General features: G+C 34.2%; 19 protein-coding genes and 1 non-coding gene across 29 annotated transcripts; 10 read left to right on the top strand and 10 right to left on the bottom strand.

The window, feature by feature from the left end:
- The first annotated feature begins 7,886 nt into the window (after positions 1–7,886).
- LOC117912477 (protein FAR1-RELATED SEQUENCE 6-like) lies at positions 7,887–22,707 on the top strand. Of its 4 annotated transcripts, XM_034827065.1 has the most exons (5): positions 7,887–8,016; positions 14,350–14,503; positions 14,796–14,904; positions 17,766–18,000; positions 20,627–22,707. In XM_034827065.1, the coding sequence occupies exon 5, from the start codon at positions 20,627–20,629 to the stop codon at positions 22,631–22,633; it is 2,007 nt and encodes a 668-aa protein (XP_034682956.1). In that variant the 5' UTR covers positions 7,887–8,016; positions 14,350–14,503; positions 14,796–14,904; positions 17,766–18,000; the 3' UTR covers positions 22,634–22,707. The 4 variants fall into 4 exon arrangements, with proteins under 4 accessions (XP_034682956.1, XP_034682955.1, XP_034682958.1 ...); XM_034827064.1 differs by lacking the exon at positions 14,350–14,503; XM_034827066.1 differs by lacking the exons at positions 7,887–8,016; positions 14,350–14,503 and adding an exon at positions 9,226–9,243.
- Positions 22,708–23,595: 888 nt separating this feature from the next.
- LOC117912478 (vesicle-associated membrane protein 711) lies at positions 23,596–29,100 on the bottom strand. The gene is made up of 4 exons (XM_034827068.1): positions 28,584–29,100; positions 25,611–25,801; positions 24,931–25,094; positions 23,596–24,167 (listed from the first exon to the last, which is right to left on the bottom strand). The coding sequence occupies exons 1-4, from the start codon at positions 28,798–28,800 to the stop codon at positions 24,077–24,079; spliced, it is 663 nt and encodes a 220-aa protein (XP_034682959.1). The 5' UTR covers positions 28,801–29,100; the 3' UTR covers positions 23,596–24,076.
- A 31,558-nt stretch (positions 29,101–60,658) lies between these two features.
- LOC117912290 (putative lipid-binding protein At4g00165) lies at positions 60,659–61,394 on the top strand. Its single transcript, XM_034826824.1, has one exon. The coding sequence runs from the start codon at positions 60,714–60,716 to the stop codon at positions 61,080–61,082; it is 369 nt and encodes a 122-aa protein (XP_034682715.1). The 5' UTR covers positions 60,659–60,713; the 3' UTR covers positions 61,083–61,394.
- Positions 61,395–69,127: 7,733 nt separating this feature from the next.
- LOC117912580 (PX domain-containing protein EREL1) lies at positions 69,128–84,068 on the top strand. 2 transcript variants are annotated; one of them, XM_034827223.1, is made up of 10 exons: positions 69,128–69,854; positions 70,900–71,010; positions 72,996–73,094; positions 73,282–73,368; positions 74,187–74,295; positions 74,507–75,315; positions 81,904–82,074; positions 82,171–82,413; positions 82,789–83,007; positions 83,461–84,068. In XM_034827223.1, the coding sequence occupies exons 1-10, from the start codon at positions 69,762–69,764 to the stop codon at positions 83,674–83,676; spliced, it is 2,157 nt and encodes a 718-aa protein (XP_034683114.1). In that variant the 5' UTR covers positions 69,128–69,761; the 3' UTR covers positions 83,677–84,068. The 2 variants fall into 2 exon arrangements, with proteins under 2 accessions (XP_034683114.1, XP_034683115.1); XM_034827224.1 differs by lacking the exon at positions 69,128–69,854 and having other exon boundaries at positions 70,921–71,053.
- A 759-nt stretch (positions 84,069–84,827) lies between these two features.
- On the bottom strand, positions 84,828–91,226 carry LOC117912581 (adenine phosphoribosyltransferase 5-like). 2 transcript variants are annotated; one of them, XM_034827226.1, is made up of 7 exons: positions 90,893–91,226; positions 90,676–90,786; positions 88,965–89,057; positions 87,619–87,768; positions 87,464–87,522; positions 85,759–85,831; positions 84,977–85,063 (listed from the first exon to the last, which is right to left on the bottom strand). In XM_034827226.1, the coding sequence occupies exons 1-6, from the start codon at positions 90,981–90,983 to the stop codon at positions 85,760–85,762; spliced, it is 576 nt and encodes a 191-aa protein (XP_034683117.1). In that variant the 5' UTR covers positions 90,984–91,226; the 3' UTR covers positions 84,977–85,063; position 85,759. The 2 variants fall into 2 exon arrangements, with proteins under 2 accessions (XP_034683116.1, XP_034683117.1); XM_034827225.1 differs by lacking the exon at positions 85,759–85,831 and having other exon boundaries at positions 84,828–85,063.
- Positions 91,227–98,919: 7,693 nt separating this feature from the next.
- On the top strand, positions 98,920–102,655 carry LOC117912974 (trichohyalin). Its single transcript, XM_034827799.1, has 2 exons — positions 98,920–99,218; positions 100,174–102,655. Exons 1-2 carry the CDS (start codon positions 99,162–99,164, stop codon positions 102,439–102,441), a joined length of 2,325 nt encoding a protein of 774 aa, XP_034683690.1. The 5' UTR covers positions 98,920–99,161; the 3' UTR covers positions 102,442–102,655.
- Positions 102,656–103,068: 413 nt separating this feature from the next.
- LOC117913469 lies at positions 103,069–107,586 on the bottom strand. The gene is made up of 5 exons (XM_034828454.1): positions 107,399–107,586; positions 105,838–106,205; positions 105,664–105,755; positions 105,082–105,555; positions 103,069–104,224 (listed from the first exon to the last, which is right to left on the bottom strand). Exons 2-5 carry the CDS (start codon positions 106,201–106,203, stop codon positions 103,240–103,242), a joined length of 1,917 nt encoding a protein of 638 aa, XP_034684345.1. The 5' UTR covers positions 106,204–106,205; positions 107,399–107,586; the 3' UTR covers positions 103,069–103,239.
- Positions 107,587–123,342: 15,756 nt separating this feature from the next.
- Positions 123,343–124,288, bottom strand: LOC117913377 (ATP synthase subunit b', chloroplastic). Its single transcript, XM_034828337.1, has one exon. The coding sequence runs from the start codon at positions 124,163–124,165 to the stop codon at positions 123,509–123,511; it is 657 nt and encodes a 218-aa protein (XP_034684228.1). The 5' UTR covers positions 124,166–124,288; the 3' UTR covers positions 123,343–123,508.
- Positions 124,289–124,700: 412 nt separating this feature from the next.
- LOC117913376 lies at positions 124,701–130,198 on the bottom strand. Of its 3 annotated transcripts, none has more exons than XM_034828333.1 (5): positions 129,722–130,198; positions 129,018–129,117; positions 128,397–128,496; positions 126,429–126,523; positions 124,701–125,400 (listed from the first exon to the last, which is right to left on the bottom strand). In XM_034828333.1, the coding sequence occupies exons 1-5, from the start codon at positions 129,891–129,893 to the stop codon at positions 125,094–125,096; spliced, it is 774 nt and encodes a 257-aa protein (XP_034684224.1). In that variant the 5' UTR covers positions 129,894–130,198; the 3' UTR covers positions 124,701–125,093. The 3 variants fall into 3 exon arrangements, with proteins under 3 accessions (XP_034684224.1, XP_034684227.1, XP_034684225.1); XM_034828336.1 differs by having other exon boundaries at positions 124,701–125,388; positions 129,722–130,195; XM_034828334.1 differs by having other exon boundaries at positions 126,429–126,517; positions 129,722–130,195.
- An 872-nt stretch (positions 130,199–131,070) lies between these two features.
- On the bottom strand, positions 131,071–147,017 carry LOC117913475 (UDP-N-acetylglucosamine transporter UGNT1). The gene is made up of 10 exons (XM_034828461.1): positions 146,711–147,017; positions 146,481–146,557; positions 142,560–142,721; positions 142,282–142,415; positions 140,573–140,703; positions 140,432–140,476; positions 140,192–140,289; positions 132,288–132,395; positions 131,555–131,611; positions 131,071–131,468 (listed from the first exon to the last, which is right to left on the bottom strand). The coding sequence occupies exons 1-10, from the start codon at positions 146,844–146,846 to the stop codon at positions 131,394–131,396; spliced, it is 1,023 nt and encodes a 340-aa protein (XP_034684352.1). The 5' UTR covers positions 146,847–147,017; the 3' UTR covers positions 131,071–131,393.
- Positions 147,018–156,296: 9,279 nt separating this feature from the next.
- On the top strand, positions 156,297–166,331 carry LOC117913446 (probable LRR receptor-like serine/threonine-protein kinase At1g56130). Its single transcript, XM_034828427.1, has 23 exons — positions 156,297–156,785; positions 158,198–158,445; positions 158,525–158,615; positions 159,594–159,644; positions 161,319–161,437; positions 161,514–161,667; positions 161,751–161,822; positions 161,907–161,978; positions 162,084–162,155; positions 162,267–162,330; positions 162,588–162,667; positions 162,781–162,852; positions 162,938–163,009; positions 163,290–163,361; positions 163,453–163,524; positions 163,593–163,664; positions 163,849–163,917; positions 164,031–164,096; positions 164,275–164,319; positions 164,548–164,612; positions 164,714–165,090; positions 165,506–165,701; positions 165,793–166,331. The coding sequence occupies exons 1-23, from the start codon at positions 156,493–156,495 to the stop codon at positions 165,966–165,968; spliced, it is 2,670 nt and encodes an 889-aa protein (XP_034684318.1). The 5' UTR covers positions 156,297–156,492; the 3' UTR covers positions 165,969–166,331.
- On the bottom strand, positions 166,148–166,220 carry TRNAR-CCG. Its single transcript has one exon. It is a non-coding gene; the product is annotated as a tRNA-Arg (tRNA).
- A 3,451-nt stretch (positions 166,332–169,782) lies between the features above and the next one.
- LOC117912884 (putative clathrin assembly protein At2g25430) lies at positions 169,783–172,516 on the top strand. Its single transcript, XM_034827663.1, has one exon. The coding sequence runs from the start codon at positions 170,287–170,289 to the stop codon at positions 172,240–172,242; it is 1,956 nt and encodes a 651-aa protein (XP_034683554.1). The 5' UTR covers positions 169,783–170,286; the 3' UTR covers positions 172,243–172,516.
- Positions 172,517–178,341: 5,825 nt separating this feature from the next.
- Positions 178,342–179,733, bottom strand: LOC117912351 (glycosyltransferase BC10). Its single transcript, XM_034826904.1, has one exon. It carries the CDS (start codon positions 179,662–179,664, stop codon positions 178,531–178,533), a length of 1,134 nt encoding a protein of 377 aa, XP_034682795.1. The 5' UTR covers positions 179,665–179,733; the 3' UTR covers positions 178,342–178,530.
- Positions 179,734–202,736: 23,003 nt separating this feature from the next.
- LOC117913635 lies at positions 202,737–205,375 on the top strand. The gene is made up of 4 exons (XM_034828660.1): positions 202,737–203,219; positions 203,370–203,484; positions 203,714–203,828; positions 204,197–205,375. Exons 1-4 carry the CDS (start codon positions 203,119–203,121, stop codon positions 205,108–205,110), a joined length of 1,245 nt encoding a protein of 414 aa, XP_034684551.1. The 5' UTR covers positions 202,737–203,118; the 3' UTR covers positions 205,111–205,375.
- Positions 205,376–208,193: 2,818 nt separating this feature from the next.
- On the bottom strand, positions 208,194–211,886 carry LOC117912100. The gene is made up of 4 exons (XM_034826566.1): positions 211,444–211,886; positions 211,191–211,343; positions 209,698–210,090; positions 208,194–209,282 (listed from the first exon to the last, which is right to left on the bottom strand). Exons 1-4 carry the CDS (start codon positions 211,765–211,767, stop codon positions 208,344–208,346), a joined length of 1,809 nt encoding a protein of 602 aa, XP_034682457.1. The 5' UTR covers positions 211,768–211,886; the 3' UTR covers positions 208,194–208,343.
- A 13,641-nt stretch (positions 211,887–225,527) lies between these two features.
- On the top strand, positions 225,528–229,206 carry LOC117913102 (G-type lectin S-receptor-like serine/threonine-protein kinase SD2-5). Its single transcript, XM_034828021.1, has one exon. The coding sequence runs from the start codon at positions 226,494–226,496 to the stop codon at positions 228,939–228,941; it is 2,448 nt and encodes an 815-aa protein (XP_034683912.1). The 5' UTR covers positions 225,528–226,493; the 3' UTR covers positions 228,942–229,206.
- Positions 229,207–230,951: 1,745 nt separating this feature from the next.
- On the top strand, positions 230,952–239,343 carry LOC117913691 (putative L-ascorbate peroxidase 6). Of its 3 annotated transcripts, none has more exons than XM_034828745.1 (11): positions 230,952–231,186; positions 232,039–232,153; positions 232,733–232,860; positions 234,082–234,152; positions 234,341–234,383; positions 234,477–234,573; positions 234,848–234,931; positions 237,654–237,775; positions 237,916–238,050; positions 238,154–238,220; positions 238,833–238,855. In XM_034828745.1, the coding sequence occupies exons 1-9, from the start codon at positions 231,024–231,026 to the stop codon at positions 237,927–237,929; spliced, it is 837 nt and encodes a 278-aa protein (XP_034684636.1). In that variant the 5' UTR covers positions 230,952–231,023; the 3' UTR covers positions 237,930–238,050; positions 238,154–238,220; positions 238,833–238,855. The 3 variants fall into 3 exon arrangements, with proteins under 3 accessions (XP_034684636.1, XP_034684637.1, XP_034684635.1); XM_034828746.1 differs by having other exon boundaries at positions 237,654–237,784; XM_034828744.1 differs by lacking the exon at positions 237,916–238,050 and adding an exon at positions 239,122–239,343 and having other exon boundaries at positions 230,955–231,186; positions 238,833–239,009.
- A 9,290-nt stretch (positions 239,344–248,633) lies between these two features.
- Positions 248,634–256,801, top strand: LOC117912842 (protein WVD2-like 5). The gene is made up of 9 exons (XM_034827587.1): positions 248,634–248,949; positions 250,320–250,595; positions 250,684–250,926; positions 251,069–251,130; positions 251,813–251,881; positions 252,087–252,183; positions 252,271–252,342; positions 252,444–252,554; positions 255,997–256,801. Exons 2-9 carry the CDS (start codon positions 250,326–250,328, stop codon positions 256,366–256,368), a joined length of 1,296 nt encoding a protein of 431 aa, XP_034683478.1. The 5' UTR covers positions 248,634–248,949; positions 250,320–250,325; the 3' UTR covers positions 256,369–256,801.
- Positions 256,802–258,724: 1,923 nt separating this feature from the next.
- Positions 258,725–263,022, bottom strand: LOC117912534 (EIN3-binding F-box protein 1-like). The gene is made up of 2 exons (XM_034827144.1): positions 262,780–263,022; positions 258,725–261,504 (listed from the first exon to the last, which is right to left on the bottom strand). Exons 1-2 carry the CDS (start codon positions 262,802–262,804, stop codon positions 259,526–259,528), a joined length of 2,004 nt encoding a protein of 667 aa, XP_034683035.1. The 5' UTR covers positions 262,805–263,022; the 3' UTR covers positions 258,725–259,525.
- Between the last annotated feature and the right edge of the window lie 277 nt (positions 263,023–263,299).

Genomic DNA, 263,299 nt, shown 5'->3' with positions numbered 1-263,299 from the left:
ATTCTATTATCCATCAATTTAAGGAAGTTAGTTTATAATTATACTTATATATAGTTTACTTCAATAACAAAAAATTTTGTTTTAAAGACTAAAAAATCTGTGTTAACGATAAGAAAGTTAAATTTAACAAATAAAAATTTGAAAATCTATGATTTTATGATTTTATCGGACAATAACATAATATTTTTGTTAGCATTAAATGAATTATTACATTCCGTAAAGAGAATAATTTTAGGTATTCAAATACATTCAATTAACATTACAACTATAGTGTTGCCTTTTTACAATGGCCTTTCCAAACTAATGCAATAGATGAATGTCCGTAATTTTGAATAAAATTTAATGTCATGTTGTTTGCAAAAGTGCAACATGATTTATTAACCTTTGATAATTTTATCATCCCAACCATTTTAATCATTTTAAAAAGAAATTTGTATGTTTAAAAATATTGATTAAGTCGAGGGTATACAATTAGGACCGTCATATGAGAGGTTTTGCATATTTGAGATATTATTTATCGGGATAATTAATAAAATATATATATATATATAATTAATGTGAATTACTAAAAATATCTTCATTACAATCTTATAAGTGTGAATATATATATATATATATATATATATACACTAGAAAATAATAACGAAAGTTAAATTATTACAAATGATATTAATTTCATAATTTGAGCTATGGTAAAAAAAAATACAAGTGAAGTTAGGGAGAAATTTTGGAAAAAAAAAAAAACTAATTTAAATCTGTACCATTGATGTACTAAATGTTGAACCATGGACATGATCTTTTTAGGGGGACCCTTGCTAGATGGGCCTATAGTGTGCCCAAGCTTTTAAGGGATGGTGATGATATGCTACATGTGGATGCAATTTTGCTACGTAATACGCATGTACACTTGCCGTTGGTTGGGTAGACTAGACTGCATCGTGATGTAATTCTTGCGTACAGAATCCACGCACGTGTCCCTGGACCCACAAGTGCTACGACCCATCCTCGGTGCACGTGCCTCCACCTATACCCTTCACTCTAGTTTTCTTCGGGCCACGCCAGCATCACACAAGGATCGTGGGTCCCGTTATTTACATTAAAATCTCCAAAATATCTGGTCCGTTAAAATAATTCATTAGCCGTAAATGGGTTAATTTATTTAGTCTATGTTTGGTTACATAAAATACTAGAAAATGGTTTTATTATTTTTTGGTTTCACAATAAAAAAATAAAATCAAAATGTGATTAAAATTAATTTGAAATTTATATATATTTAAATTATTTAATATTGATATAATAGAGAGAAATAAGTTTAAAAAATTTTAAAAATAATCTATTGAAATTTAAATTATTTATTATTTTCATTCGATTTTTTATTTCTTTTTTACTTTTCCTCTTTATTTTATTTTCTTCCCATTTTTTTCGGAACCAAATATAACCTTATAAAGTTAAAAACATATGAAATAAAATAAAAAATCTTATTAAGGACCAAATTGATATTGTTGTAGCTTTTAGGAAAATTATTTTAAAAAAAAAAAAATCCGCTTGAGCGGAAATCAATTAAATGTTTGATAAACTATGATTTCAAAGATATTACGAGATTTAAAAATAGAATTTAAGTATTTAATAAATTAGATTATTAAATTATTGTGAATATAAATATTTATCAAAATAAAGGCATCAAAAAATTTAATTATTTTATTTTATTTTGATATAAGATCAACCTTTAATTAAATAAATTTTTATATCATTCAAAGTATGTTTTGTGGGGCCCTCACTGTCGTGTTTCGTACCTTATCGTCGTCTGCGTCCATGATCCAATCGTCTGGATGATGAAACATAAGGGTAAGCAGATACTCTCTCTGGGATCAGGGTATTGGATGGACTATCTTGAACGACTAGATAGTGAGAATAGCATTTAAGTTGTCTCAAAGCATTATTCGCACTTAGACAGTGAATCATGATTGAAGCAGTCGTTACAAGGATAATATGTTAACCTTTAAGGTTCATAAAGGCAAAACAATAGTTATGGGCTAACAATCATTGTCAAAGTAACGCATAATCAAACGCAATTAAAGTACCATTAAAACCCTTGAAGAGACGTTACACACGAGCAAAATTAAATAGTCACCTATGTCTAAAGGAAATGTATGTTATCACCATTCCAAACAACTTAGTAAAGGAAATTGTGACTACTTATAATGCAAATCGCTAAAAGAAACCATCGCTAACAGTGACCACCAACAACCAGAAACGTCACCGGTGATGGAGAAAATAAAAGCACAAGAAGAATGGTGATGGAGCAGAGGGCACAGAGAGGAAATGAAACAAAACCCAAAAAGCAACTAACATATATAAGGTGTAGATGTGAATATCAAGGAGTCGAGGGGGTGTGCCACCTGACAAGTCATCTTGATCAATATGACCCCTCAAATCACAAGCCATGGACACGTGTCTCCTAGCGCCAAAAGTTTCAAAGTCTCAAGTGACTCAATTTTTCCATCTAGTCGTCTACTCCCTATTTGAGCACAACTACAAGACTTATGGGGCATATTATAGGCCCCTCAATGTTGTTCCACGCCCTATCGTTGCCTGCATCCATGACCCAGGCATCTAGATGATGAAACATAAGGCCAAACTTATAGTCCATTTTGGGACCAGGGTAATGGACGAACTATTCCGAACAACTAGGTAGTGAAAATGGCGTTTGAGTAGCCTCCAAGCATTAATCACACCCAAACAGTGAGCCTTGATTGATACAGCCGTTACGAGGATAAAATGTCGATCTTTAAGGCTCATCAAGGCAAGACAATTGTTATGAGTCTGACCGAACTTCTCTATTGTACCAAAATACTTAGCTTTTTTATGTAGTAATTATGGTAAAGAAAAATTAGAGAAAAAGTCACTACGACTTTTGTAGTACTTCAGGTATCATACTCAAATGGGTCAATAATCATTGTCATAGCAATGCACAATCAAGCGCAATTAAAGCACCATTAAAATGCATAAGGAGGAGCTACACACGAACAAGAATAAATAACCACCAATGTCCATAAGAAATGTATGTTGCCACCGTTCCAAAACAACCTTTTCTTGCTAAGTCTACTCTCTCTAACTTAAGCTTTGGAGGGACGTGTTTGAAAATTCATCCGAACATTCCTTTGTGCAGGATGAAGTGTCATCTACATCTTGGAAACTAGTTGAACCTTACCCTCGTTATCTGTGCACCAACACATTTGATTCCACTTTTGTTTTTCAATATTTTTTAATTAAAATTTTGGAAACAAATTTTAAAATCATATTTCAAACATATTTTTAATTTTTGCATTTTAAATGTTATGATATGAGTTCAAAATTAATAATAATAATAAAGGAATGGAAACAAATAATAATAAATTTTATTTCCAAAGAGTAGATAAATGTGATAATAATTCTTAATGTTTCATACTTTGCATAATCATTGTTAAGTCCGTAAATAGATTGGTAATTACAAATTGGGAATGAGTAGTTTGCATTATGATTCATGGTATATTATTGAAAATTTTCACAATTTTTTTTACCTATAAAAATCACCTTATTAAAAATAAAAAAATTAATTTAAAAATAAAAAATAAAATTTATTTTTAAATCTTAAACATATTATAAAATCATAAATTTATTTAAAATTTGATCAATTTCATAAATTTATTTAAAATCATAATGCTTTTTGTTTTTATTAATTTAAATTAAAATGATAAAATCACAAATTTTAAATATCAAGAAGTTAAAAAATAAAAATATAATAATGAAAATAAAGTAAATAAAACTTAAAAATATAAAGAAAATGCCAGAGGCCACCGTTATAGTTGTTGGAATTTGCTGGCATCAGAGGTATCCCCGTCGACTAGTAGTGTCGATGATGACAACAATTGCATCTGAAGGTGTAACAGTAGAGCTAGAGAAGGGTGACGAGTTAGGACTTCAATGCGCAAGGGGAGAGAGAGAGCTATACAGGGTAAAATGGGTGAGTATTGTTACAACTTACAACCATTGGAATTTGTTGGCATCAGAGGCATTCCCGTCGGCCGGCGGTGTAGGTGCCAGCAATGGTTGCAACTGCAATTGAAGGTGCAGTAGCAAAGTTGTAGAAGAGAAGAGTGACAGGTTAGGGCTTTAGTGCGTGAGGAAGAATGGGGAAGCTTACGAACCGTTTGGTTCATGAAAACTGGCCAGTTCAGTTGGCTCACATATTTAACCGTCGGGTTCGATGGTTCATGGCCGGTTCAAAGCCCTTCCGGTTCAACTGATTGAACCAGACCAGAATGGTGATGGGCCGACGGTCATACCTGTTAGATCGACTAGTCCAATCCGATTTTTAAAATATTAATTATGATAATTATAAATTTGCGATTGAAATATGTGTTTCATTATTGAAATTATTTTATTAATTTTTAATTTGGAAAAAAAGTATTATTATTATTATTATTTTTAAAATAATAAAATTTATTTAATTTTTTAAATAAAATTTTCATTGGAATTGATCATACTTTATTTTGGTTTTGTTGTATAGTAAGAAATTGAATGTAGAAAATCCATAGCAAATTCATTTCTAAATAAATTTTATGATTTTAATGTTTTTATTTTTATTTTAAATGAGGAATTTAGAAACATTTATGAAATTTAATTTTATTGAAAATTAAATGAATTATAAGGCATAAATAGTAGTTGCATGCAGTAGAATTTTGATTTTGATTACAATTAGATAGATTTATTTTAAATTACTTTAATATCTAAATTAAGTTATTTTTATTTTGCTTTTCTTTTTAACAATTTATATAAAAGAAATTTAGTAACTCTTTTTCTTATACTTTTGATTTTTTATTGTTTTCTATTTTTCTTGCTTGTACATTCCCTTGAAACTTCTAAAATTCAAAATGGTTCTTTAAGCTAGCATAAAAGCATTCAACTCCAACAATTGAGAGTTCATCCACGATGACCATGGCCATCATAACAAGTTCTTCCACTTTTACTCCAATTTTATTTTCTCATCCAATTCCTTCAAAGTTGGAAAACAATAACTTTCTTGTTATGCGAAAGTAAGTTCTAACTATAATACACGATCATCGATCACAATATCTTCTTTTCGAATCTAGACCTTTACCATTGAAGTTCTTAACATCAAAGGATAAAACTCATTGAAGAATGAAATTGGATTTCTCAAATTCAGAGTAGTGGGGTCAATGGATTGTTTTGTGTTTGTTTTTCTTCCACATTTGATGGAATTCTCACTTGAATGATGAATAATGATTTGTTTACTTAATTATGGAATACATTGGGGGGTATATTTTGTTATTTAAATTCATGCTAAAGTTACACAATTTAAGACACAATTACAAAATAATAAAAATGGATCTTTAATGGTTATCTATTGAAGATTAAGGGTTATGCTTGATTTACTTGCACTAGTTTGATATAATTTGTTTGTTAAAATTTATATAGATGCAATTTTTGAGGGATAACAACTCCAATATGAAACATCTATTATTTCTATTAATTCTTGTTCTAATGTGTATTTAGTCAATGAAATTGTGTCCCTTATTTTTCCTCAAAGTAGTTCAAATTTAGAAAAACAAGAAGTCAGTGGATTCTATTAATCTTAGTATGGTCAATATAACTACTATTTCTAGAGGTAATCAACAAAAGAAAAATGTTTATAACCTTGGTAAAAATCAGAATTACAATTAAGGCTTTAATGGGTAACAAAAATTTTTTGGGTTTAATCTTCAAACAACTTTCCAATATAAAGGTGGTTTTTCAATGGGTGAGGAAGAAGTGGATCTCATGGATTTAGTTTCGGTGGAGGTTTTGGGAATGGGAATAAACTTCAGTGTTAAATTGTAGTTGAATTGATTATAAAAGCCCACAACAATCATAATTGTACATATAGTAGCTTTAAGCATAAAGTGGATTAGTAGAGAGTAAAATATTATCAATATCTTTATCAGTGAAGAACTACATGGGGAAATGTTCATGGAGCACCATGTTAGTTTTAAAGGTACGAAAGCATTAGAGTCAGATTGCAAAATTCACAAGTTCTTCCATGGTCTTAAACAAGCACCTTGAGCATGGGGTTGAAAAGTTGTACAATGTTTTGCTCACTTTTAGATTTCATTCTCCAATTTTTGAAAAGTCACTCTTTATTTAGACTTCTCCTCAATGTTAAGACCTTTGCACATGTATGTGTTAATGACTTACTACGAGAAGTAATAGTGAGATGGTTCAAACACAAATGGCATAGTTAAATTATAGGTTTTCTTTAAAAGATATTGGTGAGATAGATTATTTTATGGGAATTCAAATAAAACACATTATTGATGGACTTCTCCTCTTATAAACAAAGCATATTGCAGATCATTTGTGTAAAGCAAAAACGGAATATGCTTATAGTGTTATTGCTTTTGTTATGAGTCAAAGACTTAGAGCTTATGACAGTGATCTTGTGGAGAATGTTCAATTATATAGAAGCATAGTGGGAACACTATAGTATGTGACAATTACTTGCCTGTAGATTGCCAATAGTGTGACGAGAGTTTGCCAATTTATATAAGACCAACTTAAAGCCCATTGGAAGATAGTAAAGAGAATCTTAAGGTACTTGGTAGGAACTTTGGAGTATGGGTTGTGTCTCAGGGAAGTCTTCAACTCAGGATTTAGATTTGGTTGGTTTTTATGATATATTTAGAACCAAATACGATCTCGTGACATTTAAAATGCAACGCACCATTTCTAGATCTTCTATAAAAGAAGAGTAGTAAGAGTTTGACAAACTTGTTTGCGGAAATCTCTTAGCTACAACCCTTACTTGATGAATCGAAAGTAAGTTTCTTAAAAATTTGTATCATTTGATGTGATAACTTGAGCACAATAATGATTGCAACTAATCTAATTCTTCATATCATAAGAAAAATATATAGAGCTTGTTACATATATTGTCGATGAAAAAGGCTTACAAAAGAAGATAAAAATTCAACTTGTATCATTTGTATTTGTTGGTCAAGTTGCCAATGTCCTCACCAAAACTATTTTAAGCTCTAAGTTTCTAGCAATGAGAAACAAACTCAGAGTAGGAAATATATCACTTTTGAGAGGGGAAGAAGTAGGGGATATGGTTAATAATAACAATCGGTTGATTTTATTAGTAACCAGTTGTAATAATTAGTTAAAAGTTATTAAAATATAGTTTACACATGTCATTACTTTAATCGTTCCATTATTAGTTAGCTATAAACCTATTTGGTAATTAAGCCTTTATGTCCAATCCTCGTAATCAAGAGATACAAATTTGAGAATCAATTGTTTCATTCTCTAGTTCTTTAAAAGTACCCTACCAAGAAAATATAAAAATTGAATTTGAATGAGTTATTAGATGAAAATTAAAACTCAATTTTTAAAGATTATGATTCAATTTTTTTTCCATAAAGTACCATAATTCACTCCATCATATTATGGTTTCCAAGATGTAAATATTAAAAAGATTTGTTAACTTCTTTATATCATATTTTATTTTAACCACTTTATTCTTAGTTTTACATGTTGAATATAATGAAATGAAAGAAAGGTAACGTGGATATTATATTATTAAAAGGTATCATCCAATTTTATATGTAATTTATTAAAATTTTATTATTTATTTATTTAATAATAAAAATATTAACAAATGAATTCTAAAAGATAAGAATGATGGAGGATAAAACATGGAATCCGATTCCGTAGACAAATTTAAAGCAATATTATTATTTTTAAATTTCTTATTTTTTATTTTTTTATACCAACCCTTTTAATCTAAAACGGAGCGTTTTGAAGACAACCATTCACCTAAGATTTGTACGCACACGTGTCAGCTGGAGGAGTCGATAGATCTATGAAACCTCTGTGTGACCGAGTGTTACTGGCATTTTCCGTCGACAAAGAATCAGAGTGTCTCGCCGCGAATTTTATCGGCGATATCGTTGTCCCCGGCCAACTCAGTGAATTTTTGTAAGATCATCTCCAAATTCAGTTCAATCCCCAATTTTATGGTTAATATAAATTGAATCTGTTTGAGTTAGGGTTTCGTCTTATGTTCTGTTTGGTTTCTGAGAAAACGCTGGAAAAGCAAAAAAAAAAAAAAAACAAAAAGAAAAAAGAAAAGAAAACTTTTGATCTTACGTTTGATCAGAGTAATTAGTTTAATTATGTGAGTGCTAAGGTTATAAACAGTTGAAAATCCAAGATGGGAAATTTTCTTCTTCTTTTACCTTCTTTTATTTTCCTGTTTCTTCATTTTCTCAGTAACCAAACTGGGGGTTGTGGTTTCTTCTAGAAGAGAGCAGATTTTTTTGTGAAGGGGGGATTCTTTTTTAGTAGGGCTTCACAAATAGTTATGCCAAATGTGAATTATTTAGTTCTTTTGTATTGCTTTTTCTGGACGCTTATTGCGTTAGTATCTGTACGCATGCTCAAATTCAACTCAACAAAACCTTAATAACTACTTTTTGGCGTCAGCCGCTGCTTGAATTCATTGATGCTATTCACCTGTATCCAAAGTCATGTCATTAATCTGATGTTTGATATTAGCTGTCATGTTGTTTCATCTATATGTGTGTGTGTGTGTGTGTGTGTGTGTGTGTGTGTGTGTGTGTGTGTGTGTGTGTGTGTGTATGTATGTATGTATGTATGTATGTATTTCTATTAAGAGGAATCTATGATGGGTAGTGCTCCCATTAGGGTTGATGAGTGGCATGTCTATGGCTGTTGAACAAAATCTTCTCTTCTATAACAACTAACTGGTTTTAATTATAATAAATTGTGAACTTATTTTTTTGGCAAGATGCATATATAGTAATGAGTTATTTGACATTGCACCAAAGGCTTGGCTAAGGTGGCAAACATTTGGGGTGGGTATTAGGATATCTAAGGTTTGAAACCAAGTACCCAAAAAAATGGTTATCAATAAAAAAACATCTTTCGGCATTGCTATTTCCTAGTTGGAGAAGGCATTATTTGTATTTGCCCTTTGGAGAAAAATTGAGTAAATGTAAATGAATGTATACAAAATTACCGCATCTGAGGGAGGGAAAGAAATAGGAGATTTTTTGATAGTGAGGAATTGTCGGATCAAAGACTAAAAAGTTTATTCCTAAACAATTTCTCTATGTAGGTGATGGTGCATATAGGCAGGGGATATACGAATTTGATTGATTTCATAGAGTGGTTGGGCATTGGGTGAGGGAGGGAGTATTTCTTTGTACCCTCCTTTTTTACTTTTTGCTTGTTTTACTTGTATACGACTTGTATACTCTTGCGCTCTTTTTGCGTTTTTTTTTAATACAATTTCTTACCTATCAAAAAAAAAAAAAAAAAGTTACTGCATCTGATCATGGGGATGAGGTCAGCCCTGAATTGCATCAGTTGATGATTTCAACAATCCAATTTTTTATGTTTTAATTATTTGGGTAAATTTTACACTGAATCTCCCTTGCTGCAAAAGTTACTAGACCCACTTCCCATCTAGCAAACATGAGCTAAAAAACTTGGCCTTGCCGCACTAGTGCACTCCTTTTTTTCAAACTTGGGTCAGCTCTGAACAGGAAGCTTTGTCCCCGCAGTCGACACTAGTGCACTCCTTTTTTTTCAAGAGATTCTCTGACCATCCCCATGCTTCTACCTATGCATGAGATATCCTCCATACCTTCCTTGACCACCAGCCCATTAGCTCTTTGGTTCTAGCAGAACCATCCATGATAGAACCATCCACCAAAATTGAATGGAAAAACTCGAAAGTCCCATCACCACATGCATAATGGCTGGAACCTTTCTCCTACTAGATCTAATGAGAATATTGCTTTAAAACTCTATGTCCTTCTCCACAACCACAAAATCCTTGCAAGCATCCCCAACCTTCTTAGATTCTTAGACTTGTATAAGTCTATAGACTACAACTTTCTTCCTTGAATACACTATGTCAGTCATTCAATTCTCAGGAGCAAGCCCAAAAGACAGCAATTCAGGTTCAGAGAAGGAGGGTACAAATATTATATTAGACACTGGACTAGAGACTTTAGAAGGGTCAATGAGAAAGGGATCAATGAAATAGGAATCCCGATCCTTGTTTTCCTTGATGGAATTCTCCCCTTGAAGATAAGTAGCGGAGAAAATAAGACTAACTCTTGTTGAAAGTAACATCTGTTGAGACAAAAATTTTTTTAGATGGTGGATGGTAACACTTATATCTTTTTTGAGTTGAAGAATATCCCACAAAAATAAATTTGATTACTCTTAAGTCCAATTTTCTCCTATTTGAGTTGTGAACATGCACAAAGGACACACCTAAATATCTTAGGAATGAAATGGTTCATGGTTCTCATATTAGGATAAAACTATAAGAGTATTTCTATGGGACTTCTGAAATCTAAGACTCTATAAAGTAATTGGTTTTAGAGATGTGTGACGGTTAGGACGACTTCCCCTTAATAAGATTTAGGCACATGTTTCTGGAACAAAAAAACTTGTATTATATGAAGGAGGTGGCCATTTTTTCTCTCAGCAACTCCATTTTGCTGTGGGGCGTTGACACATGATGACTCATGAATTATTCTCTCATGTTGAAAATATGTAGTGAGGATTTGATTGAAATAATCTCTGGTATTCTTGGATTGAAACCTCTTGATAGTGACGCCAAATTGGTTTTTTTTTATATCATGTTATGGAAATTTGGAAGAATAAAACTCACGTCAAATTTGTGTTTAAGTAAGAAAATCCAAGAGACCCTAGTACAAATAGAGAAGGAAACAAGATTTTAAGAGTTCTGAATGATGGATGCCTATAAAAAAAAAAAGAGTTCTGAATGATGGATGCCCAAGTCTATGATGATGAGGCCAAATTTTGCCTTTATTGAAAAGGTGGTGCTCAGAAAGAGAAGATACGGGTGACTCACTTGGTTTCTCATGGTACTATAGCTTGTTCTGTTCCTAACAAGTCCAATCATCTTTCCCAAGTTCTGGTCCTAAAATACACATTGAATAGGGTAAAAAGTCACATTGCAACCCAAATCTTGTGTAAGCTTTTGTATAGAGACAAGATTAGTGAACAACTTTAGAACATGAAACACATTTCTAAGTGTGAGTGTCGGACTATTTTGGATATCTCTCACACCTATGACAATGGTTAATGAACCATCCGTTGTGACTATTTTCCTATTGCTTGGTCAAGGGTTATAGTCGTTAAATTGGTGTGATGAATGAGCATGTGGTCTATGGCACTTGAATCTAAAACCCAAGAATTGGCAAAGGTTTCATTTGAAACTTTTAATCTAATGGAAATAGGAAACTGACCTGAAAGTGCCAGTGGGCATGCACCTGAAGGTTTCTCAAGAGTTGTCAACAAAGCTATCAACTTTTCAATCTCCTCCTGATTGAATCCGCCTTGTTCCAAGGTTTTCCTTCAACTGATTGAACATAAGACAAGTGTGCTTGCCTATTATCCCTCTGCTTCTCTCTATTGTAACCTCACTTTTTGCTAGATGTGGTTGGCTTACCATGAAGTTTCCAGTATTTCTCCTGTGTATGTCTAGCCTTCTGGCAGTAAGTGCACCATCATTTATCCTTGTTATCACGGTTTAAAGCCCTTGACTGATCAACCCTTTTGTTATTAGTAGTGCTAGCCTTCTGATCATGCCCTTGTTAGCAACCATGGCCGAGCCTTCCATATTCTAAGGTTCAAGCATGACACTCCTCTTGCTTGTTTTTGCTTGGATAATAGAAATAGTCTCATTCAAAGTTGGAAGGTCTTTGCTAAGTATTTGAACTTTAACCTGTTCAAACTCAACATTGAGAGGAGACCAACTAAGAAATCAAAAACTCGATCCTTTTCGATGTAAATCTTCAGGATTGTTGCATTCTCAGAACATTTTGTCTCAATGCATCAATAGTGTAGAAGAAGAGAGATGGAAGGAATACAAGGTATAAAATTCTCTTCCTTGATCTTTAGCCTGTACATAAACTCACATATATATACAAAAATTCCTAGCATCTAAATTAGGAGCTTTCCTAACTTAATTCCATCAAATCCCTTTGATTATAGGATTACCTAATTCTCTCTACAAAATCACGACTTTCCTAATTTCATTTTTCCACACTTTCCCCACAGGTGGATTGGCAGCCTGACCAACCTCAACCACGCTTCTTATGCGCAAAAGGCATTCCTAAACCACCTAGATTCTGGAGCCCATCTCTCTAGGTGTAGATGTTTTTCCTTGTAATATCTCCAACCCAAATGTAACACTTTGTCTTCTTCAACAACCTTCTCAAACTGGAACAAAATAAGGGATCCTCCCATCAAAGCCATGCGGAGCTTCCTCTTCAAGTGCCAGGTTAATACTGCCCATGATTTCAAAGAATGCAGATCCAATACCTTATCTGAAGTGCCCCCCCTAATCTTTCCACAAGGAACCAATGGAGGCTGATATCCTCCATTCCTATTTGAATCCACACTGCATCTCCCACCTTACCTTGATTTTTCCTCACCATCTCAGCATGAGAAACTCCTTTCGCAGGAGCTTCCTCCCCATACTCCCCCTCCTGTAGCTCAATCCTCTGACAAGAAATTATTCCTAAGCTCCTTAGCTTAGTGGCCCAATTCTTCCAACCCCCTGGATATCCACTACCTTATGGAAAAACCAAGTTGAACCTCTTTTCTTCCACAGATAAGACAGCACAGTCGGAACCTTCCTGCTTTATTGCTATGTAACTCTGGCTTTTAATCCCTTCCTCCCTCCATCCTAACTTCCCTAAAAGCTTTCCAATCATTTTCTTCACTACAAGACTCTGCCCTTTCCAGCAACAGGGCGAGTCCTTTCCCTTCAAATCTATTCCAAGAAAAAAAGGCATGACCTCCCCTGCAACACCTTACCAACCACCTTTCCTTTGTTCATCTCAACTGAAATCTCGATAGATTTTGGATCAACACTGAACCAGTGACTGCCTCGTTCCATTATATCAGACATTCAGTTGAGAATGGAAGTTCCCCTTCATAATCATATTACAGCTGAGAATTCCAGTTTGTAACCAACACTTAAGTTGCTCTGTACAGTCCAAACTAATCAAACAATGTGTCCAAATTGTCAGCTAATTTTAATTAGAAATACTAAAGTGGCGGACTTTTGTTTCTTTCTTTTTTTCTTGATCTAGTTTAGTCATATTAATCTTTACCTATAAAAGAATGGGTGAATTTTTTCTGATTGCTTATGAGAAAATTTCTCCTTGTTCACTTCTAGGGTCTAAAATACAAAACTTCACAAATGCTCAAGGAATTTTGGGACTGTGATTGTTATTTAATGTCGGCTCAAGTTAACAACTACATTCAACTAAATGAAGCCTTGAACTTACTCGAGGTGGCTACTCTTAATCTAGTTGGAAAATATTCAATACTAGTTTGTCATATGAATGTTGAATCAAAGTTGACCTTTTGCTTTAGAGTTGGATATATCTCTGTGTGGTTTGTAAATAACATCTCCACTCTATGCCTTGAATTGAAATTGGAGTGACTTATCTATGAAACTGGTTAACTCATTGAATGGTGTGCTCTCTCCACGTTATGTTTCTTTTAACTCTCTAATGTCATTTTACATTTATAGAGTTTTGGTAAGACCAAGAACCTTTGCCCATGGCAGACTTCAATATCTTGAACAGGGACTTGCCTAACTAAGAAGGCTTCCAGGTTCCATGTTCAAGTCTCAATGGGAACAAAAATTTACCCATCAAAGAAAAAGAGAATGCTTCTAGTAACTTCCAAGAAAAAAAAAATTGCAGCCTGAAAGCCCTTCAGGTTAATTTTGTATCAATGAAACCTAAGAAAAGAATTAAATATTTGGAAAATGAAAATACCTCTGATATTGGTGTTATGCTTTTCTAAAAATTGCTTTTTAGATGACAATGGCCTTTGTACACACATTGACAGATAGCCCTACACTGTAAATTAATATCATATCTTTTAGAACTCAACAGGTCAAAATGGAAGTAGTTGTAACATAATCACATTGGAAGTATTCTGTCTATACTCCAGTGACAGCCAGTGTTGGCAACATCTCCATCATAATACCATCTTTTACCTAAGAGCTTCATAAAATGCAAGAAACTTAGCAAATTCCAATCTAGATACACGATGCAAAAGTTAAAATATTTCCATTCTAGAACATTACATTTAGTATTCCATCAGAATTTTCTCTTATTTACTTTAGTCCTTTAGACTTCTTTTAGTTACTTAAGAGTTACTGCAAAGACAGGGGATTCTGTGTTTCCTGAGAAAGTTTTGGTGTTGTGTAAAATTTGCAAGAAATGGTTGAGGAGGGATACAGAAAAAAGGGCCTTGATAATTCCATGTGTTCATGTGAAAGTGCCAACTTTCATGCTGTTCAAACGCTGGAGAACTATCACAGGATAATAATGCTGCTGCTGCTGCCCTTCATTCTCCAGCTTTCTGATCCCAAGTAATTACAGCCTTAAGGAAACTTTGGGAAGTATTAAAATTATTGAATTGAAACTTAAGATGTTGGAGATTTTCTTATCTTTTTTTCTTGTCTTTTATAATAGAAAATTCCATATGTTATGTTGTTGTTTCCCAAATTGTTTCTTGAAGGCTTTCTCTCTTCTATTATCTCTCTCCTTTTCTAAATAACATTTACTGCTTGTCTATATTACCTAAAGTTCCCTCCCTTTGCTTTGCTTTGGTTTTATTTTATTTTCTGGGATTGTTTACAAGTGTGTTTGTATGCATTATAGATGAAAAAAGTCATGGTGTTAGCCAGGCCAAGAATGAAATATTGGAAATGCACCCTAATTTCTGAAAGTAATGACTTTGGTACAGTAGCATCCGTCATCTTGTGCAATGGTAAGCACTTTTTTCCCCTCTATCTGTGATGTGTGTGGAATGGTAAATGTATAGGCTTGTGAAGGCAATAAGGTTAGGACTGTATCCATCTCTCCCGTCTGAAGGCTTTTAGTGATTTTGGCACTAAGGGGAATTATGAGAATTTTGTAGTTTTTAAGTGAAAATTTGTTACAGATATACTTGGAATGAGTGGCATTTGAGTTTGTTAAAGATACATGCCTTTCCACCTTCATTGCTGGTAGGCCTGCTGTCACCACCATGGCACCTTCATCCCACTGCCACCATGCTGCCTTCATATTTTGATCACAAAAACCATTGTCATCATCATAGCAGTAGTTTTTTTTTTTGATAAGTATCATGGCAGTGGTTACATGTGCCACCTTTTTACTCCCTCCCCCGTTGTCACCATTGCCATTACTGTTGTTGGCGCCCACCACTTCCTCCCTGTGTGATAACAAAAGATCACCTTGGAGTCCATCTTACTCACTAGCATGAATAATACATACACAAACACTCACTCATACAAAGTTTCTCCATCAAGTTAATTTCCAAACTGTTTGAGCTGTGATGCACATCTATATCTTCTGAACAGAATTTCATCATCCTTATCTGCTTTGCAGAGCCATAAAGAACATGATTCTAGGAGGTTGGTGGCGGTAAGGAAGTTCTGATTGGTGTGGTGATATAGCTGTTGAATATGCAGTGACATGAATTCTTGAAAGTAGATGACTATTAAACAATTACCCCAACTCAACATAATGTAACTTAACCTAGCTATTTAGGGGTTTCTGTTGGGCCCAACTTTACACAATTTAACTTTGTCTTTACCTATTTGGGGGTTTCTACATGAATCCTATTTTTCCTGGCCAGATTTCCTTCTAAGTCACATTTTGATGTATAATTAGCACCACCTTCATCCTTACATCTTCTCAATGCAATCATTGGCTGAGCTAGTAAATTTCTTTGTGAACTTTCTTTTGTCATATCACCAATTTTCTGTAAGTTCTCGAGTGTCACTGACCACCTCGAAGTTCTCGTGGATGTTGTTTTTTACCTTTCAATGATAAATGACATTTGATTGGCCTTTAAGGCTAGAACAAGTTTTATGGTTGGCAATAGAAGAAGAACAAAATTTTGGCATGATTTTGGTGTGGGGATGCTCCTTTAAAGGACTCTTTTCCCTCTCTTTTCTCTTTTGCTTCTAATAAAGAGGTTTGGGTGGTGAATGTTTGGGAGGTCGTTAGTGGGCAGGTTGTGTGGAACCCAGGTTTTACGAGACAGTTTCAAGATTGGGAGCTACACAACATTGAGGAGTTACTTAGGAGACTTCAAGTGCTTGGGAAGTGTAGTGAGGATGAAGATAAGCTGATTTGGAAGGTTAGCAATGCTGGGAACTTTTTGGTGAAATCTTTCTATTCTTCCCTAGCGTCAAATGGAGGAGTGTCTTTTCCTCAAAGGTAGTGTGGGCCTCTTGGACATCTTTAAAAGTGGTTTTTTTTCCCTTTTGCTTGGGAGGTTGTTTGGGAAAGGTTTTTGACCTTAGATTTACTTAAGTGAAGAGGTTGGGTGTTGGCTAACCATTATTGTTTTTGTATGAGTTCAAAAGAATCAGCTAATCACTTGCTAATCCATTGTGGAAAGGCAAGGGTCTTTGGCATTTGTTGTTTTCTCCCTTTGGCCTTTCTTGAGTCCTCCCTTTTTCTGTGAAAGATTAGTTAAAGGGATGAGATGGGAGTTTTGTTAGCAAAAATAGAAAAAAGTTTTGGAGAACAACCCCTCTTTGCTTGAGTTTGATTCTTTGGCAAGAGAGGAACAGATGATACTTTGATGGAATTCAATGCTCAGATCAAGCACTAAAGGAATCTCTTATTTGTACCCTTTTCCAATGGGCTTGCCAACATATTCAAGATGGTTATGCTTCCTTTTTAGATTTTATTGATTGGTTGAGTGTGTTAGTGAGAGATTATTTTTTGTGTTTGCTAGAGGTGTTTTTCTTCTTTGTTTGTTTGGCATCTTTTGTATACCTCCCATGCGCTTAGGGTGCACCCCCTATTCTTTGATTGGTGTCTTTTATATATATGTATATATATTCTTGTTTGCCTATTAAAAAATAGATTTGCCATCTGAATTATTCACAGATTCTCTATTTCTTAGATCTATCATCTACAAATTCGATGTGACTTCTCTGAAAGAGTTTGTTCTATTGTTCTAGTCGACCTGTTCTTCCGATTAAATGTTATGTTTAGTGTTTCAGCGGCGGCGATGCTAGTGCATTTTCCCCTTTCCCTTTCTTACTGTTGGCATAGTGGACCTCATCATTTTCTTTTGATAGGGCCTGGTGAACCTCATTATCATTTCAAAATTTTCTCATTCTTTGTATTACTTTCTGGATGTACACACATCATTTCAAATGAAAGTGAAGAATGGAAAAGAAAATTTTATCCAAGGATGAAAATTGTGTGAAATATAGAATACTTTAGAAAGTTATGTGATGTGTGTATCAACTATGATCCATAAAGTTTAATTCTGATGAAAGCTCATTGGGAGTGATTCTTTTAATGCCCTTTTTCATTCTTACTTCCCAAGGAATAAAAGCCTGCAAGCTTTGACATGGTAGTATCAGTCTGTCTTCTATAATGAAGTTTACCCTGAAATACTGGTTTTTGGATATTCCCACATTTCTTTGAAGATTGTGCACAATAAAAAAAAAAAAAAATATGATCTATATGCAAAAAGGTTACACAAAAGGATTAGGAAAATATTTTTCTGTCTTAGTGCTGCCATTTCACTGCTGATAAATATAGAGGAAGACTGAAAATTGGTTCTACGATTATGACACTTTCCTTTTTTTGTGTTGGCAGGTTAGATGACTTGCATAGCTTTGTATCTCCAAATTGATATCATGGAATTGAGGTTTAGAGTTTCCATTGCATGATACAGAAGCTCTAGCAGAAGCAATCATTTATTGATAGCCATAAAGTTGCTTAATTTCTCCATGAAAGGAAAAAGTTGTTCAGTCCATTTGATCAAATAAACTGACTTCAAAGTTTGTGATTGGCTGCTTATCTCATCATAAAACTACTGGTCTTTGGAAAGGTTTGCCTCCTTTTTTCCTTACGATCTCATTTGATGACTTTATACTTAAAATGGGAGTGCACGTGCGCTCTCACTCTCTTTATGTTCATGAACACCCACACTCTTGTGTATGCACATCAAGCAACACACTTATCTATGATATAGCAAAGCAACAAGTGATACAACAGTTAAAATATGGGTCATATTTCTTTCTAATGGACCAAATATGATCAAGAGCAGGAGGGAGAGTGTGGAGTGTTGATGTTAAAATACCTTTAGGTTTAGAATGCCCCTAGAGCTCCATGTGTATGTATGCATGTATGCATGTATGCTTGTTACATGTAATCATAGGTTCACAAATGATTATGCTTGTTACATGTAATTGCAAGCTAATAATAAATAAAAACAAGTAATGAAGAAAGCAACTATAGCTATTAATAATTATAAAGAATGATGGGGAATCCTTCCAAAATATATAAAACTTGATAAAAACAATTATAATGAAAAACAGATATGAACTGCTACAAGAGATAACTGACCAAGCTGCATAAACTGAAACTGGGATATTAAATACTGTGCAAATCCAAAAAAATCTGTACAACTTGTGGAGGTAAAAATTCTCCTACAAAAGGAACCAACTCCCTGGCTCTTTTCTTGGTTGAAAGATCATTAATGCTATGAGCTAATGTGGAGTCCAAGAGATAGAGCATCTCGAGTTTCTAGCGGCACCAATAATTTGGCAAAGTCACCAATATTACATCTGAGGCCCTCTTTTCTCTTTGGATGTCCCCACTAGATGACAGTAATCACATCTCTCTCCACCAAGAAATTGAACAGAGTTATATCCTAGGATCTCCAAAGGTGCTAGGATCTTTGCAGCAATGGCCAAACTTGACCAGCAGCCTTGGAAAAGGCTTTTAACCTTAGTATCACTGTGATCTCTAATCACTTCTCCAATCCCTATTTGCCTTCGACTGCCCTTGGAGTTCCCATCAAAATTTAACTTACCAGTACCCTCTTAAGGTGGAATCCAAACCTGATGCTTCTCCTCAAGTATCCTTGGACCTACAGAGAAAGTTCCAATGTATCAGAAGGAGGCTTAAGGGCATGTCTACAAAAGCTTTGGGATACAGAAGTCAAAAGAGCGGAGAAGAAGAAAACCAAATCCCACATTGTATCCACCGACCTCCATCTATCCTAAAAAATTCTGACACTCCTTTCTTGCCAAATTTGTTGTTACTGAAGTAAGGCTAGCCACACACCATAGCACCCAGCCTCTTAGCAGTCCCCAAAACCCTCAAAGAAGATAATTATCATATGTTTCATACTCTTGGGGGAGATCTAGTTTGTCCCATCATGCTGAATCACCTATGCCAAAGCTCCAAAGCTACAAGGAGATGAAGAAAAAAATTGCCAATTGGTTCATTACTCCTCATGTACATAACACAGTGGCATGCTATAGGTTTTGTAAGGTCTTTTAACTAAAGCATATGGTTGGTATTAGCTTTATTATTAGCTACAAGCCAAATGAAGGCTTTACCTTAGAAGAGAGGCTGATTATTATCCTATGAATTTCTGTTGTTTCTTATAAAAAATTTAAGAGAAAATTTGAAGTTCTGAAATGAAGATGGAGAGAGGTCAACAAAGAATAGATAGGGGAGTTTCTTCATCTTTCCACCATGTAGAGATTTGGGAATTGAGGTTGAAGGGTAAAAAAAAGAAAGTTTTTGCATCATCATCCACCAAGAAATGGGTAAAATGGGAAAGTGTAAGAAAACTTGTGCAATGGCCTTCCAAGGACTATGGTTTGACCATTTGACATCAATATTGGCATCCAATTTGTTGTTTAAAATTAAAAAGGAAAGCAACTTTGGCTATGTATGTAAACTGGAAGTTCTTTCTTGCAGAGCGCTCAATGAAATTTTTCATCAATTAATGGGTATCTTTAGAGGATACTGCTCTGGGAGCTCCAACCTGTGGGTTGAGAGCAAGTGCATATAAACTCTACCAACTTGGGCAGGAGCTCATGCCTTTAGGGAATTCAACTCCTTGAACTGACCTAGCACCCCAGCCCACTTGCCAAATTAAGGTTTTTTTCTTCTCATTTTATGGGATGTCTAGTCCAGAGGGCATTGTCAAGATTGTAGACATCAGATTAGTGTCTAATTATGAATGGGACAGAAAAGTGAGGATCAGACACAAGACATTCTTATTTCGTGGGATGTCTAGTCAAGTGGGCATTGTCAAGATTGTAGACATTAGATCAAATACAAAATGTGACTTCATTACAAACTCAAAGGAGTCAAACTTTACTGTTATTTGCAAATTGTCTGATACATTTCTAAGGATAACCTTTTTCTAATAATAGCTTCTCCTTCATCTTCTCTTTCTGTGGATGAATGTTTGCACATGTGTAATTTGCTTCTACTGAGTCTTTGATAAATAATTGTTGCTTTGGGATTTTTTTTTTCTTCTTTTTTTTTTGAATGAGTGAAAGAAAAGAAAAGAACATAAAAGAATATGCAAAATAAATCAGCTTTTTGGTTCACTTATTAAAAAGAACATCAGTAATTTTTGCTTCTTGTTCTGGTTGCATGTCTGCTTCTCAATACTTGTTAAAGAAAATGGGATTGAATTTATTTTTCAGATGGAAGAAGTTTGTCTCAACAGTGAGCCCGTATTTGATGAAGGTGATGAGTATGAGATTGAGGGAGACAGCATCACGGTGGAACATTATGATGAAACTAGCGAAACACAGTCTAAGAAGGAACCCCCACTACCTACCGTGGGTTTGGAGTTTGATTCTTTTGATGAAGCTTATGATTTTTATAATCTTTATGCTAAGGAGCAGGGTTTTGGCATTCGAGTAAGCAATTCGTGGTTTAGATCAAAGAGAAAAGAACGATATAGAGCAAAACTTAGCTGCAGCAGTGCTGGTTTCAAGAAAAAAAGCGAAGCAAACCATCCAAGACCGGAAACAAGAACTGGCTGTCCTGCAATGATAGTCATTAGACTGGTGGACTCTAAAAGATGGAGAATAGTTGAAGTTGAGCTTGAACACAACCATCAGGTGAGTCCACAAATCAAGCGATTTTATAAGTCACATAAGAAAATGATTCTTGCAGCCAAAAAAGCACAGCCCCCATCAGAGCCTGTCACAGAAGTACATACTATTAAGTTGTATCGAACAGCTGTTGTGGATTCCGGGTGCAATGGGTACACAAATGTTAATGAGGGAGAGAGTTTGAATCCTGTTGATCACTCTAAGCATTTGGATCTTAAAGAAGGGGATGCACATGCAGTTTACAACTACTTCTGTCGAATGAAGTTGACAAACCCAAACTTCTTTTACTTGATGGATCTTGATGATGAAGGGCAGTTGAGGAATGTGTTTTGGGCAGATGCCAGGTCCAGGGCTGCATATGGTTACTTTTGTGACACAGTTGCAATTGACACAAGCTGCTTGGCAAACAAATTTGAGATCCCTCTGATTTCATTTGTTGGAATGAACCACCATGGGCAATCTGTACTGTTGGGCTGTGGCTTCCTTGGACATGAGTCGGTGGAGTACTTTGTGTGGATTTTTCGGGCATGGCTTACATGCATGCTAGGCCGCCCTCCCCAAGTTATTATTACTGACCAGTGTAAACCATTGCAAAATGCCATTTCTGAGGTCTTTCCAGGAGCTCGACATTGTTATTGTTTGTGGTATATCATGCAACGAGTTCCAGAGAAGTTAGGAGGACTGAAGGGATTTGAAACAATTAAAAGGCAAATGAATAAAGCAGTTTATGAATCCTTAAAGATAGCCGAGTTTGAAACTTCTTGGGCTGATATGATCAAACGGCACAACCTTGGGGATAGTAAATGGCTTCAGACATTGTATGAAGATCGGCAACGATGGGTTCCAGTTTACTTGAAAGACACATTTTTTGCAGGAATGATTCCTGTCCAAGAAAACGATGGCTTGAATGCATTTTTTGATGGTTATATACATAAACATACATCCTTTAAGGAATTTGTTGATAAGTATGATTTAGCTCTACATAGGAAGCACCTGAAAGAAGCCATGGCAGATCTAGAATCAAGAACTTCAAGTTTTGAGCTGAAAACAAAATGTAATTTCGAGGTGCAGCTTTCCAAGATGTACACAAAGGCGATATTTATGAAGCTCCAATCAGAGGTTGAGGGAATGTACTCTTGCTTCAACACAAAGCAGGTGAGCGTTAATGGACCAATAATAACATACATGGTCAAGGAAAGAGTTGAAGTTGAAGGAAAGGAGAAAGTGGTTAGGTATTACGAGGTTTTGTATGAGACAACACAGGTAGACATCCGATGCATTTGCAGTTTGTTCAACTTTAAAGGATATTTGTGCAGGCATGCATTAACTGTCCTAAATTATAATGGTGTGGAAGAAATCCCGAGTCGTTACATTTTGCCTCGATGGAGTAAGGACTTCAAGTGCAGGTATGTTGTAGATCATGGCTCTGGTGATATTGATGTGAATAACCCAGTGCATTGGCAAAATAATCTATATAAACGTGCCATTCCCCTTGTGGAAGAAGGGGCACTGTCTCAACAACATTATAAAGTGGTATTGGATGAATTGCAAGGGTTGTTGAACAAGTTCAGTGTTTTAGAGGAAATGTGACATAAGAACATAAAATGTGCATGGACTACTAATGTAGTTATTAGCATGAAATATATAAATATTTGTTAAATCAACACTGCTTCCTTATATATGGATATTTGCTCCTAACCATCCTAAATGCCACTTTTTGCCCTGCAAATCCCACATTCTTAGCCCCCAGGGGGCCTGGTTATCTTGTGAAGAAATTCAGGAAGGAATTTTTTGTGGCTTTAACCCTTCTATTGCAGGTTTATGTTTGGTTGGATCATTTCTGCGAAAACCATTTTTTCACATGAGAAGCTTGTTCTAGAAGTGGCTTCGCATGAGAAACTTCGTTCTGGAAGCGGAGGCCGACACGACAACCGATGGAGAGGTTTGTTGGAAGCTTCTGACATGTTATTTTCCGGGGATTGTGCCAATATCACTTCCCATGTCACATGCGTTTTCCAACTCATATCAGCTTCCGTTATCTTCACACTCACTTCTTCTCTTTTCCTTTACCTGGGATAGATTTTGCAATCTGATAATCGCAATACCCGGATGCGTTTAACGCGCTCCTTTTTCAATTGACATGATAAGGGATGAAATTTTTTGGTGATATAATAAAAAATCAAATATATGTGACTAATTCCCTTCCCCTTCTTCTTGGAATTATAAAAGAGGTGTAAGAGAAGCGACAAAACTCAGGTTTAAAGTAGAATTAAATTTAAAATAGAGAGAAAAAAAACGTAAATGTAAATGTTGGTGTTGTGCAAGGGTATCATACAAGATATTTATATAACGATTGTTCCAGAAGAATGAAACAAAAGATACAGGAGACTAAGACAGTTACGTCTACCCAATGCTAGATGTAGATGTAGAGGCACATAATAGATAGACACGAATATCATGAGCTGTCCCATAATAAAAACCAGTTATTGCTGATACCTTCACTTCTCCTTTTATAATCAGAGCTTGGTTCGTTTGGCATGCAAACAGTAGCATAGTGCAATTTAAAATGTTTATTTATCACTTGAAGGGATATGCCAGTAAGAATTTAGTACATCTTAAGTAGATACTACTAGTGGAAGACATTGAATAAAAACATTTTCAACCCTGGCGCAGCAGTCCTCGTCTTCCAAACAACAGGAATAGTGGTTTACTTGGTCCATCCAAAATCCCAATGGAAGAATCTGGTTATACAGAATATTTGTAGTAAAAATTAGTCCATAAATATTAATTATCAACTCAATGGCTTCAAGAAACATACAAGCCACAAACCCTGTTCAAGTTTTCCATGAATGAGGGACAAAGACATGCACGAAGACAAGTAGGATGATGAGTCTTTTAAATTACACAAACAAGGGAACTTGCAGCAGAGGAAACTGAAAGAGAAGAATCCACAGAACCGAAAAATAAAAGGAGAGAAATAAATAAAATAAAAGAAAACAAGAAACTCAAGCAAAGCTCACTCCACAACCACCCTCACTTAACGCAAGAAGGAAGTGCAAGCCCATGGCAAGCAAAAGCCAGTATAACATATACAATAACGAGGAGGAGGATTATCAGTGCAACCCTGCAAGATAGAAAGCATTTTATCAGTGCACGACAAAACACAATATTCAACATCCTATCAAGAAAATATGGGAGTTTCCATCTTATCATAGTAAGGTTATGCTAAATTACATTCATAACAACTGCTTAAAATTAAGGCTTTGAAATTCATTTGGCAGTTAGTTTGGACCTTATATAAACATATTTAAGTTACAAAATCTGCATTTGCTATAAAAGAGAACTAAAAATAATCTAGATCTCACCAACAACCAGGAAAAATCTTACATAATTTCAAAGCATACCATGATATACCATCTTTCTCATAGACTAATAGACTATATGTTCAAATCCTAATCATAAGAAGACCATTGTACAACAACTTTTACTTTTGATGGGAAAAATTATTGCCCCAGTACTCATACTGATACATAATTGTACTATACCTCAGAGAGCTTGAAAACCCAACAACTATCTCAGACTCTTGGATCACATGAAATCCTCTGGTGATACCACAGCTCATTGGTAATGGGATGATTAATTACTTCTACAAGTGATCATTAAATTCGCTTGATAGGCAAGAAACAGGTAAATCATCCTGGTATTTAGTTTTAGGCTAAACTTTCATGAGAGTTACTTTAAATGAGTCATCTAAAAGAAGGTTTCTACCCCATTTTGCAACCAGTAATTTTGCTCCTAAATGTGGCCACAAAAAAGAATGATACTCAGAATCTTGTCCTAGTGCAAGTGTTAACATATATGACGAGATAGTAGTATAGAGCACATACGTGAGTTTGACATTTCTCCACCACACAGTGCTTCTAAAACGACGGGCTTGTTTTCTGAATCGAAATGTATTTCCTTGCATATTAGCAGTTTTATCAACCAGCAACTCCAAGCGATCACCTCTGTCTAAAACTTTATCAATATTCTCTATCATGACATTGCGTACCTGTCAAATCAAAAGACCAAGTAGAATGTCTTCAACTGCCTTTATACACTACAACATATTTGAATGAACATAACATATTTGAATGAAATATGCTACAACTTTTTTAGAAGGTAAAAAATAATGTCATTAACTGCCTTCATACACTACAATATATTTGAATGAACTGAACATAGTCTAAAGAAAATGAACCTTGACATGCTACAACTTTTTTAAAAGGTCAAAAATGAATCAAGAGCACATCTTTATATTTATGGAGAAGCCTAATCCAACATACTCATTATCCAAGCAGCACAAAGAGATACACACACACACACACACACAAATACTATCCTGGATAAATCATGCATTGCAATTAACCAAGGTGAAAATTGAAGCACTCATAAGTCTGGACCCTTAGGCCAGCACATGAAGCCCAAAGGAATGTCAATTCTTCCCAAAAAGCAATAAGACACAAAAAGAGAAACTAATGAGCACAAGAATAGTAAAACTAAGTTCATATAAGCATTAAAAACTCACCTGACCCATTTCACCTTTTAACCGGTTTATCCTATCTGCATTTGGATCATTTGAGTAATATTCCATTTGCTGGCTCAGAACCCTTGAAAAATCATCATTCATTGCATAAGCCTGAGCTGAATGAACTGCACGACCATAAGTTCTCACAAATCTCTGATGAATGTCTTCAAGAAATGCAAAAGGAATTCTCCCTGCACGATAAAATATCAAAGCTTAGTATGGTAAATAAGTCATTTCATTATTTGGGAGTAGCAGCTGGACCAAGAAATGCTCTAAAACCAGAGTCACACTGGTTGTATTTGGCAAACAAGATACGGAACCAGATAAGATATGAATAATTATATCTGTTGCTTGGTAGCATTGTTTGGGCAGATATATGTGTCAGTAAATATTCACTCAAACTATTTATCCCCCATGGTGGGATAAAACTATTCCATTTGATAGGTGGTATATCATATCTAAGTATATAAGATTGATGCAGACTCTTGTCTCCATTCACAAATGAAAAGTTTTTTACTATCTCTCACCATTGCAAAAGCTAGATTGTCTTTGCTGGCTATTGCTAGCCACCGGATAACATCCTTCACCACTGTTTAAATAGCCAGCTTCTTTATAATAATCATTTCCAAATTATGTGTAAAATAAAAAAATAAAATAATAATAAAAAATTCTAAAGTAGTATTGAGCATGTACTTGTACTTTTGTTCTCTCAGATGTTTTCTTGCAGCCAAACTTGGCTGGGACATCCTATTTGGTTCAGGATACAGTTCCATCAGCAGACCAAACAAATGGATAGGATATATCAAGTTTGGGACACAATTCTATCCATGAACCAAAAAAGAGAATTGGATATCCAATTCCCATCCTGGGGAGCTATAATGTATTGGAACATGCATATCTGACCCAATAAAATACACACTTGTACCCTAAATGTATATAGAAATACATACTCTAACTCTAGATCTTTTTATAGGCAATCAACCAACCATATGTTCCGAAAAAATTAAAATAAAATAAAAAGGACCTGGAAAAAAGATTGAAGTCTGCAGCTTCTTATTCACTGATACAAGAATACTTTGAGTAAGCATTAGAAGTGCATTCAAAATGGCTTCCACATATATGCTACTCCTAAATTTCCTTTTAGGTTGAAGCATAGGATTGAACCCATGTCATCTGCTCCAAATTGATCACTAGTTCTGTCATTTGGCTAGTACATTTAAGAATGATAAACTTAACACAGACTACAAAAAAAGTTTTGGAATCCAGACAATTTAATACAGGCACCCTCCTGACGCAACACAACCATAGTCCATTTTAATACAGGCTATAACAAGATTTTTGGTAGGCAATGGGAGAAGACTCAAATTTTGGCAAGAGTTTGGTGCAGGGATGCTCCTTTAAAGGATTTCTTCCCCTCTCTTTTCTCCTTTGCAGCTAATAAGGAGGCATGGGTGGTGAATGCTCAAGAGGTTGCAAGAGGGTAGGTTGTGTGGAACCCGGGCTTCATAAGACAATTTCAAGATTGGGAATTGGATGGCTTTGAGGAGTTACTTAGGAGGCTTCAAGTGTTTAGGAAGGGCACCAAGGACAAAGATGAGTTGATTTGGAAAGCTAGCAAGAGTGAGAAGTTCCTGGTCAGATCTTTCTTTTCTACCTTAGAGTCTGATAGAGGAGTGTATTTTCACTTGAATGTAGTGTGGAACTCTCGGGAGCCTTTAAATGTAGCCTTTTTTGCTTAGGAGGCTGCATGGGAAAAAGATCCTGACCTTAGATTAGCTTAGGCAAAGAAGATGTTTGTTGGCTAATCATTATTGTTTATGCAAGAGTTCAGAAGAAGCTGCTAACCACATGGTCATCCATTGTGGAATGGTTTGGCATTTTTTGTTTTCTCTCTTCAGCATCTCTTGGGTCCTTTCTTCTTCTATGAATTATATGCTAAAAGGATGTTGCGAGGGTTTCATGAGCAAAAATAGAAGGAAGATTTGGAGGACAACTCCTCTTTGCCTGTTATGGATGATTTGGGAGGATCAAAACCAAAGATCCTTTGATGGAATTCAAATCAAGCACTAAAGGACTCCCTTATTTGTTCCCTATTCCAATTGACTCACCAACATATTCAAAATAACCCTATATTCTTGTTAGAATTTATAGATTGGTTGAGTGCTAGATAGTGAGATAGTGTTTGATTTTGTGCGTGTATGAGGTGGCTTACTTTTTTTTTTTTTGGCATCTTTTCTATACCTCCCCTATGCTTGGGGTGCCCTAGTGGGCGAGTGAGTGATTGTATGCATGTATGAGGTGGCTTCCTTTTTTTCTTTCTTTTTTTGTTTTGTTGTTTTGGCATTTTTCTATGCCTACCCTATACTTAGGGTCCCTGCTTTTTACATGTTCTTCTGCCAATGGAAAATGAAAAAAGAAAAAATTCCAACCTTCTGAAATTAATCCCAATCCGATCCTAGTAAATGCAGTGAATGACAATATGCTCCTAGATGTCATATATTTGCAAACAAAACTATGGCCATAAAAATTTGAAAATAATACCAAGAATGAAAATTATCAAACTCGATCCTAGCTTAAGCAAGGGTTGAATGTAAAAACCCCATCTCGTACCTGGCCAGTTCTCAATAAAGATAATCCTTATCCTGCCTCAAAATCGATGGGGCGAGGCAATTGATCTTCTCACACGAATAATCCAAAACTAGCCTCAGTGAAGTTTAAATCAAAGTTTGATTTTGAAAATTCCTATTATCCCCATCAGTCTGATCACTGATGTCTTCACGACCAAATTCCAAAAAACGTTCAGAGTGTTTATTGACCAATAAATCAGGGAAAGAAAAAAAATCCAACAAAAATTCAAAATATTCCTGAAAAAATTAGGGTTTGATCCACAACATATAAAGTAAATTCAAATTCAAAAACTTAAAACACAAAACAAATCCACAAATCAAAAGAGAAGACGAAGAAAAATCTTACTTCCGGCGGTGTCGTCGGCCATGCAGAGAACGGTGAGGCCATCGGTGCGCTTCACATGAAAAATATAGCGATCTTGAGAGTAAGAAACATTGCTATCGTTGTCCCCCGGAATTTTCTCGAGAATTTGCCTCGCGATCGCGCTCGCATTCGTCGACGTTCCGCTGAACTCCGCCAACACCAGGGATCCCCTCGCCACCAACGCATACAGAATCGTCATCTGTCTCTCTCCGATTGAGGACGGATCGAACTAGATCCACTGTAATTTCTTCTTCCTCGCTCTGGACTCTCCCTATACTCGCCCTCAAATTGAGAATCTCTTCACATTTGATTGAGATTAAGAGACTTTTGGAATTTGAAAAGGTAATGGAGATCTGTTGGAATCGGTTTTGGCGGAATTAGATTTCTGATGGAATTGATGATGGGAAAAGGCTGTGGGGTCAAGGAGCCAAGCAGTGGAACTTTCCTCCTTTTTTTTCCCTTTGTATCCCGCGTTTGGACTTTCGTTTCCTGGGAATCGGTTGGCTTGGGCCTTGGAGAATAGTAATCCCTCTAGAGAATACCTTAATTCTGGTGAAACAAACTTTTTACAACCAATTTGTTACTAGTTTTGGAGAGTAACAATGATGGATCGTATTAATTACAAATCCAAATTGCTAACCCAAACAATTCTTGGTTTGTTCCACGTGGCAAGTGAACAAATATATATGTATATATAATTATTTAAAAAAAATAAAAGAAAAATAAGGCGGTTGATTCCTCTGTCTTTTGCCTCAAGACATCGCCACTACTAACCCCTTCCTCTTTGACCCAAAACCCTAGCGTGGTGACTTCCCCATCAATTATCCCATTATTCATAAGAAGACAAGTACTCTCGTTTTTCTACGTGTTTTCTAGCTAAATAAAACTAATAGCAAAGTGTGGACCCCGCATTTCGGCTCAATGCGTTTCCCACTCGATGGTGAGCTCGATTTTTATTTGAAAAATTGATTTTTATTGATTAAGAAAACTGACTTGGAGTCGCCACTTATTTTTGTTTTATTTTTAAAGGGTAAACAAAATAAGAAAGAAAAACCCTAAGTGTGACTCCTTATTTTGGAAAAGGCGGCCTGTGAAAAACCGGATCGGGTTCGGGGGTCAGGTTACTTATCGGGAAGGTACGGTAAAGACCGTAGCACCCCTCTAAGTCCCTAAAGTCGGGTCTCTACTAATAAAATGAAGCAATCATGGCAATTGATGAGGGAAACAATGAATACTCAGAGTGATCATGCACATGTGAGAATCTAAACATGCATATAGAAAATGACCCGAGCGGATGTGGATGCGTACCTGTGCAGTGATCCATAAAGCGCTATCAAGAAGTGAGGTTAGTGCACAATTAAGGAATAATTTCGAGCATGTCATAGAGTAGAATAAAATCAATCATGCATGACAATTAAATCAAACAAGCAATCAATCAATCATAAGGAAATCACATATGTTGGGCCCCCCACCAAAGCCCGTTTATTTTGCATGAATTAATATCACTGATCCTATTATTCCAGAATTATGAAAAGTTCATTCATGCTTGTTAAAGTCAAGAGAAGCAGAAGATTGTTTGAAAGCCAGAGCGGAATTAAAGCTATTCGAGAGAAAACTGGATTTTTGAGATTTATTTGAAAATTGGAGTCTCGAAAATTATTTGAAGATTGGAGTCTTGAAAAATTAAATTTAAGAATTGAAATTTTGGATATTAAATTTGAAAGAAATTAGAATTTTGAAAATCGGAAATTAAGTTCGGAAATTGGGATTTTGAATAATTGTTTAAAATGGAATTTCAAAATAAATAACTAAAATAATAATAATTAAATAGATTAATGTGAATTTTGGAATTTTGGAATTAGGAATTAAATCGGGAGTCGGAAATTTTAATGAATTGTTTAAAATGAAATTTTAGAATAAATAAATAAAATATTAATAATTAAATAGATTAATGTGAATATTGGAATTAGAAATTAAATTTGAAAGTCGGAAATTTTAATGAATTGTTTTAGATGAAATTTTAGAATAAATAAAAAAAATATTAATACTAACGAAAATAATAAGGATTAAATAAATAAATGTGGAAATTGGAATTCCGGAAATTAGAAATCGAGATTTTGAATAATTACTTGATGATAGAATTTTAAATAAATAAATAAATAAATAAATAATAACAATAACAAGAATAATGATTGAATAAATAAATATGGAATTAGGAAATTGAGTTTGGAAATCGGGGTTTTGAGGAATTGTTTGATGATAGAATTTTAAATAAATAAATAAAATAATGACGATTTGAATAAATTGATGTGAGAATTTAAAGTTTCGAAAATTGGAATTTAAATTTAGAAATTAGAATTTTGAAAGATTATTTTAAAGATTGAATTTTTAAAAATGAACAAATGAATAAATATCGATGATTAAATAAATTGATGTGAGAATTAAAATTTCGGAATTTGGAATTTTAAATTTAGAAATCGGAATTTTGAAAGATTATTTTAATATTGAATTTTAAAAATGAACAAATGAATAAATAACGATGATTAAATAAATTGGTGTGAGAATTAAAATTTCAGAATTTGGAATTAAAATTTATTGAGGAATTGATGTTTTTAGGGAGATAAGTCATGCAAATTGAAAACAAAAGGGATAATTTGAGGTGGGTATGGGCTTGGAATGGGCATGGACTAACTTAAGGTGGGTGGACAAATCAACTTGAAGTGAGCATGGGCTTGGAATGGACATGGGCCAACTTAAAATGAGAGAACAAAACAACTTGAAGTGAGCATGGGCTTGGAATGGACATGGGCCAACTTAAAATGAGAGAACCAAACAAAGGGCCTTTCATCAATGCATACGGGCCTGGGCTCTAACTTAAGCCCACGTCTCCAACTAGGCCGACTTAAGATGGGAGAACAAAACAAGGGGCCTTTAGGAATGGGCCTAAGGGGAAGAAGGCCTTCAAAGGACGTCCATGGGCCTTGGGCTTGTGTAAATGAATGTGATGCTATATGGGAGCCCAACTTATTCCTTGTATGGTTGTCTCAACGATTCCTTATTGCATTATTTGTCCTTCCCGGCTAGAGTTTTGTTGACTCCGCCCATTTGTTTCCATGCGCCTTATGAACATGAATCAATCCCAACCCTTCTTCTTGAGTCTTGCGGGGGGTTATTGATGGAATGGATGATAGAGGGTGGTGAGATGAGAGGATTCAATGGTGGATTTAGAGAGAGTATGGGTTGCTATTGGTGGGGATGAGCAATGAAGGATAGTGGTAGTGAGAGAAATGAGTGAGTGGGTGATGGCTATGCATGGGATTGGTGGCATGGTGGTGGTGTAGAGAGAGAAAACAGTGCATGAAGGGTATGTGGTGTAGAGAGAGAAAAGGTGGTGAAGTGGAAAATGGGTAAGTGAGGAATGGCTATACATATTGGGTAGGACATATAAGCGTGGAGAGATGGAATGAGATGGATATGAGTAGTTTTGGGTGAGCATGAAGGGTATAGACACGGGGTATGGTGGAAAGGTGATGAGATGAGGTGATGAATGAACATGCATGGGGATATACGTATGAAGAAGATGTGCATGGGGTGAGTATGTTTGATAGACTTGAAGAGAAAGATGGGTATGAAGAACATATGGTATAGAGAGATGAATGAGAGGGGTGGGTAGTGAAAAACGGGTATGTGGTGTAGAGAGAGAAAAGGTGGTGGCATGAAGTGGGTATGCATGGGATGAATGAAGTATGGAGAGTAGCCATAGCTGCATGCATGAGTAGGGTGGAGGGGAAATGAATGGTAGAGGTATGATGAGGTGATGGACGGGGACATTGGTATAATGTGGGTATGGAGGAACATGAAGGATGGGTATTGAAGGATATGGGTGATTTTGGGGTATGGTGAGCATGAACAATGAGGATATGAGCATGGGGATGATGAAAGGTAATAAACATGGGTGCATGAAAGGTGAGGCTGTGGTGTAGAGAGAGAAACCATGCGAGTGAGAAACGGGAATGGGATGTCATGCATGGGGGGTAAGGTATGGGTGTAAGAAGGTGGGTGTGATGAATGGTGCATGGGGGACTAAGGTCTTGGGGAGTGGCATAAGCATGCATGGACATGCATGGCCATGCAAACGTGGCGGGAATGAACGTGAAAGGCATGAGGGCCGTGCTTCAATGGGTATGGGTATCCGGAGAACTATGAGCTTGGCGTGACGTCTCAAGCATGGAATTATTCCACATGGAGCTTAGGCATGGCAGAAAATGGACTTCAATGGAGGGCTTGGAGGTGGGTTTGGGGAGGTCTTTGCATGCACGGGATTTAAAGATGGAAGAGAATGAACATGGTGATATAATGAAAGGAAGGAAATGGGTTTGTATGCGGGAAAAGGATGCAAAGGATGGATTAGTGACATGAAGAGAGAGAAAAGGGGGGTGGGATAATGAGCATGGTGGTGAAGAGAGAGAAAGATATGGACGGGTATGTGTGGTTTGTGATTTGCATGGAGTTAGTGGCATGGTGATGCATGACACTGACTTAAGGATCGTGAAGAAGCCAATAACCAATCTGATGCTCTAAAATAAGGTCATTCATAAAGAAAGCACGCTGAACACCTCCTCTATACTCAAATAGGATGCGAGCCAAAACCAGAGTGGTGTCATTGAGCCAACTGAGCCTCCTTTGAGCTAGATCCACTTCCTCACAGCTCTCATATTGATTAAGGCCCAGAAAACAGAGCAGAGAATGGACGGAGTATGAAACATAAAAGAAAACGAGTAGAAGTGATTCTCAGAGGTTTCATTTCATGAGTCATCCATGAACCCTCTGATTAGGTGAGAAAATCCATTTTACATACAACATTGAGGCACATCCATAATGGAAGCAGAGTATACCAAAATCAGCAATGGCAACCGTGAAAGCAAGATTTCATCCCAACAAACTAAACAACACTCAAAATATCAACAGCAACTGTGGAGGAGCAATAAGAATCAAAAACTAAAATAAACCTTTTGCTTTCATACCTGAGAGTGCTGATGTTCTATTCAGCTTCAAACGTGCCTCAAACACTACTCCAAAATACCTCTGTAAAACGATCTCCACAGCACCTCTTCTCCATTCTAAACACACAGCTCTCTCCCTCTCTCTAAAAATATCTCTCTGTTTTTGTGTCTTCCTCTCGAAAACCTCCTTCTCCGCTGTTGCCCCTCTCTTCCCTCCTCCTTCTCTGTTTTTGTGTCTTCTTCAGCAAGCCCCAACCCTCCATTTCCTGTTCCCCTCGTCAGCAAGGATGGGGTCTCTGACCATCAGCATGGCTGCTCCTGTCTCCGCAGCTGATTTCCCGGGTATAGGGAAAAGGGGGCCCTCCACTTATCTCAAGTGCTGCCCGCTGCTGGTGATGAGGAAATAGCATTCCTCCCATGCTATAAAAATCCTAAAAAAAACTAATAGTTTTCTGGTTTCCTAAGAGGGGGTCTACAAATATGCCCCTCTTCGGTAGAGTTCACGAGTGTAAGGAATATGAACACTGAAGTAAAAAGAAAGTGTGAATAGTGAGTGGAATGAAGTGAACTCTACCGAAGAACAAAGGAGACCCCTAAAATGACACGAGTGAAACCAGAACTCACTCAAGCCAACAAATGAACAAAGGCTCTAACCCTAAAGGAAAATGATATCTCAAAATGCCTCTGAAGCCACACTAAGGACCCTGACTCCCTCTAAAACGTCTCCGAGAGTGACTCAAAGATCGATGTCAAAGATGAGTAACGGTCGAACCACCTTGAAGTACGAGAAAGAACGTGTCCAAAAGAGACTTCCTATGTGACCTACATGAGAATGATAGGCAATAAGCACCGGGTAACGAGGTGAGGAGAGTGAGAATAAGTGCAAATCCCTGAAGGTGAGACGTGCAATGCCAGAGAATATGAATGCTAGGAGCTGCGACTCTAGATGACGGGACTGACCCTAAACGCTAAACTGAGAAAATAATAGCTCTGGAAGCAAACCAAAAAACTAACTCTAAACGCTAAACTAGAAGGCCCATAGGTGAAGACCTACGGTGGTGATGCAATAAAAAATGCCCATAGATGCCAATCTATGGTGGTGAAACTCTCAAAAGCCCAAGGATGAAAATCCATGGTGGTGATAATCTCAAAAGCCCAAGGATGAAAATCCATGGTGGGGAAATAACTGAAATGCCCATAGATGTCCGATCTATGGTGGTGATAATCTCAAATGCCCAAGGATGAAAATCCATGGTGGTGAATCTGAAATGCCCATAGATAGAAAATCTATGGTAGTGATACTGAAATGCCCATGGAAGTCCGATCCATGGTGATGAAAACTGAAACGCCCATAGATGTCCGATCTATGGTGGTGATAATCTCGAATGCCCAAGGATGAAAATCCATGGTGGTGATAATCTCAAAAGCCCAAGGATGAAAATCCATGGTGGTGAATCTGAAATGCCCATAGATAGAAAATCTATGGTAGTGATACTGAAATGCCCATGGAAGTCCAATCCATGGTGATGAAAACTGAAACGCCCATAGATGTCCGATCTATGGTGGTGATAATCTCGAAAGCCCAAGGATGAAAATCCATGGTGGTGATAATCTCAAAAGCCCAAGGATGAAAATCCATGGTGGTGATAATCTCGAAAGCCCAAGGATGAAAATCCATGGTGGTGAAATCTGAAATGCCCATAGATGCCCGATCTATGGTGGTGATAAATCTGAAATGCCCATAGATATCCGATCTTTGGTGGTGATATAACTAATCAAAGCCCAATGATGAAAATCTCTGGTGGTGAATTTGAAACTAATGCTCATAGATGAAAATCTATGATGGTGAAATCTGAAACAAAGGGGGATGCCCTAAACAAACTGACAGTAGGGGGATGCCCTAAACAAGCTGATGGTAGGAGGATGCCCTAGGTGATAACTCATAAAGATCGGCAAATGGGTTTGACAATCATGAAATCAACACGAGACATGGCAAACCCAAAGAGAGGGGGTATGCCCCAGTAGAAAAGCACTAAAGGGGGTATGCCCCAGTGTGACGACTTGCAAAGATCAAGAAGTGGATCAAGTGATGAGAAAAGTCGCAAAAGATCTAGTGGACTCAAGGATGGGGGTATGCCCCAGTGTGACGACCCATAAAGATCAAGAAATAGAATGAGTAGTGAGAAAATCCGCAAAAGATCTAATGAACTGAAGGATGGGGGTATGCCCCAGTGTAAGATAGTAACCAACATAAGATACAGAATGTCACCAAACAAGACACTCTGGGATATGCTCAATGATGATGCAATGAAAAAACACATACATAGCCTCAATGAACAAAACACTAAAACAAGACCAAACATCACCAAAACTATGCTGACAAAGCAAAACCAAAATAAGGAATCCAACAAATGCTGACCAAAACCCTAAGTCTGAAATGTAAACAAATCAAGACACAATATGGCAACTATCAATATGAGTACATCATCACAAATATATCAATAATCTAACAGGTCCTACCATCACGGAAGATGTTGAACCTAATGCCCAAAGGCATGTGAAAACTCAACCAGAAAGCCCGAGACTAGTCTGCATCTTCCTCTGATCAAGAGAAGAGGATAAGGTCAGGTAAGATGATGAAATATGTAAGCTCAAAAGGTGTAAGGCTCTGATAAGATGGGTGTAGGTATAACGGTGTCCAATGTAGGATGTATGGGTGCGTAACAAAGATAAGTGAATATCCAAATCAAACTAGGTACGCTGAGAAGACTGAGCCCAGGGTGTTAATGACTCCATGATCCATCGAAAGCAGCAATCATAAACACGAAATGGAGTCTCAATGTCAAAATCAGCAAGGTGGCCATGCCCCAGTGTGAATGCATCATCTCAGAACGGGTAAACTCTCGGTGCAGAATGATCTTCGAAAAGTAAGTGTCCGGCATAAACTGTCATCTCACAAAATCATCATCGATGAGTGGGCCATGCCCCAGTGTAAGCGTCCCCAAATCAAACATCGATGAGAGGGCTATGCCCCAGTGTAAGCATCTCCAAATCAAACATCCATGAGAAAAGTATAACCAATCATGCATCATCTGATCCAAAATGAATCTCCGCTCCTCAAAGTCATCGTGGTAATGTGAAGAGAGTATCTGACCTCCTCTAAAGAAAGAGCATGTCCCAATGTGAACTGGTATCTCTAAGATCAACCACCAATGAAAGGGTCATGCCTCGGTATAGGGCAAACCCTGAAATGACTAAACTCCGCTACATGCTCTCATAAGTGTCTGTGTCCTGATCCAATCATCTGGAAAGTCTGTCAACAATGATGAGAAGGCTACGCTCCCGTGATCACATCAAAGAAAACATCCGGTCATATCTCGTACTCCAGTGTGCTAATCGCCTCCAAGGAACAGCTATGCCTAAAAACCATCATCGACCGAAAGGGGTATGCCCCTGTGTAAAATACACCAGATGAAATGCGCCAATCCTGTCTCATGCTCCAATGTGAAAAAGGACATCTGATATCCCCCGAGGAATGGACATGGCTCAAAAATCCGTCATCGACTGAGAAGAGTATGCCTCAACATAATGGTCATCCGATAATAAAACTCTCTGAGATGGTATGCCCCAGTGTAAGGCCATACCATAACTCCTGATCCATCACAATCAGAATGCTCCCGAATCAATCCTAGGTGTCGCTCACATAAGAGCTATCAAACACAATGCATGATGAGTAAAAAAAAACCAGATGAGCTCAGATCACCCGTCATCGAATGCGCGATCCACGTCATCCACGTGTACAACTGAATCAGACCCATAGATCAAAGGAGCGTCTCTCGGAAGGAAAACATGCTAACATCGAAGCGTTGCGAGGTGCAGGCTTAACTGGGTAACTCCCGAAAGGCTCCACGGGGAAACATCGTGTCAATGTGTATCTCGTAAGTGGGGATGACTGGGCAACTCCCGAGAGGCTCCGCTGCGGAATCATCATAAAGATAGCAAATATATCATCGTCTCGACACACGTCTCGCAAATGGGGATAAGTGCACAATCCCACCAAGATTCGTAAATCTCATCTAGAACGGTAATATGCCCCAGTATGGGCATTGGATGTACGACAGGTCAGAAACCGGGCGACACAAAATCATCTATCATCGCACATGTAACCTCCGTGAAGATCCGTAAATCTATAACTGAATCATGCGCACATATCCAAGATGTACCTCCCAGACGGAGAAGCATGATGGCATCCAAGTGTCGAGAAGTGCGGACCTGGCTGGGTGGATCTCAGGGGCTCCGTAAAGTAACGATCATGTCCACACCTCAGTGAGCATCCAGTAAGTGATGATGATCGTGCAAGTCTGTGAGGATCCATAAACCTCCAAATGAAATGGGATATGCCCCAGTATGGCACCAGAGGTACGATAGGTCAAAATCAGGTGATACCAAGTCAATCATCGTCAAACTCACGATCCCGGTGATCCGAACACAACTGAATCAGTCCTACACATCAAAGAGGCGACTCCCAGAAGAAGAAACATGACGATATCTAAATGTCAACCAGATCTCAATCACCTGCCCAAGTAGAGGCTGCCGAAGACGACATCTGATCCCATGGCCTCAGGGTGGTCTTAAGACACGGGACGTAACGTAGGCCAAGGTGATAGGGTGATAGAAACGAAAGAAAACTAGGCTCAAATACCCAATGATCAAAACTCATGCCATCATATATGAAATGCAACATGTATAGTGAACCCCATGAGCCATGGACCTGAGGATGCCTAACGCGAATATGATATCGATAAGGAGACAAATGAAGAAAATGAACTGATAGTGATATGTAATGATGATGCGAAGTGAGTATCGAACCCGAGATGGGTTGTTGTAAGGAGAGAATAAGATGTGAAGGGAATGAGATGAATCACAAGCAACGATAAAAACGACAGCGAAACAATGAATATTTGAAGAAAAGTGGTGAACGACTCAGATCAAACATGAAGTGAAGTCACATCAATAACAAATATGATGATGGAAAGGACAATGACTCGGAGTCCTTAGGAGAAGGTCACTCATCTCTCTCACAAATAGATATGACAAAGCAATACAAATAACATGGGATCCCAGAGAGCTCACATACGAACTCCCAATAACGAACATACTCGATAAAAATGACCCCCAAACATCAATATACATACTCAATGATAAAAAATAATACACATCTGCGTGTTTTTTTTTTTTTTTTTTTTTTTTTTTTTACATATATACAAACACGCGTACCCTGAACATGAACAAATGAACCCCAAAGATGATATCAATAACAAATGGACACACCCCCAAGTGCTAAGGTAACAAACAAACTCTCTCTGACAAGATGACCTTCTCAAACTAAGGATCTCTAAACCAGTGTCCGCGAGATAGATGGTGGAAATGATGTGACTATCCTCCATGTGATGAACTGAGGAGGCTCACCACTCAGGGTGGAGAGAATATGAGACAAACAAATAGTAGATAGGATAGGAAAGAAGAGATGAATAACACAACCAATAAGATGAGATGAAAATGCAAAGGTGCTATGATAGGAAAAGATGATGAGAAAAACATGCCCCTAGGTCCAAGGCTCATGAAACTCCCAAACAATGCATGCATACATTAAAGGGCCCCTGTCCCGGTGTGAAAATGTGAGCAAGGCGATAAGAAAGAAAGGCTATAATACGCATGTGAGGCTCAACGGGCTAGCAACGAACTATGTATCACAAAGGAATAACAAGGTAATGGCTAACCGAAATGATGGCCACCCATCCTGCGACCATGGTCTCAAACATAGTACCTCTTTAGCTGATCCACATTGGTTGGCTCTGAGAATCGGTTTCCGTCTAAATCCATCAGCCATGCAGCGCCCTCTGGGGTCAACTCCCTGATGAAATAAGGTCCGCTCCAGTTGGGTCTGAACTTTCCTCTAGGATCATGTATCAACCGTACTCCGAATGCTCCATAATAATCTCAAAGATGATCCTCTCAAGGCAAAGTAAACAGTGATCTCATCAGGCATGACTGCCCGTCACAAGCCAACTCTCATCGTACAAGATCAATCTCTATACTCACGGCAAAATAAGTGATAGTCTCATCAAGCACTCGACCAATCCTCATATCGTAAGCCACCTAAAGATCATAAGCTATCCCTCGCCATGAAAGAACAACCATGGGCTCAAACTCCTCACACTCTACCTGGTCGAATCAGAGAGGGGATGTGCAAAGCTAGAACGGTCGAGGATAGAAATGTCATATAATGGTCTCAAAGGTGATGCTATGCAAAGCTCATAATGGATGGAACGCATGGAACGCAGGTCAAAACAAAGTCAAGGTGTGGGAAGTGAGCAAGGTACTGCTCTAATCGTTAGAAGATGTATCCCAGTCTCGAACTCCCTAGGTCAAATCTCTGATCCTAGGCCAATAGGCTCAATATCCTCCATGATAGGTCAAGCCTCAATACCACAACGTGCAAGTGAATAGATGCCTCAAGTCAAAAGTACGAATCATAGTATCACAAAACACAAACACATGTCCATAAAAGAAAATGCATCCAATGGGATAATCCGATGAGTACATCATGCAAAAAGAAAGATAACAAAGACAATACTCAAGAAATCGAGTTATAGTCTCTAAAAGTCACAAGTAAGACGAGACTAAACAAACAAAAACAAAAACAGTGACTGGTCCTGTCGTCACATCTCTGGCCACAGAAAGAACAAAATCTGAGCGCCACTGTACCAAGGCAAGCCAATCATGAGTCAATCGCCCAAATCAATAAGATCAGGGACTGCTGGTGGAGGGGAGTCTACATGCATGGCCTGAGCTGAGGTAGGAATAGGAAACATATCGGACTGAGGATGCCCAAACGTCCCAGAATCAATAATGTCCTGTATGGCATGTCGTAGAGCAGTGCAACGATCAGTGTGATGTCCTGCTGATTGATGGTACGCACAATACAAGTCAAGCCGAAACTGCGGAGGCACAGGATCTGGAAGTGCCCTAGGAGCCAGAGGAGCCAAGAATCCCATGGCCTGGAACGTCTCAAGAACTCTGCTCAGGGGTGTGCTCAAATCTGAAAAGCGTCTCTGACATCGTCGATGAGGGTGAAGTCGCTCCTGAGGGACTGTAATAACTGGAGGGCCCTGAAGCCGGGATGAAGGTCGTGTCGGCATAGCCAATGAAATGGATGAGGAGCGCTGCTGGAACACTGAATGTGGGCGAGGCCGTGGATGTGAGGCACCCAAAGCAGCAAACATCGATGGAGTCAAATGTGGCAATGAACGCATCGCTACTCCTGGAGCTTCTCTCAATGACGATGGATGCTCTGACAAAATAAGCTCAATCCTCTCAACCCTCCGCGTCAAATCCACCATCATCTCATAAAGAGCAGTAAGAGTAATGGGTGTGATCTCGTCCGACATGGTGAACCTCAGCTGAAGAAGTCTAGTATCAAGGTGCTCTGTATCATAATCATCATACCATCAATCTCTGCTCGGGGACCAGTCACGACACTAAAACTGTCCAAGACTCTAAAACAAAAACATACAAGAGACAAAAACAAAGCAACACACGATGCTACCCAAAATAACAACACATAAAATGCATGATAAGAAATAATGATAACAATAACAAGAAGATAGAAACGCATACCCAAGAAAACAACAATACCACTGAGCGAAATGAGAGTACATCATGCAAAATAAGACACTAAGGTCTACTCTCGAAACACAAGGTACAAACACGAATCACTAACCATAAAACAAGACTCAAATAAAAAGAAAAGAGAACAACAACTCAAAACGACCAACTAATAACGTAGTCCCAAAAGTACACCAACAAGGTCTGCCATATCATAACGTCTGGTGAATATCAGTGCCCTGGGTGTCTCAAACATGATGGTATAAGCCCGAAGGAGGAGGAACTGCATGTGTGGAATAGGCTGGAAATGAATCAACAGTCATATCTGAACCGAGATCAGTATCTGTGGTCGATACGGGAAAGCTAACCGCACCACTATCAAGAAGATCTTGTATGGTGTGACGTAGAGAAGCACAATAATCAGTACGGTGGCCTGCCATCTGGTGAAATGCACAGAACTCGTGAGTACGAAAACGTGGAGGTAAGATACTCGGGGGTGGCCTAGGGGCCAATGGTGCTAAAAAACCAATAGCTCTAAGTCGCTCAAAAGCTCTATCCAAAGGCATCCCCAAATCAGAATAAGTCCTCTGATGTCGCCGATGGGGACGAGACTGCTCATGTCGTGGGATACTAGTCTGTGGACGCTGAAACTGAAATGAAGGTCGCACCGTGATAGTATGAGGATGCACAAAAGGGTACTGCTGAACTGAATGAGGATGATGATGTTGTAAAGGCGGGAAATCACTCCTAGGTATCTGTAGTGACCTCGCATAGGGATGATAACCAGGTCGTCGATGATGAAAGTCCACAGAACATACATCTCCATAGCTCTCAGATGATCCACCAACTCCCTTCCCCTCAGTATCTGGGGAAGGAATAATATCTGACCATAATCCTCTAAATATGCCATCATCTACATCGAACAAAGCCTGAACCAATGATCTGAAATCCTGGAATGGGACTCCTGTCAGATGCCGAGCAAACCTAGGATGCAAACTCCTAAAAAACATGCTCATCTGATCTCTCTCGGTAGGTCGCTCAATCATCTCAGCGGCCTTCTCCCTCCAGCGGGAGATAAAAGAAGAAACAGACTCATCTGATCCCTGTCTAAGAAACTCAAGCTCTCTGCGCGTAACGCTCGTATCACCACTAAAGGAATACTGTCTCAGAAACTCCTGTGCTAAGTCCTCCCAAGTTCTCCGACGAGATGACTCTAATGAAGCGTACCATCTCTGTGTCGCGCCATTCAATGACAATGGGAACAAAGTGAGCAACTGTGCCTCATCTAGACCAAGAGCTCTCATAACTGTGCTATAAAGTCTGAGATGAATACGAGGACATCCAACACCCGTATATCTCTCTATATCAGGCATCCTGAAACCGACTGGCAAAGTGGCCACTGGCACGTCGACAGGGTCATCCCATGAAATCATCTCATCAGGATCTCTCATCTGTCCAATCCTCCGCTCGAGTCTGTCCATACGAGAACGAGGATCCTCAATAATGGTAACTGGTGTGACAATGGGTGGAATGACAGCAGCCTGATCATGCAAAGTCTGTGTAGCTGGCATCTGAACAGGTATAACAGGTGGTGCCACTAAATCAGATAACGTGTCCTCGAGCACTACGTGCCTACTCTGCTGAGTATCCATCCTCTAACTCAAACTGGTCAATGCCTCCTAAATCGAAACCACAAAAGCGATAAGCTAACCAAATCAAAACTGACTATGAATCCGTCTATCGATACGAATCAACCTCTCTCCCACTCAACCTAGGGCACTGAACCAAGACTAGGACTACAAATAGACTCCTACAAAAGAACCCAAACAAAACGACTCAAACACGACTCATGCAACGACACGGGATGCAACAAACAATGACCAACACATGATACAATACAACCCAATACATGACAAGGTGTGATACACAATCGTATGGTGACAATCAGAAATCTGGATGTACGATAGAAACTCTAGAGTCATAGGAGTGTCCAACATGAGATGACTACAAATATGACTAAAGAATTTCTATTGATGATCCAGAAAATGATCGAGGTGTGAAGAAAGTGAATGGGGTGTGAAGAACAACACCATCACGAGATCGATACTCAATATATAACAAAATATCCTTGATTCAACCTTCAACTCGAGCTCCACAAGAGAAAAAATGACAAGGTGATCAAGGCGAATCTCTCGAAAAATGTGTGAATATGAAAATGTGCTTTTCACCTTTTCCGTAATGAAAATATGAGCATTGAGTTGAAAATCGAACCAAGGATCAAACAAATGATGAGGTACTGAGCCCGTGATAAGTGTACAGTGTAAAAAGATGATCATGAACATATCCCAAAGTATAGAGTGAGTGACAACAAAGTGAAGGGGTGTGCCGAGCCAAGAAAGAAAAACGAAAACCCTAGGGAGAAAACATGCTAAACTCCTCGAGTAAAAAGCATAATCTAGAGCTACAAGACGAAAGGTGATCCAACCGTACTCAAACTCATACCGATCTCCGAGCACTCTCAACTGGAGACTAAAAGGAGGGAGTGTCGAATCCAAAGTGTAACCACAGAGGCTCTGAAGGCCCTCAGATGCACCCACGTGTAGGGAGGGAGTCCTGATCGAAGGATCTACGGCTCAACCTACGAGGTGAAGGTGGCTCTAAATGGATATGGGTGGACTTTAAAAGATCCCTAGCAGAAGCGATCATACCCTCCGGCGGTACGCAACCCTCTGCACGCCTCCGAAGAGACGGGGCACTTCCATGCAAGGTGGTCATCACCTCCACACATGCACTACCTCGCATCCCAGGGGGCTCCTATAGTGAAAGCTCTCACACTCTCAACACTCAATAGTCAATTAAAGTGCACAGTGAGCGGTGTGGGTGCATCCGAAAACCCTATGAATCTAAAGCAGAAGAGGAAACACACTGGTCGCACAACTATCCATGAAACCTAGCTCGGGGCTATACAGGTCTTCAATGATCATACTCCAATCAGCATCGATATGTCGGTCTCCTCCAGAACGCTCCCAGACATCGGTATAGCCCGTCGCTAGACCCTACTCCTAATCTCTGTCTCGGTCAGAGAACAAGCACACAGAAGGCCTCACACTTGCAAAAGTGAGAACCGAAATGAAGGAAATGACCGAGACCAAGAGATTTGGAGGTAAGGGGATAGAAGTGCGGCCCACATGGGCAAGCGACATACAATCAAGCAGAAGAAGGGCAGTCATGCGACATGCGGTCAGGCAGAGTACAGGATATATCACTCATGTATACATACAAGCCGTGACAATCAGGATGAATAGTGATAAAAACACCATGCTCAAAGACGATAGAATATATAATCCAGAGAATCGACATGTCAAGTCAAACGATGTATAACAATGAATCCATACGTGCAAGACAATCAAAACAATCATAGCAAATATCAGAATCACTATGCTAAGTGAAATAAGATAGGCAATCGATACAATCAGCATGTCAATATCTCAAACGAATATAGCAATGAAGCACAGAGAAAATACCTATCTCAGAATCCTCTATCAAGACGAATCAATCATCATAATCAGCGTGCCAAATATCTCAAACAAATGAATCAATGAAGCATGAAGAAAATCACTGTGTCAGAATCTCCAATCAAGATAATCGACCAATACAATCAATCATGTCAATGTCCCAAGTGAAAACTCAGGAACCCTCAAAGTGCAATCAAGAGAAGAGTACCCACTGATCAACTCACCAAACACCACATTTGCTTCACTTTAAGTTCAAGCTTGACCCTCCAAAAATCCCCAGTGGAGTCGCCATTTTGTGGACCCCGCATTTCGGCTCAATGCGTTTCCCACTCGATGGTGAGCTCGATTTTTATTTGAAAAATTGATTTTTATTGATTAAGAAAACTGACTTGGAGTCGCCACTTATTTTTGTTTTATTTTTAAAGGGTAAACAAAATAAGAAAGAAAAACCCTAAGTGTGACTCCTTATTTTGGAAAAGGCGGCCTGTGAAAAACCGGATCGGGTTCGGGGGTCAGGTTACTTATCGGGAAGGTACGGTAAAGACCGTAGCACCCCTCTAAGTCCCTAAAGTCGGGTCTCTACTAATAAAATGAAGCAATCATGGCAATTGATGAGGGAAACAATGAATACTCAGAGTGATCATGCACATGTGAGAATCTAAACATGCATATAGAAAATGACCCGAGCGGATGTGGATGCGTACCTGTGCAGTGATCCATAAAGCGCTATCAAGAAGTGAGGTTAGTGCACAATTAAGGAATAATTTCGAGCATGTCATAGAGTAGAATAAAATCAATCATGCATGGCAATTAAATCAAACAAGCAATCAATCAATCATAAGGAAATCACATATGTTGGGCCCCCCACCAAAGCCCGTTTATTTTGCATGAATTAATATCACTGATCCTATTATTCCAGAATTATGAAAAGTTCATTCATGCTTGTTAAAGTCAAGAGAAGCAGAAGATTGTTTGAAAGCCAGAGCGGAATTAAAGCTATTCGAGAGAAAACTGGATTTTTGAGATTTATTTGAAAATTGGAGTCTCGAAAATTATTTGAAGATTGGAGTCTTGAAAAATTAAATTTAAGAATTGAAATTTTGGATATTAAATTTGAAAGAAATTAGAATTTTGAAAATCGGAAATTAAGTTCGGAAATTGGGATTTTGAATAATTGTTTAAAATGGAATTTCAAAATAAATAACTAAAATAATAATAATTAAATAGATTAATGTGAATTTTGGAATTTTGGAATTAGGAATTAAATCGGGAGTCGGAAATTTTAATGAATTGTTTAAAATGAAATTTTAGAATAAATAAATAAAATATTAATAATTAAATAGATTAATGTGAATATTGGAATTAGAAATTAAATTTGAAAGTCGGAAATTTTAATGAATTGTTTTAGATGAAATTTTAGAATAAATAAAAAAAATATTAATACTAACGAAAATAATAAGGATTAAATAAATAAATGTGGAAATTGGAATTCCGGAAATTAGAAATCGAGATTTTGAATAATTACTTGATGATAGAATTTTAAATAAATAAATAAATAAATAAATAATAACAATAACAAGAATAATGATTGAATAAATAAATATGGAAATTAGGAAATTGAGTTTGGAAATCGGGGTTTTGAGGAATTGTTTGATGATAGAATTTTAAATAAATAAATAAAATAATGACGATTTGAATAAATTGATGTGAGAATTTAAAGCTTCGAAAATTGGAATTTAAATTTAGAAATTAGAATTTTGAAAGATTATTTTAAAGATTGAATTTTTAAAAATGAGCAAATGAATAAATAACGATGATTAAATAAATTGATGTGAGAATTAAAATTTTGGAATTTGGAATTTTAAATTTAGAAATCGGAATTTTGAAAGATTATTTTAATGTTGAATTTTAAAAATGAACAAATGAATAAATAACGATGATTAAATAAATTGGTGTGAGAATTAAAATTTCAGAATTTGGAATTAAAATTTATTGAGGAATTGATGTTTTTAGGGAGATAAGTCATGCAAATTGAAAACAAAAGGGATAATTTGAGGTGGGTATGGGCTTGGAATGGGCATGAACTAACTTAAGGTGGGTGAACAAATCAACTTGAAGTGAGCATGGGCTTGGAATGGACATGGGCCAACTTAAAATGAGAGAACAAAACAACTTGAAGTGAGCATGGGCTTGGAATGGACATGGGCCAACTTAAAATGAGAGAACCAAACAAAGGGCCTTTCATCAATGCATACGGGCCTGGGCTCTAACTTAAGCCCACGTCTCCAACTAGGCCGACTTAAGATGGGAGAACAAAACAAGGGGCCTTTAGGAATGGGCCTAAGGGGAAGAAGGCCTTCAAAGGACGTCCATGGGCCTTGGGCTTGTGTAAATGAATGTGATGCTATATGGGAGCCCAACTTATTCCTTGTATGGTTGTCTCAACGATTCCTTATTGCATTATTTGTCCTTCCCGGCTAGAGTTTTGTTGACTCCGCCCATTTGTTTCCATGCGCCTTATGAACATGAATCAATCCCAACCCTTCTTCTTGAGTCTTGCGGGGGGGTTATTGATGGAATGGATGATAGAGGGTGGTGAGATGAGAGGATTCAATGGTGGATTTAGAGAGAGTATGGGTTGCTATTGGTGGGGATGAGCAATGAAGGATAGTGGTAGTGAGAGAAATGAGTGAGTGGGTGATGGCTATGCATGGGATTGGTGGCATGGTGGTGGTGTAGAGAGAGAAAACAGTGCATGAAGGGTATGTGGTGTAGAGAGAGAAAAGGTGGTGAAGTGGAAAATGGGTAAGTGAGGAATGGCTATACATATTGGGTAGGACATATAAGCGTGGAGAGATGGAATGAGATGGATATGAGTAGTTTTGGGTGAGCATGAAGGGTATAGACACGGGGTATGGTGGAAAGGTGATGAGATGAGGTGATGAATGAACATGCATGGGGATATACGTATGAAGAAGATGTGCATGGGGTGAGTATGTTTGATAGACTTGAAGAGAAAGATGGGTATGAAGAACATATGGTATAGAGAGATGAATGAGAGGGGTGGGTAGTGAAAAACGGGTATGTGGTGTAGAGAGAGAAAAGGTGGTGGCATGAAGTGGGTATGCATGGGATGAATGAAGTATGGAGAGTAGCCATAGCTGCATGCATGAGTAGGGTGGAGGGGAAATGAATGGTAGAGGTATGATGAGGTGATGGACGGGGACATTGGTATAATGTGGGTATGGAGGAACATGAAGGATGGGTATTGAAGGATATGGGTGATTTTGGGGTATGGTGAGCATGAACAATGAGGATATGAGCATGGGGATGATGAAAGGTAATAAACATGGGTGCATGAAAGGTGAGGCTGTGGTGTAGAGAGAGAAACCATGCGAGTGAGAAACGGGAATGGGATGTCATGCATGGGGGGTAAGGTATGGGTGTAAGAAGGTGGGTGTGATGAATGGTGCATGGGGGACTAAGGTCTTGGGGAGTGGCATAAGCATGCATGGACATGCATGGCCATGCAAACGTGGCGGGAATGAACGTGAAAGGCATGAGGGCCGTGCTTCAATGGGTATGGGTATCCGGAGAACTATGAGCTTGGCGTGACGTCTCAAGCATGGAATTATTCCACATGGAGCTTAGGCATGGCAGAAAATGGACTTCAATGGAGGGCTTGGAGGTGGGTTTGGGGAGGTCTTTGCATGCACGGGATTTAAAGATGGAAGAGAATGAACATGGTGATATAATGAAAGGAAGGAAATGGGTTTGTATGCGGGAAAAGGATGCAAAGGATGGATTAGTGACATGAAGAGAGAGAAAAGGGGGGTGGGATAATGAGCATGGTGGTGAAGAGAGAGAAAGATATGGACGGGTATGTGTGGTTTGTGATTTGCATGGAGTTAGTGGCATGGTGATGCATGACACTGACTTAAGGATCGTGAAGAAGCCAATAACCAATCTGATGCTCTAAAATAAGGTCATTCATAAAGAAAGCACGCTGAACACCTCCTCTATACTCAAATAGGATGCGAGCCAAAACCAGAGTGGTGTCATTGAGCCAACTGAGCCTCCTTTGAGCTAGATCCACTTCCTCACAGCTCTCATATTGATTAAGGCCCAGAAAACAGAGCAGAGAATGGACGGAGTATGAAACATAAAAGAAAACGAGTAGAAGTGATTCTCAGAGGTTTCATTTCATGAGTCATCCATGAACCCTCTGATTAGGTGAGAAAATCCATTTTACATACAACATTGAGGCACATCCATAATGGAAGCAGAGTATACCAAAATCAGCAATGGCAACCGTGAAAGCAAGATTTCATCCCAACAAACTAAACAACACTCAAAATATCAACAGCAACTGTGGAGGAGCAATAAGAATCAAAAACTAAAAATAAACCTTTTGCTTTCATACCTGAGAGTGCTGATGTTCTATTCAGCTTCAAACGTGCCTCAAACACTACTCCAAAATACCTCTGTAAAACGATCTCCACAGCACCTCTTCTCCATTCTAAACACACAGCTCTCTCCCTCTCTCTAAAAAATATCTCTCTGTTTTTGTGTCTTCCTCTCGAAAACCTCCTTCTCCGCTGTTGCCCCTCTCTTCCCTCCTCCTTCTCTGTTTTTGTGTCTTCTTCAGCAAGCCCCAACCCTCCATTTCCTGTTCCCCTCGTCAGCAAGGATGGGGTCTCTGACCATCAGCATGGCTGCTCCTGTCTCCGCAGCTGATTTCCCGGGTATAGGGAAAAGGGGGCCCTCCACTTATCTCAAGTGCTGCCCGCTGCTGGTGATGAGGAAATAGCATTCCTCCCATGCTATAAAAATCCTAAAAAAAACTAATAGTTTTCTGGTTTCCTAAGAGGGGGTCTACACAAAGATAGAGATAATTGTGACATGTCTAATAATTTTGATAAAATCGATAATATTTGAGTGATTTTAATAAGTATTTTTGAAAAATTAATTACCCGTTTTGATAAAATTTTAAAAATATAAAAAATCATTTATAGTGTTTTAAGAAATACTTGGAGTAGAAAACGTTTTTAGCGTTAAAAATATTAAAAACACTTTATAAAATTACTTATCAAACAGGGTTTTAATAGATGATTATCTTAAAAATGCTTTGATAAAAATGTGTTTTTATATACTCATAAAAGAAAAAAAAAACCATAAAATAAGGACTCGGTTTTAAAAAAATACGAATTTCATGTAATTATCTAAAAATAATTAATATTTTATATATTTTTTTGGTCAAATAAAGTACTTATTACCATTAACGTACTATCTTTTGATGATATAGGTATTAACTTTAACTATCTTATCTACTACTTTTTTTTTTTATGATATAGGTACTTTGATCAATTTAGGTATTGATTTTGATTGGTTAATGTATTAAATTTAAATTATTTTTAGAGTTTCTAATCTTTCTAACACTTAAATGATAAATTTTTTAAAGTGTTAAAAATGTTAGAAACACTTCCTAAAATTACTGTTAAAAGGGCTCTTAGTCTAAAAAGGATTTTAAAAAAAATAATTAACTATTTTGATAAAATTTAAGAAACATTTTTAAAAATTTTAAAAATCACTTGTAGTATTTAAGAAATACTTAGAGTAAGTTTGGTAGTAATTATAGAAAATGTTTTTGATATTTTTAACACTTGAATGATAACAAACACTTTCTAAATTTACTTGTCAAAGGACATTTAGTAAATGATTCTCTTAAAGATACGATAAAATACTTTGAGAAAAACATGTTTTCATACACTCATATAAAAAAACAAAAAAAAAAAACCATAGAATAAGGACTCAAGTTTAAAAACATACAAATATTATGTAGTTATCTAAAAATAATTGATATTTCATATACTTTTTTGGTCAAATATACTACCTTTAACCATTCACGTACTACCTTTCGATGATATAGGTACTAACTTCCACTATCTTATGTACTACTTTTTTGATGATATAGATACTACTTCGATTATCATAGGTACTACTTTTGATATGTTAGCATATAAAATTTGAATTATTTTTAGAGGTTATTATTTTGTTTTAAACACGGATTGATTATTGAGGTTTACATTCGTCCTTGAAAACTATCATTTGTTTTGACTTAACATTAGGTACGTCTGGTTAGGCATGTTTGATTAAATGATGACCATAAGAAAATACATGAATCGGTTTTGCTTTGATACATAAAATTAACCATCCGATATTTGAATATTTTTAAAAATAAATTTTGAATTTCATAATAGAAGACTTTTCAATTATAATTATTATTATTCTTTTCACATTTCAATATTTTCAAGAGTTTAAACGATGAGTTGTGATAATGAAGACAAATGCAAGTATCAAAGGTAGATTTATGTACTTATTTTTTCAAAATTATTTGAGGATACTTTGCGATTGATTAAACTTGTTGTTTTTTACATCTATAAAATATTTGATAGAATTTGTAAATAGTTTTTCACATACACCACATGGGACACGTGGTGTTGAATTATTATTATTATTATGATACTTTAATATTACTATTAATCAAAGAATTGCATATTTATAAAAATTAAATGTGCGCATGAATATACTTTCTGACTTTTGCTTTTAAAACCACAATTTTCTATATAAAAAATATAATCCTTTGTGAAAAAAACAAAGATTTATCTTATGTTTTTAAAATTCGCCTTAAAAAATTTTAAAATTTAAATTAATAACTTAATTTTTTAAAAGCATTTTGATGTGGCAATTTTTTAATTTTTTTATAAAAATTGTTTGACTACTAAAATATAGAAAATATAATATTTTTAGATATTATCTTTTAACTGTTTTCATTTATTGTTTGGAACTATTTTAAAATATAATTATAAAAATATGAAGAATGATTAAAATAAAAGACTACATATTTAATTAAAACGTATAAAACAAATTAAAAATTTTCAGATTTTAAAAAGACTTTTATCCTATAAAATATTTAAAAGAGAATTTTCAAAAAACCATTTTAAAATTTTGAAAATAATTACAAAATAGTGCTTTAGGGTATATTTGGTATCTATTTTTGAAAACAGTTTTGAAAAATAGTTTTTGAAAATTGTTTTATAATGTTTATGTAAAACAAAAGTTTATTTGAAAACCTAAAATATTTTTAACACATTTTTAATATTTTTAAATATGCTTTAAAAATAATTTTTATGTATAATATTTTATTTTTAATCATTTTATGTGTTTGAATAATTATGTTTTAAAACAATCCTCATAAAATAAGTAAAAATAATAAAAATAAAAAAACAACTAAAATGTGTGTTTTTTTTAAATACTATATTTTCCATTCTTAAAACATATCAAATATGTTTTTCCTTTTTTTTCTAGATAAAAAAAAAAAAAAAAAAAAAAAACTATTTTTGAAAACACTATGGATCTCAATTTTGGGATCTCAAGTTTATAACTATCGTGTAGAAAAGTGATGGGATCAAAAGGAATAAAGAAAGGTTATCTGATTAAAAAGGTATTTAAAAATCCAAAATTTGTAATTTAACATCTCCATCTTTTTTTTAGCCTCATTAAGATAAAAATACTTTTATTATTTTCTTATAAAAATAACTTTTTTTTTTTTTTAAAAAAAAACCTATATATAAATACTTATTAAAATTGGGTCATTTTTTTAAATAAAAACATAAGAAGGATTAGATTTACAATTCCGAAAGTGATGGGTTAGAAGTGATAAAGAATGCCGACCTTCCCATCTCATTCATGAATACTTTATTTTGACTTTTTAAGTTTGGAGTGGGCCATCCCAATAACGTCACTTAAAAATTAAATGGTACAGCTTTATTGTTTGTTATGATTTCATCAACAAATAAGACTCGCTGTAAAGCTTTGCACACAATAATAATAATAATAATTAAAGCTTTACAAATTTTTTTTTTCTAAGTCACAATTTATAAATAAGTTTATAAAATTAGACATTATTCATAGTTCATATGATGAATCAACACTTGATGTTAATACGTGTCATGGGTTATTGGTCTAATACTTAAATTCTTTACACGTGTCTGAGTTAGAAGCAAGGCTTAAAGCTTTTAATTAAATTTGATGTAACTCTGTCGCGATCAATTCATTCGTATTGAATTTGAACCATTCCTATGCACATCATCTTATCGATTTATGTAGGCGTGACATCACCATTTTAAAAAAGTCGGCAGTTTGGCTATATAAAATTAATTTTATTTAAAAACTTGCTAAGGGTCACTTTGTTCTCACTTGCAATTAACATAAATCTATTTGTTATATCAAATTCATTTAATTTAATTTTTTAATAAAAAAATGTTTAAAGGAAAATTATTTTTTCATATCTGTTTGTAATATATATATATAATTAAAATTAGTTAAAACAGAATATGTGAATTTGAAGTAATAAAAAAAACTAATTTATTAACTTTAATTATTATTTTTATTTTCTTCTATTTTTATTGTATTTCTTTACACTTTCTCATAAAATTTTCAAAAAACAAACATAATATAAATATTATATTATCCAATTAAAATAAGAGAAATAAATTTAAAGTAGTATAAAATATTAATTTATTGACTTTAATTTTTTTTATTTTCTTTTATTCATTTAAAAATTTTCCCTTCGTAAATTTTTTGAAAAACAAATATAACATACATGTTGCCTGATGAATGTTTTTAAAACAAATTTGAGTATTGTGGACCCCGCATTTCGGCTCATGCGTTTCCCACTCGATGGCGAGCTCGATTTTAATTGGAAAAATGATTTTTATTGATTAAGAAAATGACTTGGAGTCGCCACTTATTTTTGTTTTATTTTTAAAAGGGTAAACAAAATAAGAAAGAAAAACCCTAAGTGTGACTCCTTGTTTTGGAAAAGGTTAGTCTACGAAAAACCGGATCGGGTTCGGGGGTCAGGTTACTTATCAGGAAGGTACGGTAGAGACCGTAGCACCCCTTTAAGTCCCTAAAGTCGGGTCTCTACTAATAAAATGAAGCTGGTGTGGCAATTAATAAGAAAGTCAATGGATACTCACATCAATCATGCGTATATGAGGATCACAATATGTACAGTGAATGATCAGAATGAGTGAATGCGTACCTGGGCAGTAAACAGCAACGCGCTATCATGGAATGGGGTTAGTGAATAAGCACAGAATGATTATATGTATATCAAGAACAGAGTAAATCAATCACGCATGACAAATAAATAAATCAATCAATCAATCAATTAGTCATGAAATCACATATGTGGGGGGCCCACCAAAGCCCGATTTATTTTTGCATGGATTAGTCTCACAAATTCCATTATCTTGGAATTGCGAGAATCACATTAATGCTTATATAAAAACCAAGAAGAATAGAAGGTTTATTTGAGAACCCGAGTGGAAATAAAACAGTTCGAGGGGAAATCTTGATTTTTGAAATTCATTTGAAAATTGGAGTCTCGAAAATTATTTGAAGATTGGAGTCTTGAGAATTAGATTTAAGAATTGGAATTTTGGATATTAAACTTGAAAGAAATTAGAATTTTGGAAATCGGAAATTAAGTTCGAAAATCGGAACTTTGAAAAAAACTGTTTAAAAATGGAAAAATAAATAAATAAATAAATGGAATAATAATATAAGGACGAAAATAATGATTAAATAAATGGGAATATTGGAATTTTTTGAAATTGGAAATTAAATTCGGAAGTCGGAAATTTTAAAGAAATGTTTAAAATAGAATTTTAGAATGAATAAATAAACCATTAGTGATAAATTAATGTGAATATGAGAATTTTTCGGGGTTAGGAATTTAATTCGGAAATCAGAGGTTTTAAATAATTGATTTTAAATGGAGTTTTAAAATAAATGAATAAAATTCTAATGATTAAATAAATTAATGGGAGTACGAGAATTTTCGGGATTAAGAATTTAATTCGGAAATCAGAAGTTTTAAAGAACTGATTTAAAATGGAATTTTGAAATAAATGAATGAAATATTAGTGATTAAATAAATTAATGTGAATATGGGAAATTTTGGAATTTAGAAATTAAAACCGCAAGTCGGAAATTTAGATGAATTGTTTAAAATTGAATTTTAGAATGAACAAATGAAATAATAATAATAAAAATAATAAGGATTAAATAAATAAATGTGGAAATTGGAATTCCGGAAATTAGAAATTGAATTTAGAAATCGGGATTTTGAAGAATTACTTAATGATGGAATTTTAAATAAATAAATAAACAATAATAATAATAATAATAATAACAAAAATAATGATTGAATAAATGAATATGGAAATTGGAATTCCATAAATTAGGAAATTGAGTTTGGAAATCGGGATTTTGAGGGATTGCTTGATGATAGAACTTTAAATAAATAAATAAATAACAAGAATAATGATTGAATAAATAAATATGGAAATTAGAATTCCGGAAATTAGGAAATTGAGTTTGGAAATCGGGATTTTGAGGAATTGCTTGATAATAGAATTTTAAATAAATAAATAAAATAATGATGATTTGAATAAATTGATGTGAGAATTTAAAACTTCGGAAATTGGAATTTAAATTTAGAAATTAGAATTTTGAAAGATTATTTTAAAGATTGAATTTTTAAAAATGAGCAAATGAATAAATAACGATGATTAAATAAATTAATGTGAGAATTAAAATTTTGGAATTTGGAATTTTAAATTTAGAAGTCGGAATTTTGAAAGATTATTTAAAGGTTGAATTTTAAAAATAAACAAATACATAAATAAAATAGTAATGATTAAGCAAAATGATGTGAAAATTAAAATTTCGAAAATTTAAATTTAAATTTAAAAATGGAATTTTGAAGAGTTATTTGAAGATTGAATTTTAAGAAATAAATAGATAAATAAATGAATAAAGTGATAATGATTATATAAATTGATATGAAATGCGGAATTTCGGAAATTAGAATTAAATTTAGAAAACGGAATTTTGAAGAGTTATTGAAAGATTGAATTTTAAAATTAAATAAATAGATAATAAAATGATGATAATAGTGATTAAATAAATTAGTGTGAAAATCGGAATTTCGAAAATAGGAAATTAAATTCGGAAATCAAAACTTTGAAGAGTTGTTAAAAGATTGAATTAAAAAAAAAAATTAATAAATGGATGATTAGCATTAATACTAGAAAATAACCCATCAAAGCCCCCTCACGCAATACCATAAGACTAGTTTGACCAAAACAATCATGATAACCTGGTGATTCTTCAAGTAAAAATAAAAGTAAAAACCTAGGAAACTAAAAAGAAAACCACTTGAGTACCCTTCACTGCAGTATGGTCAATGTGATCAAAATAAAACAAAAACAGAGAAGAGGACAAGAAAAAAAAATGCCAGGTGTTTTTTTTTTAAAAAAAGAACTCTCCAAGCCTTATCAATTTTGACTGCAGTAGTAGCAACCTGTCTTCGGAGACGACCAGTCCTCCTAGCAGCGATGAGACCAACCTCCTGCCCAGGTGGGGTATCACGACGAACAGTGTTGGCCTGACCGATAGGCCAGTGGTTATCACCATTCAAAAAAAAATAGAAACAGAGAAAAGAGAGAGAAGAAGAAGAAAAAAAAAACAAAGCATATACATGAAAAGATAATGCCGCCAAATCCAAGCTCTAGTTTAATGGAGATCAACGAGCTTTCAAAAAAAAAAAAACTGGCGGGAGGATCCAAATGGTCTCAACACACAAACGAGTAGCATAACAACCACGCAGCTCATACAAGGGAAAAACAGAGATCCAGTGAATGAAAACGAGAAATAGGCATAACACATTAAATTATCAAAGCAAGCATCCTAATATCAGGAAGAGGTAAGGTACGACTGAAAATAAAACAAAACGAGACAAATGTAGAGAATCCTAAGGTGGGAAAAGATCAAACCTGAGCGATTCCTCCCCTGCTCCTCTCCTATAATCTTTGAAAAGCTCTTCCTGTTTTTCTTTTCTTCCTCTCCTTTTCTTTTTAGTGAAGACCCCCCCTCAAAAATATCTCCTGGCAGCCCCTTAAAGCACCACTACCTCCTCTAAGCTAAACTATCCTTCTCTGCAACTCCCGGAATCTCCCTTCTCCCTCCTTCCCTAAGCTCTACCTCCTCAAAACTCTCCAGGCAGCACCTCCTCGTATCTCCCCTTCTCTCCTGTTTCTATCTTCCTCTAGAAGCCACTACCAGCTCCACTATTCCCTCCATCAGCCAGCATGGCGTCTTTGACTTCCACCAGCATGGCCCCCCTGCCATCTCCATGCTGGTCCATGCAGCTCCTCTCATGTGTCGGGAAGGGGTCCCCCCACTTGCCTAGGGTGTTGCCCGGCTCTTCTAATGCCATATTAAAAACTAAAATCCCCTGAATGGGGGTCTACAAGTATTTAATTTTTTTGAATAATTTTTAAAAATTATTTTACAATATTTTCTACAATAAAAGTCTATTTTAACATGTTTTTAATATTTTTAAAATTAATTTTTATGTCTAAAATTTTATTTTTAATTATTTTATACAATTATAAAAAGTACGTAATAGGTTTTTATTATAAATATGTTTTTTTTTTTTAATAATAGCAAGTTTTTATCGAAAACAGTTCTAAAATCGGTCCTACATTATCCCAAACAATCTCAAATATAATAATTAAATAATTAGTAGAATAATTAAAAAAACTGATAAGTTAAAATAATGTTAGTTTATATTTATCTAATTTCTGTTAATCAAATAAAAGAAATACGTGGATTTAACGAGAGAAAGATTGAAGATAAGAATCGTAAGATTGGAATATTTAATTATTATGAATGACAGTTTGTGTTGGTTGGAGGCTTGGAGCTTAGCTGTGCGTTTGGACATGCAGTGTCAGCATTCTATCCCATCTTACACGTGAACCCTTAGATTTTTTTTTTTTTTTTTTTTTTTTTCTATTAGAGGCCATTATCATGCCACGAATACACCCAAATCATCGCCATCCTTTTTATTTTTCTATATATTTTTATTTTATCTTTTAATTTATTAACATTATTTAAAAAATTATATATCTTCAAATTATATATTTTTTATTTAAAAATTTAAAATAAATAAAATAAATCTAAAATAATATAAATAATAATCCATTAACTTTAAATCTATTTTTTATTTATTTTATTTTATTTATTTCAATATTTTATTTTTACTTTCTTTTCATTATATATTTCCTCTAAAATTTTAATAAAGATTTAACACAAGAAATGCATATAAAAAAAATGATGGACCACATTCCAACACGGGTTAAATTGGAGGACCAAAAATGGTGGCAATGTTAGGTGGTGAAAATGAGAGGTATTTTATTTTTTTTTCTTTTCTCATAAAAATAATAAATATATTTTAATTATTTTAAAAGTACTTCCATTTTTATATTATAAAAATAATAATTTAAATATTTTCTAAAGATGAATTAATTTTAGAAATAGAGACTAACCTTTTTTATTTTTTTTATTTGTTATTTTTAAATTAAAAATTGATAATTGATTTTCCCCAATCAAATATTATGTAATTATTTTTCCCCTAATTTAGTTCTTCACAATGGTATTAATGACTACGAGTACTTGAATAGCTATTAGGAGTAGGGGGTGTTAGATAAATCAAATGATTTGGTAAATCAACTTAATAACTTAAAATGACTTAATAATTTAATTTAGGTCATTAAGTTAAGTATATTTTGTAAAATAATTTAATGGTATAACTTAAAGTAAAAAACAACTTTAAGTAATAAATAAAAATAATTCATTTATTTTTAAGTCTATATTTTCATTTTAACGATTTTTTTTGTCACTCTATGACCTTCATTGTTACCTGACCTATTTTGCTCTAATTATAATTTATAAAGATAAATATGTCAATTTGATGCTTTAGAATAAATTTTAAGTTAATTTTATCAAACAACCTTAATACTTAAATAAGAATTAAGAAACAAGTTTTAAGTCAACAATTTAAGTATAATATAACTTAAAATCAACTTAAGTAATTAAGTGATAAATATTAAGTTTTATCAAACACCCTTTAAAAACATATATACTAAAATAAAAAATAAAATTTTAATTATTGAACAAAATAATATTGATATTATAAAAGTTTTATATGAAAGTTTTTGTTGCATAAATCAAAATAAAATTTTTATGCACGAAGAAACTTAGAAGATGAAAAAGATGAAAATAGAAAAAAAAATGAGGAATATTAAATGGATTTTATAAATGGTTTATTTATTTTTATTTTTAAATTATATTTAAATCTTAATATATATATATATATATATATATATATCATAAAAAATTTAATAAATTGATTTTTTTTTATAATTTCATATTTTAAATTATCATGTTCTTGGTACTTTTGTTGTGTAATTACACAATACATATTTTTATTTCATTTCACAACTAAGATGTAAACTTGATTAGTTTGTTGGATTGATATTTATTATAGTATATGATTTTTGTATTCCTCCAAAGAAATTATGGCCTAAGTATATATTAAGTCATTTTCATTATGTTACCAAGCACATTAAGGGTACCTTTTATGTTTGGATTCTAAGAACAACGTTTAAAGCTATTACATTTTTCATAAGATTGAATATATTTTACTCCTCAACCATACATTTTGTGATCAACATTTTGCCCTCAATTACAAACTCTTCATCAATTTTTTCACACATTGGTGCAAGTACTAATTTGAATTGGGAAAAAATCAATTTTGAATTAGCAACTTTCAAGTGAAATTTTTAAAATGCTTCAAAATATAATTATTAATAATTTTCATTTTTTTTTATTTTAAATACATGTTTGTATGAATTTTGTGATTTTTGCATGCTATTATGAAGTTTGACAACTTCAAACTTAGATAATAGATGTTTTTCATTATATATATATATATATATATATATATATATATATATATATATTTTCACGTAAATATTGTTTTTTAACAAATTTGAAAGATAAAGTGTTAAATTTTAAATATAATGGTACAAAATATAAAACACGCTAAAGATTGATGGGTAAAGTAGAGTGAACCCTTATCAATACAAGTCTCTAAAAATGGTTGTAACTTAAACCAGGCACGCATACAAAATAAGCTAACCTTACATTTAATTTAATTTCAACAGAAATTAAATTAAGGTAGTATGAATCTTTTATCAAACATGAGAATCAGAGTACCCTTAATCTCCTGCGAACAAGCTAACATGAGAATCCTCGGAACCGACAACTGGCTCAAGGGCATGTGATCGGAGTCGTGTCCCGGTCCTCTCATTGCATTCAATAATTGAAAACTGATCCAGTCCTGGACAAACCGCAAGACAAACATACATCAAAGCGAAGGCAGTCACGTTCGCTACTCCCTAGCTGGATTCCATTTGCGCTTGTCCCCATTCCCACCGCCTATATAATTGACCACACTTACTGATTTACTCTCTTTCCAACCACTCAAACTTTTGCCCTTTACACTACTATCAACTGTTTGTATTAGTTCTCAGAGAACTAACCATTTCGGAAATTCTGGCTAGGATTCTAGGCGCAGTCTTGGGTCAATGTGGTGGTCCATTTTGAGGTAGAGCACTCAGCTAATGGAGGCAGGGAAAAAGCTTCTTACCCGGTATATGTATGGAATCTTCTTAACCATTAAGACACATTTTGATACTGTACGTGAGGGCGAATTAACCTTTCAATGCTATCTTACACAGATATGGAAGTAGTGCATGTGATAAAACTTGGCTTCCCACAAGCTTACAAAATATACAACTGTTGCACATATCTTCCCTTATCACTCTCTTCCACTCGATCAATCTCACAACACCCACCTCACAATTGTCCTTTAAAAGGGCTACCTCCCCCTCCAATAAGCCCACACCAATTAAGGTCCTTGTATCACGGGTTATAGCTAGCTAGCCATGGCTTCCAACAACCTCTCTGCAGCTATTTTGGTACTCTCCCTCCTCCTCTTCTCGACATTCTCCAGTGCTTGTGGTCCATGCCGGGCCAAGGCTCCTCCAGCGAACCCCTTTTGCCCCAGGGACACACTCAAGTTCGGGGTATGCGCCGACCTTCTCGGAGGGCTGGTGAGCCTTGTTGCCGGAAGCCCACCTTCCAGCAAGTGCTGCGCTTTGCTTGAAGGCTTGGCGGACTTGGAAGCTGCAGCGTGCCTTTGCACTGCCATTAAGGCCAGTGTGCTTGGCATCAACGTGAAAGTGCCGGTTGCCATTAGTTTGCTTATTAGTGCGTGTGGGAAGTCCATTCCTCCGGGCTTCAAATGTGAATAGGAAGCTCCCGTCGCCTGCATTTGATCTTTAAATTATTAGGGTCTGCTGCAAATTTGTGCTGTTGTCTGTTGTTAACGGTGATTTGTATGGATTTTCCTTTCCTTTCCTTTCCTTTTCCTTTGCTTTTTCTTCTGTTTTACGAAGAAGAAGACAACAAAGGGATGTGATGTGAGGTTATTTATTCCAAGAGTCATGTGGGTTACGTCCAAATTATTAGCTAGGGCATGGGGCTTGATGTAAGTTGTTGTTTAATTATTATATCATGATTCAACTTTATGTTGAAGGAACAATAATGCTGCCAACTTTGACAAATCCTTCACTTCATATATAAACCAAAAAACGATTAATGGGATATTTTCAAGTTTGAGGATCACTTTGTTCATGCCTCAAAAACATTTATGCGGTTATCGAAAGTTACTATAAAAAAAAAAAAGAAAAAATATTCAAAAAAAAGTTTTAAAATGATTTTGTCATGTTTGGTTTTATTATTGAAAATCAAAAAATGAAATATAAAATTTTATATATTTTAAATTATTTAATTTTTATATAAAGGAGGAAAATAAATGAAATGAATTTGAGAAAATATATAAAAATAAATTATTGATGATGAATCTATTTTTCATTTTTCTTTACTTTTTTTTTCATTTTTCCTCTTTATTTTTCTTTTTTTCATATTTTTTGGGACGAACATAGCCTTAGAAATTGAAATTGAGCCATGTCACATAATAAGTCCAATTGTTTTTCTATTTCTCTCTCAGCCACAGGATTTTATTTATTTATTACTTTTATTGAACTAAAAATTAAATCTATTTAAACCAGAAAATTCAAGGATGGCTTATAGCCAAATTTCAACAAATGATGATTCTACATATCGTTACAACATATACAAATTTGGTAAGTGAAACTACCTAAACAATGTTGAATGTAAGATAATGTTGACCTTAATTAGTAAACCCAATTATCTTAGTGTTGAATGTAATTTGCTTTAAGATTTAGATGATTTGTTTTTTACTTTTTTTTTTTAGTTTACTTATTACTTTTTTTAAAAAAAATTTGACTGAAAAAAAAAAGTTAAAATATTTAGATTTTTTTAAAATATTAAAAATAACTTTTTAAAATAACTAAAACACAATTTTAATATAACTCTCACCCATTAATATTTAATACTTAATAGAAATAAAATAATAATAAAATAATTACTTAATCCTATTAAGTTGTATCTAGAATTAAGTTATATTTAATTTTATTTAAATTTAAGTAAAAAGACAAACATCACCTTATTAATTCTATACATATAGATAAAGTGGATGTCACTCGTTTGAAAAAAGATTAATTCAACTTTACTTCTTACTCCCTTGTCATTCTATTATTAGTGCAATTTAATAAAAGGGAAATATCATTCATTGCATCTAACTTTGAATATCGAAGGGGCCTAGCAAAGTTGAGAGTATGAGATCTCTCCTCATAATCATTCTTTCCTACATGGTTGTAGTGCACGTTAAAACTACAAAGGTATGTTGTGATGCATTCTTACATCATTGTCAATATTTCAGGGCTTCGTAGAAGAATTTAAGTGTAAGATTAAGCTGTTAAAATATGGCCATGCAAATCATGTCTATAGATTAATTAGTTGTTAGAATTGTTATGATTAATTAGTAGTTAGAATTAATTATATCAATCTTCTAGAATCTTCTCATATATTCTTGTACCATATAAATGAACGATAAGAGTAGTTCTTAGTAGGCTTGATAATGTAGCATCATGTTTTCACCTCTCTTCTTAGATTAGGAGGACCTTACAATGGCTGAAAAGCTTCTTCTTCTTTTGCAGCTTCTTCAATTCATTTTGGATTACATCCATCCCAATTTGCTAATCAGATCATGCTTTCAATGAGGACAAAGGTTTAGCAAATAGTCTAACTATAATTGGTGAGAAAATTCTTGACATTATAACATCTCTTATTTTTTTTGGTGGGGTAGGTATTGAATGTAATTCCCTTGTTGTAATTGTAACCACAAGACATGGTGACATCATTCTTATCTCTCCATTATTCTCTTACTTCTATCGTACATTTTTTATGTTTTAGTACTTATTCTTTTATATATATATATATATATATATATTATTTTTAATTTTTAAATTTAGAATTTCGATAAGCAAAATTTTCAAATAAGACATAATCATATGGTTCATCTCTCTCCTCTTTCCTCTTTCTTTTTTGGTGATTATTGTTACCCAAGGTTTATTTTGGTGATAATAAAACCAGATTAAGGTATTAATGACACTTTTGAGCTTTAATGTTTATTTTCTAAGGTTTTTAAGCAAGTCAAAAGCAAAAGGGGATCAAGAAGAGCTCATAAAGGATTTGTCATGTTGAAGACTCTTTAGGAACTAGTTCTTGGGAAAATCTTAGATCAGGCACACACAATCTAATTAACAACTTAGGGATACCAGATCTAATCACAACGAAAGACATAAAGTAATTAGATTAGATCTTGGTGCTATTTTTTTTTTCTTTTGATCTAGATATTCCTAAATCAGACTCTAGTCAATGAAGAGGATTTCAATCACCTCGGGATCTTCAACCTAATCACTCTTTCTTTGAATTGTGACACTTGTGTAAAGTGGCCACATACCTATTAAGGGAGAGAGAGATTGAAATTGGCTAACCTTAAATATCTAAGAGAGTTTATATGATTTCTTTGTAGACTTAAGTGATTTTGACCTAATTTGAGTATAGGTTACTTGATCTAACTCATTGGTTCTAATAAATTAATTAGTTTTATTGAGCCCTAATTCATTAATTATCCTAATCTAAAAACCAAAATTAATTCATCATAAAATCTTGTGCAATCTTATTCTTTTACCAAAACACTTATGTACATAAATGATTCATTCTCTTAAAACCTAAAGACTTTGTACTAACAAATAATATTATCATTTGTAACGAAGATCATTAGGACTCATAGAAAAATATTGGTTCTCTTAAAATTTAATTCTGAAGTTGACTCAACACTTGACTAAAATGAATTAATTGCACTCTGGTATCCTATGAAATTAAATTAAGATGAAAATTTGATTAAATCTTATTTAATTAATTTCTTAGGTTTATGACTTACTATTCACTACATGTGGACTCTATTTATAATCTAATAATATAAATGCTATCAACTTCTCAATATTACATATATGACCCTTGAATCTTAAATCCTCTTATTTTGTGATCAATTAACGTACCCTAGTCTACAAAAGACATATGTTAGATTCCACTAAAGGAATTACTACAACCACATAATACATGATCACAAGTTTTTAGGATCACTTAAGGGAATATACTATTCTAATATCCCATGAGATATCTTAGTGTGTATCTTTAGAATATCCATTGTCAGATGTCTTAATTAATAATAACCCAATTCATAAGGAATTTATAATTAATAATAACCCAATTCATAAGGAATTTATAACCATCGTAGGGTCTCACACATAAGTCAAAACCACTAAAGACTTAACACTAACTCAATATTCTTTCAAGGTTTAGAACCTATGGAGTATAGTAACTTAATAAAATCATGACTACGTGATAAACAATGTCATAATCTATCGAAGATTTTGTTCAATGTGTGTGATCATATATGCTAGTGTACTCACTATAAAAAATCTATCTTGATGACCTAAACATGTCATATCCCTTATTAGGAGGTAATTCACTACAATTTTAGATAAAATGCTTAATTTAATGAATCAAACATCTTATCATCTTACAAGGAATTCAAGGCTTGGATTTTATGTACAACTTATAATGCACTCAAGTTATGTACAATGCAAGTGATATAAACGTAAATGCTTAGATAAGTAATAATGTGATCATGAATAGAAAAGCAGAACAAAAAATCATAATATATAAATATATTAATGAAAACTTATTTTGTTACACCATGTCATGTTTTTAAAATTTTTATTATAACATTATTATTGTAAGGTTAAACTTGGTGCACTAGAGATTTAAATTGGTTCCATGCCTGTTGGTGCTTATCATTCATAAGCCTTTAAAGTTGAATTTATATATTTAAAAATCGGATGAATTTCAATTTTAGGAAAACCCTAATCTCTACATAGACAAAATCATACTTAAAAGTTCTTGATGATATTGTCAATTTGTTCTTTGAGATTTTAGGCTTAAAATTGCAAAGTTTTAAGATTTCAATACGGCAAGGAAATTGATTGACAACAAAAGTCGACATATTTAGGTGGTAAAAGATGCTGAGATTGAGCTCCTTAGCAGTGGCCTTTGATTGAGGTAAAGTCTTTACCGATCGATTGAACCACCAATTGACTGGTAGAGCACTTGACTAATTGAGCCAACTACGACCAATGGTCACCACCTATACTATTTTGTCCACTAGCAGCACCAAGGTCTTTTGTGCCTTATGACTAGTTTTGTTTCCAACATATATATAAGACCTTATATGTGCATTTTTTCTAAGATAGCTTCTTACATTTATTGTTCATTAATCCAACAACTCTCAGCTTTTTGTTTGAGTGTATTTAAGCCTTAATTTGCATCCACCTCATTCAATTCTAGTTTTCTTGTATTAATTCTTGAGCCTAATTGTGTACTAAGATTGCATTGTTTCTCTTATATTCATTTATAAATCTTGTGAGGATATCATTTGAGGAGCATTATAGAAATAAAGTCCATTGGAACTAACAATTTAAGTCTAAGAAGGATAATGCTTTGTTGAAGCCTTGGTGATTTAATGAATAAAACCTTCAACTTAGGATTGAGATTTAAAAAGAGTGGATGTAGATCGGGATTGGATTAAACACTATAAAATTGGAATTTGCATCTTTCTTCCATTTCCTCTGTATATTTACTTGTCTTAATTATTCTTTCTATCATTGCTTGAATTGTCATTTGCATTCATTGAACTTAAAATTTGACAAAATTGATCAACATTTAATTTACCCTCATCCTTACGGATCAAAAATGATATAGGCATTTAGAACAACTTAAGTTGTTTTGTAAATACTTAAAAAGATAAATAGTTCTTCAATTTCGAGAGCTAAAGCATATCATAGGAGATGAATACAAATTTGTCATCCTAATTAAGAAGAAATGAGTTTTTGTGATTTTTAGAAACAATGTAAAGAAGAAGATCACTAGTTTTTAATTGAAACTATTCTCTCTACCGATGATTTAAAGTATAATTTATTAAGCATTAATCAATTATACGATAAATATTTTTAAATAATTTTTAAGTCATCATATTGCATCATTAAGGATATTTAAAATAATATAACCATTTTCATAGGTTATGATATTTTTACAATAGATTAATATTAAAAAAATGTAATGATCATAATAAATATTTTTTAATATATGTACAATGGATGGTCGTTCATCAGGAGTAAACATAAATTTTATTACACAACTTAACATATATGACCTTGTTAGAGGAATTTCTAAAATCTTTTTTTTTTTTTTTTGAAAAAACAAGAATTTGTGTTGCAAGAAAACTAATAAAAAACTGTTTTAAAATTAAAAATTTTATTTCTACATCACTTTTTATGCTTGGGACAAAGCAAATGAAATTACCAGAGGCTAGTCACCAACCCACTCCTATAAATGAGTTTTCAGTCAGTCCCGCTCATCTACCATTTCCCTTTCATTTCTCTTTTCTCTCACACATCTTTCTCACAAGATCTCTCTCCCAGATCCTCATTCTCCATTAACAACAGTATAAACCTGGGAAGATCAAATCAACAGGAGTGTTCATAGATGATCCTTTCTGTGATCTTCCACAGCTTTCTTGAACTGTTTTGGAAGCCTTCCACTTCCATGCAATGGAGGAGTTCAACCAACAGCTCAGGAAAGTTGTGGAACATTACTGAGAGGGTCAGATCATATCCCACCTTTCCATCATCATTCATCAACCCCTTTTACTCCTTCAAAAACCTCTCACCCCATCTTTAATTTCATACTCGTTTCAAGTTCCAACAGATTAATATACATTTTCTGTTTTTTGATTATGTGTTTTTCTTCTCCTCCTTTTTTCTTATATTTTCTGCATGCAGGGAATCATCTCAAGTCTGAAGACCTTCTCATTGTATCCTGAGTCCATTTTCTGCTACACCAACCACTGTGCTCTTTTCTTTCCAAATTTTCTCTGGTTTAATTTCTTTTCTGGGTCTGATCAGCAATCGGCGGCAGCAGATGGGATGTGGTCAGAGAAAGGGAAGCAGGAATCAACAACTCCCTTTGTCGGTTGGTGGGAGATGACACCATGCACAGGAAAAAAGCAAATCTGAGTGCAGTGCCTGCTTGCTTCATATTATTATAGACATGGCCAAAAACTTGGCTATCTTCCAACCTTTTGTTCGATCCTCACGCCCACAATTAAAGCCATCGCTCGCCGCATCGCTTCCATTCTTATTCTCCTTCAAACACGTATCCAAAGTTCTTATCATCCATGCAGATCTATTCCAATTTCTCCAAAATGTTTTTTAAAATTATTATAAATTAAGCTCTATCAATGATTAATTTCTAATTGGTAAGAGTTTGAGGATGATTCTAAAAACACTTTTAGCTTAAAAATTACTTTAAAAAAGTAAAATTAGATGTTTGATAAAATTTATAAAATATTTATAAAAATTTTAAAAATCATTTATAAAATTAAAAAAACATTTTCAGAAAAATATTTGATAAATAATTCTTTTAAAAATATTTTTAGAAAAAACATTTTTTCCTAAAAATATACCGACTAAAAACATTATTTGAGACTATTTTAATATGAATTTTTGGTAATTATTGAAATAAAATTATCACCATTTGCTCTCAAATGGAGGTGTAAACTATTTATGTAAAGAGAGAGGGCAAATGTTTGATTAGTTATTGCATGCACTGAAAAAATGAAAACTTGTTATTTTTTTGTTATAATTTCCTTGATATTTTGATTGAATTTTAAAGAGTCAAAAACCCTTTTTCAAAGTCGATGAAAAGATTTATATGTAATATTTTGGATGAGTTAGGGTATGTTTGGTAACTGTTTTTTAAAACAATTATAAAAAATAGTTTTTATTGAAAATAGTTTTTGAACATTATTATCTGATTTTTGTAGAACAAACATCTATTTAGAAACTTAAAATGTTTTTAACCTGTTTTAAATATTTTTAAATATATTTTAAAAATAATTTTAATAATCGATATTTTATTTTATTTTATCATTCTACATGTTTTGATAATTATTTCTTAAAACGGACATCATAAAATAAATTAAAATAATAAAAAAATAACTAAAAGATATTATCTGAAAACACCATTTTTTTTTTATATCATAAAGTAAAAAATAAATTTTTTATTATTAAACATGTTTTTTGTAGTTTTTGTTGTAAATGTTCTATCTAGTTCTTTAATTAAATGGTTTGGAGACAATTATAATTATTTGTCACCTAATTTTACACATATTTTGCATCCAATAAAGACTTATAAAATGTAGTATTACCTTTTTTTCCAAAAGAAAATTAAAATAAACTTGGTAAATATTAATAAAGAAATTGTTATAGTGAAATAAAATTATAGTTTTTAATAAAAGGAAAATGGTTAATAAGTTAATCTTAAATACACACTTTTAATAAATATTATTCTTCACAAAAAAATTTAGTATATGATTTGATAACGACAAAAATTGCCCCTAGTTTTAGATATCGCATAATGAAATCAAGATCGTTAAATAATAATATAAATATACAAGATCACGGTGGAGCAAATGAGACTAAAATATATATATAAAAAAATTAAAATATAAAATAATAAAATTGAAGTCGGATAAAAGTAACATTACAAATGTAAGAAAATTCCTTTTGAAAAAAATTGTATCACATCAATGCAAGAGAAATCAAAATCTAAATCATTATCAGAAAATAAAATAACATAGGATATAAATAGTTGTCTCGTTTTAAAATCACATGTTTTAGAAATGTTGAGAAAATCCATAACATGTTCCTTAGCCCAGAAGGAAAAAGGGTGGCCAAGGCCCTAACCACACGAGCCAATTGGGTCCTCGGGTGCAACCCTTCATCATCAACACAAAAGAAGAGTCAAATTCAGCCCTCTTTCTCTTTTGCCTTGCCGTAATGCCTACTTCGATTCCGCTTTGCAAAGCGAAAGACGGTTAGGTGGTACTCCGGCTCCGTTTAGCCTCTCCCCCATTTCCCTTTCTAACCTGCGCCACTCTCCCTCGTCCTTTCTGTGATGCTATCTGGTTCTAATTTTAATTTAATACTAGTATACCTGTGAAATTGTACGGTCGCCACCTGTCTGTCTTGTCTCTCCGTTCTGGTTTTTCCGATCCGATCACCAAAACCCTAGCTCCCCAAATTCTAGAGATAGAAAAAGACTGAGATTCTAGAGATCAAATGCTGTTTTCCCATCCTCAATTCTAGCGAGAGAGGAAGTTGATTCTAGGGGGACAAATAGAATCGTTAAAGACGAAGTAGGGAGAGAAAGAAACCATCATTCTCAATTCTCAGAGAGAAAGGGGGAGTGATGTTTCTTTCTCATCGTCAATTGTAGGTTGAGAGAGGTATCGAATGATCATCTTCGATTCATGAATCATATCTTCAAATCCTAGAGAGAGAACGAGAATCTACAGAGAGAGTGAGAGAGATCAGGTGGCGATGATGAGGAGGAGTAGTCCGCCGAAGCACAGACACGATGGGACTTCGCCACTGCCATTGGGGATGGACTGGAGTCCTCCTCCGCGGAAATGGGTAACATTTTCTTTTCAGCTTCAAAATTTGTTGAATTCGAAATTTACTTGAAATTCTGATGAACTTGAGTTTGATTTTGAGTGGATTGTGTTGGTTTTATCAGGTTGACTTGTTGTAGAAAACCACAAAAACATTTAGGATTTATAGATCTTAGAATTAGCATGAAAACTACTAAGATAGGACGTTGGAGATTGACAGACGAAATAGCAATTTCAGAAGCACAAATGCATGAACAATCTGATAATTTGAAGATTATAACATGTTGAAACCATAAAAGATTTTAAGCTATGAAATCAGTGGACAAAAGAATCACAAGAAAAAAATTGGTGGTGCTGATTAGAAGCCGTTGGTGATTTTCAAAACATGAATGCATAGCCAATCTGGCAAATTGAAGATTATCACGAGTTGAAACCGTAAAAAAAGAATTTTAAGCTATGACCAGGTGACACAAAATGACTACACAAAAGAATACAAGAAAATTTTAAAGTGGTGATTAGAAGCCATTGCAGGTGTAGACCGACTAGACTATTTCTAGACAGTGGTGCAGAGTTTTATCCCCCATCCTTGCCAATTATATGCAATGACACAGTGTTTCTCCCTGAGAAATTTTTTCCCTCCAATAATTGCTTTGCGCCATTATGTGTTTTATGAATTCTACCTCTTTTTTATCATAATTTACCCATTTTCTAAAGATGGAAAGTTTTTGATGTATGAAGAGGGAAGAAAATTTACTTTGTGATCAAGTGCCATTTCTAGGACTTAGCTTAAAATTATCTTATAATTCTACAGAAAAGGAAAAAGATCTTCAGGTTGTTTTTTTTCATCTGCCGACTTCTTTCTGAATGTACATTGATTGAGCACTGCTCCTTTCTCCTACCAGTTTATTTTTCCTATGCTAGTCGGTAAACTACTATCATTTGATTTAATGAATGGCTGAGATGTATTTGCTTAAATTTTCATGTTTCTGTGCTTTCTATGAAGTAGTGTAGTTGTGCTTCAGTTTTAATTTTGATTCTTAACAGAAAATTTTATGTTGTTCATGCAGAGTGGGCGGGACACTGTTTGGCCACATGATTATCACACAGGGTGGAGTTACTGTGTCATAATTCCTTCCTGGGTTGTCCTTCCAAAATCAAGAGATTCAGATCCTGTAGTGGTACTCAAATTGATTGACTCTCCAGTGTTTATCTATGCCAAGGGTTAGATGTTGTTTTATGCTATGTTTGGGATTTGACACAATATTCTATTAAATTCACTTGCAAGTTATGAATGATCACATATGTATAAACTATATATAGGTTCTAAATAGTTTGTTATAGATTTGGGATGTGGAATTTAAGTTATTTTAGTGTCATCCTAGTCAGAACAAAAGCAAATGAGATGAATTTGACGATGTTCTTTGTTGTGTGGCATAGTGTTATATTTACATGAGATTCAAGAGCATTATGTTGCATTGCTCGGTTTATGATTCACCATAGCAGTATGTGGATAGGATTTGGGGAAAGAGAGAATTCTTGGCTGTGTGATAGGATTCACACCACACACTCACTACAGAATTCTGCTAGCAATGAAACGGAGAGCCAACAATTAGGAAATTGCATTGATCAGATAGAAAAAATTACAAAGATAGAATAGCAGACATTCGAGAGGTCTGCAAACTCTCCCCACGAGCCCAGCTCAGTAACTTTTCACCAGAAAATCCCCTCCCCCTCTCTCCCTTCCTTCTTTTATTCTGATCCCTAACGAACTCAGTCCAGAGTCCCCAGTGTAGTCTAACTGAATCCAGCTCAGCACAAACTAACAGAAAACAATCAAAATTACAATAAAAGGTATAACAGAGAAAAATAAAGGTTGTTCACTGATTAATTTTCCACGTCACCATCCCCCATTCCCTCTTGGCTCACCTAGTGTATGTGAAACGCACTGGAGGTCTATCACTATGCCCTGGCATATATTACGATTACTTTCATGATTAAGCTTCACAAACTTCGAACAGTATCCCTTGATTTATTGCACTTGTATAACTTAATTGAAACATTGTATAACATAATTGATATTTTCCGTAGGGTGCATTGGGGATTGGGTTAGATCGTACATCGGGGATGGTTCTATATCTCTATTAGAATTTGTGGATTGGTTAGGTTCCCTGTAGGGTGCGGTTGCTTATTTTTTTATATTCACCCCTTCTGGCTTTTGTTGCTTTGTATTCATTGTGTGTATTTTTATTTTAATATAATCTCCTTTTACCCATCAAAAAACAAAAAAACATAATTGATATTCTCATTTGAATTACTGTTATTTAATTTCACTTCTACACCACTTTCTCCCCTCACTCTCTCAACACTAGCTTGGAGGATGGCATCCATGCTGCTGCCCCCATTAATAATAAGCTTCTGAGCTGCATTCCCACAATTTAACTAAGGTTAAAAATTTGTAGCATTTCTCCAGCTTCCTCCTCTCTTTTGTGCAACAAGAATTCACCTAATGACCAAGCCAGGGCCTTCACTTTGAATTGAAAGCGGTATTTACAAGGAAAAAAAACCAGACATGAAATGTATAAACAACCATTGGGAGAGAGAAGCACAATTGACAGGTGTGAACTAATAAGTAGTAAATGATTAACCAACTCCTCCTGTCATTCATTCATCATGCATCTTAGACACAATCCTAGCCTTTTGCCTAATTTGGTTTAAGTTTATGCCTGCAAAAGGATAAGTACATAAGCAGGATGCCAACACATGAAGAAAAATTGTCCCGAGATAAGCTTTGCAATGAAACTAAAGTTGTGAAGGGTCTCAAAGACTCATATTAAAGAGCTGGAGTAAGAAGATCTTTTCCTCTTCAGGTCCACAATATTGGCTCCTCTTATACATGTCCCCAATACTTGTGAAGTTTGACTACCTTTTTAAGATTATAAAAATATTCTATACTTGTTTGCATTTTTATATCATAAAAAGATATGATCTTTATTTGTTTCCTTCCTTTCTCTTTGGAATTTCTTTAAATGTTGCCAGCTTTTTTTAAGAATATAAATAATATACTTGACAGAGACAGTTCAGTTGTTCTATGCAAAAATATGTGGTGATACTTTACCAGTTATAGCTAGATGCATGTTTCTATATTAACATTCTTGATATACAGTTTTACAGGGTTCAGGTTGGTGTACAATCACCAGAAGGGATCACAACTATGAGGGGGGTATTAAGAAGATTCAATGACTTCTTGAAGTTATTTACTGATGTAATTCTGACTTTCCTTACCATTTTGGTACTTTAGGAACCTCTCTGTTATTTCAAGTGGGAAATTCATCAACAATGTAGTGAATTATTGTTTGAGCATTGGTTTAAGGAAACAACTTTTTGCTTTTCTCATTTAAAAGAAATCCATTTGCAGACATCATTATTCTGTTGTTGGATCACTTTTGCAGCTTAAAAAGGCATTTCCCAAGAAAAATATTCCACCAGCTCCTCCAAAGGGCCTCTTGCGGATGAAAAACAGGGTCTTATTGGAACAGGTGGGCTATTTACTTCTTATTTTTTCCAGTTTGTGTTGGTTGGCCAATGAGTTTATTGCCTTGGTCTTTTGGGATAATATTTGACAATCATACTATCAACACTTTTGCGAGATTAAAAATATTAATTGGTATGAAGCTAAGCTCCATTACTTAATGCTCAACATGACTACTATATACTCAAGGTTCAAAGTTGTGCTTATTTTTACTCTTAATGAAATGTTTTTTATTGGGAAAAAGTTATTTGAGTGGTCCACATTCAAATTTGAAATATGCTACTTAGTGTATGTACCACATGGATTAAGAACTATCAACTAATGATATGAATTTTAACTGTGTCAGCGTGTACTTTTTATCCTTTGAGTGGTCAGTCATGAATTTTTTATTGGAAACGACCGTTTCTTAGTATCCTAATGAGAGAAATTGTTGTATTTACTTGGCTGACCTCTAAGTGGTTCTCAGTGCACTTAGCCTAAGGTTTGGTTCAATTTAAGATAATGTGAGAATCATTCCAGTGAGTTCTTTCATATGCGCAAGAACAAAAATATGCCTCTTAGAGCAGCTATGATAGTAGATGAATTTATGCAGCACGTGTTTTTCTCTTAATGTATATTCTTGTAACCATGCTTTTTGTGTGTGTGTGTGTGTTTGAAAAATGGTGTATATGTGATTTTAAGGTCTAATCAGAGTATGAGCATATTTGTGAAATGAAGTTGTTTTAGTTATGGGGAAAAGAAAAAAAAAAAACCTTATCAAAAAACTGAAACTTCTTTGTATTTTTAACATGCTCAATAGTCTCAAAAGGCTTAGTTTTGTTACAGAGAAGGCGCTCTTTGGAGGAGTGGATGGCAAAGCTACTATCTGACATTGATTTATCGAGAAGCATTTCAGTAGCATCCTTTCTTGAACTAGAGGCTGCTGCTAGAGCTTGTATGTGTCTTTCCACTGCATCAAGTGTAATTTAGAATATCTTTTTGTTGCCTTAAAAAATTTCATTTACAGGATATTTGATGTTTTTTTTCTCATACATATTGAAAATACTGATTATTTTACTTTCTCTCTGTTCTTTAGCAAGGTTTGTTTTTGGCATTATATTAAGAGTCTGACATTCCACTCCACTTCAATATACCACTCTTTTCAGCATTCCAAGATGTAAATCAGCAAATTTCAGAAGCGAATCCTTCTGCCAATGGCACAATTTCTTCACTTCAGCATCATCCCAATTCATCCCTATCTGTGGTTGCCGGTAGTTCATCAATCACATCAGATTATGGTAGTGATACAGCTTATGAGACATCTGAGCTGGGAACACCAAGGCTAGGAAAAGATAATAGTTCTGAACTTGATCTTGATGATCTAATATTGGATGAAGATTTGACAAGTCCAATAGAAAAACTTGTGAAGTATGGGATGTCCAATATTGATGAGGGACTTTTTATGGGACAGACTATTCTAGAGCAGCTGGAAGGTTTTCCTAGGCATAAAACTCATGGCAGACAGGTTAACAGTCTTATAGGGAAGGATACAGAGAATGGAAATGCTTCTAAAGCTGAATTTCTTGCTGGGGACAGAATGGATTTCTTGCCTGAGGCAGATGATGGTAAGGTAATTAGTCATGGTCGAAAGCTCTCAGCCGGGAGTGTTGGAAGTGACACAAGTTCTTTAAGGGGAAGTGAAATGTCAAATTCTGGAATTATAAATTCAATAGGTGATGGCTCCCTTGACCTTCCGGGAGGTGTTGAAGTTTCGAGAACCACGGAAATTCTCAACAACATAGAACTGCATTTCTCGGGTGATACACAAATAGTTCTTCCTTTAGATCAACGTCATAAAATGAACAGGATTCTTATGACCATGCAGCAAAGGCTGGTCACAGCGAAAACAGACATGGAGGATCTTATAGCAAGATTGCACCAAGAGGTAGCTGTGAAAGGTTACCTTACAACAAAGGTATGTCAAAGTTGATTAAATTATGATTTCCCAGTCAACTATTGGTAGCACTGATTTATTATGAATGGCAAAAGAACATCATGTCCACTAGAACCCTGCCTATCCATGATAGTTAACTTATGATAATGCTCTAGTTGAATTAAAATTATAAATGGATTGCTATTATTGAGGACCCTTTTTATGGTGCTGTAAAAGGCGGATGCTCTTTGGTCTAAATTGAGGTAAATTTCTTTATTCACCACTGTTGAGAGAGAGAGAAAGAAGAAAGACCTTAATTCTCATTAATGTAAAAAATCTACTTACAATTGAGATATATATATATATATATACAAGGTTAGGAGTCCTAACTACCATACATGTGTCCTATATTAACAAGGAAAGGTTATACACTATAAATACATTATATTCAACACTCCCCCTCAAGTTGGAGCATATACGTCATATGCACCAAGCTTGTTACAAATATATTTAATCCTAGGACCTCTGAGAGATTTAGTGAAGATGTCAGCTAGTTGATCATTTGAATTAACAAAACTTGTAGCAACACATCCTAATGCGATCTTCTCTCTAATGAAATGACAGTCAACTTCAATATGTTTGGTCCTTTCATGAAAGACTGGATTGGATGCAATATGTAATGCGGCCTGGTTATCACATATGAGTTTCATCTGTTCATCATTTCCAAATCTCAACTCTTGAAGAAGATGTCTCAACCATATGAGTTCACATGTTGCCAAAGCCATAGCTCGATACTCGGCTTCAGCGCTAGATCTGGCCACTACATCTTGTTTCTTACTTTTCCAAGATATTAGATTACCTCCAATAAAAACACAGTACCCTGAAGTGGAACGTCTATCTGTGGGTGAGCCAGCCCAATCTGCATCTGTGTAACCAACAACCTGAGTATGACCTCTGTTCTCGTACAACACACCTTGACCTAGTGTACTTTTGATATATCGAAGAATGCGGATTACAGTATCCCAATGGCTATCACATGGTGACTGTAGGAATTGACTAACAACACTCACAGGAAAAGAAATGTCTGGACGAGTAATGGTGAGATAGTTCAATTTACCTACGAGCCGTCGATATCTCCCGGGGTCTCCTAAAGGCTCCCCCTGTCCTGGTACAAGTTTGACATTCGGATCCATAGGTGTGTCTACCGGTTTACAGTCTAACATACCGGTTTCTTCCAGGATGTCTAAAGCATACTTCCTTTGGGAAAGGACCACAGCAGAACTGGATTGAGCTATCTCAATTCCCAAGAAATACTTGAGTTTCCCCAAGTCTTTGGTCTGAAAGTCGGTAAAAAGGTGTTGCTTTAATTTCTGAATACCATCCTGATCACTGCCTGTAATGACGATGTCGTCCACATAAACAACCAGATAAATACACTGCCCCAAAGAGTTATGATGATAGAAAACTGAATGGTCTGTTGTACTGCGAAGCATGCCAAACTCTTGAACAACAGAACTGAAACGGCCAAACCATGCTCGAGGAGATTATTTCAAGCCATATAGAGAACGGCGTAACCTGCATACTAAACCAGACTCCCCTTGAGCAACAAAACCAGGAGGTTGCTCCATATAAATTTCCTCGGTAAGATCACCATGAAGGAAGGCATTTTTAATATCCAATTGATAAAGAGGCCAAGAACACATGGCAGCCATGGAGAGAAGCAGATGGACAGAAGCAATCTTGGCAACAGGAGAGAATGTGTCACCATAATCAGAACCATAAACCTGAGTATAGCCTTTAGCAACTAAGCGGGCCTTAAGGCGATCAACCTGACCATCAGGACCAACCTTAACTGCGTAGACCCAACGACAGCCAACGGTAGATTTACCAGAGGGTAAAACAATAAGATCCCAAGTGTCATTAGAGTGCAGAGCAGCCATTTCATCCACCATTGCCTATCGCCAGCCTGGATGGGAAAGAGCTTCATGGGTGCTCTTTGGAAGAGAAACAGAGGATATAGCAGAAACAAAAGCAGAATAGGGTGAAGATAATCGATGATAACTCAAAAAATTGTAAATAGGATGAGGATTACGAGTAGAGCGAGTACCTTTCCGAACAGCAATGGGTAAGTCATTAGGAGAAGGCAGAGCCGGGGTAGGTGAAGCTGAAGGGATAGGAAGTGAGTCAGCAGGTGCCTCAGCAAAAGGGAGAGGAGCAACAACACGAGGGCGACGATGATAAACCTGAAGTGGTCGAAGAGGCATAGCATCAGGTGGGGAGACAATGAGAATAGGCAAGACTTCAGAAACAGGAAGAGACTCAGAAGTGGTGGAAAAGAATGGTGAGTCCTCAAAGAAGGTGACATCAGTGGAGATAAAGTATCGATGAGTCTCAAGAGAATAACAACGATAACCCTTCTGAAGTCTGGAGTATCCCAAGAAGAGACACTTCATGGCTTTGGCGGAAAGCTTGTCCTATCCAGGAGTGAGAATATGAACAAAGCAAGTACAACCAAAGACACGAGGAGGAAGGAAATAAAGTGGTTGGTCAGGGAAGAGAAGGGAGTGAGGAATTTGATCATGTAAGACAGAGGAGGGCATACGATTAATCAAATAACAAGCGGTAAGAACAGCGTCCCCCAAAAACGAAAAGGAACATTACTATGGAGGAGGAGAGTACGAGCTGTCTCAACAAGATGTCGATTCTTGCGTTCAGCTACCCCATTTTGTTGAGGAGTATGAGCACAAGAAGACTGATGAAGAATCCCATTATGAGACATAAACGAAGTAAATGGGGTTGAAAAATATTCCCTGGCATTGTCACTGCGTAACACACGAATAGATATATTGAACTGGGTTTGGATTTCAGCATAAAATTTCTGGAAAATAGAGAATAACTCAGCTCGATTTTTCATTAAAAATAACCAAGTACATCGAGAATAGTCATCAATGAAAGTGACAAAATACTGAAATCCTAAAGTAGACGTAGTCCGACAAGGACCCCAAACATCAGTGTGGACAAGCTCAAAAGGAGACTTTGCCTGATTATTCAAACGCTTTGGGAACGAGACACGAGTATGTTTCCCAAGCTGACATGACTCACACGGAAGCGACGATAAAGTGGAAAAACGAGGGACCATCTTCTGGAACTTGGAGAGACTAGGGTGGCCCAGACGATTGTGAATGAGGAGAGGAGCATCAGTGGAAATGCAAACTGCAGGAGATGAATCCGAGGTGAGGTGATAGAGGCCTTGAGACTCACGTCCTATGCCAATCGTCTTCCCCGTACTCCGGTCCTGCAAGGTCACAAATTTATCAGAAAAGGTAATAGAGCAATTAAGAGTACGAGTGATTTTGCTGATGGAAATAAGATTAAAAGGACATTCAGGAGTATAAAGGACAGAAGTGAGAGGTAGAGAAGGTAGAGGAAGGGCCAAACCAATACCTTTAGCAACAGTTTGAGAACCATTAGTTAAGGTAACAGTAGGTAAAGCAGAGGTAGTAGTAATAGAGGAGAAAAGATCCTTATTACCAGATAAGTGATCAGAAGCTCCAGAATCTAGAATCCAGGGTCCAAGAGAAGATGTGTGGGTAAGGCAGGCAGAGGCATTACCAGGCTGGGCAATAGAGGCAACAGAAGCCTGAGATGCGGAAGAGCTCGGGGGCTGAGGCAGCGGAGAATCAGAGGACTGGGCCACATGGGCAGTGCGAGGAGGTCGTCCATGTAACTGATAGCAACGATCGCGAGTGTGGCCAAGTTTATTGCAATAAGTGCAATGAGGACGTTGACTTCTACCTCGAGAACCACTGCGGCCTCCTCGAGAGCTAGTTTGAGAAACTAACACAGAAGAATCTGAAGTGCTATCAAATGGCAAAGTCTGAGTGGAGAGATACGGAGGAGGCGAGCAAACACATCATCCAAGGACGGAACTGATGAACTACCAAGAATCTGATCGCGGACAGGCTCAAGATCCGGACGGAGGCCAATAAGAAGAGTAAGAACCATGAAGAACTTGTCAAGCTGTGTTTGTTGAGCTCCAACATCAGGAGTAAGAGGCATCACAGTCAAGAACTCCTCCTTAAGAGAGGCAATCTGGCCAATATAAGTAGATAGATCCAAGTCCTGTTGGCTGAGATGGACAATAGCAGAAGCCACCTTATAAAGACGCTGGATATCATTCGTATATAATCCTTTGGCCTGAGTCCAAAATTTAAAACAAGTTTTGTAGGCCCGAAGATGAAGAAGAATCTTGGGATCAACCGATTGCCATAATACACTACATAACTGTGCATCTATCTTCCTCCACTGTACGCGGTCAACCTCAGGGATATCTGCCTCCTGTGTAATCAAGTGATCCTCATATCCTTGACCCATAAACCAAAGTTCAACAGAGGCAGACCAGGAAAGATAATTGTCACTGCCATCCAATTTCTCCGAAGTAATCATAGGAGATCCAGATATAACAGCGGAAAAAATGGAATTTTTAGTAGTCATATTTACTTATCTGGAGAATGAAGTATGTTTGGATCGAAGGCAGCCCTAATACGGCTTCAGATTGTGGCGTGGCACCACCGAAAAAGGGAGACGGCCTCAAATCGCGGCGTGGTACCACCAGAAAGGTAGAAGAACACTTCCCAAGGCACGTGCAGGGATTGGAGTGGAGAAAAAGTAGTCGGAGCTTCGCCGGAAAGACTGTTTGGAGGGCCGACGAAGACAAAAATCCCCAAAAGAGGTACGTGCAGGGCTCGGATGGGAGAACCAGGGAGGTAGGGAGGTTGGTCGGCGTCAGGCGAAGCTGGAGGAGGAGGCGCGTCGCCGGAAAAGTCCTCACGCGCCCTCACGCGCCGGCGCGTGAGATGGAGCCGCCGGCCGGAAAATTGCGCGTGGCCGGCGCGTGGATGCTCTTTTGGTACCGGTGCCTTCACAAAAGTTGGAGATCTCCTCCAGGCGCTCCTTCTGGTATGGTCGGTGTCGGAAAAATACGTTGCCAGAAAGTTCGCCGGCGGTGAGTGGTTTCTGTCGACGATCCGACTGACCGGAAAGTATTGGGAGATGGGGAAGGTGACCGGAATGAAACACGGTCACCGGAAGGTTTCCCGGAGTTGATGACACGGGAAATAGGAAAGAATTAGATTTTCTTCCTTGGCTCTAATACCATGTTGAGAGAGAGAGAAAGAAGAAAGACCTTAATTCTCATTAATGTAAAAAATCTACTTACAATTGAGATATATATATATATATATATATATATATATACAAGGCTAGGAGTCCTAACTACCATACATGTGTCCTATATTAACAAGGAAAGGTTATACACTATAAATACATTATATTCAACAACCACATTGTAAAAAAAATAAAACATAAATAAATAAATAAATCAATAAACCGAAACAATATGCTTTGGGACTTTTGTTCAAATGAAATGGTCACGTATGGAACCATGACGTGCTTGTGTTTTGAATTCTTCAGCAACAATTTCCTTTCTAAAGAAGTCATGGCTGCTGACATAGATCATATATCATTCCAACTCCAATGAGTTATGAAGCTATGATACTGACAGTCTCTTCAAACTCCCCCCTGTTCTGTTCACTTACTCATTATTACTTATTTGTGCCATTGGTTTGCTTCCAATGTGCCCAAATCTTTTCCATCTGCTTTCCTTAATTTTGTTCTTAAAAAGAGTTACTTGTGATTCTAGTCTTGTCGTTCCACGTGTTTGCTTCTCTCAAAATAAATAAGAGAGATAAAATTCCTAGTGTTCGACATATCACTCTTGGTAAGTACACTCTAATTTAGATCTCAAGCTATAAGTTAATAGAAAAATATCGTCTCATTTCCTAGAGCTGAAGGTTGCCAATTGATTTCTTTCTTGGTTTTCCTTATATCTGAATAAATGAGGTAATGTATCTTCAATAGTTGTTTTGGAAACTTTATTGGGTATTAGTTTTCAATTCACCTTAGTCCTATCCATGTGCTTATTTCTTTCTCATAGTTCTGAGTGTAAAGTGGTTGATGGTGGTTGGTTGAGTGTAACTGAGGAACCATGGAGATGGATCACATCCTTCATTGCATGAACATGATATAGGAGATGAATAAAATGTAATAGAGACAAGCCACCATGAAAATTTTATACAAGCAGGACTTGGATATGGCAATAAATAGATCCATTCCATTGGTATCCTGACTTCCCTCTTCTTACCTTTTTCTATCTCTTCTTTCCAGTCTCATCTGTAGTTTCCTTGTGTATATGGTTCTTCATTGTTTTCCATTTTACATATTTGGTGCATATTAAGTACTGTTTAGCATGTCTTATGTCTGTGGTTTGGGCAAGTTTGAAGAGTTCATCACTTGCTTTTAAATTCCAGCTCTTGGCATTGCCTGCTTAATTGAATGATGGATGTATGCTTATTCAAGTAAATTTTTGAAACATTGTTTTTTATTCGATAAGATAAGGGTGCATTAATTGTGACCATGAATCATACAAACCCAGTACTGAATGACTTCTCTCTGATGTCCATACGTGGACAGATTCTTTATCGTTACAATCTTCTGCTGACAGATTCTGTAAAAACCTTAATACTATATATGGATATTATAGACTAGATCTAGCTAATTGTATCATCTCAGGTCAAGGATTTGGAAGTGGAACTTGAAACTACGAAACAAAAAAGTAAAGAAAACCTGCAGCAATCTATTTTAATTGAAAGAGAAAGAGTCACTCAAATGCAGTGGGATATGGAGGAACTCCGGAGAAAGACCTTTGAAATGGAGTTGAAGTTGAAGTCGAAGTGTGAACAGGTTATATATCATTTTACTTGTCATGCCCACCTTAAGATCATATTTCCTCATTAGTTATTATAATGGTTCCCTGAATAACATGTGAGGCCATTCCAGGATGACAAGTTGTATCCAGAGTCAACAAAAGTATCTTCCAATCAGGAGAAAGACATGCTGCTGGAGGAGTTGGATGCTACTAAAAAGCAGCTTGAAAACTTGCTGAAGCAACATGAAAAACTGGAAATGAAATCAAAATCAGATATTAAGGTTCTTGTTAAAGAGGTTAAATCTCTCAGAAGTTCTCAAACACAAATGAAGCAGGAGCTGAGTCGATCTCTAAAGGAAAAATCAGAAGCAGAGGTTGGTTGTTATTCCCTAAAAGCATATGTTACATGATTACAAGTGTCTTTTTTCACTATTGATGGCAAGTATCATTTTCACCATTTGGAGCCACATTACCAATTTAGATAAATTAGAATAAGTTGACACCATTGAAATTATTAACCAATTGTTTCTGATTCTTTTCGAGTCATTATTTTTGGGACTAATCTCTTCCTTTCCTGGTCTGTGGGCTTTGTGATTGCATCCCTTCGCTCAATTGTCAAATATAGAAGGGAAATGACTTACTCTCCCATTTTTTCTTCTACTCCTTATCAATAGATTGATTTACTTTGCTTCTTTAAAATTGAATACAGCAAAAGATCTTATGTTGCTTAAATATGGGTATGTTTCCAGAAACTCCTTCAACAGGAAAGAGAAAGAAGTGAGCTGGAAAACACTGCTAGGAGAAAATTGTTGTATGAATGTGAAATTCTTCACAATCAACTTCGAGAATGCAGCCTTAATTTCCCCGCAGAAGATGGAGATAACTTTGCTATGAATTCTTCCCCATTATCAGATGCCTTAGATCTCTTGACAACATCTGACAACCAAATTGGCCGCCTCCTTGCAGAGGTACTCTTCATATCCTCTCCCCAATATTTTTATGTTCTTTTAGCGCATCTTCTCATTTATCCATTTTCAGGCTAGTTAGAATCTTGGGGGCTAGTTTTTGTTTTAGATGTTAACATTGGTGGTACCTCATTATATTCAAACCATTAAATTATCTGTTTGCTGAATTTGCTTAAATATTCTACATAATTATCTTTGTTTCTTAGATTAGACTATGATCTCTTTTTTCATATTTCTTTTCCTAATTACCACTACATGATTATCTTTGTTGTTTCTTGATTAGACTATTACTACTCTGTTTTGCATACCTATCCCTTTTCCTAACTATTGCTACTAGATTACCTTTGTTTCTTGATTAGACTATGTATCCCTTGCTGCATTTTTATTTTCCTAATTTCTTTTCTTGCCATAACTTCATTATTATTATTATTATTTTTTGTCCAAAAAATTGATCAGGCACCACTCTTAGCTCAAGACAATGAGTATGTTGTCTCTGGCATTGATAAAAATGACAACAGCAACAATGATGTATCAAGGATTGATGATGAGTTGAGGAAGGTGCTGAAGGATATCTTCTTGGAAAATGCTAGATTGAGAAAACAGGTCAATTCGGTTATCCGGAGGTCTCTCAAAATGGACATTACGTCTGAAAACAACCATGAGGATTCATAAGGCAAAACTGCACCACACAATCTCTCAGAAACATGAAAGGGGGATGATAGTGTAAATTTTACCTTAAAACCCTCCCCCAACTCTTCCGGGAAATCAATCATCCACCGTTTTAGATGGTTGGTCTCTCTGAAGTCTCAGTAGTTTCACATGTAATTTTGTGATTTCATACACGAGAGTCCCAAAGCAGATACTATTGAAAGCAACATTGTACTGTCCTTTTCTTTTACTTGAATAAGGAGGAAAAAAGAAATGATAGGAAAACATCAGAACACAACTGTTAAATGAATTACGGGGCATGTCTGCAGCAGGGCATGTATTGTAATTAGGCTGGAATAACTTTATAGGATACAATTTGTTCATGGCTTGAGGTCCAAGAGCATATTGATCAAACATTTCGGGCTTTTCTCGAGAACTACTGAGATCAATTTTGACAGCTTTGCTTGCTTGGGTAGGGATGGGTTCGTGTTAAAAAGAATATATCTCTCACTCTCATGCATAGCCCCAATTGTCTCAACTATGCATTAAAATATATGTAAAATATTCAAAAAATTAAAAAAAAATAAAATACCATTAGTATGAATTGGTCCTACCAAATTCCAGCCAACTTAGGTTATTAGACGAGACTATAAACAAATGAGATTATAAAGGTATAAACAAATGAAACTTAGAGCAAATAAAACGAAAGAAACCTGAAAGTGTATACCACCAACCACCTAATTGGTTGTACCCTTTCAATACCACTGAAAAATATAGGAAAAGTACATTTCGGCACGGTAACTATTTGATTGATCTGAAATAAAATAATCTTGTGATGAAAAATGCGTGTAAAGGTGTGATTTTCCATCATCTCATATTCACTACAGGGGTCCGAGCGAAGGGTTCAGTAAGCATTTCAAGGAAAGTTGTGATTCTGAGTTGGCCCCTGAGAGTTTAAAAGGCTTTAAACACCATACTAATTTTGTTGGCGAAGCCGCATCTCAATCAAGGCGCTAGACACGGTCTGCCAAACTTTTGGGCCAGGGTGTTAGGTGATGAGCACATGTTTTCCTGCTTGGGTCTTTCCTATTTTGAGCCAACCCACTACTTTGATTGGTGGCGTTTGAGCCAGAATGTGTGTATGGTGAATCTTGAACTTGCTGACAATGACCTTATAAGTTGGATAACACAAATTTATTATTGATATCTGGAAACAGCATTTCTTCAATCATATGCTCTGTTCAGACTCTTTTACATAACAGACTACAGAGGATATAAACATCTCCATGTTACCCTCGTGTGCTTAACACTTTGAATTTGGTAGAGAAACAAATAACAAAAGAAATTGCCCAAGCGTCATCTTCTGCCCCCATGTGATCAGCTCAAGCATACTCCCACCACCCACAAACATCTGCCAGTACCAGCAAAAAACCAATAAAATAAAACACCGTTATGGTAGGGAAAAGATGATGGATAGAGCATGATATAAGCATACAACACTCATTAGCTTGGAAATCATCATATTTAATCATTATGTTATATATATTCTTTAATTTAACCATCATTTTGATTAGCACCTTGAATGAACCGAGGCAACTTTAGCAACCCAAGAATAGTAACAACTCTAATGTCCTATTGGTAATTAGAGAGATAGGCTACACAAATTATTTTTCTTAACTCGGTTATATCTTTTAGGTCTGAGGCAAACAAGTCTTTCCTCACTACCTTAACCCACTGCTTTCAACTTGAATCACATTGCTCTAAACTGTGCGTTTATCTCTGTTGCATGTAACGAAACCATCTACACGTCATACCAGTCTCTCTGCCTCATTGGGTCCTCAGCTAATTTTTCACAAATGCATTTACTTCTAATTTTGTATATGCCTAGTACAGGTTTTTTTTTTTTTTTTCAGTAGTAAATCTTCCATCTTGACACTCAATATTCTGGATGAAATACATCTGACAAAGAACAAATTGGCTTGCGAAAGCTTGTTTAGCCTTCTAAGAGAATAGCTAACCACATACTAGTCCTACCTTTTGTCTTAGGCATAGAAAAGTAATTCCAATGTGCATGAAGATGTGGCCAAGCAGGCCATGGTACTGTACCTTAACAAGGACGCTCTCGTAGCTGTGGCCCCACAAGAATATAGAGAGGCGTTCCATTTAGCCTGCTTTGACCCTGGAAGAGAGCAATCATCCGAAAAAACTCGTACAAATTTGAATTCCAGTAATTTTTCAGGGGAAAAAATATGGTAGTAATACACAACTGCAATAGCAAGCACTCTGAAACAATACAGAGCACAAAAAGCTAAACTAAAGGGAAAATATTTAGCTGGTCCCTGAGAAATAATCCATGAGGTTTTAGATTACTCATGCAACCAGAAGTGCTAAAACCAACAGGCAGTAGAATTTCTATTTACTTGAAGAAGTTCAATCGTAGGTTTCTCACCAAGCCAAGTGAATCAGCCAAACTTAACCCTTAACAGACAAATTGAAGTTAACAAATTTTGTATGTTCCAACAAGCCAATAGCATAACTTCAGTTCTATTAAAGACTGGTTTGCCAGTTACACATTAATCATTTGTATAAAATAGAGCAATTTCTCTCAATTATTTCATAGCATAAGACAGTAATTAGAATATAAATCGCAAGCATGAATGGAAAGTAGATAGTTTGCATCCTTAATATTTGATATTCACAGATTTTGTTCGTAGTGAAAGCGATTAAGTACTTGTGGCTGATTATAATCAGATTGTTGATGTAATCCTCTCTTTGAAGGGAGGGACACCTTTGTTTAAGAGAGATATTAAAGGAAAGAAGCAAATAATGAAAAAATAAAGTTACATTCCATTAAATATGACAGGTTCACTACATCAAGATTGAGATTCCCTTCTCCATTAACATCATTTCACCACCAAGGGTTTGCATAAGCAGAGGTTTCTCTCTTCCCTCCACACAACTCATCTTTCTCCTTGTGTCAAAAGTTTTGTGGAAGTTCTCCTTTATAAGAGAGGCCTTCCATCCCCACTTCAACTGTTGCATGTTGGGCTTCTCTTTTCTTTTTAGAGCAATTCCTTCATTAGGAGAAACTCTCTCCTCCATCAAATGCATTCCTTTTTATTTTTATTTTTTTTATATACTATTTCTTCCATATGCAACCATGCAAAAAGACCTTTCAGGCAAACTCTTTCCTATAAAGAAGCTTCCCTCCCCTGTAGAAAAACCCTTTTGTGAAACAAGTACCTTCCACGCCAAAGTTGGGGGCCTTTTTTGGGTTTATGGCTATCAAGCCCTTCTTAAAGGACTGCTATTTGTGGCATTTTTTTTTTGTTTTTTCCAGTTCTTGAGCTAGCCGGACCACAGATTGGACTTTTTTGGTTCCTTACCCTAGCTCTCAAGAAATAAATGGTAAGAACTGTCACTTCATCCAATGCCTTTAAACCGGTTTGGCTGTTGAAGTAATATCAGCCACTGGATTGGCCTAAACTAGTTCCATTTGGGATCCTACAGTGACCTAGGTGTTGAATGGGGAAACCCCAACCATCGGATTGCCCTTGTTGGAAACTTGACCCCCAAGAAAATGGCTGCTACATTTGTTAATTATTTTATGCAAGCTAAGCTATATAATACCAAACTAACGGTATCATAAAATGACTTGCTACTCATGAATGGCAATCAGATAATGAAAGTATGCACATAAATAGTGATTTTATACCTTATGAAAATGATAAATAATAGGACTAGAGGTTGAACCAAGTAATGATATCCACAAGTGAGATAATACACATGAATTATATGGTTTAAGCATTACCTCAACTTCAGGCAACCCAACAACACATGCACATTCGACCACTTCAGCCCCCACCCGTTCTACCAAAACAGAAAATTTTCCAGAACGTACAAAATATTATAAAGAGTGACTGAAATAAGTAGTCCAGAGAGTACAAGCAATGTCTTTCAACTTACTTAAAAGTCTTATTGCTGCAGAGAGGGTCCCACCTGTTGCTACAAAATCGTCAATTACCAGTGCCCGCTCCCCAGGATGAACAGCACCCACATGCATCTCTAGACGGTCAGTTCCATACTCTAGCTCATAATCTTCAGAAATTACTTCACCTACATATTAAGAATTTCATATTTCATATAAGTTAACATTCAAATCCCATAAAAGAGCAAAAAATAATAGCAGTAAATACGTGTCATGGACATATTCCAAATTCAATCACAAGTTAAGAGTATGCATGTTAGAGTGAGAGCGCAAGCACATGAGAGACAGAAGGCGTGCAAAGGGAAAAAAATAGTTCAATTTTAAACAAATTTACAGGCTATGCGTATGTTCCATCTACCCTTGGCAATCTTGACTCTGCTTATGATGTGAGGTAAATTCTACAAATATGCAGATGTTATAATATTAAATGGTGCCAGTCCATCAAGTACATTTTTGTCTGCTTATATTCACTTCACTTATTCACCAACCACAACAAATTGTTTTTAGCCAAAGTACTATGAACAATTTCTTTAAGATGGTGGTTGAGAAAGACCTTAAAGCTTCTTGTACGTCTACCAGCTTCTACAGCTCAAGTTCTAATATCTTATCAGTACAGGGATACTGGCAAACAAAAAGCTTAAAAACAGAATAGGATAACAAATTCAAACACATGGATGTGGGCTGTAGAAATGCAAGGAAAAGTTCCTTGGTCAGCCAAAAACTTTTGAAGTATAAAACGATTTGATCTGATTTGAAAAGTAAATATATATATATATATATATATATACAAAGACATAATTCTTTAAATACTTTTAACCCATGTTAAATTTCATGTGCGACCATATCTGGGGCCTGAGTTCATTTCACATCCTCATAGATTTGACACAAGTCAACTGAATGTGAATCAGATGCTGGTACTCAGGAAAGCCATCATATCAAATATGGATCATCATGAGGGGTTCTAATTCATCGACAATTAATTAAATATAAAAGACGCAGACAAGGTAAAAGCAACTTCATCTGTAGTTCTTGATTCCACAGGGAACCTTAATTAATAAATCGATCCCTCCAACTTTGTAACATGTCAATTAGTACACCCAATATGGCAACTATTTGGCAGTAAATTGTAAAGCCATGAACCAGAAAGTTATTGCCATACATGAAAATAATAATTCTAAGTATTTCAATAGCTACTTGGCATAATGAAACCCGTATTAAGTGCTCAATTTCAATAAAGACCTGCTAAGTTCATCATTCGATAAATAACCCACTATGAACTTTAGAAGCAACCTCAATTAAAAAATTCCACATGAAGCAGGCATACCTGGCAACTTTTTAGGTTTACGCAATGGCACAAATTTTGCACCAATGGCTAAGGCAACTGATGGACCAAACAGGAATCCTCTAGCTTCAACTCCTGCAAAATAAATTTGCTAATGTAAGAATGTATTCAGACAAGCCAGAAGTAGCATCAAAGCCAGTGAATTGTAATCTAGAAATTACCATCCTGGTCCCCTCAAAATTTTCTATGTAATTTGTATCACAACCCCAAAAACAACACAACTACACCCATGTCCGAATTAGTTTATTTTGATGTAACGATGTTGAACAAATAGCACTTGTGTCAAAAATCAGCATCAGCATCAGCATCCGCATCAGTTCACAGGGTAAAGCCCCCAACAAACAGTATAATGAAATAAATAGGCAACTAATGGAACTAGCTATCTTATGCCGGCAACAGGCCAAATATGAAGCCCAACTGTGACTGGGAGCATAAGATGCACCGAGGAGGATTGCCTTGTGCTGATATTATAAAGTTTCTATATTTAGATACCACAAAAAATTATAAAGAATTTTAGTGATGTAGAGTCTGCTGCATCTGATTTTTTTATTCATATTTCTAGATAGGACAGTCATTGCTCTCATGAAATGCATTTGAAATTATTCCCAGCCACTGTTTCCATTGGATTGGCTTCTCCTGAAAGCACAAAACCGAATATACATCACTAATCAAGCCACCATGTGAAATCACTCCCCTTCCCCACATTTCGACCCAGAGTGATTAGGCTTCTAAAGTAAAATATAAATTCAAATCTGGCTACAGAATTAAAGCCATTCAATGCCCCATTTTACCTTCCTATCTGCTGTCCATTTCATGAAATTACTCAATTTACTATCCTTTCCCCTATTCCCACAAAGATTCTTCAGGCTAATTAAATAAAATCTATAATATAATTAAATAATAAAATCTATAATATAATTAAATTAATTAATTTAATAATTAAGTGCCCATCTCTGGAAAAATCATCTATCTCTCAGTTTGACCTTCAATGTCCTACAATTACATTAAAATTAGTAACTTCTACCCTTTCTCAAAACACATGGGTATCGTCTCTGTTAATTGGAAAGGCGGGGAATATAATAAATTAATAAAAAAAATGAAAGAAATGGACCAGAAAACTAGTGAATTATAGGAGAAACATTGACTCATAACCCTTTATTTGGTTGCTGAGAAAAACATAAGAAAAGAAAAGACAATAGGATCTCAAATTTCATCCGTTCATAAACTGTTTCTTTTCTTTTTCCATGAAGTGAAAACTTTCCATTAAGCCAGATAGCTCTCGTGTTTTCTATTTCCTGGGTCCCCAATGCTAAAATAATCAAGTTGAAGATTCTAATCCCATTGTTTGTTTCCATGCATTTTCTTGGGAACAAAACAGAGGATAAGCAAGAAGGTCCAGGTAACGAGAACCCATTATTCAAAATGGAATTTTATTTCTTCTCCGTACATATTATGAGCAATCCAACGGAGGCAAAAGTATAAGGCCCAAATCCTAAAACCGATCATTCGAAACTTAAAATTCTTTTGGTTTTCTTTCATTTTTTCCCAGCGACCAAACAGCACTAGGAAAAAAGTGCCCATAGTGATAAAACCCCATTATTCAGAATTTAAAATCTCTCGTCTGTTTCACTCCTTTTCCCAGCAACGGACCAGAGCATAAACGAGAGAAATGTGTGAGAAAGAGACATATTACCAGCGACAACAGAGATGTCCATGTCTCTGTAGCGATCAACAAAGATTTCCACAGTGCCTTTGAACGCCTTGTGATCAAGCAACAATGTTGTTATATCTTGAAACATTATTCCTACAAAAATCAATATATACATAAATCAAAAAAACAAAAAGGCAAAAAGCAAAAAATACTTTGAAGCAACAATCTTCGAAAAAAAAGAAAAGAAAAGAAAAAACACCTGGTTTTGGGAAGTGAGGAACGATTCTAAGGGCTTCAGAAATGGCTTGGAGTCTTGGGTCTCCCCTGAGTCCATCCTCTTCTGCAAACATTTTCCCTCACTCTAAACTTTTTCTCTCTAGAATACGAGTTTTCCAAGCGAATAGTATGCGCCTCCTTTTTCCTCTCTTTATATGCAAAGGATTTCTAACATGTTTGCAAAAACGTCTCTCTCAAACACTCGTCCCTTCCATTTTTGCTTCCAAGTTCCAACTCTTTCTCTCTCCAGTTTCCTTCACTTTCTCTCTCTACAAAACATTTCCCTCCCAAACTGAGTTGGATCAAATCTGTGTTCTGTGTATTTCAGATTGTTTTTCTTTTTTTTCCTCTTTTTGGGTTTCAAATAGCTGGCCAACCCAAGTGAAGAGGGAGACGCTTTGTTTTTCACGCCACCTCATAGCACGTGTCTACCACGCTCCACTTTTACACTTTTTTGTGTTTTATTTATCCATAAAACAAATTTCTTGTTTTTTTTCAAATCTATAACTCACATTTAAATGCAGTTTTATTTAATATGATTTTTTTCCATAAAAATTAGTATAAATATCTATATTTGTATAATCATAATAAAATATTATCAAAAATATATTAATTCATATTTTATCACTTAATACTTATTACTTAATAACTTAAATTAACTTTAAGTTAAATTATACTTAAATTATTAACTTAAAATTTATTAATTAATTCTTTATATTAGTATTAAGATTGTTTGATAAAGTTAACTTAAAACTTATTCTATATCATTAAATTGACATATTTATTTTTATAAATTATAATTAGGACCAAGAAAATTGAATAACAGTTATAGGACAAGAAAGATAGTTAAAGTAACTAAAACAAATAAAAGTAAAATAAATATAAATTTAATAATAAGTTGATTATTTTTATTTATTGCTTAAAATTATTTTTTATTTTAAGTTATACTATAAAGTTATTTTACCAAGTATACTTAATTTGCTTAATAATTTAAATTAAATTATTAAGATTTTATTTGGTAACTGTTTTTTAAAACAATTATGAAAAATAGTTTTTAAGAATAGTTTTTTAAAATTGTTCTCTGATTTTTGTAGAACAAAAGTTTGTTTAGAAACCTAAAATATTTTTAATCAATTTTTAATATCTTTAAATATATTTTAAAAATAATTTTTATATATAGTGTTTTATTTTTAATTATTCTATATGTTTTGTATAATTATTTCTTGGAACAACCCTATAAAACAAGTAAAAGCAATAGAAAATAATTAAAAGACATTATTTGAAAACACTCTATTTTCTATTATTATTAATGGAAAACTAGCCAAATGTATTTTCTATATTTTTTTTATTTTGGAGAACAGAAAACAGTTATAAAAAAAAACAGTTCCCAAACAAACCCTTAATTATTTTAAATTATTAAGTTGATTTATTAAACACTCATTAAATAATGAGAATTTTTGAAATATTGTCATGGTATATAAAATTTTTAATAAAAAAACTTTTAAAGATATTGTATTTGAATATAAATTAGAAAGAAAAAAAAGTTTTGAGAATGCTTTGGTAATGCATTTGTATCACAAGTCTTGGAATCACTTCATGTTATTTTCCATACTTTTATAAATTATTTTTAAAAGTTTTACTAAATTTTGGTGTCTAATAAATTTTTTATTTTGTTGTTTTTAAAGTTAGTAAATGGTAATAATTCTTATCTAAAAATAGAAGAAATTTAAAGACGTGTATTGGAAAAACTAATTGTTTTAAAAGTTATTTAAAAAAAAACGAAGTATGAAAAGAAAAATTCATTTCCTTCAATTTTAAAATCTTTTAAAGTAATTTTTAAATATATGGTAAATTTATAAAAACAGGCTTTATTTTCTATATAAAAATATTTCTTAAAAAAATAAAAATGTATCTAAATGCATAGTTATTTTTTTTAGATCTTTTTTTTAAATTATTAAAAAGTACTTATTTAAAAAATTGAAGTATGAAAAAAAATTATTTCCTTAAATTTTAAAATCTTTTTAAAGTAATTTTTAAATATATAAGTTAGATTTATACTTTCTATAAAAATAGGTTTTATTTTCTATATAAAAATATTTCTTAAAAAAATAAAAAATTATCCAAATTCATGCTTATTTTTTTTAGAAATAAATGTTTGCAATTATTCAAAATTAGTTATTTAAAAATTTTAAGTATGAAAAAAAAATTGTTTCCTTAAATTTTGAAATCTTTTTAAAGTAATTTTTAAATATATTAGGTAAATTTTTTTTTTTTTTTTTTACAAAATGGGCTTTATTTTATATATATATATATATATATATATATATATAAATATTTATTAAAAATAAAAATGTATCCAAATGTATACTTAATTATTTTAGAAAAATAATATTTTTAATTATTAAAAATTACTTTTAATCTTTTTAAAACAATTATTTTTAGCCCTTTTTCTAAAATTGCTGTCAAATGATTTTCTGAAAATATAAAGTGCAAAAAAGATAAATGGCAAAAAAGATCTTTTTCCATTTTAGGATGACTATGAATTTATTGGAAACGAAGACAAATGGTATATTGAGAAACACGAGGTGAGGGCAATTTGGTAATTAAGAGAAAAAATGGGGGAGGTGTGATTGGCAGAGAATCAAGCAGCAGGAGATTTGTAGGTGGTCCCGAGGTGGTCCTTTTGGCTATCATCCATGACAACGGGGCATGGTGGAGAGGCGTGGATCAGGCATGATGGGAAGGTTGTGGGCCGTCGGATAGGGAATGGGGTGAAAAAAGGTTGAAAGAGGTAACGGCGACACGTATGCAGATCGATGATCTGAAAATTTGTCTTTTCCTGTATTGACCATATATTCATACTTTAATATGGTGGGCCACCCCACTGGATACGAATGACGATTTCATTTTCTACTCTATCAAACTTATCCCCCTCTCACTCTTCCCCGCGTTACTGTCACGCTCCAATTTTTATGGGAATTTCTATTTCTATATTTCTCTATTTCTCACTCTTTATAGTCATTACTAACCATAATATATTACATTTCTTTAAAAACCTTCATCCGTTAAGGCCACGTTTGGTCCAGATATGTCAGACACTTATATGCTAAGATATGATATTTAAGTGGATAAAAAATGCATATTCTAATATATCATTACAATCATATTGGATATAATTTAATATTATATTTAATGGACATAAAATCCTGAAATAGAATGTGTAATGAGATATATTATATTAATTTATAAAATAAATAAGAAATTAAATTAAATAAGTCGGTATTTAATATTGTTTTAAATAAAAATTACATTATGTTTTAATATTTGCTATTAAAAATAAAATAAAATTCTCTCATGCTTACTAATATTCATGATTATAGTATTTAAAATATATAAATAAATTTTGTTATATTATGTTATTCAATATATAAAAACAATTTTTATATATATCAAACCATACATATATTTGTACTATTTTATAAATATTATATTTCCTTTTTCAACCATCATTTTTCTTATCCCATTTTTTGTTAATATAGAATAAGATAAACATATCATATTTCATTACAAACTAAATATGAAATAAGATATGTTACCTTATTTCTTATTATATAATATGTTATATCCCGCTAATCAAATATAGGCTAAACTCATATATTATTTTGAAATATATGATAGAATAAGACGACACTTAATTAATATTGGATAGAATATGATAGGATATCCATATTCCATTCATTTGAAGGGCATGATATCCTAAGTTAATTTGTTCAATAATATGTATCATGTTATATTTATGATTAATTTATAAAATGAAAATAAAATAAAATGGAATAACTCTACAAAACCTTTAAAATTTCCATTTTTAAAATACTCCCCACATTTTCAAAACAAAAGTTATATATATTATCCATAGAAGAGATATCATAAACTCTTTAGAATACTTCACGCAATTTCCTGAGGTTCCGTAATTGGTAAAATGTTTTTTTATAATCATAAAAAAGATTATAAAAGTTATTTTAATAGAAAAGGAAATAAAATTTATAATATCATGAAAACTATTTGTGATATTATAAACAAAATTTATAAAAACTATTTTACAAATTAAACATATGTTTTAATAGAAATATCGAAAACTATTTATGATATTATAAATAAAATTTATAGTTTTATATATTGAAAAAAAAAAAATGAAACACAAGAGACGAGGGCGAAGAGCGCGTGGTGAAAGAGGGGAAAAAAAAAAGGGAGGCACGCACAAAATCAACGGTACAAAAACACTGTGCATGCGCACGCGCGTGTACGACGCAAAATAATAACATGATCATTAACACCTTTGGGATATCCACTCACATCTGCAGATTTCCTCCCATCATATCTTTTATGGTCCGTACGAGGGAATCCAACGCTCTACCTTGAGCCTCCCCCAAAATTCAAAGATCATCCGCATCTCCTTTGGACCTTTGTCACTAACCCACACGCAAAGTCAAACCCCACGGATGACGTCTGGTTATGTTCCCATGTGCTCACCCTCATCGTACCCTTCCGTCTCCAATTGTGGCAAGATGGCGATGACGTCGGAAATTTGGGTCAAAATAACCCATTTTAAGCAAATTATAATAATTTCCAAACAGTTTGGAACTATGTCTCAGGTGCTATTTGTTTTTTTTTTTTTTTTTAACTTTTTATTAAAAATAATTTATTTTAAAATTAAATTTTTTTTTATATTTTCATCACTTATTACAAATTTTTTACTAAATAAAAAATCAAAATATACAATTTTTTTAAAAAAAATAACTGATTTTTTTACATTTTTTAATAATTAATAAAAATAAAATACTATAAAATAAATAATTTAATATTTAATACTATTAAATATTAAAATTAAATAATAAAAAAAACATCATCTTAATCACCTCGTGTACAACGACAATATCCTAAAATCAACCAATTTATTTTTTTATAAAATTGTTCAAACCCGTAAACCTAAATTTCCACGTGATATCATATTACTTGAATAATCGGGCATTGGAACGTACAGATGTTATTCGTTAGTGTACCGGAATTCCAACCGTGAAAAAGGGAAAGAAAAAGTTGGACTTTGACTTTTCACCATTGAGCGGACATTATTAGTTTGATGATCACAAGATTGATGGTCCTATGGAGGGGATTAAGGCACATGAAATAAAGTTGGGATATATGATTTGATGCAACGTATCATTGGTGCAAAGGGGCATATAAATCTATGGATATCGGATAAATCTAAAGGAGACACGCCAAGATCTTGGATTGTTGGATGATGGGGACATTGGTTGGGACATTTTCATGACAACAACTTAGGGTTTATCAATCTAGGCTTAATTTCTTCTTATTATTATTATTATTCGGAGGTGCAATTATGTATTAGGTGGTTTCTACTATGATTGGCCCCAAATTTGTCCTCTAATTCCACTCATACTTAATACTAATTTAAACACATATGTTCAAGATATGATGAGGGTGTTGTTGAATCCTATGAAATTATAACGGTGTTTGTCTCCTACCATCATTGATAGGTGTGTGCCAACATTTAATTCATACCCACCATACATATGCATCATCCTTTATTATTGTATCTTTTGAGATTTTTGTAGGGCTTAGGATCAACATAAACATGAATGTGTTAAATCATAAGATTTTTTCAGATACTTGTTATGTTCTATCCTTAATGTGAAGGACTTCAAATTTAAATAAATAAAATTTAGGCAAATTTTTTTTTGAATTCAGGACAAGTTTGGGGTGGGGTTCGGGTATTACTTTGTTTCATTCTGTCTATCCCAATTATATATAAATTTAATTTAATATAAATTTTATTTTCCTACTTTTGATATAATAATAATAATAATAAAAATAAGTTATAAAAAATTATAATATTTTAATTATTTATAAATATATTTATTTTAATATAATTAAGAAATTTAAATTTTAAAATTTTATGTATATATGGGTGCGTATGGAAAATTTGTATATCCACTTTATCCCATTTTATTTTTAAATAAGATGCAAATGAAAATTATTTTAAATAAATGGAATGAGATTGAGATGAAACAACTTGTCTGAAACCATCCCAGTGTCATCCTTAATTACAACCCATGTTTCGAGATTCAAAAGATCAAAGATGATATATAATGAAAATTTCAATTTTGGGTTGCAGCAGTTAAAACAAATCTTATTTTGAGAATGCAGTTTTAGTAAAAATTTAAAAATCGCATTTTGTAGTTTCTAAATTTGAAAAGAAGCCTAATTTTAAGATGCAACTTCAAATAAAATAAAAAATTAAAAGATAAAACATGAGAGATAAAAGATGTCTTCTTACACAAATGTTTCAAAATAGGTCAAAATGGTATATTTTTATTGTGGTTATGTGACCATTTTTGGTACCATAAAAAGACTGCTTCTTCTAGAACTCTTTCCAATAATTCATCAAAAGAAAAAATAAGCAGGAGAGAGAGAGCTGGGTAACCAGCCACTTGCTCTTGGGCCCCCCCAAAAAAAATAAAAATAAAGCACTAACCACAGCAATCCCCACTTCCTGAAAGTTTCAATATTTTTGAGCTGCAAAATGGACTGGGCCACTTGAGTTTCAAAATGATAGTGGGCTAGATCTGGGCTATCTAATTATGGGATCTCAGATGGCCCAACCCAAACCCAGCCTGCACCACCATGTTCAATCTTAGCTTTCCATTTAGTATGAAAAAAAGGTGTTATTGGTAGGGGATTTGTGCTGATTTATATAACTCGTTCAATAAACAATTGTTATCATATCAATATGTATAACACAAGATTAATCTAAATTCTATTTAATAATTATTTTAATCAATCCAATCTTAAATTTATAATTACAACCTATTTAACTCACATTTTATAACGATCCAGACTCAACTGTGTAGATATTCTTCACTCTGTATCCAAAAGAATCTCATATTTACAGCTTTAAAAAACACATTTACAAAGTTAAGAATAATTTACATTTATATAGTGTCAAAAACTTTTTATCTGATATGAGATATTACAAACATTCCTACATATAGACATAATGTCTTTATTGTATCTTATGGGGTTGTAGGGCCAAACAAACAAATATTATTTACGGGACTAAACAAACTCTCACACCAAAGTTCATGATCAACTTTGATAACATTTGTAATGACTCACACCTAATTGTGTAGAGATGTGGGGGTTTGTTTGGCCTTATAAAGGAAGGTTGTCTGTTTAGCCTCACAATTCCATCGTATGTTATGTCTATATGAGGGGTGTTTGTGATATCCCATATCAGATAAAAAAAATAAAATACTAGAACCATATATATATGAGTTCTCTTTAATCTTATAAATGCGTTTTAAAACCATGAGGATTCTTTTAGATTTAGAGTCGATAATATCTATATAATTGAGTGTTTATCGTTATATTGATTATTAAATAGTTTATACAACACGTTATGTATAACAAGCGACGTATAACAAGCCATCTACCTATTTATTGGGTTGAAAATAATGCATAGCTGAAGCTTGGAGAGAAGGATGGATGGCAGCTTTGTATCCACATCAATTTTTAATCCCCACAATAACCCCACTTTATAAAAGGAGATGAATGGTGTGAATCACATTAAAGCTGGACCATTTATTAAATGAAATCAAACGACCACATGGACCTTTTTTTTTTTTTTAGAAAAAAAAATTAATGGATTTCATCATTTTTAGAAAGTGAAATTAAAAAGTCAGATAAATGGCTTCGATAAAAGGGAATGAGGGATGTATTTTATTTTTTAAAATTATGATAAAATATTATATGAAATTAAAATAACAAAAATATAATAATTATAAATTTTAATTTAAATATAACACTGATCGGGTAAATTTCCAATCCCATGCTCCCGTGACCACCAGATTTCCCCTCCGACTACACGTAGGATTTCTCCTATCTATAATTTGATTGCACACGCGCATTTGACTAACCTGCACCCAGTGGCCTTACATCCTCTGTGTAAGAAATTAAGAAGTAAGAACCCGGCTCACGTTAGCTTGTCTGCCCCCTTTCCACGAGATTCCCGACGAAACGTATTGCTAAAGTGCGCCTTCTGCTTTTCCCTCCCATCGCTTCCACCATTTCCAAGGAATCTGTGTCTTTACATCTCTAGGTTATGCTCTCTCTGCATTTCTTCTATCTGTAGATTCTAGCATCTTCTTTGTACGGATGCGTTCCAGAGCTGAGCTATGGCCTTCACAGCCGTTTTCCACGTTCCACCCACCTCTTCTCATCATTACTCCCAGGTTCTCTCTTCTATTTCACTCATTTTTTTTACAAACTTTGCACTGTATTATTGATATAAGGATATGATAAATGAAGGTGCGAACTTTGAAGATGTGTGCTAGGGCTTCTTAGGGGTCCAATTTGAAAGAAAAAAAGACGGAGTATTAGGGTTGTGTATTTCATTTTAGATGTTATGGAGCATAATGGTATGTCATAGTGAATATGGCAAGAGTTGAAAGATCATTCAGGACATGTTTGGATGTTCCTTGGAATTTAAAAATCATTGCCCAAATTTTGTGTTTGATTTATTATCTATTTATCTTAGATGATTTTATTTTTTAATTTCTAGTTTTCTAGTATGTGATTATGGATTTGTAGCTTCGGGTTCCATGTAAAACGAAAATGATCACTATCATTTTCTGCAGGACATCCAAACAGTCCTTTGATGGATGCATCCATTCATTTGATTTTGGGTTGTTCATAACTGATATGATTATTGTCTTCCCTAATTGCAAAAATTTGGGTAATGAACTTGGCCTCCGATCGAAACTGAAAATTTTCCATCTTGATTGTTTGGGGTGATTCAACTTATTCCTTCCTTTTCTTGTCCCAACCTAGAGATTTGTAAGACTGATGGTAAACTGGGTGTTGCTCTACAATTCAGTTCTTTTGCTTTACCTCTATCTTCTGATTATCCTGTAGCGTTTAGTTTTCTCATCCTTCAGCTTATTGCTTCTAGTTTTTGAATCCTCTTTGCAAGTGGGCCTCATCAATTTAATTGCTTTTTCACACTGGTTTATTTTCATCTGGATGATAATTGGATTTAACCCCAATATTGACCAAATGAAGGACAAAAAAAAAAAGAAAAAAGAAAAAAAGAAGAAGAGAAAATAAGACGGCAAATGTGTATGCATTTGGGTTGGTTGGATTCTTAATAGATTATGATAATTTTTTATGGTGTAATGCTGTCTGCAGTTGTGTTCCCTTGGGCTCAACAGGAAGCAGAAGAGATTAGCTGTTACGACAACTTCAAAAAGAAAGGGTCATTCCAGGTGGATTGTCAAATCAGTCTTGAACAACAGGAAGTCAAGCATAAATGACAATGGGTCAACTGAACCAGCTAGGGTTCTTCTGGAGAGGTTGTTTGCACAGACGCAGAAACTAGAAGAACATATGAGTAGGGATCCTGGTCTTCCACTGGACATACAATTGGGGCTTAACCTTGAAACCTTAGAATCTGATCTTCAGGCTGCATTGGTAGCCTTAAAGAAAAAGGAAGAAGATCTCCAAGATGCAGAGGGGATGGTTTTGATGGAACATACTGAATTAAACCGTGCAAAGGAGGAGTTGAAGCGGCATGCAGAAGAAATTGCTGTTGCTTGCTCTAAGCACGAGAAACTAGAAGAGGAGCTGAAGCAGGCAAATCTTAACCTAGCTTCTCGAGCAAGGCAGATAGAAGATCTAAAACTTCAGCTTAAAAACAGAGACCAAGAAATTTTTGCTGCACGATCTGCTCTGTCTTCGAAACAAGATGAAATGGATAAAATGAGAAATGAGTTGATGAAGAAGACTGAGGAAGCTGCTAAGAAGGAATCTGAAATTCAATCAATGGCTAAGCTCCTGGATGAAGCCAATGAAGTTGTCAAGAAACAAGAAATAGAACTGCAAGAACTTCAAAAATCAATCCAAGAGAAAGAGGAAGAACTAGAAGAATCTATGATGCTTCGGAAACTTGAAGAGAAGAAGCTCAAAGTGGCAGAGGCCAATTTGGAGAAGAAGACAATGGATTGGTTATTAGCACAGGAAGAACTGAAGAAATTGGCAGAGGATGCAGCTAAACACATGGGAGAGAGTAATAAAACTATGAAGGAATTTAGAAGAGCGAAGAGGCTTCTTCATGATGTGAGATCTAAATTGGTTTCTTCCCAGAAATCTCTCGCTTCATCAAGACAAAAAATGGAAGAGCAGGAGAAGCTGTTAGAGAAACAACTCGCAGAACTTGAAGAACAAAAAACTAGCATTAATCATTACATGACGAGTTTGAAAGATGCCCAAATTGAAGTAGAGAGTGAAAGAGTGAAACTGAGGGTTGCAGAATCTCGAAACAAGGAGCTTGAGCGGGACTTATCTGTGAAGAAGGAGCTCATGGAAGAGTTACAAGAAGAGCTGAGGAAAGAAAAATCTTCTTTGCAACAGGTAATCCAAGAGACGTCTTTTCTCCAAAAGGAGCTTGATCAGAAAACTACTGAATTTGGAGAACTGCATAACCTGCTTCAGGTTAAAGAGTCGGAACTAGTGGAAGCTAGACTAGAAATCCAGCATTTGAAATCTGAGCAGGTGTCCCTTCAGCTTATCTTGAAGGAGAGAGATTTGGAACTCTTCAATGCACAGAAAAAGTTGGAGGAAGTAAACCAGGAAGTTTCGGAGCTAAAGATGCTCATGAATAATAGAGAAGACCAGCTTATGCAGGCCACTACTTTGCTGAAGGAGAAAGAGGAACATATGCTGATAATGCAACATGAGCTCACTGATACGAAGCTGAAATTTTCTGAAGCAGAGAGTGTGGTAGAACGGATTGTAGACCTCACAAACAAACTGGTTATCTGCACAAAGGATGAAGAATGTACTGCAACTAGCCCATTTGATGATATGGGCCAGAATTTACTACACCAACTGTTTGAGAAACCAACCGATGATTTTAAGAGGCAGGAGAAAAGGTTAGAAACTGAACTCGAGTTGACCAGAGAAAGCCTCAGAACGAAAGAACTGGAAGTTCTAGCTGCACAGAGGGCTCTCACAATTAAAGACGAGGAGCTCAAAATAGCTCTTGAGAGATTAGATGCAAGGGAGAAGGAACTTAGAAGGATGAAGGAAGAAATGATGGAGGATGCTAATCATCTGAAGAATCTTTATGCTTTGGCACAAGAAAGAATTGGTGAGAAAAGTGTTGGTGATTTGGTCATTGAGAAACTCCAACTGGAGGCAGCTCAACTGGAAGTTGAAGCTGCAACTAGCGCACTACATAAACTTGCAGAAATGAGTTGTGAGCTTCTGCATAATGTTAGCTTGAGCGTTGACTCTGAGACTGATACTGCTATATTCCTGCCAAATGGTTTTGATCCCTGGTTAGGTATGCATGAGAATAATGAGCATTTTACCAAGGTTAAAACTGAAGTTGCTCGGCTTTCAGCTATCACTGACCAGCTTGTGCAAGAGGCCGGCGTTGTTGGTGCTGCAAACTAGTAGAGTTGAGTTGACCAGATTCTGTGTGGATATCTAACTGATTTATGTACTAGTACATTAGTAGAAAGTGTTTGGGGTATTAGTTCCTTTGTTTTAGTGGCACTTGTGTGAAGCCATGTTGTTACATCATGTTCTACAGTCAAAAGAGTCAGAGAGTGTTCACCTTGTATAAATTCCACAATTCAAATAAAAAGGATATTTTATTTTTATTCAATCCCTCTTTTCCAAACGGGTTTGATGCCATGTGGGATATGATTTTGGATTGTATATTTGTCATATGACTCGGATGTGAGGTACTGCCAAGAAGCAATTTCCAGAAAGAATGACTTCTAAGCCCTAATGATCTCGAGATGCACACTTCATGAGGACCTGATTAATAACGTTTTCAAAAACAATTTTTTAGTGGGAACTTGGAATGTTATTAAACTTATTGTTTATGTTTTCAAATATTTTTTTAAAATAATTTTTATATGTAATGTTTTTATTTTCAGTTATTTTTAATTTTTTTTTTCTTTTATATTAATGGTAAAATCCCTTCATACTCTCCATGGGACCAAACCCTTGGGTGTCAACCTTGTGATAAGACGGGAAGATCCAGCAAATAATAAGTCAAAGCAGGCAGGTCCATAAGATAAAGCAGAAAAATAGACATATTTATAGCACTGAATTCACTTTAAAAGTATATATACACCACCGTAAATTCATCAACTTGGATACCCATTTTGCAGTACTTTTTGGTTCTAAACCAGCTAATGGATTTCCTCATGCAATTTTATGTACATGCCAGCAAAGTTTCACTTAGCTCTTGGGCAGAAATTTACCGGCCATTACCTGAGCTAACACCTTCTCTGAGGAGACTGCCACTGTTTGAGGAAGCCAAGCTGCATTGCCGGCAGTCTGATTGTCCAAATGTTGACTCTCGTTCTGTGTCATAGTGCTCTGGCCTCTCTTCTCCTTTGACCTTCCTATTCCTATCTTCTTTCCAACAAAAATGCCAAACTTCATTGCCGAAAATAGGCCCAGTGCAATTAGAAGTGGCCTCACAGCCCAGTGAAAATCCTCCAGATGTTGATACTTCTTCACCAATCCAGGACTAGTATTAAAAGAAACCAGTTCCACTTCAGCTGGGTCTGCCAAGAAGCTGCTGCATTCATCTCCTATAGGCAGCCTCCCTGGGAAGTTAACAACCAAGCATCCGTTTGGAAGGACCTGCCAAATCCTTCCTGTGGCCCAAGCCCCGCCCCTCTTCCGAGGCCATTCAAATCGTGGGCTTAAAACGTTTGCCTTCAGCCTCACAAACTGCCCCTTGCAATAAGATTCTGCCATCTGGAGATTGGTACAACTTCCCTTCCAAAGAGTCTCCATCCCAATAAATCCAACATCCACGCTGCCATCACGACTGATAGAATGAAGAATACCCACCCGTGAATTCCTCCTGTCTTCAGTCTCCAAACGCACCCAATCCCCTGCTGCTAAGCCTGATGTAACCCGCTCCAATGTATATTTATGAACCCTTAAAGGATCATGGATGCCTAGGACCCTCACCAGAACATAACCATCTTGATCAGAGTCCCGTTCTAAACCCACCACGGTTCCTCCCGGCACATCCATGTTCTCAGGTTTGCATGAGTGCGGTGGCTTCCTCGAACGCACCAGGTCACCCACTTGGAAATTCTCTTTAGAGAGAAACCATTCTGAGTAACCATTAACAATAAAATTGTCCGTAATTGTTCTACTCCCAAGCCCTGTCCAGCCTCCATCACTGTAGACTGCATTCTCAGAGCTGCAAATTTGGTTGCAATTAATGACATACAAAAAGGAGAAAAGAAAAAGATCATCTTAACTGGACATTTGAAAACTAGCTAATATTGCAACAATAAGTGTTCCATAAGTCTCTCAGAAAATGATTGTTGTAACCTTACTAACAAGCTTTCCACACTTACTGCTGCTTCTGTTCTCAAACCCTGAATTAGCAGAGGCTAGTCAGTTCCATAAAGGCTGGTATTGTTTGAAGGCCAGCCAATTTAAGTTTTCTAAATCCACACTATAGTCATCCTGTCCACATGGTTAGGAATAATAACAAGGAAAACATAAATACAGCACAGAGGACCATGTTCTTGGAGGTAAAACCTTTGAAACATAAGAACATATTATTCTTTGCCCACAGCCCTGAGCAGTCTCGTTCATCCTTTTCAAATGCAAACAAGTCTATCATCCTATAAAATCATATCATCACCAATATTCACTCTCCCACCAATACATTCATATATACACATATATGTGTGTGTGTGTGTGTGTGTGTGTGTGAGTATATATATGTATATATTTGTTTATGTTTTTTTCTTTCAAACATACAAGAACTTCAAGTACAGCTCTGAAACAAATCCAATCCTACCTAAGTTGATCACATGGAAACGCCATCTGCATAGCAAACCTGTTCATTCCTCTTGTTTATCTATGAAGTTTTTAGTCTGAAAATTTATGTAAAAGCTGGACATAATTGTTAACATTTCAATTAAACATATATGTCAGACCATGATCAATGAATACTGACATTGAACTAAACCTAAAAGATGACAGAAGCTTTTATATTTGAGACTTAAGAATTGAAAAAGAAAAAACAAAAAATAGAGAACCTACCTTTTGAATGCTTCTAATATATTTTTCATTGAAGGTCGACTCCTGAAGTCATAAGCAAAGCAACCAATGATAACTCTCTCGACAGCAGGAGGAAGACCACTTGGAATAAATGGTTTTTCTTGCTTTCTGACAACTGAGTCATGGACCTCCTCAACTGACTTTCCACACCAAGGCTGAACACCAGTCAACATCTCCACAATGCTGCAACCAAATCCCCATGAGTCAGTCTCTAAGGACAGGGGACCTCTTACTTCCGGTTGCCACTGTTCTGGGGCCATGTAGTTTGGAGTTCCAAGTCTCCGAGCTATATCTGAGCTTGGCAATGGAATCTGAAGCAGTAAATAAGGAATCCCCAAATCTCCGAGAATTGCTTCATCATTTTGATTAAGTAGGAAATTATAAGGCTTAAGGTTAAGAACCAGAATCTCTTTTGAGTGCAGTTCTAAAATTGCTTGTGCCAAATCGATCCCATACCTGTAAATATTAGCAAGAAGAGAGGAAGTGAGCCATACCATCAATCAAGAAGGGAATCTCAGATACATATATGAACATATCTTTTCAGCCGTCCCAGACCAACATCACCTCAAAATGTCACGCAATGAAAGCTTCCCTCCTTTAAGATGAGCCATTTTGTCACCAAGAGATCCCTCATAGAATTTCATGATAATACAAATCTGGAAGGACATAGAGCAGGCCAAAAGTGAGGAAGGTGACAAAATGTCCACAGAGTATGCCAAATATATACAAAAGACTAACCTTTCCACTTATAACTGAAATCCCATGTAGCCAGCAAACACCTTTTAATCCTTGGCATTTAGAAAATAAGTTTTCCAATTTATCCAATACAACCTTCATAAGATCCTCTTTGATCGGATGTAACATTTTGATAGCCACTTCATGATACTCGTCATAATCTTCTGCGAACAAATGTTGGGTTGCTAACCAGACATCGCCAAAGGGCCCTCTACCAATTCTGTGTCTCAGTTTCAATGTTGCAGGATCAATCCATGGACTAATCAGGTTTGGTGTTGCTACAACAGTCCTAAGATGATCAGGATCTCCTTCAAAAAGTTCAAACTCAAAAGCAGCAGCTGATTGAGTTGCAGCAGCTTTTCCAGCCATTCCTAATTAAGTAGGATAAATTAATCATTGAAAATCACAAAACATACTAAAAGATAAACAGGTAAACATCAAAATGCTTAGCTCTCCATTCATTACAGGTTCAAGGTGGTAATCTAAGGCTTGTTACTGCCCCACAAAAGAGAATCAGCAGGTACGATTAAAAATTGTAACTCGGGTTCACTAGATCTCTCCCATTCCCTTTTAATTGTCCATCACAATTCACAACTGTGTGTCTGTAAAAAACCTGTTAAAGTCCAAGCTCTGGTTAAGGGTAAAAATAAGCATCTTTCTCCACATAGCTGGTACCGGGATTTCCTGCATTGGAGTAAGGAAATCCAACTCTGGGACCAGAGTGTGGTTCACCAAGAAGCCACAAGCAACCACTTGATAAAAAGTCAAGTTGCTTTTCCTCAGTTGAGGCGTGAATTGCACGATATTTCAATGAAAATCACATTTTCGGAATTATAAATATATGAACATAATTCAACATGTTCAGTGATTCAGACATGATCATATGCGGAAAGGGCCTTGAATCAAAGTCTGAGTTAATATAGGTTGAACAAAAATTACTTCAACTGACTCAAATCAAAATCTTGAAGCAAAAAATTTATGATCCCTTGCAGAATCATTTTTGGACATCTTTAGTAATTTATTTTCTTAGTAATACACAAGCGATCAGAAGTATGGGACAATGTTTCACTGTAACCTAATTCATCCTAAGCCCAGAAATTATAAGAAAAATCCAATCATGTAGAATGATATTAATACAGGAAACATTTGAAAACAGATAGTAGTAACTAGGATGAACAAATGAAAGTTTGTAAGCACAATTGAAAAATAAATCAAGCATACGGAAAATAACAGAAACATCTGTTTGATTGCTAAGAAAAAAAAAAACCCTTCTAAGATTCTTATCCGGATAAAACAAGGAATTCCAACGAACTCAGTCTTAACTCAACTATGTCCCGTACGGTCTTACTTGAGTTGATTTTTCCATTTTGAAAATAAATGACAAAATAAAACATAAAACCCACAATTTTCGTTCCTTTTCTTCTCTTTCCTTTTCTTTCCTCTTTTCCTCAGTGACCAAACAAAGAGGAAGAGAAGAACCCATGATCCCACAACGAAAATATTTGCAAAAAGAGGAGAAAAAACTGGAATTTCGATCAACACCAAATTGGGAAAGAATACATACCGACGGCAGAGGTGGAAATTGTTGATGATTTCGACGAATTAAAGGTAAAAAAAAAAAAAGGCGGTAAGTGCGGATTGAGAATCAAAAGTTTTCAAACGCAAGAATATTAATAAGAATACGAAGAAGAAGCAGACTGCTTTGTTTACAATCCTGCAGAGGATGATGATGATGATGATGATGATGAGTTGTGAAGGCGGACCGGACCTCCTATAAATATCAGCCCAAAATCTTAATCTTAATTTTATCAAATGTAAATGTAATTGTATCGAAATAATATCCATATCGTTAAATATTTTATTCGATATATTCCCTGTAATAAATAAAAAAAAGAAGATAAATTTTAAATTAAAAATAATTATAAAATGTATTTTTGAGACTGAAAGCAAAATTTTTTAATTAATTTAAAAAAAAAAACAGTTTTCAAATATACTCTTAAATATACTTGCATATATTTTAAATCTTATAGATTATAAATTTTTAATTATAATTTGGATAGTGTGGTACACATCATCATTTTTATATTTTTTATTTTTTATTTATATAATAAAAGGTGGTTAAATGTGATAAAAATTAATCCGAGGTGTTAAATGTCAATATTTTTTATTTAATTGTATTTTTAGTTTGCAACTTTGAGTCTTTTAAATTAGGCAAAATTTCCGTATTAAATTAATTAATTACGTAATTAATGTGTAGTTTGTTGCCGTATCATTAGCATGCAGTTAGGCGTCCATTAATCTAACGTTTACTTTTTCATAAATTTGGGCCACTTTTTTGGCTTGCTATTAATAATATATATTAATTTATTTATTTTTTCAAATAAGGGACGTTTTAAACTTTGAAAATTTTGAAACGTTTCGATTCCAACCCATTCACAAAGCAAGATTCTTCCATTTGGTTGTCCTTGGCCAAAAAGTAAGGGTTGTCTTAATCAAGTTTTATAATATTTTAATTAAAAATAATATTTTGATCACATCACATGGCTGCCACGGTGGAAGCCCATGTTCACAGTTGGATAATTCAACTAGTAATTAGGCAAATTTTAAGGGGAGAATTGATTTTGTAATGAAGTGTAGTGTTTAAGCTTTGTATTGTAGAAGTTTCGATGTGTAAAGGTTTGGGTGAATTTGGAAAGATACGTTGGGTTGATTTCATTAGGTTGGATGAATTTGGGGGTGAGTCCACCGTGGAAAGGTTTTGACGTGCCATTCATCATCTCCTTGTTTTCCAAATGGGGAATGCTTCTAGAATTCCTTCTCATTATTTACCGTCCAACCAAAATTGTAAATATGATTTATTATAATAATTATTTGGGTAGTAAATGGTAGAGCAAGAATGAATGCCAATTTGATAAATATCAGATTGAATAAGTATAAAGAAACAGACACAATAAATCTCAACTTTTTATTTTAGGTAAATCATATTTACATCTACCAAAACTCTTTTGCATTCATCTTATGTATACATCACTTAAAAATTAAAAACTTATTAATATATTCATTCCATCTATACTACTTATAAAAGTACGAGATATTTTTCATCTTTTGTTTCCCAAAATTACCTTTATCAATTTTTTTTTCTTTAAAGATATTTCTCAACCCATCATTTATGCAAGGTGTTTGTAATTTATCCTATATTTAGAGTGCGTTTGACAATGATTTTAAAAAATGTTTTTACTATTTCTAATATTTGAGAATTTTTATTTTTCAAGCATTAAAAATATTATAAAATATTTTCTAAAATCACTATCAAACGTACTCTTAAAGTATGTTTGATAGTGATTATAAGAAGCGTTTTACCCTTTTAACACTTAAAAGATAAAATTTTTCAAATGTTAAAAATGTTAGGAACGTTTCTTATAATCACTATCAAATGCACTTTTAAAGCAAACCCAAGCCTTAAATATAAATAAATAAATCAATCAATTTACGAGTTTATCCCAATCACCGTCATCATACCCAATTGATTGCCCATATTTTAGTCACAACCCTTGTTTTATTGTGAATAATTAAAAAAAAAAAATCAACTTACTAGTTTACCATATATTACATATAATCCAAATAAAGTACTTGGTGTTTTATATCTTTTATTTCCCAAAATTACACTTATCAATTTCTTTCTTTTTTTTTCAAAAATACCCCTCAACCCATCATTTATGCTAGGTGTTTGTAACCTATCCTATACTTAAAGTAAGCATGAGCCTTAAATAAAAATAAATAAATCAACTTACCGGTTTATCCCAATCAACGTCATCATACCCAATTGATTACCCATTTTTGAGCCACAACCCTTGTTTTACGTTGGTTGTGAATAATTTTTTTTTTTTTTTTAAATATCAACTTACCACTTTACCATAGAATACATATAATTGAGATTGTATGGTGTTGGACACATTTGCAAGTTCCTCACCCGGAACCCTATTCTGGAGTTTCTTTTCCATAGACAAATGGTTTTTTTTTTTTGGGTTGGATCGAAAGATTCAGGACTAGAATGATGAATTCCCTGTATAGTTGTGTTTATACCTTGATCGATTGGGTTGTTCTCAGACACCACTTGAATGATGCTATACTGGAAAGAGGAATTCCCTCCAATCAGGCATAGAGAATGATAACGTATGTTTGAATACCTAGGGAACAGATCAAAGATTCAAAGGTGTTCTTTTGCATTTTTTCTCACATGTGAGGTTATTTGGCATCACTTAATATATTTAGTGCTTAATGAATTAAAATAAGAAGTTAAATTATGTTTAATTATTAAGTCAAGTGAAATTATTACATAATTTGTCAAAAGTTGTTTTTAACTTTAAGTTCCAATATTATAAGGGTAAGTTCTAAAAACGAAATATATGATAAAACTACTTTCAATAAATTATAAAAGGAAAATGTTAATGTTTGTGGAAAACCTCTCAAACTAGACATTCATCTTTGGCATAACAGTCCAACGTTCTCTTTTACATAGCTATTTCATCTTTTTACACAACTACTTCATCCTTTATCCTGTTTGAAGGAGTGCCTCATGATCCACCAATATGATGTTTATCAGTTTCAACCATTGATTTTGGTTTATTTATAATATGTATAGAGAAAAGTTTGGTTATGATAGGAGATCATCGCAAAGTGTTTTTCGACGAAATTAGAATTGAGATGAATGACAGTTAGGGTTTGTTTAAAACTTTCCCACAAATTAGGTGTTTTTTTTTTTTTTTTGTCTTAATAAGAAATTTGAAATATTTTAAATAATATTTGAATGTGTGTAGACCCCCATTTGGGGCTTGTTTTTCAGCAGCTCAATTTTGCCAGGTGTCACCATCCCAGCAGGTCACGTGTCACATCCTTAGTGGCCATAAAGAATCAACCTCGCCTTTTGAAGCTGCAGTAGGACTTTGACACGTGGAGGAGCTTTCTGAAAGGGGGTCTCGTAGGCCGTCAGGAGGCGCGGATGAGAGGACAGAAAATGGGGGCTGCAGAAGGTGGTGCAGAAAAAGATGGCTGCTGTAGAGATCGTAAGAGGTGATAGCATTGTAGAGGAATAGAGGCGTGTAGCAGCAAGAAGAGTGGCTTGCAGGAGAAGACATCAAGAGAGAAGAAAATAAAAAAAGAATGCTGGAAGACGAGAGAGAAAAAAAGAAAAAAAGGAAGCAGGAAGACACTAAAGAGAAGAAAGAAAAAAATGAAGCAGGAAAACACGAAAAGGAAGAAAGAAAAAAGGAAGGAGTTTTTGGAGGAGTTTTTCTGGGAGTTCTGAGAGACACCAGAGGAAAAAGGGGGACACGAAAGAAAAGAAAAGGGGAGGAGTTTTCTCTGAGGAGTTCTTTTGGGAGTTAGAGTGAAAAAGAGTGTGGTGGAACTTGAGGAGGAAGCTAAGAATAAAGGAGCGGAGAGTTGTTGAGAAGAGTCCAGGACTCAGAGCCGAGAAGGGAGATTTCCAGGTATGACTATTTGTTTTTTGTGTATATCTCCCATTTTTGTCCAGATTGTCCAGGTCTGATTCTCAGGTTTTTTTTCATTCCTGCTCGTTGGGTTGTTCTGTTTTGGTGGTTATTGATTGAATGTTGGAAAAGTTTGCTGTGTTTTATGCCCTATTTTGACGAGTATTTTTCCATCTTAACTCACTGCATGTTGGACCCATGGATGAAATGATGAAATGGGTCCGATATGCTGGTTAAAGTCTTCATGTTCTTCTTCCTGTTGCTATCCTGTTGTCCTCTTGTTTTCTTTTCCTCCCTGAGTGCATACTCAAAGCCCCAAAGTCTCAGCTGCTTTCCGTGAAGCTTCAAGGCTCTTGACCTTGAGGCTAGAATCTGGGTTTTCAATGATGGTGAGAACAGGCCTTTTTCAGTTTTCTCCAAGCTTTCACAGTCAGTAAACACCCGAGGTTGCATGCTATCCTTCGCTCCTTCACATACCCATTTAATCTTACCACCCGGAGAAGAATTCTGTCCGGACGACGCCCCACCTTCTCCGGATGTCTTGCATCCGGAATCCTACCCCGGCCAACGCCCACCTCCTCCAGATGTCTCGCATTCAGAATCCTATCCGGCCAACACCCACCTCATCCGGATGTCTCACATCTGGAATTCTGTTCGCCGTCATCCCGCCTCCTCCGGATGTCTCACATCCGGAATCCTATCCGGCCAACGTTCCGCCTTCTCCGTATATCTCACACCCGACGCTTGACGCCGGATGGGAGAGTGGGGCGATTCAACTTCCCCCGTCAGCGTGTCCGGATCCTCGTTTTATAACTTCTTCTTTTTTAACCATTTCAAAGCATCCTATATTTCATCCTTAGAGTTTTTAAGATCACCCAAGAGTCTCATTTCCAATAAAATTTTGCTGTCATCTTTCTTTCTGGCAGGCAACTTTCACAACTCTTCTGTTTTTTTTAAATGTTTTGAAGTAAGCATAGATTCAATCCCGTAATTCTGAATAATGGAGTTTACGGAATTAATCCATGCAAGAGTAATCGGGGGCTTTGGTGGGGGCCCCACATACATGATCTTATAATCGATTGATTGTTCTGATTAATTGACTTGGTTAGCATACGTGATTATGTATCCTGCTCACTGACATGTATGCTATTATTCCTTAATTGTGCACTAACCTCTCTCTTGGTAGCGGACGGTGGCTTGTTGCCCAGGTACGCATTTACTTTCACTCTGATAATTGTCTAAGCATATTTTGATTTTCACGTGTGCATGATTTCTTCTGGGTACTCATTGATTTACTCGTCTGTTGCCATGATTGCTTCATTTTATTAGTAGAGACCCGACTTTAGGGGCTCAGAGGGGTGCTATGGTCTTTACCATACCTTCCCGATGAGTAACCTGATCCCCGAACCTGATCTGGTATTTCACAGACCACCTTTTCCAAAACAAGGAGTCACACTTAAGGTTTTTCTTTCTTATTTTGTTTACCCTTTAAAAATAAAACAAAAATAAGTGGCGACTCCAAGTCATTTTTCTTAATCAATAAAAATCATTTTCCAAATAAAAATCGAGCTCGTCATCGAGTGGAAAACGCATTGAGCCGAAATGCGGGGTCCACAATGTGTTTTAAGAAAATAAATAAAATGTATTTAATACTTATATCTATTATTAATTTTTCTTCTTATTCGAACCTATCTTTCATTTATTTAATGAAATAAATTATTTTTAAAAAAATTATATTTTTTATCTTTTATCACTATAATAGTGATTTTCATTCATTTTGAGATATTTAAATCTTTTAATATTTTATATTTAATTAAATAATAGTGAATTAATAATAACACTTATTATAGTATAGATAATTATTGAATACAAAGTTTTATCACTCATTTACATTATTTACTTAAAAAAATTAAAATTATATTAAGAAAATTACAATATTATTTTAAAAATATTAAGATTTTGAAATAAAATTTACAAAAATGATGAAAAATTTTCTATTGAGATTTTAATCCTTTTGATTTTTTTAAAAAAATATTTTTAGAACAAAAGTTATTTTTCCTTTATATTTTTAGAAAATTTCATATTTTTTAACAACAAATATTAAAATGCATTATAATTTTTATTTTAAACAAATATCTAACATTAAAAAATAATATATATTCCATTTCATTTTCTTTATTCATTTTACAAACTAAATATAAGTGTGACATAACATATTTCATTGCATTGGATTTAATGTTCAATGAAATCCTATCCAATTAAAAATGATATTATTCAATCTAATGATATATAATATCTTATCAAAGGAATATGATATTCTAGGATAAGTATATCTTATCGTGTTCTACCAATGAAACATAGCCTAATACCATGTTTGTTTGGCTAGAAGAATTCCTATGTTTGGTTGATGATAGGATAGAATCCTATCCTATGTTCATTGGATATAATTTTTATTTTAAAGATTGAAAGTAAATATAATATATTAAAATGTATAATATATTTGTTGTTAGTTTTTATTCATTTCACAAACTAAATACAAATATAATATAAGATATCTCATCGAATATGTTACCTTATGATATTATACTCATTAAAAATAATATTTAAGGATATGTATTTCTGATCTAATGAGATATGATATCCTATAATATATATATTATATCCTATCCCAACAACCAAACATAACCTAAGAAAAAATGATATTCTCCAAAATTTATTTGATAATAAAAGAGTCTTGAAGTACATTCATAACCAATTATAATTTTTTTGTGTACATTTTGTTTGAATCCTTATAACAAGCCATATGAAAATATTTTAGAACTTATTCTTTATGTAATTTTTGACGAAAAAACTTGTAAAAATAGTTGAAAAACAATTAAGAGAAAGTTAGAAATGAATTCAAAGTGAAAAATCATGAAAAAATGTAATATAAATGAAAAAAACAAATTATTCCATGATATCCAAAACTGGAAAGGTTCGGATTTTAAAGTTTAGACAATGAAGAAATGTTTGGGACTCGAAATGTGAACATAACATAAATGTTTTGGATGTACAAGGTTAGGTATAGTTTAATTGTGTGGTAGATAGGATGTTCAGAGGTACAGTTCTTAACGCACATAAAAATATTCGGGTGTATAATTCCAAATATTTTAAGTATGTTAAGATGCAACGTCGAAACATTTATAAAACATCCAACCTTACAACATTGAACACCATTTGTAACATCTATTTCTTCAAACTCCAAAAATAGGAAACGAAATGCAAAAAATATTATAAACTACACTTTTATCATCATTGAAGATGATTATTTGCTTATCCATGGGTAAGAAACACAATTTCCTTAAAAAAAAATTATTAGAGTTATGGAAATATTAAAAATATAAGTGAAGGAAAAAGAAGAGGGTGGTTTAGGAATTTCATCAAGGCACATTTTTGTCCAAAAAATTTCACTAAAACGGCAGATGCAAATATAATCTCCCTTTATTATACTTGAAATTTTAAATACATCCACCTCTTTTTCAATTTTTTTTTTTAAATTTATGCATTTAATACCCAAAATACCTTCTTTTTCAATCCCATCTCATCCACCCCTCCCAAATCCTAATATTTTTATTCTCCATTTTTTTTCTTTTTTTCCCCATTTTTCTTTTTCTTCCTTCATTTTATTTTCCTTCCCTTTTTATCTTCCTCTTCAATCAGTCAACCAATTCATCATTTGTTCCAAAAATTTGTAAGTTTTGTCATTTAAAGTTCAAAATAATATAGGGAAATTTGCTTATACCAACTGCAAAACCTTTTAAGATACAATTATATTGATTTGAAACTGATTTTCTCATCATCCAATTTTTGAAGGATTTAAGTCCATTTAAAGAATTAATGAGATGAATTTTTAATCATCCTTTGAATTGTTAGGTTCTTTAAATAACATTTTCATGCACCTTTAGTTAGTGCACCTCAAGTTTATAACTTTAAGGCCAAAAAAAATTGTCTTTAAACTTGGTGGATCCTCCATAGTGCATGATCTTGATCTCTTTACTCAAATTCGACCATTTGATGACTTAATAATTTGGAACCTCTTGTGAGGAAAACCTTAACCTAACAACACCCATATAAATATTCTCCGTCAATGACAGCAAAATCTACCCATCTTGATCCAATAAAATCTATCACTAAACATGATTCGACAAGCAAACTTTACAAAATTTAGGTTCAATAAGGATATCATGCTATTTAATAAGATAGTTATTTTTCCAATGATTTTTCTTGTTATAAAGGAAACATTTTCCTTTAAATCTTCTATTTTCTTAGTTTGCCCTTGAGATTCAGTGGCTTTATTTTTGTTCCTTCTTTTCCTCTTGGATCTTGATGGGGAGATGTTATAAATAAAATCTACTTGATTTTTATAAGCTAAAGAGTATTTCCTTAATTTTATTCCATACATGATATGGTGTTAGAATGTGTTTAATAGTATTTTTACTTAAAATATTTTTAGAAGAATTACCTATAAGCGTATATTCAAAAAATGTTACAAGTGATTTTTAAATTTTTTTTGAAAGTGCTTATTAAATTTTATCAAACATTTTTTTTTTCGAAACCACTTTTTAGGCTCCGTTTTTTAGCCTAAAATTATTTTTTAAAAATACTGTTGAACACACTCTTAGAATAATACATTCATAAAAATATCTTATTCACTTATCTTTTTAAAAATCTTCACAATTTTAGGAAATTTCAAATCTTAATTTAAGGTGATGTTTGTTTTTTTAGCTGAATAGAAAAAACTAAAATATTAAATATTTGACTTTTTTTATTAGGTTAAAAGTATGAAGATGCACCTACCTTAAAGGAGGGAAAGACTGACAAGCAAATTGTGGCAGCAGTTGAAGCATGGAAACATTCATATTTTCTATGCAAAAATTACATCCTCAATGGACTTGACAACACGATGTATAATGTGTATAGTCAAGTGAAGACAACCAAGGAGATGTGGGAGTCTTTGGAGAAGAAATACAAGATTGAAGATGCTGGAATGAAAAAATTCATAATTGGCAGATTTCTAGATTACAAAATGGTTGACTCCAAGACAGTGACAAGCCAAGTCCAAAAGCTTCAAATAATTTTACATGAATTATATGCTGAGAAGATGGAATTAAGTGAGTCATTTCAAGTTGCAACAATTGTTGAAAAGTTACTACCATCTTGGAAGGACTTCAAGAATTATCTGAAACACAAGCGCAAATAAATGGGGCTTGAGGACTTGATTGTGAGACTAAAAATTGAGAAAGATAATTGTGTCTCTGAGAAGAAAGTGGGAAAACATCCCATGGAGTCCAAGGCAAACTTGGTGGAACTAAAGGCTAATAAAAAAAAGAAAGAACTTTGGTGAAGGTCCAAGTCAAGGGAAGAACAAATACAAGAAGTTTGCTGGGAAGTGTTACATTTGCAATAAGCAAGGCCATAGAGCCAAGAATTGTCGCTTGAAATGACAAAGTAAGGAAAATAAAGCACATGTGACTAAGGAAGAGGAGTTGACAAACATGATTTCTGCATTGGTATTGTTTGAAGCCAACATGGTAGATAGCCCAAATGAATGGTGGGTTGACACGGGTGTCACCCGTCATGTTTATGGAGAAAGAAACATATTCTCTACATATGTACCAGTCAATGGTAGAAATTTGATCATGAGAAATTTTGCCACATCTAGGGTTGTGGAAATTGGAAAAGTGGTGCTAAAGATGACTTCTGAAAAAGAACTTGTTATCACAGATGTGCTACATGTGCCTAATATTCACAAGAATCTTGTTTCTGGTTCTATGCTTAGCAAAAATGGGTTCAAGTTAGTTTTCGAGTCTGACAAATTTGTATTAATGAAAAATGGGATGTATGTGGGCAAAGAGTATATGACCAATGTCCCGTTTAAGATGAATGTAATGACTGTTAAGCTTGATTTCAATAATAATAAAGCAAGTACTTCTGTTTACTTGATTGAGTCGTTTACTTTATGGCATGATAGGTTAGGACATGTTAACAATAAAACTTTAAAAAAGTTGATTAACATGAATTTGTTGCCTTCTTTTAACATTGATTTTAAACATAAATGTGAAGTGTGTGTGGAAGCCAAGATGGCTAAGCCATCGTTTCATTCAATTGAAAGGAACACAGAACCTTTGGATTTAATTCATAGTGACATATGTGACTTAAAGTTTGTACAAACAAGAGGAGGGAAAATGTATTTTATTACCTTTATAGATGATTGTACAAGATACTGTTATGTGTATTTGCTAAGAAGCAAATATGAGGCCTTAGATGTGTTTAAACACTATAAGAATGAGGTTGAAAATCAACTTAGTAGAAATATTAAGGCAATAAGAAGTGATAGAGGTGGAGAGTATATAACTTCTTTTGGATAATTTTGTTCAGAAACTACTGCTTCTTATTCACCTCAATTGAATGGTGTTGTTGAGCGCAAGAACCGTACATTAAAGGAAATGATGAATGCTATGTTGATAAGTTCGGGTCTACCCCAAAACTTATGGGGAGAAGCAATTAGTTCTGCAAACCACATTTTAACAAGTTACCACACAAGAATAAGGATATAACTTCATATGAGTTATGGAAGGGTCACAAACCCTCTTACAAATATTTGAAAGTGTGGGGGTGTTTGGCTAAAGTAAGAGTGTCAAAACCTAAACAAGTTAAGATTGAGCCTAAAACTATTGATTGTATAATTATTGGATACACAACCAATAGTAGTGCATATTGTTTTCTTGTACATAAATCCGACATTTCTGATATACATGAAGATACAATTATTAAGTTTAGGAATGTGTCATTTTTTGAGAATATTTTTCCTTGTAAAGAAAAACAAGAAATAAGTTCAAATAAGAGAACTTATGATACTGAAAATGGTAATCATCAAAACGAGGAAGAACCAAAATGCAGTAAGAGAGCCAAGAAGACAAAGTCTTTTGGCCCGGATTATCTAACTTACATATTAGATAACGAACCCAAGACATTCAAAGAAACAATGTCACACTAAAAGCCCCATTTTGGAAAGAGGCTATCAATAATGAAATTGAATCCATCATGCATAACCACATATGGAAATTGGTGGATTTACAACTAGGAAATAAACCTTTGGGTTGCAAATGAATCTTCAAGAAAAAAAAATGAAGCCTGATGGAACAATAGATAAGTACAAGGCTAGATTGGTAGGCAAAGGATTTAAACAAAAGAAAGGCCTTGATTTCTTTGATACATATTCACTAGTTACAAGAATAACATCTATTAAAGTGTTAATTGTAATCGCAACATTGCATAATTTGGAAATTCATCAAATGGATGTTAAGACAATCTTTTTAAATGGCGAGTTAGAAGATGAAATATATATGGAACAACCTAAAGGGTTTGTTGCTCCTGGACAAGAAAATAAGGTGTGTAAGCTAATAAAGTCCCTATATGGGCTAAAACAAGCACCAAAACAATGGCATGAGAAATTTGACAAAGTAATGTTGTCAAATGATTTTAAAATTAATGAATGTGATAAGTGTGTATATACAAAGAATACACAAACTGAGTATGTCATTGTGTGCCTATACGTGGATGATACGTTAATTATTAGTAGCAATAATGATGTCATTAAAGCTACCAAGAAAATGCTGACCAGTTATTTTGATATGAAAGACATGGGTGTCGCAGGCATGATCTTAGGTATAAAAATAGCCAAGACATCCAATGGACTAATATTATCTCAATGTCATTACATTGAGAAAATTCTTAAACGGTTTAACCAATATGATGATAGTCCAATTAAGACACCAATAGATTTAAATCTACATTTAGCTAAAAATAATGGTCCAACAATTGACCAGTTGGAATATTCTCGTATCATTGGTAGTTTAATGTATGTCATGAACTGCACACGTCCAGACATAGCCTACGCAATTAATAAACTAAGTAGGTTCACTAATAATCTGGGAAAAGGCAATTGAAAGGTGTTGGTTAGGGTTCTTAGATATCTAAGATACACCTTAAACTATGGACTTCATTATTTAAGGTATCCAGCCGTACTAGAAGGATATAGTGATGCAAATTGGATATCTGATGCGAATGACTCAAAGTCCACAAGTGGATATGTATTCACAATTGGTGGCGCTGCGATATCATGGAAGTCATCTAAACAAACATGTATTGTAAGATCAACGATGGAATCTGAATTTATTGCTTTAGATAAAGTAGGGGAAGAAGTAGAATGACTTCATAATTTTCTAGAAGACATTCCATGTTGGCCAAAACTAGTGTCTACAATATGTATATATTGTGATAGACATTGAGAAAATTCTTAAACAGTTTAACCAATATGATAATAGTCCAATTAAGACACCAATAGATTTAAATCTACATTTAGCTAAAAATAATGGTCCAGTAATTGACCAGTTGGAATATTCTCGTATCATTGGTATTTTAATGTATGTCATGAACTGCACGTGTCCAGACATAGCCTACGCAATTAATAAACTAAGTAGGTTCACTAATAATCCGGGAAAAGACCATCTCTTCTAAGAGTCACCAGAAAACCTATAAATAGCCCCCTCTCCCCCTCCTCCCCCTGACATTTCTCATTCATTCCATCATCAATTCTCTCCACTTCTTCTTCTTTCTTCCAAGTGTTTGGTATTCAAGAGAGTTCAAGTCATCAAGTGATTCGTTGTTTCTTGTGATTTTGGAGTGCTACTATCACAAGAAATTGATCGTTGTATCCTAGGAGATGATTGTCAACAAACCGTAAGCACCAGTGTGGAGCAAATTCGTCTTAAGGACATAGAGTCAAACTGTAACCTTGATCAACCGTTTGTAAGATTCAATATTTACTTACCTTCTCGTTTATTTATTATATATAATTATTTGACCATACATTTGTGATATCCAAAATAACAATATCAACCAACATAATTAAAGTGAACTTTTTATTAATAGGTTCAATTTAGTTATGTTGGTTGATATCAATAAATTACTTTTAATTGAATAGAAAAAGTCAAAATATTTGATTTTTTTCTATTCAACTAAAAAACATTCGAGTTTTTCTATTTAATAAAAAAAACATCTGATTTTTTCTATTCAATCAAAAAACATTTGATTTTTTCTATTCACCAAAAAAACAAATGTCACCTAGTTCCACAAAGAAACTAATTGACTACTAAGAGTGCGTTTGGTAATAATTTTAAAAAGTGTTTTTGATCTCTATAATACTTGGAAATTTTCATTTTTTAACTATTAAAAATGTTAGAAATATTTCCTATAATCACTGTCAAACGCATTCTAATTTTTCAAAATTGTTATGGGAATATTTCACCTTTAATCATAGTTGAAATTGGAACTAATTTATCTAGTAATCCTAGTTTCAAAATGAAAATAATTAAATAAATATTTCAAATAAATAAATTTAAAGAGATCCTATCCCCGCACGAAATTTTAGCTCTCAACCAATTTAGGAAAATAATTCTTCAATATTTCCTAAACCATCATTAATTCCTAAAATTAAATAAAAATATTTTTAATTCCAAATTAGACTTTTTTTATTATATTAATCTAAGTAAAATTAGGGTATCTTCTCCTCTTACCCTTTACCATATATATATAAATTTAATTTTTATTTTTAAAAATAAATTATAAAAATTTATAATATATATAAATATATTTATATTTATGAATTATGTTTATTTTGAATGTAATTAAAAATGTTAAAAATGTTAAAAATAAAAAATTGAATAAATAAGATGGAGAAGGTGGATATGGAAAATTCTAATACTTATCCCCAACCCCGTCCGAATATTTTCTTTATTGAGGATAAGTTATGGGATTAGGATGAGATTACCAACACTCTGTCCGCGATGCTATTGAAATGGAGAAGAGACTGGTGGAGAAGGATTTTTTTTCTAAATTCTCTGGATTTGAATTGATGGAGAATGATGAAAGCGAGAGGGGAAATATTATTGAATTCAGAAAAGGAAAGAGATTTCTCAAGTGGTGGTGATTGATAGTGACGTCCCAAAGGTATGGATTATATGCCTGATTTACTCATTCACCTTCCTTCATCCCACAATTTCTGGCCTCATAACTCATATAACCGAAACTTTTCTTCATCAATGCCCTCTTATCCGTGTTAGAAGTATATTTCACTGATTCAACAGGATTAAGACCTCTTGAAAATTTTTATTATTTAAGCATTAAAGAGATTAGAAATATTTTCTATAATCAGTATCAAACTTATTGTAAGAATTGATATCAAACTTATTTTAAGAGCTGATATCAAACTTATTTTAAGAGTCGGTTCGATAACATTTTTAAGAAACGTTTTTAATATTTTTAACATTTAAAAAATTTTATCTTTTAAATATTAAAAAAATTAGAAACGTTTTTTAAAATTACTATCAAATTGTATAATAAGATTTTAAGCATCGATTTATAGGTGGGTTTTAAAACATACAATGATTTTGCAAAACTCTCACTTGTGGTCTCTAACCATGTTGCACCCCTCCTTTTGTAAGGGAACAAAACCACATCTAATGCTGCATGACAAAAAGGAAATATTCAAAATTTCAATCATTAAACTACAAATAAAACAAAATTATAATAAATAATATAATAAAACTATTTAAAAAAAATACTTAGATTATATTTGATAAGTATTTTTAAAACGTCTTTGAAACTATTTTTATAAACAATTTTTAGTATTTTTAAATAAAAAATTATGTTTGAAAACTTAATTTTGACAAAACTTTTATGTTTTAAAAACACAAATTTGGTTGAATTAAAAAAATGATTTTATAAAAGTAAGATAAAAAAAATAGAGTATTTTCTTCCATTAATGTGATGTTGTAAGTATAAATAATTTTTAGGTGAAATAATTGTATTCATTTTTAAAATGAATTTCAAAATAATTTTAAAATTAAAATAATTGTATCAATATTTAAATATAAATATTGTTTCTATCCAATTTTTAACTCCTCGAGCCTTCTTTTTCCCTCTTAGATTACTCTCACCAAATCTCTTCCTCTACTCATCTCTCCATTTCCCTGCTCTTCCTCTCTCTCTCCCTCTCTCCTCTTTTCCTCACCTAAATTCACCAACAATCATACCCTTCTTCGTACCAACCTTAAAACAAGATTTTTTTTTCCTTACCATAATAGCATAACGTCAGGGAGGAAATATGAGAAAAAGAATTAAAAAAAAAGCAACGAAAATAAAAAATAGATTAAAAAATAATAAATTATTTTTATACGCTTACTTAAACTTATTTTCACTGATATATTATCAAATAAATAAATTTAATTCATGTAAATTTTTAGCTAATTTTTTTCTTCATATTTTATATAATGAAACCAAATAAAAAACTATTTTTCTTATCATTTTTTTTTAGTATTTTTCAAGGATCAAAGATAGACTAAATGGATTTGAGACCGTTTGGTTCAATTTGATCATATGATGCATCATTTGAGGGTTTGTTTTATGTATTTTTGGCTAGTTTTTTCTATTGGGAAAAAAAATTCACAATGCAATCTTTTACTTAAAAAAAAGGATTGAGCCCGTGGAAGGAAACAAGTAAAATTATTATTATTATTGGTTTATCTTCGTACCCTTTCATAACGACAATTTTTTTTCTTTTTCATACCCTTTCATAATGATATAACATAAAGACGGATAAGATAAAATGAGAAAGCATGATTTAAAAAATATATAAAAATAATTTATTGAATTAGAATCTATTTTTTATTTTTCATATTTTTTTCTTTTTCTTCTTTCCATCGATGGAATTTTGAGGAACAAACATAGCCTAGAACTGTAAATTAAAAGCTTACTTTACTACGAAAGGATCCTTATAACATATTTAATTCTAATTTTAGAAATAAAAATCAATATACATTAAATTTATTTATTGTTTGGTGAATCCAAAGTGATGAAGTATGACACCTAGAAGAACATAATCATCTTGTCATTTCCCATGATTTCAATCCCTTTTTTGTTAAGAGGATTCATCAACCCATATTTGTCATTCATTTGGAAGTGACCCCAAAAATTTCCACATGGGTAGATCGAAATGAAGTTGGTTACATTGCAATTATATATATGCTACACAAAATCCATTATAATAGGAAATTAAATTTGGAAAAAGGAAAAAAAAAAAAAAATCAGAGAGGAAGGACCTTGTTCACAATTTGCTGACTCAGAGCAGCGATCTGAGAATCAAGAGCCTTGATGGTGTCCTCCTTCTGCTTCTCCAAAACGGCCAAAGCCTCTTGCAGCTCCGCTTCCACCTTCTTCCTTCCCTCCGCCAGCTTCATCTCTACTTCCGCCGCCGTCTCCTTCTTCATCTGGTTGAGGGCCGCCGATATCTCCGCCCTCACCGCCTTCATCACAGCCGCAGCCTGCTCCTCCAGCTGCTTCACTTCGCCGGAAGTGTCCTTCACGCTGTTGAGCTTTTCCTTGATAGCGGCGTTTCTTTCGTCCATGAATTTGCCGAGGGGAGAGTAGTAGATCTTGTCGAGTGCGACCATGAGGAGGAGGAACTGGGCCATCATGATGGGAAGGGTGAGGTTGAATTCGAAGAGGGCGGCCTTCTCGATCTCTTCTGCCATGGAGGGAAGTGGAGCGAGAGAGAGGGAGGTGGTGGTGGTAGCGGCGATGAGGGCGGCGGATTTGAGGGAGAGGAGTTTGGGGAGTCGGGGGAGAGAGATGTGGGGAAGGTGGAATTTGGGTCTGGGGGTGGGGGTGGTGGTGGTGGTGGGAGGGAGGGAGGGGGAGGAGGTGATTAGGGTTTTGGTGGAAGCCATGATCATGTTAGCCATGGCTGTTGCTAGTTTTAGCGCTATCTCTGGAATGTACGAGTGTTGATTTTGCTTGTATTGTTTGGAGGACGGGAAAGGGAGAGAAGAGGCTATCTCATTCTATGCCACACAAATTGATGAGGTTGTGGAGCAACTGAGCAACTGTCCCACTCTTTTGTGGGTTTTTCATTCCACTAAAAAAAAAAATTAAAAAAAAATAAAAAGATATAATTGGACCCTAGGTCAAAATGCCTTCCATAAAGAAAAATACAGAAAATTATTACTATAACTTAAAGCATTGAGTTAGTATCCGAGGATTAATTTTTCACCCCTTTCTAGTTGTCAGTGGCCCCAAGTGGATTTCACATCTCAATTGTAGTGCTTTGTATCAAGTTGAATCCATTGTTTGTATCCAATCCTTTCTTTTTTAATGTTACTTCCATTGAACAAGTTAAATTCCCTTTCAACCGTCAGGATTGTATGTTAAATAGGTATCAGTTCAATACTCAAAAATTTTCCTAATGAAAAAGCAAGCAAGCAAGCAACGGGATCATAGTGATTTGTAATTAATTTCCTTTATTTCACAGGTATACTGCATAATGCACCTCGTGACTCTAGCCCAAACAGAAAAACCAAACACCAGCTCAGGGTATCCCAGTAGCATCTAGTGGATGATTAACCGTATGGACCCAACCAAACTCTTACTCATTTACATTCATTCTGCTTTGTAAGCAAAATTTCAACAAGTAGAGAAGTTTCAATAGCATATTGTTGATTTGAAGAATGGTTGAACAAAACAAAAATCTCCAGGCAGGCAGTCTCAGAAATGTGCATTTTAATTGAACTTATCCTCTCTCCATGTATGATCTTTCCAACACAGCATCAGCACACAGCTTTCCAATTTGAAGCCGATGAAATTTAACCATTCAAATACCCTCAGTAGTGCATTTTACTTGGACCCCATTAATCCTCTCTCCATGCCATTCTTTGAGAAGGCGGATTTCTTATTGTAAATCCGTACCATCTTTCTAAAACTGCCCAACAAGCCACTGGTAAATTTTGATTTACTGGTCTTGCCTTCATATTTCCTTCTTCCTGGGCTTGTGAGTTTGGAGTATGAGAACCAACCACCCAATAACATTGACAATTTGAACTTCTCCCGTTTTCTGAAAATTTCCTTCTTCTGATTCTCTTGATTATCATCTTCTTCGCCATTGGATTCTTTCTCTTCACAGCCATCTGATCTGCAGGACGACCTTAGAATCACAAGGTTAGTCCCATTTTTTTTGGTCTACATCTTCCATAAATAAAATGAAGGTGCTAGATTGTGCATGGTGCAAACCCAATCGATAATATAAAATTTTAATCAACCAGGACTGAGCACATCTTTAAGGAATGTCCCAAACCAACCGATTTTGACTTTCCCAGTTTCAACCTTCAAATTAAGGGAGTTCACATTCACCAGCTTCAGTATCACCTAGGCTCTTCGACCTTCAAATTAAGAGAAATTCCATTCGAAACTGGAGGTTAGGTGCCTCAACCTCCAAACCTCTTTTAGACTCATACATTACACATTGGAGAAATAAAACCAGGATCTCCCTCTTACCTGTTGGTTAATAAGCAACAGAGACTGGAACTTCCAGTTTTGGCTGCCATATCTTCACATGATGTGTAGACAAGAAGTCACATCTTTAAGCATAGAGCCTAAGACTGCTTTTCAGGGACGATCTAAGAGTCATTTGAACTTACTAGGATATCCTACCATATCATGTTTCACTTGTGCCTCCTTCAAAGAAGGCAGTAATACCAACATATCATATAAATTACAGTTTTTCAGTTGCTTTTGAGACAGCATACTTGTCATTTACAGAATAAAAGCTACCGGATGTTACTACTAATTCAATTTCCCCTGTTTTCAACAAAATGATTGGTGTGCCCCTCTTATTATTTGGTCTATTGTTAATAAAAACTGGGCAATCTACAGGGGCACTGGATGTGGTATCAGCCCCTTTTCCCAGCACTACTTTGGCCAATTGGTGATACATGCCCTTTCCACTAAAAAGATCAGTTTGGTCCATGCAGCAAAGGCAAAAAGGGCAGGGTGGAAAATTCTCCAGCAACAAACAACAAGGCACTCTTCACTTCTGGACTGGCCAAAAAACTGGCTATTAGTCAATCCTAATCTCTGTAGCCACTGATTGGGGATTGTGTATCTCTATGTAAAAACTATAGATAGCTAGAATAGCTCATCACAGAAAGAGAACAACTATGCAGAGAGGCTTACATTCTGGGTTGTGTCAAAGCACCACACCGCCTTTTTTGTCGCCTTTTTCTCAAGTTATAGTTGATTGATTGATGCCGGACAAAATGAAGCTGCACCTTCCACAACAAAGAAAAAAATTAGCTGAAGTGTGCACCTCTGATAATCTAGATTAAACATCTTTTGAGTTTACAAAAACAAGGAGATGCATAGAAGCAGGAATGGGATACATATCTTTGAACATGTACAAGAAGACTAAGGAACAATAAGAATTTAACCTCAAATGCCCAACCATGTACCCCAAGTCAAGTGTGAATCTGTGATAATCTAAAAGTATGCTAAAGCAAAGTGCTCCTATACAAGGTAAGATGCCCTACTTGCAAGGAACTTCAAAGATTCAATTGCTAGCTACAGTTAGCTTCTTTAATCTCTATAAGGAGAATGAAGTCATTGACAATCCAATCATCTGAAAAGTCAAAGCGTCCTCAAATTTCAATCTAGAAAAAAGATTCTTCTCAATCTCCAGACATTGAAAAGAGAGTGACTACGAATTAGCCTGTTTATTCACTTTGTTTTTCACTGCAAAAAAAAGTGTCTTGACCCAGACTGCTCACTTCTACTACAAATTTGTTCATCTCCATCCATGTCCAATTCTCACCTATGTTCTTGTTTTCTAGTCAACACTAAGAATTGAACCCCAGGAACAACCCACACCTCTGGATGCCTCTTCCAGTGTGCTAGTGCAGTTTTGGCCACTGATATCCCGTTACATGGACCACAAGTCACCTAAATACCTATTCTTAGAATTTTACTGGGACCAGACCACATCATGAGAATAATAAATCTTTAAACAAAAGTACTTATCAAAAATAAATAAATCTTTAAACAAAAGCATTTCGATATTAATGAACTCGCAGCATATGATTTCCTTTGGCAAAACCATATATGAAATTAGTAATGAAATGGGGAAGTTTGGGCCTGTTTGGGAACATTTTTTAAAACAATTATCAAAAAACAGTTTTTAAAAACAATTTTTAAAAATAGTTATCTAATGTTCTCTAGAACAAAAGTCTGTTAGGGAACTTGGAATGCTCTCAACCCCGTTTTCTACGTTTCCAAATATTTCTTAAAAATAACTTTTATACATAGTACTTTATTAAATAACTTTTATACATAATACTTTATTTTCAATCATTTTCCATATTTGTACAATTATTTTTTAAAACAGATCCCACAAAACAATTGAAAATAACTAAAAAACAATTAAAACATGTTATAAAAAAACACCTTGTTTTCAGAACAAGTTTTCAAAAATTGTTTTCTGTCGAAAAATTATCAAACGTGTTTTCAAGTCTAGAAAACAATTCCCAAATAGGCTCTTAGATTCTTAAAATGTTTGGATGATTTATAAAAATTTCTTCTATGCATGACCTCTTTAACTTTGTTAGAGGAAAATGCTCTTGTATGATATACGTACCGCAGGAATTTTCAGCCTTTTCCTTCTTAAGGCTTCTCTCACATTAGTTCACATTTCTCTAAAGAAGAACTTCTAAGGTCATATTCTTGAACAAGTGCTCAAATAGAAGAACCCTTGTTACATGTGTAAGGAAGCTTCCAATAAATCAATCTATTAATAGAAAGCCAAGATGAAATCAGTTAAGCTCAACCTCTCAACTAGTTCATTCAAGTAACAAGTCAATTTTAAGTTTGAAAGTCACTAGCAATTGAAAGAAACACAGAGGTTTGAGGAATACGAAGAATGTGAATCACAATAGGATTGAAAATTTTATCAGTATAATGTGTGTGTGTGTATACACATATACAATAACCGGTAAGTTGAAAAATACACATCCATACAGAGGCAGTACACTTTTCTCATCTGCAACATACATTTCCCAACAGTAAAACATTCTAAGAACTCTAATTCAGAAAGGAGATCAACATCCTTGTAAAAACATATCCCAAGAACAAGAAGGAAAACCCAACACAAACCTGATCACCGTCTTTGATCCCATAGTTTTTGATATACTCGGTTTCAGTTACTAGCTTCTGATCATTATAACATAAGCAGAAATGGCCCCAAACATGCAGCCTCCACAAAAAAATTCAAAAAAGAAAAGAGCAATTCAATAGAAGTACTACACAAAATTTCCCATAACAAAAACAGCAATTTATATAAATTACCATGGCCAATGCACCTGGTAGACCTACAATATACAATGTTGTGGACTGAAGAAGTAATTGATGTGCTGGCAACTACCATCTATATAGTTAGTGCATAAGATCTAAACTTTCATACACACACGCACACATATATAAGCATACAAATATGTATATGTGTGTGTACATGAGGGCGTATTTGAGTGTATGTATGTACTTTTTATGCTATGGAAAAGAAGTTTATTGGATACACACACATATAAGCATACAAATATGTATGTGTGTGTACATAAGGGCCTTTTTGTGTGTATGTATGTACATTTTGTGCACTATGGGAAACAAGTTTGTTGGAAGCTATGCTAAGAGAAGAATCAAATATCATTTCTTTTTCATTTTTCATTTGTGTGTGTGTGTCTTTACCCCAATATGTGAGGGTAGCGGCAATGAAAATACCATGAAATCTTTCCAGGTCCCTTCTTCGGCAAATGACTAAAGGCATCCTCCACTGCCTGCTTGAGCTCTGCAACAGTTGATGTCTTTGTTACTTCAATTTCTGTAAAACCAAACACCTAAATTCAATCAATTTGATCAATTGTGTGGATATGCATGTCTGGGGATTGAGAGAGGACCTAAAGGCTTTAAGGTATAAGCATTAGGCTCGATATGGTTGCTGAGATAGGAAAAGAAAATAAACTAAAATTTTGAATCTTGAAGTTTCATGGTTTACGATCGAGAAAACCAAATCCATTCAATTTATCCTAATATAACTATTTCACTTAGTTCAGCGAGGTTTTCGTTATTCCTTTTTAACCAAACACAAACAAATGAAAATGCAAAATAGTTCACAGTTTCCAGAAACTGGTTATTCCAAAGAGAATTTCAAAAAGCATATTTACACGCGCGCGCACGCACACACAAACCTTACCAACACCAACACGTTTTCAGCACCATTTTCTTCCCAAGTTTTCTCAGCAACCAAACAGCCATTTAGTCAAAAAAAAAAAAAAAAGATACAAAGAGAGTTAGGTCCTATTAATGAGAAACTTAAGAATGGAATTTTCCAATCTATTTTCTTTCCCACATTTCCTCAGCAACCAAACACTACATAAAAAAAAAAAAGATAAAAAAAAAAAATCAAAAGCACACAACGAAATTACGGAAACAAGAGCCATCCAATTTGAGAACAGAGAGCTTGATGGGCTGTTGAGGAAGCTTCCAATAGAAAGAAGCCTTCCGAGAAAGGCCATTGATAACGAGCAATGGCGAGAAACGCAGAGCAGCAGATCGTGAAACCTTGGGCACAATATCGTCCAGATCAATGGTAGGCATAGTAACAAGAGAAGGAGAGTATAGGAGGAGTGAAAATAAAAGGCTAGGCTGGAATGGGGCAGAAGGAGAAGCAATGTGGTTCAGGGAGGAGAGGCGGGATTTATAGAAGAAGAAAAGGGAGAGGAGGAGAGAGATTCTTGAGAGAGAGGAACACGCATCATTTTGGTGGAGTTAGGGTTAGGGTTTTGCTTTTTCAGCTTGTGTCGGAGGTTACCGTGGAGAGCAATAGAGAATCTGTGTGCTGTCTTCGAACTCCTCTGCTGTTTCGGGTGGGACGACGGTTTCTTTTTGTATCACACTGTTACCGCCTAAACCCACCGTGGGCCCGCGGCCCACACACTTCGCGCCCATCAAATCTCAATGGGCCCTTAATAATCATTTATATTATTAGTATTATATTGTTTATATTTTTACTCATAAAAACAAATTTTATAATATTATTATTATAAAATTTATAATAATAATAATACTTCTCTTATTTTGAATTAAAGGAAAGGTGAGTGTAAATGTCAAATAAAAATGATCCGTAATAAAATTTCAAATCAATAAGAATTAGATGTATTTAGTCAAAACCCGAGAAAAGATCAACCAAATTAATCGTATTACTATACTAAAAATACAATGTATTATAACATGATTTAATTTTTGGATTTTTTTTCGTGTAAGCCAACATTTGTGCATGGTTGATGTATACTTCTTGAGATATTATATACAATCAAACCTTGAAGAGATTTGTTTATGGGTTAAATACATTATAAGAACTATTAAACATATCTGAAAGTATAATTCTAAATGTCTTTCAACGTTTCCCAAAGCATAATTTCATATACTCTTGAGGATGTCCAAAAATGTAATTATAATGATAATTTGAAGGGTATTTTAATTATTTCATTAAGAATCATTTTTGTCTTAATAAGATCTTAATTGAGATAGACATGAAGGCATATTAGGTGGAATATAAAAACCCCTCACTTACGGAGAGAACAAATGCAGTGCTAGCTCATACAGAACGTAAGTTTCACCCCCTAAAAAAGGAATCAAAATATAGAGTTCTCTTTTGAAATTTGGGCAATGAACTTCTGATGAGGCTTATGGTGATTTGCCAAGAAAACAAAGGCCACTTCTAAGTGCATAAAATGCCTAGTTGGTACTTCACCAAAAAAAAAATAGCTCAAGATGCCTGATGGTTTGTTTTTCCTCCATTTTTTTTGTGTGATAATTAAAATTCTATAGAATCATCAATTAGAATATACCCAAATCCACTGTTTTAGTACACTCGCTGTTTCTAAAACCAATTCTATCTTTAATTCACTAGAGCAAAAGAAAGCCCCAGTTCCCTAGAAAAAATTCTACCAGCTACTAAGTTCTAACCAGGCAGAAAACCCCTTGTATGTATCTGTTTCAACAACCCCATCGTCATCCTCCCAGAACTGGGGAGAAAGGGAGGCACCAACTTGAACCTCCAATGAGAAAAACCGATCCTCCCAACAGCTCATGCAGTTACTTCCCTATGAGCTTGTAGTAGGCATACAAGCCAGAACCAAGAAAACCCAGAAATTGTCCTGTGATGTTCAACTGCAAGGAAACATGTTAGGTTCTCTCACAAGAGCAGAATGGTAAATGTAGAGGAGGGCACTGAGGTTACTGGGGTTTTCACTCACAATATCAAAAGGAAGCCCCCCGAAAATCATCCAGCCAAGTCCAATGGTAAACAAATCCTACAAGGAGCACAAATAATAGAAAATTTGAGAATGTGTACAGGGTGACAATGTTTTGAAATGAAAGTATAAAAACTGAGGCAAAACATAATTAGAGACTTTTTGAGTCAGAATATTAGTGAGTTGTTTTGATATTTGATGTTGAGGCTGGAGGAGATAATACTTATTAACTTGAACTATCAAATGGATGAAAAATTGGCCATCATCAGGATATTTTGAGGTTGGCAGGGTAATTCTGGTTTTCAAATTTAAACAAAATTTTTGAAATTTTGACCAATTTTAAACCTATTCTGAAATATTTCACACCTTGGAAAAATTGAAGGATTCCTTTTTTGACACTCGTGAATTTCATTTGGAATCCATAGAAAATCAGGGTAGTGTCAGAAGAGGTCTAATTGGATAATCCCTCTCTATTGATGACATGGCTACTTTAGCCCTTTTCTGTTTTCACACACAGATATGCCAGCAACTGAGGTAGCAATGTTGGACAACTCATCTGTACCAGGAGCAGCATCCAATGCAAGAGTCCTTTTTGCATAAGGTGACTTTAAGCCATTCCCCACCCAATTAATTAGCTTAAGCAAACAAAACTAACAAAAGAAGGTAGAATAGAAAGAAATCCATGAAAGAAATCAGTCATTCATTAAGAAGGGTACAAGAAGACTGATAAACAAACCTTTAGATTGCCGCAAATTGTCTGTGTGACTGCTGAATTTAGAGTTGTATTCAGGAATATGCTGTAATTCAAGAAGAATGCCAGTATACAGGAGAGCAGCAACACGGCCTGCCGAACCAGAAAGGGAACAAGAAACATATCACATTTAATTAGCCCCACTGTTTAAATAATTTGGATATTAACTCTCAGCACATCTCATAAAAAATGAAGATAAACAAGTTTCCCTATAGCAGACTGATTCAGTTTCATTTTCCACATCATTTGCATAACAAGTTAGTTACACAATATACAGACTTCAACATCTCTGAAATGATAATTAAAGAACTACCAAATAGGGAGTTTTTATCTATCCCAAAACAACTCACACTAGCCCAATGTGTTTCACATAACTTTTGAGCACAAATACATCCATCAGAATTGAGTAATAACAGAAAATGGAGCCACTACCACAAATGATGATGGTGAAAAATTGGAAAATCCTTATCATACAGTGCACATGATCCTAAAATTCATTCCATACCATCCCTGGCCTGCCTGCTGGTTTGAATTTTATGTTCTAATGTCCCATCATGTTCATCAAACCAACATGAGAGAGAGAGAGAGAGGGAAAAGAAGTAAGAAGAATAGGAAGGAATGACATAATTGGTTGATCCACAAAGCAGTCATTTTTCTCTTCATATAATATTCTATATGGTATAATCACCGCATCAGTGTTGCACCTTCACCGCTCTGAAGTAATATTCATCAATATTAAAAATGCAAAATTCTATAATACAAATATGCCAATTGATATATCAATGCAATGCCGAAGTTCAACAAAAGGCTTAGACTTGTGAAAATCTTTAATATAGATATTAATAAACAAACCAGGCTCAATGTTCAAAATTACAGAATGAATACGCCATGTTAAGAGATTTATACACACCCATGAAATAGAGTAACTATTCAAGTTCTAATCCAACATCAAATAAAGTTTAATTAATTAATTATAAAAGTATGCCATATCATGCATAGAAATTCTCAAATTTCATGTTATTAATTGTTGAGAGAGAGAAAGAAGAAAGACCTTAATTCTCATTAATGTAATTAATCTACTTACAATTGAGAAATATATATATATATACAAGGCTAGGAGTCCTAACTACCATACATGTATCCTATATTAACAAGGAAAGGTTATATACTATAAATACATTATATTCAACACTCCCTCTCAAGCTGGAGCATATACGTCATATGCACCAAGCTTGTTACAAATATATTTAATCCTAGGACCTCTGAGAGATTTAGTGAAAATGTCAGCTAGTTGATCATTTGAATTAACAAAACTTGTAGCAACACATCCTGATGCGATCTTCTCTCTAATGAAATGACAGTCAACTTCAATATGTTTGGTCCTTTCATGAAAGACTGGATTGGATGCAATATGTAATGCGGCCTGGTTATCACATATGAGTTTCATTTGTTCATCCTTTCCAAATCTCAACTCTAGAAGAAGATGTCTCAACCATATGAGTTCACATGTTGCCAAAGCCATAGCTCGATACTCGGCTTCAGCGCTAGATCTGGCCACTACATCTTGTTTCTTACTCTTCCAAGATATTAGATTACCTCCAATAAAAACACAGTACCCTGAAGTGGAACGTCTATCTGTGGGTGAGCCAGCCCAATCTGCATCTGTGTAACCAACAACCTGAGTATGACCTCTGTTCTCGTACAACACACCTTGGCCTGGTGTACTTTTGATATATCGAAGAATGCGGATTACAGCATCCCAATGGCTATCACATGGTGACTGTAGGAATTGACTAACAACACTCACAGGAAAAGAAATGTCTGGACGAGTAATGGTGAGATAGTTCAATTTACCTACGAGCCGTCGATATCTCCCGGGGTCTCCTAAAGGCTCCCCCTGTCCTGGTACAAGTTTGACATTCGGATCCATAGGTGTGTCTACCGGTTTACAGTCTAACATACCAGTTTCTTCCAGGATGTCTAAAGCATACTTCCTTTGGGAAAGGACCACAGCAGAACTGGATTGAGCTATCTCAATTCCCAAGAAATACTTGAGTTTCCCCAAGTCTTTGGTCTGAAAGTGGGTAAAAAGGTGTTGCTTTAGTTTCTGAATACCATCCTGATCACTGCCTGTAATGACGATGTCGTCCACATAAACAACCAGATAAATACACTGCCCCAAAGAGTTATGATGATAGAAAACTGAATGGTCTGCTGTACTGCGAAGCATGCCAAACTCTTGAACAACAGAACTAAAACGGCTAAACCATGCTCGAGGAGATTGTTTCAAGCCATATAGAGAACGGCGTAACCTGCATACTAAACCAGACTCCCCCTGAGCAACAAAACCAGGAGGTTGCTCCATATAAACTTCCTCGGCAAGATCACCATGAAGGAAGGCATTTTTAATATCCAATTGATAAAGAGGCCAAGAACACATGGCAGCCATGGAGAGAAGCAGACGGACAGAAGCAATCTTGGCAACCGGAGAGAATGTGTCACCATAATCAGAACCATAAACCTGAGTATAGCCTTTAGCAACGAAGCGGGCCTTAAGGCGATCAACCTGACCATCAGGACCAACCTTAACTGCGTAAACCCAACGACAGCCAACGGTAGATTTACCCGAGGGTAAAACAACAAGATCCCAAGTGCCATTAGAGTGCAGAGCAGCCATTTCATCCACCATTGCCTGTCGCCAGCCTGGATGGGAAAGAGCTTCATGGGTGCTCTTTGGAAGAGAAACAGAGGATATAGCAGAAACAAAAGCAGAATAGGGTGAAGATAATCGATGATAACTCAAAAAATTGTAAATAGGATGAGGATTACGAGTAGAGCGAGTACCTTTCCGAACAGCAATGGGTAAGTCATTAGGAGAAGGCAGAGCCGGGGTAGGTGAAGCCGAAGGGATAGGAAGTGAGTCAGCAGGTGCCTCAGCAAAAGGGAGAGGAGCAACGACACGAGGGCGACGATGATAAACCTGAAGTGGTCGAGGAGGCATAGCATCAGGTGGGGAGACAATGGGAATAGGCAAGACTTCAGAAACAGGAAGAGACTCAGAAGTGGTGGAAAAGAATGGTGAGTCCTCAAAGAAGGTGACATCAGCGAAGATAAAGTATCGATGAGTCTCAAGGGAATAACAACGATAACCCTTCTGAAGTCTGGAGTATCCCAAGAAGAGACACTTCATGGCTTTGGCGGAAAGCTTGTCCTGTCCAGGAGTGAGAATATGAACAAAGCAAGTACAACCAAAGACACGAGGAGGAAGGAAATAAAGTGGTTGGTCAGGGAAGAGAAGGGAGTGAGGAATCTGATCATGTAAGACAGAGGAGGGCATACGATTAATCAAATAACAAGCGGTAAGAACAACGTCCCCCCAAAAACGAAAAGGAACATTGCTATGCAGGAGGAGAGTACGAGCTGTCTCAACAAGATGTCGATTCTTGCGTTCAGCTACCCCATTTTATTGAGGAGTATGAGCACAAGAAGATTGATGAAGAATCCCATGATGAGACATAAACGAAGTAAATGGGGCTGAAAAATATTCCCTGGCATTGTCACTGCGTAACACACGAATAGAAACATTGAACTGGGTTTGGATTTCAGCATAAAATTTCTGGAAAATAGAGAATAACTCAGCTCGATTTTTCATTAAAAATAACCAAGTACATCGAGAATAATCATCAATGAAAGTGACAAAATACTGAAATCCTAAAGTAGACGCAGTCCGACAAGGACCCCAAACATCAGTGTGGACAAGCTCAAAAGGAGACTTTGCCCGATTATTCAAACGCTTTGGGAACGAGACACGAGTATGTTTCCCAAGCTGACATGACTCACATGGAAGCGACGATAAAGTGGAAAAACGAGGGACCATCTTCTGGAACTTGGAGAGACTAGGGTGGCCCAGACGATTGTGAATGAGGAGAGGAGCATCAGTGGAAATGCAAACTGCAGGAGATGAATCCGAGGTGAGGTGATAGAGGCCTTGAGACTCACGTCCTATGCCAATCGTCTTCCCCGTACTCCGGTCCTGCAAGGTCACAAATTTATCAGAAAAGGTAATAGAGCAATTAAGAGTACGAGTGATTTTGCTGATGGAAATAAGATTAAAAGGACATTCAGGAGTATAAAGGACAGAAGTGAGAGGTAGAGAAGGCAGAGGAAGGGCCAAACCAATACCTTTAGCCACAGTTTGAGAACCATTAGCTAAGGTAACAGTAGGTAAAGCAGAGGTAGTAGTAATAGAGGAGAAAAGATCCTTATTACCAGATAAGTGATCAGAAGCTCCAGAATCTAGAATCCAGGGTCCAAGAGAAGATGTGTGGGTAAGGCAGGCAGAGGCATTACCAGGCTGAGCAACAGAGGCAACAGAAGCCTGAGATGCGGAAGAGCTCGGAGCTTGAGGCAGCGGAGAATCAGAGGACTGGGCCACATGGGCAGTGCGAGGAGGTCGTCCATGTAACTGATAGCAACGATCGCGAGTGTGGCCAAGTTTATTGCAATAGGTGCAATGAGGACGTTGACCTCTACCTCGGGTACCACTACGGCCTCCTCGAGAGTTAGTTTGAGAAACTAACACAGAAGAATCTGAAGTGCTATCAAATGGCAAAGTCTGAGTGGAGGAGATACGGAGGAGGCGAGCAAACACATCATCCAAGGACGGAACTGATGAACTACCAAGAATCTGATCGCGGACAGGCTCAAGATCCGGACGGAGGCCAATAAGAGTAAGAACCATGAAGAACTTGTCAAGCTGTGTTTGTTGAGCCCCAACATCAGGAGTAAGAGGCATCACAGTCAAGAACTCCTCCTTAAGAGAGGCAATCTGGCCAATATAAGTAGATAGATCCAAGTCCTGTTGGCTGAGATGGACAATAGCAGAAGCCACCTTATAAAGACGCTGGATATCATTCGTATATAATCCTTTGGCCTGAGTCCAAAATTTAAAACAAGTTTTGTAGGCCCGAAGATGAAGAAGAATCTTGGGATCAACCGATTGCCATAATACACTACATAACTGTGCATCTATCTTCCTCCACTGTACGCGGTCAACCTCAGGGATATCTGCCTCCTGTGTAATCAAGTGATCCTCATATCCTTGACCCATAAACCAAAGTTCAACAGAGGCAGACCAGGAAAGATAATTGTCACTGCCAACCAATTTCTCCGAAGTAATCATAGGAGATCCAGATATAACAGCGGAAAAAATGGAATTTTTAGTAGTCATATCTACTTATCTGGAGAATGAAGTATGTTTGGATGAAGAGAGCCCTAATACGGCTTCAGATTGCGGCGTGGCACCACCGAAAAAGGGAGACGGCCTCAGATCGCGGCGTGGTACCACCAGAAAGGTAGAAGAACACTTCCCAAGGCACGTGCAGGGATTGGAGTAGAGAAAAAGTAGTCGGAGCTTCGCCGGAAAGACTGTTTGGAGGGCCGACGGAGACAAAAATCCCCAAAAGAGGTACGTGCAGGGCTCGAATGGGAGAACCAGGGAGGTAGGGAGGCTGGTCGGCGTCAGGCGAGGCTGCTGGAGGAGGCGCGTCGCCGGAAAATCCCTCACGCGCCCTCACGCGCCGGCGCGTGAGACGCAGCCGCTGGACGGAAATGTGCGCGTGGGCGGCGCGTGGATGCTTTGTTGGTGCCGGTGCCTTCACAAAAGTTGTAGATCTCCTCCAGGCGCTCCTTCTGGTATGGTCGGTGTCGGAAAAATACGTCGCCGGAAAAGTTCGCCGGAAAATTTTGCCGGCGGTGAGTTGTTTCTGTCGACGATCCGAATGACCGGAAAGTATTGGGAGATGGGGAAGGTGACCGGAATGAAACACGGTCACCGGAAGGTTTCCCGGAGTTGATGACACGGGAAACAGGAAAGAATTAGGTTTTCTTCCTTGGCTCTGATACCATGTTGAGAGAGAGAAAGAAGAAAGACCTTAATTCTCATTAATGTAATTAATCTACTTACAATTGAGAAATATATATATATATACAAGGCTAGGAGTCCTAACTACCATACATGTATCCTATATTAACAAGGAAAGGTTATATACTATAAATACATTATATTCAACATTAATTAATCTACGAATCTTTTCCATTATCTTATGTAAATTGATATAACTATGACTCAAAATTGTACAATCAACATAAACATGACATTTATAACAACAATTTGAATAATATCCATCAAAAATCCTAATGTTGGTTAAGATTTATGCCTAGATCTTTACGTTTCAACAAAACATTGAAACAGTAAGAAAGGGGATATATGATAAAACTGAAAATTAAGCATCAAAAACTTTACTATTGAATTACTAGTGCAAAAATATTAAGTAGTGAAATTTTATTTATTTTTTGATAGGTGGAGAAAGTGAAATACTTGTTGATATCATATGAAATTTAAGTACTGAATTCATCTAAACGGTTTGATAAGTAAAAAAACTAAAGGGAAAAAAAACTGTTTATCTTAAAAATTTGTCCATGCAATTATTAGAATCTTCATGAAGAATGGCATATCATGTTATGCAACATATAAGAGCAGCATATGCTTGTTTTGGGCTATTAATGAAAAAGGTAAACAAATCAATTGCTTTTTCTAAATGTTCAAAGAAATTAATTAATTTGCCACACATCATCATTTGTTTTTTCTTTTTAATCAAAGATATAAATGACAGATCCGGCCTTTCCATATCTTCTAATTGTATTATTTAAAGGGCAATTGCTTACTTGTAGACTTTAAAAAGTTCAGAATAGAAAAATATTTTTTCCACTATAAAAAATAAACTTATCTACCTAATACTTTTTTGTCTCTGCCTCTATATGCTAGAAAATACATATTTAGAATCAACAAAAATACTTTTCAGAGTCAAATTGGCAAAATAAAAAGAAATTACAGTTGAAGTAAATTTGTCACTGTTGAAGTTTATTATAGAGGAATTAAAAATTAAAACAAATTTTATTAATAAATAACTAGGTAAAAGACTAAAAGTAGCAACCAAAAGTTATAATTGTTCTTTTTTTTTTTTATGGCAAACATTTGTTTTTTCTTTGCAATCCTTATTAGGACTCAATTTGGAACCTCCCACATCCCCACAGAGTCTATAAAATTTTTAAAACCTCTTATTGTGTATTGCTTCTGCGTTAGTTAGGTGCCTAGAACTTAACATTTTAAGTGATATTAAGTGGAATCTATATCCTGAATGGTACCTCATTTATGCTATAAATATGCTTTATGGTTGGACGCTTAATTTGTTTTTTAAATACTCATTCTGGTTATCAAAACACCCCTAAGAAAAAGGAACATCTAAAGAAGTTAACTAGTATCATTGATGCTGATAATAAATCACAAAGAGCCAAAAATGATTCAGCAAAGACCAAGATTGATGCATGAATTAGTTCAAGATCTACTAGTAAAATTATGCAACAAGAATCAATCACATGGAATAAAAAATGAAGTATGTAGTTAATCAAATTACAAAGATGAAAACATTAGGGATGAATATCTTTATATATTTCATACAATTGACACTAAAATATTAGTTAACATATCATCAATACCCTTAGATATTGAATTACATGCAGTATAGCATAAATATGAACCAACTAGAAGTTTTATAAATAAGAGAAAAAGGCAAGATGAATTGTACAAATCAATGACAGCAGAACCAACAGATAAAAAAGAAATGAATCAATTTGCAGCACACACATGAGAAACTATACATGCTTGCATATAGACAGGAAGGGACTGAACAAAATGTAGTATTTTCAGCTCTTGTTCACAAGTAAACATCGCAGGGATCCAAGTTGAGTCACCAAGGAAGAAGTTGATGTCCATACTAAAAGACAGTTTTTTAGCAGAAAGAGAGTTTTTTTAAGCAATCAGAAAGTACCAGAAAACCAGGCAAAAAAAAATGAGGAAAATTCATGGCCATCCCTAAGTCGCCCCGAATAAAGGTCCAAAGCAACAATATTGGTCCACATAGTATCCCTATAAAAAAAGAAAAAAAAAAAAGATGTAATAAGATTTTGTCAAAAGGTGTAGCATCCAAATAAACCCCATTAAGTAATTCTGCCAAGAAAATAATCAGCATGTCTAAAGGAATACAAGCAGTTGGAATTTTTAAGCTTACCATTACACCACATTAGGCCAAAGCTATTAAGGCCACTAGATTTCCCTGAGAAAAGAAAATATCAGCATCTAAGAAAGAAATCACGCTACTGAGATGTCATTGGAAGTTTTTTAAAAAATAAAATAAAAATGGAAATTCTACCTATACGGGCTATGGTTGCAAGGTATATTGCCGTAGTGATGTTGGACAGGAAAACAACAGCATAACCATAAGAATCAAACGACAAGTCCCGAGCACCCGCAATAAATGCACCAAGAACAATCAAGCCCACACTGGTAAAACCCTTAAAATTTTCAGTTAAATGAAGGAATTAGAAACATTGCAACTCAAGTCAAGGATCTCAAAACTATTTCCAGTAACAAATTTTAAAAACAATGTGAACTCTCAGACAGTTGAGCATCAAGAATGAGATACTTGACATTATAGCCACCAGCCTGAATATTAGGATTCAATTCCAATCCAAAAGAGGCCTCAAAATTTGTTCATATAGGACCCATATCTGGAAAGACGACCTGTGCAGGTCCACTCATAATCTGGGAACTTAAATTTCTTTTAAATAAATTGGAAAAGGAAAATCATATGGAAATAACTAATACTTCAAAAAATTTAAAAGATACCAAGTAATGGTTTCATGAAAAGTTCAACTGTCAAAAGGCATTCCCTCATTGTATCCATAATTAAGCTTTAAACTTCAGATCTTAGTAACTTCGCAAACTCTAAAATTTCACTCCACTGATTTATTCATTTATTTTTTGATATGTAAACTTTTCTTTTTCTTTTTATGTTGTCTTCACTAGGACTTGAACTTGGAACCTCCCACAACCCCAACCCAACCTCTTACCACTTGAGCCAAGCCTCAAGGGCTTCACTCCACTGATTTGTAAGAGTAGACAAAGTTCAAAATTGCACAATATTTAATCTTTTATTCCTTCCTATCAGAATGGAACCATGTAGCTCTTCCTTTTTAATAAGAACCATTCAGAAAGCACCCAAGGTGGTGCAATCCATGTACATGACAACTATACGATGTTCAATACAAAGGAGTAACTGAAACAAGAAAACCCTATCTCCACAAGGAAAAACATTCTGAGGGAACCTTACATGTTACACAACACAGACACCAGGAAGATAAGGTCCTATCAAATAAGGATATTATCTTTACAAAGCCACATCCTCCCTTCATAGCTCCTTCTATTCTGCTCTTTCTAGATTGTTCACATCAAGCACAGAATGTCATTCCCTTACTCTCCTTATATGTTTACATGGCTCCATATGGGGTGGGGCCTCTCACCTTCATCATCCATCACCCCTTTTCCAACCTGACTTGGCAATACTAACCTTCCTACACAGCTTATCTCTTTCTATTGTGCATCTCCATACCTACATAGTTTTCTATCGGCTTTTATATGTGTATTGTGTATTGTCTGGCAATGTATCATTGAAGTTTCAAGTTCCAAGTTACAATTTTCAACTTCTTTGTTTGAATGTCACTATCAACAGGGATGTCCATGTGTTGTCATATATTTATAGGCAAGTGATTTCCTGGTCATGAAAGAAAAAAGAATTAGGAGAAAAAAAAGTGTTGATTTGAAGCATCATGTAGACTCCAGAAAGACATTTGGATTAATTGTTCAGATTGTTAAATCTGACAGAATTACAACTTTCCAGCATAGTTGCAAGAGTATGTTCTAGGATAGACAATTTGACTACTCCCAACAACCAAATCAAGAGAAAGTATAAAGTTAAGAGTAATTTCATGAAACAAAGAAACATGCATCATGCATCATCATCATGTCTTAATTAACAAGATATACATAATAAGAAAGCACCAGTAAGAAAGGGCTATTTACCTTCCAACAACAGAAGATGTATACCGCTGCCCAGCCAAAATATACTCCACAAACATTGTAAACACCACTGTAGTACGCCGAAGGGTAGTGTACATGGGAACATTTACTCCACGAACAGACTCCATGGTAACTAGCTTTCAAGGAGAAAGAGAAGAATGGGTAGACATTATTTATCACTAAGAAAAGCCTATAAAAAAACTTATTTATCACTAAGAAGAAAGAAAGAAACAATTTTCCACTAAAAGGAAGTGTTCAACATTGCAAAATAAAATGCATACCATGTAAAGCAAATAGGTAATTGCAAGAGGAAGGGTATGAATCAACGTTGTGATCGGTACAAAAACTGGGGAACTATCATTAACATTTGAAGATTCACCAAGTGTGAAAGAAATAATCTTCCAGCGTCTCAATGCATAGAGAAAAGAACATGAACATATTATCTGCAGCAGAAACAAAATAGAAATAAGGGAATAAATTCATTCAAATGTTAAGAATCCATATTAACCCAAAATTTTCAATGTCCTTAAAATAAAACAATTATTCAATTTGTATTCAGCTTGTGAGGCTAGGGTGCCAAATTGGGAGGCTGTTTGTTAAAACTTAAATACATTTTTACTTAATGACTTGAGTTGACTTTAAGTTAAATTATTTTTAATTTGTTAACTTAAACTTATTACTTAATTTGAACTTTAAGTATTACGGTTGTTTGGTAAAATTAACTTAAAATTTATTCTACATCATCAAATTTACATATTTACCTTGATTTAATTAATATTTATTTCATAAATCTTAAATAATAAATTTGTTTGTTAAACATCCATATTTAAATTGTAGATACATAAAATGACAACAAAATATTTACAATAAATAATGAGCCATGGATGGAATTATGGTCATGAACTAAACTCTCATTAATGTGGACAAATGTGGTAAAAAAGATTTGCGTTTCAGAATAAGTTAATTATTTGACTTAATAATTAAAGTTATTTTTAACTTTAAGTTGTGATATTAAGTTATTTTAGTAAACATGTTCAATCTACTTAATGACTTAAATTAAGTTATTTAGTCATTAAGTTGATTTACCAAATACCCTTTGAATTGAGGAGATAAAAAAGATAAATGCACAAACAAGAATCATAGCGTTTATAAATTTTGAATTGGAACCCCAAAGGCTGAAAAAAGCCTAATTTTTCATCATTTGTGTTGAAAATATGTTAGTCCCAACGATTCTAATTAAATATACACTACGGTGTATATGAGATTTGTAAACTTTTTAACTTTTATCGAAAATAAATTTATAGAAAGAACAAAAAAGGCGATTACATGAGAAGTGTACAATAGCAGCACCCAGATTAAAAGAAAACACAACTATCCAAAATTTTCAGAAGGGGAGGCCTGGTCAGGAAAAAGGCATGGGAGCTCCAATAAAAAAAATTATTTTGAGGAAAGATTCCTTGCCTTCCCAAGGTGCATCTCCAAGTTTTCAAAGATCCTTCTATTCACTTGTTCCATATTCCCATGGAAGGAAATGAGGTGCCACTTTTTAAATATCTTCCAGATTAACTAAATCACAAGTCTCAGGCTGTTCAGGACAGCTGGCAGTGATTCTCTAAGTTTGTTTAACCCCTTAAACAGAAAGCTCAAACCATATTTGACATGGACACCTATAAAGCTTCTATGTGAACTGTTATAAGAAATATTTGATATGTTAACATATTTAGTTAAGCATAGATTTACTCAAGCTTAACTCATTTATCAAACACGCAAAACCCAAGCCCAATCTTGACTAGTTTAAACTGGTGACAAGCTTCAATGAACATTAAGTAAGGCATGTTCTGACTTTTTTGGGTTGCTTGGTCATTGGCCTTCAGATGAGCATTAACCGCAAGTTTTAAGAATTTTTTTTTTCTCCGTACTGTAAAGGATAGAAGTAATAGAGAAATATTTCTTGAGGCTCACAGACATTTCACACATTAAATGTTGACTTTAATTAGAACTGTAAATGAATCTGATAATGTAAATCAGATCCAAATTTGAAACCAATTAAAAAAATAATGCACCTGCCCAATGAAATGGAAAATCATAAATAGTTAGAACTGAGTTTAAATACAATTACATGATCAAAAGTACTAATTTTGCCAAAATCCAAAATTAGAGTGATGCTTGTTAGGGTTTTATGTTAAGAATACATGTGTATATCCTATTAAACTACCACATAACTCATAAACTATGTGACATAACAACATAATAGACAAATCAATTATATCTAATAGATTTAGTCACATGTATGTATTAGCCAAGTGGGATTTTCGTGGATCCAACCTCTAATTAATTTTTTAAAACCCAATTACAATTGAAATTCACATCAGCAAACAGAATTTGGACTGACAGATATCTAATTACTCCAAAACTGGATCCTAGTTGTGGCACATTCAGATGTGAGTCAGATCCAGACACAGTCCATTGACAGCCATAATTCTAGAGATATAAAAAGAGTAACTAGTTGTTCAATATAGATCCATAAAATAACTCTGACACCACTAAATAATCTTTGGGTTGGAGTAGTATGTTATTAATGTCCGAATTAGTTTGCACATTCAAAAAAAGTACATTGCTCTATTAAAGTTTTTCAAAGTTCAGAATTTTTTTTTAATACTTCAGATTCATAACATAAGATCACAAGTTGGAGGAGTTACACTCCAAAACTTTGCATGGAATCTTAGAAGTATGTTTTCATTTATTGCCAGTCTCTTCAACACCTTTTAATTTTATCATATGGAAAGGTTGATACTCTTTCTAATAAATCTACTAGAATTAGAAATTTTGTGATGACTGCCTATTTAGTACCTTAGGACAACTGCCAGCTGAAGAATTTCTTGCTTAATAGTTTAGTATATCTGTCAGCTAGCAGAAATCAAAGCTTTCAAACTTCAAAAGCTACACAAGAAATTGGCTTTCACATAATGATTTAGGAAGTTCTGAAAAAAGCTCCATGTATCCATATTCCATCCAGCATGGTTAACTTACTAGGGATCAACCTATTATTTACAAAAAAATATGCCATCCAAAGAGCACAACTTCTACAACCACTCATCCATGCTCAGATAAAGTTTCACGCCATAAGAAATAATGAAACTTTGGTAGCTGGCAGCAGCTGATAAGCTATCCTAATTATTTCCAATTATAGTGCAAAAGTTTATAACCCACTTTCCAGGTGGCTTAGTAAGATACGCACAATATGCCATTGAGGTTTAGAAAATACTGCAAAAAAAAGGGAAGGACTGATTCTAGACTTAATATTGAGATTATGCAAGATTCTCAATCAAGCTTCCTTAAGGAGCTTTCCTCCTTTTTTTTTTTTTCTTTTTTTTTTTAGAACTTTAATTGTTAGTTTTACAAGCTATTTTGAGTTTTTTATTTCAGGGATATTCGGGCTACTTCCATTTTTCGGCCTTCTGGCAGGATGAAAGTTTGTCATTTTTTTTCATTCACCCCTTTCCTTAAACTTCCAACTTCCTAAATCTATTTAACCATAGCATATTTTTGCCTATAATACAGCCCTTATCCCAACTTTCTGCAACCTCACAAATTCCTCACTATATCCATAGTTAACAAAGAGGGTAGGTGTTGAGCTTTAAAGCCCTGCATCACTTAAGCCATTAGTGAATCCAAAGCAAATGCTTCCTAACAACTTCTCTAACATACACAATAGCATGTCCTAAAATTTTTTGTAAAGCCACGAGTATTTGTAGGTTGTGTTTTTTACGATAGCCCACTCACTTCAAGAATGCAGGACTACTTGCTTCTCCTTAAAATTTTTGAGATTTAGAAGTTAAAAGGCATTCAAACCCCCACCCAAAACACAGAAATATTATTTCTTGAATGGGTTCTACAAATTACTTATGCCACGTGGACAATGACATGTATTGTAACTGTTTGCTATAAGGGTGTACGAAGAATGTGGCATTCCTCAACCCAATAATGTTTCAATATTTAAAGAACAGACAAACAAATAAAAATTAATGGTTGCCCCTATAACAACATTAATAATTTAGAATAGAGAAGGGAAAAAAATAAAAAATCTTTGATTACAAACTTAATTTTCAATTAAAGTTGCATGAGGAGTGAAAAAATCAAACACCTTGATTATATAAGGCAATTGATTGCCAAGAAAAGAAAAAAGATGGCCAGGAATCTACCTGAAAGAGTGTGATGACACTTGCACAAGGGAAATGATAAGAAGAAAGGGCTGCTTTGTTGAAGATCACCAATAGAACTGCAAAAACAAAGAATTGCATAGAGGAGTTCATGTAAAATGGATCGATTAATGAAAAAATTAAAATAATAATGATAATTATTATAATTACGCAAATGAAACGACTCCAGAATTCACATGAAATTAAGATGCAATTTAGAGAAGAGAGGGCACCTGCGCAGGACATGTAAGAGATTGCAGCGTAGGCTCCTCTCTTGGACATGGCGGATCCTTTGAAAACCTTATCATCGGGTCGCGGAGGATCCGATATCGGAAGCATCGGACTCTTCGAGGAATTAGAAGACGCCATGAGAGAGGCGTCTCTCAGCTTCTCTCCCTAAAACTCTACCTCACGCTCTGTGTTATGGAGCGTTCAACGTTGACGCGATGACGCCAACGTTATCTGCTCTTGGTGAGCCAACTCAGAACGGGTTGACTCGGTGAGCTCATCAAATTGGGAGGTGTTCCCGTAGCTGAAATTTTGAATCATTCTCTAATTTTAATTTTTATTCCAAACCCCATTCCGCCTTTCGGATTTCGGATCGACCTTTTTCGGGTCTAAGAATTGCCCTTCCTTTTTCCACTTTCCCCCGCACTTTTTAGTACAATCCATATTTTTAAAATTATTAATATTAATATTATGATTTTTTTATTAATCATTAATTTTTATTTTTTTTAATATATCAAACACAAACACAACCAAAAATAAATTATATTTACATTCATCAAATTTATCTTTCCATCCACCTTATTTACACATCCACTTAAAAATATTTTCATTAATACATTCACATACGAATTTCTAATATACTTATAATATCGTTTTTATTATTTTATTTCATGCTCATTTTTAATATACCTATAATATTGTTCTTATTCTTTTCTTTCACACTCATTTTTTTTCTTCTTTTTTCTCATAAATTTTTTCTTTACGACAACAAACTTTAAGAGAAAATATATTTTAGGATTTATTTTTACTCAAGTTTTCTTTTTTATAAAAAAAAAAACTCATGAAAATAGTTGAAAATTAATTAGGAATAATTTAAAAAGCAAGAAATCGTAAATAAAGTGCAAGAGAAATGAAAAAAAAAAACACTCATTATATGACACTTAGACACCATGTAAATATTCTTGTGATTTGAATCTATAATTTTTTACTTTGATGCAAATTTTGAAATTTATATTTATTTTTCTCACAACTTTTTCTTTAGGACAACAAACTTTAAGAGAAAATATTTTTTAGGATTTATTTTTATGTAATTTAAAAAAAAAACTCATGAAAATAGTTGAAAATTAATTATAACTAATTTAAAAGTAAGAAATGGTGAAAAAGTGCAAGAGAAAAAAAAAAAAAAAAAAAAAGAACACTTATTATATGACACTGAGACACCATGTAAATATTCCCTTGAAATTGATATTTGGTGAATGTAAACCAAACCTTTTATGACATTTAATATCACAACTCATGGTCTTATTCTAAGAATCATCATTTCGATGATCATCCTTGTACTTAAGATCGATATTACTATACCCTAACATTTTTCATTAAACTTCAACTAAAATACTTTTAACTTTGTGAGATATATAGTATTGAATGAGTTTATGGACTTTTATCATCTTGACACATTAATGGATGAAAGTTAGATTAATTTGCCTTGATTTTACTCATAATTGTTGTTATATTTATTATATAAGAAATATCAACCAATAATTTTTATCCTTTTTCTTTTATTTATAACTTAATTATTTTTCTTAAATTTCACTCATAGTAGTTGGTATATCTATTAAACAAGAAAGATAAATAACAATTTTTGTCCTTAATCTTTTTTACTTATCTCTAATTATTTGCATTAGGTTTTATTCATGGTTGTTAGCATATTTATCATACAAAAAAGATATCCTCATAGCTAAACAATAACTTTTGTCCTTAATCCCACATTCCTCGATTAAATCCTCTTTGCTTAACTAAATTATTTTTCAATGATCTTTTGTAAATATTAACTTTTTGTTTGATTCCCAAAAAATATTGAATGAAAATAAAAGGAAAAGAAAATAGAGAAAAAAAACGAAAGGAAAAAAAAGTGAAGAAAAAAAAAAATATTTAGAGTTAATAAATTATATTTATATGTCACTTTAAACTTATTTAAAAATACATAATTTTTTTAAAACTAATTTTAATTATATTTATATTTTTATAATAAAATTAATATAAAAAAAATCATTTTTCTTAATATTTTTGTTCTTTCCTTGCTATTTTTTTTTTTTTTTTGAATCAAACATAGGCTAAATCCCAAGATTGACTCTTATTGAAATGCTGAAGTTGAAAAAGTTTTTTCAAATTAGAATAGGAAGAAACAAGCAAGCAATAAAGTTCAAAATCAGTTCGACGCTTTATAAACTTACAGTTAAACCAACCTTGATCATTTAACATCATTATCAATTCCATTGAAAAAAAGGAGCCCAATTAAGCCTATGAAATAGTGGGCCCAAACCTGGCCCAGACCAGCCCAGCCCAGCCCAACTTTGCTCGGTGGTAAACCAATAGGACGAGTCCATAAAAATTATTAATATATGAAATACATTTGATAAAATAATTTAATATTATTACTTAAAATAAAAAATGAGTTCAATGATAATAAGGTAAATGAATTAACTATTTTTTAATTTAAAATATTTTGCATCATTCTCGTCAAAAAAAAAAAAAAAGCTAGGTTTGTTTGGAAAAAGTTTTTTTCAAAAGACATTTTTTTAGAACTGTTTTAATAAATAATTTTTTGATATTTTCTAAAATAAAAGTTTATTAAAAAACTTGAAATATTTTCAACTATTTAATATATTTCAAATATTTTTAAAAAATAGATTTTGCATGCAATATTTTATTTTATCGGTACTTTTTCATATTTGTCCTGTTATTTTTTAAAACATTATCGAGAAAATAAGTGAAAATAGTTAAAATATGTTTTCATAAAATGCTTTTGTTTATATTTTTAAGAACCGAAAATTGTTTTATGTTTTTCCATTTTCATATATGTTTTTAAGTTTTTTTTTTCCTAAAAACAAAAAACCTATCTTAAAAAACGATTAACAAATATGTAATATATCATTAGAGTGATGATAAAACAGGCCAACCATCAACTAATAATTGAAGAATATGTTGTGACTTGCTTTTATTATTAATTCATCTCAAGGTTGAGCACAAACAAAAACAGTAACATGAAAAGGCCAACCCACACATTCCACATGTAAGATAATTAATTATTAACTATTTAACATGCTAAAATCATACGTAAAACAAAAGGGCAAATGATTATATATTGACTAGGTGTCCCAACTTCTCATAAGGGGATGGACCTTTTTTTGGGCGGGTCAATTGCTAGGAATTAAACGGACTAATGATGAAATGAATCCTATAATGAAATAGATTCAAGAATTTCTTGAATCTATTTCATATCTCGCACTGTTAAAATTCAAAGGGGCGAGCATTCAATGGATTCGTAGATCATAAAACGGTGGGCCTCGACCCTTACACATTCCTCGACATGGGTAACAAAGCCATTTTTAGATGGTTGGTTGGGGAGGCATGATGGAACCCTGGATGTCAATTTTGTGGCTCGGACGCGACAAGGATTGTCGAGACGAGAATCCAAAGAAGGCCAGCCATTTGATTGGCCTACCCGGTGAGGGAGTAGTAACCCAAGTGGCCAAGAAAATGTGCTGCAAGTCTCCCCCACGTGAGATTCAGAAATGTGAGGGCAGTGGGGAAATTTTGGGACATAGGCCATCAGGGAGGCATTGAGTTAAGAGTGAGGTCTATCTAGGAGTGAAGGGGACGTGAGACTACAAGTTCTTTGAACACAGAGTATGGGTCTCCCGTCTCAATCTGTGAAACAGAGTTTCTTATCCTGAAAGGCCCCAATAGAAGCCTCCTCTTTAAAGAGGTGTTTTTGGTTGTGATGCTTTGATCCCTCTTAGGGGGACCTATTTGGAAGATAAGAACATGGATGCTTTTTAGGCTAAAAGGAAAAGGCATCCCACTAGCTCCAAAGCATGTGGGCCATTGCATTTTTCTCAAGGTTGGGTGACAAAGGGAAATGGCTTGGCTGGGGTTGCCTCATACTTGTGGAGTGAACATCCTCAAAATTAATGGTACTTTCTTATGGTAAAAAGGATAAAAAAAAATAAAAAATTAAGACTATTTCCTGTTTAAATTTGAGGTCCTGAAAAATTTTTGACACCTCAAATTTTAAAATATTTAAAACTAGTTTTTAAGAACAGAATTACATCCCGTGGTAGAAGTAATATGAAAAGTAAATAATGGTATTTTGTGGAGTGAACTTTCTCAAAATTAATAATGTTTTCTTATGACAAAAGAAAGGAAAGAAAAGAAAAAGACTATTTACATATAAATAGAATTTAATTAGCATATTTAGTTTCAAGAATAATACTATTCTTTCTATAATGAATTCATGAGGCACTGGAAAGTTTTATCCCTACATGACATTCATCCAAATCGATAAAATAAGTCTATTTAGTATGACCCACATGAATGGCGAGTTGTTATGGTTCCTAACTCCAATGATAGATTTAGCTGATTGACACTAACTAACAACTTGATGAACATACGGTATGCTAGAGTTAACCATATATATGGGCATGATACCACTCGTCACTTATCTTTTATACCACTATTGTGAAAAATAGAGAGCTAATTCATAGGTGTATTCTTTTGGTTGCATAAGATTAGATGTAAATAGAAGGGAAAAAAATTTCTTATCCTCTTGGATGAAAAAAAACATATGAGAATATGTAAAGAACTTTAGTACAATACTTGTTCAAGTTTGGAGTTACAATGATGCAATCACTTAACTGAATTTTAAACGAGGACTTACAATATTTTAGATTTATATAAATCTCTTCACAAGAAGTTCTAACATTGTGAAAGAATCATTTACTTGTATACATTTGAAGAAGGACATGGTGACTTTGGTATCCAAAGTAGTAGTTGCAACTAGCTTAGAGAGAAAAAGGCATTCAGATGGATACAGGATTACTATAGGAAATAAGTGATCGTGGAGTAAAAAATCTATTAACTTTGAAAAATAGGTCAAGTTGTCCGACAAGGAAATTTCACAACTTTTTAAAATTTAATGCCTCATATTTGCATGTCTTGAAAAAACTCAACAAATTATAGGACTTTCGATGATGTTTATAATATGAGAGGGATTCTTTTCAAAGGGACAAAAGTAGATATTATGTGCATATCATCAAAGTTCATAGGCATACTAGGGGGTATAGGAGAATCCTAATATCTTTTTGGAGAGTTTAGACTATCTAGTGTGATCATGGTGTAAAGAAAAATGAAAATGAGAGGAAAGATAAAAGATTGAGTTAGAACTTTTACTTGGGAGAGTCAACGAAAGGCAATAGTGGTTTTAGGATTTGCATAAAAATGAAACACATGTTGACTATGAACATCGGTACTCTATTCCTGTCTATAGCATAAGGAACAATAAATGCAAGTGATTGGTATGATTTCACAATATTTTTAAAAGGAATAGAAGTCGATCAACTTTTGAATTTAAAAGTTGTGTTCCCTTAAAAGACATATTATGGTAAATCATGAGGTGCCACCTATAGGATGATATAAGAAGACTATAAATCATAACACTCTCCTTGTGAGAACACAGTGTGTCAAGTGTGTCAGAGCACCTTGCCAAGTGCTTGGAAGGGAAGGAGAGTGGTAGCAATCGAAATCGATAAAGTAAGTAAGTGGCCTTAGGTATGCTTGAGCTGACCATATGGGGCATGGCACTATGTGTCACCATTCTTTTGTACCATTAATAGCTATAATGGGGCATAACTCCACTTTTGCGAAAATGAATAAGCTAATTCATGAGCATAATATTTTGGTTGTATAGGAATGGATACAAGTGAAAGAGGAAAAGACCAAAAAAAAAAAAAAAAATCACCTTTTATCATCCTACTGCCACCAAATTTAAGAGGTTTGGAATTGGCTTTAGTAAGAAAATGACATTATTTTTATCATCCTATACCTACTAAATTTCAGAAGTTTGTAATTAGCTTAAAAAAGAAAAAAAGAAAATGACAATATTTAATAGCAAGTGTGTTAATGTATTTAGGGTATATTTCGGGTAGAATAAATTTAGGAATAAGAAGAGAATAGTGAATCACAATATTATTCGGAAAATAGGAATTAAAAAAATCCTAATGTGATTGGGTTTTGATTTTCATGAGAATTAAAATTTGATTTTATTTCTATTTTTAATAAGTAATTAAAATTGAAAAAGTGGAATTGGATTCACTAATATAAAAATATATGAAAAAAAGAACCTCAAAAATTTTAAATTAGTATTATCTTTGTCTATTTAAAAATTATTTGAAATACATACACTTTTTAATTAGTCATCCAATTATTCTCATGCCCCTTTATTTGCTATATCATCCAAATCAATTGACAACTAGACTTCTCTATGTAAATGTTTCAATTCCTTTTAGATATTTTATTATTTTATTATTTAGGAATTTTTTCTCTAAAAACATTATATAGTAAGAATTTGAAAAAAGAAAGTTTATTTTAATATGAATAAGTTAAAAATAAAATCATATTTTTGATAATAAATAAACCAATAATAAATTTGTATTTATTATATAATATTAATAATTGTTTAATATAATAGATAATAAAATTTGTTGTAAGAATTTCTCGGATATCAAATATTTTATAATATGTTATAATTTGATATATAGTATAAAAATAAATAAATAAATAAATATTTTGTATTAAATAAATTTATGGTAATTAAAATAATTACATATTATTAAATTTATTATTTATTATTTAATAAACAACCTTATTACTATTTTAATGGGTAATTATGATTAAATAAGATTTGTTTGACAATATTTCCTTTTAAAATTCTAGGAAATAAAAAAATATTAATCTTATTTAAATATGATTTTTTTTTGCACAATATTTCCTAAACTTTTAGGAAACTAAAATAAGAATCCTCCTAGATGTTTGTTTCTAGAGAGAAAAAAATACCAAATAATAAAATATCTCAAAGAAATGGAAACATCTATATGAAGGAATCTAGTTGTCAATTGATTTGAATGACATGATAAGTAAAATGACATTTTTGGGAATAATTGGATGACTCATTAAAAAGTGAATGTATTTTAAATTATTATTAAATGTATGAAGATAATCCTAATTTAAAATTTTTGAGTTTTTTTTTCCATATATTTTCATATTAGTGAATCAAATCTCACTTTTCCTATTAAAATTTATTAATAAATGGATATTTTATTTTTAAATCTTACTCTACATTTTTAAACATATTCTTTAATATTTCAAACTATTGATGCTACTTACTACTTACACCCCAAAAAAATAAGGGCCTATTTTTAAATATTTGTTCAAAGTGAGTCATTCTTCTCATGAATGTCATATTTTACCTTTTTAAAATTAAATTATTTGAAACTGAAATTTGAAATTAGGGTTTTAGAATAAATTGTATTTTCAACATGTGATATATATATAATTGGATTACCTTAAAAGAGATGCTTAAAAACCCTAATTTGATTGTTTTAATAACAAGGTTTTTTTTTCTTCCTAAGTGATGAAAGAAATTTTGAATCCGAAAAACTTCAAGAAATTTATTTATTATTATTATTGTTGTTATTACTTTCTAGGTTGTTAAAAAACTCCTGAAACCTGCTCGCTCTACCTTTAAAAGATTGGATCGAATCGCATCAGCACGCCTGCACACCTAAAACTCATTTCCATTCAATTTGCGGGACAAATAAAAGAAGGTTAAAGTAGTTTCAAACCTTGGTTTCAAAACCTCCAAAACTCAATTTGACCCAAAATTAAAAAAAAAAATTACTTTGAAGAAAAATGAAGCCTTCTAAACCAATCCCCAATTGTTGAAAAGAAGACAATTCTGATTTATAGTCAAAGATTGAATATTACAAGTCCTACATATGTCTCTGATCATTTAAACATGACAAACATCAACACCTTCCCCTTCAACCCGGTTCTCACACGGGTCCGTCCAACTCAATATACTCACTTGAACCCGAGCCAGAGCAAGCTATAGCTAGGCTCAAATCATTGAGCTCCATAATGGGGTTATTGAATTTATAAGTGCCAGCTATAAAGCCACACTGGAAAATTATGAATTATGTGTAGAGGATGGAACAGTTGGGTTCCACCACACGAGCGTGATCCATGCGGAGTAGATGGGTCCTGGGACCAGACATGTCGACCACTGTGGCTAGGTCCGTGGTCTCCGGTTTCAATTTTGAAGTGTGAACCACCGGGACTAGCCTGCCTAGCCCATGCTGGTCCTCACGTGAACTTCACGTGGACCAAACCCACTCCTAGGGAATATCACAGCCCTACAGACACACTCCTATAGTTCTCTGTCACCCGGCCATTATTTTTAATTTTTGGTATTAACTGTACAAGTACAAAACATATACCAAACGTATAATATGTTGTTGTTTGCCTTGTCTCGGATCATTCTCTCCCTTTTCTCTCTTTCTCCCATTATTGCCTCTCCGTTGTAGATCAACACTCCGACAGAAAGAATCCTTATTATTTTAATCATCCCACATCCCACATCGAAGATGAGTGCTTAGTTTGGATATATATATAACCTCTATATGATGGTTGCCATGATCAAGGAGATGATCATGTCAAGAGGAGAATGTTTTAGTACACTCATTATGAAGGTTTTGAATATGATAGACTAGTTTGCGCTGTGATTTCTTTCTGGGTCTTCTACCGACAAATCGAACATCATGGAAACATTAACTCATGTCTCCTAACTAAGCCAAACTTTAATTTTAGTTCAATCAAACACCCATTTTCTTAATCATCAACCATCAACTGATTTGATCTTCTTTACTTGACAAGCCCCCGTTACTGTTTTCTCCTCTTTTTGTGTCATTCGTCATGAGAACAAAGAGGATGAAAGGACAAAATTTCAACTATTTTTCACAAGAAAAATGGTAATTGAACTCCAAATTCAGACCGTTGAGTTGAGTGTGTATGGTGAAATGAGATTACATATGAAGAACAAGACTTGAAAATGTGCATGTGACATCATGTTATTGGTGATGTCTTTTTGATACCCACTCAAACAAGTATATTTTTGTAGGGTAGGTGAACGGTTTTCTAAAATATGGCCAAGTTACTGAATGTTAGTTTTCAAGTGGTGAATCCCATGATTAAGAACCCTAAAAATAGGAGGAGAAGCAGTGATGATTGTCTTAAAATAATGAGAGAAGCCATAATAACATGCTGAAGAAATGGGACTGAATTTAATATAAGGGTGTACAACAAAGCCAAGTGGGGGAGAATATTTGGGTCAATCTCAAAAGGATTGGGGACAGTGAAGACTTGCAAGGAGGTGTTCGAGATTAAGGTCAAGTGCATGTAAGAAAGATCAATCCAATTTGCTTTCCCTTTAAAAAAAATATGATGCTGATTGGAACCCGGAAATATTTGCATGCATTAAGACAACAGTTCTATCACCAGTTATCTTATACATTGAACCATCAATCAAAAGCCTCGGGGTTTGGTGAGTGTGTGGGGTCGACATAAAGACAAAGGTGGTGAACCCCCGAATAGAGCCCTGGGCTCAGCGGTCCAGCCACAGTGGCGCACCCATTCTTCACCTGTCTGTGTCGCTGCTTCTCCTTTTGCCGACCCAACTTCCATCCTGTCCTTAACTTCTTTGTTTCAACACCCGACACTGGTCTTTTTCATTCTCTCTCACTCTTCCAAACCCCTTATATATGGACACAGATAACATCAATTCTATACACTTTTAAACTCCCATATCTCCCTCTCTTTCTCTCTCTCTCTCTTACTTGCTTTTTTCCATCTTATTTTATTGTTGTTTGTGCTTTGTTTGTTGTTCTGGGGTATGGAACTTCAATTGGGTCTGGCACTTCCAGCCTACACTCCTGCAGTGAAGGTGGTGGAGCTGAAAGGTTGTGGAAATGAGGCAAAGCAGAAGCTGGGTTCCCAGCCTTGGAACTTTGGGTGTGAAAGCTACATGAAAAACAAGCGTGGTTTTGGTGAGGCTTTTGAGAAAATTGAAGATCATGACCATGTGTCAGATGGGACTTCATTGCCTTTGCTATTGTGGCATGGCCAGCCAAATGACGAGGATGATCACAATGGTCTCGGGAAGAGAGCCTCTTGCCCCATTAACAAGTGAGTCAGAATTCATTTTGTGTGTGTGTGTGTGTGTGTGTTTGTTTCCGGTAAAATAATCCAGGTAAAGGAGAAATAATTTGGAAGCTCAGAGCTAATGAAGAGGTTTCCAAATTGTCTCTCGAGTCTTGGGTCTTGCCCTTTCGCAAAATGGAAGAGTTGTTTCCTCTTTTTCTAAAAAAAAAAAAAGTTAAAAAAAATAAAAAATGGAAGTTTGGAAGAAGGATTTAGTGAAAATATGAAAAGGGGATAGTGGGAATACTTTTTGGAGGACAAGAAGTCCTTTTCCATTTATTCTTTTAGAAAAGTTGTTTAAATGAATTTATATATAGCACTTTTGGAAAGAGGAATTGTGTTCTTGCCCCCATGGTGGTCCTCACATCCATCAAGTTCCACTTATCCAATTCATAATTTGGATAAAACTTGGGTTGAAAATTTGGCCCCAAATCAAATAAATCAAATCAAATCCACCCCCACCCAAAAAAAAAAAAAAAAAAGAATTTGATAAATTAGAATGTTCAATCAATTTCTTCTTGAAAATAGTTGATTTTGGTTGAAAAACTATAAAAGAAATTATATTTGGTTCTCTATAATTGAAATAAATTTTAAAATTTGGATTTGATCTTTCAATCAACCCCATTACGAAATAATGCCATGCTTAAAGGGATGGCATGCTTATTATTATTATTATTATAATTATTATAATTATAGCAATGGATGGATTAAGCTTTGCCCTTCAAAGGTAGTCATTGTTTTAAGGACTAGACCATCAATTTAATTGAATTTTACTCCTATAGTAGACTTTATAGTTATTCATTGACACTTTCTCTCTCTCACTATATTAAAATTATGCCTTACTACTTTAATTGATTCATATCAAAAGAATTGTAGAGTATTAAATTGAAGTAGAGAGTTCTAATTATATGATCTAAATAAATTTTCTTCTAAGAAGCATTTAAATGAATTCAGTATGTTTAAGTAAAATTAAGTGATTAATTTGTTCTTTTGTACTAACTCTCCACCTATGGATCCCAATCTTCAAAGGTTGCATACAACTTTCAAAAAATATATGTCCGAATATTTTTCAATTGGTTTTTTTTATCACTTGAATCTAATTTAATCTTTTTATAGTATATATTATTTTATAAATAATATTGATTTTATTTTTTTTTAAAGATTTTTAATATCAAATTATAATTGTTTTTTTTTTATATCATTTTTCTATAAAGAATATTAATTTATTTTTACCTTTTAGTATATATATTGAAAGTTGTTCCCATATATTATTTAAATTTTGGTTAACTATATAGAAAATAGTTTTTAATAAATATTATTTCTTAATTCTAGTTAATCCGAAACCACTCAAATTGCAACCTTAATTAACCTTGGATGGTAATTGGTCTGCTTGATAGGAATGATGAGGAAGGAAATGAAGTTGTTGGGTGGCCACCAGTAAAATCATGGAGAAAGAAGGTGATCTGCCAGCATCAAGGTGGTCGAATGGTGTTCGATCGGACGGCAGAGAAGGAAAGTGGTGGAGCAGGCCCCATCTACGTGAAGGTGAAGATGGAGGGAGTGGCGATAGCGAGGAAGATCAATCTAAAGCTGTATCAGTCGTATCAGATGCTCAAAAACTCCTTGACTGCAATGTTTGCTCGGTGTAAGTGACTATACCATAAAATCTCCTCTTCAAAGTTCCCAAACAAGGTTTGATGGGTTTGGTCCTGTTCCACCCACAGGCAAAAAATGTGACGTGGATTGTGTACACTACACTCTTACCTACCAAGACAAGGAGGGTGATTGGCTGCTTGCCGGAGATGTTCCATGGAGGTAAGTGTTATTTTCTATGTTTGGTTCATGGGAAAGGATCAGAAAAAGGAAAGGAAAAACAAAAATCGTTTGGCACCTATAAAATTGTCTTGGGCCTTTTTCCTATCTGTTATTTAATTATTTAATTAAAAATGAATTTTTAATAAAAAATTTATAACACCTAAATTTAATTTTAGGTGGCTTAAATTCATATTAGTTTAGTTGTTAAAATTATAAAAAATTATATGATTTAAAAAACATTGTTTTCCTTTAATTTTCACAATATTTCTTAAATCATTAAAAATATGGATTACATAAATAAAATAAATATTTTTAAAAAATTGAAGAAATATTGAAACAAATGTGAATTTTAGAAACTAAAAGAAAAATAGTAATAAATGTTTAGTTTGGAATATTTAGGATATGTTTGGTTATTGAAAAATTTGAGAAAAAAAGTAAGAGAAAATAAAAAGTGAAAATTTAATAAATTATTTTTATATGTTTTTTTAAATTTATCTTGTTTATTTATTTTAATTATATTAAAATTAAAAAATTAAAAAATATATAAATTTCTAACTAATTTTAATTTTAATTATTTATTTTATATATTTCATATTGAAATCAAATATGAAAAAACTATTTTTTTTAATAGTTTTTTTTTCTTTTTCTAAAACATAATTTCCCGGGTCAAACATAACCTTAAATTACATTGAAAATACTTAGAAATGAGGTTATTAAGAAAAATAAAAATAATTAAAAATCTTTGAAAAATTATGATGAACTCAGCAAAATTGGAGGGTTAAAAGAAAGGGATAAGTAGGTTTTCTTGTCAATCCTTCCACACTCAATGGTATTCATCTTCTTCTTAATTTTCTTGTCAAATAATTTTAGAATTTAAATTATTTTTTCTCCTTTACTTTCTATTCTAAAATTCAACCCTTTGCTTCTGATTTTGTCTGTGTAATCCAATGTACTAAATGAGAAGTGTGGAATTTGCAGAACATTCATCGAGTCTGTGCAGCGCCTGGAGCTAGTAAGGAATGGAGGTTGATGAAAGTGCAGGCAGATTTGCAGGCTGTGATCTGGATTTCCCAATTATGCTACTTTAGCTAAACTATATAATATATGATCTATGGATGTTAATTGTTAGCTTGAATAAGTGATTGTAGAAAATGAGTGAAGTTTGCCTAGTTTATTACTTTAATTATTAGTTGCTTGTGACTTTCTACTGTAACAAACATCCGATGCCTGAGTTGAGATTAGCATATATGTTTGCCTACTAAGAAAATTGTGTAGTTCCCTTCTATCATCATCCTCTCACTGCAAGAACCCTTTTAAGATGTTTTGTCTTTTTGTCCGAATGACAACATGCCACTGACTTTGTAGCAATAGATATGTGGATTTACCATTTTCTTTCCTTACCCTTTTCATTATGAGTAGACTAGGTGTGATATCCCATGTCGGATCTAATAAGGAATATGTTCTTGACACTATATCTAAGGTTGTTCTTAACTATTCAGACATGTTTTAAAGTCGTGAGAGTTTGTTAAACATGTGGATAATATCTACTTAGGAGAGAGTGAGTTGTTTCAAATGATATCAAAGCTGATCTCGACTCTGATGTGAGACTCCGGTTGTTCAGCTCCACAGTCACATTGGGCGCAATGAGGACAATAAGTCTACATAAAAAAAGATTGTAATATCTCACATCAAATAATGAAACAAGTTCCCGACATTACATAAATGGTGTTATTAATCATATTGATACGTTAAGGTCGTAAGCCCTGGATTCATGTTTTCCAGGGCTTTAGTTTAGAACATAAAGTAGTTATCATCCAAATGAATTTTTCCTAATTTTCCCCTGGAACTCTGCTTTTGGCCGGGATCATACTACTATCTGAGCTTTAACGTAAGGGTTGTTTGGAGTTCAATTGCTGCACCTGCAATGATCAATCCCTCCTTGGAATTCACTGGAGATATAAGAGCTTCTTGACTCTCCAATCACCAAAACAAATGGTCTTCTGATTATGATATTGGGCAGAGTTCAAGGGTTTTTGTCTTTTGTCTTTTATTTTTGGATACTACGAGTATTGTAATCCAGTCATGTTTCCCGGGATCAAAGGGCACCAACTTGCAGACAATCAGAAATTAGCATATTTGTTTAGTCCTATAATGATTTGACCCGGTCCAAGGTGGCTATGGATGGTTTTTAGTATTTACTCTCATTGAGACTTTAAAAATTGTGGTTGTTTCTGTTACCGTCTCAGAGACTTCAAAAGTGAAACTACAACAGTTTGCCCAAGAACTTGCTTAGTCCTATAATGATTTGATCTGGTCCAAGGTGGCTGTGGATGGTTTTTAGTATTTACTCTCATTGAGACTTTAAAAATTGTGGTTGTTTCTGTTTCTGCTACTGTCACGGAGACTTCAAAAGTGAAACTACAACAGTTTGGTCAAGAAACAGACAACAAGATAAGGCATCTGCATACCACTGTTTGGTTGGTCACCATTTCCACATATGGTGTGAACTGCAGAGTCAATGAAGACTCAGTAAAAAAATGATTTATAGACTAGAAATAATATTAAAAATAGAAAAATCTAAATCCATGGCTTTGTTTTCTTGTTTTTTACAGGATTGGAATCTGTATCTGATCATTTTCAATATATAACAGCCGGCCTTGTCTATTCTCCCTTGATCTTCAAGATTCTCGCTCTAATTCTCACTCTCCTCCCCTCTATCTCTCTCTTCTGCTGCTCAGTGATGGGGGTCTTAACCGTGTCTTTCTTTGTTCTTTGTATTATTGAGCTTGTTGCTGCACAGACGACCACTGACCGTGATGAAGGTTTCTCTCTTTTCTGTCTCTTTGGTTTTACATGTTCTGTTTACTTCTTCAATGTTTCTATTTTCTTGCTGTGCAGTGGCGGCTCTCAACAAGCTGATAGATTACTGGAATTTGAGGAGCTTGAATTCCAGTATTGATCCCTGCACCCAGAATGCAACATGGGCTAGTAAAGATGCAAATCCCCGAGTTGCCTGTGACTGCACAAGCAACACCTGCCACATTACCCACCTGTTAGTTCAGTTCATTACCATCATTTCTCTGATATAATGTTTAAAGTATACTAAGAATGTTTTCTGACTTTCACATGATTCAGGAAGATATATGCTCTGGACATTTCTGGTGAAATTCCTCCAGAATTATTCGTGCTAAAGAAACTGGTGGACTTGTGAGAGACATCAAGCTCCTGAGCCTTTAACTTTTCCCTAGCTCTACTTTGATTGTTTTTCTCATCTTCAAAATCATGGTGCAGGAATCTTGGTCAGAATGTATTAAGTGGCCCCATCCCAGCTGAAATTGGACAGTTATCAAATATGCAATATCTGTAACTACCAAACTACCTAGCATGTCATTCTGCAATTCTTTCCTTGATTTATGGTATGATCACATATTCATACTTGTTTCTTTATGTTGATGAGTTGAACAACAGTAGTCTCGGCATAAACAACCTGACAGGGAGGGTTCCTTCTGAGCTGGGAAATCTCACCAAGTTGGTTTCATTGTAATCACCCAACTTCAAATTTCATTCATCTATTTAATTTTTTTATTATATATTTTTTCCACTCCATTTATGGTACTAGTGTTGATCTCTTAAGTTCCTTCTGTGTTGCAGAAGTTTTGGCTCCAATAATCTTTTTGGACCATTACCTAAGGAGCTTGGAAATTTGACATCCTTACAGCAGCTGTAAGTTGTCCGATTTTAGGTTGAAACTTCATGTGTTTCTCTTTAGGGGTTCTTTCTCATTGATGAAAATTGCATTAAGGTGATTTTTTTCGTGTCATCCTCCTGATCATAGAATGATCAAGACTGTTCAACTTAGAGAAATCTTTTGAAACCCCAATGACCAACTTTTGAAGAATTCGATAGATGGATAAAATTGGTTTGAGTTTCGGTTCAAAAGGGTTTTGATCTTGAAGGATTTTAAACTTCTTTCAGCAGCTGTACATTGATAGCAGTGGAGTGAGTGGACCAATTCCACAAGAGCTTGCAGGCTTGAAATCTCTTCAGATTCTGTACTTATTGATTTCTTCTCTACAAATCAGCATTTGCTGACTTGCAAAATATACCAGTATTTGATTATGCACATTGGCAACATTTCATTTTCGTTTTTCTTACACCATTTCAGCTGGGCATCTGATAATCTCTTCACTGGAAAGCTACCAGAATTCATCGGAACTTTAATAGAACTCAAAGACCTGTATGCTTGAATTTCAGAGGTTTTATGATTTGGTTATGGTACTTCCAATATTTCTGTTGATTCGTGTGTGTCATATCATTCGCAGGCGAGTTGAGGGGACATTGCTTGAAGGCCCTATACCAAGCAGTTTTGGAGCTCTAACCAAACTGGAGGACCTGTAAGACCTCTCAATTTGGAGAATATACTCTTGCATCACAATGTATGTTTTAATTGTTACTGTAAAAGTCATGTGTTTGGAGGAAAAAAAGTCGGTACTCTTCTTTTCCGTCTCTTGAGTAGAAGAATTCTCTCAAGTTCTCAACACTTAAATCAAGCCGGTATTCAATTTTTCATTTATACATTCTCTGAATTCATTCATAGCAACAAATTTGTTTTTTGTTTTTATGGATCTTGTTTGTTAACCAAAGTTTCTGGTCTCTTTATATCCTCTTACAAAGGAGAATTGGTGATCTGAGAGGGCAAGATTCTTCTCTTGATTTCTTGGGAAGCCAAACAAGCTTGTCCATACTGTAAGGCTTCATATGTCTTAAGCCACCTTCTCTTTCTTGCAGTCTTATTTTTTGATCTAGGACTAATGCCATAACCCATTTCGTTTTGAAGATCTTTGAGGAACTGTCGGGTGTCTGGCCGAATTCCAGACCAGCTTAGCACCTTCACTAAGTTGAAATATCTGTAAGTCACCTTTACACACAAATTTACAGGACTCCCCCATGAATTGACAACTTTTTTCATTGTGGCAGGGACTTGAGCTTCAACAAATTGACAGGAGAAATACTAAAATCATTCCAAGATTTTGTCTCATTAGAATATTTGTAAGTTATCCAACTTTTACTTTTACATTTTTTATTTTTTATTTTTGCAATATTATTATCATGCCATGAGTAATACCAAACGGAGGACTAAATGTTGAATCCTTTCATTCTTGTGGATATTTTATCATTATGGTATTTGATTTTCTTCATAGAGAAACAGCTCTGATTATTTAATTTATCTCAGGTATCTTGGGAACAATAACTTGAATGGAGAGCTGCCTGCAAATATCATTAGTCAAGAGCTCATGGCACTGTAAGTGACACCTAAAACCTGAAATGCAAGTAAACTCATTATTTGGCCAAATCTGATAGGCATGTCTACAACCAGTTGAAGTTTGAATTCTTTCACTTTCAATTTTGATGCAGGGATGTCTCCTTCAATCCTCTTTCTGGGAATTTACCACTAAATATCGCCAAAGTAGGATTATCGATGTAAGTTAGCCTTCTCTTATTCCTCTTATAAGGTTATTGACACAATACAGAAATTTGGTCAGGTCTTATTAGTCTGGTGAACATGACACTAGAAAATTTTATAAGCTGACCACCTTGATGGTAAGTTCTTTTGGCAACATCATAGAACTGGGAGTGACCACTTTTTTTTTTCCCTCAGGAATGTTCTTGGAACTTCCATCAATGCAAACAGTTTACAAGACAGGTAAAGTTTCGGTTGCAATTTTGTTAACTCATTATTTAAAACCTCAATGCAACAGTAGAATCCATGGCTTTATGTCATAATCTGCTACATTTCATTGGTTTAAGTGGTTTGTGATATTTTCTTTTCCCTTGATATTTGTAGTCTAATCCTAAGGACTTATTGATCTGTCTGATGATTTCTGAGCTTGTTTCTGTAATTTCTTTATTGTTTTAATGGTGATGGATGCAGGAAGGCTTCTGGGATGTTGCATTGCCTCCAAGGAAATATGAAGTGTACAAACAAAATTCCATCCTGTAAGTGCTGCCTCTTGATTTTTTTAGCATAAAAAATGATTCATTTTTTTAGAATTGAGATGGATTTGGGTCGACTAGCTTACATTGTTTTTTTTTTGCAGCTTCATTTTCTATCAAATGTGGAGGCACTGAACAAAGGTCTGCATCTGGGGTCAAATTTGATGATGACTCTGAAATACTAGGAGCTGCCTCATTGTACACAAGTCCTGATTATCAATGGGCAGTAAGCAACACTGGAAGCTTCATTTCCAACCCAAATGGACCTCAATATATAGCAAAGACAGATTCTCAAATCAGGGGAACTCTTGAGTCTGAACTGTATAAGACAGCAAGGGTTTCACCAAGCTCATTGAGGTACTATGGCCTGGGTTTGAAGAATGGGAAATATAGGGTTGAGCTCCACTTTGCAGAGATAGCCATGGAGGACTCTGTGTCATGGAAAGGCCTTGGAAGGCGTTTGTTTGATGTTTACATTCAGGTACTTTTGGTTGACTTCCTCCTTTGTATCTTTGATATTCCACATTGAAAAGAAAAAGTTTCTAACGCTATAAATGTACGGACTTTTCTTCACTTCACACAAGCATTTTAAAGCCATGAGAGTGAGAGCGAGCGAATTTGTTTAGCCCTGATCCACAAAAGATATCTGTTTGTTTAGCTCCACAATTTTGTCGGAAATGACGTAAAAAGTTTCTTAACACTATATACGTATCAACTCTTTTCAATCTTATAGACGTAAATGACTTTTATAGTCACGAGGGTCTATGAATGAACAATATCTATATGGTTGAAATTAAGTCATTACAGCAGCACCCAAATCTTACAGTTGCCTACTGACTAATTTCGTTTTTCTTATTTTCTGAATTCTGAACCATATTTCAATCGGTAAAATGAAGGGCGAGAGAGTTCTTGAAGGGTTCAACATTCAAAGAGAAGCAGGTGGGTCAAAGAGAGCCTTGGTGAAGACACTGGAGGCAAATGTCACAAACACAATCATGGAGATTCATTTCTTATGGGCTGGAAGAGGCACTTGCTGCATTCCATTTCAAAGCACATACGGACCATTAGTATCAGCCATCCATGCATATCAAGGTTCCCCACTCATTCCCATTACTCCTCTTCATCTGCTTCTTGCATGATTCCATCTTCCAAATTTCAACTAACCTGTTTTTGTTTTCTTCAGTGTCGGATGAAACTAGCTCTTCCTCCGAAAGCAACAAGAATAGGATAGGAAAAGTTGTTGGAATAGTTGTTGGATGTGCAGGAGGGGTGGTGATTATCTCATCCATCTTCTACTTATGGTGGAAAAAGGAGGCATCCGGGCATACCCGAGTTCAAACAGAATCACCCAGGAAATGATTTGACAAGTCGTCTAAGGAGAATCGGAGATAGACTCCATCCAAGTGGCCAATAAAGTTGCAACAATGTCTCCTACTAAAGACTCGAAAGCCGATGCATATATATGTTATTTAATGTAGTATTATGAAATGTTGGTGAGCCTTTCCTTTTGGGCAAAAAGGTTGACAGGGAAGGCAAAACGATCACGGTGGGACTCGAACCCACAATCTCCCGCTCCGGAGGCGAGCGCCTTATCCATTAGGCCACGCGATCAAGTGGCATTGTTAATGAAAAGCTCCTATAATGTAAGAAAAAAGGTAAGGTGTTATTTGATTGCATTCGTATTTTATATTTTCAAAGATAAAAAAAATGACAATTCCTAAAGACCTATCTTAGAGGAATATTATTTTAATATTTTAAAAATGAGGCACTAAATTCTTTTTTTGTTAGCTTAGATTTTAAAAATTTTGAAAGTAATTTTTAGGAATACATATGTATGGGTTTATAACAATTTAATGTTTAATAATATAAGAGTCTGTTTGACAGTGATTTTAGAAGATACTTTTAGCTCAAGAAACGTTTGAAAAAAAAAATAGATATTTGAAAAGAAGTTAGAAAATATTTTTAAAAATATGAAAAATCACTTGTAACATTAGAAAAATCACGTAAAGTGTATTAGTGATTATTGAAAATGTTTCTAATTTTTATAATGCTTGAAAAATAAAAATTTTGAAGTAATAGAAATGTTAGAAACATTTCCTAAAATCATTGTCAAAAAGTCCTTTTAGTAGTGTTTCTTGAATAAACACTTTATAAACAAATTTCTTAAAACCACTTCTAAGGAAAAATGCTTCAAGTAAAAACACTATCAAATATACTTTAGTACATTTGGTAGTGATTTTGGAAAGTGTTTCTAATCTTTTTTAACGTTTGAAAATTTTTATTTTTCAAGTATTAGAAGAGCTAGAAACACTTTTCAAAATCCCTGGCAAACGCACTTTAAGAGCCCATTTGATAGTGATTTTAGGAAGTACTTTTGATATTTTTAATACTTGAAATTTTTTATCATTTAAGTATTAGAAATGTTATAAACGTTTTCTAAAATCACTCTTAAATATACTATAGGGTGTGTTTGACAATAATTTTGAGAAGTGTTTCTAACATTTTTAATACTTAAAAAATAAAAATTTTAAGTATTAGAAATACTAAAAACATTTTTCAGAATTATTACCAAAATATTCTTAGAGTAAGTTTGACAATAATTATAGGAAGTGTTTATATTCCTTTTAACACTTAAAATTTTTTATCTTTCAAATATAAAAAAATGTTAGAAACACATCCTAAAATTATTGTCAAATGTATTCTTAGAGTGTCAAATGATTCTATGAATTATTTTTAATCTTTTTAACACTTGAAATTTTTTATTTTTAAATTATTAAAAATATTAAAAATACTTCTCAAAATCACTGTCAAACATACTTTACATGTAATCCTATTTGATAAATTGGTTATGACTCAATACATATATCATATTCCTTAACACCCTCCTTCACGTGAGGCCCCATACCTACACGTAGGAAGATACCATGAAACTATAATATTAAAAAATATACATATCATGCTTATTATGATTTGAGGGAGAGATACTAAATGAAAAAACAAACTTATAAATTGTAGAGAGATGATTTAAATTCACACTCTCTTGTCAAATCAAACTTTAATATCATATTTAATAACCAATTTTCTTAAAAATTTAAACTTATAAGATTTTATTATAGACTAGATTTGTTTGATGCAAAAGGAATTCTTCTCACAAAATATCTTGAATATCATATTAAATATAAGATTGAATATTTATTAGACTTTTCCTTACTAGTGGCTAAGGAGTGGATGATACTCTTCTATTCATACAATCATGGTTGACCTACTTCACCTTATTTCTCATTGAGAGAATGAAAGGTTGCCACCGTTGACAAAGAAAATGTCGGTTGTATTTGTGTGTTTGACAATGAAAACGAAGATTTGTTTATATATATATAAAATAATATAAAATTAAAAATATAATAATTATAAAGATAATAGAATGATAAAAGAGAAGGATATTGAAATGTGAATAGGGTTAAATAATAAAATTTTATTTTATTTTTAGATATATATTCTTAATTCTTAAATCATATATCTTACATATTTAATATCGGTTTCATCTTATAAATATTATTTTTTTAAAAATCGAAATAAGAAAAATGAAACAAAATAGAAAGTATAATCATGGTAATTTTTATTTTATTTTATTTTTTCCATAGAAAAAATGTTAAAAATGATAAATTTAATTTTCTATATAAATAATAATTTTCAAAATATATAAATTATGTACAAAATTTTGTGAACTCATGCAAAATTAACAAAATTATAGGAAAAATAATGCTAATAAAAAATTTTGTATTAAAATTAAGTGTGGAATACAGATTATCTAATAATATTCTTTGCTATTAGCCATAAGGTACAAATTATATTAAAGGATACCAACTTTATGATAATATTATTTGCAAAAGAATATTTTTATTTTAATTATAATTTAGTAGATGAGGCTGAAAAACGTTTTTTTTTTTTTTTTGAAGATTAATCGAGGGTTTAAAATGATTTTTTCTTGAATTGGTGAAGTTTTACGGATAAAAAAGTAATCATTATTGATTGTTGAAGTTAGAAAATGATTTGATTTGCTTGATTGAAAGATTTCAACTTATCCTAATTAGATAAGGAAATTTATCCATAATAATATATTTATTTTATTTTTAATTTTCTTTTGAAAATTTATTTCTAAGGCTTAATTTTGCAACCTTCCATACGAATCTTTATTTATTTATTTATCCATACAATAAATAAATAATTTGCATTAGCAAAAAATATTACCAAATCAAGATTTTCAAATGGTGCATCAGACAATTTAGACTCATGGTTAATGGAATGGGTGGGTTAAAATTAGGGATGGCAATGGGGCGGGTCATTTCGGGTACCCGCCCCGCCCCGCCCCTAATGGGATGGGATATTATTTTCCTAAACGGGTATGGGACGGGTTTGGGATTTTTTTGAAACCCGGGGCGGGTTCGGGGCGGGTTCGGGTATGCCCCCGCCCCGCCCCGCCCCGCCCCGATTATATATAAAATTAAAATTAAATTAAATTTTAATTTAAAATTTAAAATTAAATTAATTTAATTTTTATTTTATTATTTTTAATATATAGATAATAATAAATTATTTTTAATAAAATAAGTTATAAAAAATATAATAATTTAATTATTTATAAAATATATTTATTTTAATATAATTAAAAAATTTAAAAGTAATTTTAAAAAAAAATTAAAATTAAAATTAAATAAAAAGTTAAACGGGGCGGGTATGGGAATGTAGCATACCCGCCCGCCCCGCCCCGCCCCGCCCCGCCCCGTTTAATTTTTTAAATGGGACGGGGATGGGAATTCCTTTAAATAAACGGGGCGGGGTTGGGAGGGGGGCGCCCCGCCCCGTTGCCATCCCTAGTTAAAATCCATCCATATTTAATGCACCAAACGAGCCCTCCCCATCTCCATTGCCATCCAAGAAGGTGTGGTGTTTCAATTCAAGTGGGACCCAACTTCACCGCGAACGGATCGATCTCCACGTGTCCTCTACGGCTTAAGTTAAATGTCAAATTTTGTGGAAGAGAAAAACGAGGGAATCAATTTGAGTGGCAGGAAAACGTTACTTTCGCCGTCGACCGTACGCATCGTACGCTAATAAAATACTTACAAGCGCATATGATCGCAGCCCATTTAACCCAAGACACTAGCATTCCGACACGGCCCCCGACACTTCCGCTAAGAGAGCTGCATCTCTTGGAGATCTCAGATGGGATCGACGGTCCAGATCCATCCAACTCACCGGACCCCATCCAGTATTTAAATCTACTTTTTTACCTCCTTCTTCCTCAGCTCTTAATTCTCTCGCCGAGTTTCTCGACTCTTCTTACCAGAGTCCAGTCGAAGTGGAGAGGATACAGAGAAACTCGGAGGTTCAATGCAAGAACGACGTCGTCTGATCTCTTGTATAGATCGGATCTGACTCTGACTCTGACTCGTTATTTGTATTGGTTTCAATTTCAACGTCTTTATTCGTCTTCTTCCTGCTGAACGAAGTCAACGAATCAGAGGGCGTTTCGACGAATCGGAACTTCTATAGCTGCGGATCTAGTGGTTAAAGGAAGAGATAAAGATCTCTTTTGGTTGGATCTGTGGCTGTGATTTGTTCGAAGAGTTCTTTGTAGATCAGCTGTGAAGTGGAGTTTGGTTGTTGAAGGGCTGAGATGGCGCCGAGTAGCATAAGGAAAGCGATTGGGAGCGTCAAGGACCAGACGAGCATTGGAATTGCGAAGATTGCGAGCAATATGGCGCCGGATCTAGAAGTGGCGATTGTGAAGGCAACGAGTCATGACGACGATCCGGCGGCGGAGAAGTATGTGCAAGAAATCTTGAACCTCACTTCGTCCTCGCATGGTTACGTGAATGCTTGTGTGGCGGCAGTGTCGAAGAGATTGGGAAAAACTAGGGATTGGGTTGTGGCGCTGAAGGCGCTTGTGCTTGTGCATAGGCTGTTGGCGGAGGGTGACCCGGAGTTTCAGAGGGAGATTTTGTATGCGACACGGAGGGGAACGAGGTTGTTGAATATGTCGGATTTCAGGGACGAGGCCCATTCGAATTCGTGGGATCATTCTGCGTTTGTGAGGACTTTTGCTATGTATCTTGACCAAAGACTTGAATTGATCTTATATGAGAAGAAGAGCAGTAGCGGTGGCAGTGGTGGAGGGGATGAGAGGTTTGGGACGAGGGAGGAACGTTGGAAGTCGCCTCCGAGTCGGGTTAATGAATATGATTATGGAGGATATAGAGATGAGCCCAGTTCTGGAAATTATGGGATGAGGCGGTCCAGGTCATATGGGGATGTGGGGGAGTCGAGCGGGAGAGGGGGGCGTGACGGGCAGGAGGGGAAGAGAGCTGTAACCCCATTGAGGGAGATGAAGCCTGAGAGGATTTTCGGGAAGATGGGTCATTTGCAGAGGCTTTTGGATAGGTTCTTGGCGTGTCGGCCAACAGGGTTGGCCAAGAATAATAGGATGGTTTTGATTGCTTTGTATCCTGTTGTTAGGGAGAGTTTTCAGTTGTATGCGGATATCTGTGAGGTTTTAGCAGTTTTGCTGGATCGCTTTTTTGAAATGGAGTACCCAGATTGTGTTAAGGCCTTTGATGCATATGCCAGTGCGGCAAAGCAGATTGATGAGCTTGTGGCATTCTATAATTGGTGTAAGGATACAGGTGTGGCGAGGTCATCTGAATACCCGGAAGTTCAGAGGATCACCGATAAGTTGTTGGAGACCTTGGAGGAGTTTGTGAGGGACAGAGCTAAGGGACCAAAGAGTCCAGAGAGGAACGAGGAACCACAGCCCGTGGCTCGAGAGGAGGAGCCAGTGCCAGATATGAATGAAATAAAGGCGCTTCCTCCACCAGAGAATTACACTCCTCCACCTCCACCCCCACCTGAGCCAGAACCTAAACCACAACAACCGCAAGTGACAGAAGACTTGGTGAATTTGAGGGATGAAGGGGTGACTGCAGATGATCAAGGTAATAGGTTTGCTCTGGCGCTGTTTGCTGGTCCAGGGGCAAACAACACAAATGGGTCATGGGAAGCATTCCCGTCAAATGGGCAACCCGAGGTGACCTCTGCTTGGCAGACACCAGCTGCTGAAACTGGTAAGGCAGATTGGGAACTGGCACTGGTCGAGACAGCAAGCAATCTATCAAGGCAGAAAGCAACCTTGGCTGGTGGATTTGATCCATTGCTCTTGAATGGCATGTATGATCAAGGAATGGTAAGGCAGCATGTGAGCACTGCTCAAATGACTGGAGGCAGCGCCAGCAGCGTGGCATTGCCTGGCCTGGGAAAGAGCACGACCCCTGTATTGGCTCTCCCAGCCCCAGATGGAACCGTTCAAACAGTTGGACAAGATCCATTTGCTGCATCCTTAAGCATTCCCCCTCCGTCGTATGTGCAGATGGCTGATATGGAGAAGAAACAACAGTTTCTTTCGCAGGAACAGCAGCTATGGCAGCAGTATGCAAGAGATGGGATGCAAGGCCAAGCCAGTTTGGCCAAGTTGGCTGGTGCTGGTTACTATGCTCAGGGTCCTATGCCAATGATGCCTTATGGGATGCCGCCCATCAATGGAATGGGACCACCGGGCGGGTATTATCATACTCATTGATTTTCCCCCTTTTTTCTATAGATGATCTCTTTGTTTCTTTATATTCTCTTTGTAGTTGTTTTGTTAAAAAATCTGTTCTTATTCCTGCAATTTATGCTCAATGATGGGAGGAAAAGGGAGACTGAGCCGAAGAGTATGGGGAATTTTAATGTTGGAGGCTGTGTAATACAATTGTGATGTCTCTGTGTGTTTGTAATATTAGAGTTTTCTTGACATCTTTATATCAATGTGACACCCCTTGTTTTTACCTTCTAGAATAAGGGACTAACTCAAATTCTAGTTTACACAAGTTTTAAAACTATTTGGGGTTTATCTACATAGACCTTGTTCTTCCATTTCCATTTACTTGGGCTCCTGTTGGATATGAGATCACATGCTATTATGGTCCTCCTTAGCTTTCTTGCTAGATTAGTTCATGTGTTTTTGGCCTCTGCTTTCTTCTTAGCATATGATTCTGCCCTTAAGTTTATGATAGAAATAGTTTTGTTTGTAAAACTATTACAGGGTTGGCATCTATTGGGGATGGGTCAACCTTTTTATTAACAGAGAGACCCCCTAGGACTATGTAGCAATCTGGATGCTGCTCCACCTTTAGCCTCCGGCTGGAGTCGTTTAGATTTCAATATACTATCTCTTAGGTCAGAAAATTGGATAAATTCCATCAGTATTGTAACAAAAAAACAGAAGTGATGGATTTGAGGATCCAAATGGTTTGAATTATTAAAACTCTCTGGGAATTTTCTTAGTTGTCTGTCTAGATAAATCAAAGGTGATAGAAATATAAAATTTGGGGCAGTGTCTTTGTTGTTTGTCTTGTTAACTCAACTAAATTGAAGCCATATTTGGACACAACTAATTGAACTGTTTTCTTATTTTTTATTTGGATAGAAGCTAGGCTATTAGCCTATTAGCAAACTCTCCATCTGAAAAGATGTCTAGGAAGAAACCAGATCGGAAGAAACTAGGAACACTAATGAGGGTGTGCTTAAATAGATAGGTGAAAACTACAAAGAATGGTGCACTTCATATTGATGACACTGCAAAGCAAGAGAACTAGTGAAAGTAGCTTTATGTTATTGGTATTATAAAATTCCAAAGTTTAGGTTTTCTTCATTTGATAAAACTCCAAAGTTTAGGTTTTCTTCATTTGGTAAGTTGGTGATAGTTATCCAACTCAATTGCCTTAGTTTTGCTAAAGCCCACACAAATTTATCAGCTAAAAATAAAGAAAGGACTAAACCCCACCACTAAGCTATGGTGGGGAACCAGGAATCCTTGAGCTCGAGGTTATTAGAAGACATTGGTTAAAAAGAGGAGCATTTGGTTCCATCCTTTAGCTTTAGCATGTGTTTATTCTTTCACTAAAGCTTTGCTGTCACCACTCAATCGCTTAGCTAAGGCCACAAGATACAGAATGCTTATAAAAAAATCTATAGTAGAATCATATTGTACTCCCATTTCAGTGAAAATCAATGGTTCAGAACAAATATAGTATCATTATTCATTTATTCATAGATGAATCCCCTCCAAAAGAAGGTTATTGTCTTGTTTTTGGGGTTGTAGATGGTATCTGAAACCAACCCCATTAAAGTTTTCAGTACCCATGAGTCATGACCCACTTATCTCTTTTTTATGTTAAAAGCCACCAAGCTGAAACTTCTTGATCATTCTTTTGCTCTCTTTTCCCCATGCCCCCCTCCTTTATCGTTTGTTTTGCTTTGATCATTATTCATCAAACTCCTACTTTAAAATGGCATCTGAGGTTGCCCTTATTGAAAATCTTTTCCACCAAAAAGAAAGGTACCCTATATTGACAGGACCTTCCAGATACTCCATTATTTTCGTTTGGCTGGGGCATTTTGACACCCCATCTCACTGAACCCAGGTTGATGGTCAAATTCCAACCGAACCATAAGAACTTTTATATCATAACAATGATTTTGGGTTTTTTATTATTAATGCTCACCTAGAAGGAAAAAGACAGAAAACGACATCTCCTCTCTCTAGTTGGTCTGGTTAGATGGGGTTGTGGTTGCCTTCCATTTTATGAGTGAGAAGGTCAACCAAACACTTTTTTCTTCTCCATATTTGTACATTTTAAGTCAATTTTGTGTTGTTTCTTAGATTTTAATATTGAGGAATTTTATTGCTATTTATTGACTTGGGTAAAATTGTGGTCGGTCACAGCACTGCCTTAAACTTTTATATTTTGAAGAAGAAAAAATTATGTTTTATTAATAATTTATTACTGGTGAAGGTGACATAGAAGTTCATTGTGGGGGACAATTACGCACTTCTGTCTTAATTTTTAGAATCGAAGTGGTTGAAGAAAAGGAGATTTACAGTTAATATTTTCAAGTTTCAGTCACGGGCTTCCATATAAGTTTCACCTAATTTTTAATTGCGAAAACCCAACACTTAAAAGTCAACCACCCAGCATGGCAGGCCATCCACCCCCACCATTCCACTCTACTCCAACTCTTGGTTTGTTTGGGAGTTATTTATATATTATTATTATTTGCTTGTTAATTATAAAATTATACAAACAAACAAACAAAAGGGATCCCACGCATTCTTAGCGAAATTAAGTCAACCCATCATCGCATGTGACGCCCTTTTCTCTTATCAATGTTACCATAGAGTTCCCGGACCATGAATTTCAGTTGGATCAGTGTTTGGGCCTACCCTGCTTCCTCAGAGCCCAGATTCTGCAACCCAGGGCGGTACATCGAGTGACTTGGATGTTGTTGCTGGTAGTTCCAAGGTGGGTGGGTTGGACCCACATCAACCTAAACCCAACCCAACCCAACCCAATAATAATAATAATAATAAATAAATAAACACTTTGTTAGGAAAATTTCAACTTTGACTGGCCAATTTTTTTAGACAGTTTTTAAAACTATTGTATAAAATTATAATTATGTTGGTTGCATCTTATTGCAAGTTTTTTCATGCATTATTTTTAGTTACATTTAATTAACACTATATAATTGAAACTATAATCAAACTCAAAGCATAAATATTTTAAATGGGTATCAAATTAAGCTTGGTTTGAAAACCTTTAACCATAGATTAGGCACAAGTTAGCTTTCAACCCCACCAATTAGTCCAAGTCTATAATATCGAAGAGCTACCCACCAAAAAGTGTAATAAATCAAGTCATGTCAAGTGTGTATTGAGGTTTTGCGGTTTTATACCCAAGCTTTGTACCTTGGTTTCGTTCAGAGTCTCATTTTTTGTTCTTGATCCATTTTTTAATATTTTAGTCTCACTACTTATACTCTAGTTCAATGGCTTTATTTTATTTTATTATTATTATTATTTATGCATTTTCAATGGTGAAGATGGGGAGTTCAATAGATTCAGAATTGGTACCTTACTTTTTTTTCCTTGTATGAAAATTAAGCTAGTTTTTCTAAACCAAGCATGCCTATGTATTTTGCATGCTCGGCATGGGCTAGGCGCGGCAGTTGAGCCCAAGCTTTGATGGGCTAGGCGAGGCAGTTGAGCCCAAGCTTTGATGGGCTTGGTTTGAAGCCTTTTGGGTTTCAGCCCAGGGTCTTCAAATAGGTGTCGGCCCAAATCATCCTAAAGAAACAAAACAAAACTTTGATATGGATTGAAAAGAGATTTAGTGGATGGGCCCAAGCCAATCTTGCTGGACTATAAAATATTGGTTAAAGTTGAAGGGCATAAATCCATCAATTTATATATTAATCCCGTGAATCAAGGATAGCCTTAATTTGAGGGGAGGGCTCCACCGTTCCTTTCGAGCCTTTGGCTTGAAAATAAAATCAAGGTTAGATCACGGATCGGCCGCAGATTATTCAATAAATATAGAAGTAAAACAAATGGTGGGTATTTAAAGTTACTGATTTTGGACTTAAAGAAGAATATTTAATGTTAAAGGCCTACTTTTATGTCAGCTGGAATCACCAGTGTTTTAAAAAAAAAACCAGAAAAAGTTAATTTCAGACTGCCAACTGCCACGTAAGCAGTAGATGGGCGTATGTAGGTCCCAGCTGGAACAGAGGAACTGATTTGGGACCCACAAAATAAAGTGGGAGTAACTCCCATAATTTATGCAGCTCTGATGGTTCAAATATGAAATCAATTCTACTGACCATCCTACTCAGCGCTTCCCAATTTTTTTTGGCACAAGTTCCTGAATCATTTGTATAAGGTCTGGGCCATGAAGTCAATTCCTACAAATTCATTAGGGTCCTGCTGCTTCTGTTGGATAAGGTCTGGACGATGGAGGGAGCTAGTTCCGACAAATTCATCAACAAATTTGATGATAAGAATTTAAAGTTTTGACTTTTTTGTTGTGCCAAGTCGATACGGGTTATAGTTGACAAACAATAACCACAATTTTGTCGGACAATAGTCATAGATTCATAATTAGGTCATTCTTATTAGAATTACATAAGTGAAAATTCTTGTATACTTGTATCCAATCTTCTCAAACTTTTTTTAAGTGAGGGTTTTACTAATGTGAAACTTTAAAACCAAACTTCCAAGTATTTATAATTGGATTCATTGGTTCCAATGAACACTACAACTTCTCTTGAAGTTCAACCCTAACTTGAAGCTCAAACACTTAATCTTACTTTAATAAATGAGGGTTTAAGATCACTCAATCCTAAAATAGTTAATTAACGAGTACAAAGTGGTTAGGATGAACAACAACGGTGTACTAGGAGTAATTTACAAGTGAAAGAATTAATGTACTAAGAAGAAAAAAGAGTTTTGAATGTAAGAAATAGGTAGACGAAGAGTTAGAAGCAAATATTCTCTTATCAATAGGACATTGATAAAAGCAAAAAGTGTACTAATAGATTTTTTTCGATCGAGCTTTGGATGATCGATTCACTAGTTGTTGGGTAGATGAATGCATTGTTGGTGACCGTTATGATTTGACTGATCCTTGATTGAGAATGGGGTACCCTTGAATGGGAAAGATTTCTCCTCAATTGGGAAGACGACCTTATTGGAAGGGAGAGAAAAACCTTGTGCCTTTTTTACTAATAACCGAGAAAAGGGCAATTAGTCGATTGATTCCTTAATCAATTGAATGGTTCAATATACCCTTAACCAATTGGCCTTTTTCCAACTTAAAAAACCTTCTTTTTCAATTCTAAGTTTTTCTAACACTTTGGTAAGACCTCTTGGAACTTCAATAGGTTAAAATAAAATAAATTTGCCAGAGGTTTTAAAAGATATACTCGAGTTTTGATAAAATGCAAACTCTAAAGTGTAAAATGAGTATAGAAGTGATGCATGTAAAAGTAAACATTCTTGGTGCACTCCAACATTCATCTTACAATAAGTTCCTATGCTTATATATATGCTAGGTTAATCCCTATCCACCAAGTTGTCAAAACGGTAATTGTAATTGTCGAATAGAACACTAATCACAATTATTGAAAATAGTTATAATCGTTAGACAGTATTAATGAAGCAGGGGATATCACAATACCCCCCTTCTCGATACGGCGATGCAAATAGGCAACACCACCCTATATAAGTAAAAAAATAGAAGTTTCTTTTACCCTTTTCAAAACATAAAAGAAAATTATGTTAAATATGTTTTTAAGTTTTGAGTCTTATCGAATGAGATTATGATATAATCAAATATTATATAACAATTTAAAAATATGTGGGCTATGTTCGGCTCAATGGAGGGAAACTAAAGAAAACAATTTTGTTTGATTAATCATGAAAAATATTAAAAAAATCAAATATAATTAGGAATTTATATATTTTTAAATTATTTAATCTTTAAATAAATGAAAAAGAAAATAAATAGAATGAGTTTAGAAAAGAAAGTGAAAAAAAATTGTTAATGTAAGCCTATTTAAAATAATTATTAATTTACGTCTAATTTTTAATTTCCAAAAGTCGAATGTGGGCTATAAAATGCGAGTTTCCATATGCTTATGTTAAAAAAAATCATAAAAAAATTAAATTTATAAAATATAAATTTTAAGCGGATATTATTTTATATACTTTTTTTTTTTTTGTCAAAGTCACTATTTGACTATTCAGGAAGAAAAAAAAAACCAAGAACATTTTATAAATGTATTATGACATCACATATTGAAAAATGTCCCTTTTTATTTTTCTAAATCTTTTTATAATTACAAATATAAGCATGCGAACGTGGGGTTTCGAAACCGAGTTGGCACCTGGTCAATCGAATGAGTTAAGCGAGTTGACTTACAGCAGTCCTGCTTTCCTTTTTACAATTTCTCTCTAAAAAGTGAAAAAAAGAAGTAAAATGCCACCCTAGTCTTTGAAGATGACATCACTGGCTATACTCATCAACGGTTGGATTGAATCCGGAGAAAATTTTCTAGCGAACAAGAAGGGGTCATGGCGTTGGGTAGAGGATGGAACAGAGCCGTTGGTTTCCTCATCACCGTATCTGGGTCTGTCAGATCGGAGCGTCAAGATCAACTCTGGGCCCACTTCCGCTGGCTCATACGTGTGGGGGTGACCGTCACTGCGGCCCCTCCAGTCCACGTGCGTGAGCGTAGCTGGAATGCACCCACGTGGGTCTCGCATGCTCAGAAGGGTAGGAAAGTAATTCTCCTCAGGGTAACATGTGTCCCAATGCAGGCACGGCAGCTTGAACTTAGACCATAGCCGCTCGTCACGCACAACTAACCTAGCGTGCTTACGTGTCAGTGTCCAAAACTGGGACCCGATTCGGCAACTCTCCAATGTCACCTCCGGCAGCATCACCTCTTCCCCACGCGCGGCCCACCTGGCCTCGATCCCTGGTTGATTCTTCAAAATCTCAATGAAGCTCTTCTTCGACCTTATCAGGGTTTCATAAGTGAAATTGAAAGAGTGGAGAGGGATACAAGAAGAAGACAGCAGAGTGAACATGTAGTTGGATGGGTCGTGGAGGAGGGCATGTGAGAGGAGGCGTCGCGCCGCTGAGATGAGAGTGGGTGTGAATCGGTGAGTGGGCTTGGAGGGGATGACTCGGTTGGAGAAGACGCCCTGAAACGGTGAGTCGTAGTGGGAAGTGGGGTCAGCGTGGATGTAGATGTTGTAGAGATTGGGGTGGGTGGAGTTGAAGTAGATTTCCCACAGCGGCGCAAATGCGAGTGGTGTGGTGGTGAGGAACATGAAAGCAAGCTTTTTCGCTGCTCCTGGAGGTGAGGGTTTGGGGTTAACTCGGGCTGCAACTCGAAACAATGACTTGTCATCCTCCGGGACAATCATAGGCGGAGGCGGCGGAGCTGAGAAAATGGGGGTTTTGGTGTTAATGTTTCTGGGTTTGTCATTTTTTCCGGTTGCATCGGAAGAAGAGGTGGGAGGGGTGGTTGTAGTGTTGATGGTGAAGACAACGGCGAGGGGTAGGCAGAGAAGGAGAGCACAGAAAAGAGAGACTGGTGTTGGAGACAGCATGGTTTCAGTTCCTCATGTTCATCTTTAGACAAAGGAGAGAGAAACAGAGAAAAGAGTAAAGTGCATTTGGAGGTGACAACGGGCTTTTTTTGTATGACCAATCGACGGCTCAGATTCCTTCACACTGTAAAGCACCCGAAGCTCCTATTATTCTAATTTAACATTCGTCTTGATCTCGGGTACCGTGGAGGGAAAGAAAGGATGTCCTTGGTCTCATTTAAATTATATTTCTGTTACAATTTCAGCCATTGGATTTGCATCATGATTTTTCAAATGGATCTCGACCGTGAAATGGTACGAAACCTTCATATAATCCTTAAAACTAAAGATCATGATGCCGAAATCAAGGCCTTCGGATAGCGTGTAAAGGGGGAGGGTGAGGTATTAATCAGAAAAGAGTAGAAATCCCGGTTGTACGCTAGGAGATTAGTACACGTGGCTAACATGCAAATGATGTGGCGGAAGTTGGTATTTATAATGTGTGGGGCTCACATTTATAAACAGGTCGTACCGCATTCTGTGTAGGGTTTGAAGAAAAAGCACTGCGATGCAACATGGCCTGTGCCACCTGCGCAATATAGTTATTCTACATCCGCATGTAGATTATAAAGATGCATCTAACCGTCAACAAGGGACAACAATTATGTATATATTAAAATTATTTTATTAAAGAAAATTATATATATACGAAGATTTCATTGAAAAAAAGTTTAAATTTTAAAATTTAGATAAGGTGGTGTTGAGATAGATTTTGTATTTTTTCTTTTTTTAAAAACAAAAAAATAAGATTATAATTTATGTATTACAAGAAATTTCTTACATCAAAATCTAAAAATCTTGATAATAATTTTTTGTCCTATTTTTTTTTAACAAAGATTTTCCATGTTTTATTTAAGAATTAATTTTTTTAACTTCTAAAATAATATAAAATACATCAAAACATTGCATATGAATTTTTCTTTTAATGCAAAAATAATTTAAATTTAAAATTTATGAAGTGTCTAAGAATGGAATAATATTCTCATGTAGATGGTTGATTTTGAGTTTCAAATTCCTACATCTCTTACTTGTCCATAGTGGATACCATAGACTCTCTTCTTAGTTTCAATCTCACTCATGTCTTTCTCTTTATATAGAAAATGGAATATGTAGTATGGCAAGAAGCAATCAAGCAAGACTGCTCATGCTAAATGACAATCTACGAGCATTGCACCTCACGAACATTGCACATCGCTTAAAAGAAAATGTCTTAATTATAGCGGATTAAGTGCTTTAAAACCCTTCATTGAGTCATATCTCAAAAAAAAAAAAAAAAAACCATTTTATGTATATTTGTATTTATATTTACATTAGATATAAAGTTGATATAATTGTTAGACTATGAGCTACAAATAAAGGAGTGTTGCAATCTTCTCCAACCACTCATGTTAGTCCATTTAGATCTTACCACTTTCTTAACATGTTTTGTTGGATCATATTTAAATAACATGTCAAAGTGACAACACCAAATCCTTATTTTATGGCATAGTTCTAGTTTTAAGGGTATGGTATGGAATGTCTAGAGGTCCATCACGACTCACATAATGTTAGAGCAAGGATTCGTCTAACCGTTTCCTATAACTCCTGTTAGAATGGTTGTGTTATATTCTAACACTATACGAATCTTAACTTTAGTTAGGTTATATGAAAATTTGAATGTATTTCACATTAATTGTAATGTCTCATCTTAGCCCAACCAAGACAATATTCTAAAAATAGTTTATTTTAATCTTTTTTCAAGCATCAAATTAAATATTATCTCGTTTTGCTCATCATTGTTAGAGCACTTATCAAGGTCAAGACACAATCCTTTTTTATTGGAGCGTATATAAGTTTACAATTGTGCATGTAAAAAATAAAATCTTTTTAGAGTAAATCTCTTGAGACAAACCAACAACCCTTTTAGATGGATCCCTTTTAAGATCTTTATGGGGTTTGTTGGGTATAACAATAATTACCATAGCATCTTAATAAAGAAAACATTATCCATTATCCATTATCCATTATCCATTTCAATAATGATTAAAGGCAAAGTTAAAAGGAGAATTATTCTTAAAGATGCAATGGGGACCTCCTCAACAAATAAAGTTAAAAGAAGAATTTGTTGTGAAAGAGGAACTGTGGGCCCTCCTCAACAAATAGAGCCCTATGTTTTATTTATTACCTTTAAAAAAAATTACTATTCTTTTTAATAATATCATTCACCCTAATTGGTTATTATATTGTACTTTTTTTATAAAGTTTTGTGTAAGATAGCTTTTTATTTTTAACTTTATTTTTACAGGTTAAAATCATAATTTTAAAGGAAAATTATTAATATTAGAAAATTTTATTAAATATAAAATAATTTATTAAGTAAATGAAAGAATGGTAAATTTTTTTCTTACTCATATGAAATTTTTTTTTTCCTTTTTTTTTTTAAAAAAAATCATATAATTTATCATTGTATGACTACTTCAATTCACTTTTGAACATGAACATTTTTTATTTATAGTATTTTTTTTTTGTTTGTAGTGTTTATATTAAAAGTTTTTTTATAAAATCCATTGGTATTTGAATATAAATAAAAAATAATTTTATTAATATTTTTTATAATGCTTATGTGATTTTTGAAAAACCAATTTATTAGGTATTAGCACATTTCTTGTTTTATGTTTCTAAAAATAGAAATAATAAATAATAAATTTTAAATATTTTTAATTTTAAAATTAATTTTAGCATATAAGGTAAATACATACTTTTAATATAAGAGATACTATACTATAAGTAATTTCTACTATCTTTTATCTTTAAAAATAATTCCGTAAGTAAATGATTTTTTGATAAAACTTAGTATTTATTACTTAATGACTTAAGTTGATTTTAAATTAAATTATTCTTAAGTTGTTGACTTAAAACTTATTACTTATTTTTTTACTTTAAGTATTAAAATTGTTTAGTAAAATTAACTTAAAATTTATTTTAAGTTATTAAATTGACATATTTATCTTTATTAGTTGTAATTAATGTTTATTATTAAAAATTTTAACTAATATTTACTTTCATAAAAAATTGAATCATGAATGTAGAGTTATGATTATAAAATATATTTTTATTAGATGTGAGCAAATAAGACAAAAACAAAATTTGGGATTAAAAATAACTTAACTATTTTGATATATTTAAAGTCATTTTTAACTTTAAGTTATGATATTAAGTTATTTTACCAAACATACTTCATTTACTTAATGAGTTAAATTACGTTATTAAATTACTTTAAGTCATTAGTTGATTAATCAAACATCCTCTAATTTAACGACTTTATAACTTAATATAAGTTACTAAGTGGAGTAAACATGTTTAATAAAATAACTTAATATCATAATTTAAAATTAAAAATAATTTTAAATATTAAATCAAAATAATTGACTTATGTTTAATCTCAAATTCTTTTTTACCTTATTTGCTCGTAACTAAATAGAATTTCACAACTATGACTTTCTATTCATGACTCGCTTTTTATAGTAAATATTTTGTGATTATCTTATACATTTATAATGACATGAGTTAATTTCATTTATCTCCCCAAGATTTTAATTAAATACACCTTTGAAATTTCATCAAATATCTCATAATATTTTTTATTTATTATTTTCTCTATCATTCTTTCATGAAAATAAAGGAGATTTTGATTAAAAAAAAAATTAGATATAATATTTTTTAAATATAATTGTTTTTTTCCTTTATAGTCTTCGAGCAATTGTTGCCTTTACATTTGGAGGGGTCCTTTATAATATTACTGGACCAAAATGGATTCCTTTTTAATTTAGGCGGTTCATGTTTTTAGTTAGTGCTTTTAATTTAGAAAATAAATAAAAATAAATAGGGGAAAGTTATGATAATATGTAACATAGTCAAAATATTTAAAAAAAAAATACAAACAACTTTTTATTTTTTGAATGCAAAAAGATTAAAATGCGTTTATTTAACATAAATCATAATGTTTTCAAATATTTATCATTTGTATGATTAGTATAAGGACACTTTAATGATTATCACAAGTTGTGATCAATTATTCCTACTTGCCTTTGCATGAATAGAGGATGAAAATATTCATAGTGAAGGATGGTTTTTAGCATGCATTGAAAATAGAGTAATTCCGAGGAGAGGACTTTGTACATTATCTTTGATCAACATCTAGGCATCTAGGTTGGGGATGGTGATGAGTCTCTTGGTTGGTTTGAGTCATGCATACAATAGAATTTGTATACGTCACCTTGGCAGCAATTTTATGACTTGATTCAATGATAAAATCCTAAAAAAAACCTTGCATGTGGAGCAATCTTAGAAATGAAAGTGAAATTTTTTGACAATCATAAGAAGACAATAAGCAAATTAATTTGAACGTGCTACTTTGATTAAAGGTCTTCTTTTTTTTATAAATAGATACTTTCCCATGATGAGGGTCAGTGATATGACATCATGACTATGAATATGTGAAGTCTTTAATAGTGTGCTTAAAAAGGCATGCCACTTATCCATAACCGTCTTGAATTAGTTGATTTTTTTTTTCAAAGGTTAATAGTTACTTTGCTATGATGAGGGAATATGGTAGTAATCATATAAGTTCAAGTGAAGAACACACTCCATATGTTGATATTAGGATTAAGTCAAATATGGTTAATGTGAGGTCACATGAGATTGTTTTGTATGATCAAATTCAAGGACTATTTCATGTAAAGCCTAGTCGAGGTAGTACGAGTCATTTAAGTGATGACCAAACATATCATGTCATTCAACGTGAACATGTTGTACATCTAATTAGATACTCATATATGGATTCTCATGCAATTATATTCTAGCAGCATGTCATTCTTGTTTAGTTTATTTTATATCACTTATTTAACATTATTACACTACATGGTCATACTTGAGCACCTGGGCACACTTGTTTTACCCCATTCACAACAAGAAGTAAAAGCACATAATGGTCTAGTTATTTTGTCTTTGGAGTCAATGAAATAAATGTCAAGTGCACAACCTCATTCATCTTTTTTTGCATAATGAAATGAATGTTAGAGAAAGGAAAAGGGTTCTACAAACAAAGTGGCCATAGTCAATATTCTTGTCAAAATAAGAATAAGGGTGATCAAGGCTTGGATGCATCTATGTAATTAACATTGTGTAGACCCCCATATGGGGCTTGTTTTTTTTCATTTGCTGCAGGTCACACTTCTTGCCAAGTGGAGGGCTCTTAAAGAGCCATATGCTACTTCCTGGTTGGGTGGTCAGTGAATCAGGTAGTGGGTTAGAAATGCAATGGGGTGGAGACACCTGTTGGAGGATATTTAGAAGAGCTTTTGGGTTGTTAGAGTGGAGTTTGGTTATTCTTTTGAAGTGTGAGGGGGACCCCCCCCCCCCCTCTCTCTCTCTCTTACCATGAATCCCGGCCAGATGGGACGTGCAGCCATGAAGCTGAGGGCTTGATGCCGGCTGCGGCAGGCGTGCAGCAGCAGGGAGAGTGGTTAGGGCAAGCCATGCTTGCTGACCGGTGAATAGGAGGGCAGAGGAGGGGCTTGCAGAAAGAGAAGACACCAAGAAAGAAATGAAGGGAAACGACTGGAGGGGAAGAGGAAATGAGTAAGGGGGAAAACATTTTTTTTGGAGAGGTAGGAGAAGAATCAGTCAGGTTTGATTATCTCTTACTTTATCTTATCTTATTTTTTAGGACCACCTTACGTTTCTTGCTGATATTCAGATGATTGCTTTGATTACCTAAGGAGGCAAACCTGTTTCTGACTTTTGTTTATTTGATCTTTGTTTTCTCCCGTATGAGCTGCATGTTGGATATATTTTGTGTTTGTGTGTTAAGTTCATTAAGATCCTCCCACCAGACTCTTTTGAAAGCTCTTTTGGTCTTTGTGATGTAGAGCTTGGTTTTAGTGGTATTATCTCCCCTCATACATTGCTCTGTTCTTCTTCTTTTTTTGTTCTTTTTTTTCTTTTTCTTCGCTTTTCCCCTCTATTCTTGGCATTTTCTAGAGAGGAGATTCGTTAGCTTGAGGGTGAAGCAAAGTAGCAAACTGCCTGGGTATATTTTGCAGAGTGAGAGGAGGAGAGCATTCCAGTTTTCCTGGTGTTTGGCTGGAGATATTTGAAAAGAAGAGATCCTTTCTTGGACGGGAATGCTACAGAGAAAAGGGTGGAGACATTAAAGGTTTGAAGAAGCAAGCTGAAGCTGTGAGGAGAGGCTCAGGCGGAGTCACGGAGAGCAGGGAAATAGCTTGTTAGTTCGATCCAGTTTAACTTGTCCAAGCAAAGGCTTCATGTTCTCATGATGAATAACATGGGTACCACATGCCTACGCCTTCTTCACTGTTCGCGTCAGCCATACCCATTTCCTCACTCAAGCTTGCAGGAATCAAGCATCCTCCACCACACCCATTTTCTTCTCATTCATTCTCCATCCCACTCCCTCACTTACATGGAGTCTCACGGGTGCATGTTATCCTTCACTCCTTCACATACCCATTAAAACCACTCACCCAAGTCTCCATATCCATACAACCCACCAAACCCACTTCTCTCTCTAAACTTTCACCTACCTGTGGGATCCTCCCTAAAAAAATGTCACGTGGCTCTCTCTACCTTGCACACGCAGACGGTCCTCCTTGCAACGCGCGACATAGCTCATTCCACCCAGAGAAGAATTCTGTCCGGCCAACGTTCAACCTTCTCCGGATATCTCACATTCGGAATTCTGTCCGACCGACGTTCCACTTTCTCCGGATATCTCACACTCGGAATTCTGTCCGGCCGATGTTCCATCTTCTCCGGATATCTCACATCCGGAATTCTGTCCGGCCGACGTTTCACCTTCTCCGGATATTTCACATCCGGCGCCTGACGCATGATGGGAGAGGAGGGCGATTCAACTTCCCCGGTCAGACATGTCCAGATCCTCTGATAGCGCTTACTCGGAGAGCATCTACAATCGACAATTCAGATTCCCCGGATAGCTTGGCTCGTCAGACACTCGCGATTCGCCGGATCCATTTCCGCACGCAATCTTCTGCTCTTCTTGATTTTAATAGGCATGAAAGTTTTTTTTCATAATTCCGGAATAATGGAATCTGTGATATTAATTCATGCAAAATAAATGGGTTTTGGTGGGAGCCCGACATATGTGACTTTATGATTGATTGATTGATTGTTTGCTTTGATTATCATACATGATTGATTTACCCTACTCTCTAACATACATGCGATTATTCCTAAATTGTGTACTAACCCTCTCTATTGATAGCGCATGGTGGCTCGTTGCCTAGGTATGTACCCATTTTCCTCTAATCATTGTCTATGCATGTCTCGAATTTCATGTGTGCATGATCATTCAGGATATTCATTGATTTACTCGTCAATTGTCACGTCAGCTTCACTTTATTAGTAGAGACCCGACTTTAGGGACTTAAAGGGGTGTTACAGTCTTTACCGTTCCTTCCCGATAAGTAACCTGACCCTCGAACCCGATCCGGTTTTTCGCAGACCGCCTTTTCCAAAATAAAGAGTCACATTTAGGTTTTTTTTCTTTCTTATTTTGTTTACCCTTTTTAAAAATAAAACAAAAATAAGTGGCGACTCCGAGTCATTTTTCCTAATCAATTAAATCATTTTTTGAAATCAAAATCGAGCTCGCCTTCGAGTGGGAAACGCATGAGCCAAAATGCGGGGTCCACACATTGATATTTTGATGTTACAACATACAGTAGTAGTTGTTATAATTAATGCAATGCCCATGTTCAAGTATTTTTTTTATTTAATTAGGTTTGATTGTTGATGTGTGATTATGTATAGTGTTATAATATGATTAATTGGGTTGTTTGTATATAAGAAAATTCTATCAATTTTTTTTCTCACTTGACAAACAAGTGAGTAGAATTTTTTTTACCCCATAATTAAGTTTTCACTTTTTATTTATTAGACATTTATGTTAGTTATTAAAGCTGAATAGATTTGTATTATTACATTTATTGGGGTTAGTTGATGATATTTGATAATGCATAATTTTATAATATCATTTTAAAGTTATTTGTGAATGAGAAAATGAATTAATATGGTTTAGAGAATATGGTTTAGCGACTATGTCAAAATTTTTAACTTTTAACTCAACAATAAGATTTCTTTCGGACCAATTTATGATCTTGATTCTATATGATAGACATGTCCTGTTTAGTTGACTCTAATGAGGTAAGTATATTGGAGCACTTAATATCGTTGAATTATGTAAATACTTTAGTGACCTTATATAACCAACTTATTTGTGTTTTGTAGTTCATTTTGGTCTTGACTTGTCAACAACAATTATTGATCTTCATACATGATTGGTCATTAGACCCTTGTATTTGCTCTTACGTCAATCTAGGCTCTATAGGTTATATTGCATTGAGCATGTCCAACTAGACTAGGCACTAATCACGAACATAGTTGATAGGTGGCGCCTCAAGACACACATCTTTCACCTACCTCTTTGAGAGAAGACTATTATGTTATAGGATGTTATAACTCGAGATTGGAGTTTTATGGGCCTCCTATTACTAACACATTTTGATAGACTTGCTAGTATTACGCTATGAGCTTTTAGGCATGACTTGACCTTCATACGAGATTAAAGGGTTATACTAGTATTACTAACACATATCTATTTACATAACGGATATGTGATCAATTCTCACACTCCCTTGAAGGCATAAATGATAAGGAATTAACACAACATTCATGCACTTTTATACTAGCATTGGTGAGTGGAGCGTTATTTGTGGACAAGACTAGTTCATATGTCCAAATGGCTTTTCTTCCACTACTAAGAGACTTCACTTAAGACATTAACGTATAACTATGGTAATGTAGTATTGACACACTTATATATGGTTATGATTGTATCAAAGGTGGATGTCGCAACTCAAGTTTATGATATTCATCATGGTGCATGGGTGGGTTCTTCCATAGTAAGGATCAGAGAGGGACGGTCAAAGTGGAAGAAAGTGTCTGTTAAATATAGGTTTCCTTCCTTGTAGAGGCATGTGACACTTTGTGCTTTGTAATTTTTTACTCATATTGTATGAATATTTAGTGTATGTATTTTTTTTACTTTGATAAGTTTTATTAAAATTATACATTTTCAATATAAAATATTTTAAAAATTAATTTTCAAGATGATTATGGCTGACAATAACCAAAAGATTCATCCATGTGGGTTGACAACGGTCTTGGATGTCAAGGCTTGATATGTATGATTGAATGTTTCACTTATTTAGTAGTTTGATCATTCCTTGAATTGAACAAGATCGATGATTACAAGCTTGGCAAGGATGATCCGTTGTAGTCTTTATCATCCTTTGATCATTGGTTCAATTGTATATGATGATTGTATGATTGGTAGGTAAGATCAATCGATGTCCATAGCACCCTTTGATTGTTGCTTGAATTGTACAAGACAAACAAGATTTATAGGGATGGTCAATCATTGTCCTTTGACTTGACCTCCATTATTTATAGGTATATAAAACCAGTGTTTTCTTTTACATAATAGTCTCAATGAGTCAAAAGCAGATAAAAATCCACTATGGTTAGTGGTAAGTTAGCCTCAAGATTTAGTCTAAAAGGTTTTTATTATTATTATTATTATTATTATTATTATTCTAATGCTTGTATTAAATTTGCTTGATGTTGCTGAAATCTGAAATAACTAAATAAACTGAATAAAGAGATTTAATAGTAATGAAAAGAAATAATTGGAAATATATCATAAGAGAAGATTTTCAAACGGAATAAGATCTCACCTTTCTAAAGATGGTTGCACTTGTTTGAATTCAAATTTCAAAAACATTGAAACCATTAATCTCAAGATCTGATCAGGGAGTTCGCATTCCTTGATCAAACTCTTTCATCAATAAATCAAGTCCAAGGACGAGCGTTCACTTAGCCCATGTAAGCATTAGAAACATCTATCTTGATAGACTTGCAAAGATTTCTATTCCAATTTAGAAGTCAAGATTACTAGATCTAGAAATAGGGACAGAATTGTTACAGCCGGGAGATGCACCCATCCTTGAAATCTTTCCTTGCGACATATTCTTTCTCTGGACTTGAAACCACTCAGTCGGACATGGTAGAGGATCGCCTCTCACAACCCATATCCAATCCCATAACGATGTAATAATATATAAAGAGTTCATGGCCCCGAGGCCAACCCAAATGCTAACCCTAACAAGCCACTCAAAAAAGAAAACAAAATCCCTAAAAACTCTAAAAGGAATGAAACACAAGTGCTTGGGCAGTGTTTAGCATCCCCAAAGGAACAAATTTCAGTACTGCGCATAGGGTTGTATCAAATACATATGCACGCATTGATGGTTAGAATGAGTTGCTGAAGGCAGTCCACTCACATCCATGAGGGAATGAAAACCATGGATTGAAGTCCAACCAAAGAGGAGAGCTAGACCTATGGGATTTAAGGCTGGTTTTAACCTTGTGAAGGGCTACCCATGGGGACTCCTCTAAATGAAAAAATGAGGCAACTCGGGTGTCAGTAATGCCATTGTTTTTTAAGTATTGAATAACCTTCCTTCAAGTGGCAACTCCAAAAATAATGGTGAAAAGTAGAACAAACTAAACAAAGAGATCCGTAAGCATTAAAAAGGAGAAAAAAATTTCTAGCAATCTTAGTCTAGTCAATGAAGAAGAGGCATGCATTCCCTTCTAGCCATATTTCTTTAACTGAATCTCTCTCATGGAACATAATCCACATGGTGGATATGGAAAAGAGGTTGAAAAAATGAAAAAGGGCAAAAATAGGGTTAAGAGGGCTCTACATTCAGTAAGAATGCAGTGAGGATGAAAATGGATGGTAGTGGGCCTCTCTTAGGAAAGTGAGGAAGGGTTGATGGCTTGAAGTCTTTCAAAAAAAAAAAAAAAGAAGAAATATAAATAAAGAACCAAAAAAAAAAAAAAAACAAAGGAACAAGAAAAAAGAAGCAAGGGGTAAGTAACCCTTTGAACCATCTAGTTTCACCTCATGACAGTTGCTTAGAGTTCAAAAGCTTGCTTAGATTCTTGGCTGGTTGCCCTAATTTTGTATCCCAAGTTTAAAAGCTTTCAAAAAATATTCTAGTTCTTGATATTTTGTTTTTATCTAAAATTAAAGCCAATGCTAATCAAATTTTGGATATTTTTCATTAATTTAGTAGGATTTTTTGGAGGTCTATGGTTATATTGGAGCTCTACTAATATATCTTTGAATGTTATTCAGACAAAAATAAAAAAATAAAAAAAAAATGTTTTCTTGCATTCTTGTATAGACATCCCCAAATACTTTAAACAGAAAAAAGATTTGGGATACTTCACTTAGAATTAAAATATTTATTATTAGGCCTTAGACTATTGTAAGATATTTTAATGAAATTCTCTATCCTCATGAGTAAATTGAGGGACAATGGTAACTTCTCTCTAGAATGTAAAATTTTACATAATTTATTGATGATTATGAATTACTTGAGTTGGAATAATTTGGTTTGTCATCTATTTGGTTTAGTAAGAGAATTAATTTTTCATCATTTTTTTTTTCAAAATTTGGATAGAGTTCTTATAAATAATCAATAATTTTTTTTCTTTTTGGATGCTAGAGTTGAAAATTTTACCCACCATTCACTCTCATCATAGGCTTATTATCTTGCCCCTAGACAATAGATATAGAGATGAAAACTAAGCTTTTTGAGGTGAGGAGTTTGGCTCCAAATTCCGGGTTTCATTGAGGTGGTTAAAGAGCATAGAGGACAAGACTTCTATGCTCTAATGTCTTCCAATTAGTAAAAAAAAATTAAAATTAAAGTGTTTGGCAAAAATATAAAATTTTGGAATAAAGTTGAAGTGGGGAATTTAAAAGTTAAAATGAAATAAATTGAAAAAGATATTGAAGTCATTAAAGAAAATTTAATGACAAACCCTCATAACTCATACCTAAAAAAAATTAACTTTTTTCTTTCCCAAAAACTTAATCAATTATTCAAATAGGAAGAAATCAAGTAAGCACAAAAAGGTAAGGCAAGCTTAGAGTCAATTAACAATAAGAAAAATCATTTTTTTCCAAATGTTAGCCCTCAACAAGAGAATGCAAAATAGAATTTGAAAATTCCGATTTTCTAAAGGAATATGGTATAATAATCAAAAGAAAAGTTTAGAAGTGTTTATTAATTATTTCCCTAAAAGATTCACATTTGAAACTTGAAGGTAAGATAAGGGCTTATTTGATTTCTTTAGTCGTTATATCACAAAAGAAGAAAACAAAGAGATGATTAAAAAAGTCACAAAGGAAAAAAGTTCTTGTAGCACTATCTCAAATCAATAGTTTAAGAACTCCTAGCCTGATGACTTGCAGACTAATTTCTTGCAAAAATATTGGAAAGTTGTTGGAATATAACCCTTAAAAGTATGACATAATGCAATAATAAATTAATTTTAATAATATTTATATTATAATTTTGGTTTATTAAAATAAAAAAAACCCTAAAATACCCCCTAAAACTTACTCTCCTGCCACTTGACCCGCTAGTTGCAACACTTGAGTGTTGGAAGTTTGCTCAAGCGCTCAATAGTTGCTCAAGCACTCTTGTTCTCAATGGCCATTCAAGTCCTGTTGATGTGGTTGCAAATTTGAGAGCAACTCTGGTTAAAGCCTAATATAGGGCTTTGATACCAATAATAAGGAATGGTTGGATTGTTTCATTCCCATACTTGAACTAGTTAGGATGCATGCTTAATCTACCTATGCCCCTATTTCCTAGCAAGAGAAACAAATAGATATAAAAAAAACATTTAGGAACTAGAGATTAGTGATTTACTTCAAATATAGATGTTCCCAGATTAGATCCTATCAGTGAAAAGTCATTAAAAAAACATAGTAGATGATGTAAATCTCATAAACCTAATAATCTTCTACTACGATGACTCTCTCCTTAAATCTCAACAATAGATGGGTGGAATCCTCTCTTGGGTTGGTAGCTAAAGTTATCTCTTTAAAATGAATAAAATGTAAGAATTAAACCTTAACCCTTAAGGGGAGGTATTCATAGGCTTTATTGGGGTTTAAGTGACTTGAGTCCATTTTGGGCTTGAGTAATTTAAACTAGTTCACTTAGATCCTAATTGATTAATTAATTAAATTAGGCTTCAATGAATTAATTAGTTTAATCTAAAGAGACCATTCACAAATTCCTATGCAACCTTATATATTTACCAAAATGCCCTTATGCACACATGTGAATAGAGAATTCAATTAACCCTCATAAATCGTATCACCAATATATACAAGTTCGAGAGAAACAACTAGCACCCATTGGAAAATATTGGCTCTCCTAATATCCAATTATGAAGCTATCTTAATTAACATCCCACTATAGAGATGTTAGAATATCTAGATTGCTTACTTCAAAGCCTTGGATCGTAGGACTACATGTAAAATTATCATAAGGTTTTTTTAGATCTAATAATGAAAGTAAAAATTGCATATCAAAATAAGATCTAGAGAACAAAGGTGTCATATTTGAGATCCAAATGTTCTTAAATCAAATCTTGTTAGTAAAGATATGCGTCAAAGGCACAACAATTGTCATCGATCTCACAAACCAAACAATCTTTCATCATAATGACCCTTTCTTGAATCATAGCATTAGAAAAGTAAAATCCTCTTTCGAGTTGGTGGCTAGAGCTCTCCTTTCTCTAGAATAAATAGGAAGACTAAACTAAAGCCCTAACCCTTAAGGTAATTTATATAAGCTTCTTATAAGCTTAAGTGACTTGGCTCTATCTTAAGCATGCGTCATTTAATATAGCCCACTTGGATCCTAATTGATTAATTTGTTCTATTGAATTTTAATTAATCAATTAGTCTAATCTAGATATACCATTCACAAGTTCTTGTGCAACTTTATGTTTTTATTAGAACACCCTAACCCACACATGTAAAAAGAGAACTCAACTAACCTTAATAAACTAGGCTATCAAGGAATACAAATTTAAGTGAGAACCATTGAGACTTATAGGAAAATACTAGTTTTTTTTTTATAATCCAATTTTAAAATTAACTCAACATTTCTCTATAAGAGAGTCAACTACACTCTAGTATCCTATATATATTATAATAAGATACAAGAACTCAAGTTTGTAACCTACTATCTACTACATGTAGAGTTCACATGAATTTGTGTTTGTACACTAATGAAATATGTGTTATCAACTTTTCAAAATTACCTCTCCAATCCTTGAGTTACAGATCCTGACATGATCTAACTCACAAAAAGCATTCAAATTTTACTAAAGGAATTATTATAACCACAAATGTCATGCTCACATGCCCTCATGATCGCCCAAAGGAATACATTGTCTTAAACCCATGAAAATTATGGTACCTATCTTGAAAATACCAATTATCACCTATTTTAATCAACAATGACTTAATCCATAATAAATATATAGCCACCTTAAGGTCTCATTTGTAAGTTAAAGCTACTAAAGGCATCAACACTAGCTCAATATTATTTCAAGATTGAAAGCTTATGTAGCATAGTAGTTTGGTGAAGTTAAGACTACTTGATAGCTAATGTCATGAGTCACTATAAGTCTTGTTCAATTTGTAACCATACATACTAGTATATTTACTATGGGAAATACATCTCGTTGAACAAGACTAATCATCTTTCTGATTAAAAGGTAGAACACTATAGCCTCAAATGGATTGTTTAAGTTGATGAACTAGCTGTGAACAAATAATCATTAATCTTACAAGGAACTTATAATTTGAATCTTCTATGCAGCTCCTAATGCATCTAAGTCATGTGCAATGCAAGTGATACGGGCTTGCAAGTGATACGGGCTTGAATACTCAACATAAGGCATAAATATAAGATAGCAAAAGGAGAATTGAAATCATAATATAAATATTAATAAATTCCATTTTATTGTTACATCATGTCATGCTTTTTAAGGGCTCTATCCCAGCAAGAGGGTCAATAACACTCCAATATCTTATGTATATTACAACAAAATACAATAATTTGGATCCATGACCTATTATCCATTATATATAAGTTTCTCATGAACTGGTGTCAATAATTTAACAAGGTGAATGCTATCAACCTTTCAAGATTACCTTTCAATCATTGAGTTTCAAATCCTCCCATTATATGATCAACTGACATATTCTAACTCACAAAGTGCATATGTCAAGTTTCAGTTAAGGAACTATTATGACCATAAATTTCTTGAACACACGTCCTTAAAGTTACTTAAGGGATCACATTGTCTTAATCTCCATGAGATATCATAGTGTTCTTATTGAGAATATGTATTGTCGCAAACCTCTATCAACAGTGACCCATAGGGAGGACACGACCACCTTAGGGTCTCACCCGTAAGTCAAAGTCATTGCAAACTTTAGAATAAATTCAGTCTTCTCTCAAGTTTGGTGAGATTATGACTACCTGATAGTCAAACATCACTACTCACTATAGGTGAAAGTCACCTTAGGGTCTCATCCATAAGTCAAAGTCACTATAGACTTTAACACAAACTCAATATCCTTTCAACGTTGAGAGACCATTTAGTATAACAATTTTGTGAGATCATAAATACTTGATAGCCAAACATCATGACTTACCATAGGTACTACCTATTATATAACCATACACACTAGTATACTCACCATGAAAACCTCATTCTGATGACCAAAACCAATCATCTCTCCAATTAGGAGGTAATACACTACAACTCCAAATATATTGTCTAAGTCTATGAACTAGTTGTAAACAAATCATGTACTTACAAGAAACTCATGACTTGAATCTTCCATACAACTCTTAATGTACTTAAGTCATATACAATGCAAAAAAAATGTTTAGTCAAAATGCTCATAAGGTATAATGCATGAAATAGATAATAAAAATGACAAATTGGAATCTTATTAAATAAATAGTAAATCCATAAAATGTTGCTTCATGTTGTGTTTTTAAGAGTTCTATCCTAACAATCCCTTCATCTCCTACCTCAAATAGGATTTTTATGGAATTCTCTTAAGATGGTAATTTGAATCTCAAATCAACGACAAAAGCGATGAGGAAGCCTTATGTGCACTCTAAAACCAATTTTTGTATTAATTTTGCATTAAATCTTATGCTAAAAATAATATATATTTTTTTATATATAGTTAGCTATTAGAGAAGCCCTTCTTATAAATGAGAACTATATTAATTGAAATTATAAACACATATCATCTTTACAATCAAAATAATGAAAATGTCATTTTATTCAAGGAATTTGGGATCTTTTTAAGTTAAATTGTCCTACCCTTTTAATATATGAAGGCAATTTTTTATCTTAGCCTGAAATGGTGTACAAAAATTTAAAAATCAATTGTAAATTTTCAACCACCCTATGGAAAAGATTACCATTATTATGTGGAGCATATGGATTCATATAAACCAAGTACAATCTAAGAAAACCATCTCAACTCCTCTCTTATTATTAAGAGTAACTTCCAAAATCTTCAAGAAGGTTTGGTTGATTCTCTTATTCAAAACGAAGGGTATAATGTCCTTCAAGTGGTTGAAAATTTTATTCATTTGATTCATCTAATTAATGGAAAAGTTAAACCAAATTTTGATGGACCAGAGATAGGAAATAAAAATGTCTGATGATGAATGATTTTATAAGTAGACATCTAGATGATGCATTCATAATTCTTGCAAAATATATGACATTAAGGGATGATATGCTAGTTGCTAGAAATAACAGATTTATAGAATTTAGAGTTGAATTGATTTTAAAAATAGTAATAGATTGTTAATAATAAAAATGATAATACTCCTAATTCTATTAGATTATTGATAGAGGATATTTGAAAGCGAATTATATTAAATATTTATAAATATTATCATATTTATAAGAAATCAAATAAAATAACAATTATTTAGCTAAAATATATTTTGTAATATAGAATCTTTAATTTGAAAATCATATTTCTATATTTAAAAGAATGAAAAACATGGATGATAATACCTTATCTCTTATTCTCATACTACCAAAAAAAAGTTTTTTTTTTTTTTTCAAAAAACAAAGGATTAATGACACTTTACTTCAAATCTATAGCATGTTTTTTCACATTATCCCATCACATTTAAAATTTCATAATACATCTTTCATACTTCATATATATGAAACCAATGTTTGGTTAATCTTGGTTTTGATGATAATAAAACAAGGTTTAAAATTAATGATTATATTTCAAGTGTGATTAGGCAAGACGATTTCCAAAGTGGCAATCACAAAGACAAATCAAGCCAAGGAGAAATCATGAAGAAGACCACCTCAAATAGAAGTGTTTTCAAGAGCCAAGTTTCATAAGATCTCTTTGTAAAGTTGTTGGTGCATTAGGATTTTCATGCATTACATTATTTATTTATGCACTAAAATCATCCAAGAGTTATTTTGATTTAAATATTTTAAAATTGGATGATTTCATGTTTTCAACTAAAACCTTGTGTCAAATATTTTTCAAACTTGTTTAAAAGGTTTTAAGTTGAAAAAGTTGGTTGTTGAGCCAAAAACGGCTCATCCGGTTAAACCGGATGAGAAACCGGTCGACCGCTAGCTCAACCAGTCGAGGGGTGTAAAAAACTTTCTCTCTCTTCCAGAATGGTTGCTCAACCAGATAAGAAACTAGTCAACCCACTCATCAATTGGTCGAGGTTCGGTTGAGGTCCGATCGAGGTCCAACGGTCACATTCCAAGCATTAAATGCTAACAGCTAAACAACCGGTCGACCCCCATCTCGACTGGTCAAACCCCCAACGACTAGTTTGATTTTTTTTCCATTATAAAAAGGCTTCAAATCTTCATTGTTGATGAACTCAACCTTCCCAAACCTTTCTTGGATATATTTGAGCCTTGGAAGAGTGTTTTTTAGTACACCATTATTCTAAAACTTGTATATCTTTAGTGCACCATTCAATCTTAGTTTTCTTATATCATTTGAGCTTAAAGTTTTTGTACTAGGATTTTGTGAGATCATTTGTTTATAAATCTTTGAGAGGAAGTTTCTCAAGTGTGGGGTATTATTTGAGAGGTTGTTCAAGAGTGAGGTATCTCTTGAGGATTGTAAAGGGTGCTTGGAGCCAAAAGTCCAAGATGGTGGATTGGAACCATTATTCAATTGTATTGTTTGAAAGTTTGGTTTGGAAGCTTTGAATTAGTGGAACCTCAAGCTTGGGATTGAAGCTAGAGGAGAATGGATGTAGGTTGGGTTGCGTCGAACCACTATAAAATCTTGTGTTTACATTTTCTCTTCCCTACTTTTTTACTTTATATGCAATTGTCTTTATATTGTTTTATTATATACTTGCATATATTTGTCTCTTACATTCACATCGTTTAAATTTGCAAAAAGAGATCATCACCTTATTCACCCTCCCCCCTCCTAGGGTGATTACCATAAGTTAAATTAGCCTAATTTATATATATATATATATATATATATATATATATGCAATATATATTTGTTGTGTGACAACATTAATTATAATAGATGGATTACGCAGGTACCGAACACGCAATAACTTGTTTAAGGGATGACAAAATCTTTATTTCAATTTTAAAAATTGATGAATTATATATTAAACAAACTTATTGCAATCGTGGGAAGGACATTTGATTATTTATTTTGAACTATTGAACGAATTTTATTAATGAAATTTATTAATAAAATTGTTTGATTCCTCTTTTGATGCTAATTACTACTCAAAAAGAGCATATTTTAGGTAATAATTCTCATAATATTTACATCTTTTGAGTAGTAATTATGCCTAAAATATCCAATTAATATATTATTGTCCTTGCAAGAATTATTAACAAGTTTTATGAAGTTTTGAAGTCATTTCAAGGTATGATTTTGATAAATTGGTGACAAAAGAGATAAATCGAATTGGAAAGAACAAATAATGTTTATGATGACCTAAATGCATAATGAAAGAAGTAATGCAATTGGTTTGAATCAGTATTTGAGCTAATTTGAGGTAGTTAAGGTAAAATTAAAAGAAGGAAATAGAAAAAATGACAAAGGAAAGCTCAAAAATCGCACAATCTAAGGAAAATTTGCAAGTTGATTTCGTATGATCATGCGAAAATTTCTCACAGTCATGTGAAATGGTCTAGGAAGTTATGGCTACTGTTGTTGCTCCATTGATTTCGCACAACCATGTGAAAGTGGTTTTCTTCATGCATATTGGTTGGACTCGTGCAAAATGATTGTTTTGTTGTTAAGCTCTAGATTGCTAAATGGAGAAGCTTATAAAAAACCTCTTAGATGATGCCAAGTGTCCACTTGATTTTGGCATATAAATAAAAACTTGAATCTTTTATTCAAAAGCTTTTGGATACTTTTAATTATAGAATTTTCTTGATTCTCTCTCTTAATAGAATTATCTTTTTTTTTTTTTTCATTTTCCCTCATTTTCTCACTAACCAAACATGCCTTATGAGACCAAATCTCTAAGCATGAGTAGCTAAATCTCGTTTTTTTTGGAGGAAGAAGGATGTAGAGGTAAGATCTATGGTGAATTAAATAAATGAGTTTTAATTGTCATGATAATTTGATTTAATTGATTGATTAATTGAATTTTGAGAATTTTTCTCTTCAAATTATCTTGAATAACTATTACATTGCAAACTAGGTAGATTCATTAAATTCTTAAAGTTAAATTTGATGAAATCGAATAATTACGTTGTATGAATCATTGAAAGATGATTTAAGATGAATTAAGTATATAGTTTAAATTGATCTCTTGGATTAAATAATCTAATTTGAAGAGAAATTATATCTAAACCTAAAGCTAAATAAAAAATTGGTTTATATGATAATTTAGATTTTCAATCTAACTTGATGAAAAATAAATCTCAACATTTATTCATCATAAAGATTGTTTTCTAAAAAATCCTAACTATGAGAGTTTCTTTTCCTTATTAATTTGCTTTTATTTTACATTTTATTGTTTATCTCAATTTGAAATCCTTATTATTTTGAATTTTTATCATGAATTATCAATCCAATTTCACTTAATTACAATCATTTCTTTTCCCCCATTCAAGTCTTAATTACAAAAAATAATTCATTCTAGTGAACATACCTAAAATTGTTATACTATCATACTTTTTGCTAAAAACCCTTTTTGAATAAATAATAGTTATTTTAGCATAATTGAATTAGATTATAAATTTTATTTTGATGCAATAAATGATGAAAAATCAATCCATCACATGCCACCGTAAAGGGAGACATGGAAAGACATATAAATCATGGCCAACCCTAGACTAAATTTACTTTGAGGCCCAATCCCCTCCAAACCACCCATTTTGCGTATCAGGATAGGAAACACCAGTTTTATAGCAGTTTGTTGTTGAATTTTTTTTATATATATAAATACTTTATATTATATTATTTTAATTTCACAAACAACATATATTTTTTGAAAATATACCAAATTATTAATTTTAAATTTCATTAATTTTTACCTTTATAAATTTTTCTTTTTTATAGAATTTATTTTTTAGAGAGATGTTAAGTAATTATATTTAATATTTAAAAAAAATTATATATAAAATATATTTATGAAATTAATTATTATTATTATTATTTTACTTAGATAGAATTTAAGTAAAGAATTTTAAATGTTGCAAAATTTTATGATAAGCTAAATTTGTTTAATTAAAATATTGTATTATAGTGAATATTTAAGTGGTAAAATCTTCAGATTTTTTTTAAAACGTGGCAAATTCTTATAGGTGGATGTGAAGGCGAGGCTGGCCACAGGGCATGACTACCCATGGATGATGGAACTGTTAAATAGATGTATAAAATCATGGCTGGGGTTTGTTTGTCTGCAAAAGGGCAAAACAACAGCTCATTTCACCACCCACTTCTACGGTGATAAAGACCTGATCAAGACACGCGTCTCTACTGCATCTGAGTTGCACTCTCTAACTTCAGGGAACGTGACACGTGTGTCTTCTCCCGATGACAAATGTGTTTCTCACGTGCTTTAAATGCGAGTGTGACTAGAATTTAATGACATTTTTCCTTTTTTGGTGGAGAGTAGAAACAAATGTGTTTCTCACGTGCTTTAAATGCGAGTGTGACTCGAATTTAACGATTTTACTTTATTTTATTTTATTTAAAAAAAAAAAAAGAAACTAGGCACCTACAAATACCTATAAACTACTAATTCAAAGTTCACATTTTTACGGCATTCTCAGCCTCCAAATCAATTTGTCACAATCCGAGTCCGGGCCCATACTCACATCTCACCGACGCCTTTCACGTCTGGATTGTGTCCCACACAACTACAAGCCTAAACTAATAAAGATCAAACGAATCCCCACATCGAATCAATTTCATATCCAAATTTGTGTCAAATGAGTTATCATCGCTTTAAACACGTCTATTAAAAGGAAGTACATATTTTTATGACGTTAAAATTTTTCCCTTTTATCCGATATCATAATCATTTATATCGTAAATATCTAAATAAGTACTTGTAATCATTTTTATAATTTCTTTAGAATCTTTTATAGTATCTTAACAAATTTTTATATATCAAAACGTAAACCATTTATAAAAGAAATTCATGAAATCTATTTTCAAATATTGGAGTTAGGGATGGCAATGGGACAGGTCTTTTCGGGTACCCGTAGTGTGACAGAGTTTAATTTTAATAAATCGGTTTGAGACGAGTTTGTGAATTTTTTTAAAAACTTGGGGTGGGTTCAAGTATTGCCCCACCCCGATTATATTTAATATTTTACTATTTTTAATATATAGATAATAAAAAAAATTAATGATATAAAAAAATAATTTAATTATTTATAAAATATATTTATTTTAATATAATTAAAAATTTTAAAATTATTTTTTAAAAAAAAAAGTTAAACGAGACTGGGTTGGATGGGACGAGTATGGGAATTTATCATACACGCCCCGCCCCGTCCCACCCTGTTTAATTTTTTAAATGGGACGGGGATAAAAATTATTTCAAATAAATGGGACGAGATTGAAATGGGGGTGATCCGTCCCGAACCAGCCCGTTATCATCCCTAATTGGAGTAACAAATCATCCCTAATTGGAGTAACAAAGCTGGAAGGAGGTACAATTAAAATGAGAGAAATATTTTTAGTTAGAGAAATGATTTTGAAAGGATTAGAAATATTTTTGATTGATTGGATGGGCCTTCCTATATAGGAAAAATACCTAACATAATTAGGCATCCTCAATACATAACGTCACAAATCTAATGAAATTTTAGTATGTTGAAGTCTATGGTAGTTGGTTTTCAATATAGTAAACATTAGAGCAGTACAATAAGCCAGACCATGTGGAAAGGTGGGTTGAAAAGTAGAGAATAGGCTTGGAATATTAGGAGGGGAAAAGAAATAAAAGCATGGTTGAATAAGTCTTTAACTTTAATCAACACGTACAATTAAAATGCAGAGATATGAGATTTCGTTTTTCAGAGTATAGTTTCCAATTGTGTAAGCAGAGAAAAAGATGATAAGTCAGTCATGTGTTGGTGTGTGTGCAGAGAGGAGAGTTGAAAGCGTAGAAGAAGAAAGCATGATTTGCAGGGTCTTTTTTTGTGAAAGTTGTTATGTATTTTCTTTCTACAGGGTTTTTTTTTTTTTTTTCTATTTTTCTTTTTTGGGGTTTTATGAAATTAGTTTTTGTGAAGGAAAAAGAAAACAGGAGAGGTTGGGGTTGCCTAGATGCCACCGACAGTGACAAATATCAACAAAAACTCTGCCCCAATGCCCACTTCTTAATGTCTTGTATGAATGAAGAGTGAGGGTGAGGGGGACTGGGGAGGGGGAGGGGGGGAGAGAGAGTCTTGGGCCTTGGGGAAGCAGGCATGTGGATGAGTGGGGGACACACCAAACTCATCAATAAACTCTTTGAATAATTGAGTGAATGACAGGAGAGGAGAGGAGAGGGAGAAAAAGAAAACCCAAACGAAAGTTTTTAAAATATATCAGAAAAGGAGAAAAAGCCTGCCTCTTTCTTTCTCTCTCTGTCATTTCATTGCCTGCTTAAATCTTTGCTACTGCTCTGCATTTTGCTGCTCACCCTTCTTCAACCCTGACTCACTAATTGGAAAAGCAAAAAGGGGGGGCAGACTCCACCAGACACCGCCCCCCTGTCTTCTTAACTGTGGAGTGGGTGGGGTGCTTCTGCTTTGCTTTCTCTTTCTACAAATTGAAATCCTCTCTCCCTCTCTCTATCTGTCTCTCAAAAAAACAGGGGACTCTTCTTCTCTTCTCTTGCCTTCTTCTTTGTATTATTCAGGATGCCTAGGCCAGGCCCAAGGCCTTATGAGTGTGTGAGGAGAGCTTGGCACAGTGATAGGCATCAACCCATCAGGGGCTCTCTCATTCAAGAAATTTTCAGGTTTTTTCTATTCTTCTTCCTCTCTCTCTCTCTCTTGAAAGCCCAGAAGTTTTCTCTGTTGGCATTCATGGATGTCAAGGCTGAAGAAATGAATATCTGAGATGGGTTTCTCTCTCTCCTCCTTATGTTGTGCTTGTGCTCTGTGATTAGGGTTGTCAATGAGATTCATAGCTCTGCAACAAAAAAGAACAAGGAATGGCAAGAGAAGCTCCCTATTGTTGTTTTGAAAGCTGAAGAAATTATGTACTCCAAAGCCAACTCTGAGGTAGTTCTTTTTTTCTTTGCTGACCTAGTTACCTCTCCTTTTGATTGCCTAGAAAATGTGAGGAAAAGAAAGAAAACAATTTTTTGGCTTTATGGCTTCTGTTTATCTTAAAAATGAAAGAGCTTCACTTCTTTGTACTATGATTTCTTTGGTCCCAACTCTGTAAAAGATCCTTTACTACATTTTCTCGGCGACCGAACGGAGGTTTAACATATTTTTGCTTGCGTAGGCTGAATACATGGATCTTAAGACTCTTTGGGACCGGGCAAACGATGCCATTAACACTATAATTCGAAGAGATGAGAGTACTGAAACTGGAGAGTTTCTTCAGCCTTGTATTGAAGGTAGCCATACGTATTTGTTCTTTTCTGCTTAAAAGTCCTTGTTATTTTGTACAATTACATGTTCCTGCAGTTGGGTTTTGTCAGTTTGGAAAAATATTGGGTCATGCTTGAATGTTTGATTTCAATTACAAAGAAAACCAGTTTATGATGGGCATGATTTATTGGTGATTTTGGAGGAAAATGATTGAACACTTTGAATCTTATGACAGTATGGGGTTGAAATGGCTGTTGTAAGTTGCCAGGTTGCCAAGTTTTTCTTTCCTTTTCTCCACCATTTCATGGCAAGCAAACAGATCATATGTATGAGTCTAGTCTCTGTTTGAAAATTTAGAAATAGTCTAAAATGCAGCTACCTTGTCTTTGTGCAGCCTCTCTAAATTTGGGTTGCCCACAGAGAAGGGCATCGAGGAGCCAGCGAAATAATAATCCGAGATGTTACCTCACTCCCAGCACTCAAGAACCCATCAGTATTTCCCCCAGCATTTTAGAGAATTCCCCTCAGGGGAATCATACAACCATTTCGCAGGTTATGTCTCGTTACGCAACCTTTATAAAACCCTCATCCATGAGTGTGATCCAGCCTGGTTTGGAACCTCACAGCACTGCTTTCCACAACAATGATTGCCCCACTAGCAAATTCCTCTTTTCCTCTGAGAACTGTCCTCCATCTGGTAATAAGTGCTTACAAATGGAAGTTTATCCTGCTTCGAACTTATGTGCAGTTTATCCCGTGTATGATGGAAACCAGCTTCAATGTGAAGAATCCCAGTGTGGTTTTGGTGTTCAATCCCATCCAAAGTCTAACCCTATGGAGCCTGCAGGGATGGGTACCATACAAAACCTTTTCTCTTATGCTATAGATCCTACAAAGAAGCCCAGTCAGACGGATTTTGGTCATGTTACTGAGAACTCTCCCAAGATTGACTGTGATCTGTCATTGCGGTTGGGCCCTCTCTCAATTCCCTGTGTAAGTGTAGAAAACAGTTGGCCCCAAGAGTTTGAGGATGTTGGTTCCAGTTGTTCCCGGGAAGGGAGCAAGTTCAGTGATCTGTCACCACAAGTGGATAAACAGTTCCCTTTCTTCCCCAGGGGCAATACTGATGACCCATTAGACTCCTGCTTGAGTAAAAGGAGTTCTGAGGGTGAGAATTTGAATATGGAAGCAACAATGAGAAAGCGGAAGGCAGTTATTAGTTACCCATTGGAGGATCGCCAATTTTGTTGCCAGCCAAAGCTTCCATATAACTACCTTCCTGGAAGAATGAGAAATGCAGGTTCGTAAACTAACTTTTGCTTTAGTATGTTTCTCCAAAAATTTGAAATGGCTCAGCAAATATGTATTGGAGAGGCTTTTGTTGTACTTGACAGTTCTATTCATGTAGTGATGAGTTGCTTGTTGCAATGTTGCAAATATGGGAAATGTAAATAGAGACTCAATTTAAATTAGATGATGTGATTGCTGACCATCTAGGAACCGAACAGTTTGATCTACAATGTATAAAGAAATGTTATATTTAACTAAATGCTACCTGTGGAACTTAAGTCCTTATGATGCTGCCTATAAAAAAGATGTTATACTCGTCAGTAGTATCTGCTTGATTAAAATTTGGGTGAATAAATAAATTTAAACAAATAGAAAAGGCTGAATAAATTGAAGTGCCTTTGTGGGTCATGTGAAAATAAAAGGAAATACTGACAAGTAGATGAAGGGAGGCAGATCAATTGGGGTTTCCTTCGGCATAAAGAGAGGTTAATGAGTGTAGTAATGATAATAGTGGTGGTAGTAGTAGCTCCAGCTGTGTGGGTCAGACTCCAAGATGGAAGCAATGCTGCTTAAACTTGAAAGGCAAATGCATGCCCAGAATGGTAGTTTGGAAATAAGAGAAGAGGAAGGCTGGAACATCTGAGTTTTATGAGAAGTGAATTCCACAGCTTGAGTGGAAGATGCCATACCAGTATGAGGAATGTAGGAACTAAAGTAGTATTTGAAGTCAATCTCACCTTTAACGGGGTACATACCCTTGAACAGCCTATTCAGCTGTTTGTTTGAAATTGTTTGTCCTTCAGGTATGCCTTGACAATTTGCAATCACACTGATCTAGTTTCAAATACGGTCTGGGGTATTCTTTACAGGTATAATATTAAGTACCCTGTGAAATAGTCTAGCAGACATGTTTGTGTGAGTAACCTTGAACTTTAGGGCAGTTAGTTCTTGTAGATTTGTAGTTTAAAGGTTGGGTTGTATGAGTTGTCGATCTTTTCAAATGATTTGGGAGTGAGGTTCATTAGTCTCTTCCAGGCAGTGCTTGGGATATTATTTATGGTATGGAATCTATCCTTTATGTGGAAAGGAAGGCAACAGATGTACTTTCTTTACCTATCCTTAAACTTGGCTGTTAAAAGAAATAATTTTGTGTCAATGGACATGGGAGGATCAGTGGAGCCCAGTTTGATTGTTCTAATTAAGAAGTGGGGAGGAAATGATTAATGATCAATTGGATTGTGCTTTTTTGCTTGTGTGGAATGGGGGGCAAGGAGGCATCCCTTTACCCATTACCCACTTCTAACTGTTATCTTATGTCAATCGGCCTGGGGTCTGTGGACCCCCATTCTACTTGATCTAATTGAGAAAGTGGAACAAATGATTAACCCAATACTGGATAGAGCTTTTTGATTTTATTAGTGGTGGACAATGTTTGTAGAGGCTGTGGATGTCATCAGCCATAACCGAGGATTTATCATAGAATGGCAATATGGGCCTCTGGCTGGAGGAGGTTCAAGGGTTTGAACCATGTCAGTTTTGGTTTGAGGAGGGTAGTTAAGTCCAAAGCAATGAAAGGTGCTGAATCTATAAAGAAGGAAATTCTCTGGCTTGGAAAGAGGTGTTTATCAAAGGTTTACAGGAATAATATTGTTTTTTAGTCAAGGCTTAAGATGATGACTTTTCTCTTTTTCATAAGAGGGTTTTTAGTAGAGAAAGCGGCCAACATGCTTCTGGCTACTGCGAGGCAGAGCAACATGCTGCTTTTGACCCCACACTTATTCCATTTCCATTTCAATAAAGGGTCCCTAAAAGAGAAGCATATGAGTTCGGGCAAAGGCAATCCTCTCTATCTGCCACCCATGTTTATTTTGGCAGGAGAAGCTTTATTTCTTTGTCTTGCGCATAAGCAGAAGAGGATGCAAATCTTAAAGGTGTTCCTCTGAAAATGATAGTTCCATGTATTGGGATTGTATTCCCCGAAATAAACTATTTATTTTGAATTTCAGTGTATATCTTGGATAAGATGTATCTATTTTAATGCATGAGCTTGTACGGAGGACTTCATGGTCATCGATTCCTTCCAAATTTGAAAAATTAGTTCATAATTACAAAAGAAAGTAGATAATCCATTTTGGTTTATTGCAAAATATAGTTGTTTTAGTGTGGCTTTATTCACATGGTTCTGGGTTTGAATCTTACCACTAATGATACTTTGAATTTACTTGGTGCTGATTGTTGCAAGGCGATCAACACCCGAGATTTAGGTCCCATGGAGGAGTCCTATGGGCTTGACCATGGAAGGTTCTCGGTTATAAAAAAATAAAATAAAAAATAAAAACATAGTTGCGCTTTCTTATTTAATGTGGTTTGACTAGTTGAGCTTACAATTTAATAGTTGCTTTATTATTTAATGTGGCTTGATGAATTGAGCTTACAATTCACGCATTGGCACTTGTCGTGTTGAATAGGGATCGTTGATCGTTGACTAGATGATTATGTTAGATGATTGTTATGAAGTGTTAATACTTGACTAGTTTTGTTAGGAAGGATTAATGGGTTCGGGTGCGTTTTGATTTACTAATATCATATGTATGATTTTAAAATCTACAAGAAGAGTACAATTGGGTGTATAGTGTATTGGGTTTATGGGTTCAATAATGCAAGCAAGGAATTCATGTGGAAAATACATTCCTAGTTGTCAATGTATAACCACAAAAATCTTAGCTTAATGGTCTCATTCAAAGAAAATGACTTGAAAATTTTCTTTTCATTCAAAGATTCGAGAAGAGTACAAGACAAACTTCCTTGAATCTATCATTGTCATGTAAGACTCGCTTATCTACTAACTAACAAGTTTTTTATCTTAATTATATGTTCTATTGTTTGGAGTGTAGTCATAACAAGAGCAGAAGATTGCTTTTGTGTTTATAAAAAAATTTGAAAATTAAAAAGTCGAGATTTTTCATCAAATTTCCGCCTTTGTTCCACACCCTCGTCTCCTTCACGGCTTCACCGTGTACCTTGAAAATTCCAGGCAACATCTTTGATTGTGTACAGCATCTGAATAGGAGGAAATTGGAAGAAATTAGTAAACAGTGTCAGATTTGAAGCGTGCCAAAACCATCTTGTGACGAGCACAGGAACTTTTCTTTCATTTTCATTTGAACCTTTGTGTGATCTCAAGAGCGTAAAAAAATAAAAATAAAAATTACACTCCAAAAATATACAATTAGGCTGCCTAGCCTCCATAGCTAAATGTACTCACTCCTCCTTTTTGAGGAGAGTGAGGAAGTAGAAGAGGTAGCAGGAATAGAAGGAGAAAGGGACGATGAAGGTGAAGATGAAGTAAAGTGGAAGTCGATCTGCAGTCGCCTATATAGAGTGACAAGTGAAACTGTCCCTTTCTTCTGTTCCACCTCAAGCTCCCCAACTGGTATAGCTGCAAGAAACCTTTTAATGAACTCCTTACAGCACTCTTTACCCCTACAAATTATCTCTCCTTTCTCATTGTTAATCGCACCATCTTTCTTTGCTTTCCCATACATTACAGCAGAGTCATCAAACCTGAGTATATATGCCTGGTTGCACCCTTCAAACAAGCGCTTCCCCAATGAGTCAATGATGTAACAAGCCTGGGCTTCCACCTTCAAAACGAAAAAATGATCATTCCAACTGACTATATAAACTCTTGGTTTCTGATCTTCATTCTGGCCATTGATCTCATTCCATATATCTTCAAATGACATGTTTCCCTCCAAGGACACAAACTTTTCTGGGCTAAAAAACCCGACCAAAGATTTATCACGCAAGACGGATAGAGGCCGAAGATCGGCCTGTAGAACTGTTTCAAGATCAAAATGCTTGTCAGGGAAGCAGCCCTGGTAGATGTGGTTATTACAAAGCTTCCGCCACTCTGAAGAACCCTGTGTTAAGAGCTTGTCGAACTGGGACCTTGTTGGCAGGACGTATTGGTTGGAATGAAGCCAATGGGCGACAACCGCAACTAAAGCGGTGCAGGCGCTCTGTCCTGCTGCTTGCACACTGCATTGGTCGAAGGAAGCAAAGAAGACGCTGGCTTTGACCTTGGCTTGCCCATCTCGACTCTCCACTTCCTTCACTTCCCAGCTGCCTGTATTGCATTTTGGGTACTGAGAATCTGATTGAAAAGTTGGCTTCTCAGAATCTGTTTTCTGCAAAAAAAAAAAATATATGGGGCAGAGCATTAACTACGAATTCTACCTATAAATTTCCCTTTCCATCAGTTTTTCTTACTAGAGTGTTTGATGTTGATTTGTTAACGTATTCGATTTAATAATCAGAAGCAAAATGAAACGGAGTCTACTCGGCGAGTCATGTAAAACGTGAGACTTTGGGTGGGGATGTTTTCAAATTCGAAGTCAAAGATGAATGAGCCTGAAAGGGCAAACTGGTCAAGAAAGTCAACTAATCCTGACACGGTCAGTCACACGCGTCAACCAAGTAAACCACAGATTGTGACTACGGCCCATTCTCTTGCTGATTGGTTGTTGGTCCAAATGGACAGTTTCGTAACTTATTAAAAACATAGGGTTATTTTAGGTATTTTATCGAAGCGACAGTGCGTACCCTTGTTGAACCGCTGTTCGTCTCGTTCGCATCCTTGACTACTCTAGTATTCTTTATCAACGGGTCTACTTTCGTTCTCGCCGGTGTAAAACTCAACCGCCTCCTCTTCCACGACCCAGTCATCCGGACCGGGTCCGACTGAGTATCAGAACTCGGAGACGATCCCGACTCAGTCGAAGAGCTCGATTCCATGCTACGATAGTCCGAGTCAAATAGGGCCGACTCGTCCGAATAATCCGTACTCACCTCTTGATTCATCTTTTGGTTATTCGCATTGGGGTTCAGGCCTTCCAGTCTTCTTGAGAACCTGTCTCCATGGTCTGACTTGGTCGGGTTTTGACCGAGTTGGGTCGAGTCTTGATCATTTCTGAGCTCCATGAAGCTCACAGATACCTACATTAAATTTAAAATTCTACATCAATATCTACAAATATAATTTTAAAATACAGAGATGAGGGAGAGACATGACAAGGTCAATCCCTAAAACGATGAATTCGTCTAAACTTAAGAGTTCTAACTAGAGTTGAATATAACTTATTCTCTTTTCTTTTTTTCTTTTTTTCATTTAATAATGATAAATTGGAATTTGTATAATTTCTTTTTCTTATCTTACCAAACTATAATACTTAAATTATATTAATTAATTAGATATAACATTGTTTGATCAATAATGAATATGATAAGTTATTCTATTAATTATTTTATTTTATATTAAAAAATAATGAAATATATTATTCACGGTATTTTTTTTATACAGGATATTATATATATATATATAATTTTTATTATAAAATTTGTGGTTAAAAAAACTAAAATATATTTTAAAATAAGTAATAACATATACAAAATTTATTATTGAATAACTATTTATAAAGTTTAATTATGAATATTATTAAATGTAAAGGGAATTTTATATTTTTTAAATAAAAAATATTAAGATATTATATAAATTTTATTTTAAATATTAAAATAAATTAAAATCATATCCTAACTATATATGATATTTTAGATATATATTTTTTTATTGTATCTTATAAAGTTGATCAAACATAATATAATTTGATACGTATGATTTATATATCTCTAATTATTATTTTCGGTTTTAATAAAAAAAAAATACCATTAGTTTAAAAACAAAAAAATATGTATATTCTCCAATTACTTTTCTTCTTGGACTATATGCTCTACATAAAATTTATGCAAAATACGTAGTTTTCAAAGATGTTGCCTATCATTAATAACCTAAAAGAAATTTCTTAAATTCCATTACTGCGAATCGGACAAACAAAAGCCTTCGTGCGAATTTATGCCCATGTCGTATTACACCTAAGAAACGAAGGACTTAATTAACAGACTCCACCCACACGATCAAAAGCGTGACCAACACTCTCCAATTACGTCTCCCACCCACGCTTTTTCCCAGAAGAATATTTCATAACATCGCGGAAAAACAACAGGCGCTAAAGAGGTAAAAAATGTAATTCAAAACTTACCGAAAGCGTAGCTTCCATGGCAACTCCGGCGACCTGCAAAGAAATCGGAAGCTTTGTTTGAATATCCGTCTCCATCTTTGATGCCAATTCCGCTAAATTCAGCGAAACCTTCCCCAAAACCACTGACTTTGCCTTCAATTCTCGGCCCTCTCCCTGTATTTCCCCCGAATTCGTCATGAACTCGACTAAAAACTAGGTATTAACAGGGCACCAATGCTGCCTTAAAATGGAGAGAAGGAAAAAAATAACTTACATGTAAAATACTAAAGGAAACGTGGCGCGGTCGAAGGGAATGATCCTTTTGGGAGACAGAGAGGCTGCAGACAGCATCGAACTCCTGGTGCCATTCAATGGATTCGGCTCTTGTCAAGAAAACTTGGCTGCTAAATTTTTGGTATTTTCGATGAAATGAGAAGAGTCCGGAATTGCAAGGGCGTTTGAGCTTCATCTCAAGTACCATAAATTTGTCTTGTGAAGATTCTGTATCCTGTAAATTGAATCCTTGGAGCTTGAATCCATGGACCTTCACTTGGAAGTTCCTGCTTGCGGAGGTTGACGGCCATGGCAACCACTTCATCAGCTCCACTGCGCGCTAGCTACTCCGGAATTTAATTCATAAAGGAGAAATGGAAATGAAGCTGTGAGAGAGAGGGTGAAGTTTAGGAGTTTTTATGAGTAAACGAAGAAGAGGAAGCGGAGAAGGAGGGCGACGCGTGAACGCGGTCAGGGAGTAGGACAGGAAGAAGACGCGCTGTGGGAGGGTGGGCTTTTCGGCTTAGGTTCCCAGAGCAACCAATAACCACCTGTTTTCATCGTTGCCACGCGTCCTATGACTTGTTACTTTCATTCCAGCCAATTCATGGTTTAATGGATCCCATTGGATAAATTCGTGGAGTTGGGGCCAAAGTGCCAAACTGACCTTCCCAAATTTAGTATCAAACTACCCATTCTATGCCACCTCAGAGCCACATAATTTTTTTATTTTCTTAAATTTAGGTTAAAATGACTCTCAATTCTGTACTCCGACCATATTTTGAGAATACGACTTTTATTTTTGAACTAAAGGGTACTAAATATAATATATATATTTTGACTCAGCTAAGGTAATTTGATTTGTCCCAAAGCAGGACATAGGATTAAGTTTAGACCTCTTCAAAACGTCCTATAATCCAACAGTCATAATTCATGAATGAGTCTTGAGCTCCAGCAATCTCTATTAGCTATTTTTAATTATTAAATCATTGGACTGTTAAACTTACCTAAATTTCAAATTCTACCCTTTTACTCTTAATAGTTTAGTCAAAAATAAATAAAGAAATGCATAGGATGAGTATATAGATGTTAACATGACTATATTTAATTTCTCTATCTATGTTAATGAAAGAGACGGTTTTTTTTTTTTAATATACATATATATGTTTTAAAAAATTACTGCAAAAAGGCCCCGAGAATTTGTGGCAGCAGACTGCAACGAGGCCCTTTTTTACCAAAACTGAGGCACATATGAGGTTTGGGCCGGTCCATATCCGTATCAGACCCAATAGAATCTCCTTGGGCTATGTAGCCCAAAGTATTACTATTGCCCAGTAACAAGACCGCTGTTTGAAAGCTTCTTCCTATTATGAAAATATGGTAAGTAGGATTTCATGAAAATATCGACAAATATTCTCATAAATAATATTACAAATATTCAAATTTTATTAGTTTACAAAATATTATAAATATATATATATATATATATATATATATATATATATATATATATATATATATATATATATATATATTGTATGGGATATTAGGATATTTTTTGAAGTGGGTTAAATGTATTGTGTGCTCTTTTATACGTAAGGACAAAGTTGCCCCAAAGGTATGGGGCCGACTTTGTTCCAACATGGAGTAGGGTTCGTGCCCAAAAGTCGAGTTGTGGGTTAAAATGACTCATTTAAAAAAAAAAATTATAATATTTAACCACGTTTTGAAACTTATGTTCAAATTGGTCTCTTTGGTGCCACATAAGCGACAAATCATTAAAAAATATTTTTTTTGTCATTTTAATTAAAGTCACAGTTAGCAATTAAGACTTTATTTTACAATTAAAACCACAATTAGCAATTAAGACTTCATTTTTAAACTAAAACTTCAATTGGCAACTGTAACTTTATTTTTTAACTAAAATCGCAGTTGTCAACTGAGACTTTAGTTATTTTTTTTTAAATTAAAAATTATTAAATTATAATTTATGATTGAAATTTAAAAAATATACTTAAATAATAAATTATTTATATTTAAACTTAAAAATCTAGTATTACTTCAACAAAGATAAATTGCAAATAAAAAATATTATAAATGAATATTTTATTTATTAATAAATTAATAAACTTATATAACATATAAATAATATATAAAATTGTATAATTTATTAATTTTAGATATTTAATTTGTTGTTTTTTAATATATTAATTTATTTGTATTATGACAAGTTTATATTTATCTCGAATTTAATTAAAATGACGAAAAATATATATTTTTTTAATGACATGATGCTTACGTGACACTAAATAGGCCAATTTGAATATAAGTTTGAAAAAGTGATTAGATATTACAATTAAAAAAATAAATAAATAAATCATTTTGACCCAAAACTCTCAAAAGTCACCATGACTCGGTGGTTCGCCTATGCGCCAATGTTCCATTCCAAAAATCGTATGACGTGCATTGATTGACTAAGATTTTAATCGGCAAAGAGACGATTTGGTCGAATAACAGTTGTACCCTATTTATTTAATAAATGAGTTTGATCGAATCATGTTTAAATTGAAATGAATAAGCTATTAATATGATTTTAATCTATTAAAATTGAAAGTTTAACTTCTTATATCATGGAAATACTTAGAGGGGTGAATTCTTTAAATATTAATTCAAAATTTTACGATCTATTTGGTATTTTTTTATGCTTGCTTAAAAAAACTGTGTTAAGTTAATAAATAAATAAATAAAACCGTTTTTTAGTATTTTATAAATATAAAAGTTTTTGATACGTTGTTTTTAAAAATAAAAATAAAAATACTTGTTTAAATAAGTTGTTTTTAATTTTTTTTATTTTGATAAAAATGTTGAATTTATATAATATTAGTTAAATTTAATTCAAGTCTTATTAAAAATGAAAATAGATTTATAATTACAGATAAATTTAAAAATAAATAAATTTCTATAAAATATGAATATTAATATTACAATAAAATCATAAATTATTATTTTTTTTATAAAAGAATATACTATTTTAGTATATATTAGAAACATAAAGATATTAAGTAATTTTTTTATTAAAAATAAATAATAATTGTTTTCTACTTGTTTTGTAAAATTATTTTCCATTTCACTTTATTTTTAAAATTTGAAAATAAAGAATAACAATTTTTGAATTTTTTTAAAACAATGATTTAATCGCACAACCAAATTGACTTTTAATTCTTATTTTTCATAGATATAATTAATCAATAAATAAAAAAACATTCAATCACAGATATGACATATGATTTGCATGGAAAGGACTATTGAAAAACTAAATCCATTGGAAATGAAGAATACGTAATAGTTTTACTTAGTAGTTACTAAATCCATATTTAATTTATTTTAATTTTTTATATAAAGGCTAAATAATTTAAAATTGTATAAGTTTCTTATGAACTTTAATTATATTTAATTTTCTTTAAATTTCAATAATATAATCAAATATGATAAAAATATTTTTCTTAATATTTTCTTTCTTCCCTTAAAATCTTTTAAGAGTCAAACATAATTTAGTTTTCTAAACTATGTAAATCATATGAAAATATACAAAGTCTTAAACTAGGATGAATAGTACAAATTTAATCAATGAGTTTGTTTAATACTAATTTTAGGAAGTGTTTATGATCTTTTTAATACTTGAAAATGACTATTGATAAAAAAATTTAAGTGTTAAAAAGATTAAAAACGTGTTTTAAAATCATTATCAAATAAATTCTAAAATTTTATTTGGTAATGATTTTGAAAAACACTTCTAACTTTTCTAACATTTAAAAAAAAATTACTAAAAATTGTTTTCAAAGTGTCATAAAAACTAAAAACGATTCTCAAAATTATTGTCAAACAAACTCTTAAAATGTTTTTTATAATGATTTTGAAAAGTATTTTTTAATCCTTTTAATAATTAAAAAAAATTATTTATCAAATATTAAAAATGTTATAAACACTTATCACAATCACTACTTAATAACCCATATTCTAAATAACCTAACACCCTAACTAAATTTATTAACAAAAGCATCCAAAGAGACTAAATAGAACAAGTGTTTTAACCGATATTTTGGATTGTTTGGTGGGAGGCCGTTGTCTAAGCCCAATTATTAGTTGGACCAACTTCTATTACTGGCCCACTCCTTTATGATTTTGGCAAACCATTTAGATTTCAACATCCAATCTCTACGAGGCTGGCCTCATTCAAGCCCAAATGAAATAAATAAATAAATGTATAGGATTGGGAAGCATGAGATCACAAGAGTCCCAAGTGACAAGGTATAATGGATGATGTAAAAGTTTATTGGCCATGGGCCCATGCCATAATACTTTTAATGTATTTGTTAATTTCTTTCCTTGATCTTGGTCAGTGGTCACCACATTCAATGACCTTGGCCACTCCCCATCTGCTCTCAAAATCCCCGTATACAGTAATATTATTAATAAACCACCTTGAAATCATGTTATTAAAGCAATTAGGTACGAGTTGATAGCCTTAAAGTGCTTTCCTTTCACTTTTGTTTGTCGGATATGTACGAGAAGTCGTCTACAAATAATAAAATTATAATACATAAATATATATATATAAAGTGGTTATGGATCCGAAATTTGCATTTGGATAGACGTGTACATTGATATGGTAACGTATTATATGAGTAATTTAGTACCATGGTTATGCAATCTCGTGGTCCATAATGACATTCCTAGACAGCTTAGAGTGGGATGAATCATTTCACTCACAAAGTCTTCCTTAAGATCAGTATCTTCATGTCAGCAAATTAAAATTGTGAGATGTAGTCGATATGAATAAATGATCCCATGTGGCCAGCCCATAGAATGCTGTCACACAGCCTCATGTGCCCTAAGTATAAATAATTCACCTTCTTTTATTATAGAATGAATGTGATGCAGACAGTTTAAGCACGTTAGGTGAATAATATCACCTTTCTATTTATTTGTCTTTGATTTTGTAACAAAAAGAGATCCCAAAAACATCATATATCAGTGTAAATCCTTATAGAATTTGCCTCCTCTCTTCCATTTGCCTTGGGATTATGTTTTGATTTTTTGTTTAAATTATCCATTGGTTCATTAAAAAATTCTATTAATTAATTAATTAAATTAATTATTCAAATGAAAAACTGTTATTTAGCACAAATCACTTTTAAGATTACTTAGTTTTCAATTTTCATTGATTATAAACTATTATGATCCCACTTATATCGATTTTTGAGAATTCAAAATTTTTTTAAAAAAATTTTGAAAATAGCTTTTATATCTGTTTAACTAATTTTATTCAAAAATTTATGATTTATAAATAAATAAAAAACACTTAATATAAAAACCCGAAACATATTGTTGTGTTTAAAAACTATATTTTAATTTATACAAGAAGGGTTTTTAATATATGAAAAATATGAAGTTCATATCTCATATCTTGCCCCTGCTTAACTCTTTCCCTAGCTCCACCATTACTCAAAGCTTGATATAATTGATTAATTTTGATTTGATTACAATTGACATATCATGATTAAATTACCAAATTGTGAACATTATTTTCTTTATTACCATATGAACTTCTATCGAAATTAATCAACATAATTATGAACGTTGTGTTAATGGAAACTCTTATACCACTTCTGCATATGGAGGTTTTAATGTTGTTCAATGGTTCATCTTTATATTTATGAATGAGAGATGATCATTTTATTTTATCATAGAAAATATTGTTGATAATAGAAATCAAATATAATTATGAGGTCTTAAACATCTTGTATTTCTTTGTTTCGACCCTCACTTCACAAGATTTCTCCCACTCTTTTTAATATATCTATCATATATAATCTTCACGAACTTATCATCATTTCATAACTTTTTCTCATTATGACCTAACGATATTTATAATGATTTTTATTATTTTGTAAGTAAATTAAATATTACAATGACATATTAACGTCAAAGGTCCATATCAAGGTTAAGGATTAATTTTGATATTATTTTAAACTACCTACTCTCTATATATTAATTACTTTGAGCCTAATATGTCCTTGTGACTTTAAAAACGTGTCTACATTTCATGCAAATACGATATCCTCATCATATAATTGTGAGGTCAAACAAAAAGACATCATTTGTAGACCCAATCAAACAACTTTGATACCATTTGTAATAGTTCACTCCCTTCCATTTAAATATTATATGTTTTAAACCCAAGTGATCATCATGACTTTAAAATATATCTACAAAATTGAATGAAATCCATACATATATTGTATCATAAACTTTTTTTTCTATCTAATGTGGAATATCACAATCACCCCTAATATGTTTGGGATTACCAAATTAAACAAATAAACACCTCTTATCAAACAAAAACACATATCAGGGTTGGGGATGAGGTCTAATACCATTTACAATGACTCACCCTCTCTCATGTAGATATTGTCCACTATGAGTCGTTAAAAGGAGTTTATGCATACATTATGTCATGGACTTTTTCACCTATTTAATGTGTGATATCACAATCACTAATAATGTCTTTATTGTGTCTCACAAGATTGTAATGTCAAACAGATAAACATCCCTATGAAAGCCAAACAAACACAGACACACGTTAAGGTAAAGGATGAACTTTGATACCATTTACAACAACCCACCCTTTTCCATGTAGATATTGTCCATTTTTAGCCTAATAGGTTTTTATGATTTTAAAACTCATTCACATAATTAGAAGTTCATACATGTATAATGTCAGAAACTTTTTCTTCTAAATGATATGAGATATCACAATCATTCATCATGCAAACATGACATCTTTGTTATGTCTCACAAGATAAGGATTGTATGGCCAAATAAATAAACATCCCTTGAGGGATCGAATAGATAAAGGCTCACATTGAGGTTAATGATTGATTTTAATACCATTTAAAATGACTTACTTCCTCTCATGTAAATGTTGTCTACTCTAAACCTATGAAACCCTTATAACTTTAAAACATATTTATATATATATATATATATAGTGCTAATAACATTTTCTCTTCTCCGATGTAAGATATCATGCCACTCCTTATAATATACTCTCAACCACGAGCCATCACTTTGTTAGATATTTTCCACTTTTTAACACATCTTTGTACATCATGTATAATTTTTAGCACTCATCTTTGTTTCATAATTTTTTTCTCCTTGTAATTTATAATATTTATAAATATATTCATACTAATTTTTTCAATAACGTATCAACATTAGAAATATTCTATTTAATATTTTTTACATCAAATAAAATTTTGAGACTTTCTAATAACCACATTTAAATTGATTTTATATGGACGAAAAAATCAGGCATGCATCACATTACGTAAAAGAAATGACCTTACAGTAGTTGGCTGGACCGACCCTGTCACAATTAAAGCTGTGGAAATTAACCGGAGGTAGGGAGAAAGGCAGGTTGACTTGAGCGTCCATGGTTGAAGGTCAAAGGGAACAGAAAGGCAGGTTGACTTGAGCCTCCATGGTTGAAGGTCGCTATTAAAGAAAATAGCAAGGGTTATTGTTGGAATTGGAAGGTGATGAGGGGCTTGGTTTTGAATAACACCATTTCTCATGGAGACCATGGAGTCGGTGGCAGAGTTGGTTGCGGGACCTTGACCTTCCCTCACTTCCTTCCAACTTTGCATTTAATATTTTTCACGGCATTTATTTTGGACTGCCCCTCTAACTTCCTCATATAAATTCAATTAATTTGTTTCAATTAATAAAAAATTGATTTAAAATCAATATATTATTTTTATATGGGACTTCAAACTCATTTAAATTTTTTAAATAAAGATTAATAATTTAATATTATATAAATCTTTTATTAAATTTAATTATATTTGATTTTCTTTAATATTTTTAATAACACAATCAAATATGAAAAAATTATCTTCCTACCATTTTTCTTTCTTATCTTTAATTTTTTTTAAGAACCAAACATAACCTTAATCTCAATAACCTATGCCCTAACAAAATTTATTAAATAGAACTAAGTGTTTTAACGGATTATATGGATTCCGTCATGGACAAATCCGATCCATCCCTCAAGGCCACTCTCTGTTTGATGGATGGTGTCAACTCTACTAGGGGCATTGTCTAAGCCCAATTATTAGTTGGACCAATTTTTGTGACTGGCCCACTCCTTTCATCATTATCCCATTCCCTAAACAATTTAGATTTATTTACTACAGATTTCAACTCCCTACCCCTACAAGCCTGGCCTCATTCAAGCCCACATGAAATAAATAAATAAATAAATGTATATATATGATTGGGAAGCATGAGATCGCAAGAGTCCCAAGTGACAAGGTATGAAGATGTGGAGATGGATGACGTAAAAGTTAATTGGGCATGTCATAGTGATGATTGATGTGCCCACTCTTGAAATAAACCCCCTATTATATTAAATTTAAGCAATGAGACATCCATGGATACTTCTAAAATTATTAAATTTTGCTTATCCCATACATTTGTCACCATATGTAACTAAAGTTGTACCATTTATTCATTTTTGTCCTTTTTAAGTCATTATAATGACACACAAACTTGCAAGCAAAGTTGATCCAAACTTTGATTCTCACATTATTATTATTATTTTAATTAAAAAAATAAATTTTAATTTATTAGTTTGATCTTGGCCACTACTTTCAATTCCAAATCCAATGACCTTTGCCTCTCATCTGCCTTCCTGTTCTCAAAATCCCCATATTAAATAAACCACCTTTAGAATCATGTGATTAAAGTAATTGGATTTGGGTTCATGGCCTCTAAGTGCTTTCCTTCTACTTTTGTTTAATATTCTTTTGTTGCCGCCAAAATCAAGACTTTTGAGACAAACTATGATTAATTATTTATTAATCCTAGTTTGCTTAGACCCTTCAAAGCTACTTTTTAGACTCAAAAATACGTTTAATAATTTTTTAATAAAAATAATTTTTTGAAAGTTTATTTTAAAGTCTAATTTTTTAAAAAACATATTTTAATTATTTTAATTTATTTTTTAAAATAACTATATGAATGAAAAATAAAGTATTACATATAAAAATCATTTTAAAAATAATAATAAATATGCTGAAAGCATTTTAAGTTTACAAACAGATTTTTATTTTAAAAACATTACAAAATTCTTTTCTAAAAACTATTATAAAAAAGTAATAATTTATAATTATTTTTCTAATATGATATGGCAATGTATCATATTAGTAAAGTAGTACCATGTTTATATAATCATTGCTACATGTTTAAAAGTTCTAGTCTATGCATGACTTGGTACAAAGTGTGTGCCAATACCCCACCACAAGAAAACTTCAAAATTTTTCTGATTTTTTTTTTTATAGAAATAATCCAATCCTTAAATGTAAATAAATTTCGATTCATGTGTCAAGAAACATTAATATATATTTTTTGAACAAATCAAAAGATAAATAAATTTCATGGTCCATTGTAACATTCCTAGACAGCTTAGAGTGAGATGAATCATTTCACTCACAAAGTCTTCCTTAAGATCAAGATCTTAAATTTTTAATTTTTTTTTTAATTTTTAAATAAAGTTAGGAGGCAGTGATTATTAAATAAAAAAATGAATAAATGATCCCATGTGGCCAACCCATAAAATGCTGTCACATTGTCCCATGTGCCCTAATAATAAATAATTCACCTTCTTTAATCCTAGAATGTGATGCAAAATTTCTACTGTTGTTGATTTTTGCCATGGTTTTTTGTGTAGCAGACAGCTTATGGATGTTAGGTGAATAATATCACCTTTCTATTTATTTGTCTTTGATTTTGTAACAAAGCAAGATCCAAAAAAGACAGCATATTTCAACGTAAATCCTTGTAGCAATTGCCTCCTCTCCTCCATTTGCCCTGGGATTTTGTTTTGATTTTTTATTTATTTATTAAAATCACCTATTGGTTCATCGAAAATTTATATTTAAGTAAATAAACATTAAACTAGAATATTTAGGTTGTGTTTATTTTTTAACTGAATAAAAAAAATTAAATATAATTGAACTGTTGATATCAACTAAAATAATTTAACTAAACCTATTTATAATAAGTTGACTTTAGTTATGTCGATTGATACAATATGTTATTTTTAGGTTAATATAAAAAATCAAATATTTCGACTTTTTTTATTCAATCAAAAAACAAATATCATTTAGTACATACCGAAAATTTTGTTATTTAATACAAATCAGTTTCAAGACTACTCAATTTTCATAGGTCATAAAGTATCATGTGTTAAATATGATATTGATTTTGAGTTCAAATTTTATAAATTTAAATTTTAAAGAAAATTAATAGTTTAACATAATATTGGAATTTTGTTTTATGAGAGTTTGCAGATTTGAGCCTTTTTCCACATGTGGGTATGGAACCCACATGAGGGAGGGTATTATATGCATATTAAGCTCAAATTATACAAATTTAAACTTTATAAAAATTGATAGTTTTACATTATGATCCTATTTATATTGATTTTGAAGAAGTGAAAACTATTTTTTTTTTAATATCAAGAATAGCTTTTATATCTAATTAGTTAATTTTATTAAAAAGCCTTATAACTTATAAAAAAAAAGCTTAATATAAAACTGCGAAACATATTATTATTTTTAAAAACTATATTTTAATTTATACCAAAAGTTTTATTATTTAATAAAATTTTAATAATATCAATATTATCCTCTAAAAATTATAACTTTAGTTTCAACTTCAATTTCAATTTTCAAGTAAAACTAAAAATAAGAAGTTATCTCATATGAAATCTCTACTTGTTTTTGTTTGTTTTAGTACAAATTATCTAAAATTTGATTCATCATTTAAAAAAATGAAAAAACCATTAAACTTGTTCAAATCGTTAGATCAATTCAGAAAAACAATTACCTTAATCATTAAAATTTGAAAATACATGATAATAGTTTCTTGGATAGTAGAATTAGTGGTCCATGTGAAGCAAAATATCAGGATCTTGACCTATCCCATATGAGCCCACGTTGAATAGTAGTATTTCACGTCTCTTGAATGATTATTTTGGTCAACCCGTTGATTATTTGCTGGATGGAAACCCTAAATAAGTTTGATTTTCACAATAATGATCTATCACGGGATGATGAGATTTGCATACATTTTGATGCCTTGTCTAGTTGTCTTGACTGGCAGCTACAATTTTGTAGCCATCAAAATGAAAATTAGCAAAATTAAAGAAAAAAAAAAAAAAAAAACCTTCTAGAAGCTTGACGCCGACGGGCTTGTGACCAACCTCTGATTTGATTGTTACGTTGATGTTCATAAAAGTTTTCCTTTTTTATGAAAGTATGAAGACGACCTTTCTGGTGGGGAAAAATGTCAATCGAAGTCGGCTAGTCCGATGATAGGCATTAGGCACCCTCCCTCATTGCTTGTTTTCCAGGATTTGCTACATTAGTCACATGATTTTTATATTAAAAAATATAAAAATAAAAATAGACAGACATTGATATTGGAAGGGAATACTAGCTAGATGAATTAAGTGAATTAGACTAAAGCACAATTACGGTCACATTTGGGATCCATAAGAATCCTTCGATAATGATTTTCTAAAAATGACTTAGAAATAGTAAATCAAATGAGTGATAATAGACCGCTATAAGATAACGGGAAGTGAAAAAAAAATACATAAAATACTATGTGCTATTATAACAAAATGAATGATCTACATATATCTATTATTTACAATATTGTTCACAAACCCATCATCATTTCATTTTTTTTTTCCGTTATGACTTATAATATTTATACGGATATTTATAATAGTTTGCATTATTTTATAAGATAATTAAATATTAAAATGATACATTAACATCAAAGGTAAACATCAAGTTGAAAATCGATTTTCATACTATTCATAATGACCCATTCATTTCTATATAAAAATTATATGTTTTGAGTCATTTCTGAACCTAATGGATCATCACAATTTTAAAACACTTATATATTACATGCAAACATAACGCTTTCATCACATAATTACGAGGTCAAATAAGAAGATATCCTAAACAAATAAAGGTACATGTCCTCAAAAATTCGTGTATATATATATAATACAAAAAACTTTTTTCTCTTATATATATCATATCATTCATTCCATTATACTCTCAATTATGTGTTCACGTTAAATTACATATCTTCCATTTTTTATCACATCTTTATATATGTCGTGTAATCTTCACAAACTCATCATCTTGGTCTCATAATATTTTTCTTCTCATAATTAAAAAAAAAAACAAAATAAGTTTAATAACTTTTCTTATACAACGTATTATAATATTTCTAACACTGTTACGGTATTGTAATATTCGATATTTTTTTATATCAAATACAAATTTGAGAAACTTTCCCTTAAACAACACTTAAAGCGATTTTCTGTGGACGTAAAAATCAGTCGTGCTTCACACTTGATCGACATGTCACATCAACGCAAACCGTACGATAAAAATTGTGAACAACCCAGTGGTAGGGGAGATGAACCATGTGGCCTAGCTGAGCCGTTGTTTAAAGGTGGGTTGACCAACTCCTCCAAGGGGTGAAAGGCCAAAGAAAACAGGGGTTCATATACCATTAAAGAAAATAGTAAGGGCTATTGTTGGAATTAGAAGGTGATGAGGGTATTTGTTTTGAATAGCACCATCTCTCATGGAGACTATGTGGTCATGACTCATGGGTGGCAGGGTTGGTTGCAGAACCTTGACCTTCCCAAACTCCCATCCAACCTTTCATTTAATATTTTGGGTTAATTTCGTTGACCTCCCACGTGTTATGGCTAAATATATCTAGTTGCATAAATTTGAAATTTCAGCACAACACCTCATTGTTTTGATTGAGAAGAGATATAAGTGAAACTAAAAAAAAAAATTAAAAAAATTAATTAATTAAAATAGATGAAATAATTTTTATATTTGTGGTTATAATTTATTTTATGTTTTTTAAAAAAAAAAATAATCAATTTTTGATGTAAATGACTTTAATTATTTTAAGTATTTACGTGTAGTTTAAAAAAAAATATATATTTTTACGATAAAAGAATGATGATATTTTAATAAAACCTTGACAAAAAATTGTGAAAGGTTAGCTTTCTAAAATTTGATTTTCAATGGTCATTTTAATCAAATAACTTAAAAAAAATTGAAGAGGTATTTGATGAAATTTCAAGTTTATGAGGACCAAATGTATTTAACCGAAATTTTAAGAAATGTAAATGAAATTAACCCTAATATTTTTCTCTTGCCTTCTCTAAATTCATGGTATAAATTCATTAATTTGTTTCTAATTATACAATAATCGTAAGATGAGAAAATTGATTTGACATAAAAGTATTTTTTGGAGTATGTTTGAACATAATAAATAAAAATAAAATTTATGATTTTGGTAATATGTTATATGATTTTTGAAACCCTATTTAAGAATCATTGCAAATTATTTTTCTCAATTTTTAAAATTTTATAAAAAATAAAGTTTTTATCTAAATACTAATAAATTTTTGTTAAAAAAGCATGAATGACAAAATTGCTGTGGATAAAAGTCCAATGTGTAAAAGCCCTTTTTGGAAGCAACCCAACTTTCAATGGAATTCTTATTTCAGCATAAAATGCAAAAATAAAATATTTTTGAAAATGAAAACATCTGTTTTGAAAAAGTATTATGATATTCCCAAATGGCCAGAGGTTGTTCAGACTGCTTTAATACTTGATGGGTCCAATTTGGTTGCTGGCCCTTGACCTTCTCTACTCTTTCATAAAGCTTTGCATTAAATAATGCCAACTTGCTTTCAATTTGGCCACCCTCATAAACCTCCCCCATAACTATGAACTAAAATAATTTAAAAAAAAATTAAGAAATAAATTTAAAATTATGTCAGTAAAATAAAAAAATAAAAAAAATAAAAAATAAATTCACTGTATAAATTATGCTTAATCCATAATTTGAGTAGAAATCATCTTAATTACCATACAATAGTTTCTTCAAGACATGAGGACTTCTGCTACAATTTGTATGGCTCAGGTTCTAATATCAAACACATAAATTTATGGATCTGTCATCCATATACAAAGGAAGTCCTGTTCTGATGGCTCTTCATGAAGCTTTTTGAGGTTCAAGCCCACCCAGATCTCTCCAATCTTTTGAGAAAAAGAACAGATTCATATGATTCTCTTTGGTGTCAACATATATCAGGATAAGGCCAGACACCCATGTCTCCCCACCCACATGTTTCTGCAACCTTAGAAAAGAAATGAAGTGGGAGCTTCCTTTGTATGGTATGTGCTTTCTGTATTCCTTCATCTGAATCCTGCTCCTTTCCACATAATCCGCAGAGTTCCTGCAACTTCCCCCCCATTTCATGCCCAAGTGAAGAGTGCCCGTCTGTTGTCATTGTTGATTCTCTTCTTTCTTGCCTGAATTCTGCTGGGTCTTTGTCAGTTTTTTGTGTTTTTTTTTTGAGTCAGAAAGATATAGAAGGTATGTAATCGCTGTTACTCAGCTTACCATGCCTCCTTATCTGCTTCCTTAGTTTTGTAATTTAGGTTTAATTTTTTCTTTTTTTCAGTTTCTGCAATTTTCTCCCATTTCACGGCGGAAGGAGTACATGTTAGTTTTCATATATGATCTCTTCGTTTGTTACCTGAATTCAACTGGGTTGTCGTTAAGTTTGCTGTGCCTGTGATTAATTTTGCTTAAGTCAGCTCAATATAGGTGACAATTTTGAGTTCTCTAGCACTGTAAATTTCACCGCACAGTTTCTGAAGATTCAACTGCAACTGGTTGGCTCAATTTCAAAATTTACAGTTTGTTTTCTTCTAGTTCAATTGTAAACAGTCTCTCCTTTCTCGTCTTTCCCCTTTTGGTCCTTTTATTGCCAGAATTCGGTCCCTTTCATTCTCTCTGATTCTTCTGTTGCCACAAATTTTCCCAAGTTTAGCTGAATTTGGGTTCTTAATAGGTACAGCCATGGTAACTTTTGGTCTCATTCATTCTATGGGCTCCTCTTTGTGTTTGTTTCTTCTCCTGCTTTCTGAAACTTGTATGGCTAGTATTCAACATCACGGGAAGGTCGAGCCTGGCTTTGAAGGGTCTCAAATGAATTGGATTGATAATGACGGGCATTTTCTTTTATCAAACAACTCAGATTTTGCTTTTGGATTTGAGGCCACGAATGATGTCCAATTGTTTCTACTAGTTGTTATCCACCTTGCTGCTAAGAAAATAATTTGGACTGCAAATAGAGGGTCCCCAGTTCAGAATTCTGATAAGTTTGTGTTTGATGACAAGGGGAGGGTGTTCCTACAAAAGGGGAATAGGACTGTTTGGTCCCCAGATACTGCTGGCAAAGCTGTTTCTGCAATAGAAATGCAGGACTCAGGAAATTTGGTTTTGGTAGGGAATGAGGGTCAACCAATTTGGCAGAGTTTTGATCATCCTACAGACACTCTTTTATCCTACCAGAATTTTTCAGAGGGAATGAAGCTTGAAAGTGATCTTACCAATGATAATATCAGCTATTATCTCGAAATCAAGTCAGGTGATATGATTCTTTATGCAGGTTACCGAACTCCTCAGCCTTATTGGTCTATGAAGAAGGAAAACCTAAAAATTGTAGAAAAAGATGGAGACCCCGTTTCAGCGTCGATTGAAGGCAATTCTTGGAGATTCTATGATAGTAACAAAGCCTTACTGTGGCAATTTGTTCTCTCACAAAATGCTGGTACAAATTCCACTTGGGTTGCAACTTTAGGAAGTGATGGCTTTATCTCTTTCACTACTTTATCAGATGGGGGACTTTCGCAAGTACAGAAACAGATACCAGGGGACTCTTGCAGTTCGCCAGGATTTTGTGAAGCCTATTATATTTGTTCCAGTAACAGGTGCCAGTGCCCTTCAGTTCTTAGCTCCAGGCCTAACTGCAACACGGGGATCGTCTCTCCATGCAAAGATTCCACAGAGCTTGTAAATGCTGGGGATGGATTCAACTATTTTGCAATTGAGTTCATCTCACCCTCTCTTTCAGATACCGACTTAAATGGTTGCAAAAACTCTTGCCTCAGTAACTGCTCATGCCTTGCATCGTTCTTTGAAAACAGCACTGGGAATTGCTTTCTGTTTGACAGTGTAGGAGGCTTGCAGACCACTGATGGACAGGGTTTTGCTATGTATATTAAAGTCTCAAGTAGTGGAGGTGGTGATGTGAACCCTGGTGGGGACGGGGGTGGAGGCAGCAAGAAACACTTCCCATATGTTGTGATCATAGCTGTTTCTACTGTACTTGTAGTTATTGTCTTAGTTTATGTGGGATTTAGATACTCAAGGAGGAAGAAGTCCCCTGAATCTCCTCATGATCATACTTCAGAGGAGGATAATTTCTTGGAGAGTTTGTCTGGGATGCCAATCCGTTTCAGTTATAAAGATCTCCAAACTGCAACTGATAATTTCTCTGTGAAGCTTGGGCAAGGAGGATTTGGATCTGTATACCGAGGGGCACTCCCTGATGGGACGCAATTGGCTGTGAAAAAATTGGAAGGCATTGGTCAGGGAAAGAAGGAGTTTCGAGCTGAAGTTAGCATCATTGGCAGCATCCACCATCTCCACTTGGTCAAGCTAAAAGGCTTTTGTGCTGAAGGAAGTCATCGGCTTCTTGCTTATGAGTTCATGGCCAATGGGTCTCTTGATAGATGGATCTTCAGGAAAAACAGAGAGGGCGTCATGTTGGACTGGAACACAAGATTCAATATTGCATTGGGCACAGCAAAGGGACTGTCTTACCTTCATGAAGATTGTGATGCCAAGATTATTCACTGCGACATAAAACCAGAAAACGTGCTTCTGGACGACAACTACCATGCCAAAGTCTCAGATTTCGGTTTGGCAAAGCTGATGACTCGTGAGCAGAGCCATGTTTTCACCACTCTGAGGGGCACCAGGGGTTACCTTGCACCTGAGTGGATCACAAACTATGCCATATCAGAGAAGAGTGATGTTTATAGCTATGGGATGGTGTTGCTTGAGATCATTGGAGGGAGAAAGAACTATGACCCCTCCGAGATTTCAGAGAAATCCCATTTCCCCACTTATGCCTTTAAGATGATGGAAGAAGGGAAGCTGAGAGATTTACTGGACTCGCAGCTGGAGGTCGATGAAGAAGACGAGAGGGTGTCTACCGCAATTAAAGTTGCAATGTGGTGCATACAGGAAGATATGCATCAGAGGCCATCAATGATGAAAGTAGTCCAAATGCTAGAAGGCCTGTGTGCTGTTCCTCAGCCGCCCACCACTTCCCAAATGGGATCCCGATTTTACTCCGGCTTCTTTAAATCAATCAGCGAAGAGGGGACTTCATCAGGACCATCAGACTGCAATAGTGATGCATACCTCTCTGCCGTGAGGCTTTCAGGACCAAGATAACAGTTGCTCAAGAGTTCCATTCGGATTCAGAAAGCCTTCTTGGAAGATTAGTTAGGAGTCTTATACTCATTTTGATCTACCTTTTCTTGTATAAATTTTTGGAATTGTATGTGCAATAATCACCCAAATTTTGTTAACACCCAGTTCACCGCTTGTTTGCTTAGGTGCTTGCTCTGTAAATGAAGAGTTGTAACAATGCTTCTGCTTGTATGAAGTGCCATGATCATTCAGTATGAGTTTAGCTGTCTTCTAGTTCTCTGTATAATCTGCTTTCCAGGCTCCAATCCACATATCCAATACATATTCCAGAAACTTGAAAGTATTTTTAAGGAAGAAAGATGTCAGGGATTCAAGTTATCAAGCCTCGATACGATTTTAAGGTGATATATTAAGGAGTATGAGGAGTGCTTCGTCAAAGACGTGACAAAGATGTGTAGGTGGAAGTGGAACATCAATACAAGACTATAGGGTAGTGGCGTCCAAACCAGGTAAAACTTAGAGGCTACTTTTAAAGTTGGTAGAATTTTATTAATGTCAGTAGACTTGTGGCCTTACATTGTTGGGTTGAGATATCTCTACATGAGATTTTTTGTATTATCTCCCAAGTTGATGGAATATTTTTGAATTATCATGACTAATATCAATTCTCATAGAGCTAATTAAAAAACCAAAACAGTTTATTTAATTTAATCAATATGAGTAGGGCCATGTTCACTTAGCAAGTACGATTAAGGGTGTAAGCAAAAATTAAAAAAAATCGATAAATCGATCTAACTCAATCAAAATCGATCATATTAGTTTGGTTTTAAAAAATAAAAAAGGTCGATTTGGTTTGAGAATTTTAAAAACCGATCTTGCCGATTCAGTTTTTTATTTTCTTGTCTTTTGATCGATAAAAATTGAATCAAATTGATATTCTAAAATTTATATATAATTGTTTGATATTTGATTAAAAAAAATTATATTAGATTCTATTAAAGTAGATCAGATTAATTTTAAATACATTTAATATATTTTTAACATAAAATTCAAGTTAGTTTCAATTAATTTTAAAAATAAATTAGACTTAGAGCCTAATATAAACTCAAATTAATAGGATTTGAGCTCAAAACAAATACAAATCTATAACTAAGTTTAGCACTAAAAAATATTAATAAGTTAGGTCAAAATTGATTTACAAAAATTTAACCAAACTAACCTAAAAAAGTTTGATTTAATTCAGTTTTTTTACTTCAAATATAGTTAGTTCGATTTTTATCATGATTATATTAGTTTGATTCTTTTTATTTATTTATTTATTTATTTATTTTTATCTAAAAAGTGGTTGAACCAACCTTATTTACACCTTTACTTACCATCTTGGATTTAGACATGATACTGGTGGTGTTTGTTTTTTTACTTAATTCTAAATATAACCTTAATACTTAATAGTATTAAATATTAGGTTGTTTGTTTTTGTAGTATTTTATTTCTATTAAGTATTACAAACTAAAAAAAAACCATTGTGTTATTTTTTCTATTTAGAAAAAGTTACATATTTTGGTTTTTTCTATTTAATAAAAAGTTTATAATAAGTCATAAAAAAGTAAAAAAACAAACAACCTAAATTCTAAAACTAAATGGTTTTTAGCAAAAAGCAAAAAAAACAAACACCACCTTAGAACTTGTTGGACGAAGTGATTTAAAAAAAAAAAAAATTTAAATGGATGAAAACAACTTCTATTTATTATTTAAAAACTATTTTATATTTTATTTTATTTTTAAAAATTGTTTTTAGAATTAAAATTTTTTAAGATATTTTTTTTATTTTAAAAAATAGAAAATTACTTTTAAATTACCGTGTGAAACAGGCTTTAAGTTTTGAAAGTAATGTAAAAATATTTTTTATTTAATTAAAATTTTAGCATGTTAAAATTATCTACAATTTTCAAACAACTGGAATTTGTGGTGAAGCACGTAGACTTGGGCCGGCCTTATCCGCCATTTTTCCGTGGACTTGACCTCATCTGATCCGCTCACCTATCGACATGGAAAAGACTCCCAGCAAATGGGGAAGCATTCTCAACAGCCCGTTTGTTGAAGATGGCTTCCTATGGCTTTGACCACTCTCTCCTTTGCCCACTCTCCCCATTCTCCTGCTCCGGCAAATTCAAATTTCCCGCCAAAACTCCACTCTCAACTGTCGAATTTTGTGCCAAAGCTTCCAAGTCTTCCTCCGTCGCCACCACCGCCATCGAAGATTCGAGTAAACACTATCCCTTTTGGTTTCTACATACTGTGTTTGGCTGCCGAGAAAATCGAAGAAAATTAATAATTCATACTTTTGTTTTACCTTTTCTCAGCCACCAAACTGGTTATTAACGTTGTTTGGTTTTAAAATTTGAATCTCATTTTATGTGTTGGTTTCGCTTTGTGATGCAAGTCAGCCAAATAGTTGTAAAATTGTATTAGACATGGTTAAATGGAGTCTTTTGAATAAAATAAAATATTTAAGATTCAGTATTTTCTTTTCTTTTCTTTTTTCCTGCTTTTTCTTAGCAAACAATTAGGGCATTTATTAAATTGTTTGCCTTCTCAATGGAATTTTTATGAAAAAATATTCTCAATCCCAGCTGCATACTTCTTAAAATGATTTGAACTTCAGAAATAGTCAGACAATGTCTCAAGTGGAAAAATTGTCCCTTCTAATTTTTACCTTGTTGGGGTTAGTTTTCCCTTATATTCTGTTGGTTCCAGAGAAAACTCTGGAGGATAAATTTTGAGTTTTAGGTTTTGGTTGTTGAGTTTCTTATGAAAAGGAAAACCTCTTTGTGAGCCACATAATGATACAATGTGTAATGGGTGATTGTTTCCTTCCTTTTGGTTTCTCAGCAACTAACATGACATTGTTTCAATTATTTGTATTTTTTCTGAAACATTCTTCCATTTCTATGCTCACATTCTTGGGTCAGTTTGGAGTTTTAAACATAGTGGGTTGATTATAAGAACTTGTTAGGGTTTCTGAATTTGCCATTTTAGATTCTTCATCATGAAATAGGAAAATAAAGATCTTCATTTTGACTTGTGCATTTATTGTGTTTGTTTTATTTGATCACAGATCAACCCTGCTTTGGTGTTTCATATGGACGAAGGGAACTTATAGTCATATCCACACTACCATTTCTTCTTCCCGTGCACGAGTCTATGCAGAAATTTGGTGTAAAGGCTGCAGAGTAAAAATTAAAGAAAATCCTGCTTTTCTCAAATTTTATTACTTCAGTTTGAATCATAGCTTAATTTGAATGAGAAACAAGTTATTTGTTTACTGTTATAGATGGCTCAAATAGATGTATGAAATATCACTTCCTAGGTGTTACTTCGAGTGATTCCACTGGTCAAACGGCTATAGTTTGTAAAGGCTTTTATGAGCACCCTTTGCTGTGGGCTTATGGGAGCTCCCTCAAAAATTGGTCTTAGTGCCATAATCTAATCCACATACCACATCATGATGTCAGACCTGGTTCTAGGTGTTCAAATTTTACATTTGGGACCAACTCGTGGTCCTTAAATGATACCATGGTCTCCATTAAAAACTATGCCAAAATCATGCTGATGAAAGTGAAAGCTTGTAGTGTGACCATGGAAGCACCCTCATGGTAGCCTCCTCCTCTCTCATTATTGCCTACTTGCTTTTGTTTGTGTGTGTGCGCACGCATACATGTGTGTCATGTGGAGGGTGGGATGCATTAGGTTTACAATTGTAGGCATTTTGTGTTACTTCATCAATTTCTTTTCCTGAATTGACATTGTAGGTTAGGTACTACTGAATATCTGCTAATGAAAGAGGAGGTAAGGAAGGTTTTGTCGAAGGGCAAGGCTGCTGGTGTACTTCGCCTTGTTTTTCATGATGCTGGGACCTTTGAAATGGATGATAATTCAGGTACTTCTTTGGTGGTAATGATGTTGGGAAAAGATGCTGATGTTATGATAATATGTTTAATGCTTATGTTATCATATACTCGGTGTGGCCTGCCTTTAAAACATGTTATTCATTTTAATTTAAATCCTTTGTCTTGTTAGTCTTAACTGTTGGACCTAGTTTGTTTGCATTAAAAATTTCAATTTGGCATTCAGGCTAAGTTGGTTGATCTGAACTTGCATCATATGATATAGGTTCTTTAAATTTCAAGAACTTGAAACACCCAATAAATAATTGATGAATTTCCTGGATTTCATGATGTCAGACTAGCCACAATATCTAACCATGAAAGAAACAAAGAAAATAGGGCAAACAATCTTACAAACAAACAAGACTTTTGTTATTCAGCAGTGCATATACATCCTTGGATGGTAGGAGAACAAATTTACTATCTTTGAGAATTAGGATTGTTAGAGTCTCTCACCTCTCCTCTCACTTTTTGACTTCCTTCATTTGCTAAGTACTAGAAGATCCTCAATGAGACTCTGGTCAATGCATCAAACTGGATCAATTAATCCATTTCTTCATGGTATGTGACACTGTAATCTTGTTGGTGTCTTACATTCATGGAGGCTGTGGTGGCATTCACCTGCCCAATGACACATTGTGTTTTGCCTTCTTGTCTATGTGCTACTTTAATACCTCCCATATGGCACTAGGTGCAATTCTTAAACTAGCCTGACATCCCTGGACATATCTCTTCTAGCTGCATTACCACCAATCAAGGCTAGTGAAGTGAAGGTGGCAAAGACCCTATGCGAGCGTTATTGAAAAGGCCCCTTACTATGAATAGGTTATTTAAATAGGGTATTAGAGGCTTATTAATAACAAAGAAAGATTTTCTACAATCTTAAGCAGGCTAATTGCCATTAAACTACAAGATCTTATTTCAGTTGTCTCATAGAGGCACTGAATGGGAGTGCCTATTAATCATGAGTCATGACTCTCATTGATGCAAAGCCGTGGTAATAACTGATTGTGGGACAAAGAGCACTGAACTTTTTGTGGTTGAAATGTTTCCAAATCAAAATTGTGATATAAGATTTCATGTTCCATTTTTTTTATGTTTCATATTTCTATTGGTTCTTAGTCCAATTATAATTTGCAGTTCATCTTTTGTCAAATTTCTATTCATTTTCTTGTTCCGTTGTCTAGTGATCTGCTCTGTTATTTCCTCTGCAGGTGGCATGAATGGTTCCATTGTGTATGAACTTGATAGACCAGAAAACACAGGTCTAAAAAAATCTTTGAAGGCATGCTCTATGATAAACCTTTTGTTTTTTATGCACATAATTTGTGTCCACATATGCATCTAGCCATCTCAGTATTTTTCTTTTCTCATGTTTCAAAGTTCTAAAATTACTTGAACATATATCCAGACTGGTCAACTTTTATAGGATCTCCTACCAGCTAACTCCTAGGTGGATGCATTGTTGTTTAGATTCTAGAGAAAGCGAAGAGTGGAGTGGATATGGTACAACCAGGTTGTTGTTTTCTGCAATGGCATCGTCAAATTGTTTTAATGTTAATGGATGATGCAATCAGATGCTAACTTCTTATGTTTGCTCCTTAATTAGTATCATGGGCAGACATGATTGCTGTGGCTGGAGCTGAAGCAGTTTCAGTATGCGGTGGTCCAAAAATCCCAGTTCAGTTAGGCAGATTAGACTCAATGTAAGGGGCAACCTTTTAACATACAATTTGACAAGGAATACAACTTACTTAGCTCAATTAAACTGGGTATCTTAAGATGGTATATGTAAATAATCCTCAAACTTGAGCTTTGAATGAGTATTGGAGTTATTAACCAAGCAGGGCTAATTTTGGTGGAAAAACTGTCAAAATTTCTCTATATCAGCCCTGCAAAGTTGCTACTCAACATTATAGAACTTTGAAGAAAAAAACATGGAGTTCATATCTTAAGTAACTACTTTTGTTTTCCTTATAGGGCACCTGATCCTGAAGGGAAACTTCCTGAAGAATCTTTGGATGCTTCTGCCTTGAAGCAATGCTTTCAAAGAAAAGGCTTAGCGTGAGTTCACATATTTAACATATATTCTTAATTCACATGTTTGACATATAAAAGCTGTTTAATAAATTTTTCTCTTGTTTTTATAATGAGGTCAATTAGAATTGCTATAAATAGTAGTATCCTAGTGTTCCCAACCAGATCTTATGCCCCCATAAATAATTTTGTTATAGAACACTAATGTTACTGATTTAGAAAACTCTTCTTTATTATTAGATGAAGGCTATCATTTTTATCATTATCTTTTTAGATTATAAAACTGTGGCTTCCTGATTCTCTTGTTACTTCATTTTGTTCTACTTACCCACTATAATTCTAGCACCTGCGTGCTGTCAAGTGATTGGTTCTTATTTCTTATATCATGGTTTGACTCATTTATTTCTGGAATGGACCTGACAGTTATTTCTTGAGATCTGAATAGATCATTTGGAAAATAGTATAATACCTCCAGCAGTATCAGTTGTGCGATGTTTGAATGCCAATCTCAATTGTTGAATTTCAATGATTAGGATAGCTTCACTTTCACGCTATGGTCCAGGATCCAACCCCTGCCATTTCTCCAAGCATGAAGGAGAAAGTTAAGCATTTGAGAAGTTCTATGGTATCAAAGTGGTATGATAGCTCCAACAATCTCAGCCATTCGATGTTTTAACATCAATCTCGACTGTTAGAATTAATGACTAGGTTTAACTCACCTTCATCATGGTGTATGGTAGGAGGTATTGTACTTCCACTGTGTGGTAGCATGACCCTAAGCATTTCTAAGAGCTTGTATAGTTAGCATTTTAATAGAAGCATGAAAACTCTCATTTTTATGTTTGGTCTTTAAGCTTCAGCATTGTTATCCACTTTCTTTGACAGCCTCCATTTCCACGCATAAAGAATGGAAAATGATCTCTTTAAACTTCAGGGTAAGAACCTTCATGTAAAATATTCTTTTGTTCATGTCTCTTCAAATGCTCCAGGCCACACAAATGGGGGGTTTCCTCCATTTCTTCCTTTCCTTTTGAGTAAATTGTGATGCCACACCATCTTCATTTCTCCCTATTCTCCAATAACAAGTGTTAGCCCAAGGGTTCTCCTAATCGGATTTTGATGATAACAAACCATAGTTAAGTTATTAATTGGTTTGAATTGTAAAGAATCTCGGATATTAATTTGGAAATTCATCAAAGGACCTAATGGATACAATATCAAGACATTTGGAAGACTTTTAATCATAGGAAACAAATGTAAGATGAATGCATGGGTGCACTTAGGTTTTACATATCATTTTATGCATCTTTGAAAAACTCGGTTTATTCTTTAAAGTTACAATTTCATTAAAACCTGAGTTTTATCAAATGCACCTTAGGTAAAACATTTCAAAATTGACATATTAATTTACCTAAAGACCTTGCCTAAGTGTTAGAAAAGAAAATAATAGAAAAAGATAGGTTTTCGGGGCCAAAAGGTTGAATCAATTGAGGCACTGGGCCAACCGGCTCAATCGGCCAGGGTACCGGTCGACCAGTTCCCCTTGCCCGATCGAGGTCCAGTCGAGGAGTGGTAAAAACGCTCTCTCTCATCCAGTAGCCTTCCCTTCCAGGTTGAGGCATCCTCCTTCCCGGTTGATCTCTGGTCGCGGTCCGGTTAAAGCAACGGTAACCTGCCAAAGCATTAAATGCTCCAACGGCTAGTGAACCAGTTGACCCCCAGCTCGACCGGTTGAGGTTGCTTTTTGTTTTTCTTGGTTCCCGAGGTTAGAAACCTATAAATTGAGAGCTCCACTTCATTTATGACTTAGAGAACACTTGCATTTAATTGTCTACCCACTTGTTCTTACCTTAAAAGCTCTCGTTTCTTTCTTGGTGCATTAAATCTTCACTTGCATATCTTTTAGTGCACCTTTGTGTTTCATCCTAACTTTGATTTGTATTTGAGTCATTATTGAACTAGGTTGAGAGAAGATCATTCTTGTAAAATTGAGTGTTAAAGCCTTTAAGTGAGTTGAATCTTGAAGAGATTGTGTAAGAGCTCATTAGAGCCGGAATCCAAGTGTAAAGGAGATTAGAAGCTTGGTTGAAGCTTCAAGTTAGTGGAACCCTCACTTGGTTAGGAGCTTGAGGAGAGTGGACGTAGGCAAGGAAGTGTCGAACCACTATAAAATCTGAGTTTGATTTCTCTAACTCTATCTCTTTATATTTGCTTCTATTGTGCTTGAATTTGTTGTGTTGAAAAAGATTTTGAAAAACCCAATTCACCCCCCTCTTGGGTGTTTTTCTCATTTAAGATTAGCCTTTATTTTCTCAACAAGGATAGGTATTCTTTTGGTGGATGGTTGAGTTGTATATTTATCCCATAAGTGCTGCATTAAAATTGAGGTGTTTTTGTAATGCCTATATCTAAGCCATATTGCTTACTAATTGGTGAAACCATATCATTGTTTGTTACATGCTGCAGTACTGTGCCCATGATGTTTAAGATATGTAGGTTTGGAAATTCTGACTCTTAGATTCATACATGCACTCAAAGATCTGCACCAATGTAGCATAGTTTAGAAATTATGACTACTAGAAACCAGTATGGTGGTTAGTGAGTTGTATATATGAATGAAACCTGTCTAGTCTGTCAGAAACCAGTATGGTGGTTAGAGGTCTTATGTCTCAGGCATGTTTTTCCATAATTAACTTGTCAAAGATATCTTGTTTTTAGACTTTGCATGCTGCTGTGTTTTTTTTGGCAGAACACAAGAACTTGTTGCATTATCTGGAGCTCATACTCTTGGAGGTAAAGGTTTTGGAAATCCAACTGTTTTTGACAACTCATATTTCAAGATACTTCTGGAGAAGCCATGGAAGTCTTCAGGTGAATAATGTAATTTGCTTGTCATTATATCAAAGAAATGTCTTGGAAATATGCTGGTCAAAGGGACTTAGAGGAGCAGTATTGGTTCTACTAGCTGCCTGCTGAAAAAGGAATTTTGATAAATGATATAATTGGAACAGGGGAAGCAAGATAGTGATTTGGAAAGCCAGGAGAGAACTCCAATACATATGTTTGTTCAAGTGAAAAATGCTGCTTTCTTTGTCTAAAAATAGTGGCCATTTACCTTATCAGTTTTGCTGTCTCTGATATATTCTGTATGTATCCGCCTACAGTATTTCAAGTGCATCAGTTTGCTCTTGTTCTTATCAATTTCTTTGTTTCTCAAATTTCATATGTTGATTCTATTCTTTGATGCAGATGGTATGTCAAGTATGATCGGGCTTCCTTCAGACCGTGCACTTGTTGAGGATGATGAATGCTTAAGGTTGTTCATCTTCAAAAACCTTCTAAACTTGCCCTTACTCATGCATCATGATATTTTCTTTTCCCTTTTTCCAAGCCCTCTGATTGGGGTGGAAAGAAAAATTCTGAAGCATGCACAGTTCCATATAAATCATTTGATTGGTTCCCACTTAAGATGTCCCTTTAATTACTAAGCATGGTTGCGGATAATCCAAGGAAGTAAATGCAATAGGTTAATACTTCTGATCAGGGTTCCTCTTTTTGTGTGTGTGGACAAAATTATATGATTTGATCATGGTAAGGTTGACTGCAGTTTCCTGACTAAGAATGCCATTGCTTTGTTGTCTACCCAACCAAAGTCATTCTTGGAAGTGTCCCAATTTATTGAGAATTTCCTCCCAATTAACTGAAGCTTTCCCAGCTTTGAGTAACTCATGAATCCAAATTTGTTTGTATAATGAGCCTGATGCGGATGGCCCAACACAATGATTACATGTGTAGAGTGTTCCATAGTGGGATTCATGGTGGCTTCCTGCTGATATAATTCCTAAGTAATCTCATTTTACTTTTAGAATATTCATGTTGGCCCATTTATCTTTGTTTCTCAACTAAAAGAAACTTACATTATGGACAGATGGATCACAAAGTACGCCAACAATCAGAACATGTTTTTTGAAGATTTCAAGAATGCCTACATCAAACTTGTGAATTCTGGTGCAAGGTGGAAGAATTTATGATTATTCCTGAACAACAACGTTTCAACAGAACTCAAACTCATAACAGAGGCTGCCTCCACACGGTATAATGAAAGGTATTCTGGAACGATTATAATTTTGTTCATTCCTGTCATTTGAAATACATGTATTACGCGTATCACAGGAATAAACAAACATTAATAAGTCGAAATTTTTTCGCTTTTTCAGGAAGCTAGAAGAGCTGGAAAGTGGTTATTAAGGAAGTATCCATATTATGCAGCAAAGTGATGGTATGTACCAATCTTGAACCATTTTTGATACCCACTTGAATTGAGCTACTAATCTTAATTGTTATAAAGGGTTTTGAATGTTGTCCTTGCCCACAAGAAAAATGAGAATGTCTTTTCCCACCAAATATTTGGTGCAGCATTTAGTAAACAATCATACCTATGTGCACATGCTTTTATTATTATTATTATTATTATTATTATTATTATTTTGACCTTTTTTTGCATTTAGCAAACAATTATGTCCATGCCCACATGGTTTTATTATCAATTTCTGAACTTTTTTTGTCTTAGGAAGAAACTAGGAAGAGCTCTTTTTCATGGCCCTGAATCCTGATGGAAATGGGAGTCAATTCTAGAAGTCCTGATACAAATCCCTAGTGAAATCTATTTGTTAGTTTTAGCAGGAGCCATTGATAACTCTTTTTATCTTAATGGCTCCGAAACTGGCTCCATTGAAGGGGTTTTGGTGCTTTAGTCACCATCAATGTTGGAATCTATCATAGTCCCGAAGTCATTTAGACGAGACTTAGCAATCTCTTCTGCTTTTTTTGTAGCTGTCCTATTTGTTTTTGCACTCAACCCCAAATGTAGATTAGAATCAAAACCAAGGGAGTGGGAGCCAGCAGCCATGGATCAGCTGCGGGCTAGCTTGGGAATTTGTTATTTATAAAAAGTTTAAAATAAAAATAAAAACATAGGAAAATAGTAAGGCTCTTTTTCATGACTAACTGTTTTTAAAAATAGTTTATGTTCTCCGTAACCAAAAAAAAAAAAAAACAAAAAATGTTTTACGTTGTTAAAAACTAAAAACATGATATTTTTAGTAAACATCTTTTAGTTCTTTTCACTCATTTCTTAGAGGATGTTTTGAAAAATAATTATATAAATATGAAAATTGATTAAAAAATAAAGCACTATATATAATTTTTAAAACATATTTAAAGACATAGAAAACAAGTTAAGAACATTTTAGATTTTCAAACATAGTTTTGTTTTATAAAACATTAGAAAACAATTTTAAAAAATATTTCTCAAAAACCGTTTTTAAAATTATTTTTAAACATATATTTCAAATAGAGCCAAAGATATTAAATCGATATCAACCACACTATCTCAATTATGGAATATGGTATAAATAAATGGAATCAAGATACGAAGTTATAAGAACGAAAGTGTACCTATAATATTACTTGATTGATAGTATCTTATTGATGTCGGTGAAATATGCGTCTATAATATTACTTGATTGATGGTATCTTATCGATGTCGGTGAAAAACATATCGTTGAATATAGTGTTGTAGTAAGACAGGACGTTCAAACTTAAGAATTTTCATAAATATAATATCAATAAACATCCAATGATGTCATCCAAGATGGATATGTAAATCTAAAATCATCCCTACCGTAACTTATCAATAGAAAAGTGAATGAATGTGCTATCAAATCATGTAAAAATAATTAGCTTTATCTTACTAGCAATTAATTGTTTTTTAGATAAAATAATTAAATCCTTGATCTTAAGACATTGCATTTAGATCCAACCCACCAACCCATTAAATTAACGTTTAAAAACATTTAAAATTCACAAACATGAAAATATATTTTAAGTTGCGTAAGAACCAATCTGGCAGATGTCAACCAACAGGGCACAGATTTAAATCCCTTCCCTGTAAGGTCTGAAAATCCCATAATAATCACTTGAATTCAATATTTTAAAAAATTTAAAGAATTCCCAGAATTCGAAGGTTAAATGTTATCTCATCCAATTAAGTTTTAACTTTTTTTTAATTATTTTTTAAAAATAGTTTGGGGAAAATAAATAAAAAATATTTTATTAAAAAAATTATGAATGTGGGAAGATAGACATGAGAAGATGTGGGTGGGTTTCGTTGTTGATGACTACATCGCCTTTCAATTATGGCGAATATGTCCATTCATGAAACGTAAACAAATGGGAAAGTAATCACACAAAGCTATGGACGGAATCAAATGAAAAATGAGATGAGACGACACAACATAAATAAATAAAATGTGAGCAAAATAAAATATTTTAAAATTAGAAAACACTCAGGATTGGAATTTCCCAATAATAAAAAAAACCTGATTTAATATTGGGGAATTAAAATTGCAGAATTGATTGGGAATTTAGAGCTGCCCACTAATTCATGAGGTTTTCTATGAATAGGATGGTTAGAATGGACAGTAGGGGTTCAATCACTTTGGCCTGGCCTTGCCTTTTCAATCTTTTAATGTTTTTTTACTTTATAAGCTAAAGAAAAAAGCAGTCTCTTAATCAAGTCCCCAATGATTTTCAAAGTTAAAAAGCTTCTGTTTGTCAACATTTTCAAAAACAGTTTTTAAAAATAATTTTAAAAAATAAATAAATAAATATGAAACACAGTTTTTTTGGGTTTATTCTGTCAATGTCTCCTTCAAGATACTGTTCTTCATAGCTATAACTATAAGCATAAAAGAAAAGTTCTAAGAAGTATTTTTTTATATTTTAATGATTTCTTATGGTATTTTCCCCCCAAAAAAAACATCTAAAATACTTTAAAATGATTCAAAAAGATAACATGCTTTAAAATAAATTTGAAAAAAATAAAAAACCTATTTTAATGATTTCTTATGGTATTTTCCCCCAAAAAAAAACATCTAAAATACTTTAAAATGATTAAAAAAGATAACATGCTTTAAAATAAATTTGAAAAAAAATAAAAAACCTATTTTCGATTAAAATTTTAACGAAATATGTTTTCTAAATGAGAAAATTATTTTTCCAAATAAATCACACCTTTTTTCAATTTAAAAATATTTTTTATGTTAAAAACGTTTCCTAAAATCATTGTTAAACGAGCTTTAATATTATTCTAATTATCATTTCAAATAATTTTGTAAATGATAAAAAATAATTTTTGAAATATATTAAAAAGACAATTATAAGTTATAACCCTCTTAAAATACCTCACAAATATACACTCTTAATGTATCCTAGTAAAAGGAAAACAAAACCCTAGGCCTTTATACAGAAGTCTTATAATTCCTTATAAGGAATAGGAAACTACTAGGCTGTTAGGGATCATAACTTTAAATCGGATACATAGAGAAATGAATAGAAGTGGGTTAAAAGAGGTGGGCATAGATGCAAAGGCATGGGGACAGAGTAATTGATTTGGGCATAATGATAAAAGCAACAATATGTGTCCAAAGATGTATGCTTGTGGGTCTAGCTTATAATTTCCTAATCCTCGACTCTTTATGTCCTAATCTTTGGCTCCCTTCTTTCCCAAGCTTATCCGAATACTTCTCAATAGTCAATACAAAGCCACATACAATTTATATTGTATTCTTTCACCTTATATTCTTCTCTTTCATCATATTTTCATTTGACCACCTTTTTTTTCGGATATATATGCCTAAAACTCAAACAAAATAACCCTAACTAACAAAACTACGTATATAAAACGACTTATATAAAATTATAATCATCAATTTTATCTGATGTAGAAATTGTTTACTTTAAGTCTAACAAGTTTTCATATATTTAAAATACGTCTATCGATGAAATATTTGGAATTCACTGAATATTTAATTGATAAATGTATTTTAAAGTTGTAAGCGTAAGAATAATATCTATAGAAATATTATTGCTATTATTATTATTATTAATCAAGAGCACAAGGGACATAGGAGATGGGAGGGTGTATAGGAGTGATGTTTGAGGGAAAGTGACTGGTCTATGAGTGGTGGTCTGGGATGAATTGTTCAATGTATCCCTTTCCAACATTCCAAAACATGCATCTAACAAAACAAATGGATATCCTTTATCTTTCTTTCGGTGTTTTTTTGTTCTTACTCACAAAAAAGAAAAAAAAAATTATGGGGTTGATGTGTGCCACTTATTGATGATTCTGATCCCACATTTGCTATTTTTTTTATCTTATTTATATATTGTTTCTTCTATTTTCCTCAAATTTATAATATTGGAAAATTCCAAGTTATATACTTGAAATCATATTTCCATTTCATTTGAACCATTCAAAGCATGCTTGAGACCTTTAATAAAAGATAAAAATGAGAAATTTATTTCATTTTTTACTATTAATATAAAGTGTGTTTTCATGTGTAAATAGATATGAATATGGATAGGGATTGAGACGGGTTACCATAATCGCAACTTGTCATGTTTAATTATATCTACTACCATCTTCATCCTAAAAAAACATTTAAATAAGACGAGGTGAGATGGGTGAGTATAAGAAATTCTCATATCCACTCCACTTGTTTAAAAATTTTTAATATTTTTTAAAAAATTTAAAAATTTTATTTAAAATAATGTAATTTATAAATCCAAATATTATAAATATTTATAATTTAATTTTATAAAAAGTAATATTTTATTTATGTTCAAAAAGTTGAAAATGACAAAAAAAAATCAAGTAAAATAATTTTTTATTTAAAATTATATATAATGGAATAAGACAAAATCATACTTGAACCCACCTCAAACTCATCATAGTTTTTAAAAACTTTTCAAACTCACCCAACACATTTATCTTTATTCCAAACTCTTCCTATTAAAGGGGCTGGTACAGGTACCAAGCAAAACTCGTTTTATCAAGTTATATCAATATTAATATTAGGAAAATTAATATACATGCATACTTATACCTAAATTATTATTACATAAATTTGTATTTATATGGTTTTATAATTTTTTTTAAAAAAATATTGTCTTCCATTGGTTAATTTAATGTACATCCTCATCTATTTTAATAATCCAAGCTTTTTAAATAATCCATTATCTCACATAACATGTAGCACATTTAGGAATGATTCTAGGAGTGTTACAAGCACTTTTGCATGTTCCAAAAAATTTTCATAGAAAAATGATATTTTTAGCAAAACTTCAAAAAAAAAGTTTCAAAAGTATATAAAATCACTTAAAATAATATATTAGATTAAGAGCTCGTTCATAAATTATTTTGGTAAAAATTCTTTGGAGTGATTTTGTTAATAATATTTTTAATAGAAACATCTTTAAAAATGATCATTTAGAGTATATTTGACAGTATTTTTAAAAAATATTTCTAATGTAAAAAAATTGTTTTAAAAGAAAAATCAGACATTTGATAAAATTTAGAAAATATTTTTAAAATTTTTTGAAAAATCAATTATTTCTTCAAGAAGCAGTCAATAAGTAATTTTCCCTTTAAAAAAATAATTATTAAAAAATATTTTTATTAAAAGCACCTTAAATACTTGTTGAATAACAGTTCTAAAAAATATTTCTAATACATAGAAATAACTTTTTTTATACAAATTTTTAAAAGCCAAAAAACTTAAAAACGTCTAATAAAATTATTATCAAAACGAATTCTTAGTTTTTTAATATAAAAAATATGTTTTCAATATTGTTTTTGATAATATGCTAAAAAAAAATAGAAAAATCATATTTAAAGTGATTGTCAAAAAATCACTGTCAATATTTATTTTTTCCAAAAAAATTATTTTCTTCATATTATAAAAAATATTCTTTGTCTACATCCAAATATGGAAACATTTTTCCAACATTGTTATTATCAAAATTGGGACAAGTTAAAAGCATTTTTACAATAATTACTCTTAAAAGTTCTTCATAATTTCAAATTAATTAATTCTTTATTTCATATATATATATATAAATTCTACTGGCACTGAAATATTTTAAATAAGAATCTAGTTCATACCCTTTTTCTATTTAATTTGCCCAATAACTTTTTATTTTTTTTTATTTTTTTATTTTCATAATTCTCCATTTTAAAAGATTCCCAATATATCATATTCAGAGAGGAATAGCCTGAAAATTATAAGGCAAGAGGAATTTAAGTAAGCAGAGTGAGGGTCCACTCCCCCACCTGAAAGCAGCTCTTCACATTTCCTCTCCTTTCCCTTTCCCTTTCCCTTTCCTTGAGAAAGACAATTCCATGGATTTCTTTTTCTTTCTTTTTATTTATTTATTTATTTATTATAATTGGGAATCCACTCTCATAATCATGGCAGCAAATCCAGGATGTTATGGGCCTACTCCTCTAACCTACAGTATTGTTAAAAATTAATTATATAAATAAAAAAAATGTTGAAATGTTTACTGTAAAAAATTATTATGGAATTGTATTTATTTTTTATAATTATTTTCATGAAGTGGGCCCAAGCCTCTGAATTATTCGGGTGATAAGCATATACCAACATGGATCGAAGAATTCCATATGGGTGAAGCATATCCAAATGATTCAAGCTCATGAGGTGGAAACACGCCACGTGTATGGTGTCATCGGTAGGACCCACGGTGCCACATCACACGTGGGAATGCTGGAGAATGTCTTTTTAGAAGAGGGGCGCCGAGAGCCAAGCTGCCAAGAGGCAACCTTCATTTATTACTTCCCATGCGCTCGTGCTTCCCACTGCCCCCTCCCTCCCTTCCCTTTTCACATTTTCGGGTCTCGCACGTGCCATCTGGGCCCAATTTTGTCCGCATTCTTCAATTTTTCTTCTCTACTTTTTGACTATTTTTTTTTCTTCTCTTCATAATTATTATCTTTACGAAAAATATGAAGATAAGTATAAATTTATTTTCAAAAAAAAAAAATATCTGTAAAATAATTTCAATTTTTTTATTTTCATATTAAATTATAATTTATTTATTTATTTAAAATTAGGACTTAGAAGCTACCCTTTCCTTTTCAAAAATTTGGGTAGATAAATCAAAAGGTATCGTTATCATAAGAGGGCTTATGCCGCTTATCTTGACTTCAATTTCAATGTATTTGTCTTTTCAAGTAGGCAACAGATTTCAGTAAGCTAAGCAATCTGTTTGGTTTGACCATAAACTACTCACTTCAATTTGGTATACATATATGCAACTTGAACTCAGAGCCATCATGTCTTTTCAAACAATTCACTCCATTAAGCAAAGCAATCTTATTTAATTGGCTTATGGGTCACAAAATTTGATTGCTTCTTTAATACAAATTAAATCCATACGTTGATTGTACTCGTATTTAAATCAAATTCATCTCAATTTATATGAATTATTTAATAAATAAATTATTTTGGGTCAATAAGTATGATACGGATTTTATTCAAAATGACTTACTTTGAATTTATTTGAATGATTCATGTTCCTAACCCGATTATTATTTTTATCGTGTTTAAGTTAACCGTTGGGTTTGAAAATGACGGACCTAAGTTACATCCACCGTCAAAATATGAAGTCAAGAGATGCATGAATGCACAAAAATTCAAAATATGAATCGGGTTGATGTACTTAAAGAAATCTTTGGATGTAGAACAAAGAATCTTTGGCATAGAAAAACCATAATGCATGCATGGAATGGTTAGTTTATGCATTGAGTAGTGTACTACGAAACATGAGGCATCCGCACTTTAGTAATAAAGTATAGTTAGGATAGTAAAATTTGAATTAGATTCTGACAAAAGCATAGTGAGAATCAATTCAGTAGGGCAGTCCAGGCTTAAAAAGGAAACCAATCAAGCATTGAGTTGGAGTTGGCTGGAGATCCTCAGACAAGGAGGGTTAGTGCTTCATTTATTTAGATGATATAAGGCTAGGCTAGCCCACTCCACTCTTGTAATTGTAGTGGCTTTAATTAATTAAATCCAACAGTTTCTTTTCTTTTTGAAATTTTATTTGGCTCTGCTTCTGCCCAATAAATTCCAAATTAGGAGTCTTGCCACCGACACACCATTGTTTTACTTGCGTATGGACGCCTCTCCCACTACCCTCCATCACCTACCTATCTATTCTATAATATCGCCTCTCTTCCCTTTCGTTTCAATCAAATTGCAACCATTGAAATGGGGCTTAATGAATGGGAAAATAGTAATATACCGGAACTGTGCCCGTCAAACTTCTTGTGTTAAACGTTGGATGTTTACAAAGATGATACAAATAAATGATATTAAAATTAAAAATATACAAAAAAAAATTAGATTTTGTAATAATAAATGAAACTCCAAAGTGTAAGTGATATGACTTGATTAATGGTGTTATAATTTTTGGTACTTCATAACATCCCAATAGAAAAGGAATTAAAGTAATTTTAAGGTTCTATTATTACATGCATTAAAATATACTGTTTTTGGTATTTAATTGAAAATATGTTACTAGTAAGATGATATTAAGTATACATTAGAAATCTCTTTACATTAAAGTCTTTGTATATTAGTTTTATTTATTTATAATTTGATATTATATATTCAAGGATATCAATGAGTCGGATAGATCACTCTCATCCTAACCTTATCCCGATCATTTATATCTATTCCCATATCTATCCAAAAAATTTTATATAGGATGAGTTAGGTAAAGTATAGGAAATTATAATATCTGGTCGTTTAAAATTTTTAAATATTTAAATTTGATCAAAAATAAGTATAATTTATAAATAAAAAATATCATACATATTTAAAATTTATTTTTATGAAAATTAATATTTTATCTATGTTTTAAAAATAAAAAAATCAATTAAAATAATTTTTTATTTAAAATTATATATATAATTGGAGCGAGATGAGATAAAGCTAAACCTAAGCCCGTCTTGAATTTTTTAAAACTCTTCCAATTTGTCCAAAATCTATTTATTTTTATCCAAAATTGTTTCCATCAGGTGAAGTGGATACTTGGAAAAAACCGGGCACATTAGCATCCTCATACATATTTATATTTTTCTTCAATCATCAAGATTTCATGGTACCTTACTAAGTTCGGCTGCTACGATAATGGTGTCGTAACATTTCCTTTAATTGTAACATGCTCAAATTACAATCATCTCCATTTTAACGTGCACAAATCGTAATCCCCCTTGAGGAGATCAAGGTTTCTCCACAGCGCGTGGATCTTTATGTTGTTGTCGTTTTCAAAGGTCAAAATTATAACTTAATTTGATGTAAAATTTCAACTACATTTCTATTTAAATAATGATTTTTGCTTTATTAAAAAAATAAAAAAACCAACCATATAAAATATGTGTCCACAACTAGATTATTGGTTGAATAATTCATTCTTTCCCACCTAACAATATTCTTCCATAAGACTGTTTAAGCAAATATTCTTACATAAGATTTATTACACGAGTCAATGGTGGGAATGAAAAGTCACACCCCCACAAGGACCCATCCAGTAAAAAACTAAAAAAATATTTTTTTAAATAAATAATAATAATAATGTATTAAATCCTATATTTATAACTAAAAAATTTAAATTAAAATTAGGTTACAAAAAGAACAAAAAAATGTTTAAAAAAGAGGCAAAAAAATAATCTACGCAGGTAGTTATTTAACTGTCCGTATTTTCCTTAATGAAAAACTGTATAACCGTATCTCCCTGGCTTCTCTCTATAACCGTAGCCCACACAGTATGTTATTCTCTCTCTAAAAACCGTATCCATTTTGATGAGAGAGAGAGAGGGAAGGTGGGGGGGAGAGAGAGAGAGTGACCTGGAATAATGGATTTGAAAGCCACTCTCACACACAGCAACCCTTGAGCGTTTTGAACATCAAACACGCAGCTTCAGGGTGTTTTTGAAAAAAAATAAAGGAAAATAGTACTGTCGAGAAGATCCGTTTTGTCGATTCGGGCCTTTTGAACCCGAAATATCGCTGCATTAGGGTTCGGATTCTCCGATCCGCCGAGCCGACCTTATCTCTCAGATCCTTGGAAGCCGCTCTGCCGATGGTGTTTTGATGATCGTGTATGCGTTGTAGGTGAGTAGAGTTGTGCCGTTTGGTTTCTAAGGAAATGTAGGGAAGGGAAATTTTGAAATGTTTTTGTTTTACTCTTGGTTTTATGGCATCGGCGGTTTTGTTTCGCTTTCTGTTGTTCCCTCCGCACGCAAACGGAGTGGTTCTTTTTTTAGTAGTAGATCAATGTGAAAAGATTAGTTCAGTTTTGGGAAATGTTTTGGCGTTTTCGCTGTTGATGTGGAGATGCTGTTTTTTTGGTTGAATCGTGGTGTTTTTGAGAATCGGATAATTTGATTCGTAACGATCTAATCGAGTATATTCCCCTTTGTGCTTTTGTTTGGTTCATCATTCATTGATTTGATTTTGTTGGTTAATTTCACTGTGCTTGGATTAATTCATGCCCTAATCAACTTAGTGCTTGGTTTGGTTGCTGAGGAAATATAGGGAATTGAATGAAATTGAAATTTTTGATGTTTTGGAGTTTCATTGTTCAGTGCACAGGCGAAATAAAATGACCGCCACTTTACTGGTAATGACGCAACTATCTAGTTCAGTTGGAGTGTTCTTAAGCACAAGGTTCATTCTGCATTTTTCTAAATGTATAAACACAGGGCAAATGTATGGTATTCGTTTCATTTGACTTTTGCTGCAGAATGGCTTATTGTTGCCCTAGTATTTGGAAAGTTGTTTATGTGTAATTTTGCATGCTCTGACTGCAAGCTTAGGGTGATAACTGATGAATCATAAACTTTATTTCAGAAACATTTCTGTGGAAACTGTTTAAAAAACCAACCAGTTTTATGTAACTTCCTTTTTGGTTGAGTTGTAGATTGGCTTACAGTGGTAGCATATTAGATAATTCACATATCAGTTATAGAGTTTCCTGATTTTAATTGAATTTTAGTTGCAAACATTATGGAATTTGTAAATTTCATGCATTTCGCATTAAAACAAATAATATGGTGGACCTTTTTGAGGGTTTGCACTTTGAAATGTATTGACATGGTGCAAATGTTCATCTAAGGGGTGGCCTTCTGAAATATTTTTGGTCTATGTTTTCAAAATTTTCCCTCTTTGCCCGAATCATTTTTACCTGACCTATACTGGTTTGGCTTCTGTTCAAAATTGGGAAAGAAATAAACTGAAAACTTGAAATTTTGAATTTTTGTTGTTGAGGACCCTATGAAACAAAAAGCTCCACCATTCTAAGCCTTTAGGAATACCCATTTTTGTTTATTGGTTTGGTATATTCCTTTTTCTGGTATAGAAGGAGTAAGAAGTAAAAGACTCAAAAGTTATCTTTTCCCTTTTTTTTTTCTTTCCCGAGAAACCAAGTTGGCCATTAGTGTACAAAATTTAGTTTTATATGCCCTGCCCTTTGTAATTTGCAGTTTGTGATGGATGTGGATGATCTTTTACCTGTTAATGGGCTTGAGGAGGGCCATCAAAATGGAATTCATGAGCAAGTTTCTGCTGCTGGAGGGGAAGGTGTTATTCCAGAGAAAGTGAATGGTAATCTTGATCTTAGCACAGAGAGTGCAGGGATGAATGGAAATGCAGAAAATGTTGGCATGTGGGATGATAATGGAATCATTAACGCTTCTACTGCAGAAGTTGGAGAGGGATCACATATCCGTGCAAGAGTCAATGGATTGACCATTTCTGAGGTAGGACTAGTTCCAGTTCACCTGATTGCTTCATCAAATTAACTATAATGTAATTTGGAGCCCAACTCTTTGTGCATTTTATGTATAGGATTTGGAAGTGGAAGATGCTGATCCATCAAAGCATTCCAAACCACAGAAAGGTCAAGGGAAGAGCAGTAAAGAGAAACCTTTGAGCCCCAAACATGCAGGGACTACTTGGGTGAAGAAGAAAGATGGGAAAGATGAAATTGTGACTTCTGCTAGTACCAATGGTTCTCTTGCCTCTATTTCACGCCCAAAACAAACTCTCAAAAGTAGATCGTTCAGTGATAAGCAGGACCATCTATCCAAGGTAAAAGTTGATGAACAACTTTGCTTTCTAGTTTTGAGCATGGTTATATGTTGACCCCCAGGTATAACTGCATTCCATTTGTTTTTTTTTTTTAATCATATTACTACTATTGATTATTGTTTTCTCTATTTTCTCCTTATAGCAATCTAAAAACTCTGAGGCAGCATCTTCTACCTCAAATATGATACAGCCTGAAGGCCGTGCGTATGTTCTGCTTGCACCCATGATTAATTTTCTTACATTTTTCTTATTCTCTGAATTTCTATGTCTATGTCAAACATTTAGCTCTATTAACGTACCAATTTGATTGAAACACATTTTCTACATCAAATATGAGACAGCCTGAAGTCCTTGTGTATGTTCTACTTGATCTCGTGATTGATTTTCTTGCATTTTTCTTATCCCCGGGGTTCTATGCCTATGTCAAACTGTTTGCTCCTGTTAAGCTACCAATTTGATCTAAAAACTTAAGTTGTTGGGTAATAAACCAACAACGTTTATCAGTTAGGCAGTAACATCCTGCCTCGGGTGCTACATGTTTGCTCTTGCACTTGAGCTCGATACATGTAGGACATAAATGAACAGTGAGGTTTGGATTCAGGACTTCTCCAAAACCAAAGTTCTGATACCAAGTAAGCTAACAATTTGATTTAAAAACTTAAATTGTTAAGTATGGGTCAACAATGTATATCAAGCTGTTATGAGCTAAAATCCTTAGAGCTTCCATGATGATTTTTAAGAAAGGACATGGGAGGACTATTGTAGCCATTTTGAGATGAATGCTATTTTATTTTATTTTTAATAATTTTTGAAGTTCTTTATGTTTTATTAATTGATGGCAGCTCTTTTTTCCAGTGGTTTGTGAACTGTGATTTCCTGACTACAGGGAAAAGACAAGACTGAAGCCTGTGAAACTGGGAGCCCCTACTGTGTCTGATGCGAACACAAAATCTCCGTATCCTCATTATTATTATTTGTCTTTTTGAACTTTTGTGCATAGTAAAATCTTTTTTCTTTTGTTGGGGGAGAAATTGAGAAGAGAGGAATCCTTTTTCCTTTTTTTTTGGGTGGGTGTGGTGGTTGGTTGTGGTTTCTAGATCTCTCTACATTAGCCTTTTTTCATGGATATCTCTCTCAGTTTATCCTTAAGTGCATTATAGGAGTCCCACAGAAGATACAAAACCTCGTAGAGTTGCTGCACTTCCATCCTACAATTTCAGCTTTAGGTGTGATGAACGAGCTGAGAAAAGAAGAGAGGTTTGTTTTGTACTTAAGTTATTGTTCTTTTGTTTTCAGCAACATTTTTATTTTTCAACAGAAGACAATGTGTATCTTGTTGGGCAGTTCTATACTAAACTTGAGGAAAAGACTCATGCAAAGGAAATAGAGCGGACTAACTTGCAAGCTAAGTCCAAGGTTGTACTATTTTATGCCTAGTTCCATAATGCAATTGTGGAGACTCTAATTTGTTAGTAAAGTTTGTTCTTTTTCTGACAAGTTCTTCTATTGTTTTACAGGAAACTCAAGAAGCTGAGATTAAGATGCTTAGGAAGAGTTTGACCTTTAAAGCAACGCCCATGCCAAGCTTCTATCAGGAACCCCCACCTCCTAAAGTGGAATTAAAGAAGGTATATTTTAGTTCTTATGTTGTTTGATTTCAGGCAAAATGAATGTTATCATTTGTTCATGACATTAAAGAATTTACTTCATAGCAAGTATCCAAATTGGTTCTCTGTATGGTTGCTCTTCAACTTCAAATCATGTTTAGGGGGGGTTGTGATTGCATTTACCATTCCCTTTTTCTTTCTAGCTGCTCAGTTCATTTTATTCTGTCAAAACACAAGGCATTGGTAGATTGAAAATAAATTTGTTTGGCTAACAAGTATTTTGTTAAGAATTTGTTAAATTTTTGTACTTGAATACTTGTGCTTGAAAACGAATGCCATGACACTGATGCACTTAAGTCTGATGTTTGCATTAATAGTAAATCTGGCTCAAGGTTTATTATTATGATTGAGTAGGCGAGCCAATATGTGCTAAGATGCTTTTCAAGTTTTTCAATTTGGTGACTCTGCAGCTTTGCCATGTGTTTGGTAATGAAAATGGCAATTTAATGCAGAAGGTGATACTATTTAGAATTTTAAAAATAGAGTAAATTATTTATAACTTATAAACTAATCCCTGAGTGAATGAGAGTGCAATCTCTCCCTTTATTGCATTTTTATCTTTTCTTAATTTATGCTACAGAATATGCTGAAGAAAGAGTATCAAAGATCAAAAGGAATGAAAAAAAGTGAATAAGCAGGGAAAACACTTACCAGAAAAAAAAAAAAAAAGGGTAAACAAACAGGGAAAACCCTTTTAAGGAGAAGGAGAAAAACCAAGGGACAAATCTAGAGGATATGTATTGTGTGAAAATGAAGGTACAATGCCTTAAACTGTTCCATGCCAATCTAAGATATTAGAAGGAAAGTAAATAAGAAGATCATCCAGTTACCATTTGCTATGGGAGTTAATGGCATATCAGATTGATACTAACACATTTGAAGATGCTGTTAGGGAGTAGCATATGATTAGAAACTCATGTGAATAGTGATACAGCTGATCAGATTGGTGCATTATGTGGAGCTTGTCTGTGGCAGTGAAAGTAGCTGCATGGATAGAACTGTTTTATATCTTCTTAGCATGAGGGGAGAGTTCTCTTTGGATTGCCTTGGTTGTTTTAGGTACTCAGGTGTCTTTTTTGGCTCTCTGAACTAGTAAGATTTGTGCCTATTGCTTTAGTGATGACTGCAGAAATCAGTTCTGTTAGATGTTGGATTTTGATAAATCTTAATGTTAACATACCAAGATCTGATTGTTGCATCAGAATTACTGGACTGGGTTCATTAGAGATGAGCAGATCTCATAGTAATGCAGAATGAGGACTGGCCTAAGCTTATGACCTTGCACTATTAACTCCTTAGCGTGGCCTCCAAAAGTGTTTTTTCAAGCTCTCAAAATTGCTGTGGGCTTCTTTACATTTTCAATCCTAGCAGCTACAGTGGGCATGTCGTGACAAATTTCAAACTGCAATAGACTGATGATTTGGGGATGCTTTCTCCCATATACTTGTGGACCTTGTAGTTTAGTCACTCTACACTCTGCTATGAGAACAAGAAGAAGCAAGAAAACAATGTTGGTTTATCAAAATTAGAAAAGAAAAGAAAAGAAAACTTGATAACTAATACTTTTATGTCAAAATGTATTCAATTATGGGGCTAAGTGACAGAATTTACCTGTGAACCCTAGTAAGTATTGGTTGCTCTGGAAGTGTACCCTCCATAATGGGTACTTGAAACCTTCAAAGAAGATTTACTCATTTTATGTATTGGATTAAGCTAGTGGTTGTTAGGATATTCGATAATACCTACTACACTCTGCTTATTCTAGTAATGAAATATGAGACTTATGATCTCACTTTACCCCTAGCAGATGATTTTTCTCAGGTCAACATTAATAATATTGAACAGAAGCTTAAGTGCATCACTCTCTCTATCTATCATAACGATTGGAGGGGAGATCTGTGACTAAGACGTATTTACCTTCTCTTGTTGTGTCTCTCAATTTTCCACCTTTTGCTGACTAGTTTATTTTCACTTATAAACCTTTGAAGGCTTATATTAATTTGAATTGAATGAAGCAAGTCAATTCCTTTTTATCCTGAGATTTTTTAAGAGAGAATTTTGAAACATATCCTTTTGCAAAATTTTTGGATGCTTCTAAGCCTAGAGAAGTGACAGGGAGACGGATGCTCTTTTATGGATGTGTGATGTCACGGTTTTGACAATGTCCCATACCTTGTGAAGTAAGCTGGGACCTATCCCTAAATATTCATATGGATGATCGATACCCTTGTAACTATTTCTGTAAACTGCATGACTACCTTAGAAGCCAAATACCAACCTGACTATTTCCTGACTTTCTGGAGATATCTAGGTATGGAATCCAGGCACATTGGATGTTGGCCAGTTGGTTTATCAACTTGCAGATGTAGCACAGTGGCAGTAGACGCTAATTGTTTGGGACAAACTAGGCACATGAGGGAAGAAATAGATTCTGCGGTTTTCATCCTCAACAAAGTTTTTAAAACTTACTACATATGTTTTATTATCTTTTTCTCTGGAAGATATTACTCTATTTAGTTATGATTTGGGGTAGAATAATGATCTATATACTATTATACTGACATGTTTTGTGTTGCTGTTAGTTAACTTCGTCCATTTCAGATTGCAGTGGATTAGCTTCTTGAAATTATGATGACTTCATCTTGAAATAAAGTTTTATCCATTTTCTTATCTGTTTTACTTTCCTATCCTGCACATAGTGATAGGAAATCCTTATGTAAATTATCTCTTAAAATCATTATTGTAAGGTGTTTTACAATAATGATTTTAAGTTCTTATTCTCATTTGTAGTAGTTAATGATGGCAGTGTTCATGCTCCTTCTAAAATCATCTTTGCCATCAGTTGTCCTCTTTGTCCATTTCAATCTCCATTGTGGAAGCACCTTTCATACTACGTTATGGTTTTTTGAGCTTGCTATAACAATGAACCTAAGTTTGGTTTCTGAGAAGATGGAAAAACCAAAGTTAATTCGAATCTCATGACAACCATTTGAACCCTAACCAGTTGTAAGGTTCTAGATTTCTTTCTTCTCCTCCCATATTCTTGGCAACCAACTGGGAACATTATTGTTGTTTTTGTTGAAAAGGTCAGGATTGTTCTTTGTTCTTGGGCCATAGCTATTCTCATTTGTATAATTTTACAACCACCACTAAAACCTGTAGCCGGAAGGTTAGAACCTGGCTGATTGTTGAGTGAAACCTTCTCAATGCGTTACCATGATCCTGAACCAATGCTTGTGCTGAATGCATGTAAAATTTTCATCCTAAGTAAACATAATTTGAGATTCTGATTTCTTTGGTGGGCAAGACTATAACATCAATAGATGGTCTTATTTTCTCATTACTGTCCATGAGGAAAGCATTAATCTTTTATTAATCTTCTATGGTTTCATTACTTATGCAGATACCACCAACAAGAGCCAAATCTCCCAAGCTTGGTCGAAAGAAGAGTTCTCCTGCACCAGAATCTGAGGGAAGCAGTAGCCATCGATCAGGCCGGTTAAGTCTGGATGAGAAAGGGTCCCAGAACAACCCTGCCAAAGGAATTTCCCCTGGCCATCCTAAGAAACCGCTGCGGAAGTCCCTTCCCAAACTGCCTTCTGAAAGGACCAACTTATCCAAATCAACAAATGAAGCTGCATTTCTCAGCCAAGAGCAGGAGCCGGTTCAAGTTCCTGATCCTAGCAAATCTCTGCCTGATGCAGATGACACGTCAGAGGTTGAAGAGCAAGCTCAGCAGACCATGTTTCAGGAACCCAGTGCATTGGAGTGTTAGGCACAGCAGCTTTTGAATTGGATGCGCATTTACAGAGCCCTTGACTCCATTTCGCCTAAAATAAGAGAGGTATAAATAAGATTTAAATCATCTATTGATGAAGGCGTGAAGGATTATGCATCATTATGGGTTGTAACGTCGTCTTGTCCATAGTCAGCAGCAAGGTTTGGTTGTTTCGTGTGCTTTCTTTCAAGATTGCTGGTCTGGTTGTTGGAACTCTGCATTCCTGCTTGCTGCTCTGTATGTTGCTTATGTCAAGTTGTTGTCCTAAATTATGTTGTTTCAGTATGCTTTAGTTGGTTGGTTATTGAACGAGTTTGGGAAAATTTTGGGAAAAATGTGGCCTTAGATAGTTCTTAATTCAAAGTATTGCCTGTTACTCTGATGAAAAATTCAGGTATTGTTATTTTAAGTGGTGTTGTTAATTTTAGTAGGGCTGATGCTTTGTGTAAATTTTAGTAATGAATTTTCCACTCTCCCTCCCTTTCCTTTAACCCACAAGCCACAACCACCCACATCTCCTTTTTCTTCAATCCAGCTCCCAAAATATGCCAAACAAACAAAACCACATACCAGACTCCTAGGAGCTTTTCGGGAAGTTGTTTGTTTGGTGGGAAAATGAAAGAAGAGAGTTACAGGGGTTGCTACTCATTAAGCCCACTTGGAGAGATTGTTGATTTTGAAAATTATGAAGACGGATATGACTGGGGTTGGAAGACAGGGATGATGGTTGTTGCCGCAAGAGGACGAGACATTTCAACAATTCTCTTGTGCCACTGCAGCTTCACCTATTAAATCAACCCCACTCTTTTGGACTTTTACATTAGTAATGATATATGCTTTTCCAACAATTTTTTTCTTCAAATAAATATATTCTATGAATATCATTTTATTTTGTCATTAAAAACCGTGGGTGGGTTTCTACAAGATTGCACTAATCTTATAGAATCTCAACATGGGTCCTAAAATCAAGCTTTCTCATCACGCACTCTATTTTATTCTTTTTTTATAATGGACACATGAAATTATGAATGTTTCTTCATTTTTTCCACACACCCTAATCCTCATACTTAACTTCTTATTTTATATTCTTTACAAATAATAATAATAATAATAATAATAATAATAATAATAATAATAATAATAGAAATAGAATCCAAAATTTGAAAGAAATTCTAGAGCATGAGAAGAGGAAGAGGGGAAGAGGACTTTGAACAAGATTTTTGCAGGAAAATAAGGAAGGGTTTCAGGTTGGTGTATTGATGAACTTAGCCATCAAAGAGATAATTAGACTTTTGACTGATAAATGATATTTTTTGAGGTGCATTGACTTCATCATGGGCCTAATATTTTTTCAAAACCATCAAAATGAATCTTCTTCAATCACTCATGGCTGTGCCACCAAAGCAAAGGACATGGCCTAGTTGCTTATACCGCACCATGCTTAGTGAATTGATAATTATAAAACGAATTGAATTCAAAGAGGTATATTTAAATTAAAACAAAAAGGTTTTAATCAATAAATTGAGGATGTCTTAATAAAGGTGTGTTTGGTACGTGAAATATGAAAAAAAAAATGATGAGAATGGAAGTAAATTACAATATCATACAGAAAAAAAAAAATTAAAATTTCATAATAATTTGATTTTTTTATTCTTATTCTCATTCTAAAAAAGATGAGAAAGGAATCATTTCATTCCCATTTTCTATCCCAACTTTCCAAACGCTACCGACACTTTCGACAAATTGAGAGACAGCAGAAATGTAGCTGGAGCAAAGGTCTAAGAAATTTACCATTTTTCCACGCTGGCTCCCTGCAAAATGTCAGGCTTGCCAAACCAACCTCTTTTTTTTTTTTTTGGGTCTGTGGGCAAGTCCATGTGCTTAGATTTGTGAATCCATGATAGAAGATTGAATAATCCAATTATCAAAGGAGACTCTAGACCACATCTTTGAATTGATAACTCAATCTTTCTTTAATGGATTGCATCGACGACCTAACAGTCTTCTCAAAACCCCTAGAGATTATGAGGAAGATATGTTTCCACCTTACTGGATGTTCTTTCTAACTACTTTGGAAAAAAAATTCTTGCTTTTGTTCTTTTATAATCATAACCATATCTCAGCATAATCATCAAGAGATTTTTAGGAATTTTATAATTGTAACTTGTTTATTTATTAGTTAGGTGCTCACAATTGGATTAGTTTAATGCGGGGATTCTGTTTAATTTGCTTGATTAAATCTATTGAAAAACCTTAAATATAGTTCATGCTAGGGCTTAGTGTGTATGTGAAAAGCTTCCACTCTTCCACTACGCCAGCACATTTTTTGATGCAGATGTTATTAGAATTAAGATATGAAAGACCCACAAAGTTTTATTCAAGAAGAAGCATACAACACAAAAGAGATGTGAATTTCATTACATAATAAAGAGGTTGCGGAGTACAGTTGAAGGAAAGATGAGAGGCCTGAAAAACTAGGGTTTGACAAAAGGGAAAAAACAACCTCCCCAAAAAAGAGGAGGGTTGTAATGGCAGACTAGTGCTGCCACAGCCAAAACCCATGAACACAAAGGCCACCAAAATTCGAACTGCTAAAAGCAACCACAAACAAAAGGTGACTGACTGACTACGAGATCTTAACCCACCCTATGAGGAAAATAGCAACCCAACCCTCAAGTAGGCGAAGGGTTGTAAAACCTACAGTGGACAGACTCCAAAAGTTTACTGAAAGGGGTATAAAGCTTAGTTGAAGCATACTGGCAAGACCAGCGAAAAGCTAAGCTAAAACACCAGGTACCGATACCCAGCAACACAAAACCATGAACATAGGAAACAAATCCATAACCTGGCGACTGTATTCTCGGGGAAATATGGCCACAAAGAATGTGATACCCATCATTGGGGACCAAAACTCTTGCAACAGATCTTCATTGGGTGAAAACCTGCAAAAAAAGGGAGGAATTGGCCATACTCCCTGCAAAAAGAAGCCAGGTTACCGATTGACAAGACCCATAGCTGATGGACCCAAAAACTACACAAACTGCTGCTACCATGAAAGCTGACTAGAATGCTGAAACTTCCTGATTAGTTGATTACCCTCCTTCGCGAATCTAACCATCCTAATTCTGAAAGGGGGCTTTTGTTCCTTCCCTGCTTAGAAGAGGATGTCGCACCTCCATAGCTGCTCCACAAGCATGTTAACCATGCTGCTGCTGATTGTATTGCACTGCTGAAGGTTCAACCCCAACAGGGTCTGACCCAATTTTCGCAAGAATGGGACACTTTGGTTTGATATCAAAGAGCAACCAGACAGGGAGAGGATCTGCACATTGAGTTGTTTTGCAGAAGCCAGAGCTGCAATGCCATAGTCAGTGATTGCAGTCTTTGAAACATCAAGATCTGTAAGCAATGCACAGTTTTCTGCAATTGCAAACATGCTGGCATCAGTGATCTTTTGGCAACCATCAAGATTCAGCTGTTCAAGAGTCCCGCCATGCACCTTAGCCAAGGCTGAGACCACATTGTCCGTCAAATTCATGCAACCACTAAGATTAACCTTTATCAGACTAGCCTCACAGCTCTCAAGCAGTGGCAGAAACCCTGCATTTGTTATTCTGAGGGCCCCACTGAGGTCCAAACGCTGCAGTTGAGGACACAACTTCCCCATCATACACAAGCTAGCATTACCAAATCCAGGGCAGTTACGGATGGACAAGGAGCTCAGTGATTTGCAAGGAGTCATTAGAGGCAATCCCTCAACAGTATCCTTAATCCCAAAGCAGTTCACCAGAGCAAGGGATTTCAACTTCCCCCCACAGCTTACAAGTGCACCAAAAACTCCATATTGGGTAATGTGGTGGCACTCCTCCAGTTGTAGACTCTCAAGGGAAGCTGCAACTTTGGCTAGAGAGACTAGGCCATTGTCAGATAAGAATGCACATTTTCGGAGGCAAAACTGTTTCAAATTTGGGCAACCCTTTCCCACAGATTCAAGTCCCATATCTGTCACACCTTGGCAGGATGTAACGGTGAGGGACTTCAGCTTCTGCAGTCCATGACCACTACCCATGACCCAGAAGCCCCTCTCGCCCACGTTTTGGAGGCCAGCAAGGTCTAGATCAGTAATGGCTTTGCCGTAGTGTCCAATCACAGCAAGAGACACATCAGTGATGTTCAAAGCATGGAGCTTAACCTTTGTCAGGGCATAAGAGGCTGATGATAACAAGCTTGCAACTCCTTGATCCCCAACAAGAGGGCAGTTCTTGATTGAAATGGACTTCAAATTGGGGCAGAACTGGCCAACAGCTTGCAAACCCGCATTCCCAATTCTTGGGCAGGACTCTATTGTTAAAGCAGTCAAATTATGGCAGTTCTTTGCAATTGCAACCAAAGCCTTATCAGAAATTGTGGGACAACCACAAAGGTCAAGCTTCTCTAATTGGTGACACCCATTAGCAATCTCAATCAGACCTTCATCAGCAATTGAAGATACATTCCATAGAGAAAGAACCCTCAAAGAAGGACAACCACGAGCAATTGCCCCAAGGCCAAGGTTTGTGACCCTGCAAGTAGAATTGCTTCCACGGATCAAAAGCTTGCCTAGCCCTCCGTGGCCACCAGTTCCAACAGCAATGGCAGCAAGTCTGACATCCGTTGCTTTCTTCCCTTCCAAGCATCTGGAAAGGTATCCATCACTTTCAATTTCCAGATCTACAGCCTCAGGCGTCACTTCATCACCACCCTTCTTTTTAGCCTCAGAAGACTCATCTGTGTTTCTTGAAATCAAAGTTTCCTTACGCTTCAAAAACCCAGTTGTTTTGTTACTGCAGATCTCGTCTCTCTGGATACTGCTTAGAAGCATAAGCCAGCGCTTGGAGACACAAGCACAGGCACTCTTCTCTTGGCCTTCAGGCAACCGTCTGAGGATCTCAAAAAGGCACTCATCAGGAAGAACATCAATGGAGACCTGCTCCTTCTGCTCAAACTTGTCTCCGCTGACAACAAATGGGGCACTGATGCGAGATCTCTTGCGAGGAGGGAAATACACATCCACATGGCGACCAAGGGACAAAAAGAGGCTGGAATCCTTGATGTTTGAGTATATTGACCCCCCGGGGCAGAAGGCATCATTTCCTGAGAATCCACACACACCAAAAAAAAAAAAAAGATTCAGCTCAAACTCTTCAATTAAATTCAATTAAATAATCAAATATTTACAAAATAAAATCTAAAACAAAATAGATTTTACGAGCAACAACAGGATATGTATATACAAACTAGAGTTTGCAATAGAACTTTCATCAGCAACCAGAAAATAGTTCACCAATATGTCCATGAATGATAACTGAGATATGACAATTATGTGAATCTCAAAATTTATCACTAACACATCAGATCTAGTAGATTATAATTGAAATTAGACAGCATAAACAAAAGCTCAGCAGAAACTAGAATTTATCATAAAAGTTTTTCCCAACCAAAATCTCGTGTTATCAAAAAGGACTTGGACTTGTTCATGACGATTACATATTCATCTCAAGTTCCTCACTTCGATCTGAAGTTCTAGCATATAATATCAGATTTTAAGGACAACCACCATAAATTGCAAACACCCTCCATAAGATCAATTTATCTCAAGCCATAACCATATATCAATTTTCTCAATATGTGAAGATCCTACATCAGATCGACCAGTAAAAGGCCCAACACAACCAAACCTTTATTCAGCTCACACCTAGTTTATTTAACAAAAATACCAGGCAAATCATGAAAAAAATAATTACAAACAGAACAGAAAACCACGGAAGCCATCAGACCGATTTGCTTAGCCATCTAGGACAAACGGAACCAAACATATCCATAAAACACACCTAATCGCTTAGACCTACAATTCACATCTAAAATACTCTCAAATTTATCTCTATGTATTTTATGTAAGGATTTACGGAAACAATCAACCATCTACGCTTCCTTCATGCATGATATGAGAATAAAGAAATCTAGAGAAAAAAGTGAGGTGTAGATACATATCATTTTCCTAAGCTAACCAGGAGCCATGATAAATTAGCTCACCCTAAATCTACCACAGAAATCAAGATGTTTTCCGGAGAATTTTTCCAGATATCGTTTTCCACCAAAATCAACAAGGTCTAAGTCCGGTCCCCCAAAATCGTTTTCCTATATATGTTTCCAGAAAGGATTTTCCCTTTAAACATACAAGAAAGAAAACTGGGCAAAACTAAAGCTTGCTATTCAAAATTAACAACTATTAAGAACCTTTAAGTCAAAACAATCAGAAAACCATCCGATCTACATCAAAACCAGATAAAAAAAACCACAAACCCATAAACAGAAATTCCATCAACAGCTCTAAAACAAAAGAAAAACCAGGAAAGATCGGAGAAATACCGGTATAATCGAAGAGCTTTGACATGGTTGCAGGTGAAGGAACCCCGGGAGGTCAAATCGGACGCGTTCAGAGCCAAATAACCTTCGATCAAGAGCAAAAAGGCAGGAGAGAAAGAAGCAGACGGGTACGAAGAGAAGAATCAGAGGTTCAAAGGTCATAGAAACCCTAAAAAGATAGGGCAAAAAGAGGGACGGAAGAGCAAAGACGACGAAGTGGTCTTGGGGCGATGGCTGTGGGTGGTGTGAATGTTTTATCTTTTTAATGTAGAGGAGGTGAAGTTTGGGTACATGATAATACACCCTAAGAAAACCCAAATGCAATGAATCCAATCCCAAAAAATGGCTCTTTGCTTTTTTTAATATTCTCTTTCCACCAAATCCACTAATACCAGAAACCAGACTCTGGTTTTCATGAGATGGGGTTGTTTGGATGTTGGCTTATTCCTGTTTGGCCATATGGTTTAAAATATTCTCGTCTTGGACCAATACATGAACTTATTTGTTTATCCTATAGGGATTT

Source organism: Vitis riparia, chromosome 4, assembly GCF_004353265.1.
Source record: "Vitis riparia cultivar Riparia Gloire de Montpellier isolate 1030 chromosome 4, EGFV_Vit.rip_1.0, whole genome shotgun sequence".
NCBI lineage: Eukaryota > Viridiplantae > Streptophyta > Magnoliopsida > Vitales > Vitaceae > Vitis > Vitis riparia.
Note: the sequence above shows the minus strand (reverse complement) of the source record. Positions and strands in the feature narration are given on the sequence as shown.

What these genes read in the sequence shown, in the direction of transcription:
- LOC117912477 (XM_034827067.1), top strand. Translation starts at nt 20,627, where the DNA reads ATGGAAGAAGTTTGTCTCAACAGTGAGCCCGTATTTGATGAAGGTGAT.
- LOC117912478 (XM_034827068.1), bottom strand. Translation starts at nt 28,800, where the DNA reads ATGACGATTCTGTATGCGTTGGTGGCGAGGGGATCCCTGGTGTTGGCG. An exon ending in GGCCGACGACACCGCCGGAA is followed by an intron (nt 25,802 to 28,583) that starts GTAAGATTTTTC and finishes TTTATCGTGCAG; the next exon opens with GGAGAATTCCTTTTGCATTT. An exon ending in TAAAAGGTGAAATGGGTCAG is followed by an intron (nt 25,095 to 25,610) that starts GTGAGTTTTTAA and finishes TTGATTTGACAG; the next exon opens with GTACGCAATGTCATGATAGA.
- LOC117912290 (XM_034826824.1), top strand. Translation starts at nt 60,714, where the DNA reads ATGGCTTCCAACAACCTCTCTGCAGCTATTTTGGTACTCTCCCTCCTC.
- LOC117912580 (XM_034827223.1), top strand. Translation starts at nt 69,762, where the DNA reads ATGATGAGGAGGAGTAGTCCGCCGAAGCACAGACACGATGGGACTTCG. An exon ending in TGAAGTCGAAGTGTGAACAG is followed by an intron (nt 82,075 to 82,170) that starts GTTATATATCAT and finishes AGGCCATTCCAG; the next exon opens with GATGACAAGTTGTATCCAGA. An exon ending in TTGGCCGCCTCCTTGCAGAG is followed by an intron (nt 83,008 to 83,460) that starts GTACTCTTCATA and finishes AAAATTGATCAG; the next exon opens with GCACCACTCTTAGCTCAAGA.
- LOC117912581 (XM_034827225.1), bottom strand. Translation starts at nt 90,983, where the DNA reads ATGTTTGCAGAAGAGGATGGACTCAGGGGAGACCCAAGACTCCAAGCC. An exon ending in TCCTCACTTCCCAAAACCAG is followed by an intron (nt 90,787 to 90,892) that starts GTGTTTTTTCTT and finishes TGATTTTTGTAG; the next exon opens with GAATAATGTTTCAAGATATA. An exon ending in TTGGGTTGCCTGAAGTTGAG is followed by an intron (nt 85,064 to 87,463) that starts GTAATGCTTAAA and finishes TGGTACTGGCAG; the next exon opens with ATGTTTGTGGGTGGTGGGAG.
- LOC117912974 (XM_034827799.1), top strand. Translation starts at nt 99,162, where the DNA reads ATGGCCTTCACAGCCGTTTTCCACGTTCCACCCACCTCTTCTCATCAT. An exon ending in CTTCTCATCATTACTCCCAG is followed by an intron (nt 99,219 to 100,173) that starts GTTCTCTCTTCT and finishes TGCTGTCTGCAG; the next exon opens with TTGTGTTCCCTTGGGCTCAA.
- LOC117913469 (XM_034828454.1), bottom strand. Translation starts at nt 106,203, where the DNA reads ATGGCTGGAAAAGCTGCTGCAACTCAATCAGCTGCTGCTTTTGAGTTT. An exon ending in TCATTGCGTGACATTTTGAG is followed by an intron (nt 105,556 to 105,663) that starts GTGATGTTGGTC and finishes TAATATTTACAG; the next exon opens with GTATGGGATCGATTTGGCAC. An exon ending in ATATTAGAAGCATTCAAAAG is followed by an intron (nt 104,225 to 105,081) that starts GTAGGTTCTCTA and finishes CCAAATTTGCAG; the next exon opens with CTCTGAGAATGCAGTCTACA.
- LOC117913377 (XM_034828337.1), bottom strand. Translation starts at nt 124,165, where the DNA reads ATGGCTAACATGATCATGGCTTCCACCAAAACCCTAATCACCTCCTCC.
- LOC117913376 (XM_034828333.1), bottom strand. Translation starts at nt 129,893, where the DNA reads ATGCCTACCATTGATCTGGACGATATTGTGCCCAAGGTTTCACGATCT. An exon ending in GGATCAAAGACGGTGATCAG is followed by an intron (nt 126,524 to 128,396) that starts GTTTGTGTTGGG and finishes TTGTTGTGGAAG; the next exon opens with GTGCAGCTTCATTTTGTCCG. An exon ending in GCTTTGACACAACCCAGAAT is followed by an intron (nt 125,401 to 126,428) that starts GTAAGCCTCTCT and finishes TGTGATTCTAAG; the next exon opens with GTCGTCCTGCAGATCAGATG.
- LOC117913475 (XM_034828461.1), bottom strand. Translation starts at nt 146,846, where the DNA reads ATGGCGTCTTCTAATTCCTCGAAGAGTCCGATGCTTCCGATATCGGAT. An exon ending in CTCTTACATGTCCTGCGCAG is followed by an intron (nt 146,558 to 146,710) that starts GTGCCCTCTCTT and finishes TTGTTTTTGCAG; the next exon opens with TTCTATTGGTGATCTTCAAC. An exon ending in ACATCTTCTGTTGTTGGAAG is followed by an intron (nt 140,704 to 142,281) that starts GTAAATAGCCCT and finishes GGGTTTTACCAG; the next exon opens with TGTGGGCTTGATTGTTCTTG.
- LOC117913446 (XM_034828427.1), top strand. Translation starts at nt 156,493, where the DNA reads ATGGAACTTCAATTGGGTCTGGCACTTCCAGCCTACACTCCTGCAGTG. An exon ending in CTCACCAAGTTGGTTTCATT is followed by an intron (nt 162,156 to 162,266) that starts GTAATCACCCAA and finishes TCTGTGTTGCAG; the next exon opens with AAGTTTTGGCTCCAATAATC. An exon ending in GCCAAAGTAGGATTATCGAT is followed by an intron (nt 164,097 to 164,274) that starts GTAAGTTAGCCT and finishes TTTTTCCCTCAG; the next exon opens with GAATGTTCTTGGAACTTCCA.
- LOC117912884 (XM_034827663.1), top strand. Translation starts at nt 170,287, where the DNA reads ATGGCGCCGAGTAGCATAAGGAAAGCGATTGGGAGCGTCAAGGACCAG.
- LOC117912351 (XM_034826904.1), bottom strand. Translation starts at nt 179,664, where the DNA reads ATGCTGTCTCCAACACCAGTCTCTCTTTTCTGTGCTCTCCTTCTCTGC.
- LOC117913635 (XM_034828660.1), top strand. Translation starts at nt 203,119, where the DNA reads ATGCCTAGGCCAGGCCCAAGGCCTTATGAGTGTGTGAGGAGAGCTTGG. An exon ending in ACTCCAAAGCCAACTCTGAG is followed by an intron (nt 203,485 to 203,713) that starts GTAGTTCTTTTT and finishes TTGCTTGCGTAG; the next exon opens with GCTGAATACATGGATCTTAA. An exon ending in TCTTCAGCCTTGTATTGAAG is followed by an intron (nt 203,829 to 204,196) that starts GTAGCCATACGT and finishes GTCTTTGTGCAG; the next exon opens with CCTCTCTAAATTTGGGTTGC.
- LOC117912100 (XM_034826566.1), bottom strand. Translation starts at nt 211,767, where the DNA reads ATGAAGTGGTTGCCATGGCCGTCAACCTCCGCAAGCAGGAACTTCCAA. An exon ending in TTTCCTTTAGTATTTTACAT is followed by an intron (nt 211,344 to 211,443) that starts GTAAGTTATTTT and finishes GGGGAAATACAG; the next exon opens with GGAGAGGGCCGAGAATTGAA. An exon ending in CGAACAGCGGTTCAACAAGG is followed by an intron (nt 209,283 to 209,697) that starts GTACGCACTGTC and finishes TTTTTTTTGCAG; the next exon opens with AAAACAGATTCTGAGAAGCC.
- LOC117913102 (XM_034828021.1), top strand. Translation starts at nt 226,494, where the DNA reads ATGGTAACTTTTGGTCTCATTCATTCTATGGGCTCCTCTTTGTGTTTG.
- LOC117913691 (XM_034828744.1), top strand. Translation starts at nt 231,024, where the DNA reads ATGGCTTCCTATGGCTTTGACCACTCTCTCCTTTGCCCACTCTCCCCA. An exon ending in TTTGGTGTAAAGGCTGCAGA is followed by an intron (nt 232,154 to 232,732) that starts GTAAAAATTAAA and finishes TTGACATTGTAG; the next exon opens with GTTAGGTACTACTGAATATC. An exon ending in TTAGGCAGATTAGACTCAAT is followed by an intron (nt 234,574 to 234,847) that starts GTAAGGGGCAAC and finishes TTTTCCTTATAG; the next exon opens with GGCACCTGATCCTGAAGGGA.
- LOC117912842 (XM_034827587.1), top strand. Translation starts at nt 250,326, where the DNA reads ATGGATGTGGATGATCTTTTACCTGTTAATGGGCTTGAGGAGGGCCAT. An exon ending in GAGCTGAGAAAAGAAGAGAG is followed by an intron (nt 252,184 to 252,270) that starts GTTTGTTTTGTA and finishes CTTGTTGGGCAG; the next exon opens with TTCTATACTAAACTTGAGGA. An exon ending in CTAAAGTGGAATTAAAGAAG is followed by an intron (nt 252,555 to 255,996) that starts GTATATTTTAGT and finishes TTACTTATGCAG; the next exon opens with ATACCACCAACAAGAGCCAA.
- LOC117912534 (XM_034827144.1), bottom strand. Translation starts at nt 262,804, where the DNA reads ATGTCAAAGCTCTTCGATTATACCG. An exon ending in AAAGCTCTTCGATTATACCG is followed by an intron (nt 261,505 to 262,779) that starts GTATTTCTCCGA and finishes GTGGATTCTCAG; the next exon opens with GAAATGATGCCTTCTGCCCC.